Here is a 243,793-nt window from a genome sequence, read left to right as displayed (position 1 = left end):
GCTCAATAGTATATTTTTTACAATAGTATTCAACACTTGAATACAAAAAATAATAATTTATATTACAAGAACAGGCCTTTACTTTATGCAGGTTTGGTTTGTCAAGGGATAAAGAAGAAAATATATTCAGTTTTGTTTTCATCACTCAGAACTCAAAGAAATGTAATTCAGTTCAGAAACATAACCCAAAATGTTCTCTTGAAGTCACATCTGACATTAATTATACATTAAAATCCATCTTGAAATTCATGACCTCTTGGGCTTTGCCTTCATTTGCTTTGTTTCGTCATGTTTTACTCATCACTGAAGTCAAACAGAGAACACAGCAGGATGATTTTATCAGAGTGATCAAAGCTCAGCACACTTCTCTGAACATTGCAGTATTTTCGTGTGTCTTTGACTTCCTAATTGGTGCAGGGCATTGGATGTTTGCAAGGAATGTATCCAGCATTCTCATTTGACTTTTTACAGTATGTACAATTTTATGATATCTTACTGCACATTGCTGCATATAATTTACTCAAGTCTTGTACATAACCTTTGTGAACACATATCGTAAAACAGCATGGTAAATATAAATTGTTATGCTTGGCATGCAGTAGGGACCTGAAAATCACTCTTACTCTAAATGCAAAATTTGTATCTAAAAGTAAATCTTATGAGAGGTTTTATCAAGTGTATTTCCTAAAACAGACAAGACCACTGTGTATACTAAAATTGACTAGGCTAGAGATCTAGGCTACTAATTTTTAGCGACATCTTGGATACATCTGTGTGCATAGTGGACATGGCAACCATGTCGTATTCATTCTCTCGTGCTGACATAATCTTGCACAGTCGGAAGGTCCGTAGGTCACGCTGGAAATTGCGGTTCAGGAACCCGTAGAACACTGGGTTTATGCAGACAGAGCACATCGCAGACAAGTGACACAGTGAGAACAAAAGATTGTGGGTGCAGTTCATGGCGACTTCATGGTTCCAGTCGATGACAGCGTTAAAGACGTTTAACGGGAGCCAACAAACAGCGAAAGCCACAACAATGGAAAAGAGCATGATGTTTATACGCTTATTCTCAATGCTCCGGTATTTGTTTTCACGCATTCTGTCCATCATGTTATTCCGCCGCTGTAGACGGGTGTAGATCTAGAAGAGTGGAAGGACAGAAAAAAGATTTCTTCATAAGATTGCATCTCATATAAACACAATTAAAATCTGTAATGTACAAATAATGCACCTTTTTTTTTACAGTATATACTTTATATAAGGGCCGTAGCACCAAAGGTTAAGTCCTGGGCACAGGATTATTCCTCATTTGGATGTTCAGGGTTTACGTTTCTGGGGCGTAAATCAAATGTTGTTTATCTCACATACTGTATATGAAATTTAACAATATCCAGAGATTTATCCAACAAAATATAAATACATTTTAACATAAATAAATAAAACAGAGTTGTTAACCAGTTGGTCAGTAACTTTATAAGGAAATGCAACATAATACATTATTTAAGTCAATTGTAAGAATGACAGTCTGGCCCTAAGTGATTCAAAGTAACATTGAAAAAAGTTGTAACCTGTAATTGTTACTTCAAAGATTATTTCGACTTCTAACTAACCCCCAAAAAATACTTTCGTTGGTGTAACCTAATTTGTCAGGTAAATGCAGTCAGATTTAATAAAAACCAATTATTGAATCAAAACAGTTAATTTGGATGTTACCATATGAAGCATATTTTTATGTTACTTTACCAGATAGTACGTCAAAAATAGGTTGAAAATTCTTCAGCTGAAATCGGTTTGTGCTTAACGACATTCAAACCACTGACCCCAGTGGCCAAATCTGGATGTGTTGCTGAACATATGGGCACATGTGAGCTCCAGTTTCTGGACAAAAGCGAGTTGCAAAGCAACAAGTTTTAGTTATACAAACCCCAACATTAAAGCTAACCAGAAGTCAGGGATGGGCAATTGTTTTATTACTCATGCCAGAAGAAAAATTACTAAGAAAACCACGTTTTCCAGTCAAAATGGGAAATACACTGGCAGCAAAACGTCTTGGTTACTGTCGTAACCTCCGTTCCCTGATGGAGGGATCGAGACGCAACACAACGTCTCATTCCCTCCATCAGGGAACGGAGGTTACGACAGTAACAGAGACATTCCCCTTCTGTCACTCACTTGACGTTGTGTTGATGTAGTGACACTAGGGTCCCTATGGAAAAACGCCACAACAGCTAAACCGTGTTACGTATACTGAAGCGCACATTTTCGTCTCAGAGGAGGGGAAAGGTGCTAACACGCAAGCGATACACCCAGCCAGCTGTCCATATTACCAAACTCTACCTGTTTGTACCTGATAGAACACCGGACGAAACCGGCTCAACCCAGAGATTGTAAAATCTCGAGAAGGTATTGGGTGTTGCCCAGCCAGCTGTCTGCTAGAGAGGTGCCATTTGCCAGTGCCCACGAGGACGCCACACTCCTTGTTGAGTGTACTTGAACCCGCAAGGGGGCAGTCACGGCCTGGGTCTGGTGTCCATGATCCAGAGGGCAAGCCTGGAGATGGTGTTCCCTTTCCTCTGTCCACCAAAGCAGACAAAGAGCTGCTCAGAGCATCTAAAGCTCTGCGTGCAATCCAAGTAGGTGCCAAAGCACGCAACGGACACATCAACGACAGGGCTGGGTCTGGGTCAGCGCATGCAGTTTCACCACCTCATCAATGAAGGGGGTCGTGGGAACCTTGGGCACATAGCCTGGTCGGGGCCTCAGGATCAGGTGAGAATCTGCTGGACCGAAATCCATGCAAGTGTCGCTGACAGAGAACGCTTGTAGGTCCTCCACCCTCTTGAAGGAGGTGAGCGCAATCAGTCTTTAAGGAGAGGGCTTTCAGCTCGACTGACTCGAACAGCACAAATGGGGCTCTCTGAAAGCCAGGAGGACCACGGAGAGATCAGATGAGTGGAAGAGGCATGGTCTGGGAGGATTAAGCCTGCAGGCACATCTAAGGAACCTGATGATCAGGTCATATTTCCCTAGGGACTTACCATCCACTGCATTGTGGTGTGCGGCTATAGCGTCTACGTATACCTTCAAGATGAAGGGGGACAGCCACCCCTCCAACCTCTCCTGCCACTTAGGTCTTCTGCATCCCATCCAAGGGCCAGACATAGAGGTTCCAGAGGTCTGGGTGCGGGTGCCAGATTGTGCCCCATCCCTGAGAAAGAAGGTCCTTCCTCAGAGGAATCTGCCAGGGAGGTGCTGTCACGAGGAGCGTGCGAGAACCAAGTCTGGGTGGGCCAGAATGGGGCCACGAGGGTAACTTGTTCACCACCGAGAACAGCTGGGCAAAGTCTTCAATGGTGTCCAATCTGGGAGATGGGTTTGAGAAAGCATACTTTGTCGGCATCCCTCATCTCGACCAGATTCAGCCACAGGTGGCGCTCCTGGACCACGAAGGTGAACATCGCCTGCCCAAGTGCACGCGCGTGACCTTCGTCACCTGGAGGTCGAGGTAGGTCTCTGAGCACAGCTCCTGCAGCACATCGGGATCAGGACAACCCACATGCAGTTCTTTTAGTGCCTTGGCCTTGTGTACCTGCAGGAGGGCCATGGCATGCAGGGTGGAGGTGGCCTGTCAAGCAGCACTGTATGCTTTGTTCGTCAGAGACTACGTAGTCCTACAGGCCCTGGAGGGGAGTGCCGGACGATCCCACCAGGTGGTGACATTCTGCGGGCACAGGTGCATCGACCTCTGTGTACCAGTGGGCCACCACACCATTGAGGGTAGTGAAAGTGGACAAACTGTTTCAGTCTGTTTCAGGTAGCAGAAGGTGCCCTCCACGACCTTGTGAGTTCGTCATGCACCTCCGGGAAAAAAGGAACCAGGGGGGCAACCCGTACCCAGGAACCAATCATCGAGCCACGAGCACTCAGGGGAAACTGGAGCGTTCCAGTCCAACCCGATACTCTCGGCAGCCCAGGCAAGCATCTGCATCGGCCTCAGACTGGGCAGGCAGACATGAAGGTGGCAGCCCAGTCGAGTCTTCAGTGTCCGAATGCGCCGTATATCCAACAGCATACGCTGTTGTAGAGGTGAATAGAACAGCATTAGTATTCAGCTCACTGATAGTACAATCGCTCGGCTCAGAAGAAAAATCGGAATGATTCCGCATTCCAGCTCCCTTTTATACCCATATGTCCAGGGGAGTGGCATGCAAATTCCACTTCCCAATTTTCATTGGCCTTTTCTCAAAGATCTGGGCTCTCAAGATCGACCCCTAGTGTCACTACATTGACACAACGTCGAGTGAGTAACAGAAGGGCAACTTTTTACCAAATCTGTAACCGTGCGAGAATCACCAATGGCATCTTATGCTGTTTCGCTCAGGCTAGCGAAAATATTTATCGCTAGAAACTGCAAAGAAATGCGTGATTGAGATGGCCTGTCAGATTTTTCACAGTTCAAAAGTTTTTTGAACACTGAGATGTGTTTTCATTGGAACTGATCAGTCTGTGCATGTGTGTGGTATTAAAATTTAATGTATTTATGCACTCAAATGTTATGTTCTTGTATTCAGTATTGTTAATTTGAATTTCAGTGATAATATTTTGATTTTTACATTTTAATAAGCACTCAGAATCTAGAATTCTGACAAACTTGCTTTTAACTTTCCGCAAATTTCCCACTAATTATTGTCACAAGCAATTGAGCTTGTGATGCGCTGCCAATTTTTGCCAGAACTTTGCAGCTCTTCACCAGTAGTGGTGAATTTACAGCAAGCTTTTGGCGACAACAAAGAGTTTACACAAAGCTCATTTGCATGTGAAAATAATGGCAAATTTGCTGCAAGTTTGCCAGACCTATCTGCCATGTTGACATACCACGTTGAATACATTTAAAATGTTGCTACGTTTTTGTCTAGCGAAAAAGGAGCTTTTCGAAAACGCTCCCCCAAGTAGAGCATACGCTTTGAAAACACTGTCTTTGCATTGTAGTGTGAACAGGAAAAACTGACATTTTCGAAAACGATGACTCATTTGTCGTCATGTGACGTAATTCAAAACAATCAAGATGGCAGTGCATGATGTAGAGGCATTGTTGTGCCTGCTATACAATATGATATCATTGTTAAAGATAAATGTTACTTTGTGCAACATTCTCAGTGTATTCCTTCAAAAGCGATGGGAAGTTTACTCAGAATTGTTTTCTGGTGCCAGAACATGATATGTACATGGAAATGACGCAGGGCCACGCTTCTTACAATTTTTTTTTCTGAATACGCAGTAAGGGGATTTTCAGCTTTTTAGATGTTTCAATGTTGACCAGCAACTTTTGGAGACAGCAGTGTGGATGGAGAGTATTTTGAAAATGAAAACACTGTTTTCACATTTATCTGGATTCATGTGGATTTAGCCTGAAGTGGGGTTGAAAATAGGATTCTTGTTGGAAATGTAAAGACTATATATTTGAGACATTTATTTTCTTAATAATAATCTTTATTGAAGTAATATAGCTTGTCAGTTGAACATGAATTTGTCCATTTGAACTACATATATTTTGTATATATATATATATATATATATAAATAGTTTAATAGTTTTTACATAACTCATAAAATCTTTCAAACACATTGCATTAGTCATACATAGGGTTAGGTAATTGAGTAAGGGGTGAACAATGTGAGAGTGAGGTTTTGTAATCTGGCCCTTTGGTAGAAAGTAGAGGTCGACCGATTAATTGGCCTTTTTTTTTTTTTGCAATTTTTTGCATTTTTTAACATAATCGGCATCGGCCAATATCCAAGTATATCAAGCCGATTATTAGGCAGGCGCATCTGTGGGCACTTTATCGGACATTAATTTTTCCAATGCCCTTTGGCCTGGCAGTAATTACATGCATCAACTAATTCATTTTCCCCAAGTGAACGCAATGATCTACCTCTAAAGCTATCAAGATTTTCCCTACTCTTATCATGTACAATCCAATCAGGTTCTCGTCTAATTTGTTTGAATGCCCTTTGTCCAAACTGTTTTTGTGAATTAGAGCATATTCATCAGCAAGGATCGCAGCATCATACGCTGTACGAGCTTTAGTCTCAGTTACATAAGTAGCAATACGGGGTGGCACCGAATTTTTAAACTGCTCTAACAATACCAACTCCTTTAAATCACCTAAAGTTTTGACATCAGAATCAGAACACCAGCGATTAAAATGAGTTTTAATTTCTCTCACAAATTCCACATGCATTTGTCTTTCAGATTTCTGCCAATCTCTAAACCGCTGTCTGTATGCCTCTGGTACCCCTAGAGTCATTTTCCAGCAGAGTGAGCAGACCTCATCTAGTGCCTAAGGAAGGAGCTAAGTTCCTTTGAGAAAACGGTAAGGATTAAATTTGTATAACTTCTTTATATTTAATTAAAAACTTTTGATATGTTACTGCCAACTTCGAGAAAAAACGCGACATGACGTTCGGCTACTTTGGATATTGATAGCGTAGTTGAAGTTGCATTATCACAGCAGAAGGGTTGCTATCATGTCACAATGACAAGTAAGCAAGAAATTTGCAATTACAGACAGTGAATCTGAGACTATTATTTGTTCTGTTTGTGTGTCTTATATTTGAGAGGGTTGTCACTCCATGCAGAGAAATAAGTAATAAAAAAGATACCAACGCGCTATAGGCTATTGAAGGACTGGCTTTGGTAAGCTCGGACGTTATCGGTTCTGCTGTCAGTACTGGAGAAATTAAGAAAATACATTTATTATTGCTATAAAGAGAAAGTTATTTTATCTCACCAGCCATTTCTATGTATAACAATATGAAACCATTTGTCTGTGATGCAATTTAGCTATTCGCAGTCAGAGAGAGAGAGATCTCGCTCATGCGGTGCTACAGCGAGCACAACACGAGCCCAGCTAAATGAGTGACAGAACTAAACATTCAAACGTTGCCTGGTTTAGATCTGTGATATTAGTCTGATTTTATTTTAGATTTCGCCTTCCAAAGATTATAAAAATAATATTTATACATAATTCGCATTCTGTCTAGCACAACTTCCTTCCCTTCACAGCGGTGCACTGACATTTCTCCCTAAAACTCAAACTTAACGTCAGAATCAGCACGATCGGTGATTGTTGTAAAATGCAGTCTAGCTACTGTTGCTAAATTGCGGGACGCGTTTAATAATAAAAAGAGCGCAAGAGATACCGTTCCCAAGGCAGCGCGTGCTCCGAAACACACCACAAAGAGACAAGTAAAGTATAGGCTACTTTGGGTTTCATGTGCGCGTCTAAACGATCAACTATACACAAAAATATGTCAAAACGACCGGCTTGGAGATTCACTTAAACACAGTTTATGTCTGAAATGGACGTAGTTATGGAAATAGTTGGGAGAAAATATGGTGCACCTATTAGATCTGAACTCGGTCTTAAAGGGGAAGCATCCTAATAAACATGCTGACGATTGAGCCATTACTGCGAATCAAATAACAAAAGGCAAAGAGAAAATCACTTACAGCTCTTGAATGAATAACTTCTGCATTAATAAGCATTAATCTATCTATGATAAACTATGCAGTGTTATTTTACAATTGATAACTTTATTAGATTTCTTTTTAGAACACACCTGAACAGTAATGTTAGTAGACCTTCCTGAAATTAAATCACTGTGCCTATATAACGTTTATCTTTGTGTTATATATATATATATATATATATATATATATATATATATATAACAAAAAGAACCGTTAAGAATACCGTTAAAGTACCGGATCGATAAGATAGTAGTACCATTAAAACTTAACGATATCCATCCCTAGTTATGCCTGTGCTTCTCTTGGATGCTCTGAATATTGGATTATGTGTCTGGTTTGCCCCTTAATTAAAGCTGCATTTGGATCTCAACCTTCGTGTCTCGGAGCAGTTCGTAACACCTGCTTCGTTTATTTAATATATTTGTTATACATTATTTATACAATATGTTTTTACATTATACATTTTTAATTTAAGTGTACAAGTGCAGATTGGTCAAGTGTTCAATAAATGTATTTGTTGAGAAATGTTGTCTATCTTAAGTAATTATTTGTGTTACATTTTTTCTTTCAATTAAAAGGTTCAAATAAGAGGTTAAAAACAAGCACATATCGGCCAAATATCGGCCAAAATAAATCGGCAGCAATAATCGGCCATCGGCCGACCCGGATTTCAAAAGATCGGCATCGGCCTGAAAAAACCAATATCGGTCGACCTCTAGTAGAAAGGAGAAAAAATGTTGGCCCTCGTCACCATCAAAGTTGCCCATCCCTGCAGTAAGTGGTGTAAAAAATGTAATCCTAGTTGGAAAATACAATCTCCAAATCACACTCATCATTGATTATGTGAATGTAATTTCTTAAAGTCTGTTCGAACAACATGCTATCAGTATCGCCACAGGAAAAGTTAAATACATTTGAATTGATGCAAAGATGTCTGATGGGAAATGACACTTGTCAGTAGTAGAATGGGGTCAACATAAGAGAACCGGAACATTCAGTAGCAACATGTCAACTTACTGAGTGATCACAGTGAAAGACATAAAAAGAATAAAATGTTAACCTAGAAAATGTTCTGCATGTGGTAATGTTTAAATTAACTGGTTTTATTAAAGTCCAAAGATTAAATGACATCACTGCTTCAACATAAAGAGATTAAGTTAAACACACACACAAAGACAAAGATAAAGATCCCCCCTTTAGCCTTAACAGACTGTAGGGGCAAGTGCTGTTAGCGAGCACCTATGAAGGCCAGAAAAGTACACAAGGGGATGGGTGGCCAGCACTACGCCCAACCGCCTTTGTCTCCCCAGTGGCGATGTTTTTACACACCACACCAGGTACTCATTTTAGGCTGAGTCGACCTAGGGGAGGCCCAGGACCGGTTCAGATAATCGTCACTGGTGTTTGCCATGAGCAGGAATCAAACTCGTGTCACCAGGTTCGTAGCGCAGCACGCTAACCGCTACACTTCTGCTCCCACTAAAGTCCAAAATATTATATGACATCACTGCTTCAACATAAAGAGATTAAGTTAAACACACCCACACACGTTGGGTTTCCATGGTTTATGGGGACTTTCCATAGACATAATGGTTTTTATACTGTGCAAACTTTATATTCTATCCCCTACCCCTAAACCTAACACTCACAGAAAACTTAATGCATTTTTACATTTTCAAAAAACATAATTTAGTATGATTTATAAGCTGTTTTCCTCATGGGGACTGACAAAATGTCCCCACAACGTCAAAAATGTCGGGCTTTACTATCCTTATTGGGACACACACACACACAAACACAAACACACACACAAAAACACATTTTAATGGTTAGATCAGGTAGAAATAGCACCTTAAGGTAACAATTGCAGGTTACCAATTATTTATATACAAACCTTCTTCTAAAAAATGTACTTGCTTCTTAGCATTTTTTTTATCAGTCAAAAATGTATCAACCAATTTACCAATCATTTTTAAAACGTGGTGAAACTTATATGGAATATATTTTGCATTAAGCCCCTAAAATAAATTATTAGCAAAATTAGAATGTATTTTCTTGTTTTTATGACTGATGCAGTTATATTGGGAGACGGAGACTGGCTCATGTTGAGTGACTCAATGACCAGCACTGTTTGTCACAAATATGGTTGAAAAAATAGCTAAATAATTTGTTGTTATAAGGAAATACTATATATTTGTGATACAAATTCATGGCAGGTAAGAAACAGTTTTTTCAGTTCACCTGCCACTGCAGGTGCAAAGTCAATTTTGAACCCAGATTTCACACTCTCTGTGCTTTCTTTTTTGAAAGCTTGGTTTCAGATTTAGTTTTTTTTACCTACCTTTTAAGAATTTACCAATATAGGTTACATATGCTCTGCTTTGTTGACTGAAATTGACAGAACAAAACCAGACTAGAAGACCAGACCACTTTTATTTTATTAATAGTATGATAAAAGTAAACGTAAGTATGATAATGTCATGGATTATCATTAATCCAGTAATTATAATCCATTGAAGACTTAATGAGATCCATCATTACCGATTGTTCCAACGCCCCTGCTTGAATTAAATTTGTAATCAACAAACCCTCTTCACCAACAACGACTAAATACACAAACATATGACTCACTCTCCAGAGCTCAAAAGAAATAGCTGACCTGAGGGCAAGTCATCATTAAGAACACAGTGGGGAAACAGTTGCTCTGACATTTCGGATGATGATATGTGTGTGATTGTGGGCTCCCCATCTGTAGCTCACTTAGATGTTGTGTCGAGTGAAGCGACACTAGGGGACTTTCTTGAAGGCCTCGTTTATCTCTGAACTTGAGAAAAGGCCAATGAAAATTTGGCAGACAGAATTTGCATGTCCCTCCCCCAGACATACGGGTATAAAGGGAGGGAATCATGCATCTGTTCATTCAGATTTCTTCTTCGGAACCGAGCGGTTGTGCAATCAGCGAGCTGAGGTCACTTACTGTTCCACTCACCTCTGCAGAGCTTATGCTGTTGGATCTAAGGCGCATATCAGCGGCTTTCTCCATCTCTGCACGGCAGTGCAGCTTTGCCCCTGGGCGACAGCACTACTAAAAGAGAGTTTATTTTTCTAAAAGAGCAATATACAGCTGGCGATGAACGTCCTTTTCAGGACATGTCTTTAAAAAAAATGCCCTTCCTGGATGCGGTCGATTTCTCCTGCTCCTGACGGTCACAGGCGCTGCCTCGTGTGTCTGGGCCGTGATGTCACTGAGGTAGTGTTTGTGGATGGTTCGTGTTCTTACCATGGCAACGTTGCAGTCTCGGCTTTCCTTCTTAAAGAGGAACGCCACTCCAGCCGCCCCCCCCGCATTGCTCCTTCTTCCCACGGGATTGAGGATGACCCAGCTGGCGATGGAGGCGATTTGGGGACGGCAGCGTGCTCGATTTCGCCAGGTACATCCCCACGAACCACCCGCCCGCCGGCATGCTCGTTGACTACATGCCATAGCCCTCCTGCAAGTTCACCAGGCCAAGGAACTCAAACATCTGCACTTGGGTAGTCCTGACCCCGACGTGTTGCAGGAACTGCGCTGAGCCACGAAGGTCACAGCGCGGACACTCAGGCAGGCAATGTCCACCCTTGTGGTCCAGGAGCGTCATCTATGGCTGAACCTGGTCAAGATGCGGGAAGTAGACAAGGCTTGCTTTCTCAACGCTCCCGTCTCACAGCTCGGTCTATTCGGTGACACCGCTGACTACTTCGCCCAGCAGTTCTCAGTGGTGAAGAGACAGATGGAGGCCATTTCCTACATCATGCCCCGCCGCTTTACCAGCGCGGGCTGTGCTCTGTCTGCTTGCCGAGGGCATCCTCCTGCGGCTTCCAAACATCAGACAGCTCTGCCTCAACCTGGGCCCAACTCTCAGCCTCAGCATCAAGCACCCCGCAGGAAGTGCATGCCCCCCGTCTCCTGAACTTCCTCAAGGACCCAGAGGGCTACCAAGCATTCCTGAGATGAACAACCTGAGATGGCTGGTAAGCAGACCACTAGGAGAATCTTCAGTTAAAGTTATTTAGTTTGCCGCACCCCGAAGTACCCACATTCTCAATATTAGAACAATTTCCTCTTTTCCTGGGTCATATGGCCCGCAAATGCCATTCTCATGGCAACCCGGTGCCACACTCCAGCAGTCCCGGCACCCCGAACGCAGAAGCCCTCGCTTCCGGACCCACGACTGCTGCCACCCGGCTGGCTGGTGCTGACGAGTCCAGAGGATGCCTACACGAGACCTCTTCCTCAGTCACTTACCCGCCCCCTGCCGGGTGTGCGGAGGGAGGTAAGTGCTTTGAGACTTCTCTCAGCACCAAAGCCTCAGGACGCACCTCGGCTATGCAATTCAGTTCGCCAGGCCCCGTCCCCATTCGGTGGCGTCCGCTTTACCATGGTGCACAGCAAAGACGCCAACACTCTGCGTGCGGAAATCACGACACTTTTATTCAAAGATGCAATAGAGCCTGTCCCTCCAGCCGAGATGAAGAAGGGTTTCTACAGCCCTTACTTCATCGTACCCAAGAAAGGAGGCGGCTTACAACCGATCTTAGACTTGTGAGTTTTCAACCGGGCCTTGCACAAACTCCCATTCAAAATGCTCATGCAAAGATGCATTCTAACTTGCTCTAACTGTGTTTTCTGTCTTTTATATTATTGACTCAAAACAAACTGACAGACTGAACACAAACAGCACCCTTATTCTGGGCCACAAACACAACGTTACAGAATGTATGCACGCTTCGTGGCAGTGTTGAAAAATCACTGCGGTGTCACAGAACAATATTCCTTAATATGCACACAGAACACTTAAATAAATCAAAACAAATGTATGGAGATTTCTCTTATCCCAGGCTTTAAAAAATGTCAACCCACTAAAATTTAAAAATGAAAGGTATAGTTCACACACAAAATATTTATTTTCTCATCATTTACTCACCCTCATGCCATCCCAGATGTGTATGACTTTCTTTCTTCTGCTTAACACAACCAAACATTTTAAGAAGGTTATCTCAGCTCAATTGATCCTCACAATGGAAGTGAATGAGTACCAAAATTTTAAAACTCCAAAAACCACATAAAAGTGTAAAAGTAAAGAGTCCAGTGGTCAAATCCATGTCTTCAGAAGCAATGTGATGTGTGTGGGTGAGAAACAGATCAATATTTAAATATATAAATTCCTTTTTTTTTTACTTTAAATTCCCAGTAGGTGGCAATATGCACAAAGAATATGAATTGCCAAAAACAAAAGAAGAATGTGAAAGTGAAAGTGGAGGTTGATGGTAACAAGGTCTTACATATTGATCTATTTCACACCCACACTTATCATATCACTTCTGAAGATATGGATTAAACCACTGAAGTCATGTGGTCTGTCTTTATATGCTTTTTGGACCTTCAAAATGTGGTATTCTTCTTTTATTATTATTCTAAAAATCTTTGTTTGTGTTCAGCAGAAGAAAGAAAGTCTGAGATGGCATAAGGGGGAGTGTGAGAATTTTCATTTTTGGGTGAATTACTACCTTAAACAAGTAAATTAACTGTGGTGCCAAAGTTAGAAACTGCAGTTCATTGCACTCCTTTTGAACTACTTTCAATTTAGTTTTTTTTACAAATTATTATTTTTATAATATATATATATATATATATATATATATATATATATATATATATATATATATATATATATATATATATATATATATATATATATATATACACACACACAGTATTTATTTATTTATTTATTTAATTTTTTTTACAATGCACTCTAAAAACAAACATAATTCAGAGAAAATAAAAATGAGGGGAAAAAACAAGAGTTTACATTAGGTGTTAATGTTTAGTTATGTGAGTGTGTTCATGCATGAAAATGTGATTTTGTGTAGCTATGGGGCAGAGCTGTGCCATTCTTAAAAGCCTTGTCTCTCTCTCTCTTGATGATTGAAAAGCATTCTGTCCACCTAAATCAGAATATCTGTGCAATTTCCACCCACCATGCATGCATAGGTGCCTTTATTGGCTCAAAAAGATAAATTAATTGATCATTAGTTCATGGCATAGACACAAACAGATCAGAGTCTTGCCAGGACAACTGACTCCAGACCCCTTTTCTACTTGTCTTTATTTCTAGCTCTCCTTCCTTCCTTTTTTTTCTTTTCTCTCTTTATCTGATGAATGGCGGCACTGGCGCAGAGTCCTGTGACCTGAAATAACTGTGTGACAAAATAACCCACAGGCAGAGAGAGTGAAAGAGAGAAAGAGAAATATATGTGTTTATCTGTAGCTTGTTTGCTTCAGCTCATACTTGAAAGCCAGGCTTACCCAAATTCCATTAAATATACAATACATACATTATGATACGTAATATGTGTTCATGTCCAAATTATATTCTCCAAAGCTTGTCCTTGGAGACTGGCTTTGTATATTGTTTTTTTTTTAATAAATGTGATTTAATAAATGTGATAATTGGAATAATAGGAATCATAATGTCTGACATACTGAGACAAAGACTGATCTGATATAATCTGACAGTTTCTGCCCTGACTGGACATCCAGAATCTCTGTTGGTGTCACATTCTGAAGTATTGGACTGTGGGATGGTTGAATGACAGCCTTATCCCAGGATCTCACTGAATATTAATGCTTCAGTTATACTTTGTGTTAGTGATAGACCAATATATATCAGCATCAGCAGATAACTTTGCCCATTCGTCCCATTAACAGAAGTGCCTTTTCCATCCTGTGTTGCACTGTGTCCTAACAAGGCGCAACATGAAAAAGTGACAACTGATACAATGTCTTTCATGATAATCCAAGTTTTTGTTCTAACCATCCACAAGAGTGACATCAAGTGACACTACATTTGTTGCTCTTTTGGCTTCTTTTCCTCCAGCATGCACTGGGTAGCCAGCGTGCAAACAGATAAATCCTCAACACACAACTATTGAAGAAATTTAAAGAAGAAAATATATTTAAATATATAACAACAGTGGCATCTCTATATTAGGGGCAGGTGGGTCTGCGCCTCGCCAGAAGTGGCACTGTTGTGCAAAATACGTGGTATATTCATACATTATTTGAAGAAAACATCTTAAACTTGTTTTAGTACAAATAAAAGTTAAAAAATGTAACATGTTTTATGTATATATACAAGATTTTGAGAAAATCTATAATGTAACTTTTTTGGTGTTAAAATATTTTCTCCTATCCCAGCTTAATATGCAGAGACAACTATAAGTACGCCATTTATAGGTTAATTCTCCTCAAAACTATAATCACTTTGTTTCTGTAATGCTATAAATATTGCTCTGTTTGTTTTTAAGGGCCCACCCGAACAATGTTACTCATCCATTGCCGTTAGTTTGGGTGGGGATATCTCTTTGTTTGACCAACGACAGACTGGGGGCAAATTCAGAAAGCTGTTTTGAAAACAAATTTCTTTTTCAATTCTGTTTGGTGGCACTATTTGTGCATAAATGACATCCTTCAGCTTTAAGGTCTGTTGTGTTGAAGCCTGTTGTGTTAAAGCCAATTAATCGTTCTCATTCCCTATGCATGGAGCTAGCCTGTTGTCCTCAGTGTTAATCAAGGGAGATCTGAAAAACGTAATGTGCATGTACAATGAGTGTTCGATGATACCCTGTAGGGCTGATTGCCTTTGCCCCATAGCCAATCAATAGGTAAGTTTTAATCCTCTGGTGTCGATGGAGGCACTGATCACTTGGCTTCTTATAACAATGGCAATCTTAAAATACTCTATCATTCATGGTCATACAGATAAGAGGAAGCATTTGAAACTGCAAAGGGTCTACTTTTATTTGTATCCACTCACAATAAAAACAAAACTTTGTGCTTTAGTAAAATACAAAAAACAAACAGGATACATTTTTGTTTAGAGAGCACGTCACAAAAATGAACCGAAACTCAGTGTATAATTGCCGCACAGGCATGATAAATATGTCTATAAAAACCTTGAAATGTCTACTTTTAAATGAACCCATTCAAATTCAAAACAAATATTCTCAGATTATGTTATGCTTGGGAAACTAACGAGAGGTACAGATTTTCGTTCTCATCTCATTAGCTCAGCTCTTAGGAACACCCATTAGCAGAGCGCACTATTCATATGGTAATGATCTGGGATGATCCTCATGAATATGGCAAACACCCCATCAATGCTACAAAAGTATCAGCAAGCTTCATCAGATTGATTTTTCATTGCTTTTGGAAGATGGCATGCGATTCACATGAGGAAGTTCTCCAGATGATCCTGAACAGTGAGGATGAATACTAATTTAAGTGTATGCCATTGCTATGAGGTGTTGTTGATGCATTGGTTTGTATTAGATAACAACAATTAACGTCTCGGTTACTGATGTAACCTACGTTCCCTGATGGAGGGAACGAGACGTTGTGTCGATGAGTTGAAACTAAGGGTCGCTCCTGCGGAGCCCAGACATTTCTGACCTTGAGAAAAGGCCAATGGAAATTGGAGTGTGGAATTTGCATGCCACTCCCCCAGACATACGGGTAAATAAGGAGTGATGCTGCAAACACACATCAGGCATCGCACTGAGGAGCCGAGCCAAAGACCCGGCCATTTCAGCGGTTGGTTCAGTGTTGTGGCAGGAGGGACGTTTCCTATCTGTCACTCACTCAACGTTGTGTCGATGAGTTGACACTAGGGGTCCCGATGGAAAACGCCACAAGAGCTGAACAGAGTTACGTAGACTGGCGGTGCAAGACGGGCAGACCTCTGTGTGCCTCGTAGCCAGCGCAGCAAGTCGTCACATAACTACCCCAACACACTGGCAGGCATGAAGCGGTCCCCTGCACCTAGGGGAATGGCTAACTGCTCAGGCGTGGCATGCTCTCTATTGTTCTCCCAAAAGGAACGAAATTGTTCCGCTGGGGGCCAAATATATGGTCCAAGCTGGGGGGCCTCCCTCTAAAGAGGAGGACACCACGGAGACCATACCCGGACCCTACCCTCTTGATGGAGGTGAGCACCGTCAGAAGGGCGGTCTTCAGAGAGAGCGCCTTTAGCTCTGCTGAATCAAGGGCCACGAAGGGAACTCCCCGAAGGCCCCGAAGTACCACGAAGACGTCCCACGAGGGAACGAGGCGTGCCCTGGGGGGTTTTTAACCTCCTCGCACCTCTCAGGAACCTGATGATCAAATCGTGCTTCCCTAATACTTACCGTCCACTGCATCGTGATGCGCCGATATAGCGGCTACATACACTTTCAAGGTGGAGGGGGACAGCCGTCCCTCCAACGTTTCCTGCAGAAAGGAAAGCACTGACCCTACTGCGCATCTCTGGGGGTCTTCACCTCAGGAAGAACATTACTGAGTGAACAGACGCCACTTCAGGCCATAAGAGCGCCTCATTGAGGGGGCCCTGGCCTGAGTGATCGTGTCTACCACCATGGGTGGTAGGCCACTTAAGTCTTCCATGTCCTGTCCATGGGCCAGACATCGAAAATCCAGAGGTCCGGTCACGGGTGCCAGATGGTGTCTTCCCCTCAGGGTAATTCACCAGGGTGGGCTGTCGTGAGGAGCATAAGGTCCGAGATCCAAATCTGGGAGGGCCAATAAGGGGCCACTAAGAGGATCTGCTCCTCGTCCTCCCTGACCTTGCACAACATCTGTGCAAGTAGGCTTACTGGGGAGAACGCATACTTGCGCAGCCCCAGGGGCCAGCTGTGTGCCAGGGTAACTGTGCCGAGGGGAGCCTTGGTCAGAGAGTACCAAAGTGGGCAGTGGGAGGATTCTGGGAAAGCGAACAGGTCTACCTGTGCTTGCCGAATCGACTCCAGATCAGCTGGACAACCTGAGGATGGAGTCTCCACTCTCTCCTGTGTAACCGCTGCGCTGTGCTGTTGAGGTGGCCCGGGATGTGGTTTGCTCAAAGTGACTTGAGCCACTGCAGACTCCAAAGGAGGAGACGACGGGCGAGTTGTGATATTCGACGAGAGTGTAGGTCGCCTTGGCGGCTGATGTATGCAATCGTCACTGTGTTGGGGGGACTTTGTACTGATATGCCTGACCCTCGAAGGCAAACCGGAGAAAGGGTCTGTGTCGAGGAAGAATCAGACATGGAAGTACGCGTCCTTCAGGTCTACCGGCGCGAACCAATCCGGATGCCAGACGCTTGCTAAAATGCGTTTCTGCGTGAGCATCTCGGTGGGAGTCTGTGCAACCCGCCGCCTTTTTTTAGGTACGATGAAGTAGGGGCTGTAAAACCCCTTCTTCACCTCGGCTGGAGGGACAGGCTTTATCGTGTCCTTCGTAGAATGGAGGCGATCTCCGCGTGCAAGGCAGTGGCGTTCTCACCTCTCACCGCAGTGAGCGGATGCCGTTGAACCTGGACGGGGGCCTGGCGAACTTGATCAACCAACGCGATGGGTTGGGGGCGTAAACCCACGGGCCCTGGAAGGGAGACTCGGACGGCTCCGGCAGGTGGCGGCGTTCTGCGGGCACAAGTGCACCGCGATCGCCTTACCAACCTGGGGAGTCGCCGAGCACCCCCTGGCAGCGCCACCGACGAGGGTAGTGAGAGAGGACGTGCCCGCGAACCGAGACCGTGCAGTAAAAGGTGCCTGCCGTGATCGCGTGAGCTCATCATGCACTTCCGGGAGGAAAGGTACGGGGGCGTGGCGCAGCTGTAAGCAGCGCTCAGAGCCCCAGGAACAATCACCGGGCAGCGAGGGTTCGGGGGGGCGGAGATTCCACTCCATCCCGACGCTCGCAGCTGCCCGGGCAAGCATGGCCGTCAGCTGCGCATGGCGACAAACTGAACCAACTCACTCTCTGATGCTGTAATCGAAAGCTCATCCACTTCGCGAGCCGCGACCGCAAACTCTCCCTGAGACGAGCCGGAGGCCACATCACGAACTCGCTGGGGCAAACGAGCGTGCTGGGGAATGGGAGATCCGTGGGGGGTCTCCCATTGAAAACCCCAAATTGCTCCCAGTGCTAACCGACCCCGCCTCATACCCGTGGTTAGAAGGACCGAGTTGGGGAGCCGCTGGAGTGGCTTTCCCTCTTACGAGAGAAAGCCATGACCACAATGTTGCCAGAATCATGCCCTGGCAGTGAGAGCATGATCCATCCACAAGTGCTGTCCCTGCATGGGCAGTGCTCAACACGAAAGGCAGCGATAGTGGCCGTGGGAAGTGGATAGGTAAGATCGCAACCAGGAAACATACACAAACGAAAAAGGAATCTTGAAAAATAAATTTTTCATTTGCGCCACTCTTTTAGAGGGCAAGGAGGAGGCGAGATCCGGCTTGTCAATTGTGGCAGTGGGGGCGTGGTCAAGCGCCCGTCCGGGAGAGAAAAGCGGTAAGGGCGCTTACACCTGAGCTAAAATTAAGCCTAACACCTGTGTCTAATTGCAGTAGCGTGAGGAGAGCGGATAAAAGCCAGCAGCCACAGAGCATCGCGAGAGAGAGAGAGCCCGACAACAAGGCCAAGAATACCTGTGTGTCATATATATAAATTAATTGAGAAATAAAGCTTACCCCTTAAGCTGACGCCTGTTTCCGTCCCTTCCTTGGTCCGTTTTACACTGGTGCCGAAACCCGGGAATAGAAGGAACACCTTTTTTCCAAGTTATGGAACAGAGTCGCCCCATAGAGTCCTCCCAGCTGGCGGAAGTCCTCCAGTCCCTCGCTACTCTCCATCAAGGCCACCAACATTCCCTGCTTGAGCTCCGACAGGATCAAGATCGACGTTTTTTCGAGATCATGCGGGCTCAGGCAGAGGACCGACTCGCTATCCAGAGCCTCCTCAGCCAGGAGACTGCGTCGGCCCCAGCCGCGACCCCGGACACCCACGCTACGCTACCTCCGCCCACGTTACAGAAGATGGGGCAGCAGATGATCCGGAGGCCTTCCTCGACTTGTTCGAGCGGACGGCAGAAATCTGGGGCTGGCCGCCCGAACAGTGGGCAGCCCGCCTAATTCCTCTCCTGTCCGGGGAAGCCCAACTCGCGGCACAACAACTGCCGGCGACAAACCTCCTGGCTTACTCTGACCTGAAGAGGGCCATTCTGCAACGGGTCGGTCAGAGCCCGGAAGAGAATCGCCAGCTCTTCCAGAGCATGAAGCTAGAGAAGTCAGATCGGCCATTCGCGTTTGCTCATCGGCTCCGGGACGCCTGTCGGCGGTGGCTGCTCGCGGGGGACCGTGACGTCGAGGGAGTCATCAATCAGGTGGTGCTGGAGCAATTCGCGCAACGGCTGCCCAGGAGAACGGCGGAGTGGGTCCAGTGCCACCGCCCGCCGTCGCTGGAGGCAGCTGTCCAGCTTGCGGAGGACCACTTGGCGGCGATACCGAGGGCGGATGAGCCCTCCTCCTCTCTCTCCCCTTCCCCTGTGTCTTCCCACGGTTAGTTCTGTCCCATCCGCTAATTTTGGGTACTGATTGGCCGAATGACGAGGGAAGGGGCGAGGTTGTCGCCCCTCCTCTCAGGGAATTCCCGGAGGGGGACTTCCCCTTGGAGCAGTCGCGGGATGAAACCCTTAAGCACGCTTTTGACCAAGTGAGAGTAATCGATGGTCAACAAGTCCGGCCGGGTGTCGGCGTTTCGTATCCATATTTTTCGCTTATTAAAGATCGGTTGTACAGAGTGACGCAGGACGCTCAAACAAATGAGGAGGTGACACAATTGTTGATTCCACGGAGCAGCCGGGAAATGATTTTCCAGGCGGCTCACTATAATCCTATGGCCGGTCACCTAGGGGAACGAAAAACACTTCTCCGTCTAATAGCCCGTTTCTATTGGCCAGGCATTGGCGGTGACGTCCGCAGGTGGTGTGCGGCGTGCCGTGAATGTCAGCTGGTAAACCCACCGGCCACCCCAAAAGCGCCATTGCGCCCTCTACCATTGATCGAGGTCCCCCTTCGAAAGAATTGGGATGGACCTCGTCGGGCCATTAGAACGGACAGCACGCGGGCATCGCTTCGTGTTAGTCCTAGTGGATTACGCGACGCGATATCTGGAAGCAGTGCCTCTGAGCAACATCTCCGCACGTAGTGTTGCAGGGGCACTCTTCAAGATAATCTCCCGGGGTGGGGATTCCGAAAGAAATCCTCACCGATCAAGGCACGACTTTTATGTCACGAACACTCCGCGAACTTTACGAGCTCTTGGGCATTAAATCGATTCGCACTAGCGTTTACCATCCGCAGACTGATGGCCTAGTGGAACGGTTTAATAAAACGCTCAAGAACATGATTTGTAAATTCGTACACGATGACGCTAGAAATTGGGATAAGTGGCTGGACCCCCTGTTGTTTGCAGTACGAGAGGTCCCACAAGCCTCCATAGGGTTTTCCCCGTTTGAGCTGCTGTACGGGCGACGCCCACACGGGGTCCTCGACGTCATCCGCGAAGCTTGGGAGGAGGGACCTTCTAATAGCAAAAATGAAATTCAGTATGTTCTTGATCTTAGAGCAAAACTCCACACACTGGGGCGACTAACACAGGAGAATTTGCTCCAGGCTCAAGAACGCCAACGCCAGCTGTATGACAGGGGTGCTCGGCTACGGGAATTTGCACCGGGAGATAAGGTACTTGTATTGCTCCCAACATCGAGCTCTAAATTACTCGCCAAGTGGCAAGGACCCTTTGAGGTCACACGACGAGTTGGGGATCTCGATTATGAGGTTAAACGTACCGATAGAGGGGGTGCGCGTCAAATATATCACCTCCTGAAATTGTGGAGAGAAGAGGCGGCCTCTGTGACGTTGGCCACGGTAGTTCCGGAGAGGGCGGAGCTCGGACCGGAGGTAAACAAAGCTCGCAATCTCAACACCCCGGTTACTTGTGGAGACCACCTCTCACCGCGTCAACTCACAGAGGTTTCCGATTTACAAACGGAATTTGCAGATGTGTTTTCTCCTCTACCGGGCCGTATAAACGTCATACAGCACCACATCGAGACCGAACCGGGCGTGGTGGTACGTAGCTGCCCCTATCGTTTACCTGAACACAAAACGAAAATAGTTCGGGAGGAATTAGATGCGATGCTTGATATGGGCGTAATAGAGGAGTCCCACAGTGATTGGTCCAGCCCGGTTGTTCTTGTTCCGAAGAGCGACGGGTCTGTTCGATTCTGTGTGGATTACAGAAAAGTCAACGCGGTGTCTAAATTTGACGCGTACCCAATGCCCCGTGTTGATGAACTGCTCGATCGGTTAGGTACGGCTCGGTTTTATTCGACCTTGGATTTAACAAAGGGTTATTGGCAGATCCCCTTGACACCAATGTCCCGTGAGAAAACAGCCTTCACGACGCCGTTTGGATTACACCAATTTGTGACGCTTCCTTTCGGTTTGTTTGGGGCTCCGCCACGCTTCAGCGACTCATGGATCGGATCCTCAGACCTCACACCGCGTATGCCGCTGCCTATTTAGATGATATTATCATTTATAGCAATGATTGGCAGCGGCACATGCAACATCTGAGGGCCGTCCTGAGATCGCTGCGGCGGGCGGGGCTCACAGCAAACCCTAAGAAGTGCGCGATTGGGCGTGTGGAGGTACGGTATCTGGGGTTCCACTTGGGTCATGGCCAGGTGCGTCCCCAAATTGATAAGACCGCGGCGACTAGCGACTTGCCCTAGACCCAAGACCAAAAAGGGGGTGAGGCAGTTCCTGGGGCTGGCTGGCTATTACAGACGGTTTGTGCCTAATTATTCGGATGTCACCAGCCCGCTGACTGACCTCACTAAAAAGGGGGCTCCAGATCCGGTCCAATGTTCGGAGCAGTGCCAACAGGTGTTTACTCAGATTAAAGCTGCACTTTGTGGGGAGACGCTTTTGCATACACCTAACTTCTCTCTCCCCTTTGTATTACAGACGGACGCTTCAGACAGAGGGCTGGGGGCCGTACTCTCACAGGTGGTGGAGGGAGAGGAGCGTCCGGTGCTGTACATTAGCCGGAAGCTCTCCTTGAGGGAGACCAAGTACAGCACCGTAGAGAAGGAGTGTCTGGCCATCAAGTGGGCGGTCCTCACCCTCTGTTACTACCTGCTGGGGCGGGCCTTCACCCTCTGCTCGGATCATGCCCCACTGCAGTGGCTCCACTGCATGAAAGATACTAACGCCCGGATCACCCGTTGGTATCTGGCACTCCAGCCTTTTAAGTTCAAGGTGGTCCACAGACCGGGGGTGCAGATGGCTGCCGCTGACTTCCTCTCCAGAAATGGGGGGGAGTGGTAGGCAGGCCGGATGACGTCCCGGCCTGAGTGGGGCGGTGGGGGTATGTGGCAGTGGGGGCGTGGTCAAGCGCCCGTCCGGGAGAGAAAAGCGGTAAGGGCGCTTACACCTGAGCTAAAATTAAGCCTAACACCTGTGTCTAATTGCAGTAGCGTGAGGAGAGTGGATAAAAGCCAGCAGCCACAGAGCATCGAGAGAGAGAGAGAGCCCGACAACAAGGCCAAGAATACCTGTGTGTCATATATATAAATTAAGTGAGAAATAAAGCTTACCCCTTAAGCTGACGCCTGTTTCCGTCCCTTCCTTGGTCCGTTTTACATCAATATAAATAATATTTAATTAAACTCAAAACAAAATCACAAACATAAACACACACATGACGGACATGCCCGTAATTCTTTCTCTCTCGAACCGTCGTCACCGGCCGCCTTTATCCCTCGTGTGCCCCGTCAGGCTGATTGGGGACTGGCCGTTCGACATTCCGGCCCCGCCCCCTCCACTTCCAAAAATATTATTTCATATTTAAATTGATTGACAGCCGTAATTTAAACTAAATATAATATAATATATAATATAATATAATATACATATATAGTGTAGACCATTTAACATAATAAAAGTAGAAAATTCCTTATTTTATATAACGAGTCAAAATATACTAACAAACAGAAGCAAAAATTTTAACTAAATATTTTGATTAAAAAAGATGGCAGTGACAGTGAAAAGACAACTTGAGCAGGGGCTCAAGCAAATTAGTGAAATATTTACATTAAATATTTCATTTACATGAAATGTCAGAATGAAGCAACTAACTAAAAGGAACTAGTATTTCCGACACTAAACATAAGTGAATTGCTTATTTACATGAACTGTCCGAAAGAACTGATTCACTTCAATTACTTGGATTACCCAGCACAAGAGAAAGATGATGGTTTAGGAGAGCTCATTTGATTCCTCCCTCGGCTCCATTTCTGTGTTTGCAATAAATTGTGACAAATGTAGCGCTTTGTGTACACAGTTGCTCAGTTATTAAAAAATAACTGAGCTACTTTCATGCTGCTAAAAAACCCATCCCCTATCAGACTTTTTTTTTTTTTTTTTACATCAATTCAGAACCAATCACCTTTCCAGTCCCATGAAATCCAGGAAGTACTTGCATTCTCTTAAGCCATTCCATATAACAATTTTTATACACATTTTTAAATGTTGCATTAGAAATCCTGAATGGAAACGCTTGATATAAGAATAAACCCTCAAAATTCACTTTAAATTTAATGCGTAAGGAGGAGGTGGATTTTCTAAATTTCGTATTATTTAAAATGCACATTAAGGTGATGGAAACGATGATGTGTTTTGACCATTTGTGCACATGTTATGAGTGTGCGATAGCTTGATGTGACTGGATCAACGAAAGGTCCGACCTAGGCACACAATTGTTCATATAAGGTGTTTAACCCATAGCTGGTCTTTAAAATGGGTCCCTACAATCTGCCAAAGGCCACCAGCCAGGCATCGCATCCACCTTTGGCCACTAGTTTGAACTTTGATAAGCGCAGACCGATATCAACAGCAGAACTTTCGATCTACTATCACTGAATTCACTGCATCACGCATCATTTTCGCTTTCACTGTGGACAAAGTAATTGCTCAAAATATTGTCATATCGCTGCAATATTGTCATACCCTGGATAGGATAACACAGTGCCAGGTCACATCCACACGTTTCGTTGCATTTGTTAGTCATTCCTTGCAAAATGCATTAATTTAGCTATGTTTATGCCTCTAATCCACACCATAACAGCGTTTTCCTCAACAGAAAATTGAGAATTTTGGAAATGCTCTCCACTACTGCACACTTTGGAAAAACGGTGACTTTAGTTAAATTAAAATAAAGTTTTTAAGCAAAAATGCACTAGTGTGGATGTGGCCTAAGTTCCAAAATATATGACAGGCTTGTCAATAGATCAACATATCTAGATTTTCTATTATTTCTATCTATTCTCATTTTTATATCTAATTTCTATCTATTATTTAATTCATTAGTTATTTTTAAGTAAATATTAAATAAAATATGTGATCTTATTAAAAACATAATAAGTAGTACTGTTTGGTCTGAAAACCCCCAAAATACACAATTTCAAAATGAGGTTATAAGGGATGAAATAGAGATGTGTGAGGAAGATGGAAGAAGAGAAAGAATAAGGCGTATATAGATCCATTATGTGTGCGTGTGGGTGTAAGTGTTGTTCCAATTTTTAACTAACTGCCAGTGGTTAATTGGGTGTAAAAGTGGCAAGCATCCTTGAAAAAACTCGGTCACTTCACTTGAATACTAACAAATGCTTCACAGCAATGCAACTCGGAAATGTGAGCTATCGTCATAGTGATTGTGAATGCTCATTCTGTCACCCCAAGCTCTCATTTTAATTTTTACAACTCTATTAGCATAATAATCTCCATTTTAAACCCATTACTGTAAAGCTACAGCTTTTCATATGTAAACTTTACTTCATAAAGTTTTAATCCTTTGTATTGTCACATTTCTCTCTATTTTTTTTATTTATAATTATGATTACTATTTTTGTACTCTTTGCTGGAGGAAAATATTATGACTCATGCTTGTGATCTTTTAGGTCTTTGAAATTTTAAATGATCCATTAATGCACAGACACTTCTCACCTTGTGTCTCTCTTTCTTATTTATTATGCCACTCTCTGTCTATCTCTCTTGCCCTACTCTCTCTCTCTCTCTCTCTCTCTCTCTGTTTCCATTTATCTTACAATACCTGCAGCAGTAGTGTGTGTGTCGGCAGTGAGCTGATGTGGCAGGTCATGTTGGCTGCTGGTCATGTTCAGTCAGAATACACATTCAGTTTCAGTGAGCTATGTCTAAACACTTTTTTTGTGCTAGGACAATAAAAAACAACAAAACAAAAAAACAGCAGTTATCTTAGACAATGTCATAGACTGGTAGAGACATGCCTGAATGTATATGTTTGTATGTATGTGCTTGTATGTGTGTTTGTCAGTGACTAGCCTTGTGTTTTTATGTGTGTGTGTGTGTGTCCGTCCCTTTGAGACTGGCCTCAACTCATTATTGAGCCTCGCAGAGCAGTTTACCATTCCAGATGGACACACACATACATACACATACGAGCAGTTTCTGAACATTTTGACACCCTAAGCGAGATTTCTATTGGCCCATTACTGCTGCATATGACCACTGTCTTTCTGGTAGTGTTTAAAAAATTCCGTATTTCTTTCATGCTAATGTTTAGCTGCTTAAACTTAGTAGTGGTCATTGTCATTAATGTGATTAAGTCTTCTTGACACAACACCTGACACGTCAGACAACAAAAAACTAGCAATATATCCGATTAGAGCATTCAGACTAAGACACATGAACAAAAATAAAATTTATTGTTTTTTTTTTCCTATTTAGACAACAAAAAACTAAATTGAATTGAGTTGAATAGGCAAATAAAATCGGATTTTTGCTGCAAGTCTGAACATAACCTAGGATAAACATAGCAGGTAGCTAGCTATGAATTTGCGAGGACTGGATTTATAAGCTCACATATTTTAGCTAGCTAACATCTTAACAGCTAGCAGGTCTATGAATTAATAGTTGCATCGCATACATCAACTTTTTCTTTCTTTTTCTTTTCCTCTTTCTCCTTATAACAAAATTGGCCTAGTTCACCTATGCCTAGAAATGGCCCTGCACACACACACACACAAATGCATGCATGCACGCACACACGTGCACGCACACACACACGCACACACACACAAACACACACATCCAGTCAGGTCTCCTAAGCAACCAAATTGGCCCTGTTGCTAGGGAGGGTAGAGTCACATGGGGTAACCTCCTCGTGGTCACTATAATGTGGTTTGCTCTCGGTGGGGCGCATGGTAAGTTGTGCGTGGATGCCGCGGAGAATAGCGTGAAGCCTCCACATGTGCTATGTCTCCGTGGTAATGCGCTCAACAAGCCACGTGATAAGATGCGTGGATTGGTGGTCTCAGACATGGATGCAATTGAGATTCATCCTCTTCCTCCCGGATTGAGGCAAGTCACTATGCCAACACGAGTACTTAGAGTGCATTGGGAATTGGGAATTCCAAAAAAATAAATTATATATATATATATATATATATATATATATATATATATATATATATTATCACACAGTGAAGCTTCAATTGAATCTATCCACTACAAGCAGTCCTTAAAAATCCCCCACAGTGAGGTAGTGCAGAGTAAAAAGGCTAAAAGGAACAGGATTATGGATGTTCATATTGTGTTCATGAAATTTCAATCACATGAATCGTCAGTCATCTAAAATGTCATTCACTTACTCTTTCAGGGTTTCGCTTAAGGCTGTATGGCAAGTGTTTTGGAACTAGAAATAAATGCATTATTTAAAGTGGCGGTCCATTATGGCTGGGTGATATAGTGAATATTCACAATATAATCCCTACGATATACTGACAATAGATTTAATGTGCTTTTTATTTGGCCATTAAGTTTCATAGAGAGCGCATTAGTAGGGTAATTTCAAAATATTTCAGGTCTGCACAGTTAATCAAAATTACAGCAAAACACCAGGGCTCATGGGCTCATGTTTTAGCACCTTTAAATGCAGTTGTGAAAGAAAATTACTTGCAGTTTCAAGAATTTGCGAAGTTCCAAACATTAGAAACTGTTACAAGTTATTATAAATATCTACATAGGTGCACAGAATAACAGAAAGGGAGGAGATAACTTTTCATCCGATGCAGGACATTGTATACTACACACTGCAGTTTCAGTGTCAAAATAAAAGCTTTAGGTCATGGTGAAGTAAATAGGACAGTAATATACACTATTATTTTTAAAGAAACAAATCGAATCCTCAGAATAATAGTAATAATTCAGTATTACATTATAATCATAAACTTGACTGCTTCCCACAGTAATAATTTAGTAGTATGCAATTTTCAACTGGGTTCCAATATATTATGTTTAGTTTTTGCAAACCTTGTTCATTCACAAAAAAAAAAAAATGAATATTTGTTAAAAAAATATTTTGTTAATGCTTTTTGTTAAGCAACTATGCATCATTGTATATATATAATATAAATATAAATGTGCATTATATATTATTATTAATTATTTAATCTTATTCTCCCTAGTGTTCATTTAGTGAAAAAGTGTGGGGAATCATGCTTTTATTATTTTTAAATAGATTTTTATTCAACGCCTTTAAAATCTTGAATCTACTTGGCTACAATGGTTATTTGGAGGAAATGATGATTCCTCTCATTACAAAAATATCTATATTGAACAATTTCTGAGCAAATACATAATTATAGAGATTATACAATATATTGAATATCGTCAGTAGGCTGAAAAATACTGTGATATAATTTTTGTAGCTATGTCGCCCAGCCCTATGGTCCATGAGGGAATTTTGTTTTTTTATGGGGAGGCTGATGTGAAAATAAATTTTAATCAAGCCTGTTCTCCTTACATTGCAACAATTCAAGATTGTATTATGTTTACCATCATGAAATTTTAAACACTAAACATGCCAACTTAACATTTACGAGTAAGTGCCAGCCCTCTTAGAGAAGCCTGAATAAAAGTCAAACTGGAAAGTTCTCGAAGTCCCATTTAACCCTTAACCTCTCTGGTCATACATGAGCTGAACTCTTTAGGGACAAGAAAAGAGCAAACAAGAAATGTACATCTGGTTGAATAACAATCTTTCATAGGAGATGTACACTATGCTCTGATACACCAGTCAGGAATTGGGGGTGTAGATAGATCCTTCAGACTGACATCTGAACATGGAAGAGTGTGGGCTCTCCATCGCCCACAGAGCATTTTTAAACATTTTACTTTTTGGTTTTCTAAAGTAAACCCATAATTAAGGAAAGGTCAGATATTGTTTTTTGTAAACTTTATACTTGAAGAAATTTAATTAATTATGTCTTAATTATGCATTAATATAATTTTATACAACAATTTTCATAATTTAACCAACAGCAATATTTGTATAATACTATTTGCATACTGAATTGCGATTCATCTATTTTGTCTTGCACCTACAGAATTTTACCATTTACAGCTGCCTTTACACTGCAAAGACAGTGTTGTGACATGTTGATTTTCATACACAACCAACAGTAAACAAGATGTGTGCTGAGTGTCATCATGAAAATGGCTAAGCGGTTCTGATGCAGCAAATAATTTACCCAGAAGAAAAGATTAAAAACTAAGCTTACCTAAAAGTATTTCTATAGATTACTTTTACTGTGTTTTTATGTTGATGTTTTTATGGCCTTTTTTTAACTTGACATATCAGAGTCACTATTCACTTACATTATGGCAAATAAACTCTGTGAAGGAAATCACCTTTTGTGTTCCAAGGAATAAAGAAAGTCATACAGGTTTGGAGTGGTGTTAGGCTGAGTAAATAATCAAAGCCACACACACACACACACACACACACACACACACACACACACACATGTTGGTGAGGCTATCCTTACAAGGACTCTCCATAGACATAATGATTTCTATACTGTACAAACTATAGATTATATCCTCTAACCCTACCCCTAAACCTAACCCTCACAAAAAACAAAAACATGGTTTTTGTTACATAAACAAAACATGGTTTAGTATGTTTTTTTAAGCGATTTGAATTATGGGGCACTAGAAATGTCCTCATAAACCACATTTATAGCGTAATACCCTTGTAATTACCGGTCTGTAACCTACAAAACCGTCCTCGTAAACCTGCCCACACACACACAATCAAATAAATGCACTCTCACTCCAGTCTCATTCTCTCTGCTCTTACCTTCAGGTAACAGATGAAGATGAAAGTGAGAGGAGTGATGTACTGCAGTACCAGCATGGCAGTAGTGTAGGTGAGCTTGAGTTCTCTGGATGGCCACTCCTCCACACACACCTCCTTTCCCCTGTACTGCTCCTGAAACACTGAAGGCAGCTGTTTCAGTGGGGTGTCTGTCACCCTGGAGAACAACAGAAAGGGTGTGGCAGTAAGAGTGGCCAGGGCCCAGGTGAGACTGATGCCCAGGCAGGCGTGGTTCAGGCTGGGTCTCCATCCTCGAGGGTGGAGGATGAGCTGGTGTCTCTCAAAAGCAATCAGGACCAATGAGAAGATGGACACTGAGACGGAGCAGCACTGAACTAGACTGTTGAGTTTACACATGACCGCACCGAACACCCAGTGATCCATGAAGGTGTAAATGAAGGTGAACGGCAGACACACCAGGGACATCAGCAGGTCAGAAACAGAGAGGTTTGCGATTAGGACATTTGTTACATTGTGAAGTTCCCGTTGCCGTGCTATGACAAGGATGAGAGCCAGGTTGCCCACAACACCCAACAGCACCACAGCACTGTAAGCAATCGCCATGACAATGAACAAAGAATAGCTGCCATAACACTCGTCGCTGTAAGCGATTGAGGAGAGGTTGGCGAGTGAGGAATTCGATGGGTCCAAGGAACAGTTCAGAGCTGTTATTGGTGGAAGTGATGGTAACAGGGCAGAGGTTGACATTGTTCCACCTGGTCTTGGTTGAGATTGATGTGATATCAGCAGATCATAGACTCCTTCACTACTGGTAATGATGACCTTTCCAGGATCATGTTGTCCTACTTCAGACAACACACTGTGGGGACATATGACAACAGATAGATCAATACTTAAAGGACAGAACTGTCTCTAATGTCATGTTTGATTACAGATCAATCCGATTATAAATATCAATAAACCCTAGACATGTCCCTGTCAGTTTTATTTAAAAATGAATGCTCTTAATCTTAAAGAAACACCTTTGGAAATGTTTTTAACCTTGTTGACCTTGATTTCTATGACCAATACAGTCATATTGCAATTTTAAATGGCAAGTCTATCTAATACACTTTTAATTGTGCAGTAATTATGAAACACCCAGTGCCATCCAACAAATATTAAAATAAAAACGAATCTATCTATCTATCTATCTATCTATCTATCTATCTATCTATCTATCTATCTATCTATCTATCTATCTATCTATCTATCTATCTATCTATCTATCTATCTATCTATGTATAATATTAAAAATTGTATCATGTCCAAATGCTATTTAATTATACACGTGTTTTGTGTGTGTGTGGGATAGGGGACTGCATCATGTGCATGGAACTGAGAAGTTAATTAAAATTATTTTGGAAGTCTATTTAATTTGTATATTCATAATGATGCTATCAAACAGTAGCTGAGCAACTGGTTAATATTTAGACTAAAGCTAATGGGTGTAGGCTCACTTATACATATACTCTCACTGAGCACTTTTTTAGGAACACTATGGTCCTAATAAAGTGCCTGATGTGGTCTTCTGCTGTTGTAGCCCATCTATTCTGATAGTTGATGTGAACATTAACTGAAGCTCCTGAATCGTATTTGAATGATTTTATGTATTGCACTGCTGACACATGATTGGCTAATTAGATAATGCATGAATAATAGGTGTACAGGTGTTGCTATTAAAGTGCTCAGTTAGTGTACATAACCGTAAATACTTATTTCCTCCAGATATTTACACATAATGTCACATGTTTGTCTGACAGGATCATGGCATTATCGTCCCATGTCTGTCTTGTGTTACATTGTTTGTCTGTGTGTGAGTGCATGGTTTCGTTTGTATTCCCTGCCGTGCGCTCTTCGGCCTCCTGACTTCCTGTCTGGTTCGATTTCTGTCTGTGTCGGGATTCGGACACTCGTGCTCCATGTCTGTCTGTTATTGACATGGGTGCATCACGCTTATGTCATCTTGGCAGCATGCACTTGTGTCAATAGTATGTCTGTCACTCGTGAACACGTGTGTGCCTCGTGTTGTCTCCATGTTGTGCTGAGGTTTGGTCACTTCGGTCAAAGGTCTCGGGTGTGTGTGTGTGTGGCCGAACCCTCACACAGGTGTCATGTCTTGTTTTTGTCGCCTGTTGTGTGCATCACGTGCTGTTTGCCTCACGGTGTACGCTCAGGTTTTGTTTAGTGTGAGAATGAGTGGCATCTCTTTGTGTGCCGTTGCTACGCATTCTCTCATCTTGTTTGTCAGTTGGCATGTGCATATATTGCCTCATGGTCTTGGTAATGTGTGCTCATGCCATTCTGTGTTTTGTTGTCTTGTGAGAGTACATGGCTTTGTTTTGTTTCTGTATCGCCGTATGTCTCTCTGTCTTACGTTATACCCCGCCTCCTTGTTTGCCCATTATTAGTTCATTAGTCACACCTGCCCTGTTTTGTTAACCTGTTGATTTCTCTCCCTATTTTAGTCTCCTCGTGTTTGCTGTCAAGTGCCAGTTTGTCTTGTTTCCTGTCTTGTTGGTTCTCTCATGTCGGTGCTGTCAGTCGGTCTGTTTCCTCCTTCCCTAGTTCCCGTAGCACAGTAGTACAGTCAGTCCTGTTCCCTGTTTCCCGTGCCTGGATTATTTATTTTGTGTTTTTCCCTTTTGGGATAGTTTAAAAAAAAATTCCCCCTTGCGGGAGTTTATGTTGCTTTTTGTTTTTTAGAAATAAATCCACTTTTTACTCTGTAATTGGTTTCCTGCCTCTGCATTCCATGACACATAAAAAGTCTAGACATAAATTGAAAGTCTTAAGTTGAACTGAATGAGTTGCACTGGTCTATATGTCAGACTCTGAAACAGGTTGTCAAGGTAACAGAGGTGACAAAGCCTCCCAATTTTAGGTCTGTGGTTCTATCATCTCTCTTTTTCTCTCTCTCTCTCTCTCTCTCTCTCTCTCTCACTCACACACACACACACACACACATCAGTCAAATTCAACTCTAAATTAATTTGGTTTTATATTTTAATGTGTTAAATAATAATAATAAAAAAGAATGAATTATAGGCTATTTGAACACAAAACTGTTTCACTAAGCCCAACCATGACTAAGAGCGACCTTTTCTTACTGGTAGTTGTACATACAATGGTCACCGCACATTAACTGCAATCTGATTGCACATAGAGTAGCAACTCCCAATAGACTGATGTTAAATGGCAGACCCTTCACATGCTCTGTAGAGTATTCCCTTGATAGTTCAGTTCTACAAAATGATCTTAAGGGTAGTGGGCTACAAGGGGAATATGTAAGCATTTGAAGCAAGCCCTAAAAGGAAAATTCCAGGTTCCAGTTAAGCTCAATCGACAGAATTTGCATAATGTTGAGTACCACAAAAATAATTTCAACTCATCCCTCATTTTCTTTAAAAAAAGCAAAATTGAGGTGACAGTGTGGCACATACAAAGGAAGTGAATGTAGCCAATTTATGGAGGGTTCAAAGGCAGAAATGTGACGCTTATAATTTCTATAAAAGCACTTAAATCTTCTGTTAAAACTCATGTATTATTTGAGCTGTAAGGCTGTTTAAATGTTGTTTTTACAGTAATTTTATGATTTATTGACATTAAATCATAAGGGCAATGAAGTTGTAAAATTATCTATAACATTACACAGAAAAGGTTAATAAACGATTTTATCACACTAAAATCATATTAACATGCGTATTGTTTATGTCTTGTGGCTATACTTTTGAAATAGTGAGTATTTTAATGTTTACAGGTAGGCCACATTCACTTCCATTCTAAGTGCCTAAAAAAATATATATATATATATATATATATATATATATATATATATATATATATATATATATATATATATATATATATATTTTTTGTTGTTGTTGTTGTTGTAATCAATTTTCTGCCACAAATGCTGTCGATTGAACTTAACTTGTACTGGAATATTTGTTTTGCTTGAACAGAAGAAAGGATTAATTGAAAGGGAATGACAGTCTGACCTGCCTGTTTGTTTAACAAAATAATCTTTTAACAGCTTTTAAAATCTTAAAACGATTGTGGTCTTGATTCTGATTATTAGTCCAAAGGCACAAATAATCCCATTTTGCATTCTTAAGTCAGTCCTTTATGCTAGGATTGATCTTTTCTGTATGTTTTTCTCTCTTCCTCACTATAATTACTAGCTTCCGCTGTTTCTTATATTGTTAATGTTCATAGAGGTAATCACCAAACAGTTTTAAGTAGGCCAGTTCATATTAGCTTAGGTTGAATTATGGCACTGTTGTAACTCGTAAACTTGACTCATTAATATATCAAATAATATCATATTAGACTGTACTGTAAAAATCGGCCAAGTTTTATGAGCTAATCAACAGAAAATTGGAAGCATTTATTGTCTTTCCAAGAGCCAACAGAGGCTTGTAATGCCAGTGCCATGACAATGTAATTAGGTCATCAACTTTTGTGAGCCCCATAGAGAGACTCATTGACAAAACAGAGCTAAACGAAGCTGATATGAATGGTATCTTTAAAAAATTCTGGGTTATCCTATTAAATATGTAATATTTCTTTTCCTCATTTACATCTGTGTAAAACATGAATTTAACTATTAATAGTTGATGCTAGCTTTTGCTGTGTGATTTATATGCTATTTTTTGAAACACATAAAAATTCTAGTAACCTTGTTTTAATTATAGATGTTTTATCATAAGGATGATTAAAAAAAAAGTGAAGAATTTTTTTTTCCAACTTCTCTTTGCTGAATTAGCATATATGAACATTATAAAATTAATATTAATAAGAAAAACAAGCTACCATTAATTCTTTATTCTCTTCACACACTCACACACACACTCTCTCTCTCTCTCTCTCTCTCTCTCTCTCTCTCTCTCTCTCTCTCTCTTTAGATATTTTTTTATTTAAGCTGACTTATGTAATTAATAATGGACAATGTATAAAATACTTTGTCCACAGTTCTCAGGTTCTGTCTCAACCTGGTTACCATCACCATCGTTTTTAAAGTAATGGACAATTCCATTAAAAAACCTTGTCATGGGGGTCTGGGTAGCTCAGCGAGAATTGACACTGACTACCACCCCTGGTGTCGCGAGTTCGAATCCAGGGTGTGCTGAGTGACTCCAGACAGGTCTCCTAAGCAACCAAATTGGCCCAGTTGCTAGATAGGGTAGAGTAACTTGGGGTAACACGCTCTCATTGGGGCATGTGGTATGTTGTGCGTGGATCGCGGGGAGTAGCATGAGCCTCCACATGCTGTGAGTCCGTGGTGTCATGCACAGCAAGCCACGTGATTAGATGCACGGATTAACTGTCTCAGAAGCGGAGTCAACTGAGACGTGTCTTCTGCCACCCGGATAAGGATGAGTAATCGCACTACCACGAGGACCTACTAAGTAGTGGGGATTGGATATGCCAAATTTGGGAGAAAAAGGGCTAAAAACAATTATTGTGGCATTATTATCATAATGGCATTATTATCAATTTATAAGTTCATAACACTTTAAGTTCAAGTTAAAGACTGTTTAATCTTTATCTTATGCTTTGTTGGGCTATGTCAGTAGTGAATGTCCATGTCCAAAATTTGTTTAGTAAACAGCTGATAATTGAAAAATGGATATTTGTAGAAATATCAGCATTGCATTCTCTTTCTAAGAAGCTTCCTCTAGATTCATGACCTTGGATTGTAATGGCACAAGGCTTGTAATGTCAAACTGTAAAACTGTCAACCCTGTTACGTCAATCCTCTCAGAAGGCATAACTATGTCACAGCCAGTGTTTGAAATTAACACCCGCTCATCTTTAAGATGAGCAATTAATTTTGCTCATCTACCTGCCACTGTGGCAGGTGACCTGTAAGACCTCTCGGAGTGAAATTTGACAAGAATTGCCATTAGACACAAAGACTATAGTTTTTATGGTCTGAAGAAATGCACTTGATATATTTCGAAGAACAGACAAAAGAAAGCAGTTGATGCCGTCTGATTCACAGTGTGTTCAGATGTTCAGTGACGCTTTGAGCACAGCTCGAGCACTTCTCACAGAACACGCACATGCATAGAGTTCTCACTCTTTCTTCTCAAAACAGTTTTGCACGACTATAAGAATGCTACAAATTATTTCAGACATTCTCAAGAGGTGCTCTGAGTTTAGTTAGCTTTATTTCCATGCAGCAGTTCGCATTTTACATTGTGAAAACAACTCAAGTGTCATTAACAATGACTTTATATTTGTGATATTACCACTTATAGCAAATTACATGCAACAATATTACAGGTGAATTATAATGTCTGTCTTCTCTTCTGTGCTTGCCTACTCTTTAGCCTCTAGTTGTACAATACTGTGCAAAACATTTTTTATCATTTGTCGTAAGATGGTTATTTATATCTTCAGCTTTAGTGTGTCAATAGGTAATATAAATGTTGACACCTAAATATTCCTTTTGCAAATATAAGACAATAGAATTGAAAAAATAAACAGCAAAAATAGATGTGCAGGTGTACCTATGAGAATTGGTGCTGTTTTGCAGGCAAAGGTGGTCACACCAAATATACATTTTGTTTTTTTTATGTTTACTGAACATTGTATGTGGTTAATCGATAAATTAAAACTATGTATGCTATGATTTTTGAAGACATCCCTACTGTGCAATATTTTTCAAAAAGGCCTAAAACATTTTAACAGGTATGTTGCAAATTATCATTATGATAATAATAATAATAATAATAATAATAATACTATGATATTATATGTTATTTTAAAAAATAACATTATATTAAACTGAACGATTAGAATTACCAAACCACAAAAAGACATACTTGTTACTGAAAATACATTGTGTAGGCTCCATGAAAAATATTTTAGATGATAGACAGACAGACAGGCAGGCAAGCAGGCAGACAGACAGACAGACAGACAGACAGACAGATAGATGTCTTCTGAAGCGATCCAATCAGTTTTGGATGAGAACCATCCAAAATGTAACACCTATTTCACTATAAATCTTGACATATGCAGTCTACTTGGCGATCATAATTTTAAGCTTGATTACACTTCCAAGCGTCATATAGCGCTCTGCGCATGCGTCAAGCACTACAAAGTGTAATCGAGCTAGAAATCATGTTCATGCCTACAGACTACAATGGCAAGATGTACAGTGAAAAAGGAGGTATATTTTGGTCTGTTCTCACATGACATGGATTAAACCACTGGAGTCTTATGGATTACTTTTATGTTTCCTTTTTTTTGGAGCTTCAAATTGTTGGTCACCATTCACTTGGATTGTATGGAGCTAAAGAGATGAGATATTGTTCTATAAATGTTCATTTGTGTTCTGCAGAAGAAAGAAAATCATACGCATCTGGGATGGCATGAGGGTGAGCAAATTATGAGAGAATTTTCATTTTTGGGTGAACTATTCCTTTAATTTAGCTAGAGATGGCACAATGCAATTTAATAACAATCAAACACATTCTTTGTCTGATAGAATGTTTCAAATCTTACAGAAATGTGCTTTAGAAATCACTTGACATATAAACTGATAGAGGAGCGAAAAAATGAGGAGATACAGAGAGGTCTTAAACAAATTATATAATGTCAGAAGTCTTTATAACGTAGTAGATCAAAAAGGATCCTTAAATCATAACACATAAAATATAATTAATTAATATGATTATTCCTCCTCCTGCTAACCATCTCTTTCTCTGTCTCACTCATCTCTTTCATAACATACATAACATAGACATCTCTGCTAGAATGACACAAAATGAACTTTGATATTTTCAGTCTGCACCTATAGAACACCATAAAAGACAAATTCACAGAGTAAGACAACAGTTAAAATAAGATGTATCTAGTGTTTAAAAATACAATCTTGAAATTATCACAACGTCTACTCTCAACAGTAAACTGAAACCTAACCCTAACCGCCGATCCCTAAAAAACAAAACACGAAAAGACCAACCATGGGGATAAAACGTTAAGTGTAAGGCATCCCTTTACTGTCCTCTCGTTCCTAGGGGAGACCGTTTCGATGAGCAGTAGCTAAGTACACTTATTGCACGTTATGAGCATTAAAACTACTGTGTTGAGTGCTTTCATTGAGTGTTTGTAAACAGTTCAAAGTCCGGCAGGTATACTGTACTTCTCTCCTCATAGCCCTATTGTCCATTTCTTCTTTCCCATCAGCTGCACTTATTATTGCGCGTTTGACCGCGGGTTTCCCAAAGGAAAATGTTTATTTGTACAAATGTAATATGGAATATAGGTCGAATCTGTTTCGCACATAATGGCTATTTTATCTGGAAGAAAAACGAGTTATAGTGAACCGCATCTTAACTCCAAACATACAGAGAAAGATGGAATCCCATTGCGTGGGTGCCTGTTTTCAAATAATAAACGAAGCTTTTCTGTCAGAAATTAGGATAGAGGAGAAAAATCTTGCGCGTCTCCAAGAAGCGCGTTCAAAGGAGGCAAAAATTGAACGAGTCTTACCTGCAGCGTTTTACGCACGGTCAAAGCTGAATCCACACACGCTTCTCCGTCAGTCTGAATGAGTGTTTGTGTGTGAGCAGATCTCTGGTACTTCCCCATGCTTGCGCGCACACGTCTCCATCGGTCAGAATGATGCCACTGTCACTTTTGCTTGCACGCTGAACCGACACCGACAGCTGGCTCGACGGCGCCTCTGCCCATGCGTTACACACATGGGCAGAGCAAGGGTTCGTGGCTGTCCAAAAGCACCAAACGCCATCAATTCACAGCTTGTGACACCGTGATAAATTCATAACATGACACTTTTCCAAGTGCTACTGCAAACGGGTCGCCAGTTCTTGAATATGACTTAGATCACAGATGTAAACAGAACTTTATCAAAGCTTTTCCGTCCAAAAACAGGCAAGGACACATGTTAAAAATCCTTGAAGCCGGTGTCTTCATATTCCATCAAATGTCAGTCACTCAGAGATGCAGTTATTTTTTAGGTTGATAATATGTGTCTTATTCTTATGCCATGGCTGACTTCTGGACAAAACAATCAGGGATAAGCCAGAATACACAGACATTTTAAAATAAGACTGCAGGTGTCAAAATATCAAATCTTTTTGGATTAATAGAGCAGCACCATCTGGTGGTGCAGCACAGTAGTGAGAAGAAGAGTGTAAAAGCGTACATAATGAGGGGATTTGGAAGACAATAATCCCATTTAATATAGGTTTTATTTATATAATCTATACTTCGGATATGTTGTAGGCTAAACAGTAACCTATATACCTCAAGGTAAACACAAATGTAGTAGATTTGCCCCATTTAAAGGTTCATTGTCCGTTTCAAAATTGAACGTGGTCACTAAAATACCAAAACACCTCAGTTACTACATGCATAGCTGGAGGGAATCAGGCAAGATTTTTCTGTCATTTATTTTATTTAATATCTTATGACATTTAATACCGTAAAATATATTACAGAAATTAAAAGTTTAGTTAAAAACATTTTAATCACTATGAAAGTTTTATTTAAAGCATTTGATGCTGCTTTTAGTCGCCAAAGTTACATAAAATCGATACATTGTTACAGTTAAGACATTTGTAATGTTATAAATTACTATTTCTATTTCAAATAAATGCTGGATTCTTCATATGTTCATCAAAGAATCCTCCATTTGCAGACCAGTGACCAGAGTTCAATGCAAGTTTAGCTTACATACAGCATTTGTGGTATAATGTTGATTTGTACAAAATAACTTAGGTCCATACAATGCAAGTGAATGGTGGCCAGAAATTTGAAGGTCCAAAAAGCATATAAAGGCAGCATAAAAGTAATCCACATGACTCCAGTGGTTAAATCCATATCTTCAGAAGCGATATGATAGGTGTGAGAAACAGAACGATATTTCATTCCCCTTTTTTTTTACTATAAATCTCCACTTTCACATTCTTCTTCTTTTGTTTTTGGCAATTAAAATTCTTTGCGCATATCGCCACCTACTGGGCAGAGAGGAGAATTTATAGTAAAAAAAGGACTTAAATATTTATCTGTTTTTCACCCAAACTTATATCGCTTCTGAAAAATACGGTTTAACCACTGGAGTCAAATTGATTACTTTTATGCTGCCTTTATCTGCTTTTTGGACCTTCAAAGTTCTGGCCACGATTCACTTGTATTGTATGGACATACAAAGCTGAGATATTCTTCTAAAAGTCTTCTTTGTGTTCAGCAGAAGAAAGAAATTCATACTCATCTGGGACAGCATGAGGGTGATTAAATGATGAGACAATTTTCATTTTTGAGTGAACTGTTCCTTTAATACAAGAAGGTGAATGGGTCCAGTTCATAAACATTTCAATTATACACATTCTTTTAAAAGTTTAGCCATAAGACGAAAACATTATACTGTTAACAAGATTTTAGTGAGATAACATTGATTACTAACCTTAATAACATAAGTTGAAATATTGGATATTTAACTTTACAGAGATAAGGTTATAACCCTATACAATTATAATTATTAAAATAAATGAAATCAGTTTTGTGGTAATCTAAACTATGCCACAAATGCTGTTGATAGATCTTAGCTTGTACTGCACCTGGAACATTCCTTTAAGATATTTAGGTGATGTTTTATCCCATGTAACTGGCTTTTAGGGCAATTCTCATGGACCTTACAATCAAACTGCTTCCACAACAGCACAGCAAACGTTATTCATATGATTATTATTCACAACAATTTTCCACTGTGCTAAGAAAATAATGTAAGTAAGTTTTCTCTAAAACCAAATAAGCACATTAGAATAATTTCTTGAGATATGTTAACAGTATTTTCTTAGAATAGAGTAATGGCTGCTGAAACTGATGTCGGCCATTAAAAGTCTTTTTAAGTTTGAATAAAAAATCAATAAAAAAATTCCAAATAGTAATAACAATTTTAGAACACTACTACAATGTGTGACTTTATTTTCGGGGTTCCATGGTAAACAGAAGTACTGATTTCTTACAAAAGCATAAAACATCTTAGTGATTCCAAACTTTTGAGTGCAAGTGATAGAATAATGATGGAGTTGAATATATGGATGCTGTCAGGTCAATAAATCCTCTGACGACTAGAAAGATGCTTTATAGATTTTTCTGCCGGTTACATTAGCAGTACCTCTGGAGTTATAAATGTCAGTAAACATTCACTCTGACCTGTTTGTGTGAGTTGCCACTTCTCATCTATCAGGGATAATTTTTTCAGATGTCTCTGCAAGTGTGAAGGTCTAAAGGGCAAAGTTATGTATCTATGTTTGTGTAATGAACAATGTGAAATGGCATGAAGCTGCCACTCCAATCATGCACCATGTAGAGTAACTAGTATGTATGCAGCACATAATAACTTAAGAACGAAAATATATTTTTTTTTATATCTGAGTAGATCAGTTCAAACATGATTTTGGCAGAATATTTTTCCAGTATACTGGACAACAAAACATGTTCTGAACTGGGCAATTCTTCACAGAATTAATCCAGTACTTTTAGGATCATATCTTTTAAAGTATATTAAATACAATTAGCAATTAGACATTCGATAATGACTTCATGACTGAAGAAAATATGTATATGTACATTTAATCCGTTTAAAAACTAGAAATAGTTGATACTATTCGAACAGGTCGAATGATACTTAAAGTGGGCGGGGCTTAGTAGCCTAGACGTTGTCTTCAATTTACCAAATATGATAGGTTCAAATAATATTTTTTATGTTTTAACTCTTCACATAGTATTCCAGTTTAAATGGAATTATACGTTTCTCAGTACCACAATTAGGTGTTCAATTTCTTCCAAACCACTGCTGAAGCAGCAAGTTAAAGACCTAGTCATCGCTCGTCACACCGATCGTAATTTCAGCGCTGATCAGAATGAGCCACAGTCGTTTGTAATTACTGGACAATACATTATTTTATTTATTTGAAAAAAAAAAAAAAACGTTTGGAAGAATTTAGATTTGCATTATACGTAATAACCATATATTAAATTCTTAATCTAACTTCATTTAATAATTTCAGTGTGCAAATATCTGCAATAAAGCAAAAACCTGCCCAAGTTTGTATTTCAGTAATACTTGGGAATTTGGCTTTCTGTGCTCTCATGCGCCCCCTGGAGGCATTTTCTCAGTGTTAAATTCAATTCAAAATTGGCATAAACAACAGTAAATAATACAGTTTTACCAAAGCTAACACTTTTAAACGTATTTATTTTCTCATTGGATGATGAAACTTACTTATTACATATGAATGTATGGATTTGAATAGCATTTAACGCTCCGTGCAATAGGTGGCGACACGTTACACCGTCACAGATCTGTGACGTCATTTGACTCATGCGCAAAAAAACAGTTAAGAGTTAATGCCAGTGAAAGAATGGCGTCGTCAATGGGAGGAATGTTCCCTGGTCAACAGCCACCTGGAGCTCATCAAACTACAGGTACCGGTGGTCAAGGTCAGCCAGGGCTTCTAGCCGGCCCACCTGGTAATAGATACCCAAACAGCACTTTGGTTGATGAGCTGGAAGCTTCTTTCGAGGTAAGAAGTTTAAGAAACCTTATGCTGCTTAAACGATGTCAATGGGAGAATTCATGTCCATTGAAAGCAAAGATTGACTGTTTCTGGACAGATCAAATTATGATTAATGCACATGTGATGTTCGTTTTTATGCATACAGCAGACATGTCTTGTTTGCTTTGTTTTGGACAGCTTACCAAACCGTGTCAATAATGACCAAAGGATTGTCATTGGCGTGTTTTATTCAGATTTCATTAGCTTCTAGTAGCAACTTAATGTTTTATTTCTCATAGGCGTGTTTTGCATCTCTCGTGAGTCAAGACTATGTCAATGGAACAGACCAGGAGGAAATTCGGACTGGTAAAACATTTTTTCTCGTTTCTTTTTCAAAAGGAATGGCGGTACCATGGCACATTGAATTATGGAAATACCATGGTGTATTTGATTTATTATCGTATTAATACTAGGCACTTCAAAGAATACAAGGGTATTATTGTAATACAATGCTACTGTTGTTAGTGTTTTCCCACCACTATTACATACTGTACATATATTTGAATGAATGTGTATGTTCTTTGTGTCTTTCAGGAGTTGATCAGTGTATACAGAACTTTCTAGATGTGGCCAGACAGACTGAATGCTTCTTCCTTCAGAAAAGACTGCAGTTGTCTGTACAGAAACCAGAACAGGTGGAAAAAGAGGTAAACCCCATGCCATGTTTTAGATATGCCCAGTTGTTCTAGTTTTCCATAACTGTATTAAAGATACAGCTATACATCACAGTGTTGTTAATGTAGAAAATAACACCTTAATTACAGAAATGTACGTTTTTGCATCCCATCGTAATGCCTTAAACATGCTTTATTTTATATACCTCTCTCTCAGGACGCATCAGAACTGAAAAATGAACTCCAGAGGAAAGAGATGCTCATTCAGAAACATCTTGCCAAGATCCACCATTGGCAGCAGGTGCTGGAGGACATCAACATCCAGCACAAGAAGCCCACAGAACTGCCTCAAGGTCCACTGGCTTTTCTGGAGCAGGCCTCAGCCAACCTTCCTGCACCCATGAAACCGAACTGATACCTATGCAGAGATCTAGATCCCTTTTCGGACTGTATTCTAGGTCATACACATGATGGGCCACTTCCTAAGCTCTCCCAGTGACTTGTACGAAAAGCCCTTGTTGTAGTCCCTGTCAGTGATGTCATCATGTTATGTATGTACATTACGTTTTTTTTTTTTCACTTATCTCTGATCAAGGGCTTTAGAAGTCGTTAAGTGCCCATAATGAGTATGTCAATGGTCTTTGACCTCTGGTCACAATCATACTTAATTTGTTTATCACATTTCCATGATTTTAAATGACAGACATGTGGTTGTTTGGAACAGGAGGTACAATGAGTGAAAATGGCTTTAGTTACAGAGAAATTGTGTTTTACATGGTTGATTATTTGATTCAAACATCTTTTGTACAGTTTACAGTAAACATAATTTTGACAATTGAAAATGACTACATTTTCTGTTTTGTTCCCTGATTCTCTTGTGTACCTTTCAACTTCCTGCATCTCTTGGCCTGAGAGTCCAGTGCTGTGCCTCACTGGAGAAGCACATCTTATCTCAAAAAAATGAGGTGGCCATTCTGAGTCACCTCATTTTTGCAGTGGTCACCTCTAACTGCACAACATGCAACTTCACACAAATCTGCATAATCACATCACAGCATTTTTGGATGGATATAAGCTTCATATTAACATAAGAAATATTCATCTTGGCAATATTTTAAGTTTATTAAAATTACTATGTGTTTGAATATTAATTTCCCTTCAGTAAGAAAAAAAAACAAAACATTAACAACAATGGGAAATATTAACAGCTAAGACCGCTGACATATTTTGGAAAGGTTATTGCACTGATATAGAAAAAAGCTATGAAAAACTTCTTTTCAAGAACGCGTCTGGGTCATATTTCACCCACAAATTCAAGTTTATATTATATATGAATATCAAACCATTTTTAGGATCATTATGATCTTTGCATTTTCATAATTAAGCACATTTTGTAAAGCATGAAAAATCTCATTCTCATTAGGGTTAAAGTTAGCCTAGCCTAACCCTTACTGTAATGCAAGTAAAAGGACATTTACATTGTATATTATTAATATAACAGTACTATTTGTTGTACTGTTATACATTTAAAAAAATAATTGCATTACAGTATTTGTTGTACAGAAATGGGAAATACAAAAAAAAAAAAAATTACAATGTAAAAATAATCATTCTAAAATATGCATACTTTTCTTTATGCAAAATATAATTAAAAGTCGAATTAATTGCATATTCTATTGCAGTTCAAAGATCTGTGATTCCTTCATTTTATTCTGTGCCTTTAGATACCCAAGTATAAATGAAAATGTGCAAATAGACAATAAACATAAGTGTAACAAGGTTCACTATGGTGTTAACATGACTTCATGAAGTCATAAACAAGAACATGAAGTCTCTGTTTTGAGTGAATCATGTAACCAATACATAAAAATAAAAACTGATACATATTGCTGTAACATAAAAACAATATGTTTTTCCCTTAAATATGTACAGGTTTTTGGTGTTATTTGGAACTGGAACTCTAATTTGCATTATCAAAAATATTTAAAACAGAAGTAATTTTAAAAATACAATTAAAATATTAAAACACATCATGATTGTAATGATTCTTGTTTCGAGCATTTCTTGCTCTTGTTTACAAATCAATTAAACCTTCGAAAATGCAGTCAATAATGCCCCACATAGAACAAGACAGAAAGCGAAGATGAGGACAATGTAATTTTGCAAACCCTGAGAGAGGCGTGGAGAGGGGAAATTGTTAGACAGATTTCAATAGCAAAATGTAAAATTAACAGCAGGAATACAACTCACTCACACACACACTCACACCTCCCTTACCTTCACTTCCTTGAAAACCAAAATGCCCCAGAGAGTTGCAATCAGTCCAGGACCCTGTAATGAACCACACATACACACAATGAGAGAAGACAAAAAAATAACAGGCTGCCGGTTCCTTCTAAGATTATTACATTACATTTATAATGTGATTTATATTATAATAGATGTTTCACCAATGTCCAATAACAATACTGAATAGTTTTGTGATAGGCAGAAAGATATGTCACTCACTGTAGTGATAATAGGGAAGCTCACTACAGCACTGAGATAGTGGTTGGCCAGGAACCAGCAGCATGTGGCCACACCCCACATGATGCCAGACAGGAACCCTGCATGGATAAAATATTCGGTTTAAAACTTTAGTTATGAAGAGGTAAATGGAAAAAGATGAGAAGAATGTTCAAAGGTAGTGTCAATTAAATTAAACTGGTGACAAAACCTGGCACTACCTGGCAATACCGCTTTAGAGAAAACTTGTGGTTTGTTCTTTTTGACAGCACAGTACAGGAGGAAATACACAGTACTAGTGAGAAAGATGCCACTATACTGTGCAAAGACATAATCCAGATCTAAACACACACAAATACATCAATTGTTTATACATCATATACAATTTCTATAACACCTTAGGTTTAATTAGAATATGCAAGAATTCACCACTGCTTGTCTTGTGGCAATCTGGACTTACCAAACTCGCTAGCCCCTCTATATTGGCTGTCTGGATTGGCTGCATGATTTTTAATGTACAGAACTGGGACAAATGATGACCCGTACAGCAGTCCAGCAACAACAGCAAGCAGTGATCCACTGCAAAACACAACATTCAAAGCCCTGCCTAACAACCATGCAAAAGTCTGAACTGATATAAAATACCAATCTATAATATACTGCATGTTATAAACAAGATTGATCAATAGATAAACTTTAAGATTTACAGATTTGAGACTGATACTATTAGTGCAAACATTTATTCATGCTTTAGTGGTGAGTACAAAAAAGGGTACATTTTTGATGCTGTAGAAAACAGACGACAACTTTTTGTTATGTCTGTAATGTCTTAGAAATCATGTGCACATACACAATGCGTTTGGTGCGTGGTCTTAATGCATCTACCCAGGAATCATCTGTTGTGCCCACAGTGTCTGAGTTCACAGTCTGTAGATCAGATTGATAAAATTAGTTAATATGATTATTTAAAAATTATCTATATTAAAATCTGAATTTCACATATTTAGCACACGTTACCATACATGGTCTATTAGTAATGGTGTTTCTTCAGATGTTGATGATCTTTGAACATCACTCTTCACAAAGAAAAAAACAAAGGCACTGTAAACACAAACACAAGAAAAAAAAGGGGGAGGAAAATAGGGAAAAGAGATTTTAAAAAAAATAACAATACTCCTGAAATGTGTGGCTTACTAAAGCAAATATGAATGCATTCATGTTGTACCTAAGTAAACATAGCCCTGCTCCACAGGAGTTCAGTATTGGTTTGGAAACAGTCTCAGCTTCAATACCAAACCAGCCAAACCTAAAATCATCATGAGAAGTCAGTGCGTGTGTATATTACACGTAACCTTTTAGTAATATACAGGTTACATACAGTATACAGATGTGGGTTTGACTTTAATGGCTGCTTGTAGTTTCCTTTTACAGATTATCAAACAAAACAAAAGCTAAAGTGCTAGATCTTGATCCTTAGTGAATTCTTAGGAGACTTTGCTTACCGTGAGCTTGCCCAGCCCATGAGCAGATTAAACGATGCCCATATAAGAAGACCAAGGCCAAGCCCGATGGTCTTTAAGATAGGAACTACAGTTACATTACCTTAATGGAACACACAAATATGTTACAGAATTTCACACAGTCATCATTGAAAAATATAATGGGAAAGTATTTCTTTAAGTTCTATACGAATTAGAGGTAGACCGATATATTTTTGTTTTATTCCTCTGTTTAGATGGATTTGAAGTATCTAAATCTTTCATCATTGACAATTTCCATCCATACTTGTATCCTCACTTTAATGCATATTTGCTGTTCTAAATCAATGCAAGGCCAGGCAAAGAAAATGTTTACCATGTATAAATGTGTCCCATCAGCACATACATCGTGTCTTCAACTTCATTTCTTATGGATAATTATGAAAACCTTATTCCTCATTAAACCTCATCTAGTGAAATGTATACACAGACCAGCCACAAAATAAAAACCACCTGGACTATTGTTTAAGTCCCCCTTGTGCCACTAAAACAGAACCAATCTAAACCAATCTCTAGAATTTACTCAGAATGGTGTCAAAAACAAAAAACATCCAGTGAGCGGCAGTTCTGCGGATGGTAACGCCTTGTTGATGAGAGAGGTCTAGCAAAAAATAGCATCTCAGAATGGCATTCTGAGATGATACTTTTTGCTTGACCTCTCTCATCAACTCTCTAAATTCTAGAGACTGTTTTGTGTGAAAATCCCAGTATATCAGCAGTTACAGACATACTCAAACCAGCCCATCTGGCACCAACAATCATCCATGCAATTATCTAATCAGCAAATCATGTGGCCACAGTGCAGTGCATAAAATCATGCAGATACGGGCCAGGAGCTTCAGTTAATGTTCACATCAACCATCAGAACGAGGAAAAAATGTGATTCAATTATTTGGACCATGGCATGATGGTTTGAGAATTTCTGTACCTGCTGATCTCCTGGGTTTTTCACACAAAACAGTCTCTAGAATTTACTCAGAATTGTGCCAAAAACCAAAAACATCCAGTGAGGGGCAGTTCTGCAGATGGAAACCCTTTGTTGGTAAGAGAAGTCAACGGAGAATGGCCAGACTGGTTCAAACTAACAAAGTCTACGGTAACTCAGATAACAGCTCTGTACAATTGTGGTGAGAAGAATAGCATCTCAGTACGTTATTCTGAGACGCAGGTTGGTGCTATTTTGGTGGCACGAGGGAGACCTACACAATATTAGGCAAGTGGTTTTAATGTTGTGGCTGATCGATGTATGTATATACACAAAAACCTTCATCTGGTGATATATATAGGCTATAAAAAGCTTAATTTGGAAATTCTCCATAATTTCAAAAGTCCTGCGTTATGTAAAGTGTCTTAATTTTTCTTGTTATTATTGGGATTATTGACTCTTGAAGGCTCAATGTCACAGAAAGGAGAGACTATCATTTAAAAAATAAATAAATATAAATTAAAAACTTTCAGCAGATTAATCAAGTTATTTTCCACCACTTTAGTTATCAGTATCGTCAAAATCCACTATTGGTCTACCACTAATATGAATATAATAATTGCTGGTGTATGTAACAGTTAACTGACACACTATTTCTGAACTAATATGATCCAATTAATTAACACTCAAGATTCAGAAACTGTTGTTAATTTCAGCTGTTAAATTACAAGAATGACAATTTGCACTAGGTGTAAAAAGCACCTGCCACACAGCATGGCTATTTGCACTCAAATAAACCAGTGGAAACAGAGAAATTAAAGACAATCTGAGCCCCCAAGTGTGTAATGGTGTGATTTTTTTTAATGTGGATGACATATTCTGTCCCCCGTCCCCACTATTAATACTTCCTTTAATACTACTTATAATCATAAATGAAAATCAATATAAAGGTTGATTTCCTTGCAATGATTTAGTCATTAAGGGAATTGAAAGAGGGTCAAATAAACCATGGTTTGGGTAAAATTAACCATGGTTTTACTTTAGTAATTTGTGGTAACCATATTTTATGGCAGAAACTATAGTTTTAGTGCAATTAACCATGGTGTTACTACAGGAATATGGTGTTAATATAGTAACCATGTTGAATTTTTATACTACAAAATACCATGGTGATATTACGGTTTCTGTAGTAAAACCATGGTTAATTTTTGTAAGGGATGGTTAGGGTTAGGTTTAAGTGTATGGGGTTGGTGTAGGGCTTCTGTAGACTCTAAATTAACACAGTAAACATTCTGCAGTGATGCCCCTTTACAGTATGTTAGTGTTTAATTAGGGCTGCAAATAGCATTACACTGTTTGCACTTAGTGCAAAAAAAATATGCTTTTTGTTGCCATTTACACTTAGTGCAAATAGCCTCTACCTTAATTATGACATCATTATAAATAATCTGAAGTTACCAGTAGCCCAGATGGCTCCACCCAGCATAGCAAGAGGCCAGAATTTTGGACTGTTCAGAATTATGTTTACCACAAGGGAGACTGTCCATATAGCAGCACAGAGAATCCACTGGAAAAACATACCTGCACATAAACGCAGGAGGGTGAACTGAAACTGAATAAAAAAATTACTGAGCCAACACACAACACATAAGTGAGATTACTGATGTAAACCGTGAATTAAGCAGATGGTGTATAACAATTCTTCATTATTTTATTAATTTAAAAAGATAGGCTACATACATACTCACACTCACTCCTTCTCCCTCCCTCCCTCTCTCTCTCTCTCTCTCTCTCTCTCTCTCTCTCTCTCTCACTCACTCACTCACTCACTCACTCACACACACACACACACACACACACACACACTTGTTTTTCTATCAGGGCGAGGACTTGCTATTCCACTTATTTCGTTGTATATTGAGCTATTTTACTTTCTATAACCCTAACACTCAAACAAACCCTTAATTTTAAAATTGCATTCAGACAGTTGTAAACAGTTGGCTGGTCTACTAACCATCACCAGTGTCTATCTTTTTCACTGGCACGAAGTTGCTCCCGTAGAAGAGGACGGACACAGCGCATGATATGAACCCATAAGTCAGTTCAGACGAGTTGGTCGTGCTGTTGGATTCTTGCAGAAGCCGCACCGGCACGTGTGGACCATCTGACAGCCACTCTGCCGCATCACAACACAAACTGTACTTTACTAATATCGAAGTAGTGTAATTGTGTAATGTAAAAAAAATACAACTCCACATTCTTTACCTGTGTCCAGGTGTTGCGCGGCACCGGAGGAAAGCGCGCACAGGACCGCAGTGATGAGCGCGGCCACGCGAAAATTCATCTTCAACACACCGGCAAACGCATTCAAACAATTAACAGATAGACTATTACTGTATTAAAACGAATTTTATAAGATCACTTGACTAAGCTACAGCGAGCAAAAGCTGCTCGTTGAATAAGCGCGACTTCCGTGTCAGCTGATCGGCATGATCACATGATTGTAGGAAACATGGTTGGTATGTGTCATGGTGTGATGAGCCACATGTATGCTTTTTAATACGATGATTAAGGATTTTTTTTTACTGAGTCAGGAGGATGTTGGGACAGTTTTAATTTAACTGTGAAAATGACATTTGATTTTAGCACATACTTTGAGGACGCAGTAATGTAACTAGTGGTCTCAAACTTGCCTTGATGCTGTCCTACCTCCAGAATACTGCCTAACAAAGCAACTTTTTTTATTGTAAATGAATAGTTTAACTAAAAATAAAAATTTCTGCCTGCATTATCTCAGCATTACCCACTTTCATTTAATTCCAAACCTTTATGACTCTCTTCCGTGGAACACGAAAGGAGAAATTCTGGAGCATGTTCATGCTGCTCCCTTACAAACAAGTAGATGGGGACAAGGGGATGTCAGCTTCAAAAAAGACAAAAAGCACCATGTAAGCATCTTAAAAGAAGTCATTCAACTCATTCACTATATTTCAAGTCTTCTGAGGACCAATGAAGCTTTGTGTGAGGAACAGGCTGCACCTACTATTCACAGAAAATCTTATTTGACTGCCATGTTCTCTCCATCAATTTATGGAAATGAGCAGTTTGTACATTCTGCTATAAATAACTCTTGTTGTGTTCCACGAAAATCATACACCTTTTGAAAAATGAAGTCAACTTTTGCTTTTGGACACAGTCTTTGACCTAAAGCATTGTGTTTTTATAATAATAATTGCTGATGATGGAAGAACTTGAACACTGTTGATTATCAGTCTATGAGCAACTATATTCAAATGTCAAACAATTGTGAAATTAGCAGGTAACAGGTTTCCGCATATTGGTTTCTGTTTGGCTTGTGGTGTGTCAAATAGCCTTAAATTAGATTAAACAGGTTGTTTTACCCACTTTGTGAATCAAAGTCACTTTAATGACCAAATCCCCACTGTCCATTGTGAAATGAATGAAAACTTAACTTCAAATTACACTCAAGACTCATTGTTTATAGATGGTTAACAAGACCAATGTGTGTTTTTGGGGAAAGAAATAGAAGGCTTTGTAAACTTTCTTAGATTTAACTCTAAAAACATTTATTAAGTCCATGTATTATCTTACTGTTGAATGTTTATAACAAACTAATATTAATGTCTAATTTTATTTAGATAATTTTCTAGATGTATTAAGTTTTATCAACTGAAAGCATGTAAAAAATGCCACAATGAGGGCCATTGCAAGATATTCTGGGCCCCTTTCCTATTAAAAAATACAGTTTAGAATTTGTTGTTTCTCCCCCACCCCCAATAAAAGCTGATACCACAATATATTTTGCTAATTGATCTGTTGCTGAGCATTAATTGGATACAATAATAGACCCTGCTCTTTTTGGCTATATGATAATACAGATTTCTTATTGGCTGATGATGCTGATTAGGAGCTAGGCACAGTAAGAGGAAACTCAACTGCTGAGCTGCAGCTGCTATGTGAGTCTGTTTGCCTTTGAGCCTTGCCTGAAAACTGATTATGTGTGTGTGGGTTGGTGTGTGTCCTAGGACATAAAAAACATGGCATTACCTTAACAACAGCCACTGGTACTTCACTTAGTGAAGTACTTGGCACTTCATATATATATATATATATATATATATATATATATATATATATATATATATATATATATATATATATATATATATGTATGTTAATGGCCACACATCCTACAATCAGACACACATGAGTAAAGTACTATTGCTTGTTTTTGAGCCCATGAAAGCATTAATATGTCCCAAGTACAGACGGACGAGGACCACATCTGTTTCTGTGTTACCATGCGAGTTGCCTGAAGCATTTTAGGTTGAAAAATATCATCAGCTCTGAGCTCTGTCAGTGGCCGACTCAAATGGCAGAGAAAACTGCTATGTGTTTCTGTAGGTGTACTGTATTTTGCATTTCCATGAATACGGTACACTTTCCTGTCCCTTTACTCCAATTACAGGCACAAATACCATGTTTTTGTTGTGAGAATTCAAACAACCAGTTATCCTACATAAAATTAACCTAGCATGAAAAGTAACTCGTTTTAAACACATCAAATGTCTGTATTCGCTCACTTCAAATGGTGAATTTGACCTGTTCCATGTCAGAGGTCCTGACATTTTGGAATGTATCCAACAATTAAAATCAAGCAACGTCATCATTTTGACATGATTTATATTTAATAATACTTATGCTATACTAAATAATTGTATAGCATTTTTATATTAAATTATTTTCTTTAAAACTATTTTTAATTACTAACTACTTTTAAGGTCCAAAAACTTTGCTTTATTCCACATGTTGTATGCAACCCTGCAACCGCACGATTTCTTCCATTACAAAAAAGTAACATTCCTAATTGTACCTAATTGTGACACCTAAGTAGCATCATTTAGACCTGTTCTAGAGCAAGACAGAAAGATAAGTAAATAATCTCATTCAATTTTCACATAAATTGTACTGTTGACTGTATTAATAATGTTCAAACTTCAATCCTGTTCCCAAAGTTATTTTAAGCAAAAAACTAGCAAACAAATCTGTTTATCATTAACTACAAACCAACATTTGGTCCCAAAATATTTACCCTCAACTTAATTAGTTCTAACATAGTTTTGTTGTTTTAATTGAAAATTTTGGTTAATTTGATTATGATGTTTATTGCTAGAAAATCACACAAACCATGGGCTTAAACTATATTTAGGCATGTCCCAAATTTGGGGAAAAGGGTTACACAAATGCAAACCTGAAATAAAATGAACAAAAATGAAAACAACTATAATACAATATTTAGTTTGACCTCCTGAGGATGCTGATCAACATTTTCTGAAGGTTAAGCACCTCCTTTCACTGAACATTTGTTGAAAAAGAAACAAAAAGGTTCAGACCCTGCCTTGTACCCTATTTATAGAAAGTGCCATTTCAACTACAGAAAGAATAATTTCTATTTTAGTGTAACTGTGTTTGTGTGGATGTGCACAGCTGACATGCTTCACATCCCCCCACCCTTTTTCTTCTTCCCAATGATAGAGGAAACCAGAAGAAAATCAGAGGATTCTCAGTCTCTGTTTATTCCAAAAGATTCCAAAAAATAAAGCAATCAGTCCACATTCCATTTAGAAAAAATGTCCTCCATTTCATTCCATTGCAGACTCTCCAACTGAAATTATGCTAGTGATGACAAGTTTATTTGTGTGTCTGTATGTGAGAGACAGCTTGGCACTACGCTCAGGTTTTGCACAGAAAACTAGGGTATGTCCCCAAACATACTCCCAAATGCACGATATGAGCAATCCTCTTGTGTGCATCTGTGTGTATATTGGTGTATCATCCAAGATTTAAGTTATACACATGAATGGTTTCTATTTACATGTACAGTACATATACATATAAAACTATTGAACAATATTTCAGTTGCACAGCATGGCATAGAAAAGGGTGATCGGCATATACTTTATCAATATAATTATCAATATATCTATCTGTAATCGTCTCCATCTCTTAGTCTTCAGATCATAACTGGACTATGTAAATTAAAGTTCTAGTCAACTTATTTTAGTGATATACTCATTTTAATCATCGCTTTTATAAAAACATTGATAACTAAAGGTTGTCATGCGTTTCACAGTTAAACTGCATATTGTAGTGCACCTCATTTAAAATACAATGTGTTTGATATTAAAAAGAAAAGACTAAAAGATAAATAACAAACCCTTGAGTATAGGGTGTTGATTTTCAGTCTTTACATTTCCCCTACAGATACAAAATATTAACAAATGCATCTGAAATGCCTTGACCTATTTTTGGCACACATCAATATTTGGCATTTTGGGGTATCATAATATATTATGAAGTTAATATATTCACATACAGATCAATTTTAATCAATATCTCAATAAACACTTTTAATATACCATATGAAATTTGTAATGCAGAAGGTAAAATATTCTTTAAGTTTTTTTCTTTTTTTTTAAGTATAGAGTTATAAAACTACTGCTTGCATCATCCATAGGCCAGAAAAACAGTATCAGAACAATACTAAAATAAATAAATTCACATCACATTTTCAACTAATTAAACCAGTGAGAAAAAAACAAAACTACTCAAATAATTTCTTTTTTTTCTTTAAGTCAAGCATTTACATGGTAACATTAACATCAAATGAACAAAAGTATAATTATATACATTTTTCTTTTTAGACATAGCTCATATAATAAGAAATGATTCTAGTCAAACTCTTTATATATACATTATATCATCATGTTGATCAAGTAAACAAAATCACAGTTGATGCAGATGTTTCAAGTGTGCTTGAGTTGTTGAGAATCAAGGATTCAATGGCATCTTACAAAGTAAAAAAAAAGTAAATGAAAACTGAAGACATGGGGCAAGTGTGTTTCTTTGCTTGTGTATGTTTCTGTGAATATACAGGAGAAAGGAAGTTCTATTGTGTGCATATGTGAGCATGGGACCTTCCAAAAAGTAAAATGTATACAACATGGAACTTTATACAGGTAGCAGAGTGCCAACACATGGTTTGTGAATTTGCCTGCATATGTACACACAGCAACGTGCCTGTATATATTTTATTTGTGCGTGCATGTCAACATGTTTTTATGTATTCAAATGTTGATTGTATACATCAACTATGTTAAAAATACAAATACACTGAACAGAAAAATCTCTGTTAAAGAGTGTCTTTGCATGAATATTTACATATACAGTATAGATCTGACATCCTGTGCGTACATGATATTTGTGATTCATTGTATATGGAGCATTTATAATTAAGCATTTATATGTAAATATATTGTGTCAGAGTGTGTAGATGTGTCAGAATATGTACACATTTATGGATATGTATGAAAGTGGGGGTAAAGCATGCTTGCAACAGTGTGTGTGTGTGTATGTGAGTGTGTGTGTGTGTAAGGCACTCAGGACAGTTCGCTCACACTCAGAGGCATTGCCATTCCAGGTCTCAGGTATGGCACAGCATGGACGGCTTTAGAGAAGTCTGGAGTCAGCACTCGCCCGTTCTCCGCTGTACTGCCCGTTATAGACAACCTGGCCTTACTGCGCATAGCATCTGTGAACGTCATCTGTTTCCAAACACACACCCACACAAACAATATATAAATACACAGCAAATCATGCCCAAATGCACACATACACACGGAGAAATAGAATATACAGAAATGCTCATTCATGTTATGCAGTGTGTGATCTATATCTGAAATACAAATACAGTGACCCCAAAATGTATTTGAACACTTAAGCCAAATGTTATGAATGTCTCAGCATTATATAACATAATAGTGCCAAGCGGCATTTATTTCAAAAACATTTTTTTTAGTGCTTTCAATTGATTAAAATTTTTTAATAGAATGAATTACATTATGTGCCGATTAATTAGAATTAGTATTATAGTATAGAATATAGTTCTATAGTATAGAATTAATAAACACATATCAATATATACTGTGAAAGAAAAAAGTAATTTAAAATATATTGAGTACAATAATTATAAATATACAATATATAATTAATATTTTAAAACAGACAATTCAAATAAATTACATCATATACATATATTGTGGCAACAGACAAGTAAAGCATTTACACAATACAAAAATTGCCTTTGGTTGCGTCGTGTCGCATTAGATTATGCGTATCTAGTCCTAAGTGCTGTGTTTTTAGGACGATGTACCAAGTTAAACATAGTTTGAAATTTTTAAAAACATGTCTCGAGATTCCATTTTAGTCCAGCTGTTAAGTGCTAAGGCAAGGCCAATGTTTAACTGTACAGCTGAAGCACTGACTGTTCCCTATTGTATCAAGGTGGAATATCATGCTTTAATTGCTCCGATAGTAGAAAAAGTTTTACATAATTCGACAGCCCTAATAAAATCTGGCAGAAACCATTTTCTAGCAAAACATTTCACAAAGTGAAGTTTATTTAAAATTATAAAAGATATTGTGGCAGGGCGGAGGGCGGTGCCGGTTCGTGATCATACACACCCGGTCCCTTATCAGGCTAATCAAGCCTCCGAGAGGGATAAAGGATATATATATATATATATATATATATATATATATATATATATATATACTGTAAAAATAAAGACAAGAAATATTTAATGGAAAACATATCCATAGTTAATTTGATGAATTACTCCTGTGATTACTCTGCTAGAGCACCTGTGTGAACGTGAGGGAAACTGACTCAATACATAAAAAATTTACTTTTAACCAGATGGTTTGCAGATGCACTTGTTTCGATATTTTGTATGTAACGCAATGACATTAAGGCATATTTTAAATTGTAACTTATGTATCCAAATCCTTTTTAGGCCCACTGTATATTTTATAAATATATTACATCATTGTAAATGTTTCATGAAGAGCAGATGGGGTGGAGAATGATTGACAGCTAATGGGTTTTTCACTGAGTAAAATGGCAGAGCTTTATATCAAAAGCAAGCGGTGAAGCCAATTCACAAACAACCACAAGCGTCAATAATGATAAACAAATTAAAATCGAACGTCAATGAAGAAGAGAATGAAATTACTCCTGCTAATCGAAAATAACTAAAATAAATGTATTACTCTATGAACCATCCATGTTTTCTGTTGATTCAACACCTTTTTCATCAGTACATTTTACCCTCCCTCTACTTATCCTATGTCCATTTTTACATAATTTCTTTACTTTAATCTTATTGATCAGACCAAAACTGTCATGTCACAAATTGCTTTTAAAGGAGTCATATCATAATCGAAAAATCTAATTTTCCTTTTTAAACAGTTTGATATTCAATGTGAAAATACAGTAAGCATCAGAACGGAAAACCTCATCAGTCTCCTCAGTCCAAAAATATCATCTATTGAAACTAAGCAGCAAAGATTCTTTAAAAAATTGCTAAGAATAGCTATTCTGTGTTCAGCAACTTAGGTTGCCCATACACAGAGAAGGAATAAGGAGGGTGTAGAATAAATACTTTTATTTCTAAAAGGAGATGCTATTCCAGTTGGCATATAACTAACGATGGCTGCATTGGCGCCAATGGTCTCCATGATCAACTTAAGCTAAGCTAAGAGTAAGATTTGGGTCCATAAGTCCATAAAATGCTGTACTATTCCTTGTGTCTAGCACTTGCTGCTCTATTATGCTTTCATAGAACCCTAGCGTTATCAAAAAGTGACTTCATTTCTGTATGACCTTAGCAGTTTAAGTTGCACATTTCCATTTTTGTATTGCGAACCTGTCACAATGTAACAGAGGCTTTTAAGGATGGGGCAGCACCAACTATATTTAGCCTGATCTCATGAAAATAACATGACTGTGGCTACTTTTCATTACACGTAAAAACATTAATTACACATATCGTGGCAGTTCCGAGGTGAAATTTCCAATCGTGTTATTTTAAACGTTATTAAAGTGTTATTTTGTGGAGCTTCTTTGGCACTTTCGGCTCACATTTCGACTCACATGCTCTTCAGGACTCTGAACAGTGCAACATTTCATAAGTTCAGCTACCGTGCAATTTGACCATACTTGAACAAGCTTGTAAATTAAGTTGTTATGCAATGTGCCATAGTAAAAGTGTTTTGTTGTCATAATATAGCATTGTGTGAGCAACAAGGTAAAAATTAAGTGTTTAACTGATAATCTGCCATTTATTCATGATTTGTGTTAAAGGGAATTAAAGTCATTGTTTTACCAGGAAAAAATGGCTTAATTCTAAGGGTCAAAGAGAGGGTGAAAAATGGCCACGAAATACTAAATTAAGACTAAAATAAAATGACTAATATTATGATATGACCCCTTTAAATCTTTGACAAATTCATGTCAGTGTGATGACTAAAGAATCATGCAGTGGCGATGAAGCATTTGGCATACGATAAAAAATGACAGAAAACAAAAAATAGTGAATAGACGAGGGGGGAAAAACTCTGCCGTTCCTACCCCACTAGATCTTAACACTCTCCAGCCCATAAACGTTGTACCCTTCCTTATAAGTAGCAAAATTCTGAGAATTCTGCGAGGAAGAGGAGGGATTTAGAGCTTGAGTCTTGGCAACCTTCATGCGCTTGGCCTCCGCACGAGACTTGTAGCAAAACTCCACCAGAGCGACCATCATAGCCAACCCAAGACCGCCCACCAGGATGTAGAAGACGCCCGCAACATTACTCAGGCTGAGAGCACTAGTCTTCTCCTGCAAGAGGAAAGGTCAAAGGTCAAAAATAAGGGAGAGAAATTTTGACAATATGTTAATACTACTGATTATGAGTGTATTTTAATTTAACAGAAAATATAACTGTGCGAAATTGTGTATATACTGAGTGTGAGTGTATCAGTAATTCACATATATTACACAGACTAGGCTAAGAAAGTACAACAGTGAGGACGAGGTATGATGTAATGCGTGCACATAATAAAGGAAAGGGACACCACCTACAGAACTGCAATTAAAGACAGCTGAAGTAAAAGGCAGATATACAAAACAACATTTACATCATTGGTGAGGGACAAGGAGAGACCGTATGGAAAAGAGAGGGAGAGAGAAAAAGAGATAGCAGTGTGTGAGAGAGAGCGTAAGAGAGATAAAAAAAATTATAAAAAGAACAGGACAAGCTGTCAATAAAGCACACATAAATACAGAGAAGGAGCACAAGGATATTCTGAGCCTAAACAGGTATAGTATGTGTGTTTGTGTGTGAGTGAAATGCCCTTGTGTGAAAATAAAAGATGATTATGTATTTGCTATGTGTCTCTTGCATGCATTACTGTATGTTTATATCACATCCCTGGTTCTATAGGCATCATTGATTATATACACAGGTCAGGCTCTAATTCATGCGGTGGTAAATCTTTGTAGGGGGCTTGCTCTGACACACACACACACACGCACGCACACACGCACGCACACACATACACAAATATATGTCTGTATTTACTTTTTGCACATCCTTTCCCTTTCTCTAGATATAACACTCTCTTGGATACACAAAGGCCCTGTTTACACCTGGTATTAACATACATTTTGGGGGAGCCAATCACAAGTGGTCAGCCGAGAGAGATCACTATTTAAAATGTACATTTACTGTTAATCTCAAATGTGTCTCCTCTTTCCGGATTTTGATTTATACTTAATAAGTCAGTGCATGTTGACAGCAAAAAGTAAAAAATAAAAGCTACACACCGTTTCTGCCACACATGCTTGAATTTTTATCTAATCACAAACATGATGTTTCAAGCAGAATTGTCTGTATTTTAAGTTAACTATGGATGATCTGTGCCACTGAATATATGCTGAAGTATTTTGCATATACAGTACATATATGTATGGGCTTTTCCAATATTTTCAGATCATATGGTTGTTTTCGTTTTTTCGTAATGCCATTTTTTTTTTTTTTAAAGACATAAAATTTTTCCAGAATAAAAGTCAAAAACATTATGTAAATAAAGGCATAATGTTTCGAGAATAATTAAAAAATAGGCACTTTTACGAGATTAAAGTTGTAGTATTATGAGAATAAAGTTATAACATTATGAGATTAAAGTACCAATGTTTTGACAATAAATTCGGAATGTTATGAAAATGCATTTGCAGCATAACGAAATTGAAGTCGTAATATTATGGGGGAAAAAATCGTAAGTGGACCAGATGTAGAAGCAGATGTAACCATCAATACACTTCAAGTCTAGTAGGGCTGGGTATTGATACAGAGTTCCTGATTTGATTCATTTCCAATTCACAAGCTCTCGATTAGCTTCTCAATTTGATTAGATTCAATATCGATTCATATGGGTATATTTCAGTTATAATGTCCCTTTTGCTTAAATATGAAAGACATTCTCTCCCCATAATGCTGTTAATTATACAGGGAAAATACGAAAATATTAATTTTACTAATTTTATATTATTCGTTTTTCATCATGTTGGTCACATTTATTTTGGCTTTTGAAAAATGAACAAATCCATGTATTCAATCAATAAATAAGATTTGTTGTTACATGTTTATTGTTTAATTGTATAATTTTGTACTATTTACAAGTATTTACTGATTTGTTGAACATATGCTAAAACCGGTCACTTTAACAAAATCATCCTTTCTATAAAGAGGGTCTGTAGATGAACGCATGTTAACAAGAGAGGACTCAAATTGCTTTATCTTATCTGTGCCATACACGATTAGAATGAAATGTTTATTTTGTATTTATTTTTTATCAACAACTGATTATAGAGAACAGAAAGGGTATTAAAAGAGACATTATTCAATGTCAAATGGGTCGCGTGGATCACGTCTTTGGACACTCATTACACAAAACAACTTTTACTCTCAACATGCTGTGAAAGGATCTCACTGCTGAATACTTGACCAATTTACTACACAATTACTGGTGAGTGAAATGTAAACATTTACCAGCCAGTTGCCAAACATATACATTTTAGTCCCATAGCGCACAATTTGGTTGCAAATGCGGGTGATATCCACTCATTATAGTGGAGGATTGCACTATACACATAGTGTAAACTTGGAATTTAAGAATCGATATTGAGATAGTTCAAATGAAGATTGCGATGCATCGGAAAATCTCTATTTTTACGTAGCCCTAGAGTCGAGCACTGGTTGGCATTTCAGATTGCTGAAATTTATAGGCGGCACTGGTGGCAATTCTTTCAGCATCCCTCCACCTCCCCATGGCACTAATGCCTAGTGGAACCACAACTCAAGCTTTTGATGTTTTGTGTCGGCGACTGGTCTGCGACAAGAAGTCTCAGATGTCACAACAAAAGTTCTTGTTGTGTGTGCACTACTTCGACAGGCCGAGACGAGTCCCACACGCTACGATTGTTTTCAAAACTGCCTGATATCTAGATGTCTTGTCATCATGTGTGCGCACTGTCCCGACAAGCGAGAGATGACAATGAGCCACGGCCAATGAAATATAGAGAAAGCGCAAGAGGAGGGCAAGGTATTAAGAAGCTGAAGACAAAAAAATTATTAAAATAATTAGAATATAATAAAATTAAACTTCACCCACATCTCCCTATACCCTCTGTCTTTATTGTTTTAATCTGTTTTTCTTAAATGTTTCCTTTTGCCAATAACAAAATGGGCACAAGCTGTTCTTTCATGTTTGTTGAAAGAGGAGAGTAAGATTTGGTTAGCAGGAGACAAAAAATAGATAGAAAATAAAAAAAAAATCATCCACATCTCCTTACATTTATTATGTCTTTTTATTTTCAGCTGTTTTTATTATCTTTTTTTACTGTGCAAATTAGCACAAATACATGTAAAATGGGAGCGACTCATACTTTCTGTTTGTTAAAAGAGAATAGCAAGGTATTGGGTAGAAGAGACAAAATAATAAGAAAAATATAGCTGCAAGCAGCTATTAACAGGGTCCTTTAATTCCACATCACAAGATGTAAAAGCCTTATTCATATAGCTCGTGAGCAAAATAGCAATTGTTTGGCACTGCGCCAAAACTATGCAGGTACCCTCAGGTCATGCCTGTGATGCAATATACCAACGCATTGCAATGTTACAGTCACAAGTCCATTTTGGTCCAATCGTGGTCAATATCATTGTACTTGAAGCGTTATTCTAAAACGGTTTGATTTATTAAAAAAATGGTCTAGGACGAGTTCGAAAAGTAGGTTTTACGAAAAAATCTGAAATTGCGAAAAAATTTTCATGATGGAAATTAATTTGGATATATGATCGTCTTGAGCCAAGGATTCCAATGATATAAGGCACTTGAGTCTCGGACATACGGTTTAGGTGTTATGGCCCAAAATATGCAATGCAACTGTTTTATTCATTATAGCGCCACCCATGGGCCAAATCCATGAATATGGCCAGCCAGCTGGAGTACTACCATCCCTGAAATTTTCAAGTGTCTAGGCTTTATGGTTTGGTCTGCACGATCAGTTTTAGGGCAGAATAATAATCTTATTCTAAATGATAATAATAATAATAAATATAGCTGCAAGCAGCGAATAATGGGGTTCAAGCAGCATAGGTGCTTTAATTCCATTTGTCACAAGATGTAAAAGCAGCTGTAACAGCCTTTTTTTGCTGGTTCCGTGTGGATTTCAAGGGAATAAGTTTACTTTCCGAAATTTAAAAAAGGGAATGCGTTAACAAGTACAATAGGAGCACAGATATGCGCATCATGCACACTAGAAGCTCAGTTACAGGTCTGCACAGAAATAAGTCAGAATTCTGCTTCAAACATAACTTTTGGGAATAATAAGACAAAATGTGCGCCAGTTTTTAACAGTTTTCTTTCTCGTCTTTTACTTTTTTGCACTTTATTATCATTCAGTAAAACACAGACATAATGACTGTATGTCCTTATGTATGTCCTTATGAAATCAATGACTCTCTCCTCGAAATCCGAACACAAGTGGTCAAAAGAGACGACCAGGTGTAACGGTGATGTCTCGTTTGTACATTTGTGATCAGATCAGCCAAAACTCATCTTATTACCTCCTATATAACTGTATTTAGCTCTGATCATAATTGCATAAGGTGTTATTACTAGGTGTAATCAGGGTCAAAGACACACAGAGTGTGCTGATGCTTGGGTTTGGATAACCCAAACAGAGACAGTGTTTTCATGCACACACACACACACACACACGCGCACACACCAACAAGCACATTCTATCCCTACCAGAGATGGAACAGACATGCACACACACACACACACACACACACACACGCACACACACACACACACACACACGCACGCACTCCCTGCAGTGACTGACCTTACTTCCAGAGTCCTTGGCTCCACATTCTCCCTTATCGTACCACCATTTGTTTTTCAGCTTGTCTAAGATGCCTTGCTCACTGAGTTTCAAAACTGCAAGGTTTACTGGCGTTCTTCGCGTATGGGAAATAACATAAATAACATTACCAATGTTATTTTATGTTATTGTCAGTAACATTTGCACTCGCTTACAGCGCTGGTAATGATTCAGCCCTGAGCGTGGTGGCGATCGGCAGTCTGCGCTCCATTTGGCAGTCGGCAAACGCGGCTTTGCCGTGCCAGATGTGCACAGACCCATCGCCGTGAGCAGGAAGCAGAGACAGTGGCCGCCTACAAGCCTTGCACCTCTGGGAAAACAGTATGTTTTTCAATAATCTAGAAAAATATCAGTTTCATGCTAGAGCAGAAAGCTCTTACAGTGGATTACTGAAGGGAAATGATGGATATATTCAGTTTGTAGGAGACTTGTCTTGTTCCTTGGGACCACTGATAATGCTTTCTGCTCATGTACATGTTTTCATATCATTTTTTACCCAAGTCCCGAGCACGGGTCTGACCTTTGACTCCCCGCCTCCGCTGCCGCACTCTCCTTTGTCGTACCACCATTTGTTTTTCAATTTATCCAGAAGCCCCTGCTCGTTCAGTTTTAGCACTGCAAGGTTTACCGCGTTTCTTAAACAAATGATAAAACATATTTGTCAGACAGTATGAGGGGGGCGGAGCTGCAGCGGGCTACGCCCCACAAGTCGCATAGAATGAATGGAACATTAGGTTAGACAATCCATCAATCAACCAATCAAAATGACTTTAAACATCCCATTAAACTATAAGGTGGTCGAGCTGTAAGAGTTCTTTTTTTACTCTTGAGGCAGGAGGCTAGAACAGAGGAGGATCAGCAATTATATAAATTATTACATAAGCGCACATACAGAGCCTCAAATCAATTAGCAGAAAACAATATAACATTGAGGCAGACAAATCTGGTTAGAAATATCAAAAGAGACAGCATGCAAAGTTCAAACAGTGCATCATCAACTGCATTCATTATCATGTTACAGTACTGTGCCTCAGTTTATTCATTCGTAATGCTTATGGTGATCATTCAAAATCCAAGTGCCCAATCACATGCATTGATTAGTGATTATCAATAAATAGCTTTTGTCATAACAACACAGTCTGGTTGCAAGAGGCCATTGCTTCAGTCATTAAAAACAGACATGCATTTAATAAACAGATATTGATGGCAAACACGAGTAATCCTCTGAGCTTGTGGACTAAATAACACATCTGAAAAAAGCTCAAAGCTTAAAGCTTGTTTATGAGGTTATATTAATCTTACTGGTAACTAAGATATTGACAATTTGTTTGACTACATTATATCACATCTTCGCCAAAGAGAGCAGGTTGCTAGTACGGCTTGGCAATATATTGAATATTAAAGATAATTTTGCTGGCAATATACAATTAAACAACAATCGCTTTTAATTTAGCCATTACATTTTCTAAAGATTTATAAGACTAGTTTCGAGATCCTTCCTTGTCTGGCAACTTGGAATTTAAGAGTCAGTAGTAACATATTTCTGATTTAAACTTCAATAGCAAAACAGTTTTTTTTTTTTTTATGTTCAAATTACTTGTGATTTAGTTAATTTCAATGAAACAATTCAAAATTCAGATTCAACTAATTGAGTCATTACTCAGAGATGTTAATGAAAGTCTCTCAGTCATTTTGCATATATTAAAATGTTTTAGTACAAATAGATGTATGTAAATACTGCTTTTAGATGTTAATGGAATTCCCTGTGTGGCATTTTGCATATATTAAAATGTCTTAGTAAAAATAGATTTATGTAAATACTGCTTTTATAACAACGTATTCTTAAATTGGTGCATATATATGCAAATGATTAAATCCCATACTTCCTTGGGTTTACGTAGGGAAAAAGTGTGGGAAAAACTCAACACATGTTTGGTTCCTCTGATTAATAATAGTAAAAAATTAAAGCAATATCAAGATATTCAGTATTGAGGATTTCAAACTCTAAATATCGAGGTATGTATTGAATTGCATCAAAAGGCTGAAAGATAGCTATTTTTAAGCTATCTCGCCCAGCCCTAGTTGCTAGGTAACCTGCTTGTCAGCTGTCAGCTAGGCTGTCTAAGGACCTCACTATATCTGCAGTTGCTTTAATAACTTGCTATACTGCTGTTTTTTCCTAGGTTGCCTTGGTTACCATCTGCCCCTACACTCAATGCCGGTTTACCTAGTTTACCTCATTTTAAAGAGGGACCCCCGGCCTACATCAGGGTAGGTGGGATACTATAACAACATGGGCCATATTGTTATACTACTCCACCCACCTTAAAGCAGATCCCTTGGGTGTAGCGATGCCGTAGCCTTTAGAGTCAAGGTTCCCTCCGACCTTCATGGTATCACAGGGCTTGCGCTGCTCGATGTACTCATTCATAGTGGACTCCAGAAGGTAAGCATATTTTCCTTTGGACTTTCGGACACGCAAAACACCTTCCACTGTGTTTTTAACAAACACAGATGGCTCCGCACTCTTCATGTACTGCCACATCTTGTCGAAAAGAGCAATCTTAGATCTCTGGGTAAAGAGAAACAAGAAGACAGAGACAAACATATTGAGAAAAACTAAAGCAGAGGTTTAGAATCAGCATTTATTTGCAAACCTACTTAAACTAGTCAGTGGTGGTTAGTGAATAAGCACTAAAATACAAATGTGCAAAAGGGGCGAAACTGTCACCCCACTGTGTCCTAACTAGGAGACAAGTCATTTGTCTGTCCACACTGAGAGCAAAAATGCTGCACAACGCAGCACAATAACAGGCAATCAGATCATTTGATATTAAAATGTGAGTTTAGTTGATTTTAGTCTATATGTGTTAGCTTTGAGGCCATCTATATGCTAGTGTACTCGTAAATGTTCACTACATGCAGATATACATGTTAAAAATGTAAAATCAGATGGGATTGCTTTATATTCGGACGTGGGGTAATGTAGTTACAGTATCTAAGCTTCTCCGTGATTTTACTCCTAAGCAAACCGGTAATATCAGTCATTTTTTCCAGACTTTTTAGATAAGATTATGCCATATTTTACATTCTATAGGCCTATTCATACAGGATTAGTAGAAATTGCAGAGATGGATGTGTCTACTGCATTTACACACTGCCTTCACAAGTAACTGACCCATAATAAAATATATAGCTTTGCTGATTAAATACAGAAATTATTAAACATGATCATATAGTGTATAAGGGATTTTGAAAAACTGATTGGAATATCTGGTAAAATACAAGATAAATGGTGATATTAGCATGCCTGTAATGCTATACTACACTCTTGAATTAAAAATATGGACAATTAGTTCACATTATATGCAGTCATATCTATTACACAATCATAACTCATAATAATGATATAAGACAAACATGTATTGAGATCTGTTGTCCTGGTTTAAAATAAACTATTGTTCTTGTTCTCCCCAACTCATCTGAACAACACAGATTTTTGTCCAGTCAAATGTTTTCTAGAATGAGAATGTCCCTCCCCCTAATACAACCTGCAACTAGCATAAACCCTAAAAGTCCCCAAGCTTAAGCCTCACAATGCCTAGTTACAGTATCTCACCCTAAAGAACTCTTTGGTGGAGCCTGCATCCAGTGTTCCATAAGCAATCTCGGTCTGTTTGGCCAGGTCTTCAGCACTTTCAATAGGTGACACCATCCTCTCCACAGTGAGGAAAGCAGCCAGGTTAGCCGTGTAGGAGGAGATGATGATGAGGGTGAAAAACCACCATACACCACCAACTATACGGCCAGACAAAGACCTACACACAGCAAACACAGTCAGCCAAACACACACAAGCTCACACCAATGGAAACAGTATCTTGTTAAGAACTCTACCTCGAATGAAAGAAAGAAAGAACCGCAATGGTCATATTATAGACCCTTTCACTTTGGAGAGAATGGGGAATATGCAGCCGAAACACGGTACCACTCCAAGAGAGAAGGAGACGGCAACCTTGTGCACCTTACTGTTTCCAACCAAGTGAGTACATGTTCACAGAAGAAATGTCCAACCGAAGTATAAACCACAACTTCAATCAAACATATCTAATCCTGTGTTAGCTCTCTCTCCTTCCCCATGGAACACTAAAGAGAAGCTAGATTATTTCCATGGACATCTATTTGAAGCAAAAGCTGCAGGAGTGTGAACATATACAAACCATGGCAATTGTAGGAAAACTGTTTATGCACAAAGCTGAAAGCACACCCCACACGCTAGCCAGCTAGCACTAAACGCACCAACCTTGGGGAAATATCGCATCCCTGCTGCATAAAAGCGCCCAGAGAAAACCAGAGACTATTAAAGATTCCAAACTCGTTCGTAGATTCGCTAGGTCCCAGTTGCCCATCCTCAAACTCCTCAGTGTGCCACTCGTAAGGACTGAAGCGGCTAACAAGGAAGAGCACAACACTAACTCCAATGTAGGCGAATACAATGCACATCCAGATCTCATAGGCCAAAGGGTCCAAGAAGGAGAAGACACCTGGCTTGGATTTCTGCGGTTTCTTGATCATTATGGATATTCCCAGACTCATGAAAGGTTTAGAGAAGTCAATCACCTCCTCTCTGACCAGAGTTATGGTAAGAGGAGCTACAGCTATGTCTGCTTTCTGTTAACAGTGAGAAGAGAAGGAATTAAGTTAACGAGAATATTAGACACACAAATATATTAGTCAGTGTGAAGTTTCTGTTCCAGTTTCTGTTATATTTTTAATACGCCTTGTAGTTTCAGGCCCTGCTGAAAAGACTAGAGCATAAAGTTCCATTTGGTCCCGACTGGGTTTTGCTGGTTTGTTGTTGGTCTAGCTGTTGGACCAGCATGGCCAAGCTATTTGGACAACATTGTTTTTTATGGTGAAGCTGGTAGACCAAAGTAGTCATGTTGGATAAGCCAGTGATTCAAGTCAAGTCAAGTGGTTAAGCACATACTTTTATAACTACATAAAACAACATAGGATAAAAACAGAACCACATGAGACTACACAGACTAAATAATATTTCTACATATAGTGTACGTGCAAACATGTGCAAAAATTGCAGTCTTGTGCATTAAAATTGCAGTCTTGATCTTATGAACTTGTTCCTGAGACCTCATACAGTAAACATAGCTTTCTTATGAGCCTGGGTCTCATTAATCGGTCTCAATCTCAGAACTTAAATGTAAGATCTGGATCCAGTTTTCAAGACCATGGGCGGATTTCCAGAGTACTAAATTTGGCACGGTATATTCACAATCATAGAGAATTTGTAAGAATTCTGTGGCTCTGAAAAGCTACTATGGCACTGTACAAAATGGGTATAGTGTCTCAAATTAAGGAAAGGCTGAATTTATTCACATATATTTGTCTAGCAGTGGTCTTGATTTTAGGGAGTCTGGTATTGGTCTGGGTTTTAAGGAGTCTGATATTGGTCTGGGTTTCAGGGAGTCTTGTATTAGTCAGGGTTTGAGGGAGTCTAGTATTGGTCTGGGTTTTATGGGGTTTGGTATTGCTCTGGTTTTTAGGGGGTCTGGTATTTCTCTGGTTTTTAGGGGGCCTGGAATTCCTCTGGCTTTAAGGAGGTCTGGTATTTCTCTGGGTTTTAGGAGGTCTGGTATTGGTCTGGGTTTCAGGGAGACTGGTATTGGTCTATGTTTTAGGGGTCTTGTATTGCTCTGGGGTTTAGGGGGTCTGGTATTGGTCTGGGTTTCAGGTAGTCTGGTATTAGTCTGGGTTTTAGGGGTCTTGTATTGCTCTGAGTTTTAGGGTAGACTGGTATTGCTCTGGATTATAAGAGGTCTGGTATTGCTCTGGCTTTAACAGGTTTGATATTGCTCTGGCTTTTAGGAGATCTAGTGCTGCTCTGGCTTTTAGGAGATCTAGTGCTGCTCTGGATTTTAGGGGGTCTGGTATGTCTCTAGATTTAGGAGGTCTGATATCAGAGGGGTTACCAGGATATCAAGTTTGGGGGGCATTTGGCTTGTTTGGGGGCAACATAAACAATTGAAAAAATTGCCGCAAAATTAAGCTATACTACACACAATCTGTTTTAGTGCATATCTTTTTCTAAGCCAGGTACCCAGAGATAGGCCCAGGGCCCCTATTAAACTATAGGGCTTAAACTGGATTTTTGTTGTGTCAGACCTCACTCATCTGCTAGCGATGGAAAAATATGCACAAAACAATCCACTTTTAAATTGTAATTTATCATCAGATGCAAAGGCGTTTCCAGCATTGAAGGACATCCGGGGCTTAGCCCAGACAATTTTATTTTCACACTAGCAACCACTTCCCTGTAGTCCAAAGCTGGTGAGAGGGTATTCTTTGAGTTTTGCTCTGGCTGGGCCTGTTTCTACAGTTCCTAAATCTTACACTCTAGTACTATCCTCAACATCCTCTCTCCTCCCTGAATCATCTGTGATGCAAAAGAACAGATACAGCACATAACTTATTGCAAATCAGCTTCAAACAACTAATTCATCAAGTGCTACATATGTCAAATTGTAGACCAATACCACTGAAGAAAATGTATTGGGAAGAGCAGATCAGTGGGATTGCCCTAATATCTATCATGATTCTTGAATTTTCATGTACATTAACATAAAGTCATTACAAAAGAGTTATATTATAGTGAGTAAAGTGAGGTAAAAAAAATATTGAATATAAATAATTTATTTTTGACATAAATAGTCAAAATGATGTATAAGATCCTAAGTTAAAGCAATACATGAATGACTTTAGTCTAAGTTCATTGACACACTATGGCATCAAACTGTATATAATTCTCATAATCTCTATGAGAATAATTTATCTGTCAAAATCCTTTCATTAGGATCATTGAGATAAACAATGTTCCCCTTCTGTCGCTCTCTCCACGTTGTGTCAGAGAAGCGACACTAGGGGTCTCTCTTGAGCACCGATATTCACCTCTGGACTATGAAAAAAGGCCAATGAGAGTTGGCAACCAGTGTTTGCATGTCCCGCCCCCGGACATACGGGTATTTAAATGGCGCAAATACAGGAGTTCATTCAGAAAATTTCTTCGGAGCCGATGGTCGTGCATGCAGTTACACACCAAGTTCCTGTTTAATCCTCTGACGCTCTGCATGCTGTTGGATCTGACGGCGCACAACAGCGGCTTTCTCCTTCGTGCACGGCTGTGCATTCTTGCCCCTGGGCGCTTCGACAGCGCAGACAACTCGAAAGAGTTATTCTAAAAGAGTGAATTTCGCTTTAAAAGAGCAAAACACAGCGGCGTTGAACGTCCTTCTCAAGACGCGTCTTTTTAAAGACGATTTTCCGCCTCTGTGTAGTTTCTGGATGCGTTGATTCTCCCCACCTCTGACGGCCATAAAAACTGCCTTGCATTCCTGGGTTGTGATCACACGCAGGCAGCGTTTTCATGAATGGTCTATGTTTTCAGTACGAGAACATAGCCATGACAGCATTGCGGTCGTAGGCTTTTTCTTGTAGTGCGAAAAAGCGGCTTCAGCCGCCCCCCGCACCTTGCCTCCTTCCTACGGGATTGAGGCAGGCGCCGCGGGCGATGAAAACGATCTGGGGACAGTGACGGGCTCCGTTTCGCCGGGTGAACCTCCTCGAAACCCCCCGCCTCCCCGGCACGCTTGCTTGTTTCCGTCCGAGCTCGGGATGAGCATGCTCTCCAATGGGTTATGTTTTCAGAGTGAGAACTGGCTCATACTGGCCCACTCCCGAGAGTTACTATGCGCACACAGAGACCAGGTGCTCAGCCACCTCAGCCGTTTGGGGTTTCAGGTCAACTGGGAAAAGAGCAAGCTCTCCCCGGTCCAGAGCATCTCTTTTCTCGGTCTGGAGTTAGACTCAGTCCTAATGACAGCACGTCTCTCCAACGAGCGTGCTCAGTCAGTGCTGAAATGCCTCACTTCCTTCAAGCCAGGTGCCATGGTCCCGCTAAAACGTTTACAACAGCTCCTGGGGCATATGGCATCCTGGGGCATATGGCAGCGGCCGCGCTGCTGGGGTTGATGCATATGAGACCACTTCAGCACTGGCTCCGGACTCGAGTCCCGAGACGAGCATGGCACCGCGGCACGCACAACATAAAAGTTACATCTGCTTGCCGCCAAACCTTCAAACCCTGGACAGACCTCTGCTTCCTAAGGGCAGGAGTACCCTTGCAGCAGGTGTCCCGACGCGTTCTGGTCACAACCGACGCCTCCAAATTGGGTTGGGGCGCCGTATGCAACGGCCCTCTCTCTCAAGACTGCCCTGCTGATCGCGCTCGCTTCCATCAAGAGGGTCGGGGACCTGCATGCGTTCTCTGTTAGCGACGCTTGCCTGGAGTTCGGTCCGGCAGATACTCTCGTGATCCTAAGACCGTGACTGGGCTATGTGCCCAAGGTTCCTACCACCCCCTTCAGGGATCAGGTGGTGAACCTGCAAGCGCTGACCCGGGAGGAGGCAGACCCAGCCCTTTCACTGCTGTGTCCAGTACGTGCTTTACGTATTTATCTGGACCGCACACAGAGCACCAGACGCTCTGAGCAGCTCTTCGTCTACTTTGGGGGACAGCAGAAAGGGAAAGCTGTCTCCAAGCAGAGACTCGCCCACTGGGTTGTCGACGCCATTTCCCTGGCTTATCACACCCAGGCCGTGCCCCCCCCTTGCGGGTCCGAGCTCACTCCACCAGGAGTGTTGCGTCCTCATGGGCACTGGCTAGGGGCACTGCCCTAGCAGACATTTGTAGAGCAGCAGGCTGGGCAACACCTAACACTTTTGCGAGATTCCACAATCTCCGAGTTGAGTCAGTATTGTCCCGTGTTTTCTCAGGTACCGAGCCCGTAGAACTCGGTGGCACGCCCACGATCTGACCGGGAGAATCGCTTGCACCTAGTGCCCTTCCCCCTAACCAGGGGAAACAGTCCAAACCACTGCGGGTACCGCAAGCTACCCTGTACTGGTATAGGTGCTCCACAGGTAAGGCCTCCTTCGGACTCCCCCTGTGTGTAACACCACGGTTCTGTCCCCTCTGGCGAGCTGACTCCCGTGTTTCCCTTAGGCCGTCATGGCTGCCTCGGCTGCCGTGCTGTATGTTCCCCCCTCTATGAGGCTGGATCCACCACCACACCGACTTTTCCACATAGGCCCTAAGCAGGCCTCTGATGGTTTTGCCACTTAAACTTGCCTCCCCTCTCGGGTAGGCGTGGCCTCCGCAGGGTCTTCTCCGCCCTGAATAAGGGCTAAGACCCCCTTCCCTCAATGCGTGTAAGGGCCCCGGCCTTAGTTGCTCTATGCGAGAAACATAGAGGCCCGGCCAGGCTTGGCCCATCCTGATGGCTTAAATGGGGCATTGGGGAAGGGTACGTGCAGCCTGATACAGTTGGTCGTCCTGCACGTAAGAATACCTGCTCGCTCCTGTATCAGCAGTTCACGTACATGGCTCAGCGCATGGCACTTTTATAAGTGGACCCCTAGTGTCGCTTCTCTGACACAACGTGGAGAGAGCGACAGAAGGGGAACGTCTAGGTTACGTATGTAACCTCCGTTCCCTGATGAAGGGAACGAGACGTTGTGTCTCCCCTGCCACGTCGCTGAGCCGAGCCACTGTTTATGTTAATGCTTATTGGTTATCCTTAGCGAAAACAACACCTGATAAACAAGAAAAAAATGCTCCAAACGGGGCTCGAACCACGGTCGTGAGAGGCGACTGCGTTAACTCGGAGCTACCAAGCTGCATCGATCTAATCAAGTAGGTTAGAGGCTACAACTCTTGAGGTTTAGCCTACTGTGGGTGAAAGCCAGCTAGATGATGATCTTAAGACTTTAAGGACAAAAACAAATGTGAATTCTTACCCACTGACTTCTTTCGGAAAAATCCCCAAAGCCTCATTTGCTCAATTTTTGCTGTCTTTCCTGCTAATTGCCGTTAACTCGCTACTAAGTAACGTTAGTTGATGTCAACGACTGTGCAAGCTCCTCCTCTACCTGCTGCATATTCAACAGAGAGGAAGAAACGGAGTCGCCCATAGGCTACCGACAGCAAAGGAACTTATTCTATAGGCTAGATTATGCCTATGTCTATTTTTACAGGCTGTATGCAGTATGTGCAAAGCCAAAGCACAATGAAATAAGGCAACTTATGATTTCGGGGGTTTACATAGGCTTTTGTCCGGTTTCATATTTGTCTGTCAACTATTCAAAATACATTCGGGGCTACACTCAAAACAACAGATGGACAGATTATTTCTCAAATTCTCAGGGGAGGCAGAGCTTATCCTAGGGGTGGCACTGCCTCCCCCAGCCTCCCCCTAGACACGCCCCTGTACGATATTGCTCTGACTTTTAATAGGTCTGTTATTGATCTTGGTTTTAGAGGGTCTGGTACTGCTCTGGGTTTTAGGGGGTCTGGTATTGCTCTGGGTTTTAGGAGGTCTGGTATTGCTCTGGGTTTTACAGGGTATGGTATTGCAATGGGTTTTAGGGTGTCTGGTATTGCTCTGGGTGTCAGGGAATCTGGTTATAGTCTGGGTTTTAGAAGATCTGGTATTCCTCTGGGTTTTAAGGTGTCTTGTATTGCTCTGGCTTTTAGGAGGTCTGGTATTGCTCTGGGTTTTACAGGGTACGGTATTGCAATGGGTTTTAGGGTGTCTGGTATTGCTCTGGGTGTCAGGGAATCTGGTTATAGTCTGGGTTTTAGAAGATCTGGTATTCCTCTGGGTTTTAAGGTGTCTTGTATTGCTCTGGCTTTTAGGAGGTCTGGTCTTTCTCTGGGTTTTAGGGGGTCTGGTATTGTTCTGGGTTTTAGCGGGTCTGGTATTGGTCTTGGTCTTTGAAGGTCTGGTATTGGCTCCAACTCTGCTAGTAAAGAACCAGATTCTTGCTGGTTAAAATGGTCAACTAATGTGCTCTTGCTGATTTACATGTATGAGCAGGCCAGTTGCAGCCTAGTGGAGACAATCATCCAGCACACCATTATGACATGCAGCATTCCAGCATTTAAAATACCTGCTAGTTACAAGCTATGCTGGTCTTTTCAGCAGGGGTTTCCTGTGTTTTTCCTTGAGTTACCTGGAGCTGGTGTTAAGTGTTTTTTTCTATAGTTTGTTCTTGTGGGAGTGTGTATGAGTGTGTATGTGTGTGCTTTGGTTCTCACCCCATATACAAGTTCCCCAACCATGCCATTCCAGATCTTGGTCTCAGCATCTCGTGCGCCATATTTTCCATCTGCCACAATCCTCAGCTGGTATTTAAACATACAATGCTTTGCAATCTCAGCAGCCAGGTCCACACAGTATCCCTCATAACGGTCATTATCGGTGAGTAATTCTGCATTCTTTTTCAGCATTACATACGGTGCCTCCTACAATAAACATGCATGCACAGTACATGGGAATATAACCACATACTTACAAATGTAGATCATTTTCAAATATATGGTATAAAATCTCTTACCAGGATTGTTGTCACAACAACCGTTTTGTTCTCCATTCCCATGGTGTCGTTGGGGAAAAGATCAGATTTTGTGACTGCCATTTTGTCCATCTCATTCCAGTAACCAATCTGAGGAAATGAACACAATCATGACATAGAAATTGCACTTTTGTAAGGACCACAAATGATGGAATGTTCACTAAAACATACAATACCAGTCAAAAGTTTGGACACACTACACTGAAAATGTGCTTCTTATAATTTAAAAAAACATTTGACCTTAAGGTTTTGTTTAAAGTACTTTATGAAGTATGTATTTTTTACTAAGCTAACTTTTATATAAATTTTTAATGGATGAGTAGGACCTGATGAGGTAAAGCAGCGAACAAGTGCCCAGCATACATGGGAACTCCTTCAATATGGTTTAAAAAGCATCCGAGAAGGCCCCTAATGAAGTTGGTTGAGAGAGTGCCAAGAGTGTGCAAAGCTGTAATCTAGGAAAAGGAAGGCTACTTTGAAAAATATCAAATATAAGATAGTTTTGATTTGATTTGTTTTATCACTAAATAATCCCATACTTCCATTTGTGTTATAGTTAGTTTTAAGGATTTACTAATAATATAATATAATATAATATAATATAATATAAAATAATATAATATAATATAATATAATATAATATAATAATGTAAAGCAGTCCAAACTTCTGACTGTTAATGTAGTTGCTAGGGTACTCATGTTCATGTAAAATGCAGAGTTTTAGTTTCAGACTGTGTTACCTTCACAGGGCCACTGTTCTTCAGCTCCATCACATTGACAGTGTAATTCACTCTCCTGCCATACTGATCAAACTGAATATTTCCTGTCAATCCATCCACACGCACCTGAACACATTCATGCCAAAACACACCAGTAAAATGCCCTAATGTTATCACACACAGTCAACAGGTATTCATAATGTATTGGCAGAGCAGACCTGCTTGAGAGCACGCTCAATCTCCACCCCCTGTGCCCATGGTACTGCTGGATTGGCCAAGCAGTCTCCATTGTTGCCACGTCGACTGATGTCAATTCTTTGTTTATGCAGGAAGCGGAATGCCTCTGTCATTACTTGCACAGCATCATATGTGAGAGCAGAAGTGTACTGCAAGGTAGAGAACATATGAAAACCATAAAAATTATATTGAACCATTCTTCTGAATTGAGAATATATTCTTAATCAATTCTTTCACCATTGTCTCTCACTTTCCTCTCTGCTTGTACTTCTCCTCTAAAACTATGTATTGTCTCCTTAGTCCTTAGGATTCGATAATGTATAGGTTTATATAGAAACAAAAAGTGACTCTCAGTTCTCTGTAGATTCCCAAACCCAAAAAACTAAAAGAAAAGACAAAAGTAACACCACTTGAAATTGTACAGAAATTAATACATTAATTCCCAAACATATCATATCTCCTACTTTTTCATCTAATGGAACATCTGATTATATACAGTTTTCTTTAGAAATAAATTAGGGCTGTGAAATGCTTAAAACATTTGAATTAATTAATCACAGTTTTCTGAGATTAATCATGATAAATCATGGAATGCAGTACATTAAACAAACATTCTAATATAATCATAAATATATTAAATTTATCCTTTGTCTCAAAGAACTTGCAAGATATTGGTTAGTCAATATTTATTTTAATTATTTAAATGTTTATGAGGACTTTGTTAATAATAGAATAAAATGGGCATATTCAGTTTATATCAAGCTTTATTGGCAAGATAAACTTAAGTGTACATTACCAATGCATTAATAGACACTATACATACAGATTGAATGCTGAAATATCATTAAATATTTTGCTAAAGTTTAAAATCTCAAAATTATTATTTTCTCTGGCTGCCATTCGAGTCTCTCTTGTACAGTTTCACTTCTGACACTGTTTGAGATGACAGTGAGAGAGCATTTTCGGGTGATGCGAAGAGATAAGGCAGCTTGCCTGTATCTATCCCAAACCTGGCTCACCACTTTCGAGTAAAGTCTCCAATTTTCCATACAGTAATTCTGCTCCACACAATCAGTTTCTGTGCTAGGATGTGCAGTCGATATGACGGTGTACCTACTGGAAATCTATATTTCCCAATTTTAGCCACAGGAAGTTGAGGAAAACATTAGTGAATTTTTAGGAAGTAAACAGAAAAAACAGATACTGTATTAATTGTGTAAATTTTTTTAAACATGTTAAACAGTCAACTATTAATTGCAGAAATTAACATGTTAAATTTCCCAGCCCTAATATAAGCATAAAATTACAAACTTGGGACACATTTTAGAAAGCAAAATTATCAAGATATTTTGAGAAACAAGCTTTAAGATCATAAAAATATTGATGCCTTCCACATCAGTCTGCTGACACTAAAGGATTCTCATTGAAAGTGACATTCTTTCTAGTTTTTATAATTATTAGAAAAGAGAATGACGGATCAAGCATAACAAATAAAGGTATGATGATTATGAACATAAATTCTGTTGGCTGCATTTTTATTGCATCAGTAATTTAAATTTTTTCACTCCCTTACTCTGATTCTGCTGTCTGCTCCAGGGTACTCCTTCTCTTCCAGTGCCTCCCAGCGCTGGTCAAATTTAGCAACAAGTGGATCGTCAAAATCCACAATTTGAAATCCAGACACATTCGCTCCTCCATACTGAATCTTGGACAAATCTCCATCCACAAAGCCCTACAAAAACAAATACCTTTAATAATAACATATGATTCATGTCAAAATAACACAGTGTCCTAACAAGGCATGACGCGACAAGTTTCCAGCATCAAGCAATTTGTCAGTCCACTCTGAAAAAATACTTTGCAATGCAGAATCATAACAACAAATCAGAACATATTTGTTGTTTAACATACAGTTATGAGAGGTGGGATTTTAGACCAATGAGATTTCACAGTGGGCAGGGCTACAGAGTGAAATGCCACAGAAATTTAACCGAAGTGACCAACAAAATATCCTGTCACTTGTCGCTTATCACGGTCACGACTGGTTATGAAAAAAACTCAGATTTACATACATTTACATTAGATTTACAGGACTAGTCTGGTTGGGTCAGTGTATTGTGAACTATTAAATTAATAATTTAATTCAAACTCTCTCTCTCTCTATCAACCTTATACACACACAACATGCACATACACACACTCCAATCTCATTTATTAAAAAATGAATCAAGAAAACTATTAAGACAACAAATGAAGGTTCAAAAAATCCTCAAACCTTCACCCAAAAATGATCTTGATTCTTTCTTAGATTAAGGAGACAGATTAATTAGACATAATGTTTACACTGATCTTTCCTTATGACTTATGCACTTATGAAAGTCTATTGAAGCTAAATTATAGCAGATAGTATACAGAGCCAAATTAAATGTAACTGAAAATATTGTCCTCTGCTGTAGCTCTCAAAGGTTCATTTATGCTTCCACATATTCCAATCACTCATGAGACACGCAAAAACATCTTATTTACAAAACATTCTGACTTAAATGTCAGTCTGAACCTCAAAAAAAACTATCGTATCTCGAAGACTTCAAATATGGTGCACAAGTCATATGGACTGCTTTTATGGTGCTTTTTTTGTCTGTTTTGGAGCTTGACAGCCCCACTATTGACCTGTTTTAGGAATCATGTGATGTCACTGCATCACTGCACCGGCATGTTTGTGACTAAAATTCCATATACCTTCAATGTGCTGTGCTGTGGGATGCGGGATTTTGTTTCTATTTATAAATCTTGAAAAGGTTTTTCAAGGTTGCTATTTTCTTACCAGAGCCAAAATGTACATTTTCTTTCAATAAAGTTTTACATTGTTATAAATAAAAAGCACTATAATGTAAGTATTTAGTACATATTTAATGTGTACAGATGAGAAGTTTACATACACTTAGGTTAAAGTCATTAAAACCACTCCACAGATTTCATATTAGCAAACTATAGCTTTGGCAAGTGTTTTAGGATCTCTACTTTGTGCATGTCATTTTTCCAGCGATTGTTTACAGACAGATTGCTTGACTTTTAATTGACTATATAACAATTCCAGTGGGTCAGAAGTTTACATAAACTAAATTAACTGTGCCTTTAAACAACTTGGAAAATTCCAGAAAATGATATCATGCCTTTAGACAATTAGCCAATTAGCTTCTGATAGTCTAATTGGCTAACTGGATTCAATTGGAGGTGTACCTGTGGATGTATTTTAAGGCTTAAGTAGGGAAAATCAAAAGAAATCAGCCAAGACCTCAAAAAAAATGTGTGGACCTCCACAAGTCTGGTTCATCCTTGGGTGTAATTTCCAAAAGCCTGAAGGTACCACGTTCATCTGTACAAGCAAGGAAGAAGCCACTGCTCCATCTTTAAAAGCCAGAGTACAGTTTTCAGCTGCACATGGGGACAAATAAATGTCCTCTGTCCTCTGGTCTGATGAAACATAAATTGAACTTTTTGGCCATAATGACCATCATTATGTTTGGAGGAAAAAGGTGAAGCATGAGGGTGGCAGCATCATGTTGTGGGGGTGATTTGCTGCAGGAGGGACTGGTGCACTTCACAAAATAGATGGCATAATGAGGAAGGAAAATGATGTGGATATATTGAAGCAACATCTTAAGACATCAGCCAGGAAGTTAAAGCTCGTCGCAAATGGGTCTTCCAAATGGACAATGACCCCAAGCGTACCTCCAATTTTGTGGCAAAATGGCTTAAGGACAACAAAGTCAAGGTATTGGAGTGGCCATCACAAAGCCCTGATATCGATTCGATAGAAATTTTGCGTGTGTGAGCAAGGAGGCCTACAAATCTGACTAAGTTACACCAGTTCGGTCTGGAGGAATGGGCCAAAATTCCAGCTACGATGGAATGAGAAGCTTGTGGGAGGCTACCCAAAAAGTTTAACCCAAGTTAAACAATTTAAAGGCAATGCAACCACATACTAACAAAGTGCATGTAAACTTCTGACCCACTGGGAATGTGATGAAATAAATAAATAATTCTCTCTACTATTATTCTGACATTTCGCATTCTTTTTTTTTTTTTTTGGATGTTCTCCTCTTTTCTCCCCAATTTGGCATGCCCAATTCCCAATGTGCTCTAGGTCCTCGTAGTGGCATTGTGATTTGCCTCAATCCGGGTGGCGGAGGATGAATCTCAGTTGCCTCCGAGTCCGAGACAGTCAATCCGCACATTTGATCACATTGCTTGTTAAGCACATTACTGCGGAGACCTAGCACATGTGGAGGCTTCACACTATTCTCTGTGGCATTCACGCACATCTTACTACGCACCCCACTAACAGCGAGAACCACATTATAGCGACCACGTGGTGGTTAACCCAACCTCTACCCACCCTAGAAACCGGTTTAATTGGTTGCTTAGGAAGCCCCTGGGTTCGAACTTCTGACTCCAGTTGTGGTAGTTAGCATCTTTACTTGATGAGCTACCCAGGCCCCGACATTTCCCATTCTTAAAATAAAGTAGTGATCCTAACTGACCTAAATGTCAGGAATTTTGAAAAACTGAGTTTAAATGTATTTGGCTAAGGTGTATGTAAACTTCTGACTTTAACTGTATATCTAAATGTCAGCGAAAGTCAAATTTGGCAACATTTTTGCTGGGACATTGCATGGATCAAAAGCATTTTTTGTTGTTTTTCTTGAGATCATTTTATGGGTGTTTTTCCATTTACTGCCATTGTTTTCTCCAACTGATGGTCACAAATATGGCAACTGCAGGGAAAAAGTGACATCACTGAAACACGTCAATATGCTTTTGTTGTATGAAAAACATGTAAAAATATCCCCTTTTGTGTTCCACAGAACAAATAAAATCATACATGTTTAGGTTTCAGGACACAACGGTGAGTAAATGATGACAATTTTAGTTCTTAGGGTGAACTATCCCTTTAATGGACAGGAATAAAAATATACAATAGCAACTTACAAAATTAGCAATGATGTAATGGTATCCTTTCACATGTCGACCAATTGTAATGACCTGGAGAGAAGGCAAGAAAAAAAATTTCTTTCACTAGAGCAATTTAATTAAAAAGGCAGGTAATATGCAGAACAGCATAAATACATTCTTGACCTTTCATGTGTGCTGTAATAAGTGTATGTGATTGTGTGCACGTTTTTAACATGCCACTTACCTGTTCCATAATGTCCTTGACTTTATCCTGTTCACAGTCTAGGATGACTCTCCTCTCTTTCTTATTCTCAAGGTCCTGAAAGAGGGAGCGATATGCCTCGTCTTTCCACTCATCCTTAAGGTTCCCAACGTTAATGGCTGTTACCTGCCACTTCCTCTCTGCTGCTGTGTCCAGCACTGCCTGCAGAGTAGACAAGCCTACAGAGAAGGAAAGAGAGAGAGAGAGAGAGAGAGAGAGAGAGAGATGTATGTGACTGCTTTACATCAATGTCACCATAAAAATTTTCATCAATCTGGCTTCTGCCATTTTGCTTACTGCACACACTCTCTCTCCAAAACCTTCCCTTTTTTAACATAACTTTTTAAAATAATTATTTGATTGGACTGGGAAAAACCTGAGACTCGAACCTGAGTCACCTGAGACTCGTAGTGACGGATTAATTGACAGCTGCTGTCAGACTCTATGTTATTATTATTCCTCACACGGTCGCAAGACGACATGTACATGAATCTGGCGTGGTGAGCTGGAACCTGCTTACGTCAGCTGTCACCGCTTACGTCACGAAGTACCGCAACAGCCAATAGGAAAATTCAACTGCAGTAGCCACCGTTCAACCTGAAGAGGGCAGCACTCAGACGTTTTTACACCATATATTGTAGAATTAAAACACTTTATACACAAATGTCAAAAAAATTACTTGAATCAATGACCAGTACTAATAAAGCCCCATGCTTACAGATCATTAACTAAAAAAAAGTTGGTTTAGGGTTTAGTTACCCTTTAATACATTTTAGAGTTGTCGATTTAAAGCATTAATTAAGTGCGATTGACGCAATTAATCGTGCCGCCAGTACATACATTTAATAATAACAGTAGGGTACAATGGGGCTAAAGGCAATCTAATCTCATTTTAATATTTTATTTTAAATGTTGCAAATTTATGTAGCTGATAAAAATCCCTGAAATTAACACATTTATTTTGAGTCAAAATACTTTTTTTTTTTTTATCTTTTTCAGTTTTGTTCAAGGTTAATTAAATCAAAAGTTTTTAATAACTGCCTAATAATAAAAGGACCCCAACAGGTAGATTTTTGTCCAGAAAAAAAGCACATTTTCCATAAGGTGTGCCTTTAGCCCTGTTGTAATGTACACATTGTCCTACCATCGGAGCACTACAATCTTAAAGTGCATGTAACTTAGTGTTTTTAAGCTGCATCAGAAGTGGGCTAACCCTTAAACACTTAAAAAAAAACACAGAACAAGAGCCAGGACGGTTTGACAGCTGGATGAAGCACAACAGAATGCAGAGGTCTCAAGAAGAGATTTACATAGTTTCAAATTCTTATAAATGCAGCATTTATGATGCTGAAATCCAGAGAGACTCTACAAATGCATCAGTCTGATGCATACAATTGTAGGCCAATAATATTATTAAAAATAGCACAGACGGAACACAAGACAGAAAGAAAGCATCCTGAGAGAACTGGACAGATTGACGAACTCAACAGCAAAATAGATTACTTTAGAGTTTAGGATTATGTTAAATGATACAGGTTTAAATAAACAATATACTAACATCTAAAGCCACTTTTTGTATTGTCTAATCAATGCTTTACATGTCTGGCACAATAATGCAATTTATTTGTATCTGCATTACACATACATACATACATATACACCGATCAGCCACAACATTAAATCCCTCATGTCGCCAAAATAGCACCAACCCGCATCTTAGAATAGCATTCTGAGATGTTATTCTTCTCACCACAGTTGTACAGAGCGGTTTTCTGAGTTACTGTAGACTTTGTCAGTTCTAACCAATCTATTCTCTATTGTCCTCTCTCATCAACAAGGCATTTCCCTCTGCAGAACTGCCCCTCACTGGATGTTTTTGGTTTTTGGCACCATTCTGAGTAAATTCTAGAGATTGTTGTAGACACTCAAACCAGCCCATCTGGCACCAACAATCATGCCACGGTCCAAATCACTGAGATCACATTTTGAACTTGAACTGAAATTGAAATTATTTCCCAAAATCATTAGCTTTCCATTGCTTCTGCTATCTTTCATGTTGGCATGCCCCTTTCAACAACACAACTTGGCAACTCATCATGGTATCATCTAGATTTCCCAGTTTCCCATCGGTAAATATGACTTCACTTAGTAATTAATGTGCTTGGAACTCGTAACTACGACATTTCCGACTCTCTGACTTGAAAGGCACAAGACTACTGTTTGAAACTTTTATCATGGAACAATGCATTTCAGTAAAAAAAATTACTAGACATTATACTGTTTACTGCACTGTATTCCATTCTGAACATAGCCTAGGTCTGTCACAGAGACAGACTTTGTGATTCTCAAGCCACCTATATCAGTGATATCTGTCAGGTAGTAGGGACATTTTATATGTGGTATAAAAAAAAAATCACTTACCACACCTTTAATTACAGTTCTATAGCGTAATATTTTCAAGCTTCGTGTCTACTAGCTTCACTGCATCTTCTTAAATTAAATTAAATCTCATTTACAGCTGCTTCTGTTTTAACCACTTCTCTACTTTAATCAACCACTACTTCAAATTACACCCAAAGGCCTCGATCTTAGGAGTATTTAAATTACACTAGAAAGCCCCTTAGGGCACTTTTTCTATTCATTTATGATTTCTCCTCTCTCTCTATCTCTCTCTCTCTCTCTTTATTTTAGCATTCTCTCTTTTGGTCATTTGCTCTATCGTACGTTCCTTCTCTTTCCTGCTCTCATCTTATCCTACACACCCACCCCCTCTTTTCTCTCTCGGTTGATTTCATATCTAGGTCTTGCAGGAGAGATTTATTTCTCTGCCTCAAACTAGAGACGCAGCACATTTCGGACACTCCAGTCAATGGTGAAAACGTTCAAAAACCATTCAGCCAACATATTCACACTAACAGAAATTCTGAGACATTTCTGTTAGAAAATATTGGAATACAACATGGAATTGCTCATGGAATACAACAGCACAATAGACAGTTACACTGTTTCCTAGTCTTCCATGTAAATCTCACTTTTTGTCGTAGGCAGCCACGACTGGCAGGCAAGAGGACATTTTGTTGGTCACTTGTTTTCTATTTTTGTTGTTCTATTCTCTGTGAAATCTCATTTGTCCAAAATCCTGCTCCATATACCAGTATATTAATAATTATATAGCTTCTGATTGATTGTGTCATGTCACACAGCAGTTTCACATTCAGTTTGGACAGAAAAATTGCTAATTGTTGGAAACATATTGCATCTGCTTATTACACAATGTTATTACCCTTATAGAGTACAAATGTTTGTACACTCTCCAGAAACAACATTATATACCACTATATAACACAAAGTAAACATAACTTAATATTAAAAAGACTAAATACATATAGTGTTAAAGGTGCACTCATTAATATTTTTTTATGTTGCACTGAGACTTAGCTGTGTAGATTCAGCATCACACAAAAACAAAAGTTCTCAATTACTGCTAACATTGTAGAAAAGTGATATTTACAGTCAGCCATGATTAATATCATATATGAATCATATTCAGCTGGTCATATGATCTCAACATGTCGGTGCTCATGAATGTTAGCCCAGAACCATGTAAAAGACTAATATGACTAGAGTCTTCATCTCCTGTGAGTATTTTTATGTTCAAAAATTTAGCAAAAAGCACACAAAAATTAAATAAATCACTGAATGCACCTATACGTTAGCGCATCGTAAGCACTAGAACCACTGAGAGGACAATTATGTCTTTTTGTATTTCTCCATGGCAGTCCAAGGTGTGATTACATAGTTAAAACAGGTATAAATAATGCATACAGAGATAGAGAAATGGAGAGTGAGGAAAGGAAGACTGTAAATGTGCTCATCTGTAAGCACTCTCAACCGACATGCTCTTTTCCAACAGGCATTTTACCACAAAGTAATAGAGTTATTGATTGAATTCTCTAGTGTATGTGTGTGTGTGCATGTAAGTGTGTTTGTGTGTACATGTAAGTGTGTGTTTGCGCATGCGTGTAAACAGCACTGGAAGTGCCTTGCCTGAGAAAAAAGATAGAGTGCATACATAGTTCAGAAGAAAGAGAGATTTTTTTTACCTCTGTCACTGTCATAGAGATAGGCAAACTTCTCCCACTTGTAATACTCCACCAGACTGATTAGAGGTCCTTTGATATCAGGCCTCATTTGCAGGACAAACTGGTTGAGTCCATCAGCTGGGAAACTGGGTGTGATGAAGGACACGTGCAGCGTTTCACAGAATGACGTGATGGTGTTCACCGATTTCTTATCGTAGAAGCCAAAGATCGCATACACTCCCCTGGAAAACTGGGAGCAAACTGAAAAACAAACAAACAAAAAAACAGACATCAATATAACTGATGACAGGGGCAAAACAATATGATGGCCAGGATGGCACTGATCTACCCAGATTAACGTCTGGTCCAACCAATCCTAGCTGTAAAAAGGTTTGAAAATAATGTGAAAAACAAAACAAATAAACAAAAATGTACTGCACACAAAATGATCATAGTTTAAATGCATGTACATTCACTGAGCACTTTATTAGGAACACTATGGTCCTAATAAAGTGCCCAACATGGTCTTCTGCTGTTGTTGCCCATCCACCTCAAGTTTCAAAGGGTTCTGCTCACTACAGTTATATAGAGTGGTTTTCTGAGTTACCGTAGCCTTTCTATCAGCTCGAACCAGTCTGGGTTGCGCTTCCTAAAAACATCATAAGCTTAAGTTGATCGAAGAGACCACTGGCTCCGATCTACTTAGCCTTACGATGGTTTTAAGAAACGCAGCCCTGGCCATTATCCATTGACCTCGCTCATCAACAAAACGTTTCTGTCCACAGAACTACTGCTCACTGGATGTTATTGGCACCATTCTGAGTAAACTCTAAAGACTGTTATGTGTAAAAATCTCAGGGAATCAGCAGTTACAGAAATACCCAAACCAGCCCGTCTGGCACCAACAATTATGCCACAATCGAAATCAATGAGATCCCATTTTTCCCCATTCTGATGGTTGATGTGACCATTAACTGAAGCCCCTGATCCGTATTTGCATGATTTTATGCATTGCACTGCTACCACACTATTGGCTGATTAGATAATCACATGAATAAGTAGGTATACAGGTGTTCCTAATAAAGTTTTAAATTATTGTATATATCTTCCAGGGGTGGGCAAATATTTTGGTAAAGGGGCCACATCAGGCTTTAAGTAGTGCATAGGGGGCCACATTGTATTCCTTTTGAGATACAATGTTCTGCATTGATTTGGTTTTTGTATCTTTTAAGCCCAGAAATAGTTGTGTGCTCAATTTTCTGAAGTGTATCTATAATACTAATAAAGTATTGTATTGCTCTACAAAGATAGATACTTTTCTATCAGGCATTAAAAAAAAACTGAATAAAGGCTGAGCTTATAAATGTATTTTACCATCTCTACTTCTCTGTTAATTTATTATTCAATTTAACACTCTCTACATCAGGGGTCTGTTTTAATAAAAAAAAAAAAATTAAATGTATAGAACTTTTAATGTTTGTCGCAAAGCGGGCAAGTTTACTTATTTTTTTCTAAAACATTACCCGTTTACATGCTAAAAGGGTCATGATGCGGGTCTCCTCGATGGTTTGACTTTCAGCACACAACTGAATAACACCGGCTGCATGACTATGATAAATAATTACTGCAAGAGTTAGATTAACATACAGGTTTGAAGGGACTTCAACATTTCTAAATTGCACAAATAATTTAGAAATGCTCGCATGTCAATGATGCCGAGATCTACTTTAATATTTAATTTAATCACTGAGAAGTTTCACCTGCAAAGTAGCACCAAACATCACAAGCAGCCTCAAGAATGGACACAGAGTAGCCATATAACACTTTTCCTTGAGCAGAATATTGCACTACAGATCGCTAAATTTGTTGAAGGGGAAAGCGAGAGATAGAAAAAGCGCACTCGCGTGCATTGTTGCCAGATTGCACAAAATAAGTATAACATTAGGCAGTATATTTCCAATTTGAGCTAGTATAAATCTCAAACTGGGGGTGTTGTGTCTCTTATCTTGCAACCCTGAGCATGTTAAACACTTGTGGAGATGCGTTAGGTCCCAATGCAAGTTAACTGAAATATCCAATAATTTATTTTTTTTAAAACGCTTAAAGGAGCCGCGTTTAACCATGTGGAGGGCCTGATCTGGCCCGCGGGCCGTATGTTGCCCATATCTGATCTATTCAAATGTATATCTGTGAATCTCACATAGAGGCATCCAGGTCACAATTTACCTCATAAAGCAAAATTAAAAATGTATATAGAAAATAAAGACCATTAAGTTTTTTTCTTTTTTTTCCTTTTGCATTGTGACATTATTTTTAGGATAATTAAACACATTTGACGTCATTCTCATTAATGTATTTGCTGCATTGCCTTTAATAAAAATTTAAATAATAAAAATACAAAATAGTATAGTAATAATATTTAATAAAAATACAAGACAATGAAATAAAACATAATATTCAGCTGAACTGTCCGGATAAAGTCAGCATGCAATTAGTTTTTAAATTGTATATTATATATACTTCTTACTTTTAGTTTGAGCATGAACATGGACATTTCTTAACAGGTTCAGAAATCAGATTTCACCCACATATACGATCTACCTTCAGTTATGCAACTATTTATAAAAGGCAAACTATGTAAATTAATACGGATCCTGCTACACTTTCACTGGCTGCAAGTTTTTTGGTTTGGGCCTCGCTATGCAGTAAACGGACCAGGGCCCGTATTCACAAATATATTTACCTTACCACTAGGAGTTTTCCAAAGAGTTCCTAGCTAGGAGTTTTTGCTTAAAACCTATTCACAAAACTGTGAAGAGCAAGTTTTACTATGGAAATCTCAATGTAAATAAGGTGGAGTTGACCTCATTGTTATAGTCAGGGTTGGGGAGTAACGGAATACATGTAACGGGATTAAGTATTTAAAATACAAAATATAAGTAACTGTATTCCAGTGCAATTACAATTTAAATCATTGGTAATTAGAATAGTTACATTAAAAATGTATTTTGATTACTGAAGAGATTACTTTGCATTTTATTGTCATTTGTTTCATTTAATATTTAGTCCTTTCAGATGGAAAACCTTTATACATATAAATGATGCGATCCAAAGTGCATCTGAACAGCGGTGAAACACTTTCTTATGATGTGTTACATTCATACGAGCAAACAGAGAAGTACATTTGAAGTAAGTTTGGAGCAGAAGAAATATAAATAATCTTGTGTAAATTGTCAGCTTTACTCTAACCTAAATGCTATTTCTAGACGTTTTACATGCACGTTACCAGGCACAATAATATTTTTTTATCAAGAAAATTCACGTTGGGTCATAATTTCTTATTTCTAGTAAGACCTTTGATATTAGTGTAAAAATCACACTCTCCATAATTCTTCTATTGTTTTCCTGTAAAAATATCTAAAAATCTTTAAAACAAGATCAATTTGATTTATCTTGATTGATTGAACAAAACTGCATAAGATATTTAGGTTTTTCAGACAATGTAATTTTAACATCATGTATCTTAATGTACTGGCAGAGTTTTTAAAGTCAAAACAAGTGAAAAAATCTACCAGTGCTGAAGAAGTAATCCAAAGTATTTAGAATATGTTAGTGACCTTGAGTAATTTAACACAATACATTTGAAAACTTTTATAAATTAAATTTTACAGCATGTATTCTGTAATCTGTAGTGGAATACATTTCAAAAGTAACCCTCCCAACCCTGGCTATGGATGACGACATATTTTATGAGTGCGCCCTTTTAATTCGCTCACAGTTATTGGTAGACAGGGAACCGCTATTTGTCAGCAAAGACAGACAACTGTATACTATTAGATGACGGACGGACGGACGGACAGACGGACGGACAGACAGATAGATAATTCTTTAATGAACATTTCTTCATCCTGTGTTGGTGCAATGAATTACAATACAGCATGAAATGCAGCATCAGAACCAGCATCAGAAAGCCCCAATATGGCTGTGAATGCCACATTTTTACATCAACTCAATTATGATATAGGTAATACCTTTTTGAACAGTCAAAGTCATAATAATATTCTAATACATCGTTTTGTAATGTGGACTGACGACTGCAGTCATGCTTCAGATAATTTGTGAGTCACTTATGGATTTAAAAGTCCTCAGAACGACTTCTAAGCTGTTGTGGGTTTAGGAGATACATTTAGCATTGAAAGTCCTAAAATTAGGAGTGAAACACCCCTGATTTCATCCATTCATTCCATGTTACAAGGTATTTTTAGCCTTAAGATTTATTGTGAACATGGGCCCAGTTCTGTGCAATCCAGTGGGTTGTGAATGCTTATTTTATTTCTAGGGTATTATATATCTGGCATGCAGCTAATAGATCAGCATATTTCTGTTATTTTGTAGGTGAATTTCTCTCCAAAAATAACAAAACTACTACCCAACTTAACTGCACAGCATCAACCAATTATCTGATGATAGTATCAGGATATTCCTGGCCAAAGTGAGACAGTAGTAGGATCAAGTATTTAATTGGCTGGTACTAAACTTTACATGAGACAATATTAATATGAGACGATAATCCAACTTTGGTTCTCTTAAACTGCATGACAAAAAAGTGTACTTATTCAACTGATGATTTTGCCTATATGAAGTGGTGAGCTAAACGTCATTGGTTAGATAGAGGAACAAAGATGAAGAGCCGAATCAGTGTCTGTTGTTATGTTGGTTGAAAGACTAGGCTGTGTGTATTGAGGTTAATCTGATCTGAGATTGTGTCACTGAGTATTGAAGAGAAAGAAATGCATTAGACACTGATGCCGCTCACTCTTAAATTCAGCCTGCTCTATAAAACACAATAAATCTATGCAAACTTGTTATACACACTAATTTACACCCTTGGCAAGCAAAACAGCAAACCAGTAAGACAGAAATCAGTAGGAGAAGTTTGTATTGGAGAATGACACTCTGTCTTGTTTTTTCCAAGTGTCATGAAGATCCAGCACCAGTCGTTCATGTAAAAAAGTGTGAGGGTAGTAGGTGGTGGTGGGGGTGGTAAAGCACAACCATTAAATAGGACAAAAGTGTTCACATGTCACGAGTGAAGACGATAGAACCATTTGCAAATCATGGATGTTTTGTGGCAACTTTAGAAATTAAAGTGAGAACAGAGCAGATTTTGCCTAACTATAAAGCAGTTCAATGGAAAGGAGGAGGCGAGAACCGGCCTGGTGATATAAACAATATTTTAATGATTAACTTAAAGAAAAGACAAACACACACACATGACGGCATGTCCGTAAACAATCTCTCTCTCTCATCGCACCACCGTCCGCAATCTGCCTTTATTGCTCTCGGAGGCTTAATTAGCCTGATAAGGGACCGGGTGTGTATAATCACGACCTGGCCCCACCCTCCGCGGTGTCATGCACAATGAGCCACATGATAAGATGCGTGGATTGGTGGTCTCAGAAATGGAGGCAACTGAGACTTGTCCTCCACCCTCGGATTGAGGTGAGTAACTGCACCACCACGAAGACCAACTAATTACTGGAAATTGGGCATTCCAAATTGGAAGAAAAGGGGATAATGAAATACCAAAAAATTATCTAAATACATTCTCTTTAGCAGTCCTAAAGCTATATGCAAAACTGAAATCCACATTCTATGTATGATATTAAATATTTTCAATATCTTCTATATTGTCACAAAATAAAACAATATGCTGAAATTCACATTCTGAAAATCTACATTCAATGATACTGAAAACCACATTCTATGATAAGACATACTGTAGCTCTCTTAGCAGTTAAGCAAAGAGTTTTAAGAGACATTATATTCATCAAAAAAAATTAAGAAATGCAAGTGTGAACAATACCTCAGCAACTTTCAAATGTTCTACTAACAAGAAGAAACTGAGTAACAAATACGCATATTAGAATATTTTTTTAAGGATTAGATGATACAGTATATTCTTAGTAGGCTAGATTAAAGACTGCTGAAAATGGGGCTTGGACATCATGGTTAAAAAGTTAATTTTAAAATAAATAATAATATAACACAAATTATATTATATTATCTCAAACAGTACTAATAATTTCCAACATTACTAATGTTTTGGCAGTATTTTTGATCAATTTAATGCATCCTTCGGTGAACAGACATGTCAATTTCTTTCAAAAACAAAAATGCCTTTATGTAAACTACAGTATATACAGTATGACGTTATGTCCATAAAAGTAATTTGTAAAGTAATTACATAATTATTCAGCAAACTACTTCATAAACTCTTACTTGAGTCATATTAATTCTCAGTTCTTCTACTCAAGTGAGTACTAAATTATTTCTTCAGTACACTGGGAAAAATTTATCAGTGGGGTTCTAATTGTAACAAAAATAAGAGAGAGAATATTTTCAACAAATGTATCTATGTTTGTTAATTTACTTAGATATTTTAAATAACTTACTTAATATAATTAGTTGTAAACACTTAATTTTGTGGTTAAATATTGTATGTATTATCTTAAGTAATCTCTGCATGTCTTTATTGGCATGTGGATTTTCAATATAGTATTTAAGTTACAATTACTTACAAGACTTGACTGTTGAATTTGAATAATGAGATTTGGTTTAAACAGCAGGAAACATGTCTCTAGAGTGGACTATGCCATGAGATACATGCCATTTTAAAGTAATTTTAAAGCTTTTACATATGAAGCTGAACTTATTACTGTGAAAGACTTAATTTTGATGGAGTTTATTGTTGTAACGCTAAGTGATTGTGCACAGTGGGCAGTTTTAATTGGTTTGTGATTACTTTTTTTTAGGTTACAAACTGGTAATTTCAAGGGTATTATGCTATAAATGCGGTTTATGAGGACATTTCTAGTGTCCACATAATTAAAATTGCTTAAAAAACATACTAAACTATGTTTTATTAAAAATGTAAAAATGCAGAAAGTTTTTTGTGAGGGTTAGGTTTAGGAGTTGTGTTAGGGAATATAATCTATCTGTGTGTGTGTGTTCGTGTTCGTTCGTGTGTGTGTGTGTGTGTGTGTGTGTGTGTGTGTGTGTGAGTGTGTGTTTTTTCCTCGGAGCTTGCCGTAGGCGTGTTGTATATGCATGCGCGTCAGGTACGCAGGCAGTCCAGTGGAGAGTTGCAACGTTTGCTGCAACAAATAAATGTTGGAGAAGTTCTGTTCAAACTTCAACTTGTCTCCGTTTTTATTTTATTGTATACAAGTGTTTAGGCGAACCCGATAGGAACGCTCGGTTACATTTCCTATGTCAAAACAAAGTTCTAGTCACAGAGGAGTCAAAACAACAGGAAAAAAAGAAGAATCAAATTAGATAAGAATAAATGTAGTTAAGAATGATTTAATGTTGTTACATAAGGTATGTTGAGGCAAAATGCTTGTTAAAAGAGCTGATTCATAAATGTATGATGAGCCATTGCAAGTACAACTGTTAATGCATTAAATCAATGATGACCCGCCACTGAGTTATGTAATTAATATAATTTTGCTTGAATTTTATGTGAATTCTGCCTAGAGCTTTAGTTGATATAGCTGTTTATTCTCTGTCATTTGGATGAATAATATGCTCAATATATTCTTGTGTGTGTTTGTGTCAATGGTTTGAAATGCAGACACGAAATAAAAAAATTTACAATTTCAAATCTTTGTTAAGACTGCCATGCATGAGAGAGAGAGCCAAACGGAGAGAGGAAACTGGAAGATGTAAGCTGTAAGTCATTATTTTATTAATTAATATTCATTTTTGAACATTTGAAGGAATAATTGACCTTCAAATTATGGAAAATTAATGCACATTCGAGGTGGTAATCCGGATGCGAAGCACAGTGACTGTTACACCACAGACGCGCATTAACTTTCAAAACTTAGATGATTTTGATAAAGTTTTTCGACTTTTGTTTGTTTTCTCAACAAATTTTCAGGTTATCTTTGGTTGATCACCTATAACCGAGTGACGATGTGTTGCGGATGCGGGCATGATATAGATATGCCGCATAAAAAGTTCTTACCCCAAACAGCAAATTTGAGTGAATTTCTACAGACTGGAAACTTGTTTACCCAAAAAGACAATACATTTATACCTTTTAAATTGTTCTTTTAGTCTGTCTGCCTGCCTCACTCTCCCTGTGTGGTTTGTAATTTTTATGACCAAGAATTCTGTTTTTGCCGGGTCGTGATTCTACACACTTTTTCGCACCCGGTCCCTTCTCAAGCCTCCGAGAGGGATAAAGGGGTCAGGACCCCCCCCCCCAACTGAGGGTTGTCCCTCCCTAAAATATCATTAAAATATGTGTATTGTAAATAATATAATGATACATTCTTAAAATAATTGTTTAAGAAATAAAATGATACAAATGCAAACGGGGCAACAACAAAAAACCCTTGGAGTCCCATTCAAAAATTGCTCTTGAGAATTGTTATGTTTATTGTCCCCCCCCCAACATTTTGATGAAATGTTCGCCCCTGGTTCCCTGGTGGAGGGAACGAGACGTTGTGTCGAATGAAGCGACACTAGGGGTCTTTCTTGAAGGCCTTGGTTACCTCTGTACTTGAGAAAAGGCCAATGAGAAATTGACAGACAGAATTTGCATGTCCCCTGGACATACTGGTATAAAAGGAGGGAATTGTGCATCTGTCCATTAGTGCAAAATCCATTCAGGTTTTTCACTGAGGAGCCGAGAATAAGGTTCGGCCATTATAGTGGCTCGGTACAGCGTCGTGGTCGGGGGAACGAAACCGACTCAACCCTGAGATTTTAGAATCTCGTAAAGGTATTGGGTGTTGCCCAGCCCGTCGCTCTGCAGATGTCTGCTAGGGAGGTGCCGTTGGCCAGTGCCCACGAGGATGCCACACTTCTTGTCAAGTGTGCTTGAACCCGCAAGAGGGCGGGCATGGCCTAGGTCTGATAGGCCAAAGCGATGGCGTCGACGACCCAGTGGGCTAACCTCTGTTTGGCGACAACGTTCCCTTTCCGCTGTCCACCAAAGCAGACAAAGAGCTGCTCAGAACATCTAAAGCCCTGCGTGCGATCCACATAGGTACGCAAAGCACCCACCGGACACAGCAACAAAAAGGCTGGGTTTGCCTCCTCCCGGGCAGTGCCTGGTCGAGGTCTTAGGATGACATGGGCATCTGCCGGACCAAACTCCAGGCAAGTGTCACTGACAGAGAACGCTTGCAGGTCCCCAACCCTCTTGATGGAAGCGAGTGCGATCAGTAGGGCCGTCTTCAAGGAGAGGGCTCTGAGCTTGACTGATTCTAGCAGCTCAAAGGAGGGCCTCTGGAGGCCTGAAAGGACCATGGAGAGATCTCATGTGGTGGAGCCTCAACTCTCCACTGAGCGTGCCCTGTCGCAACAGCGCGTCCGCTGCCGTGTTGAGGTTGCCCAGGATATGAGTGGCGTGCAGTTGCTGCTGAATCCAAAGGAGGAGATGGCGGGCGAGTTGCGACATGTGACGAGAGCGCACGGCACCTTGGCGATTTATGCACGCTATCGTGGTGGTGCTGTCTGAACAGATCAATATGTGCTTGCCCCGAAGTAGTGGGAGAAACCTCTGCAGGGCAAGAATTACGACAAACATCTCTAGGCAGTTGATGTGCCAACCCAGCCAGAGCTGGCGGCTTCGCGCCCATTGCACACTGCGCCCCAACCCCATTTGGAGGCCTCTGTGGTGACCAGAACGCGTCGGGACACCTGCTTTAGGGGGACTCCTGTCCGCAGAAAACAGAGGTCTGTCCAAGGATTGAAAGTCTGGTGGCAGGAGGGGGTGATGAACATACAGAATGTGCCACGGCGCAATGCCCATCTCGGGACTCGAGTCTTAAGCCAGTGCTGAAGTGGCCTCATATGCATCAACCCCATATCGCTGCCGCCGCGGAGGATGCCATATGTCCCAGGAGCCTCTGGAATTGTTTTAGAGGAACCACTGTGCCTAGCTTGAACAAGGTGAGGCATTTTAGCACCAACAGTGCAAGCTCGTTTGTTAGGCGTGCTGTCATTGAGACTGAGTCTAACTCCATGGGGAGTTATGGCGGGCACTCGACGCTGGGGCTGAGAGCTGAGCCCAGGTTGAAGTTGAGCTGCCTTACGTTTGGAGGCCGCAGGGGGATGCCCTCGGCGAGCAGACGGAGCACGGCTCATGCTGTAACGGTGGTGAGGCATGATGTGAGAGATGGCCTCCATCTGTTTCTTCACCGCTGAAAACGTATGCAGATCTTTAACCCTCTGGGGTCGTCTGACATGCCGGTGTGTTCTGGTGGATAATAAAACAATTCAAATTTAAAACAAATATTTTCCTGCAATGTAATCTGTATGAAACTTAGCGATGTACAGTTTCTCCTGGCTCAGCTAATTATCTCTAATGCATTTTTTACTGGTGGGTCTGTTTCCAGCAAGGATTCCGAGTATTGAAATTTGAAATATGTCCTTATAGGCAAGATTTAGTTACATTTAAATGTTGTTTCTGCTAAAGCAGGCATTTAAATTGTATGCTGTATAATATAAATATGATATGTAATATGGTATAACATTTATATGAATGTTTAGATTAGATTTTAACTAGTGTTTATGCTGCCTCATCATAAATGAAGCTTATGCTTGCAAATATGTGTTCAGGTTAAATGAGTAAAATGCACTATAAATATGCCCATATAAGAAAATCAGCATATTATAATGATTTCTGAAGGATCATGTGACACTAAAGACTACAGTAATGATGCTGAAAATTCAGCTTTGATCACAATTGCATTTTACAATATATTCAAATAGAAAACTGTTCTTTTAAATTGTAAAAAGAGTTCACAATATCACTATTTTTATTGTATTTTGGAACAAATAATTGCAGTCTTGTTTAGCAGAAGAGACTTCTTTTAATGTAGGTCTAAAATTAAGTAAAGTCTTTATGTAAAGAAAATGTATAGTCAGATTACTTCTTTTAACTTTAAACTTGATTTTGATCATTAAGTCTCCTCGCATTCATTCTCTTTCTGTCACATTCCTCATTGATAGGCCCATGGGAGGGGTCTTTGTCTCCTCAGGTGTGAATTACAATCAATATTCATGATAGTTCACGCCTTTTCGTATATGACCTTTCTAATACTAAAAGTGTCTTACAAAAGTAAAATTACTATATTGTTTTGTATGAATGAGTGATCAGGATGGTTTTCACATCATTATGTAGCAAAAACTCTAGGCTACAAGATCCAGTTCTCAAAAGGCTTGTGGAAAAATATTTAGTTTGTGTTATATGGCCTTATTTCAATGACTTTGAAAAAATATATTTTTTCAAAAACCACGCATAAACGTTATTTTCTCAAAAATACAAATATGTACACACATGTTGCTCACATATTATTGTAGCCCAGTTTGTGCTGCATACAGTGTTATCAGACATTAGCCATTAATATGTTTTTAAGCAACTGGAAAAAGCACAAATGTCAAGGCATGTCAAAATTCTACAGGGCCCAAAACACCCTCAGACCCCAGAGGGTTAAGTGCCTTGGCCTGGTGGACTTGCAGGAGGGCCAAAGCATGCAGGGTGGAGGCGGCCTGTCCGGTGGTGCTATAGGCTTTGGAGGTCAGTGACGACGTCATCCTACAAGCCTTTGAGGAGAACACCGGGCAATCCCGACAGGTGGCAGCATTTTCCGGACACAGGTGGATCGCACCTACCTGTGGGACCACCGAGATCCCGTGGGCCGTTCCGCTGCTGAGGGTAGTGAGATCGGATGAGCGAGGAGTTCGGTTGCGGGCAGTAAAGGTACCCTCCATGACCTCGTCAGCTCATCGTGCACCTCCAGGAAGAAAGGAAGAAAGGGGGGTTCCAGTCCAGTTCCCAAGGAACCAATCGTCTAGCTGTGAGGGATGCGGGGAGGACGGAGGGTTCCAGTCCAACACTATGCTCACGCAGCCCGGGCAAGCATGTCGGCCATCTGGGCAGCAGCCCAGTCGAGTCTTCCACGGCAGATGCCAGGATGCTCTCCGATGCAGCGGTGAATTTATCATCCAACTCGCCGGGTCCGAGGGAGTAGTCAGACTGACCGTGAGGCGAGCTGCTCTCACCTCGAGCCCGGACGGAAGTCAACGAGCGTGCCTGGGGGCGAGCCCGCTGCCATAACCAAATCGCCTCCATCGCCAGCCGGGTCGTCCTTTATTCCATGGGAAGAAGGAGCAACGTGGGGGGCAGCTGGAGTGGCATTCCTTTTTAGGAAGGAAAGCCACGACTGCAACGTTGCCATGGTTAAGTTCAAGAACTTAGTAGTGAGAACAAGAATCATCCACAAACGCCGCCTCAGTGTGATCGCGGCCCAGACACACTTGGCAGCGTCTATGACCGTCAGGAGTGGAGAGATATCGACCGCATCAAGGAACTACACAGAGGTGGAAGGGCATACTTAAAAAGATGCGTCCTGAAAAGGACATTCAACGCCTGCTGTGTGTGCTCTTTTAGAGAAATTAAACTCTTTTAGTGAGAGAAAATAGCTCTTTCAGAAGCGCTGTCGAAGCGCCCAGTGGGCAAAGCTGCACTGATGTGCTGAGATGGAGAAAGCCGCTGATATGTGCCGTAAATACAACAGCAAATGCTCTGCATAGGTGAGTGGAGCAGAAGTGATCTCAGCTCGCTGATCACACAACCGCTCGGCTCCGAAGAAAAAATCTGAATGGACAAATGCACGATTCCCTCCTTTTATACCCGTATGTCTGGGGTAGGGACATGCAAATTCTTTCTGCCAATTTCTCATTGACCTTTTCTCATGCTCAGAGGTATGTCAAACAAAAAATTTGTTAAGTTCAAAATACTCAAAAAGCTGATCCAAATAGTTGCCTCAATTTTTTTTTTTAGAAAACCAGCACAATATTTTTTACAGTGTATCCAGTTCCACCACTGGATATCAATGTAGCCTGATAATGCGTCTTTATAGATCATTTTTTTATATCTTCTGATTACAAAAAACTCTGGATGCTTCATAAAACTTCATGTTTTAATGGTTGTTGTTCTTTCTTTCTTTCTTTCTTTGGTTTAACTTTGCTTGTTTAAGGGATGGAGAGGTATATTTAGATGGCCTATTTAGCTTCCCTGTTTTAAAACACGAATATGCAATACTATATATGATTGCACATTTACATATTTGTTCTACTATGTATATGTTTTTTCACATATGGACAGTATGTACAATTATTGGACTGAAAAATCGTCATAAACCGTGCTGTAACTTGTTGTCCCTGTTCACACAGATTAATCTGCACAGTGTACATTCATGCAGCCATAAAACTAAATATGAGACTTAATATGAGCAAGAGACCATGCTGTTCCTGCTGCTGTCTCTGAGCTGGCACTGCCACACATCAGGGCTTAAGAGATATTCCTGTGGATGAGTGGGGCTGCATACATGCACTGGGGATTCATTTGTGTGTCAATTGCTCTAGCTGTCTAAATTAGCAGTCAGTACAGTAGGGAATTTCAGTATGGGAATTTGTCATGTGTTCATACTGTGAATGATGACCAGAAAACATGCATGTTCCAATGCATAAACTATAAAAAACAAAAAAGAAAATCCTGTTGTATATAAAAAATAAAAAAAAACTGGGGGTTGCCAGAATAATTATGTCAAAAATACAGTAAAAATGTACAGAAGAACCAGTGAATTTTACAGTTAAAATCTGTTGTAATTTACACGACTACGATGGCACTGTAAAAAAAAAAAAAAAATACAGAAGGGCACATAATGACATGAAGTTCAACGATAGAGGCTTTTCCAGGAGCAATGACCATTAAACATGTAGAGACAGTGCTCAGTGTCACACAAACACTGAACACCATCAGGTTATCACATGTGAATTTAATATAATGCAGTAAACATTAACTAAACTACATCAAATATAAAACAGAACACCCCAATGTATGTAACTGATATTAAAAATAAGAAGAAACATAACTATTCCCATAAAATATAATGAAATGTATTGGGTCACACAGGGAATTCTGGGAACGCCCGATTACTGTTTTTTTTACTGTAATAAGTACATGAACTTTCTTGGTAAACATAATCATACTTTTTACATCTAAACAATGTACTGGAAAAATGACTGTATTGTCTTTTAAAATATATAAAAATAATTTACTGTATATTTTACAGTTACTACTCATTAATCAATTAGCATTTTTACAGTCTTTTACTGTTACAATTTCAGAATTTTTTACAGTGTATTCTTTAACTGTAATCAGAGTGAGTCTGGTTTCTCCCAATGTTATTTTTCTCCTTAACCAATATCTTATGGAGTTTTGTGTTCCTTGCTACAGTCGCGTTCGGCTTGCTCACTGGAGCTCTAAATACAATGATTATTTAATCATTAAATTTTTATACACAATTTGAAATCATATTTAATCAAACTACACAACGATCACTCTAAGACTACATAGATATTATAGTTTCATTTATTTATTTATTTTATTGCATGATTTTCTGTAAAGCTGCCTTGAAACGATGTGTGTTGTGAAAAGTGCTATATAAATAAAAATAACTTTATTTATAACTTGGGAGTGACGATAATAAATTAAACAAAATATCAGGGATGTTGATTTAAAATAATTAGTAATTATTTGTAATTGCAATTATAGTATTAACAAAATTTACATGTCTTAAAATAACACATTTAAGAAGTTGACATCTTACAATGTGCATTCATTACACAAAAAACTGAAGAAAAACAAGAAGAAACAGAAAGACACAATGCAACAACCAAAGACTTCAGTCTGACTCATATGTACATAGACCAACAATTAAAAATAGCACAGACTGTGTGTTCCATTGTGAGAGACTCCTAAATCTACCATGAACAGATTAGCAAACTCGATTGCAAAATGTATTTCGATTGACTGTAGGCCAGTGATAGATTAATGTCCAATGATATGGAAATAAAAAAAACAATATATTGACTTCTAAAGCCACTTTTGTATTCAGTGCTTGTATGCTATGATTGTTATGTCTTTGAATTATCTATTGATATTTGCAATTATTCGTGATTAATATGATTGATTAATTAGCAAACCATGTATTTACTTTGATAATTTTCTAATCATTCCAAAAAAGTATGTAAGATAAATATTTTCCATGACTGTAGGAAATGGTACACCCCATGACTATTGAGCGCACCTGAATATAAGCCGCACCCACTGAATTTTTAAAATATTATTATTTTGAACATAAATAAGCCGCAGGTGCCTACCGGTACATTGAAACAAATTAACTTCACACAGGCTTTAACAAAACACGGCTTGTAACACAAATAAATAGGCTTTAACGAAACAAGGTGTGGCAGCGGGGGCGTGGTCAAGCGCCCGTCCAGGAGAGAAAAGCGGTAAGGGCGCTTACATCAAGTGCTGAAAACTGTCACACTGGTGCCAGTGTGACAGTTTTCCCAAGAAGGACAAGTGAAGCAGGGCACTTGACGTTCCAGGTAAGGCTTTTAATGGCCACAGCAATGTTTACAATAAATTTTATAAAGTTTCTCAATTCTTGGTCTTCTATGCGCCAACACTAGACTGACGTGTGTCTGTCTGTCACTCACTCTCTCTGCTGCCTTTTTATGCCGCTCTCCCCACGCTTACTGAAATTAGACACAGGTGTTAGACATTAGCTCAGGTGTAAGCGCCCTTCCCGCTTTTCTCTCCCGGACGGGCGCTTGACCACGCCCCCGCTGCCACACACGGCTTGTAACAAAAAATAAAAAATTAGCAGTAAACAGTAGCCTAGCAAGAAAGTCATTGGTCACTATCTTCCTCCTCTTGTGCACATGAAACCACTGAAGTCATCTCCTTCGGCGTCGGAGTTGAATAGCCTCAGCTTTAGTTGTCTTTTTGCACTGAGTCAATTCATCACGCTGCTGTTTCCAACGTCTCCCGTGCAGCAGCTCTATTTCCTTTCCAACAGCCAGATCAATCGCCTTCAACTTGAAAGCTGCATCATATGCATTTCTCCGTGTCTTGAGGGTGACAAAATGACTACCGTAATCAGAATGATGGGAAGTTTGAGCGCGCTCGATTTAATCTAAACAGTAAACAAAAAAGTTGTTTGACCTTAACCCGTTCTGCAATTTCATTGGTCTAATGAAAGCTTCATGCCGCCAAAAAACTGAGCACGTCACAGAATGTTTTTTTTTTTTTTTAAATACAGTTTGAAAGCGGGAAAAATCCATATATTAGCCGCGTCGTTGTTTAAGCCGCGAGGTTCAAAGCGTGGGAAAAAAGTTGTGGTTTATAGTCCGGAAATTACGGACAACTTCAGTTCCCAAATTAATTAGAGACTTTGTTTTTTTTTTACCTTGCCGCAAAATGGACATAAAGACAATTTTTGTTATTGTAATTTTATGAATTTCCAGACTAATGAAGAGTGGAAAACTGGAACATCAGAAATATCTGTCAACTCTTGTTCACATACACATTAAAGTCAATTGTCAAGACAGCCATACATCAATCAGTGGTAATCAGAAATTCCAGGTGTTTATGCAGAGATCAAGATCGAGACATTCATTCAACTATGTTTGCTTTTGCATTGCTTTTGGTGCTGGGCATTATCATATTGCTCTACCCCAGTCATTTATAATTTGAGAGTTTATGACTTGGACAAACAATGTCACTTTCTTAGAGCTTACAATTGTCTCTCAAATTTCATAAACAGAGCAGCTCATTGAATATTTCATGAATGTTCAATCTAACACACATACAAGCAACTCCACAGTAAATGAACACATTCAAGGCTCAACAATAAAGATTCCTGGAAAACTGACATATGGTGCAATCACATCACTGTTTATAATTTTCTACTCATTCTAACTGACACTTCCTATCACAAGCCATTCTTGCAACTTCGACAAAATGTCAGCCAGTTATATAACACTACCTACATATTAAACAATGTAACATTTTTCCAGCCTGACCGCAAGAAAATTAAGTAACTGGGGCAACAATTTTGTAAAATGATATTACGTGGTTCTTTAGTGTGGCTCTAAACAGGTGAAGCTTTTGTTCTCTCGAGATTCAGCAAAACCAACTTTCCTACCCTAAACCTAAAATCTACAGTAAACTTAACTGATTGTATCATAAAACGCAAATGTCAGATAATGCAATTGCTGAAGCAACCACGTAATTTTGTGATGCTTCCATGACACTTTGGACTCATGTGTTAACTTGCATGCTCTTCAGGAATTGTACCTTAGTCCTTTGCAACACAAGTCCAATGCTTAGGGCTGACACGATTATAAAATTTGGCTGGCAATTAATTGTGAAAATAATAGTGATTGTGACGATTCATTGTTTATTTTAGGGCTCTCACGATTATGACGATTAATTGTCCGTTTTAGGTACTCAATATTCAATAATTTGAATAAATTTTCGATCCAAAATTCATCACTTTTATACACATTACTTTAAGGCTCTCCAATTAAACACACAAGCCATTATTTCACATGAAGAAAGACCTTAGAGATTCAGTGTTTCTTCATTCTATCATCTCAGGCATGACACAGGGCTCCTCGGTGTCACTGTGTGTCCTTAACACAGCATGTGTGAACCCACAATGACAAATAACATTTTCCATTACACAATCATTAAATTAAAGTGAAACCAGAATGCTTTACATTCACTAAAATCCTTGTTTATATTTTCGGTGGAGTTTGGCTCGAACCTCTGCATCAGTGCTGCAAGTCGGGTTAATTATTACAATGTTTTGTAAGGGATAATGTACAGTCAGCCAGTTGTTATTGTACAAGAAACCCTGACAGGGTGATCAGGGCCCCGACGTGAATTGGAGGGGTCTTGTATCACCCTTAAGGGGTTTATTTTGCTTATTACATGACTACTAACCATATAAATACATGGACATAAATTAAATTATGTAATTTCAAAAGAAAGAAATCATTATTCAGCACATTATTCAGCCTATTACAAGACTTCTTGCCAGATAAACAAATAAATGGACATGACGTTTTGATTTGTATTGAAATTGTGTAATCATGCGAGAAAAAAATCGCTGAACAGCTGAAATCAACCTCCGGTTTGCATCAGAGTTTTCTGTTGGTGTTTATTTTGCGAAAATGGCCATCTGCCTCCTCATTATCCAAGCTTTTAGAAGACTACTTGCCAAATAAACAAATAAATGGACATGAAATATTGATTTGAGTTGAAAATGTTTTATTAACTTACTTGAAGAGATCACACAGCGATCAAAGAAGCAGGAGAGACGGCTTGTAAGGACATAGATGAGCGGTCTGATGCATGGAGCTGCTGTGGTTACAGAGCAATAACAGACCACTAGATGGCACCACTGACCAATCAGAATCGAGTATTCCAGGCCACCGTATAATAAGAGTTGTTAACATTATAATGTTCATTTTATATATTTGCTGCAAAGCAGTGGGTTGAAATTATCTCCTCGGTGATGTCAGCTCTGTTGATGACTTGAAGCCACAGCTGTCTATGAGAATCCTAGAAATTCTTTTTCCGTAAGTGGTGACGTTGCCAAAGGATTGGTCTATAGTTATGTGATTCTATGAAACCAGGTTGAATTTATCAAAGAACACCAAATGTTTAACTTTGCAAGAAAAATTTGATGACATTTCTGTCAACTGGCCTGAAACTCCTTCACACTAGCACTGGGCCATGCTTACGCCCGTTTCACACATACTCCGTTTGCAGTGCGTATGAGGTGCGTATTTTTTTCCGTACCGATGTTAACAGGTTAGAGCTTTTACACTGCACGCGGATGCAGTCCGTCGATCCGTTCCAGTTGCAAGTCTATTTTTACTGTGCTGCACCGCACTGAATTAAAGTGGCAGCGCATTGTTCACATTCAAATAGACATAGATTGACAAGAAACTGTAATAATTTCATCATATACGCATAATTTCAGTTAATGTGTTCTACAGTTACTAAATTACAGGGTAAAGAAAAACAAAAAAGTATGATTAAAGTCCCAAAAGTTGCAAAATGCCATCATATATGATTTTTTTACCCTAAAAAAAGACAGCGTGAACGCAAATGTGTCTCATTCTTCTCCTCCTTAGCAACAGATATAGTGTGATAGCTTTTCTGCTGTCAACAACTCGAACTACATGTAAAACAAAGAATCACAATGATTAAAATTAATTTTCACACTGTTTCAATGTCTTAAACAATGTCAAAGTTAACGTTTGGATTTAAAATAAAAATTACTTACATATTTTTGATTTTGTGGCACACAGAAACTGCGGATCAGTAGCGCACTGCAAACGCAGCATATGTGAAAGCACTATAGCGCGTGCTGTTCCTGTACCGTATACGCACCGCATACATACCGCATACGCACTGCAAATGGAGTATGTGTGAAACGGGCGTTATTGTTGATAAATGGCAATAAAGATGGACAAGAGAAGGTGCGTGTACAGTGTGAAATCATGTCTTCTCTCCCTGCATGTGCTTAGTGCTCTTTTCTTTTCCCCTGGCATTTGACTGATTGATGGCCTCATTCACCTTCTGACAACAGAAAATTATCTTTAACCTTCAAAAACATGCTTCATCTCATCAGGTTATCCTTGCAGGCACACAAACATTGTAATGACTTTAAAACAGCCTTCACACTGCAAAGCACCAAATCATCACATAACGTCACACATTCCTCATTCAAATGTCAACTTTGTACATCTCCTGATTAACTGGCCCTTTTGAATGAACCCCTGCTTTCCTTGACCCCCCTTCTGTTCCTCAAGGTGATTGCAAATTGTTGGGATTGAAGGACTGTCAGTAAGGGAAAGAAAGTGCTCAGTCACTCATTTTTCATCCTGTCTTCAGCACTAAATCCTCTACACCCCTTCTGGACGTGCTGATGTGAATATCTTTAATATAGCATGCGCATATACAACTCACACATCAACATCATAGCACCCTCAGCAAGCTGGTGTTTGTCCATGTAGTGGATTGATTACTTAATAAATGCTGATCACATACAGTATATGTGCCATCCGAAACCACCATTTTCACGCATCACGTGGAACTTATCACAGCATTATGTAACAGCAGCTTTAACCATTCAAATTTGTATTCCACTTCATACATTACTTTCATTTCAATAATTCAAATGTAGGGTCATTAGGAAAAAATCTCTCAAGCTGAATGAAACTTGCATTCATATCTTCATCAATAATTAACGCACTGCTCACGATAGTCAAAGAAAGATATTTTAGCAACCAAAAAGTGAAATAAAAACTACAGAAACCATAGAATCCCCATAGTATTTGGAAGACAAATTATAGTAACCAAAACAATAAATAAATCGTAAATAAGTTACTATATTAACACTATATTACTGTAGTTACACAATGGTTAATTGCATTTAAATTATGGCTTCTGTCAAAAAACATGGTTACTATAATATAACTATAGTAAAACCATGATACATTTTATTCGGATCAAACTTTTCTCTCAACTCCCCGATCTTCACCATGCACTGTGAGGAAATCAACCTTTATATTATTTTTATTTTATTATTATAAGTAATATTAAATTAAATTAAGAATGGAGACAGGAAAAAAATTGGGGAAAAAAGTGGTTCAAAAGGTGGATTAGAACCCGGGTTGTCCCTATGAAAATTATCATATCCTCACCATCGTTACACCCCACGCAACTTCAGCAACAATAGAGGTGCAGTTTGATGTCATTGTAGAAATGGTATGATATCATCTTGTTGCTAATTTCGGTACTATATTACAGTATGCTGTCATTACCAAAAAGATATGAGATGTGACAGTTTTAAGAAACCAATGACAAATTGAAAATAAAATAAAAAACCTCTGGATTTGGCCAAATGGGATCATTAAACAGCAGAAGGATGTAATTTAATTAAATAATATACAGTCACATGCGCTGCACACTACAGTATGAACAAGAGGTGCCGCATGCGCACACACTCACACAAACTCAACACATGCTACTGATTCTTCATTTTCATGCAGTGTGTTTATAGTATAAACGGCTGTTTAAGTGTTAACACTTAAATGAACTCCTCCAGTGCTGCTTGGAGATTTCAGCTCAAGAGTTATGATAGGATTATCCCAGCACTAATGGGAAGCTTGATATAACTAACCCAAAAAACAGGAAGAACTCAAAGGTCTGTCAAAATAAAAGTCCCGCTAACATGAAAGCTCTATTGAAATGGATGCGTGAAAATTTTTATTTTAATATTAATTTAATATTAAAAAAGTAGCAATAATACTTATTCTACAATAAAAATTATATAATGTTATTTGGTTGTTTTAATATTATTATTATTATTATTACTATTATTATTATCTGTAGGCAATATCACAAATGCAAGTGTTTTATCAGCATGTGGTGATTCAGCCATAACAGCCTTGTGCCACAGGTAATCAGATTTTTTTCCCATTAATATTTTCATAAATACTGTGAAGCTCTGTTGTGCAGCATTTTATTTTATCAAAATATTCCTCAGAAGGAACGCCACTCCAGCCGCCCCCCCGCGTCGCTCCTTCTTCCCACGGGATTGAGGATGACCCGGCTTGCGATGGAGGCGATTTGGGGATGGCAGCGGGCTTGGTTTCGCTGGGTACGTCCCCGCGAACCATCCGCCCCCCGGCACGCTTGTTGACTTCCGTCCGGGCTCGAGGCAACAGCGGCTCGCCTCACAGCCAGCCTGCCTTTCCTCTTGAGCCCCCCGAGCCAGATGACCTCGCCACTGCATCGGAGAGTGGTCCGGCGTCTGATGCGGATGACTCGACTGGGCTGCCACTTTCTGGCCACATGCCCAGTCTGAGGCTGACGCCCAGATGTCCGACATGCTTTCCCGGGCATCCGTCAGCGTGGGGCTGGACTGGAACCCTCCGTCCTCCCCACAGCCTCCGCGGCTGGATGATTGGTTCCTCGGGTCTGCGTGCTGCACACAGCCACGCACCCCCCACAAATCCCTTTCTTCCCGGAAGTGCCTGATGAGATGACGAGTTCATGGAGGACACCCTTCTCCACACGTCACAAGGCCTCTCGCTCATCCGCTCTCACTACCCTTGACGGCGGAGCGGTCCACGGGTACACGGCGGTCCCCAAGGTGGACAGAGCGGTTGCGATCCACCTGTGCCCCGAGAACGTAACCACCTGGCGGGGTCGCCCTGTGCTCCCCTCCAAGGCCTGTAGGATGACGTCTTCACTGACCTCCAAAGCCTACAGCACCACTGGACAGGCCTGCACCCATGCTTGGCACGTCACCTTGTTCCCCCCTGTAGTGGGTAAAGAACCAGAAGGCTTTGACGATTTTATGGGGCGTTGGGGAAGGGTACGTGCAGCCAGACACAGCCGGTCGCTTTGGCACGTAAAATACCTGCCCGCTCCTGTGTCAGCATTACACGTACACGGCTCAGCACATGGCGTGATTTAAATTGGACCCCTAGTGTCACTTCTTCGACACAACGTCGAAGTGAGTGACAGACGGGGAATGTCTAGGTTACGGATGTAACCTCCATTCTCTGATGGAGGGAACGAGACGTTGTGTCCTCCCGGCCACGTCGCTGAACCGAGCCACTGTTGCAGCCGAACCTCATTGTCGGCTCCTCAGAAAAATCCTAAATGAAACAGATGCATTTCCCTCCCTTTATACCTGCTCAAGAGAGACCCCTAGTGTCATTTCTTCGACACATCGTCTCGTTCCCTCAATCAGGGAATGGAGGTTACATCCGTAACCTAGACATTTTTGTTGGACCTAGAGTGTTCATTACACCCGGAAAGTGTCACAATAAGTACAACAAGCCAAGTTATAGGTGGGCGATATGATCAAAATCTTATATCCCAATATGAGCAATTCATAAACATGATAATGATATATTTATGTAATATCACACGAGCAAGAGTGCAATATGGCCCTACATCTGCACTGCTGTGATTCGGCTGCAGGCCGAGTCCCGTAGGTAATTACAGCAGTGCTGATGTTGGGCCATATAGCATGATTGCAAGTGTGATATTGCTTATATACAACAGTTCAATTGACAAGTAAATAAAATAAAAAAGGAAAAACCAAGTACAGTCATAAAAATGCATTTGTGCATGGAACTATTTTCTTAAGCGACGGATCAGAATCTGCAGTTGCTAGTTCAAAACAAATGATGCGTTCAAGCCTTCATTATTCATTCAAAAAGTTCACTTCAGAAATAACATCACGGATTGTGCTGTTTCTAACAAGTTATTGGATAAACAAGGATGGATTAATATATGTGTGTGTGTGTGTGTGTGTGTGTGTGTGTGTGTGTGTGTGTGTGTGTGTGTGTGTGTGTGTGCGTGTGTGTGCATGTGTGTGTGAGAGAGAGATAGAGAGAGAGATGGAGCATGTGCGATCAACTGTTGCCACTCCCAAGCAGAGATGATGTCAGCGTTCGGAATGTCAGCTTTCTCAGTGGAAAAATAGCGTCCAAGCGGGGGTATTTCTCCCTATTTTGTGGTAGCCGCACAAGAGTCATTCATTACAGAGAGAGCGATGTCCTCCACCATTTTAAAAGGTGTGTATCCAATGTGGAAAATTGGATACACACTGGTAAGCGCCTCAAGTTCTGTAATCAAACAGCCCATTGTGTTTCTCAGCTGCGATGAGCCTTAATCCTGAAATTGTTAATTTAAAGCTGTTTAAAACAATGTCCTAGCTTAAGTAATGTAGTGGTAATACGAGCGATCACGGAGCTCTTTGCTATGTAAACAATGACTAACGGAATCACTTTACATTAACCAACTGGCTCATATTATCCACTAAAATGATCGTTTTGCCACCACCTGCTGGCTAACATATGTAATTTCAAAAATAAAGACTCCTAACTGATATGCACTGCTCTTACACTTAAAGTTTAGAACAGAAGGAACACAAGCGGAGTGATACACACACAGTGAAGCAGTGCTGATGCTGTCAGACCATCAGTGCTCATGGAACATCTCTCGTCCAATCGGATTTAAGGACCGGAACTAACTGGTGTATATATTGCATTATAAATTTTTTTAGGGAGAAATCAATGAAAATTGGTTAATATATTAAATGTACAAATTGTTAAATAAAATAAGAAAATATAAAATAGGTATATTTTTGTATAATCCAGTCAGTGAATGAAATACTTCATCTTACATAATTTTCTTTTTTATTTTGAACTTGACAATAGTCCAAGTAAAATAAAATAAAAAAAACACACACTCAACATGGTTTTAAATAATTCTTACCATAATGCTAAATTTCACATTATGCCACATTTCAGTCTGATATGTTGTTGACCAATAAAATAAATTCCTCAAATTCAAGATCTTCCCAAAGCAATGCCAAAAAGAAAATTATGTATAAATAAAAAAAATTATGAAAACATCCAACGAAAATAAACACTTCTTGCAGAAAATATCAAAAATTATGTAAACACTTCTTGCAAAAAATAAATATTAACTAAAAATATAAAAACATATGACCAAATTAATATGCTTTAGCATGCTCCATTTGAGAAAATAAATAAAATTGCTTGTATTACAAGTGAGTATCATCATGCGACACAGTTTGAAGATTAAATTTATCTGCTCTTTGTTGGCTTTTGTGAACCTACACCACAGATGTCACACCTGTTTTAATAACAAGCTCCTCTTCATTTTCTTGACTTGTTTGGGAGTCGTCCTGTTCTGAGAGATGTTTTTTCAGGGTTTTCCTGGGTCAAAAATTATTGATTAGCACGAGTGATCCTGCTTTGAGCTCTCCTGTAAATATCCATGTAGGTATAGCTGTGCACATGGATATTTACATATGGATATATTCCTGATACGGAACCTCTTATTGATTGACACTTTATATCTTTGCCATGATAAAGTCATATCGCCAAGCCCTAAGCCAAGTTAAAATTATATATATTATAGTAAAGTAATTCTGTGAGGTTACAAAAATGACTAATATGTGTAATTTAACTGTTTCAGCAAGAGATTAAAAGACTATACACTGTTTCAATATAGCATACTCAGGGGTTAAATTAGGCCGGGACGGTCAGGAACGGCCTTACAAGTTCCCCCAGATTTTGCCCCAAGAATTTTCAAGACCTTTCTATGACTTTAACAAATGGAAAACATCTTTAAAGATACAAGTCGAAATCAAAGATTTAAATTCCCAGATATTTCCAGATTTTCCATGGTAGAGCCTGGCTTTATAGACTTACAACAACATTTAAACTTCCATTTCACAAAGGTGCACAAAGTTTCCAAAGAGGGGGGTGTTGGAGGGTCAGTGATCAAACTGACCATGCTCAAAAGCCTCAGTGTTCTACCTTCATCACCAAACTTGATATTGTATGTGATCACTGTTTAAAAATGTAAGTTGCTCTTAATTGATTGTTTTAAGTGAACTCACTTTTTCCGACATTAGATAGTTCAATCAACTTTTAATATTGAGCTTATCTGACAAAAGTGTCTTTTTTTTTTTACAGTGTATTAATTTTATTTATTTATTCGTATGGGGGGTTGGGGGTCTGAACATACTGTATCAGACCCCTACTGTCTTTCAAAATTATAGGGCTCATATCTGTATTATGCAGTGTTTCTACTGAGTTACTTAAATCACCTCAAGGCTCAAAACAACTAATAATGTAGGTTACACCTTAATTGTGTCAATAGCGGCCAGTATTTCTGGCAATGTGTTCCTTGCCATAACTACATCATCAATCAAAAAAGAGCCTGTTCAATAACATGCATATACTTGCATGTGTGTGTGCCTGGCTGACAACTCACAGCAATGGCAATCTCTTGTATGCATTAAATATACAGCGTTCTGCATTCCTAAGCATGTTTGCACACTTGTGGAGTGCACATACAAAAAGTCACACACACCAGCCTCTATATTTTCAATGATACTGTCTTTCCTCACATAAAATAAGACAACATATTTGGCCTATATGCCGCCTACTCATCTTTCAGGTGCTAAAAACTTAGATTTTGCAGGCCATGAAAGCAGTAAACATTCATTCCATCTCAAAACCTAGCAGATTCCAACATTATGCACGTGAAGCCTATTGTATCAATGAGATTCTCTGTGCATGTTACAGAGGTATGCGTGCGTGAGGAGGGGACGTGGGGGCGGGCAGGCCATTCGCATGAATCAGCGGCGGTTGAAGCCGATGTGACTCAGACTTGTCGCAGTGATGCTCGCCAGTGTTCTACATTAAAAAGAGCCATGCCCACCCAGAGACAGCTCGTTGAGTTTATTAGATTGAGTGGAAACAACACTGAAGAGGCCAAACCAAGTGTCTCCATGGACCATTCAGATGCGCGCCTGACACTTGAGAGGCCTCAGTGAAAAAACAAGTTAGCCTGCTATTGTAAATATAGCCATTTTCATTTGTATAGATTTCTATTTAGAAAGTAGGTCTTGTACTATAGGCTACAATGTAAGACAAAACGTATCTTAATGTAACCATACAATCTTACCTACAGTATTCATAAAAAAAAAACAATCTATTGTTAGATTCCAGAGCAGCATTGTGGACAACATTCCTTTCTTACAACCCGTTATGTGTTCTCAAACGCACACGCACTAATAATAAATCGCATATTTGGAACAGAGCGTTTCATCGTTCAGTTTTCTTCATGTCTCAGATGTCAGATGTGTGGGGGAGGGAAGCACGCGAGGTCCATTTTTACGCCCGTACCATCATTTGTCACATACCCTTGAATAATATTTAGCCGATCAAATGCAAAAATGTGGCAGTCAAATCATTCCACAGGCGACACTTAATACTTTATTCGACTGATTCATTTTTAATCGAATGGTGCAGTTGCTGGTTAAACGGGGCCATCTCCTCTTCTCCTCCGTTACTGTGGAAACCAACATCATGCTGCTCCCGCGAATGCCAATTATCGCAGTCCAAAAATAAATAAATAAATAGTTTATATAACGACCATTTTACAGTTTACATCCAGGCAACCAGAAATAAATGTAGCCTATTACAACTCAGTTTCTTTAGAATCTAGCTGGCTGAGTGTGGCAACATCCAGCCAGTGCTCTTTAATGGATTGCGTAAACGAATGAATAACACACAAGCGTTAATAATAGAACGCCTGAATGAACGTAGGCGATAGCTATGCTGTGTTAACTCATCAGGGAATAACACACCAAACCTGTCAAATTTAACAGGGCATCACTGGAGGTGGACGAATGAACAAAACAGGGAAGGAATGTGCCGTCTGGTCACACATGTGCCATAGCCTATTTAAAACTATGAGTAAATGCTTGAATGCAAGTAGCAAGGGAACAAAACTCAATCTTGACTTACAGCAATTTGTTATAGCGAAGCTGTTGGCCACCTCTAAATTATCAATGTGAGGAGTAAGTCGGAATTCGGCCGTGCCGAACTGAACCATTCCGATTCGAAACGCGCTGTACTCTTGATCTGCTCCTCTCGGGAACAGGCCACCTGCAAAAAGAACAAAAAAACAAGCAAACGTTAAAACAGTTAATAATAAAGAATAATTAAGAATGACGTCTGCCATTTCAATGATGGTACGACGACATTTTTTAAAGCTGATTTTCAAAATCTCACATGGTACAACAGCAAAGAGGACGCTTGGCTCACAATTTACGTTGTCAAAGGTATTAAATAGAAATGAATGACTGTGATTTAAGGCGTAGACATGTGGAGCGCGCTCACCGATTTGGACGCTTGGAGAACCGCCGAGCGCCAGTCCCCATAAAGCGGGGAAAAGAAAACCCGACAAAATCATCGTCTTCTGCTTCTGCACGCGTGACGCAACCACATCCACCACACTGGCACTGTTCACAAAACAGCGGACACCATATAGTGTCGACACATGATAAAATTTACCACAGTTAAAAAACGTAGTCTATTTAAATCAGCTCCGGTACCGCGGAGGTGAAGAGAGGGAGAGCGCGCGCGATGATGCGGGAGTCTTGCCCTCCTCCTTTGCGGCTCCGTCCCTGAGAATCGTTCCAACTCAACGGACACAGTAAGAATACTGATGAAGACGGAAATAGCCGAGAGGAGCCGAAGCTGCCCTTGTTTTTAACGCATGGAGATTGGTGGCGCGCGGCCGCAAAGGGACATGATAAATTGATCAGCTGCAGCTGCTTGGCGATTTGGATAATGGCATAGCGATAAAGATTGCCATTTACTGGAGGATCTTGTTCTGCAATCTGATATACTACATTATTTTTTAATATAGTTATGAATGTGTAACAGATGTGCCCCTGCAATACAAATGCAATCCCAATTTGTCACCATATGTACATACTTCTGATATAACAAGACATTTCTTTGAGTAACATTATGCTGAGTTAAAATAAACACTTCAGCTGAAAGTGTCACTTCATTTGGCAAGTATTTTACAACAGCTGGAAGGTTTTCCTCCTTTTATTAACTGTATTTGGAGCTACAATGTTAATAGAGCCATATTTAACAGATGAATCTTGTGATTGGAGCAGTAAATTTGGGCCCACTTTGCATAGGCCCTATCTGCATATTTGTTTCAGTATAAGAATTCTGAATCTTCCTCCTCTGCCAACCTGTCTTTTCGGTTGCCTTTTAAATCAAATGTGGGTCTTCATACAAGAGGACCTCTATATCTGCAATAATGGGGCTTTTTTTTTTTGCCAAAATAGCCTACTATCCCTTCTCTTCATTGAGCACGTTTACATGCACGTTCTTACACCGATTATGCTTAATAAGCGGACAATGCATGCGGTCATGTAAACGCAATACACCGTGCCGTGAAGGCCATAAACCGCTTAAGAATAACCCAAATGACACGGGTAGATTTACGGCCATTATGCCGATTTCACATGCCACTTAAACTCCTTACCCAGTTTCTTGCCTTGTCCGATTTTTAAATAAACTGATTTTAGAGAGAAGTCAGCATATTGCTGTGCATGTAAACATGCTCATTGAGAGTTATTGAAAAACAATTGATTTAACTCTAGAATGCATATGTGGGTCAAAAATTGCATGTCCGTGAAACTTGGATCTGCCACTCCAGGTAGGCCTATTGCTCAATTAGGGTGTCTTTGACCATGCAAACTGACTTATTTAATATTTTGTGAAATATGTTTTTAATCATTAGAGAATTTGCATCACTACACCTAGAATGCAAATGTGTGTCCTATACGACCCATATATGTTTACTATGGTGTTCAATGCACTTAACACTGGTATTACTCTAGTAATATATTATGTTATGTTCATTATTTGTAATTACATTGTTATTTTATTAAATATATGTTAAATAACATGTTCACGTTTATATTTATGTGTAGAATCCAAGTGTACAAAGTTGTCATTTAGTCGATAATTTTATAGAAAGTGACAGTACCCCAATGGTAGAAAGAGTACTGATTTGTTTTACTTAAGTAAATTACTGCTACTGAAGAAATTATTCACTTGAGTGCAAGTAGATGTACTGAAAAATATTATGACTCAAGTAAGAGTAAATAAGTAGTTTGCCAAAAAACTACTCAAGTAATTACTAGGGCTGTAGATTTAACGCGTTAATTCAGTGCGATGAATTTTATAAAAAATAATGCGTTAAAAAAAATTCACGCAATTAATCGTAATAAGGAAAATTCCTGAGAAATGCAAGCTTGTAGTACCACCTGTTTACTCCAGAGTGAAACTTCGGATGTGTGGGCAACACACAGTTTATACAGTGAAGAAAACAACCATCCAGCAGCAGACAAGCATTTCATTCTTGTGTTCAAAACACTTTGAGTTACATGGAGTGCAAATCCGAACTAAGAGATCTCAAGCTGTGTTCTAAGTATTAAACAATATTTAACTTGACACAGTGACCTAAAACATTTATGTATATGACGCAATGCACCCGAAATGCTACACAAGCATTAAATGCAATTGATCATGATTAATTAATCGGGACACCGTGTAATTAATTTGATTAAAAATTGTAATCGATTGACAGCCCTAGTAATTATGTTAAAAGTTACGTTATAAAAATTATATAATATATAGTAACTATATATGCTTCCATTTTTAGAACACAAATACATTTTTGTTCTTGAAATAAATTGAAGCTTCCTTTCACCAAGGATGCATTAAAGTGCTCCAAAATACTGCCAAAAATGGCAAATTATTATTACGGTTTGACATTTTTTTATTTATTTATTAAATTTTTTCTTTACCCATGATGGCAAAAATATACTGTGTCACCTGTTCCTTACAAAGGCATTCTAAAGTGCTAATTACTCAAGTAAATGTTCTTATTATTAGAACAATTGAAAATGTTTGCACTTCCACGCGGAAATTAAAATATAGTGGGGGGGTTTTCCACATTTGCTGAGGTATTGAGTTCTTACATGTTGATTAACACTTGCAAGTCAAATTTTGGTTTTAAAAAAAGCAAAAAAAAACTAATTTTTCATGCAATTTTCTCCTAAAGTCTATTAATTTAGAGAGATGAAGGCTATTCCATGCATTACTATTTTGAAAAAGAATCTCTAACTAGAATAGAGAGGGAAGTGGATGACCAGATGCACAACAAAAATACAAGTAAATCACAGTCTCTAGTTTGAGAAACAGACTCCTCACAGGCCCTAAACTAGCAGCTTCTAAATGCCAAAGAAAACAATTGTTTATATACACTTGATTTTGTGACCCCCCCCCCCCCCACAGCTGTCAGCTTATACAAGGCCCACTCAGTAGGGCCCTGTGACTAAGAGGGCCCCCAGCCTGCTTAAAGGACCCTTTTGCCTTCCTGTTTCTAATAAAAAAAAATTGCCACTCTTTAAAAATGGACATTTTCTGACTATTATTATGCTTTGTATGAAAAGTGTCATTGAACAAAAACATTTATTATACTATTCATAACTGCATTCCTCCCCAATATTACAAAAAAAGAACTGGGCTTAGGTGGTTGGGAAAAAGAAGATATTGATATTTTATTTTGTGTGGTATAAAAGTACTGACTTAGAAATGTCAAGTTTGTCAAGACAATCTATAATGTTGGTTTGACAAAATTTAAAGTTTAAAGTAGTTTTAAATGCTTGAAGTTAGAAATGTTTAAAGGGCTTATAGTAAGATAAAGAAAGTAAGAAAGAAAGAAAGAGAGCATCTTATAGCAGATTAAAGGGCTTGTGTGTAAATTTTGACTGCTGAAGTTTGTAATCATGAACATTCAAAAAGAGCCTCTTAGATCATTTAAAAATTGTGTTAATATAAACTACTCTAAGGGGTAAGTCTAAAGGGGTTACATGATGCCTTCACAGGACCTTTCAATGGGAGAATAATAATGGTAGCCAAGCTATAGGGTCATAACAATCAGAATTTACAATAAAATGACCAAATTACCACTATTTCTGAGCCCCACACCTTTCAGCCCTTTGAAGCTCTCACAATGGTGGGTAAAGTCTTTAAAGGGGATAGGGAATAGGGATGATCACTTCTGAATGGAACACACCCCATCATTCAGATGAGTCAGAAGAGATATAGCAGCACGAGCCAGAACTGCCTGAACATTTTGCCAAGTTTCACCAAACCCATATACATGCAGAGTCTATTTGTTAAGTCTTTTATATTTAGTGTTAAAAAGTTAAAATATGTCAGAATGTATTATTGCCCCTTTAAATATATGCATGTTCACACATTTATTACATATTTTGTTACATTCTATTTTTTTTTTTTTTTTGTATGCATAATTTGTAGTATTTACAAATATTTACATTGAGTTTACATTATGTATAACTAACGTTAATATGGCAATGTCTCTTTAAGAACAGGGGCTGTTCCGCAAACCTGTTTCAGTTGAGTGATTTGTTTTCCATGACCGTGCTGTATGTTTGAGTTAATCTAACTTTAAAAAATAAATTAAAATAAAATTAAAATAAAACAGGTATTATAAAAAGACTTAAATCAGTGAAAATTGACTGCCCTTGCTAGTCATAATGCGCCCTTGGTCTCTGCGTGCAATGGTGCGAGGAACCAGACGGTAGGGGAAAAAAATTCTGTTCTTTGAAATTTAAAAGAATGCAATGTATGTATTTGTAACCATATCAGATATTATTAATTAAACAATATCTCATTGCGTGTTCATTTTTTGCCCCCCTATTTTGAATTTCGGGGATATTTTTATTAATTTAATTGGCATTTTTGCATCGAGTCCTAGTTAATTTCTGACATGATTGGCATTGTATCTTTCTAAGGTATATAAAATGTTTGTTTTAGACATATAATAGCAAGTAAACAAGATATCCCCACATATATGTCAAACTAAATTGTGTTAATGTTTGACACTGTTAAAACATTGCCTTCCTTAAAAATAAGTGAAGTTTGATCAGTGGTTCACTGATTCAGACGGTTCCCCCTACCTGAATGAATGACTCCTTTCCAGAATTAAATGAAATATGCAGAAAATCAAAGTATTACAGTTCTTATATAGTGACATGGCAGAAAGTCTTGGAGAAGCTAGAGAAGAGAGGACACCAGTGGCAGTTTATGCAAGCTGCTGTGTTCATGATGCTGTGCCCAGCGGGTCAAGCCGCACACAGGGTGTCTTAGTTTCATGAACATATCTAGCGATTATAACTTTCTTCTTCCCAAAATTCTGAAATATGATGTATATATTTTTTTTGCACTTTGTAATTGTGGTGAAAAATAACTATAGCGAAGTTGAATACTTTTAATCAACTCAGGTAAAAATAAAAGTACTATTATTTATTTATACATAATAAATAATACAAAAGTAGAAAACAGTTAGAGAGAGAGAGAGAGAAATACAGGCAGCTGCTCTGTGTGTGTTTATGTTTGTGTGTTTTTGGTTCGGTGTATTATTAAAACTATTATTTATATCATCAAGCCAGTTCTCGCCACCTCCTTTCCCTTAACCCCCTATACAACTAATAATAATAATTGTATCTTAGTTAATTGAACTAGTGTTTGTTTGGGTGAAGTGGTTGAGACATTTCATGTTACTACCAAACATGCAATTGCCTAAAACGTTTCTGTTATACAGACTTTTTTGCACCATCACCCAAAAGTCCTAAGTCATTTTCAATGTGTGTGAAACTCTTCATAATTTAATAAAATATACATTAACCATTTAAATATGAAAATTATGAATAAAATTATGACAGTTCATTTTCCTTGAAAAACGTCTCGGGTTACATATTGTAACCCTTGTTCCTTGAAAAAAACAGAACAAGATGCTGCGGTGAGAAAAGCGCTTTGGGAACAATCCTACATGTTTGTGACCAGCTGAAATATGTGTGTAACAGGTCAATGAACATTATATATACTATAAATGGACGCGCCACCAGCGTGCCGTCAGATATTTTTTCTGAAGAGCAGTCCTGGGGCATTCCAGTGCGGCAAAGAAGCACAGCATCTCGTTCGGCTTTTTTCAGGGAACAAGGGATACAATACGTAACCCGAGACGTTACCTTTACAAAAAGCTTCACTAGGATGCTGCGCTGAGAAAAGCGCTTTGGGAACGAGAATACCCACGCTGTCGCACTGAGGCTGTCCGGACCCCTACAGTTGTGAAGTGGGCTCACAAGAACACGAGAGGTCTCAGACAAGAGCTTGAGATGTCGACTCAAGGACATAAGAGCCCGGAGTAGCATGAACATCCAAACTAATCTGTTGAATGTGTGCGGAGAGGACCAGCCTGCCGCATCACAAACTTGCATAAGAGGGAATCATCTAGGCAAGGCATTAGAGGAGGCGACCCCTCTGGTGGAGTGAGTCCTGATACCTACTAGCGAAGCTTGACCGCGCGCCTTGTAGGCCAGGGTAAAAGCATCCCTCACTCAATGCGACATAGTCTGCTTAGTGGCGGCAGCCCCCTTGTTGCGGCCCCCATGGCAGACGAATAATTGCCCTGACTTATGCCACTGGCTAGTGCGGTGGACGTAGGTCTGAAGGGCACGGACTGGAAAAAGTCTGTGAAGTCTTTCCTGCTCCGGCGTTAAAAACGCCGGGGAGCAGAAAGCTTCAAGAGTGACCGGATGTAATGTCGAAAAAGGCACTTTAGGAAGGTAGTAAGGATGAGGGTGCAAAATCGCTTTAGCCATACCTGGGGCAAATTCTAAACAGGCCGGCAAAACAGACAGAGCCTGTAGATCCCCAATCCTCTTTAGAGAGGTGATCGCCATAAGAATGACCATCTTGAGAGTCAGAAAGTCTGTCAGACGCTGACTCTAGAGGTTCAAAGGGGGTCTCAACCAGACCCTCCAGGACTATTGCCAAGTCCCAAGAAGGAGTCCTGGTCCTAACAGGAGGCCTCAGTCGCATGGCTCCACGAATGAAGCGAGCGAGTAGAGAATGCCTCCCCAAAGGCACCCCTGTCCATCAAGGCATAGCAAGCCGAAATGGCAGCCACATAAATCCTGAGAGTAGCGGGGCATTGGCCTGCTGACAGTTTTTCCTGCGGAAAGTCTAGAACTGAAACAATCTGGCAGTTAACTGGATCTGCACCATGTGAACTGCACCATCTTTCAAAGACACCCCACTTATTGGTGTAGATTCTTCTAGTGGAGGGAGCCCTAGCACTTGAATGGTCTCGATAACCTCAGGTGAAAGCCCTGTGTCCTTCAATCGGTAACCTTCCGGGGCCAAACATGAAGTTTCCACAAATCGGGCCGGGGATGAAATATTGTCCCCTTTGCCTGAGACAGAAGGTCCCTACTGTCCGGAATCGTCCAAGGCGAGCCGTCGAGGAGAGATATTAGCTCTGAGAACCATACCTTGTTCGGCCAGCGCAGCGCTATCAGTAAGAGGCAAGACGAACTCTGGCCAAGACTCCCAGGGGCAGAAAAACTGGGGGAAACGAACACAGGCACATTCTGGGCCATGTATGCGCCATTGCGTCCAGACCCAGGGGGGCTGGGTGACTCAGAGAGAAGTAGAGGGGACATTGCGCTGTCTCTAGAGAGGCGAAGAGGTCCACTTCTGCCCTATAAAATCTCACCCAGATTTGTTGTACTACCTCGAGGTGGAGTCTCCACACCCCCCGTTGGTATCTTCTGTCTGGACAGTAAATCTGCTCCCACATTCAGGCGTCCAGGGATACAAATCGCCCTGAGTGACAGGAACTTGCCCTGGGCCAGAAATACCACCATCAGCTCGAGGCAGTTGATGTGCCAACCGAGCTGGTGACCCTCCCATTCCCCTTGGGGTGGACGACCACTCAGGACCGCACCCCAGCCCGTCAGAGAGGCGTCTGCCTTTAGCATTCTGCGATGACATGGCACACCCAGAGTGGGACCCAAGGTAAGAACCCGGAGTCTGAACCACATAGAAAGGGAACGAAGCGCTCAGCACGTAACCCTTGTTTGCCTTAGGGGACTGGCCCTTGGATGAAATCCCCTGGCTTTTAGCCACAGCTGTGACAACTGTGCCCACATTGTGATCGAATTCCATATAACCCCCAGAGAGGTAATTCCCTGGGTAGGAGAAAGAATGCTCTTCTTGACGTTGAGTCTCAGACCCAGAGAACCCAGATGAGCCAAGACAATATCCCTGTGCTGAACTGCCAGTTCTTGAGACTGTGCTATGATCAGCCAGTCGTCTATGTAATTCAGAATGTGGATGCCCTGGAGTCGCAAAAGATCCAGTGCTGCATCCATGCATTTCGTGAATGTGCTGGGTGATAGGGCTAGGCTGAATGGAAGAACCCGATACTGGAAGACTTCGTCCCCAAAAGAGAACCTCAGGAACTTCCTGTGCTGTGGCAGAATTCCAATATGGAAATATGCGTCCATGAGATCGATCGTGACCAGCCAATCGTAATGTTGGATCTGAGACACGACCGTCTTGACAGTTAGCATCTTGAACTTGAACACCCTGACTGAGCGGTTCAAGCCTCGAAGATCTCAAATCGGACGCAACCCTCCACCCTTCTTGGGGACCAGGAAGTATCTGCTGTAATAGCCTGACACTTTCTCTGGAAAGGAACACGTTCTATGGCCCCTTTGACCAAGAGATTGTCTGCTGAGGTTGACGAGCCTGTACCCAGTCTTTAAGAGGAGAAGCATGACTTGCTACGCTCTGTTTCTGAGCCTCCCTCCTAGCAGAGATAAATCTGTGGCCCGACGAAGTTCAGAAAAGGCTTCTTCATCAAGCGTTGCACCCGCAATCAGGTCTTTCAGTAGGTCAGCCTGGTAGGCCTGTAACACGGCCATGGTGTGCAGCGCAGCACCAGCCTGACCTGCCGCTTGATAAGCCCTCCCCACTAGCAAGGAGGTAGTCCTGCATGGCTTAGTGGGGAGAGTGGGTTTCTTCAGTGATGATGCCGTACTCGGCGAGAGATAACCCGCAAGTGTTCCTTTGACCGGCGCATCATTGAATACCCTCGCGCCTCAGCACCCACGATAGTCGAATATAACTACGTCAAGGGCACGTAAACGTGAGAGGTATAAGGCTTCCACCACGAACGAGAAAGCTCGTCGTGGAGGTCATCAAAGAAGGGAAGGGACTGATGAGGCGTTCCCTTCCCTTGGTCACCAGAAAGAAATCTGTCCTCTAATTTGGAGCGTTTGGGGGTCTCTTGATCGTGTGGCCAGTCTAACTGGAGTCTGGCCACTGCACGAGTAACCACATCGAGTAACTCCATGTTTGGAGTGCTCAGATGTGGGTAACTCAAAGTCCGCAGATTCAAGAGAATCAAGGTCCCCCTCATGAACTGAAGAGGCGCCGGAGCGCACTTCAAGATCACGGGAAGGATCTGGGGAGAGAGTGAAAGGGACGGACCCGTCTTTCGCTCCTCAATGAGATCCATACAAGAGCCCCATGAATGAAGTGTGGGTGCCGGCTCTCGGAAGCAAGGCGAGCGCAAAGCATTTTGACCTAAAGTAGGTCGCAATGCGCGCACCTGCCCTGCCCCAACGCGAGAGCAGCATGCTCTTCCCCCAAACAAACAAAACAAAACTGATGCGTGTCCCTGACAGTCATAGAACGTTGACAGGGAAACACGCATCATTTACTTTGACTCTCGACATTTTCCCCCCTTATATATATATATATATATATATATATATATATATCAGAAAGGAGAAAAGGTTCACTGCACACTGCCTAACCAAATTCTAAATCTTAGCAGAGGAAAGAAAATTTCTAACAGGCTTGTGAGACACAATGCTCTGAAGAAAAGGATCTGATGACACGCTGGTGGCAAATCCATTTATAGCCCGGTTACAGGTGCATCGAATGATTACACCAATCAAGGCTATAAATTCCGGTCAATGTTCATTGACGTGTTACACACATATTTCAGCTGGTCACAAACATGTAGGATTGTTCCCAAAGTGCTTTTCTCATCCTAGTGAAGCTTTTTGTAAAGGGAACATATGCATTTTAGTGGAGTAAGGTAGCATATGATTCTAGTGTTAATGAACTAAATAATGAATGAAAATAAACTAAACAAGACCTCTGACTCTGAGAAAAAAAATTGTTGGTTTAACTTAATTCAATTGTGGACATTGGTTCCATACAATGAAAATTATTTTCATTGATATTACATAAAAATGTAGACTCTACTCAAATAATTTGTGTGGCAAAAACCTAAATGAATTGAGTTAATCCACAACTTAAATTTGATCTGTTCAAATAACGCTTCAACCTTGCAGCTATGAACAAACACATTTCCATATTACATACATTGTTTTGTAGTGTATAACAAGGATCGTGCTGCTGGGAGTTTACAGAATCTCAATCAGCTATTATGCTGATGATCCCATAGTTCCCCTTCTGTCGCTCTCTCCACGTTGTGTCAGAGAAGCGACACTAGGGGTCTCTCTTGAGCGCCGATATTCACCTCTGGACTATGAAAAAAGGCCAATGAGAGTTGGCAACCAGTATTTGCATGTCCCGCCCCCGGACATACGGGTATTTAAGCGGCGCAAATACGGGAGTTCATTCAGAAAATTTCTTCGGAGCTGATGGTGGTGTCTGCAAACTGCTGCGTATACACACCACGTTCCTGCTACCCCTCTGCTGCATGCTGTTGGATTCTACGGCGCACAACAGTGGCTTTCTCCTGTTGCACCGCTGTGCACTTCCTGCCCCTGGGCGCTTCGACAGCGCAGATTAAAAAACTCTCACAAGTTTTTTTCCTAAAAGAGTGATTTTATTTAAAAGAGTAATTTCCTCTAAAAGAGCAAAACACAGCAGCGTTGAACGTCCTTTTAAGGATGCGTCTTTATAAAGATGCCTTTCCGCCCCTGTGTTGTTTCTGGATGCGGTAGAGTGCTCTCCGCTTCCGACGGCCACAGGCGTTGTCTCGTGTGTCTGGGTAGCGATCACACCGAGGCTGCGTTTGTGGATGGTTCATGTTCTCACTGCGAGAACATGACCATGACAACGTTGCGGTCGCAGCTTGCTTACAACCGTGAGCAAGCCACTCCAGCCGCCCCCCATGTTGCTCCATCTTCCCACGGGATTGAGGACGATGCGGCTGGCGATGGAGGCGATTTGGGGATGGCAGCAGGTACAGCTCCGCCGGGTACGCCCCCTCGGACCACCCGCACCCCAGCACGCTCGTTGATTTCCGTCCGTGCTCGAGGCGCTGGCGACTCTCCTCACAGCCAGTCTGCCGACCCTCTTGCGATGGAAGCAAATGAGCCTGCCGTGGCATCGGAGGGCGTGGTATCTGATGCTGAGGAATCCCCTGGGCTGCTGCTTTCGGGCCTGCACGCCCAGGCTGAGGCCGACGCACAGATGACCGACATGCTTTCCCGGGCAGCCAACAGCGTATCCTTGGATTGGAACCCTCCATCCTCCCCACAACCATCACGGCTGGACGACTGGTTCCTGGGGTCTGGGCGCCGCTCACAGCCTCGCCCCCCCGGTCCCGTTTTTCCCGGAAGTGCATGACGAGCTGACATCTTCGTGGAGAGCACCCCTCTCCACTCGTCACACCGCCACAGGCTCTTCCGCCCTCGCCACCCTCGACGGCGGAGCGCGCCATGGGTACGAGGCAATTTCCCAGGTGGATAGGGCGGTTGCGATCCATCTATGCCCCGGAACCCCTACCACCTGGCGAGGTCGCCCCATACTCCCTTCCCGGACCTGTAGAGCAACCTCCTCGCTGACAGCGAAGACCTACAGCGCCACCGGACGCGCCGCTTCCGCCCTGCATGCCATGGCTCTCCTGCAGGTCCACCAAGCCAAGGCACTACGCGACATGCACGGGGGTGGCCCTGATCCCGACACGCTGCAGGAACTGCACTCAGCGACCGACCTCGCCCTGAGAGCGACGAAGGTCACAGCGCAAGCACTCGGGCAGGCGATGGCCATGCTAGTGGTCCAGGAACGTCAACTTTGGCTGAACATGGTCGAGATGCGTGAAGCCGACAAGACTCGCTTCCTCAACACCCCTGTCTCCCAGTTCGGCCTCTTCGGCGACACCGTCGAGGACTTTGCCCAGCAGTTCTCCACGGTAAAGAAGCAGACGGATGCCATCTCTCACATCATGCCTTGCTGCAAGCCTGCCACCACGGCCCATGCCCCGTCTGCTCGCCGAGGGCGTCCTCCCACGGCCAGAAGGCAAGCTCCTGCTCCGCCTCAACCCGGGCCCAGCTCTCAGCCCCAGCGTCGAGCAAACCGCGGGAAGCGCACGCCCCCTGTCTCACAGACCCCCTCGTGGACCCAGAAGGCTCCCAGGCGCTCCTGAGACAACGCACCCAGAGCCCAAGACGTTAGCTCCGGAGGTGGTAAGACCGCTCCGTCCCCCGGTGGAGGGCCGGGAGGAGAATCCTTTGTTTTTTGATTTTCCGCACCCCCTAACTAGGGCTGCGGTACCCAAATTCTCAATAAAAGAGCTATTTCCTTTGTCTCTTGGGCACATGGTCAGCAAATGCCGTTCTCACGGCACTCTGCTTTCAGGCCTCAACAGTCCCGGCTCCATGGACGCGGTGTCCCCGCCTTCAGCCCCACGACTGTTCCCCGGCCGGCCGGTGCAGACAAGTCCAGAGGACGCCAGCATCAGACCTCCTCCTCAGTCACGAACCCGCCCCCTGCCGGATGTGCGGAGCAAGGTAAGTGCTTTGAGTTTATTCTCAGCACCAGAGCCTCGGGATGCCACGTTGCCTCCCGATGCCGCGTTACCTGTTCCGCCCCTTCGTGGCGCCCCTTCGTGGGCGTACATTTTTACGCAGTACACGGCCAACATGCCCTCTCCCTGCGCGAAGAAATCGCCTCCCTTCTATTAAAGGATGCAATAGAGCCTGTCCCTCCAACCAAAACGAAGAAGGGTTTCTACAGCCCTTACTTCGTTGTACTCAAGAAAGGCGGCGGCTTACGACCGATCTTGGACCTGTGAGTTTTCAATCGGACCTTGTCCAAACTCCCGTTCAAAATGCTCACCCAGAAACAAATTCTATCTGGCGTCCGGCATCTAGATTGGTTCGCAGCGGTAGACCTGAAGGACGCGTACTTCCACGTCTCAATTTGCCCTCGACATCGACCCTTCCTAAGGTTCGCCTTCGACGGCCAGGCGTATCAGTACAAAGTCCTCCCCTTCGGCCTGTCTCTGTCCCCTCGCGTCTTCATGAAAGTCGCAGAGGCAGCTCTTGCCCCGCTCCTGAGAAGCCGGCATACGCATACTCAATTACCTCGACGACTGGCTCATACTGGCCCACTCCCGAGAGTTACTATGTGCACACAGAGACCAGGTGCTCAGCCACCTCAGGCGTTTAGGGCTTCAGGTCAACTGGGAAAAGAGCAAGCTCTCCCCGGTCCAGAGCATCTCTTTTCTCGGTCTGGAGTTAGACTCAGTCTCAATGACAGCATGTCTCTCCAACGAGCGTGCTCAGTCAGTGCTGAAATGCCTCGCTTCCTTCAGGCCAGGCGCCGTGGTCCCGCTAAAATGTTTCCAACAGCTCCTGGGGCATATGGCATCCTCTTCTGCCTCAGAAAAATCCTGAATGAACTCCCGTATTTGCGCCGCTTAAGTACCCGTATGTCCGGGGGCGGGACATGAAAATACTGGTTGCCAACTCTCATTGGCCTTTTTTCATAGTCCAGAGGTGAATACCGGCGCTCAAGAGAGACCCCTAGTGTCGCTTCTCTGACACAACGTCTCGTTCCCTCCATCGGGGAACGGAGGTTACATACGTAACCTAGACGTTATTGCCTCATGAGAAAAGCAATTCACACTGAATTCTCAGAGTAATGTACCCAACCTCAAACTAACCATTAGCTCCACTCTTCTCCAAAATGTTAACCTACCAAAATTGATAGAACAAGATAGAAACTCCTCCAAATCCCAACATACTGTAATAGATCTTGTTTAATTTTGTGTAGAAATACGTTAAAATAATTTAAATTTTAGAAATACATTAAAATAATTTTCAAATTTACTCTCCCAATCCAGTCCCACGCAAAGCATGCTGGGAACTGGAAATCCCCTGCACGGTTTCAGCAAATATAGTCCCAACACAATTGGATTAAGTGGACATAGATGGATTGTACCCAGTGAGATTAAGTGGTGACCAGAATGCTAAAGGGTTAGCTCATTTTAAATAAGTTCACTGAGCAAGCAGTAAAGATCACGTTGAGTGAACACCAACCGTCAGAAGTCTGAATCCATTTGAATATTAATAGCAATGTGATCCTATCACTTTTGATGACTGTGTTGAATATCACTTGGACTTCATGCAATATAATTAGTTTTCATCTCAAACATTAATGTATAAGTTGATTTTAAGTGTACTGGTTTAGCATTTTCAATAGAGCGGCTTTCCCTTTTTTCAGTGTGTACATGTGATCATTTCAGGGATACGCATTATAAATCTGCAAGACCTACAATGATCAAGCTTGTTTTGTCATTGCACGCAATGAAGTCATGAATCAGAAAATTTCTGCAGTGTATAGTGACATACTCTTGTTTAGAAAAGAACTGTTTTTGTATTTGTTGCTATTTGTGTTTTGTGAGAAAATAAAATCAAAAAGCAATTTTCTCCAGAGGGCAATCCCTGCTGTACCCGACACAATTTGCAATCAGAACTGATGCAAATGTAAAACTGAATAATAAAATGATGATTGAAAATGCAAGTTGAAACAAATATAATAATCTGAAATTCTAAAAACACCCTCTTCTAATTAAAAACAAAACATAAATTTAGACCATAATGATTACACATTTATCATATCACAATGATGTGCATACTATGTACATTCTAAGGTAAGATTATGAAACAGAATCAATGCACAGCCCACAGATGTAAAGCTAGTGAAAATATTCGTGGAGGTTTAATTTTGGGTTTTGTTAAGGTCATTCAAGTATGAATAATGGTTAGCATTACGTTTATACTGAATACATTTTGACAGTAAAAAGTGTTAACCAGCTATTGTTACTTTAAGGAGGGATTTCTACTCGAGCCAACCATTAAAAGTAGTTTTGTTGGGGTAACCCAATGTATTCAGGTAGATGCGGACGTGTTAAATTATATTTAAGACTTGAATCAAAGCAGTTAATTTGGATGTTACCACATGAAGCACATATTTGAGTTACATTTTATTTCTTTAAGAAGCTGCATTCAATAATTGTGGAGTTTACAACAGGAACTATGCCCAATCACTGGCTAATTTAATAGCACCCAGCTAGTGCAAATTAAGCTATAGATGATAATTACATCCCAGTGCAAATAGCGGCAAATATTATTTGCACCCCAACCCTGGCACAAATAATGGTAGATGCTATTTGCACCGCTATTTAAATATTAACATGCAGTATAGTGGCATCACTGCAGTGTGTTTATTTAGAGTCCTACAGACACCTACAACAACAACTAAACCTAACCATAACCTTCTTTTACAAAAAATAACCATGGTTTTACTATAGTAACCATAGTATCACCATGGTATTTTGTAGTTAAATCATAGCAACCCCAAAATTAAACATGGTTACTATATTAACACCATACTTACTGTGGTAACACCATGGTTAATTGCTTCAAAACTATGTTTTTTGCCAAAAACATGGTAATTACAGTCAAATGACCTTTATATTCATTTTTATTTATTATTATAACTAGCATGAAAGAAAATATTAAGAGTGGAGAGACAGAAAACAAAATGGGTAAAGATTGGGACAAAGGTGGAATCGAACCCAGATCGCCCACATGAAAAGGCACATTCGCATTGCTGTTAAACCCAATGCCACTGCAGCAACATTTACAACACTGTTTGTCCTAAATATTGTCCTAAAATTGTTTCCACTAGACTGCACTTTACACCTGGGAGCAAATAGTCACTCTGAATTTGAATATCTTCAGTAACCAATGTAGCTCCCAGAATGACCAATAGAGAGCAGTGCAGTGCAATAGAACTTGGCCCACTGATTCAATGCAGTAATGCATGACCCAATCTTTTCATTTCACAACTCGCATTTAGGCTTCTGTGTGCATGATTTATGTATCATATGAAACAAAAGTTTTATTCTACACAAGAACTAGTATGTGAATTCTGTGGAAGTTATATTATGTTGAAGTAAATGTCCTCAGATCATCCCCAGTCAAGCCAATTCCCTACATGCATATGTGGTAGAGCCGACTAGTGGCTTGCTCTCACTGTTCCAACACATGAAGTGCTAAATGTTTAAAAAAAAAAGAAATAATAGAAGTGAGTGGAGAAGGCAGCATTTATGCTGAGGCAGTGATTTCCCTCATTAGATTAATCAATTCACTTGGCCATCTATTCAGACCATGAATGTATTAATGATGATACTCAATTAACATTTTTCCAGTTTTTGTGTATGTGAGATTGGGCTTCATCACTTTTAATGAAGTAACAGTCTTAATTCCCTTTAAACATCTTGTAAAACTCTAAAACATAATCTTGTTTAAAGTGAAGATTGTATAAACAGTCAAGGAGCTCAAATACTTCACTTCACACAAATATGCGTATGAATTTGGCACAACCAAAAGTTTTGCACAAAAACAGACAGGCTATGTAATTACTAGGGCTATATGACATGCTAAAATCATATCATTAAAATTGGATGTGTGAATAAACAGGAAAAAATACTTTTATGTAGTTTAGGTTTAAATAGTTTAACAAATAGCAATTATTACTGTTTTATGAAAAATGTGTTTATTGTTCATTATCATGCTGTTTATTATCTTTCTGTTTATTATCTTTCTGTTCATTATCTTGCTGTTCGTTATCTTTTAATTTTTACACCTCATTTGCTTCACTGACTGAATTTTAATATAATTGTGATGTCTGCAAAATAAATGGTTTGTAACAAAATGCTTACACTTCTGTTTGTAACACCATGGTCAAGTTTGACTGCAAAGATACTTTGACAAATAATAGTCTTTGATAATATCTAATATACATCCAAAGTCATAACTTAATATCTAGAAATTAACTTTGTTACAATTTTGGTCTACAGTGAACAGGCAGCATGTGTGGATTACTGCAGCCATCTACTGGTTATAATTGTAATTTCATGTAAATGTATAATATATATATATATATATATATATATATATATATATATATATATATATATATATATATATATATATATATATATATATATATATACACACATACATATAATCTGGTGCCATCTGTTTTTTTTTTTTTCAATATTTTCTTATTTAAAGAAATGTAAAAGGGTTTACTTTATATGAAAATAAATGCTGTCATTAGTCATTTAGAGAAATATTTGGTCTAAATACCATAAAATTCCAAAAGAAATGCATAAGTTTAATGTAATTACTTTAATGAAGTTAGTTTAATTACATTTATTTAAAAAAATTAAATATATATTTACTAAATCCTGTCAAATTTAACCGGGAATACTAAGAGCGTTGACCTATAATGAAGACTGTAGATGGTTTAAGACTCTGTGCGCCTGTAATTTATATGAATAGCATTAAACACAGAGCATTGAACTTATAGGAAATACCAGTTCTTGAAAGCAGCAAACAAAAAAAACAAAACAAATAAAATAATAATAATAATAATAATAATAATAATATATATATATATATATATATATATATATATATATATATATATATATATATATATATATATATATATATATATATATATATATATATATATATATATATATATAATTTATTTAATTTTATTTAAAGTATGCTTAGATTTTAGGCATTGTCATGACACTGAGCATGTCTTGTTTTCTGTTGGATGCACACAAGAATTAACAGCGCTAAGACAGCAATAAATGATTAGCTATATAATGCAAAGGAAAGACCAATTATCAGCATGCAAATATTACAGTAATTGAATTGCTGTTGGTTACATTAAAACATTCTAGCAATGTAAGTAAATGGGATATGTTAAAACTTTAATCTTACATTTCTTTAAAGCATAAAGCAGATACAAAAATGATAGAATATCTAAGGCTGAAATAATCTACAAAACAAAGGCTGGGCTAAACTAATTGTAACTAAGCTTTGAGTTCAGAACATACCCCAAACAAGAATGTTTGAAGAACATAAATACAGTGTCTTGCAAGTACAGTAATGATAGCATCAGAAAATCCAAACTGATAGAGACAAGTGCATGTAACTGATGAAAGATCTTTATTTTATGGCTCAATTACAGCAATTAAATCCCATTTAATTACAAACTCAAATGCAGGCTCATTTTTTTTTCATATTTTCTGTGCAGATTTGGGGGATTTTTAATACCATGTTTAAAATGGATTTAAACATGGTAAAATGTCTTAAACAGAGCTCATAAGAGTAATATACTTTTATTGCCAGCAGGAAGCATTATGATATAAGCCCATATATTTAATAAACAAACACGCAAGAGGCTTGGGATGTGTAGGGTGTTTCCAATACAGCAGAAATCTGAAAAGTTCTAAGGGCACAGATTATGTGTGGGCCTGGGCCTTTTGATATGTAATACTTATACAAAAACTAATCCTCAATACATAACTGTGTAGGTCCATATCTGATATTGTTCTTATTTCCATAAGCCCATTACACATTTTTGCCTGAGATTATAAACAATAGACATCTATGCATGGATGTGGATATCTATTGGGGCCTAACATGATGGCTGAACACACATTGCCTGTAAAGTCATGCTGTCAAAGTTTGCTTGTATTAAAGCTACAGAGTTCAAAAAGCTACTTAAAGGAAAGAAAAACACAAATAAATGTAGCAAAGGACAGGGACTATTTAACTGATCTGATCAAAATAACAGACATCAGACAATGCAAAAGGATGAGTTTTACAGTTTGTTCATGCTTGATCACATTATGTCTACTCCCTCGTCAACATCCAAGCGTGCTAACACACACACGCACACGCTCACACGCACACACACAGACACACACAGACACACACACACACTGTCATTGTCACAGGTACACAGACCAGTAAATGACATTGAAGAAGAGAAAAGTGAATGGAAACAGAGCTCGAGCATAAAGATCAACCCGTTTAGCTGCAGATGGAATGACAGGTTTTGGTGGGGCAGGCTTCTTGTTGTTCTTGTTTTGTGATTTGCCAGCAGAATTTGTGACCTCTATGGGTTTGCCGTAACAATCGAAGTTGGAGAGTTCAAAATCACGTGGGAGAGAACCGACAATGCTGAAATCATTTGAGCGCAGATCAGATTTAGAAGTGCAAACCTTCTTGCAGCGGTTTTCTACAACCTAGATAAACATAAATACACAGGTAGGATAACACACACACACACACACACACACTCATATATATGCAAATACATGAAAGAAAAAGCATTATCTATCTATCTGTCAGTCTGTTTCTAATATGATTGGACGAGCATATTTCCAAGAGTGCTGTTTTAGTATGCACTGGGATGCTTCACTATTTGTATAAACTAGACAAAGTAACTAATCATATTGTGCCTAAAATGTAAGTTACTTGATTTTGTTTATAGAACTGTAATAGAACTCAAACCAAATCTATCATGATCACACATGGAAACGACATGGTGGTTCTGAATGTTCATGTGCCCAGAAATCGACCCCATATTGCTGAATTACTGACAAGAGTCATCCCCCATTAGACATTTTTGCATAAATACAAATGTGTTGCCCTTTCCCTGTGTTGCGCAAGCTATCTCCAAGACACGGTTCTGGTCCAATGGAAATCAGGAGGTATTTGTGTTCACATAAACAATGGTGAGTTTGATTCAGAAGTAGCATTTTTGCTATTAAATAACACTTTAACTTCACTGAAGTTTAGGTTTAGGGTTGGGGTTTGGGAATAGGGTTAATAAAAATTGGCATTCAAATTGACTGTATTACATAATTCACAACTAAAAATACAACTTGCGTATGGCGCCATCCTGTAGACATTTGACCTCAACAACACTTCTGGTTTCGGCCACTGAGGGGAGGACTTGTTCACCCAAAAATGAAAATTGTCTCTTCATCTATTCACCTTCATGCCATCCAAGATATGTTTGACTTTCTTTCATCTGCTGAACACAAACCATGATTTTTAGAAGAATATCTTGCTCAGTAGGTCCATACAATGCAAGTGAATGGTGGCTAGAACTTTGAAGGTCCAAAAAGCATAAAAAGGCAGTATAAAAGTAATCCATATGACTCCAGCGTTTAAATCCATATCTTCAGAAGTGATATAATAGGTGTGGCAGACAAACAGATCATTATATTTAAGCCCTTATTTACTATAAATCTCTTCTTTCACTTTCACATTCTTCTTCTTGTGTTTTGGTCGATTCATACTCCTCGTGCATATCGCCACCTTCTGGGCAAGAGGGAGAATTTATAGTAAAAACATGTTTTATATTAATATTAATCTGTTTGTCATCCACACAACAATATTGTTTATCATCATAATTAAAAAATATGGATTTAACCACTAAAGTTGTGTAGATTACCTTTATGCTGCCTTTTTTTTAGCTTTTTGGACCTTCAAAGTTTTTGGCCACTATTCACTTGCATTGTATGGACCAACAGCACTTAAATGTTCTTCTAAAAATCTTAATTTGTATTCAGCAGAAGAAAGAAAGTCATACACATCTAGGATGACATGAAAGTGAGTAAATTATGAGAGAATTTTCATTTTTGGGTGAGCTCTCCCTTTCACCATAAAATGGCGAAAAGGCCTTTTATCTAGTAAAAATAGCAATATATATGTCTTACTGAATAATTTAATCTGAAAAGTATAAAGAAATCTATCTTGATAAGAAGTGTGTGGACAATTTGTTCCCTTAAGTGTTATATGATGAATGTGTGACTGTAACACTATATCTCCATCTGAAGATGACATTTCTAGAGGTTACAACTGTAATCTCCAGGCAAGCCATTTCAGTCATCCTTACATGGCAAGACAATTTCTCTTAAATATTGCTTGTAATATGACCTTTACCCCTTACACACATATGCGAGTGCACATACACACACACTTGTGAACCCCTGTGCTGCTCTTCCATAGCTTCAGGCCACACTCCTGTCGGGTCACATTACCCTCAGTCCCCCAGAATCCTCTGCTCTTCTCTGCACCCATGTCCCACTGAGCGTGCTCAGAGCAGTAGACTCAATTACAGCCATTTCATCTCCCCATGCATCCATTAACACACATACATTCAACTTATATAAAGAGAAGACACACACACACCCCTAACATTCAGGAAACACACGCACTCTTTCAAAATAAAGAAAACACAGTCACAAAAATAGTATATATGCATGCACACACACTTTTCCTTCATAATGAGAGCTCTCACACGAATGCACACACACAGACACACACATTAATCTTATGCACATGCATACACACACACACTGACCTGTAGAGTGCTGACATGTATAGGTGTTCCTCCAGTGCCATTGACACTGTTCTTTTTGGCTGGTGTCTTGTTCTCTTTTTCTTTTTCTTCTTTTTCTTTTTCTTTCTGAGCCATCTTGACCTTCTCTGCTTCAATTCGTTTGGGACTGTTCAACATCACCTGTAACATGGTACAAAAACAGGGCAAATTGAACATGACATACTTCCATCCCATCATAATAATGTCCAAAACCAAAGAATATAATGACAAAATCCAGAAAATTAGACAGTTCTGGTCCTAATCTTATTGGACAAGTGGCGTTACACTGATACAAACACAGATACAATATTTATATCTCTCCAAGCTGTGATGCAATGGTTGGGCCTTTTTTTTGCTTTGTTTGGAACTATTTTCATTAGTAGAGCAAAAATACAACAAATAACTGGTCATATTGTGTCTAAAATGTAAGTTACTCAATATTAGATTTATAGAACTGTTTTATTAAATGTATAATTATATTTAATAATGTAAATTATGTAATTCTTTGAAGCAAGATCCATTATCTCGGGATTAAGTAAGTTTCCCTGTACTTAACCCTCTGGGGTCAGAAGGACGCGCCTGCGCATCCTGCTGGATTTTTTTGCCATTACAGCAGAAACAACATGAAATACTCCATCATTTTGGGACATACAGATAAGTGTAAGACATCATTAGAGACTATAAAGGGTCTACTTTTATTTGTGTACACTCACAATAACAACAAAACCTTGTGCTTTTGTAAAATAAAAAGGGTGTGCTTTCTGCTGTCTCTGTGTTCGTGAGCATATATCTGAAACACGTCACAAAAATGAACTGAAACTCCAGCTAAGAATACTTATCACACAAACATGAAACATATGTCGAAAGAAATCTTAAAATGTCTACTTTTTTAAAAAACAATTCAAATTTAAAACAAATATTCTCCTGCAATGTAATCTGTATGAAACAAAGCGATGTACAGTTTCTCCTGGCTCAGCTAATTATCCCTAATGTGATCACAACCACCAGCAGAGTGCGTTATTCATACGGTAATGTGCTGAGGCAATCAATGCAAATGGTAAATGCCCACGACTGTGCCTTAAAAACATCAAGTTAATCCACTTTTCTGCGCATTTGGAAGATGCCACGATACACAGGTGAGAAAGCTACTGGATAGTGACGAAGAGTTAACATTTTCCATTTGTATTTTGAAGAGAAACTTGATCCAGCCGAGGTTACAATTTCGGATGAGTAAGTCATTTAGTTTTACTTACATTAGTCGATATGCTATTTTATATAAACATGTACATATTTTACTAGTGGAACTGTTTCCAGACTTGCCAGCCAGGATTCAGAGTATTGAAATTTGAAATGTCATAATAGGCAAGTTTTATTTACATTTAAATGTTGTTTTGGCTAAAGCAGGCATTTAAATTGTATGCTGTATGATATAAATATTATATGTAATATGATATATATAATATGAATGTTTAGATTATATTTCACCTAGTGTTTATGCTGCCTCATTTTCACCAACAAAGCTTGTGCTTGCAAATATGTGTTCAGATGTAAATGTGTCAAATATGATGTAATTATGCCCATATTAGAAAATCAGCATATTATATTGATTTCTGAAGGATCATGTGACATTGAAGACTGCATGCTGAAAATTCAGCTTTGATCACAAATAGCATTTTACAATATATTCAAGGTCTAAAATTAAGTAAAGTCTTTATGTAAAGAAAATGTATAGTCAGATTACTTCTTTTAACTTAAAACTTGATTTTGATAATTAAGTCTCCTCACATTCATTCTCTTTCTTCCACATTCCTCATTGACAGGCCCAGGGGGTCTTTGTCTCCTCAGGTATGAATTACATCAATATTCATGTTAATTCAATTATTTTAAATAAAGACAACTTGAGGGAAACTAACATCCTACATCCACAAAAAAAATTACTTTGGGTCCAGTAAATGAAACCTAATGGAAAAACTTGTTCAGAAATGTTAGCTCTAAGAAATGTCAAGCATCATTAGTTTGCAGACAACGCTTGATACTTTTTTTTTATACAAATTTTTTATCCCCTTTTCTCACCAATTTGGCATGCCCAATTGACTCTACCCTCCCTAGCAACTTTTTGGTTGTTTAGGAGACGTGGCTGCAGTCACTCAGCAAACCCTTGATTCAAACTCATGACTCCAGGGGTGATAGTCAGCATCAATACTAGCTGAGCTACCCAGGCCCAAACGCTTGATACTTGATATTTTGTTATCTAATAAAGTGTGGTAAAAGTCTTTAAAATAAAAAATTACATAATCTGGGAGGTCACGTGAGGCCATGCAAGCAGCAGACATGTGAGTGACGAGCTCTGAGCACTTTGCTAGATTTTTTATTATTTTCATGTTAGAATCTGGTGAGATTCTATATACCCAGTTACATATTTGTTCTTTGAGGTAAACATGGCAAAGAAGTCAAAATCCTTGGGCACTGGATACGTTAAAAGACACTTATGTGCTCAAGATGAAACCTCTGATGGGCCTGCTGACCGGGGACTCTGATGGCATATGTGTGTAAGGGGTAAAGGTCATATTACAAGCAATATTTAAGAGAAATTGTCTTGCCATGTAAGGATGACTGAAATGGCTTGCCTGGTGATTACAGTTGTAACCTCTAGAAATGTCATCACCAGATGGAGATGGCACAGCGGGAGAAGAAATCCAGCGTCAACTGTCCAACACGTTTGTGATGGTGATGAAGGTTGTTGCTGGCTTGGAGGATCTTGCTGTAATAGGTTGATCGATTACGGCGATGGAAACAAAATTCTTAGAGTTGATTACAAGAGTGGCAGGTGTTGAGAAACAGATTGATTATCTGGAGTCATCGGAAAGGGAATTATCTGCTAATCCACTCGTGACCAAAGTAGACCTGGGAAACATTTTGGAAAAAGACAGGAGACAGGCCCCGATCAATTCTATCCAAATTTCTGAGATCAATCGATAAAGATCTCGTGTTGCGTGAGGCGAGGAGCAAAGTAAATCTTTCTTGGAAGAATCACAATATTTTCTTGTTCCCGGACTTTGCAAATTCAAAAAGAGAGAAACGCAATCAATTAAAAAAGTGTAAGAAACTCTTGCATCAAAGGAAGATCGCTTTTGCAATGATGTTTCCGGCCAAAATGAGAATAGAAACAAAGGATGGCCGCAAAGTATTTATGTGTCCCAAACAAGCACTCTCCTTCATAAATACAATGGAGTGAGTAAGCCATTTGGTGTTTCTTAGGTGAGTGGATTGACTTGCTGAACATGCACTCGATTGACTGAGGAAGCTGAGTGGCATTTTTGTTTCTGTTTGTGTTGGTTCCGCCTAGCGGCTGGAGTTTGTTTTGTAGAATATAATTTCTCCTTCTAGAAACTTTTGCATTGACAGAGCATTGCTGTTGTACTGGGGTTCCTAGCCAGACTGAGAGTAGAAGCTGGGGATGGCCACAAAATATCAACATGCCCACACAAAGGATGTTCTTTGTTGATGAACTGAGAATGTCATGGTGTATTTTTTTATGCGACCTCCATGTGAATTTGACTCTTGACCATCCGAGGAACCGGGACACCTGTTTTGTTTCTTTTTGTGCTGGTTCTGCCTAGTGGCTGGAGTTTGATTTGTATTTTATCACTGCTTCGGGACAGTTCTGGATGAATCTGTTCATTCCTTGTGCTTATGCCTCCTGTTGGCTGGAGTTTGTTTTGTGGAAAAGTTTTGTGGGACATTGGAATGATTACGTCATCTGCTACACTCATAAACAGCCGGCTCACTGAACACTTGTTTGTCTGTCCATGCAAACTGAATGGCTTTATATCGGTTGGTATATGTTTTGTGGAGAATCACACCTTCGAGATAGTTCTGTGAATTAATCTACATGTTATTTGTGTTTATTATGCCTATTGGCTTGGGTTTGTTTTACAAAGTATTTTCAGTTATGTAATTTTGCCTCACAGACTTTGTGCAGAAGCAGCGGACTTCAGAAATCCAATGGCAAAGTTGTCGCGGGGCTCTCATAGGTGTACATGGACCTTTTGAGGGATTGACACCGGTTGACGCTGTCGTGCGCGGTTAATGTGCATGTTTTTCTTTTTTCTATTTGTTTGGTTCTGGGGGATGTTCTGGTTTTGATTGTCATAATAAAGTGGGAATGTGGTCTTTATAATCTTGTTTTTGACACAATTTTTTTTTTTTCATCAAAATGTCAAATGATAATTTGAGTGGGTTATCTTTCTCAAAGTGGAATGTAAATGGTTGGGGCACCCCATAAAAAGAAGGAAGGTTATTTATTTTCTTAAGCTTAAGAAATATGACATAGTGTGTCTTCAAGAAACACATCTTTCCTTTACATCGGGAAGCTGACAAATTTGGGAAGATATGGGGTGGGCATGCTTCCTTTAGTGCTGTCTCAAGTAAAAGCAGGTCATTATATTGATAAATAAACATCTACAATTCAAATCTCTCAAACATATTAAAGATAAATAGGGGAGAATTGTTATTGTTTTAACAGAAATTCAGGGGCAAAGGTTGGCTTTGACTAATATTTACGTGCCTAATGTTGACGATCAGGGCTTTTTATTGATCTTAAAGGGATGTTGCAAACTGCTGGCACCCCTCATGATATAATATTGGGAGGAGACTTTAATCTTTTGATGGACACAGTCCTTGATCATAGTGAAGCAAAAGTGTGTAAGCCCACTAGAACAACACTGATGCTTCACAGGATGTGTAAAAATCTTGGTTTCGCAGATCTCTCTCTCTCTTTCGCACCACCATCCGCAGTCGGCCTTTATCCCTTTCAGAGGCTTAATTAGCCTGATAAAGGATCGGGTGTGCAGAATCACCACCCGACCCCGCCCTCCACCCTGTCACAGTCTGCTCTCACTACCCTCGATGGTGGGGTGGCCCATGGGTACACAGAGGTCCCTCAGGTGGGCAAAACGCTGCCAGCTGGCGGGATCGTCCAGCACTCCCCTCCAGGGACTGTTGGACTACGTTGTCTCTGGCGACCAAAGCCTACAGTGGTGCTGGACAGGCCGCCTCCATCCTGCATGCCATGGTCCTCCTGCAAGTACACCAGGCCAAGGCACTGAAAGAGCTGCACGTGGCTAGTCTTGATGCCAATGTGCTGCAGGAGCTGCCAAAGAAAGGCGGTGGGTTGCTGCCAATCTTGGACCTGCAAGTTCTGAACTGGGCCTTACACAGACTCCCATTCAAGATGCTGATACAGAAACACATTTTGACATGCGTCCGGCATCAAGATTGTTTTACACAGACACTTCCTACGGCTGGCTGGGTGTTTCGCTGGCATATAGCACCTTTCCCCTCCCCTGAGGCAAAAACGTGTGCTTTTACCCCCAGTCGAGTTCACAAAGTCGTGGACCCTGGATGTCCTTCCTCCCTAGCCCTGTGGCTCGCGAATTCGGCTAAAGATTTTGCAGCCAGACCCACTACGGGTACTAATATGCCCTGTACTGGGATAGGTACTCCACAGGTGCCGATTACTCCAGTAATCTCCTGTGATGTATTTTCCGAGGTACTTATTTGTTAATAAATGGGGTAATTATTTAGTGTTTTGGAGGGACACTCGGGGAGGAGATGTGGAGAGTGCAGTTTAGTTTAATTATGTATGTTTATTATTATTATTACACAAATTATATATATTATATTATAATGTGTGTGTGTGTGTTATTATGTGGGACCACAGGGGTGTTCGTTGGGGGTCAGGGTGGGATTGCATTAGTGGGGTTTGAATGTAAAATGTTGACACCTGGTATACAGTATGTGTTTGGTTTTTCTTTGTCATGTACATATGAATAAATAAAAAATGTTAATTACAAAAAATAATTACATAATCTTCTATCCATCTCACTATGTAACATTTTAAGTTGAATCAATCAAGTCATACAGTATCAGTGCTTAAATGATAACATTATTCAAGTGTTGAGAGATAACTGATCTATAAAAATGAAATATTATTATAGGTGTTCTCACAAATAATTAGCTAATACTTCAAATGTACCTATTCATTTAAAAGCAAGAGGTTTTATTTTATAATTCTAGTTCAGGTAACATTTGAGCACATTTTATATTTCTGTGTCTCAGCACAAAACTTCTATGTAAAATGTAATTGCCAAAATAATTCTGCTCCTGTGATGCGTGCATGCGCCAGAAGATTCCCTATTTTACAGGATTGATTCCTTAAATCCAGAGTTCTTCTATGGACATTGTAATAACATGTATATCTTTCATAGTTCAGGACTTGTGGTTGCTATTGTTGAGTTCAGCTTTCAGGCTTTGATAATCGATCTATTTTCTCCTCTCCTCTCGGAAAGAGTACATTTCTGTGTCATCATGTTCCCCATTCCTATTTAAGAAATAGCGACATTAGAAATTTTGGGTAAAGTAAAGTTTAATTTCCATAGTCAAAGTCACACACAGTGGGATATTAATAAACTATTGCTGAGCAGACAGATATCACACTGGAGTGACAGCACGTCGGTGTACTGCTTGGTATGGGATAAATGTACATGAGCAGAAAGCAGACTGGAAATCCCATACGTCACATCATAAAATATTTGTTGTGCAAATAACACACATGCACCTGAAAAACACTAATCCTAAATAAACACATTGCTTTGGAGGAGCTGGACTATAATGAGCTGTAAATGCTGTCCATGGTTCTGAACATGAATTGCAACAACATACACACTTATGTGTATTTTGTTGATAGCATTATTAGAAATACACGTACACAAACTGAACAGCTGCACAGTGCACCGAAGCAGCTGTGAAATCTGTAGTTCTGAAAAGTGCTGAGTCACAGAAACGTAGATCTTATTTTAGATAATAGCATGCAGCAGACATGTGCATACACACCTGAACTACAGCATATTCCACCAGTGAGGCAAAGCCATAGAGCAAACAAGCAATCATCCAGATATCAATAGCCTTCACGTAAGAGACCTTAGGAAGCTCAGATGCTAGAGATGTACACTCAGATGAGAGTGACAGAACGGACAGAATACCTACAGAGAGACAGATAGAGAGAGAGAGAGAGAGTAAGAGGGAACAATTCCTAATGTAGTATATTATAATATCATAGCATTATGACTAGAGGTCGACCGATAGTTGAAATTGCTGATACTGATAACTAAGATGCTGGAAAAGGCCGATAACTGATTAATCGCCAATAGTTTTTAAAATTGGTTAATAGATTTAATATGACTAGAGGACGACCGATAGTTGATTTTGCCGATACCAATAACTAAGGTGGTGGAAAAGGCGATAAATGATTATTTGGCCAATCCTTTTTAAAATCGATTAATAGAATGAAGATTATTATGACGGGCACAGTCATAGAGGCTACCAGATCCTAGATGCAGAAAAAATTCAGATTTGTGTCACAATGCAGGACTTTTAACTATATACAAGCCTAAAACCCACCAGGGACTCTTATTCTGAAATACAATTTTAGAGACAATGTATGTACTGACATGTTAGATTTCCATATAGTCGCAGTTTTCTTTGCATGCCGTCGCTTCAAGTTAGAACATTTGATTAGGTGTAAGTGATTGGTTTTTTTTCACCTCTAGAGGCCACTGTTAAACCGTAGAACCAAGCTGTTCTAACTGTAGAACCCTGCAGTGTCGGCCACAGAGGAACACAAAGGAATTAAAACTATCGGCTTTGATTTTTGCCGATACCAACAATTCAAAAAAGCAACAACTGGCACATATAAATCGGTAAAACCGATATATCGGTCTACCTCTGATTATGACATATACCAATGAAAGCTCTAAGGTTGCAACTGACCTGGGAGTGACAGCCATCCCTGGAATGGATAGATGAACAAATGAGAGAAAGGAATGACATAGAGATGGTGCCTATGAGAGGAGGAATATGGATGAGAAAGATGACAGGAAAAACAGGTTGGATTTTGGGTAATCATGGGAATGACTGAAAGAGGGAAGTTAAAATGTGTAAGAAGGAAGATTTGTATCCTTTTTTTTTAGCACTTTTTTTTCTGGGTTTGCTGTTTCACCAACCTTATAAATAACCCTTATAAATTTTTGTGGTACTAAGATTATTGAAAGCTTAGGCAAAACAAAATTTAGATAGATTTCAATACATTATATTTAAGCCATAAATATACATGTACTGTATATATTTAATTAGATTTATTTTTATTTTAAATTTATTTATTTGGTTGTTTCGCCTAGGGAGCATTATGAATTTTAAAAACTGAAAGAGAAGAGAGAGATTGAGTATTGTCTTTTCATAATTTTAAAAGACCACTCTTCATTTTTTTTTTTTTTTCGTTAAAATGAAGACTCCAATCATATCAGTATCCTTATAAAAGCTGTTTTATTCTACAAGGAGAGGGTCCATGTTAGAATCACATGACCAGCCGAATACTACTTGCTTAATCTCAGTAACCGTCCTGTTATTTGACAAATTCACTTACTGATTAAAGTAATCATGACTGACTGTGAATACTACATTTCTACAGTGGCATCTGAAATGAAAATTTATACATTTTAAATTATGCTGCAGACAAACCGCTAGATGTCAGTGTAAGTCCAAGAAGACACACAGACAAAAGTTACAGAGTGCACCTTTAAAAGCTAATTTAAGTTACTAGTATTTACTTTAGATCACCCAAAAAATCCACGGTGCGTATCAGTGAGACGGTCGGAGTTCACTTGGAGTGCTCACATAATGGTAAATGGTAAATGGTCTGCACTTAAATAGCGCTTTTATTAACCTTAGAGGTTACCAAAGCGCTTTACACTGTGTCCCAATCACCCATCCACACTCACATACACACACCAATGGCGGCAGAGCGGCCATGCAAGGCGCTAGCCTGCCATTGGGAGCAACTCGGGGTTCAGTGTCTTGCTCAAGGACACTTCGGCATGTGGAGCTGTGTGGGCCGGGAATCAAACTACCAACCCTGCGATTGGTGGCCGATCCGCTCTACCATCTGAGCCACAGCCGCCACCAATAATGCAATTAAGTTGAAAAATAAGACACAAAATAACATAGTTCATGGCATATATTCTCTTTTCCCTTAAACGCATACCTCGGTTCTTTAGTGACCCAAGACCTCATTCCACCCCCTATACCTCATTCATTTTTTGGAGTTGTGCCCACACCTCTTTAGTATTCATCAATCTCTCTCTTATAAATAGTGTTACATAAAAAATGCCAACATTTAAAAATAAACAAGTAATAATATTAATAATAATAATGTTTTAAGTACCAAAAGTTTATAGGGTAATTAGAGACCCTAGGTATGTAGAATTTTGTTTGTTTGTTTGTTTTTTGCACTTCCATAAATTATATTTTTATGATTATTTCATATCTTTATGTTCCCTATCTGTCACTCACTCGACGTTGTGTCGGTGAGTTGGCACTAGGGGTCGCTCCTGCGGAGCCCAGACATCTCTGATCTTGAGAAAAGGCCAATGGAAATTGGCGTGTGGAATTTGCATGCCACTCCCTATAAAAGGAGTGGCGCTGCAAAAACACATCAGATATCTTCTTTGGAGCTGAGTGAGCAAGTTCACAGAGCTGAATTCCTCTGCCGCCTCCATTCATCTCTCTACGCTGTTGGATCTACGGCGCATTCCAGCGGTCCTCCCCTCACACACCACGGTTGTGCTGAGCAAATACCCCTGGGCGCTTCAGTGAACAACTTTGTTTATATATATATATATATATATATTTATACCTACGTATACATACATATATATATATATAAACACATAAAAGAGTTTAATTTCCTCTAAAAGAGTGGTGCAAATGAAAAACGTCGTTTTCAAGATGCCTTTTTCGTTTGTGTATGTTTCCTGGTTGCGATCGTTACCTCTTCGCTTCCCTCGCGGCCCGGTGATCGATCCCGGGGCTCCGAGCACCGCTTACGGCCACGCCCCGCCTCCCCGTAACTTTCTTCCCAGAAGTGCATGATGAGCACACTTGGTCGCTGCGGGCACCTTTTACTGCCCAAACCCGGTTCGTTCTCTCTCACTACCCTCGACGGTGGGGCAGGTTGGTAAGGCGATCGTGGTGCACTTGTGCCCGCAGAACGCCGCCACCTGGTGGAGCCGTCCGAGTCTCCCATCCACGGCCCGTGGGTTTACGTCGTCACTCACGACTGAGACTACAGTGCCACTGGACAGGCCGCCTCCGCCCTGCACACCACGGCTCTCCAGCAAGTGCACCAAGACGTGGCGCTCAAAGAATTGCACGAGGGTAGTTCTGACCCGAGATTTATGCAGTGACTGGTCTTGCCCTCTGAGCGATGATGGTCACGGCGTGGTCTCTCAGGCAGGTGATGTCCACCTTGGTCAAACCAGTTTGGCCTATTTGGCGGCACCATAGAGGATTTCGCCCAGCAATCCTCAGTGGTTAAATGGCAGACGGGGACCATTCAACACATCCTGCCCCCACGCGATGCAATGTCTCTCACCACCGTCTGTTTGTTGCCAAGGGCGTCCCCCTGCGGCAACAACACTAGCTCCACCACAGCACGCCCCAGTAGGCTGGCCCCGGCGTCGAGCCACCCGCAGAAAGCAGATGCCATTCGTCTCATGGCCGGTCGCAAAGAACCCAAGAAAGGCTTCAAAGCGTTCCCCGAGACGGGCAGTCCAGGAAGTAGGAGAGCCGCTGCACAGGAGCTGGTAAGAACACCACTCCTTCCCCTCGTTATCACGACCACTGTTTTTCTGTCTGGCAGGCATGGCGTGCCCAGCTTTGGCAAAAATCCGCCCCTGTTGTGATGGTCTCCATGGGCTACGAGGATGAAAATCTTCCTGTCCTGTCCCAGGCTGTTCCAGGAACGGTCACAAGGAGCCAGGTAAGTGCTTTGATGTCTCTAGACTCAGCACCTCGGGCTCTGCCCCGTCGTGTTGGTTAATAAGGACCGTCCGACTCGGCTATGCGATTAAGTTCGCCAGGCCCCCGCCCAGATTCAACGGCATCCACTCCACTGCAGTGGGAGGCGAGAATGCCGCTGCCTTGCGCGCGATCACCTCCCTTCTTCAAAAGGACGCAATAGAGCCTGTCCCTCCAGCCGGGGTGAAGAAGGGGTTTTACAGCCCCTACTTCATCGCTCGCAGTCAGTGCTGAACTGTCTGCATGTGTTCAGACAGAACACGTTGGTCCCACTTAAATCCTTTTAGAGGCTCCTGGGGCATATGGCATCCTCAGCGACGGTCATGCCACTTGGGTTGATGCATATTCCACATCACAGACCACTTCAGCACTGGCTACAGACCCGAGTCGAGAAACGAGCATGGTGCCACGGCACACACCATGTCCTTGTCACACAGGCTTGCTGCCATTTTTTCAGCCCCTGGTCAGAACGTTCCTACAGGCAGGAATTCCCCTAGGCCAGGTCCCCAGGCACGTAGTGGTTACAACAGATGCCTCCCAACGAGGCTGGGGCGCCAAATGCAATGGGCATTCAGTCGTCGGCCCTTGGACCGGCCTGTGACTGTCTTGCCCTGAGGAGGCTATTGCCGTTGATCCAGAGCAAGCATGTGTTGATCCGGACAGGCAACACAGAGACGATTGCGTACATCAGCCCCCAAGGAGACCTACACTCTCGTCGAATGTCACAACTCGCCTGTTGTCTCCTCCTTTGGAGTCCACAGCGGCTCAAGTCGCTGCAAGCCACCCACATCCCAGGCCACCTCAACAGCACAGTGGACACCCCATGAACCACCCGCCCCCGACACACTTGCTTGCTTCCCCCAAATTGGATGATGACTTCGCCGCTGCATCGGAGAGTGTTACAGCGGCGTCTGATGCTGATGACTCGTCTGGGCTGCCACCTTCGGGTCTGCTCACCCAGTCTGACGCTGACGCGCAGATGTCCGCTATGCTAAGCCATGCCCCCCCCGTTCCGTTCTTCCCGGATGATAAGCTGACGTGTCGTGGAGGGGAACTTTTACTGCCCGGAACCGACCCCTCCGCTCGTCCGCTCTCACTACCCTGGATGGCGGGGCAGCCCAAGGGTACACGGAGGTCCCCCAGGTGGACAGAGCAGTTGCGATCCACTTGTGTCACGAGAACGGTGCCACCTGGCGGGACCGCCCGTTACTCCCCTCCAGAGCCTGTAGAATGACGGCATCACTGAACTTGAAAGTCTACAGCGCCATCGGACAAGCCGCTTCCGACCTGCATGCCATGGCTCTCCCATCTCCAGAATCCCTTCCAGGACCAGGAAAGCTCCAAAGTGCTCCTGAGATGGGCGACCCAGGCAGCCAGATGTTCGCTCTGCTGTCCCCCGGTGGAGGGCCGGGAGGAGAATCCTTGTTTCATTGCACCCACATTCACAATAAAGAGCGATTTCCTTACTTCCTGGGTCATCCAGACAGTGCGTGCCGTTCTCACGGCACCCCGGCCCCAAAACTCTACAGTCCTGGCTCCCCGGATGCAGTTACCTCGCTGAAGAGTTCCGAAGACGCCTCTCTAGGACCTCTTCCTCAGTCTCTAACCCACCTCCTGCCGAGAGCCTTTTCTCAGCACCCAAGCCTCGGGAGGCTCTTCTGCCTCCCGACGTGCTATTACCTGCACCCCCCACTGCAAAGCCCCACCATGTGCGTCAAAAGCAATCACTTTCACTTCCCAATCCATCGTGCTGGCTGGCCATGACCATCCGACTTGGCTATGCGATTCAGTTCACCCGGCTCCCGCCTCGTTTCAGAGGTGTTCGCTCCACTTCCGTGCACGGCGAGAAAGCCAGCACCTTATGAGCAGAGATCACAAACTTGCTCCTGAAGGATGCGATAGAGCCCGTCCCTCCAGCCGAGATGGAGAAGGGTTTCTACAGCCCTTACTTCATCATACCCAAAAAAAGTGGCGAGTGCAACCAATCTTGGACCTGCGAGTTCTCAGCAGGGCCTTACACAGACTCCCGTTCAAAATGCTCAAGCAGAAACAGATTCTTACCTGCATTTGACAGCTAAATTGGTAGACCTGAAGGACGCATACTTCCATGTCTCCATTCTGCCTCGACACTGACCCTTCATGGGGTTCGACGGCCAGGCGTATCAGTACAAGGTCCTCCCCTTCAGACTGTCGCTGTCCCCTCGTGTCTTCACGAAGATCGCAGAGGCAGCTCTTGCCCCACTAAGGGAAGTGGGCATCCGCATACTCAACTACTTCGACGACTGGCTCATCCTGGCTCACTCTCGAGAGTTACTGTGCACTCACAGGGACTAGGTGCTCAGGCACCTCAGCCGTCTAGGGCTTCAGGTCAACTGGGAAAAGAGCAAGCTCGTCCCGGTTCAGAGCGTCTCTTTTCTAGGCATGGAGTTAGACTCAGTCTCAATGACAGCGCATCTCACCAAAGAGCGCGCTCAGTCAGTGCTCAGGTGCCTCGCTCTCTTTGAGCCCGGCACAGCGATCCCTCTAAAACAATTCCAGAGGCTCCTGGGGCATATGGCATACTCAGCCGCGGCCGCACCGCTCGGGTTGATGCATATGAGACCGCTTCAGCACTGGCTACAGACTCGAGTCCCGAGATGGGCATGGCGCCAGGGCACATACCGTGTGACAATCACCCCTTCTTGCCGTCAGACTTTCAACCCTTGGACAGATCTCTGCGGACCGGAGTCCCTTTGCAGAAGGTGTCCAGATTTGTCGTGGTGACCACAGACACTTCTTGACAGGGTTGGGGTGCCGTGTGCAATGGGAACGCTGCCGCTGGCATTTGGACAGGACCCCGGCAGCATTGGCACATCAACTGCCTAGAGTTGTTGGCTGTTTCTCCCACTAATCTGGGGCAAGCACGTCTTGATCCATTCAGACAGCACCGTGACGGTATTGTACATAAATCGCCAAGGCGGCGTGCGCTCTTGTCATATGTTACATCTCGCCCGCCATCGCCTCCTTTGGAGACAGCAGCGACTCAGGTCACTGCGCGCCACTCACATCCCTGGCAACCGCAACACGACGGCGGACGTGCTGTCGTGGCAGGTTTCGCCCAGCGGAGAGTGGAGGCTCCACCCCCAGGTGGTACAGCTTATATGGGGCCAATTCCGCAAGGCACAGATAGATCTCTTTGCCTCCCAAGACAACTTCCACTGGTACTCCCTGACAGGAGCTCCTCTCGGGACAGACGCGCTGGCACACAGCTGGCCCCGGGGGCTGTGCAAGTTCGCATTTCCCCCAGACTTCTTGCAGGGAGGACGAGGAACAGGTCATCCTGGTGGCCCCTTATTGGCCCACCCGGGCCTGGTTCTAGGATCTTACGCTCCTAGCAATAGCACCTCCCTGGAAAATTCCCCTGAGGAAGTACCTTCTTTTTCAGAGATGGGGCCCACTCTGGCACCTGCACCCATACCTCTGTAACCTCCACGTCTGCCCCCTTGCGGGTTCGAGCACACTCTACGAGAAGTGTGGCATCCTCGTGGACACTGGCCCATGGCACCTCCTTAGCAGACATCTGCAGAGTAGCGGGCTGGGCAACACCCAATACATTTGCCAGATTTTACAATCTTAGGGTTGAGTCGGCCTCGTCCCGTGTTTTGTCAGGTCCGATCCGGTAGAAGTCGGCAACGCGGCACAACCGACCTGGTGTTCCGCTTGCCCTTCACCAAGCATCGCTCCATGGATGTTCTCCTCCCTAGCCTTCTGGCCGGCGAATTCAGAGGAGCAATTCCCGGCCAGACCCACTACGGGTCACAGGTGCTCTGTACTAGGGTCGGGCTCCACGGGCTTAGTTCCCTTTTCAGGCAAACTCTCCGTGATGTATTTTCCGTGGTACAGTCCCCCTGTCGCCGGACCCACGTTTCCCTTGGGCAGCCCCGGTCGCCGTGCTTGTAGAGTCCACCCTCATTAGGCTGGACTTACCACCGCGCCATTTCCCACGTCCGGCTTCACAACCCTCGTGGTGTATTTGCCAAATGTTACCTCCCCCTAGACTGGGCAGGATGTGGCCTCCGCAGGGTCTTTTACCCCTGAAAGAATAGGACTGGGAAAGACCGCCTTCCCCAACACATTTCATAGCGTTATGATAGCCCCAGTCGCTTCATGTCCTATGTGAGATACATAGTGAGAGAAAAGGTGCGGCTGCCAGGCTTGCTCCCATGCTAGACATGTAGCGCCTGTTCCCCCCCTCAGGGGAGCGGGGAACCTAAGGTCTGTATGTAACACCTCTTTGGGGGAGTTGGAGAGGGCTACGTGCAGCCGACACAGTTGCCTCTAGCACGCAGTAGCCTGCTTGCACCTGTCTCGGCAGTTCACGTAACATGGTCAGTGCGTGGCATTTTTATATGGGACCCCTTGTGTCACTTAATTCGACACAACGTCGAGTGAGTGACAGAAGGGGAACGTCATGGTTACTTTTGTAAACTCCGTTCCCCGAGGCAAGGAACGAGATGTTGTGTCCCTTCTGCCACAGCACTAGACCTACCACAATAAAGGCGTACCTTATTTTTGGCTCCTCAGTGCAAAATCCTGACTGGCACTCGCTGCCCCGCTACCCTTTAAACCTGTATGTCCGGGGCAGGGCATGCAAATTCTGTCTGCCTACTTGACATTGGCCTTTTCTCAGGTTCAGAGATACGTTTGGCGTCCCAGGAAGACCCTTTGCGTCACTTCATTCGACACAATGTCTCGTTCCTTCCCTCGGGGAACAGAGGTTACAACAGTAACCATGACGTTCTCTTGTAAAATCACAGTTAGATAAAATTATCGCAAAGGCCTACAAAACCATGTTGCTATTTAAGCTGGGCTCAAAATACACTCTGGAACGCGAAAAGATCTTTAAATAATCTTTTCACAGTTCTTTTTAAACAATGAAAATTCATAGTGACCAGACTTGTGCGATATATTCTAAGCCTACTGCACCCATACGATATCTTTTTGTGAGTAAATGACCGAAATTGAGGTTATTATGCACTACAGATCTGCAGCTCTCAAATCTCATTCTCCATTTTGTATATTCAAACTGGTGCATCACATTTGATTACATGACATGACATTTTTAAATCAGTATACAAATTGAGATTTGAGAGCTTCAGTGGAAGAGAAGATTATCAGTGAATAACAATTTAAATAACTTTTTCATATATCATATGGCTTTAGGAGACTTAGAATATAGTGCACAAGTTTTATGGACAACTTGTACATGTTTTTTTTTCACAGCTTTGGTCACTGTAAACTGCACTTGAATGGAAAAAGGCTGCATAAACATTTTTCAGAATTTTTTAATCAGCGAAACACTTCTTTTGTGTTTCGCTGATTAAATTACAGCATAAAGGTTTGAAATGATGTGAAGTTCAGTAAGTTATGACATAATTTATACTTTTTGGTAAACTATTCTTAAAGTGATTAGTTGCCAGTTTAATTATTTGTATTATTATTTTGTGTATTAGTTTTTTTTTATTCAAAGCCCATCGCTATTATCAAAGCCTGCAGAGTTGATCAACTCCTACTAAAGCTCTTTGTAACATAAAACCCCAAGCCTTACTAAAGCATTAAATGGGCAGTATGGTATGTGTCATCAAACAGAACACTGCAATTTCAATATTGGATACTCTTTGTGATTTTGTTTTCTTGACTGACAGCTTTGTGTGTTCATTTGATGGAGAAAGCTGACTTACCTAAGGGCACACGCGCTGCACTGGCGTCTGGGTTGATCCAGAAGGCTAGCCATGATAGGACGACAATGAGCAGGGTGGGAGCATAAACACCCATCAAGTAAAAGCCCACTTGTCTCCTCAGAGTGAATACGACCTCTACACATGTGTAATAACCTGCATAGAGAGAAAATAAGAAAAAAAAAACTTTAAATGTATTACTTGTGCTTTAAAGCTGAAGTATGTAACTTTTTCGGTGTAAAAATACTTTCTCCTATCCTAGCTTAATATGCAGAGACAACAATTCATAGATACATTTTCACAAAAACTGTTAGCATTTTTGTTCTGTGACACTATGAAAATTGCTCTGTTTGTTTTGAGCGACCCAAATAGACTCACCCCAACAATGTTACTCAACCAATGGCATGAGTTGGGGGCGGGACTATCTCCTTGTTTGACAAATGGAAGGTGGGGGGCATATTCAAAAAGCTGTTTTGAAAACAAAGTTTATTTTTGCAATTCCGTTTTGTGCACCTAGTGGTGCAGAAATTACATACTTAAGCTTTAAAAGTTCTCTATATCTATCTGTAATACAGCTAAAATCTGTCATTTCTGTGCCACTAGCATCACCAAATGGAATTGGAAAAATAAAATTTGATTTCTGCAATTGTTTTGCAGAACGTAACTGAAAGTGGGACTTTAATTTTTAAATGTTGGTAACACGTTAATAACCGGTTTATTTCATTCCGATAATGTTTTTCATGAAACCAACATCTAAATGGCTTATTACAGTACACTTTCAGAATTACAATTTCCTAATGTCCAAAAAATTAAGCTTCTCTCTTTTTAGTAGAACATGATAAGCATGTGCTTTGATTCTGAAGGAAACATTTGCATCACACAGTTCTTCGTCTTAATGCATGTTGTGGATGTAGCATTCTGTAACATGCTGAAGACCTTTTAGACAACTATATATAATTACTTTGTACACATGCATGATTAATGCAGATACAAGTACATTTCTTAGTTGTTTGCAAGTCTTCACTGAATTATTGCAAGGTATGATGCATTAATACAGATTTGATGCTGCCGGGTTCTGACCGAGAAGCAGATCTTTAATTAAAACAAATAATTACAATAAATAAATAATTATTAAATAACTATTACATGTTTAAAATAAAATAATTTGGCACGTATTAGATGATGTTTAGTCTCAGGGGCAGACTGGGACTAAAACGTGGTTGTTATGAGTGTAGGTGAAGGCAGACGAGGGGCGAGGATCTACTTGCAGTGGTTTTATTGAAGAAACGTGAAAACAGACAAAACAGGAACAAAGGAAATATCCACAATGGGAAAATAAAACAAAAACACGGAAGACATCCAATGGGTACACAGGCAGGATTAACATTGACAGAGAGCACGGATAATAATAACAGACAAGCATCCACAAACATCAACGATCGACAGGGGAATGGAGAAACAGCAGGGTTTAAATACACAGGAGACATGATGATGACAAACGACGATCAGGTGAGCACAATGACACAGGGCTGGCAGTGATGAGGGCCGGGAATCATGGGAAGTGTAGTTTTTTACAAAGGAAATAGGAGTTTGAGACAAAGACTTGTGAAACACAGGGCAGACAACAAGGGAATCGTGACAGTGGTCCTGGACGTCCTGGACGTTCTGGCCCAGAGAGGCCCACCAATCCGAGCCCGCAACACACAGGCTTATTGATTTCATATTCTGGCTCAATTGAAAATTTTTCTTTTGAAAAAAATACATTCCTATTGACTGCTGGTCATGACAATGGGCCCCACCAGTGCAAAAATTTATATAACTTTAAAACGTGTAAAACCACTGTAAATGCGATGAGTGGATTTTTTAGAGAAAGCACTAAAATAAGCACATTACAGCTCAGAATAATAACATGTCCAAAAAAAATTTTTTTGCCCAACATACAGATGTTAGGTTAAAATTTACATGAATGTACAAGGGAAAATTTGTATTTTAGGTGCTGTGCAAATAAACTATTATCTTAGTTAAAGAACATTTTATGATCATATATAGCTATATATGCATATAGAATATATTATTACTATACTGGTAAGTTAGGATTTTACAAAAATTCATATTACAGAAGCAAATCCTAACTGTAGTTAAGATAAGATAATGCATTTAGGAAATGTTATTCTGTAATTGCTTTTGTCCTAAATTATATCCTAACTGAAATTGCTATGGTTACCAAACAGATGAGATAGGACTCTAAAGGTTCTTTCTGTAATATGCCCCCTGGTTTGGAAAAACATGCTCAAAATAAGTTAGAATAAGCAATTCAATTCCCATTAGTTATGAAAAATATTACATTGTGGCTGTTTTAGTCTTTCAGGCTTATTTTGTTTAACCGATAGAAACAGTGCTAGTCAAAGCATTGGGCTTTTATCTTTTTCTCAAGAATAATCTGGGGAAGGAATTAAAACACTGCAGATATAAAGATGCAACAAACACACATAGAGTGAAAATATGAGCAATTAATCCACAAAATATCTGGTACCTCACCCACCCTTAGCACACAAAAAAAAAAACTATTCTTTCATTTCTTTCTATATGGTAACCAATGTGAAAGGAGGTAGTGATATGCTGGAACCGGAACAAAAAAAAACGTTTCTGCTCAGAATGAACCAAAATTAAAAATATTCCGTTTTCATTCCTTGCTCTGGTCCATTAAACTTGAATAAGAAGTATTTTAACATAGAAAAAAATAAACACTTCATCTTTAAATTGATATTCAGAATTTGGTAAGTTAAGCTAAAAATCAACAGCATTTGTGGCATGATGTTGATTACCACACAAATTAATTTTGTCTTGTCCCTCCTTTAAAAAAGCAATGAAAAAAAAGGCTGCAAAAATCTGGGTTACACTGAGACACTTACAATGGACATAAATGGGGCCAGTCCATAAACATTAAAATACTCACTATTTCAAAAGTATAGCTAAGACATAAACAATATACAGTATATGTTAACCTGATTTTAGTGTGATAAAATTGCTAACCTTTTCTGTGTAAAATTATATTACATTTAACAACTATGTTGCCATGACAATGAAGTGCTGTAAACCCTAACGGTTGTGAAATTGTTTTTTAAACCACTTTACACCTCAAATAATACACAAGTTTTATCAGAAGAATAAATGTAAGTGCTTTTAATAAATGCACTTACATAATTCACATTTCTTACTTTAAATCCTCCAGTAATTGTAAGATTTGAATTGTAACCATTGTAAGTGCCTCACTGTAACGTCATGGTTAGTGTTGTAACCTCCATTCCCTGATGGAATGAACGAGAGGTTTTCTCGAATGTAGTGACACAAGGGGTCTTCCTTGAGAGCCACGTGTACCTCTCTGAACTAGAGAAAAGGCCAATGAGAAATTGGCAGACAGAACTTGCATGTCCCGCCCCCGGACATACAGGTATAAAGGGAAGCGGGCATGTGTCTGTCTGTCAGGTGGGACAGGGGGACCGTACCACAGAAAATACATCACAGGGAGTTGCCTGAAGAGGGAATTAGGCCTGTGGAGCCCTACCAATATACAGAGCACTTGTGGCTCGTAGTGGGTCTGGTCGCAAATTCCTCAGCTGAATTCACAGGCTAGAAGGCTAGGGAGGAAGAACATCCTGGAAGCGAGAGCTTAGTGGCTAACCTGGGAGAGAGAGCGCACTGGATAACTTCAGGTCGGCTGTTCCGTATTACCAAGTTCTACTGGCTCGGACTTGACAAAACACGGGACAAGACCGACTCAACCCTGAGATTGTAGAATCTTGCAAAGGTATTGGGTGTTGCCCAGCCTGCTGCTCTGCATATGTCTGCTAGGGAGGTGTCATTGGCCAGTGCCCACGAGGATGCCACACTTCTCGTCGAGTGCGCTCGAACTCGCAAGGGGGCGGTCACGGCCTGGATCTGGTAGGCCAGGGAGATAGTGTCAATGACCCAGTGAGCTAACCTCTGTTTGGAGATGGCGTTCCATTTCCACCATCCGCCGAAGCAGACAAAGAGCTGCTCAGAACATCTAAAGCTCTGCGTGCGGTCCAAAAAGATATGCAAAGTACTTACCGGACACAGTAACGAAAAGGCTGGGTCTACCTAATCCCTGAAGGGGGTCGTAGGAACCTTGGGCACGTAGTCGGGTCGCGGTCTTAGGATGAATCTGCCGGACCAAACACCAGACAAGTGTCGCTGAAAAAGAACGCTTGCAGGTCCCCAACCCTCTTGATGGAAGCTAGCCCTATCAGGAGGGCTGTCTTCAAGGAGAGGGCCTTGAGCTCAACTGAGTCAAGCAGCTCGAAAGGGGTTCTCTGAAGGCCCGAGAGGACCACTGAGAGATTCCAGGAGGGGAACAGGCTTGGCCGGGTAGGGTTCAGCCTCAGGGCACCTCTAAGGAAACTGATAATCAAGTCACGCTAACCCAATGACTTGCCACCCAAAGCGTTGTGGTGGGCCGCGATAGCAGCCACATACACCTTCAAGGTGGAGGGGGACAGCCTCCCCTCCAACCTCTCTTGCAGAAATGAAAGCACTGACCAAACTGCGCATCTCTGTGGGTCTTCAGATCAGGAAGAACACCAATTTGTGAACAAGTGCCACTTTAGGGCATAAAGTTGCCTGGTAGAGGGAGCTCTGGCTTGGTTGATCGTGTCTACGACTGCAGGTGGTAGGTCACTTTTTTCCTACATTTTCCGCATCCCTTCCAGTGGCCAGACATGGAGGTTCCAGAGGTCTGGGCGCGGATGCCAGAGGGTGCCCCGTCCCTGGGAAAAAAGGTCCTTCCTCAGGGGAATTTGGCAGGTAGGTGCTGTCGCGAGGAGTGTGAGATCTGAGAACCAAGTCTGAGTGGGCCACTAAGGAGCCACTAAGGTGACTTGTTCCTCGTCCTCCCTGATCTTGCACAGCACCAGTGCAAGAAGGCTCACTGGGGGAAATGCGTACTAGTGCAGACCCCGGGGCCAGCTGTGTGCCAGAGTGTCTGTCCCGAGAGGGGCCTCTGTCAGGAGGTACCAGAGCGGGCAGTGGGAATTGTCTTGGGAGGCAAAAAGATCTACCTGTGCCATGCAGAACTGGCCCCAAATCAGCTGGACCACCTGGGGGTGGAGCCTCCACTCTCCGCTGGGTGAGACCTGTCATGACAGCGTGTACTCAGTCGTGTTGAGGTTGCCCAAGACATGAGTGGCGTGCAGCGACCATGCGCTCATGAGTGGCGAGTCGCTGCTGAATCCAAAATAGGAGAGGGTGGACGAGTTGTGACATGACGAGAGTGCATGCAGCCTTGGAGATTTATGTACACTACCGTCACGGTGCTGTCTGAACGGATCAAGACATGCTTGCCCCGTATCAGCGGGAAAAACCTCCACAGGACAAGGAATACAGCCAGCAACTCTAGGCAGTTGATGTGCCAACACAGCCGGGGCCTTATCCAGGAGCCAGCGGCTTCGTGCCCGTTGCACATGGCGCCCCAACCCCATTGAGAGGCATCTGTGGTGACCACGACACGTCTGGACACCTGCTCTAGGGGGACTCCAGTCTGCAAAAAACAGAGGTCTGTCCAAGGATTGAAAGTCTGATGGCAGGAAGGGGTGATTAACACACGGTATGAGCCGTGGCACCATTCCCATCTCGGGTCTCGAGTCTGAAGCCAGTGCTGAAGCGGTCTCATATGCCCGAGCGGCGTGACCGTGGCCGAGGGAGCCATATGCCCCAGGAGCCTCTGGAACTTTTTTAGAGGAACCGCTGTGCTGGGATCGAAGAGAGTCGAGGCAAGATGGAGACGTGGAATTACGTGTCCTTCAGGTCTACTACCGCGAAGTAAGGGCTGTAGAAACCCTTCTTCATCTTGACTAGAGGGATGGGCTCTATCGCGTCCTTGAGTAGCAGAGTTGAAATCTCTGCCCGTAAGACGCTGGCGTTTTCGGCACGCATAGAGGTGGTGCGAATACCGCTGAAACAAGGCGGGAGCCTGGCGAATGGAATCGCGTAGCCGAGTCGGATGGTCCTGGCCAGCCAACGCGACGGGCGACGAGCGAAAGCCATGCATCCAAGCTCTGTGCGAGGGGCACCTTAGGGACGATAATTTTTGACGTACCGGGTGGGGCTTCGCAGCGAGGGGGAGCAGGTTATAACGCGTCGGGAGGCAAAACCATGTCCTGAGGCTTGGGTGCTGAGAAAAGACTCATAAGCACATACCTTGCTCCGCTTGCTCTATAAAAAGAAAATAAGGAAAATTAAGATGTTCCTCCCGGTCCTCCACCGAGGGATGGAGTGGTCCTGATACCAGCTCCGGAAAGAACAACTGACTGCGAGTCTTCTGTCTCAGGAGCGTTTAGGAGCTTTCCGGGTCCTAGAGGAGGTCGTGGAGACAGGGGGTGTACGCTGGGGCTGAGAGCTGGGCCCGGGTTGAGGCAGAGCTGCTTGTTGTTTGAACACAGGTGGACGCCCTTGGTGGGCAGACGGGGTGTGGGCTGTGCTGGAGCGGCGCCGTGGCATGATGTGTGAGATCACCTCCGTCTGCCTCTTTACCGGGGCTCTCAAGAAAGACCCCTTGTGTCACTACATTCAACACAACGTCGAGTGAGTGACAGAAGGGAACTTAAATTTTTTTTTTTTTTAATTTATTTATTTATATTGTTTTTATATTTATATTTTTGCTTTTTTGAAGAAAAGGAAGGACGAGTCCAAAAAACGAATTTGTGGTATCAAAATTATGCTCAAAGCCTGTCGATTGAGCTTATCTTGTATTGAACCAGAAACATTCCTTTAAGATTAAAATCTTTCCTAGAAGCCTTCTGATATACATTATACACAAACACACACAGCACCACTATTGTTCCATCTACACATCTGAGCAGTAGAAAATGTTACTTCAGCGCTTGTGTGTCTGTGTGTGTGTGTGTAGGTTTGCAGATTCCATAAAAGGAGTTCATTTGTCTCATGGGGTCACTTAGAAATATCTGAACACTGAACATCTGCAAAAAACACAAATTAACTACAACAAAAACAAAAGAGAAAAAATCTAAACAAAACAAAACACAGACACACACACACAGAGCTCAATGCTGTTCTTTTGCAATTCTATGTATTTCTTATTTAAATATAATTTAAAATACAGCAACTTCAGAAATGGTGGGCCCACCAGCCACTAAAGTGCCAGGTAAATTCCTTAGTGAACACCCGGAAAGGACAGCATGCATTAAACACAAGTTGTCAAAAGTTTGTCAAAAAGATTTGTACGGAATTTGTTTTTAAAACATCTATATCCAGCCCAAAAATATTCAAAGATGGAAAAAGAGTGAATTTAGATATCCACTGGCTTAAAGGGTTGGCTCACCCAAAAATTACAATTACAATTAACAGGAGCTGTTAGACAGAATGATAAGGCACAATGCTAGCCTCAGTCACTATTCAGATTCATTGGATCTTTATTCCACTCAATGTGAATGTGGACTGAGGCTAACATTCTGCCTAACATTTATTTCTACCACAGAAGAAAGTGGTACAGGTTTGGAACAACATGAGAGTCAGTAAATAATGAACATCTGTTTACACTGAACATCTGTATAGTTGTGGGATAATTTATGACATTGAAATTTGATTTATTAGCACTCCTAACAACACCTCTTAACCATTCATTACATAGATGTAATACATGTCACAGGCGCTCCTGATTACTCTTAGAAACAAACGTAGGCAGTCTCTAGACTCTAGAGACTATAGACTAGAGGGTTCCTATAGACCACTATCATCACTTATGGTACTGAAGAACAGCACAACACATTTCGCCCAATCAGGGCTGAACCTCTGACTTACATATCATGAGTCGATACCATCATCAGCATACACAGTATCAGAGCCTTGATTTTCCTCAAGCAGCACAGCAAGCTGTGAGCTCTGTTTGGCCATAAAACAGTTCAAGAGCCTAATAAGACCAGGCTGCAAATTATCTTTTTATTGTCTGTTTGTGGTGTGACTGTGTTTGTTTGATCATTTATGTGAAGGTGTCAGTGTCTATGTGTGTGTGTGATCTCAGTGAGCTCTACTCATGCTGGTCTGTTCTCTTATATAAGAAGTGAATACTGCATTATGTAATCTATTCTTACGGGAGAAATACACTCCAATACATTTAAAGCTAAACTTTATGTTAAATGTACAACTGTGAGTACGTGGGTTTATGAAGAGGGTAAAATAAGTAAGGGAAAATGCACAGTCAGCAGGTCATAATCAAAAAATAAGGTCTTGTATCACCCTGAAGGGGTTGATTTTCCAATAATTACCATCTGACTGTATCATTATTTCACTTATTACACAGTTACTTACTAAATAAATAAATGGACATGAAATGTTGATTTGAGTTTAAAGGATACATTAAATTCTCTTTTATTAATAGTTTCATTATCTTCCCTGAGGTCCACTGATGATGTTAGTACATTTTTTTCACCAAAACACCAAAATTTGTAATATATGATTATTTTCCAAACTGTCTCTGGCCCTCTGTCTGAAACACTCGATTTTAAGCTAAGAACATCCTCGCATAAACTATCAAACAGTCATGACATTTGAAATATTAATGAATGAAACTGTTTATGCATGTTTTTTCATCGGGTCCAAGTTTATATTAACTGCCCCACCCATCAATGACAGTTCCTTTGCAAAGCTTGAATCATTTCACAAATAATATGAGCCAAAAACAACTAAACAAGAAATCAAAGACATCCATCTAGTGCATTTTTACATACACAAACAATTAAAAAATCACGCGTCCGTGATGAGTTTGTGCTCAAAACAACAAGAGGCAGAGCAGCCCAATGAAAAAGAACGGCTTCTCATTTTTAGAGTTGTAACTTGACATAGCTTCTTTTAAAAGCAGACCGAGATACATGACAATTTCAAAGACATCTGTCTAGTTGTATGTTTATATACAAAAATACTTCAAAATAGTCCAGATGGGTCCCCTTTGGTGATCAGGAATGGTTAGGCCACAATAGGCCTGCTCGTCCTGCTCTCTATCTGAGTACAATCGAGCGCCAGTGGGCGGGGCCAAAGGTGTGATGATGTAAAGTAGTCATTGTTTTTTTTGCTGTAGAGGCGGTCATGAATAAATGGGCTCACGGGTGACATAGAAAAGTATCAAAAGTAGAAAATTAGGCATTTTTGCACCTTGGTTTCAATAAATGCTTTTATTGCATTGAGGATTAAGTTTAGTTTAGTTCTAAATTTTACATTATGTTTTTATAGTAGAATGACCTCTTATATGTAAAAATATAAATAAAAATATGTGATTAATTATATAGTTTAGCAGTCATTATACACAAACATTTGACTGCAGAATGCCGCGGTTGTCCAATCAGAATCAAGTATTCCAGAGAACTGTGTTTAATATTTGCCACCAGGTTACTCTTCCATGACATGACTTACACATTTATTACACACACAATGACACAACAGGCATTCTGCTGACACTTCCTTATGCATGGAAGATTAATGGTAGTGTTTATCAGCACTTCACCAACATGCAAGTCTAAACCAAGCATACTGTTTACACCAGACTCTCCTAAAATTACACCACACACACGCACACGCACACACACAACATATAAACATGCTGTGCACAATATATAGCAACATTAATGTTATCATTAACATCTCTACCACCTTGCCTTGGGCCCGAGAGTGCAGTAGAATCTATATTCAATATTTGTGCATAAACTAAGAAAATGTTTGAAATGGAAAACTGGCATATACTGCTTTCTTTATGCTGCACAGTATATACTGGCTACCATTCCTAGAAATATGCAACAATAAATGTTTCAAGGAATGGTATGCTGCATTTGTTGTTACATGATCTCTTCACATTGCATGTTTATTTCAGCAAGCGTTGTTCAATTCAATAAAAAAAAAAAAAAATTAAATGTCAATGACACTACATTAATGTTCCCTTTGTTAAGGGTTTATAAAGGCATTACAAATGCATTAAAAATCATTAAGATGCAGTTATATAAATAAAAAGAGCAACTTTCATACAATATTTGCCAAATAGTGAGTACTTAAACCAACATGTTATATGTGCTTAATAAATACACTTGTTCATAAATGTATTAATAAAAAAAACAATAAATAAAATGTCCTAATTCATGATTTATATCACACTGAAGCAAAAAATAGACTCATATACTGACATTAAAAGGAGGGATTATGTAATTCTTCTACAGTCAGCTTTGTGTTAATATTTATTAATGTAATGTCTTGATTGACTTGTCACTTTCCTTGAACGGTGATGTCAAAAGAATGTTGTTACTCCAAGTCATGGTGCTACTAACTTACTTAGAACTTATCTAAAGCCCTCTGTAAAAACAACTTTTCAGGCCTTCATGCTCATTCACAGCATATGTATAATAATAAATAACAAATAATAAGGCCTGATGACCATTAAACCATACTGAATTTTATGTAGATAGGTTAATAAATCCTCTTCAACTCTGCAGACCTGCCAGTGAGTCTAAAATGTGGTGCTATGTCATGGAAAAATTTACTTAGAATCTGAAAATTTCATAGATTATCATCGCGTCTGCATTTATGTTACATAATATAAGAAAATAAGGCCTGAAAACATTTGCTTCACAAATCAGTGACACCTAGAGGACATGTGGTAGAAATATATATAAAAGTCTTTAAAATAGCACTTAAGTAGACAAGTAATCTATCAAATGAAAGCTCTCATTCTCAGGTATGTGACTGCACAGATTATTTCGTTACTGTAATGCCACAGTTTGAAAGATTTACTAAACAATCACAAAGTGAAATATAATAACTGTTAAACATCAAATACAAATGTCACTTTTATGCACCAATCACTGCTGCTGTAAGCCCCAAAATACTTTATAGTATCTGCTTTGACCATAGGCAGTTTTCTAAACTAAAATTTTAATTGTCTGTGAGCTTGCTTGTGTGAATAATGCAATGTTATATCTTAGACCTCCAGAACAATATATGCAGTCTAGAAGGAAAAGAATGCTATGAGCCTCCACATGCTGTGAGTCTCCCTGGCGTCTTGCACAGCGAGCCACGTGATAAGATGCGTGGATTGACTATCTCAGAAACAGAGGCAACTGAGACTTGTCTTCCTGCACCTGGATTGAAGTGAGTAACAGCGCCACCACGAGGACCTACTAAATAGTGGGAATTGGGCATTCCAAATTGGGATCTAAAAATGTATAATAAAAAAAGGGAATAGCATGCTAAACAAATCATTGGAAATACACACTGAGACAGAACATTATGACCACCTGCCTAATATGCTGCTGATCCTCCATGTGCCACCAAAACAGCACCAACCCACTAAGACATGGACTCTACAAGACCCATGAAGGTGTCCTGTGGTATCTGGCACCAAGACATTAGCAGTAGATCCTTCAAGTCCTGTAAGTTGCGAGGTGGAGCCACCGTGGATCGGACTTGTTGGTCTAGCACATCCCATAGATGCTCAATCAGATGGAGATCTGGGAAATTTGGAGGCCAGGGAAACACCTTGAATTCTTCATCATGTTCCTCAAACCATTCCCGAACAATGTGTACAGTGTGGCAGGGCACATTATCCTGCTGAAAGAGGCCACTGCCAATCTGCAACAATGTTTAGGATGTACCACTGTTGGTAGGTACTCACCACTGCTGACCGGGAGCACAAACAATTTCAATTTCCCTAGTCTTCTAAATGACCCTTCTTCAAAGGCCACCACCCTCCCCATCTCCGAGCACTACTACTGAAATGAGGGTGCTCCAGACAACCTCCAACCCCTTAAAAGAATCTGTCTGGCGATCATGACACTGGTTAGGACACCAACTCTTTATGTGTCTATTCTCAACATCGATGACCGCCCCATCGCCCAAAATAAAGAGTCAAGATGAAAATGAAACCCGAGTGCCCAATACATCACACACAAAACTCTGAACCGTCAACTAAAACTCCTGGATCTTAATAAAAAGACATGGGTTAAGTCTCCATCTTCTGATTGGTATTGCCAGCAGGTGGGTGTGACTTTAAGACCAAGCCTATACAATCTAGAGGGGGTCCAAAAGAATATATATAAAATCTTTAATTGCATAATGCGGAGTGAAGTGCTGAGGCGATAGCATCCTCAACTGACCTGCTGGGTTTGTAGGCGAACTGATATGGGTCCAGTGTTGGGGGCAGGCATGTTTTCAGGTGGGAAAGTACCAGCCTCTCAAAACACTTAGCGATGATGGGAGTTAGAGCAATGGGGCGTAAGTCGATGAGGGCCACTGCAGCAGCATGTTTTGGTACTGGTACAATGGTGGCTGTTTTGAAGCAGATGGGGACTATGGCCTGGGCCAAGGAGAGGTTGAAAATGTTGGTGAAGATGTCAGCCAGCTGTTTTGCGCAGGCCCTGAGCACTCGGCCAGGGATGCCATCAGGGCAAGCAGCTTTATGGGTGGAGCACACATCAATGGTGGAAAATGTGAGCGGCAGAACATCAGGTGGGAGCTCAGCTTTTATGGGTGGTTCTGTGTTTCCATGATCAAAGCGAGCATAAAAGGTGTTCAGTTCATCTGGGAGGGTGGTATTACTGGTTGGGGGGTGATGTTTGCTAGTTTGTAGTCTGTGAGGGCATGGATGCCTGTTCACATACGCCAGGGGTTGTTGTTCCTAAATTTGTCCTCAATCCGCTGTTTGTAATTGTGTTTGGATTCTTTAATTCCCCTCTTCAGATTGGCCCTGGATAAATTGTATGCTTCCAGGTCGCCAGATCTGAAAGCAGCATCAACTGCCTTCAACAGGAGTCGGAATTCCTTGTTCATCCAGGGTTTCTGATTGGGGTATGTTTGAATTGTTTTATGGGTGGTTATCTTGTCGAGACACCTGTTGATGTGTTGCAGAACAGAATTTGTGTAGGTATTAATGCCATTTGTGAGTCCAGGTTGGCCTGAGAAGCAAACACATTCCAGTCTGTGGTCTGGAACTCATACTGTAGTGAAGAGTCTGCTCCTTCCAGCCACACCTTTATAGTCCTCACTATGGGTTTCACACGTTTGATGAAAAAACACAATATCATATTTCTTACATTTAAGAAAAGAAATAACCTTCCTTCTTTTTATGGGGTGCCCCAACCCATTCACATTCCACGTGAAGAGAGACAATCTGCTCATATTAACATTTTACATTTTGACATATTAGAAGAAAAAGATTGTGTGTCAAAAATAAAATTATAAAGACCACCTTCCAACATAAGTGCAACAATCATACCCTGAACTTCCCCCGAATCAAACAAACAGAAAAAAGAAAAACGTATGAATTAACCCCGCACATGACAGTGCGACCGGTGTCCAGCCCTCTAAACTCAAACAGTCAATGTAGACCTACGAGAGCCCCTATGACAACTCTGCCGTCGGATTGCTCAGGTCCGGTGCTTATGTACAAATTGTTTGAGACAGAATTACACAACAGAAAAACTCCAGCCAATAGGTAGGATAAACACAAAGAATGTGTAGATTCATCCACATAACTGTTCCGAATGTGTTCCTCCACAAAACAAACATCAGCCGCTAGATGGAACCAGCACAAAAAGAAACAAAAAAAGGTGCCCAGTTTCCTTGGACAGTCAAGTGAATGTTCAGTGAGTCAGGCACGCTCGGCTGTCAGATGAGGGCAGAAAATGCCCTAATCACTCCAGTGTTTTGCAAGAAATATTCCACAGAACAAACTCCAAATAATTGGAGGCATAAGCACAAAGAACGTAGAGATTCAACCACAAACTGTCCCAACGGAGTGTTGCTCCACAAAACATACTCCAGCCGCTAGGAGGAACCAGCACAAAAAAAATAACAAAGAAGGCACTCAGTTCCTTGCAGGGTCAAGTGACTGTTCAGTGAATCAGGTCTACTCAGCTGTATAGACAGTATCACACAATAACTTACTCAATTCCATTGACCTTATGAAGGACATCGCTTGTTGTGGGCATGCAATTATTTTGTGGCCATCCTTAGTATCTATTTCTATTCTCAATTTGGCCAGGAACATCAGTGCAAAAGTGACCTTCCGTTGATGTAAGTGCTTCTTGCATTCCTTGAATCGATCACATTTCTCTCTTCTTGAATGACGTCTGAGAACAAGAAAATGCTTTGGTTCTTCCAAGAAAGCCTTCCTTTACTCCTCGCCTTGCATAACACAAGATTTTTATTGGATGATTTCAGAAATTTGGCCAGAATTGATCGGAGCCTGTCTCCCTCCGCAGATCTCCAAGCCAGAACTCTGTGAGCTCACTCGATTTCCAGCGTATGGCCTTTTATGTTAAGCAAACTCGGGAAGAGCTCGTCAAGGAATTTCACCAATTTGGATGCTGTTTCACCGGCTATGATTCTCTAAGTCTTCCAACTTTTCCCAAAAGCGCTCCAAGTCTATCTTGGACGTTAGCATGTTAGCAGCTAATTCCCCCTCTGATGACTTCAGATAATAGATCCATTCTTGTAACCAATTTAGACTCCATGGCCGTGATCGATCGACATATTACAGCAAGATCCTCCAAGTCAGCAACGACCTTCGTCAGCATTGCTGACATGCTCTCCCGCCGCAACATCCAAATTGATTCCCTGGTCTGCGGCCCTGTCTGGGGTATCAGTTTGAGCACATAAGTGTCTTTTACAAGTGTCTCCAGGGCCCGAGGATTTTTAATCTTTGACATAATGTCTACATAGAACAGTTATGGAAAAGGGCGTATAGAATCTCACCTGTTATGACACAAAAAGTATTAAAAACTAGCAAAGTGAGCAGAGCTCACAATTCACAAGTCTGACCCTCGCATGGAACCACACGGCTCTCGTAGAATTACATTCTTAAAAAGCTTTTTCATAATTCTCATAAGATTTTAAACATATACAATATTATTTATGAACAGCTGAAGTATTTTTTTATTATTATTTAGGGGTGTTTCTGAAAAGATTTTACCAATTTCTGACAATTAGTCCATAGTATATGTAAATGAGCTTTCAAATTTGAGTGTGAAAAATTGCAGGCATCAGCTTAAAAATCCCCCAAAGTTGAAGAGGTTAATGTTGTCAATTACTTAACTCCTCCACATTAGATTAAGGTACATTTTCATAGGTTACTAATGTTGAATGTTCAGTAAAATGACTCTTTGGCAACTTCTGCATGAAAGTCACCCTTTATATGCATGTTGTTATAACTGCATATCAATGATTTATAATGCATCTGTAATTTACTTATTAGTCATTAATGAACCCCTTTATAAACCCTTAACAAGGAAACATTATGGTCTGTTAAAACAATGTGTCAAGAAAGAGATAAGAATCGTGGTTGATATTTCTTCCAGTTCATTGGTCAAATTTGAAATAAAAATTGCATTGTGAGATACTGTAGTCAGTGATTGTATGGCACTAACTTTTGGCAAATGTAGTAGGTTACTTGAAGAAAATGTGCTTACTGTGTGTGGAATATACACTGCAGAAATAAAATTAGTAGCATCCTATTCCTAAACAAGTGTATGGGAACATAAACAGAGCAATGGATCAGGTGTTCAGAGCTTGATGAGTGAGTAAAAGGTGCTCAGGTATGCCACATTTAACAAGACACTTCATAACAACAACATTCATTAAAAAAAAAAAAAACAACAACAACAAAAAAGAGTGACCGTTCCAAGAGTTCAATGCTCGGACTCTGGCTCTAAAACTGAGGTCATTCTGCCAAACTACTCATCTTAGAAGTATTGATTTATTCAAATTTGAATTAAGAGTGCAAAAGAGGTATGAGGTCAGCATTTTCTTACTTGCACGTGTGTGCTTATCTTGAGCTGTTGCCGTCCTGAACACTATGTTCCCCTTCATGTTCCCAATTTCCCTCTCCTTTAAAATATAGGGAAATATGAGTGTATATTTATAGATATATGTAGATCCATACCTGTTCCCTGGTAGAACTTAGTGCAGTTTCCATACTGGATATCCTCTTGCTTTACATCGAACTGTGGCAACGCAATTTCATCCATCTGAACAGGGTCCCCTGACTGCCACATAAACACCAGGTCCTTTGTGGTGTATCCAACTACATACAAAAACATACAACATGAAGACAGCTTTTTTTTATAGCTCATTTCCATCTTTACTAACTTCTAAAATTAATTTGAATGTTAAATTGCATTATAGGAGGACCAGTTAATGTGTGTGTGTTTTTGATGTTTACGAACAGCTCTCTAATTGCATCTTGCAGAGTTGGGTGTCCATAGGAAAGAGTTGTAGATCCAGAGGGCAAGACAGAGTGACAGACAACCTAAATAAAAAACAGAGAATAGAGGACACAGGACAGTTAATTATACTGTATATACATACATATACATATAAAGTATATATTATAGACAGACAGACAGACAGACAGACAGACAGACAGACAGACAGACAGACAGACAGATAGATAGATAGATAGATAGATAGATAGATAGATAGATAGATAGATAGATAGATAGATAGATAGATAGATAGATAGATAGATAGATAGATAGACAGGAGCTTCAGTTAATGTTCACATCAGAATGGGGGAAAAAAAATTATCTCAGAGACAGTGGCATGATTGTTGGTGTCAGATGGGCTGGTTTGTGTACTTCTGTAACTTTCCAAAAAGTAACAACATATGGACCTTTTCTTCAGCATGGCTGAAAGACAAATAAAAAATATCATTCCATTTTCTAAATTTTTACAACTATTGTTGTGACTGCATTTGTCAAGCTCAACCATTTTAAACTGCTGCTAAGTTTACAAATAGACAGTACATATATATATATACTTAGCAGCAGGGTAAAATGGTTGAGCCTGACAAATGCAGTCACAACAATATTTGTAAAAATTTAGAAAATGTAATTACATTTATATGCAATATAAATTATATATATATATATATATATATATATATATATAAATACATACATACATACACACACAGTATAAACTTTTTTTTTTAGGAGTTTCAGGGCCTATTTTGTACCCTAATAGTGGAAAGTGCCTCATCCAGTTTTCGAGTTTGATTTTAGAACAGACGTTATGGAGAGTATGTGAACAGAGGATAGACACACACACACACATACACTGCAAGGTTCATTAGTCCTGGTTGCATGTGGAGCAGCAGTGGCAGATGAGAGAGAGAGAGAGAGAGAGAGAGAGTAAGGGGTGGGGGGTTCTCACCCTAAGGCTCACAAACACATGGCAAAGCAAAGATCTAGAATATTCTATCATCTGCCACGAAGACCCTTTAAGCATGAGCAAATACCCATCACTTCTAATGCAGTTTTGCTATATAAATATGCTGTAGTTAAAAGACATGAGCTAAATAAATACAGTGACAAAGACAACAACAGAAAAAAAAAATTTAAGTGTGAAATGAAAAATGTGTATTTGAGAAGCAAAAACAGATCTTTCAGCAAGCAAAGGTAACAAAAACTCATTTTCAGAGGTCCAACATGAATTTCACGTCTGTGAAATCAATAAATTCTAGAGTCAGATTTGACATCGGGGAAATATAGTAACACTGAAAAGACGGTGATGAATATAATAAACAAATATAAAACTTTTGACACATTTTTATGTTTCTGTTATCATAAAAGCAGTATAAACACTGTTTCTTTCAATTTAACTCAATACAACTGACAACAAATTCTGTTCAGGCCTATTTTAATCTGGGCAAACTGCTTCTAACATTTGGTGAAAAATACTTTAAGTACTAGTTCACTGATGTTCTTTGATATAAAATTTACAAGAATTATTAAGACTATAGTAATTGCATTTTACATGATACAAACAAAAAACAAAGTTCCAACAGCTAGTTCCAACAGCATTCAAAGCTGTTATAAAATGCAAACTGTATAAACACACACCTGTTCCACACATTCTACTGTATATTAATATACCAAGTTGCTTGCCAACTACAAACAGCCTACAATTATGATTATATTATTTGGCAGAATAATTTTTATTCTGATTATCATTATTAACAAATGTGTTAATTTATTCAACATTGGTGTCTTTTAATATTATTGTTGTGACTGTTTTATAAAAAGAATAAGCCATTTGAGGATTACAGTGATTTACAGTGGCATGTATTGGCATCCACTCACAACTCACCACTTGCCCCACCGAGAGCAGACCACATTATAGCTGTTATGATCCCTTGTTGTCTGCCCCGTGTTTTCTGTTTCACATGTCACGTTTTCCTTGTTGTCCGCTCCGTGTTTCACTTGTCTTTGTCTAAAAACTACAATTCCCACAATTCCCGGCCTCCCTCACTGCCTGCACTCATCATTGTTCTCACCTGTGTCTCGTTTAGTCTTCATTGTGTCTGTCTATTTAAACCCTGTTGTTTTCCCTTTCCTTTGTCAATCGTTACCGTTTTCATGTTCGCTGTTAATGTTCACCCTGATGTTCATTCGTGCCCTTTGTGGATGTTTTTCAACCTGAGTTCTTCGGATGTTATTTTGTGTTTGAGTTTGATTTTTTTCCCATCATGCACTTTTCATTTGTTCCTGTGTTTGTTTATTTCGTTTGTTTAAGCTTGTTAATAAAACCCGCGTTTGGATCCAAACCTCCCGTCTGCCTTCTCCTGCTTCCCACACAATCAGAACAATAGCGATCATAAGGAGGTTACCCCGTGTGACTCTAACCTCCCTAGCAATAGGGCCAATTTGGTTGCTTAGGAGACACGGCTTGAGTCACTCAGCATGCCCTGAGATTCAAACTAGTGAACTCCAGGGGTGGTAGCAATACAGTTTATCCTATAACTATTTTAAAAGTTTTCATTACACTGTTGACCTTTTCACAAATCCTGACCTGTGAGCTATTTAGGTGCGTCCCAAACCGCACACTTCTGCACTATTCTACATAATTTTGTAGTGTAAGTAGTGCGAGTAGTATGCTAACATTGAAAATGCAGCAAAAAGTATTACGAGTACCCGAATGATGTACTTTTTCAACCATCAAAACGGAGTTACCTGGCTACACTGCTGGTCTGACAAAACAGTTGTAAATAATGAAGAATGTAGCAGCTAGCTAAACATCAGTGGATACAACACCTTACAAATGTGAGTTGAATGCTTCACCATAACCCCAAGCTGTGTGAATATGTATGTTGTTTAAGATACAAGTTTTGAACTGAGGTTGCCTAACGTGCTAAAGCTAGCGGCAACATATCACATACACTTGAGACGTCACTTCCATCAGCTGTTAAACGGTGAATGCTTCCATGTAGTAAAAACCATTAAGTACTCCATTTGGGAAGATACTACACTTTGAAAATGCATACACTACATGGCTGTGTGCATAGTATATTTTGTAAGTGCATAGTGTATCATGTGTCGTTTGGGAGACAGCTTTTTGACTGTGGCCTACCTCATGCTGATAAGGACATCTCCATTGCGGAAGATGAAAAGGAGTATGTTTTCCTGGGTAACATCATGAAAATTAGCATTTTTTTCATTGGCGAAAAACAGATCTGGCTTCCACAGGCACTGGAACATTTTTGGATCGACAGTCAATGCATCCGACTTAAAATCAGCAGGTAATCGCAGCCGTGGATCATTCCAGCGCTGACGCAGGAAAATATTTACACGGTAATCCTGGAGATGGAACACACACATCTGAGTATTGGTACAAATGTAATCTAAAATGAGTCTGAATGCACACAATGCATGTCTGGTGGCATACAGTTTCAAAAACATATATGTACAAAATACATACATATGATAGAATATAAAATACACACATTTATTAGGATATCTTAAATAGGAACATACTACTGCCTTCTATTGTTTTTAAATACAGCTCATTATAATTACTATAGACAAACCCTAAAGCTACCCCTACCTATAAAATAAAATGTCTTGCTTTTTTTTTTTTTTTTTTTTATCCGAACAAAACAAAAAAAAACATTATTCAATCTTTTTTTATATATATTTTTTATATTTTATAATTTCATTGAAGATGTTGCTGAATGTCCCCAAAAGGAGGCTTTGTGAGATTTAGTTCAATTTCAGGGGAAATTTTGTCCCCAAACAATAGCTAAGAGCACACAAAAACACATAGGGAGTTTTGTTCTAACCATTGTGGTCTCCTGGATTGAGCCAAAGCTGTTGATGAAGATGTTCACCTTATCCTCCACTGGAATACCTAAGGTACAAACACATGAAAGCACCACTTTCAGAGGAATATAATCAGAGACTTCAACCATATACATATGATAAAGTTTGTGTGATATTCTCAGATTCCCCACAGTGCAAAACAAATTCCATATGTTAATGAGATACTCAGTCGATCTCTTAAATGTGTGAATATTTTGTGCTCTGTTGGAAGTAAGAACCTGGGCTTGAAGCAGAAGCCCATTGATTCAACAGAGTTCCATTTTGACATATTCTTATCCCACTGAGTTCAGAATGACACATTCTAATTCCACAGTGTCATGTGATCCTGTGCAGCACAGTGGAGCAGAATTTCCAATTACTCTATACAATACACGCACTGCCATACTCTGACATCATTATTAAATTAGCATTTCTAATGAGGTAATCCATTATGTTACTTGTGAACTTTTTTTAAGTGCAAGGGTTGAATTTATAGTTACTTTATTCATTTGCTAGAAGTCTGAAAGGTTATGTAATCAGACTGTAGCACTAAAATGCTTCACTTACTATAGACTATCTAATATAATAATTAAAGACATCTAGCATCTGGCCTTTCGCTGATTCTTGAGACATAATCACATGTCCCACAACTTTAGCTGACATTAGTTTTATGTTACTAAGGCAACATTTCCAAAATGTTCAACAAAATTATTGATACACAAACACATCATATCGCTTGATTTTCTCTTTTTTCAAAATTATGACATAACATCATCACTCACTACCCCTGAACCACCTGTCCTCTAACAATAGCGCAATACTTTATTTACCCTCCTGAGACCCAAGGACATTTTTTTCAACACCAAATAGTTTACCTAAAAATGTATGTCCATATATGTAGACAGTACTAAGTTGTGAAATGTTAAGTTATATCAAGCTATAGAATGTCAGTTTTTTTTTTTTTTTTTTATCAAATTGTTTATTATGTTTCCAGGAGTGTTAGTTATTCATGTTTTTGAGATGTTACAGACATTACATCAGACATGTGCAAGAATAATTCTGATTCAAAGAAATGGCCAGCATCATCCAATCACTGCAAACCATTTTAAAATAAATTTTGCTGAATCAACAATATCATCCCATGTCTGCTAAACATGTTGAGAGGTCCAACTGAACTTTTGACCAGATGTTACGAGTGAATGCTATTGGATGGTCCCTTGATCCCTAATAAGGAAATTACTTAACCTCCAGTGTGCTGTCTGTCTGCACTGGTCTCAGAACAGTTTGAAATGCACTTTATTTTCCTAATCACATACATCATAACTTCACATACAGCCTCTGAAAGCACCATTTTCCAGCTTTTGGATGCATCCATTGATTTTAAATATGATAATGCACAGTGAAAATAGGATATTTTAAAGAAAATTAACCTATTGTCCATGTACGTGGTCATTGTGTTTAACAGCGTGCAGTTTCGAAATAAATTATTAAACTAGAGACTGTACTCTTTTGACTCAAACAGGTTTTAATGTAGGAAACTTAATGAGGTTTCTTACCAGATGTAGCTTTGTTATCATTTCTCCTAAAGACAAAATCAGCTGAGATAGGTGCCATGTTGTTCGTCACATGAATTTGTCAAGAAAGTTTAACCCTTTAACGACAGCCTAGATTCTCCTGAACTGAGATCAGTCAGTTTAAATTAATTTATGCATAGCTTATAGCGAAGCCAAAGCGTAATGTCCACGGATGTGGACACAGAGTCTCAGAAGGATACACTCAATGTGTATTTGTAGCATATTGAGTATTATAATGTAAACTTAAGAAAAGTCAAATATTTATGAAAACATTTAAACAATCAGGCAAAATCCAAGTTTAACCTTCATTTGAATGTCCTCTATCCATATTGCCCCTTGTTTGAGTTAAAAATGTAACACATGCTGTGATGAATTTTGTTTTATTTATTTTTTATTATTATTATTTTAAGTAACTGTGCTTCCGTCACAACTATGATGTCACAAAAAAGAATAAAATAAAAAATGGTTTGGGTTTTCTAAATAAAAAAGTAGATCCTATTAGTAGCTAGCAACACCACACATGTCTTAAAAACGAAAGTTAATACATTTGTGACTTAATGTAATATACAGTATGTGTGATGTAAAAAATATGGTTATGCTATGTCAACACCGTAATCTATCAACAACATTCGATTTTCTGTCTGATTGTGCTTCAATCAATAGATGGGGCTGAAAATCAATTTGAAATCATCCTGTAATCTCAATTCACACATTTTATGAGACAATGGAAGAGGTAGGAGGTTGTATACATTCAGTATTTAGCAAAGAAAATACAAAACAAAAACAAAAATTTAAAAAGAAAGAAAGTAGCAGGGTAAAGAAGTCTCAGTACCTTTGAAATTTGGTCGTATTCGTGAGTCATAAGTCATCAGCAGGCGGTTCAGTATGTTACTGGTTGAGTTGGCTGGGACTCTGTCCAGATCTTCTGCTGATAACTGACTGGCAATGTCAAAACAGACACACACTTTAATGGCAGTGCAGCACTTAGCAAATTCATGCTAGAATATAACATGACCTGGCACCGAATCAGACCTATTTCACTTTCAGGTAACATTTTATAATAATGGTTTAACATTAATAGGTTACTATGCAGGAAATAATGCCGGACAAATGAGTAGTACTACATTAACACTTTGGTCACTTCTGTTAACTAATATGGAAACATGATTAACTAATCAGTATGTAATAGCAAACGTATGGCTGAGGTAGTATACTATTAGCTAATCAATATTTACAGAATTTGATTAGCCTTATTGAGAACTATTAACTAAATATGGCCATTTTAAAATAACTTTATTTTTAATAATAATAGAATAATAATATTAATTATTATTCAAGAAATTAACATGTGTTTAAAACATGATTGAATATGTTTTTATTGTGAACATGATCATGAAATATATCTTCAGTGAAGAATGCACCTCAAATGCGTTCTTTGCTGAGATTAATTAATGAATGCAACAGCCCTCTAAATCACTAGGCTGCAGTGTCTGGTAGAGTATTGTAGAAGGATTCAATAAGATCTCATTCATTAATAATGCATTTCCATGACCCTAACTTTAGAATAATGGTCCAGATCATTAATCCCTTCATTTAGATGTGGTAACACTTGACTCATTACCTATGGGTTACCAACATTTTCACTTTAATATTTCAAGTTATTATTGAGAAAGACCTCCAGCAATATCTAACATTCCGATGTTAATAATTTAAAACTAATAGAAGAAATACTCCAAAGAGCACATAGGTTGGGCACATACACCCCTGTATTTCTGTAAGGTAGGCTAGTCACGATACACTACCTGACACTGCAGCCTAGTGATTTAGAGGGCTGTTGTGTTAATAAATTAATCTCTGCAAAAAACGCCTGTGAGGTGCACCCTTCTCTAAAGATAAATTTCACAATCATGTTGACAATAAAGACATAATAACTCATATTTTAAACATGTTAATGTTGTGATTAGTAATTAATTAGTAGTTATTTTAAATGTGTCATAGTAAGTCAATAGTTATCAATGAGACAAATCTAATTTAGAAATGTATTGATTACCTAAGAGTGAACTACCTCAGTCGTCAGTTCAATATTACTGATTAGTTAATCGTGTTACCATATTAGTGAATAGAAGTAACTAAAGCATTGATGTTATTTGTCCAGCATTAATTCCTGCATAGTTCCCTATTAATGATGGACCATTATTATGATGTGTAACCCACTTTCAAAAACAATTTTCACCAAAACATCATTCCTCTGTGGAAATAATGGCTACAACCAGAACATATAGCTTGTTGTCTTTGTTGACAACTAAGGTACATTTTTATGCACCAAGAGAGTGGTTCCCAACCTTTTATGTCAACCGAACCCCATAAACCTACAATATTTACTGTACATAAAGTATCCCCTGAGATTTCAAGTAATGCCAACCTATCAATAAATATGAATTATAAAACGGATCGTTCTATTCTACACTCTGATTGAATGAGCCATATTCAAAGCCTTTGTAAAATTACTCCAAATGCATTATGTTACAACATTGCCTGGCAAATGCAAACAATTTACAGTTAGGATAATGAATCATATTACTCAGCAGAAGAATAGTTTATTCTGCTGGCTATTAATATTAAACTAAACATTGGTGTTATTAGACATTGGTGTGTTATATTATAATGCATAACCTCTCGTTACTTACTGCTTTATTTCACATCTTCACATTGTTATTTGTAAATGAACAATTATTTTATTTATCAAGTAACTCATTAAATAATTTTTATTGTGTTCTAATTTGAAATACATGAAATTATGGAAGCCCTGAACCACAAGATGAAAAAAAATCACTAGGTGAATTTTTTTTCTACAATGTTTTTGTTTAGTTTTTTTCCCAGAAAAAAATAAAATAATTATTTGCCAGAGGGGGGAAAAAATGTGTGGAGAATTATTTTATTTTTTTTGTAGGAATAAGGCTCTGTAAACTAATGGCGGTCACACACCGGATGAAAGCACCAAGCCACGTCGCATTGTGGGTAGGACACGGCACATTTATCAAACACAGGGCACGTCAATGTGGTTCAGGTGAAAGAGAGTATACACAAAAGTAACCAATGTTTTTCCCTTCTTCAAGAATGAACAAAGTGACATTGATAAGTTTGCAGGTTAGTGTATGAAACTGGTGTAACTGCGCAAACTGAACGATTAGATATGGCAATGTTAATAATGCAATTTATCTATCTGTAGCATTGAATGGGCTTCATTCAAGATGTCAAACCACAAAAGACATACTTGTAACTGAAAACACATAGTGTAAGTAATATGAAAGATACATATACACAATATATCATCTAATGATGGCTAGAGTAAATAATCTATGTCCTTTGATTATGATTTTTGTCCAGTTTAATGGAAAACTATGCGAGTTGCACTCTGTGGTGCGGCAGAAATTTGAGCAGCCTCTGGAGTCGTAGCTGGGTGCTGCCGACAGATGGCGAGCAGTGGCAGCGGTGTGCATAAATTTATATAAAACAATTGTTTCGAAATTTAGAACATGTAAAACATCTAAAAAAAATGTAACCATGTGAATATTTTTTCTCATCTTGCAGTCCAGGGCTTCCGTATAAAATACATTCACATTTCAGCATTGTGATTTCTATGACCATCCCATGAACCCCTGCAGTTCCTTCATGGACCCCTAGTGGTTCACAAATGCCTGATTGGGAAATCCTTCACTAAGGAATTTCAAATGTTCATCTTCAGTTCAGCGGAAGAAAGGAACTACAAAGCAAAAGACCAAAAGCAGAGACACTTACTCATGCTTAGTCATACAGCAATATGCCATGAGCTGTTATTAATGACCATTGCCCTTGTCTACTGGCCCGAGGCCAGTTTAGCTAGCTCTGTTAGCATGCAATAGAGTGTAAGAAATGGAAACAGCTGGTCCAGGACCAGTGCTCACAGAAACATGCAATGACTCCTGAATTTATTAGCACACTTTCACTCTGCTTAACAGCACAGCAATTCTCAGCGATTGACATTCTTGCAACCTTGGCAACCTTAAAAGATTATGGGATCAGTATGTGTGGATGCGAGTACGTATTACTGCATGGGAGACTTACGAGGGACAGATGACTTGTTTGCCCTTTTTCGCTTTCTTAGGTTTGCCTCCTTCTTCTGCAGAGAACTGTACTAACAGCATAAACAAGATCAGCCCCTTCAAAAACATGACGGCACACCTGCAATACACACATATAAACAGTAGTCAGCAAAAATACTATGGTAATATTTAGATTACTGTTCAACAAATACATGGTTTCTGCAATCGCTTTTTCTAAAATTATTACAGTCAATTCTAAATATGTGGTCTCTACCTTGATACGTTACAAGTGATTTATCGTTACCAGTGTTGGTTAAATTACTCTTAAAAGGTAATCCAAATTATGAATTCATCTAAAAAACTTCAAAGGGAAAAGTAATCACATTACTAATTACTTATAATTACTTTTTGTGTGTTACACTACTTTTTGACTTTGTGCCCTTTTTTGGGGCAAATTGATAACAGTAACTAATAACTTTATAATCATATTACACCCATATTAAAATGTGTAATTTAATAACTGTATACAGTAGTTTGAATATATAACAAAGTAAATTCTCATTATCACTCCGAGTACCTTGTAATAAGTCACACAATATAGGCCATAACTGAAAAAATAACCAATTCAATTTAGATTTTAAAACATGTTGCGTGTCAACCCTGTTACATTTAAACTCCTGAGACCCCACATCCACATGCGTGGACATTACATTTTAGCTTTGCTGTAGACTATGCATAATTCAATTTCATTTAAACCAACTGATCTCAGTTTAGGAGACAGGCTGTCATTAAAGGGCTAAACTTTCATGTCATGTGACAAAATCACATGGCGCCAATCTCAGCTGTGTTTGTCTTTGGGAAAAATGGCAACAAAACTACATCTGGTAAGAAACCTTGTGTTTTTACATTAAAACATGTTTGAGTAAAAAGAACAGAGTCTTTAGTTTAATCCGATGTCATTTTTGGTTTTATTTTATAGTTTTATCACAAAACAGCACACTGTTAAACACAATGACCACATACGTGGACTCATTAAAATATTATCACATTGAGAATCAATGGATTCATCCAAAAACTAGAAAATGCTTCTTTCAGAGGCTGTATACAGTGTTAGCATGAAAATAAGGTGCATGTCAAACTGTTCTGAGGCCAGTGCAGACAGACAGCACACTGGAGGTTAATTAATTCCCTAATTAGGGAGCAAAGGAGCATCCTATAGCTCCTAACATCTGGTCAAAAGTTCAGTTTCAGGCTGCAGATGATGTTTGGACCACTCAACATGTTTGGCAGATATGGGACAATTGTAATCTGTACATAGATTTTGAATTTGTTGGAAAATTGGATGATGCTGGCCATTACTTTGAATCAGAAGGATTTATGCTAATTTCTGATGTAAAGTTTGTAATGTCTCAAAAAAATGTATAACCAACACTACTGGAAACATAAACAATTTGATAAAGAAAAACTGTCTTTATATAGTTTGGTATTATTACATTTTCACAACTTAGTACCACTATAATCCTTTTAGGAAAACTATCTGATCTCAAAAAATTATTATTATTATTACTGTTATGTTCTTAGGGGCTACTAGTTACAAATCAAAAAAGGAATGGAAAATGTACACAGCAGTCGTGCTCGGGTATCAGGAGGTTAAAAATACATAGGCACAAAACCCAAGAATTTCACAGTATAGCTCTAGGAACAACATGCTATCTATAAGAGGTGAATAACTGATGTTTTCCCCCTTTCAAAACAATACGTGTAAACACAATGACATACTGACAAAGGCTGTATAATAAACTTCTGTTTCAACCATAATTCAAACAGATGTTTATGATATCACTCACATTTGATCTTAGCAGTGTTTTTAAGGTGGAAGTGTCACAACAACGGGGCTGAACAGAAAGTGAGGAACAAGACAAATTCATCATTTGAACAGAAAATACACAAAGTACACCTTTAAGAAAACAAAAATTAAAACAATTATATTAACACGCTGAGGCTATATATTAACATATTAGCTACAAAATACAACAGTCTCAGATGAGTATCTTTAGTAAGCAGTATCTATTTGGGAGCCATTGCTTAAACTGCTGTAAAAATACCCCAGTGTTAAACAAAATCCCTGGAGCACGACTGATCATCTCGCCTTGATCAGTCCTTGGGAATAATATGCTGGTTCATTTTCGGCAATAATCAGCTCTCGCTCCAGCGACACAGTGTGCAAAAACACCCGGTACTAAATCCAGCACTCGGTATCCGCAGTGGGAGCACCAGAAAACACTCTTCACACCGTTAAACACGGTGACAGACTTCCCAACGCACACTTATAAAACAAGGTAGATAAAGCCACCAATAAGTCACTTTGAGAACTTGCAGTATCATGTTAGACAGGAAAAAACGCTTGCGAATGAGATAATTGGAATATTATGACATTAGATACGCAGCCTTACCTCATGAAGAAGACCGATGATTTCAGTGTTCTCCGCTTATACACATGACAATATTGTATGCATACCCACTCCAGGTTCAGCTTCAGTCTGTGTGATTGATTCTGCGTGGATGCACCTGTCCCGCTGCAGTGAGGCTGCTGTGCTCTCGCGTGATGAAGCCTGTCCCGCACCGGCGTCACTTTATCTGACTGGATTTAAGTTACGAAAGCATTTCATATACTGAGGTATAATACGAATGGATCTGAATACGTAAGTGGCGCATGTCTTGTGAAAGGAAGAGTGGTACAAATTTAACTGGTTAATATACACTGGAATGATGGTGTAAACATCAGTGTATGAAGTGAGAAGAGCAAAGAAAGACTGAAGAATTCAAGAGATGTTTTGGTGGTTTCTGTGAACAGCTCCGCCTCACCTCGATTTGTCCTATTGTGTCACACTAAGTTACAGCTTCTCTCTCTTAACAGATTTACACTGAGCCCACAGAACTAAATGAGGGCATGGGATGGGCTGTATGTGTGTGTGTGTGAGAGAGAGGGGGTGGCAGAAAAGATAAATTATCCTATGTGAGAATGGGAGCGAGGGAGAGAATAAGAAAGATTCACATGCAGCAAATGAAAAGGGTCCAGGGAATAGTATGAATCATATCCACTCAAGATGTCATTTTATACATGAAGCAGTCATTGCATGTGAAACTTGTGATGCAAGAGTCAAGAAGAAAGACATAGGTAAAAAGACATCCAGGGCCACTGGGAAATAAAACAAAAGCGTGATTTAGAATTTGTGAAGCCATTCAGCTCACAGTGTGGCATGACGCCAGCACGCTGCAGAGAATACCCACACAAACTCTCTCTCCTATATACACACACACAAACTTACCTCAGCATTTCAGATACAACTGCTGCAACACGTCATGCACATTTAGTCACACATAGACAGGACTCAGGCCTCTATCAAACACACACAAACTTGTGTCAGATCTGGTAGTTTTACAAGTGTATGAGGCTTTAAAGAATACAAATAGCAGTAAATGACTATCATTCTTATAAAAAAGATCATTATACAACATGCTGTCTGCTCTACTACAAAACAAGGCAGATGCTCTGCCATATATGGGACAAGCATTCATGCTTACAACAGGGCAACGCAACGCCACACACACGCACGCACGCACAAACAAACGCGCGCATACACACACACACCATATGTCCAGAGCTAAAAGTAACAATTTATCTAATGCTCGGTCATATTTGACCACTATAAATGAAGAATGCAGCTAACTGATTGGACGCCATGCCCAAAGACAAAGCAAGGGCACATATTTTAAATTCACACTGTAATATTTAATATGATAAAATAGTATCCTGAGAGGCTTGACCTGATTTGAACTTATTGTTAACTCAGGAATTTCTACCATTTCTAAAAAAAAAAAAAAGCTTTTTAAAAACATAGATATGCCTGCCACCCCAAGGACATAAGGACACCTCAGCTACACAAGTATTGACCAATGAATTCATAACGCATGTTAACTCATATATTTCACTCTGAACACAAAGTACAGTTCTACCAGTTTCTGATATGTTCCTTGGTTTGGGCACACATTACAATAATGCTAATAAATCAGACCACATATGACTCAATAATAACAATTCCAAATAAATACACTAAAACTTGTTAAACAAATGCAGAATGTTTGCTCTAAATGTCAAAAGCAGTGAAGTTACACTTTAAAAGATTTAATTTTAGTTCTGCTTGTAATAAAATTTAAGGCCGATATGCAACTGGAACAGAGAGCCCAGCTTAGAATTAATGTCAGCACTTGGGTGGTTAGATTACAGTAACTGTCTTCCTCCTTTCATTAGCTTACACTGCAGTACTGAACTCTTGTGACCAGGCTACAAAACAGAAGAACACCATTCAAATAATTACATTAATGGTGCAGTGTGCCATTTCTTAAAACATAATTGCAAAAATAAAGATATATAAAATAATGTTTTTAAACAATTTCCATTGTTCAATCAAACAGGTAGTCCCACCCCAAACTCACACCATTGGTTTGCGACAATGTTTGTTTTGTCACACACACACACAAAAGAAAATAATGCCACACTTCACTTTCAAGACAACTCTTTATAATTTTAGTTTAGAGCAACTGCAGGTATACATTTACAGGATATATTTACTATGTAAAATAATATACTTTATGATCAAACAATGCATATAAGGGAATGGTAAATTGCTGCAAGATTGATGCATATAATAGATTTATATTTTTATTAAAAGAATATCAGGCATAACTTGAAATGATACAATATTGATCCCACTGAAACTTCTGCAATGAATCGCCATCACTAATCATCAAACAGATTTCATCAAATCTGAGAGCATCAAATCTCTTCATCTGAAAACAAATGATATAAATGACATTTGAGATGATATATGAAGACATCCATTTTGGAACATTCTATATCGAAACGATAAGGTATGAGAGGCAATTTTATATGATGTACTGAATATACAGTGACAAGAAAATATATGTGAACTCAATTAGCTGGTTTTCTGCATTAATTAGTCATAAAGTGTGATCTCATCTTCATCAAAAATCACAAGTATAGACAAACAATTATAATATTTCATGTTTATTGAAAACATCCCATTAAACATTCAGAGTGCTGTGGAAAAAGTAAGTGAATCCTTGGATTTAATAACTGGTTGATCCTACTTTGACAGCAATAACCTCAACAAAGCATTTCTGGTAGCTGCGGATTAGACCTGTACAATGTTCAGATGGAATTTTGGACCATTCTTCCATACAGAACTGGTGTGTTTGGTGTGAACGGCTCTTGAAGGTCATTCCACAGCATCTCTATTGGGTTAAAGCCCAAAGTATGCTTCTGTCAGACGTAAATGCTGAGGGTCAGTGTACAGGATGCGTGACGTAAATCTCGTCATCAGCAGAGTGCACGAGCATTGACCATACATAGCATGATATTTCTAACCACGCAACTTTGACAATTAGTGGGTCCACAAGGTGGCAACACTTACATTTTGAGCCATTGATGTCACCCAAATCTTCTACTGAGCTTCAGCTAATGCACAGCCACCCTGACATTATATTTTGATAAACGTATTAATGAATTTGTCCCTCATTGATGGTAAGTGGTCCAGGGCCCATGCAACAAAGCAGCCCCAAATCATGATGCTCCCTAAACCGCACTTCACCGTTGGGGTGATGTATGTATGCAATGCCCTTTTTATGCCATACGTAGTGCTGCATGTTCTTCCAAAACAATTCAACCTTTGTTTCATCAGTCCACAAAACATTTTCCCAGTAGCACTGTGGAGTGTCACGATGTCTTTGTCTTTGGCAAATGTCAGGCACGCAGCAATGTTTTTGTTGGAAAGCAGCAGATTCTTTCTTGTTTGATATTTTCCGTATTGTAGACTCATGAACAAAAGATGTTAACTAGTTCCAATGATTCCTTTAAGTGTTTAGCTGTCACCCTAGGGTTCTTTTTTTAACCTCACCTGAGCATTCTGCGGTGTTCCCTTTGAGTCATCTTGGCTTGACGGCAACATCTAGTGAGTAGCCACAGTACTAAATTGTCTACATTTATAAATCGTCTCAATTTATTGGATGTCAGGATTGCAAATTCCTTACTCTAATTAACTTGTGATTAAATCATTAGCCTAGGGGTTCACATACTTTTCCATACAATAATTTGTGTTATTAGTTAAAACACACCATGTTTGTTCATAATTGTAACTTAGATAATGATCAAACCAGATTTTAAGACAAATGCACCTTATCCAAATACATTTAAACTCAGTATTTCGCAATTCCTGACATTTAATCATAGAAAACATTCCCTGTCTTAGGTCAGTTAGGATCACTAGTTTATTTTAAGAATGTGAAATGTCAGAATAATAGTAGAGAGAATGATTTATAACAGATTTTATTCCTTTCATCACATTCCCAGTGGGTCAGAAGTTTACATACACTTTGTTAGGTATAGCATTGCCTTTAAATTGTTTAACTTGGGTCAATAATTCTGGGAAGCCTTCCACAAGTTTCTCACAATAAGTTACTGGAATTTTGGCCCATTCCTCCAGACATAACTGGTGTAACTGAGTCAGGTTTGTAGGCCTCCTTGCTTTTTCAGTTCTGCCCACAATTCTTTTTTGTTAAATTATTGTTTCATCAGAGCAGAGGAGATATTTGTCACCATGTGCACTTGTAGACTGTAGTATGGCTTTTTTATGGTGGTTTTGGAGCAGTGGCTTCTTCCTTGCTGAGCAGCCTTTCAGGTTAAATCGATATTGGACTCGTTTTACTGTGGATATAGATACTTGTCTACCTATTTCCTCCAGCATCTTCACAAGGTCCTTTACTGTTGTTCTGGGATTGATTTACACTTTTCGCACCAAGCTACGTTCATCTATAGGAGACAGAATGTGTCTCCTTCCTGAGTGGTTTGATGGATGCATGGTCCCATGGTGTTTATACATGCATACTATTATTTGTACAGATGAATGTGGTACCTTCAGCCGTTTGGAAATTGCTCCCTAGGATGAACCAGACTTGTTGAGGTCCACAATTTCTTGACTAATTTCTTTTGATTTTCCCATGATGTCAAGCAAAGAGGCACTGAGTTTGAAGGTAGGCCTTAAAATACATCCACAGGTACACCTCCAATTTAGTACACCTCCTATCAGAAGCTAATTGGCTAATTGTCTAAATGCTTGACATCATATTCTGGAATCTTCCAAGCTGCTTAAAGACACAGTTAACTAGGTGAATGTAAACATCTGACCCACTGGAATTGTGATATAGTCAATTAAAAGTGAAACAATCTGTCTGTAAACAATTGTTGGAAAAATGACTCTTGTCATGCACAAAGTCAATCTTAAATCTTTTGCACTACTTGCCAAAACTATAGTTTGCTAATATGAAATCTATGGAGTGGTTAAAAAATGTGTATTAATGACTTCAACCTAAGTGTATGTAAACTTCTGACTTAAACTTTACACATAAAGGCAAGTAATTTCAAAGGGTTCACATACTTTTTCTCGCCGCTGTAAATTATGGTACTTACATGCATTTGCATTCCCCCTGGCATGTAAACAATAACAGAACATTTTCTTTCTCTATGTGTGCTGCACATTGAGTAACACAGTAGCTAGGTGAACAGGTGTTTTGCGTCATAGTTGTTATTACTGTACATCATGTATTTTAGCATGGCTGCAAAGCTGTATTTACCAACCAGCATTCAGGATCAGAACTATCAGTTTTATTATTGTTATTATTGTGTAATAATACATATAATAGTACATATGGCTATTATAGTGTAGGTATATGTGTAGGTATAAGTGAAAGAGGCAGAGATTCCATTCTTGCTCTCACTGTCTCAGCACTCCAGTTGGTCCTGTTAAAGATATCTGGAACAGTCTGACACCTTCTTTACCTCACTGACATTTAAACTCAGAATAATGTTTTTTTTTTATAAGAGGCAATATTTGCCCCTTGGAAGGGGCATTTTTACCACTATAAGGGCATTTACTTTTGCCATATAACAGCGTGTGTCCATTTAGACTACAGAATAGAATCAATTTATTGAGATATTTTCAATTTGAACAATTATGCTTATTTATTCAATTACATAATCAAACCAACTAGAGATGCACCGATTGACCAGCCAGGGACCGGAATTAGCCGATTTTCCGCATGCTCGGCCTCACGTCTTTCCGATTCCAAACCGGTCCGTTTTGTTGCCAGCGGCGCAGGCAATAACGTCACAGCCGCACGTAAACATGTCATTGGCGTGGAAGATCTTCACTGTGAGTGAAGAATACATAAAGTTCGAAATGTGTAATAATTGTAAGGCCAAAGTAAACCGTGGGGGGAACCACCACGATAACTTTCGGAACAACAACACTAATTAGACATTTAAAACACCATCACCCAGCTGAAAATGCCCATTTTAAAAGAGAAGCTAAAAAGGGAAAGCGGCTAAAGCTAGCCAGAGCTCAGAGCCAGCCACAAGTCAGCAGCCTCTCCTATCATTCCTTGGAATGAGCAGCGAAAAGACCAAAGCAATTATGTGGAAAATTATGGAATTCATGGCCCTGGATGACCAGCTGTTCTCCATAGTTGAGGACAGAGGGTTCAGAAATCTGATACATTTCCTCGATACAGAGTAGGAGGTACTTTCCGACGTCGTGTTGCCGGAGTTGTTTAATCTCGTGTCACGTCACACACGCCTGTTATCTGTCAACATTTGGGTACACAAAGCCGGGAGAGGGGAAGTGAGGTGCTGGATGGCAGAGGCAGGCTAAATACTATAGAAATTGTGCCGTTGTGATTTAATGTGCTGAGTAACGTAATTTTTCCCACCGTGTCCGATATTAAAATCAGTGCGACACACATTGCAAAAGGCGTGGGCATTGCGGATATGGCTTCGGGATATGAAATTAAATTCTTCCATCCAGCTGTTGTTAAATGTACATGTATACTTAGTTTTTTCACCGGAGCACCAGCTGAGTCTTCTCCTTCCATCTACCAGTGATGCTTGATTTAACATCCCGCGTCTACTACCTGCGCAGATATCAACAGCGCAACTGGGTTAAGGTTGGATAAGGTTGCCAGGTTGAGGTCATAAATGATTTGTAATGTGTATGATGTGTCGACTGTGTGGGTAGGATGCGTTTCATTCAAGATCTGGCAACTGGACCACCTTGGAATAATATATTGATGTGATTATTCATATAACGGGGAAAAACGGGAGTGTTGACCGGTATGGTTACAAGCCGTTCCCAAAGCAGTGCTCAGTTTTACAACAGATATTTGGACATCTAACGTAAGTTGAGCATATTGGACACTTCAGTTTTTCAGATCTTTGGAATTGTTTTGTTAGACGAGTAATAAAGAGAAAAAGGTCCATTTATAAAAATAGAGGAAAATGACATTTGTTATATAAAGCAACTCATTTGCAGTTAATTGTTATTTCTACCTCTTTCCAGTCACAGAGCACTTTATTTTGAGAGTTGTTTAAGTGAGAGAAGATTCTGTAACTTAGTGCAGTTTGGGGGAAATTGTAATGTTTAATAATTTATTTTATTATGAAAATAAAATGTTGCATTGAAGACAGGTAGATTTTGTTTGTATATGTGGTCAATAATAGTTCTTAGAAAGAAAATCGGAATCGAAAACAATCGGTATCGGCAGGTCACACTTGCAAAAAATCGGAAATCGGAATCGGCCAAGAAAATTGCAATCGGTGCATCTCTAAAACCAACATCAACTATAAGTAGCTGTAAATGTTGCCCAAGTTATAGCATTTGTATATATTGTTTTACAATATAAACCCACATATGACAATGACAATCTTTTTTACAAAAAATACATAAAAAATGGAAAAAAGAGAAAAAGTGTTCTTCCTTTTTCTCTATTATCCTCTCATTCAATTAGGAGAAAATTAGCCTTTCCATGACCACGCTTGGTTCAATGACCACACTTACATGCATTTAAGAAAAAAGGCTATTTCAGGGTTTTTGCAGTAAGCAGCATTCTGAAACGTCATTTAAACAAGAAAGCAGATTTCCTTACACCGTTAAAATAATTAAGAGAAAGTAGTTTAACACACCCAGGTTTCTCCCAGAGAATGTGTCTTAATGTGGTCATGTAAACACACAAGCACATTCTAACAGGTGAACAGAAGTATAACAAATGTCACAGGATGGAGCCCACAAACAAAAGTAAAAAAAGTGAGAAAAAATAAATCAACATTTCTTGGAGTACAATTGGAAAAGCACATACATATACCCATTTATACACACTAATGTAAAATATCAACGGTCCCTCACTTTCACGTAAATGTGTTGGCATGTAAATGTGTATGGAGTTTTACATAAGAGGGAAACCTCACTATTGCAACACAATTCCACAGCAGGTCGTGAGAAAAAGTTACCATTACAAACCAACAAACAACTCTGGAATATTTGGAAATAACACAAAACAACAGGGAATAAAATAGCAAACTCCTCCTCAGATACTATGTTTGTTATTTACACAAGCATGGTGGGGATATTACATTGCTGTGGAGAAAGCTGCTTACTGACTGAGCTGTATGTATACAGGAGTACACCGCTTATTCAGTGCATGTAAACAAATACGCCGCTTTCTCATAATAAACCACTTTCTGGTGTCCATGCTTATGTAGTCAGTATCTGCAGGAGTCATATACTTGTGCAGATAAACATTGGTAAATGGATAACACACCGATTTGATGATGTTCAAGATTGAGAACTCACAGAGAACCAAACAGTCCTGATATATGCATGTATGCAGGTTTAGGGGCGCTTTTCATTATCACTTTTTACAAGCACTACAGACCCTGAACTGTTGAGACATGCACATTTAAAGGGACAGTTCACCCAAAAATACTCACCCTTATGCCATTCCAGATATGTATGACTTTCTGGAATGGCATAAGATTTTTTTTAAAATATCTAAGCTCTGTAGGTCCTCACAATGCAAGTGAATGGTTACCAAATTTCTGAATGTCCAAAAAGCATATAAAGGCAGTGTAAAATTAATCCATAAGACTCATGTGGTTAAATAAATATAATCAGAAGCAATATGACAGTGTGGGTGATTTACAGATCAATATTTAAGTCCCTTTTTACTGTAAATTCTCTTCTCTGCGCAGTAGGTGGCGATATGCACAGAGAAAGCGAATTTCCAAAAACAAAGAAGAAAGTGAAAGGGAAAGCGAAAGAGGGGATTGATTTTTAAGCTGCTTTTATATGTGTAACAAAGGGTTAAGGTTGGGAAAGGAGGAGGAGGGAACCGGACAACCATCAAAATAATGTTTAATGAGAAATTAAAACATAAACACAAAACATAAACGCACACTGCTACATCCCACTGTATTTATCACTCTCCTTGGCTGATTAGCCCAATTGGGGGCCAGCCATGCATAGTCATTGTCCGGCCCCGCCCTCCTTCTCGTCACAATATGCTTTTTGAAGCTTCGAAATTTTGGTACCCATTCACCTGCATTGTGAGGAAGTACAGAGTGGAGATATTCTTCTAAAAATCTTAATTTGTGTAAAGCAGAAGAAAAAAAAAGTAATGGGATGGCATGATGATGAGTAAATGATGTTGGAATTTTCATATTTGGGTGAATTATCCCTTTAACACTTGAAGAATGGAGAATAAAAGCAATCTTGTTTGGTTTTCAACATTGATTTATCTTTAATTTTTTAAAAGATTGTGCATATTATGACACCACTTCTGTAACAACTGCTGTGATGCATATTTTTACATCTGAGATGCAATAAAATATGCTCCTTCTATGTCTACCTTTATAATTATAAAGGTCTAGAACAAAAAAAATATATAAATAATCTAAAATGTTAAATAACATAAAACTTTTAACCAACTGCTCTCAAGGTCATTTTAGTGACCTTTTATTTTTATATTCATTATATTAATATATTTATTTTTAAGTCAATTCCCCCTTACATTCACACAGATTCCTTCGCAGAGTAATCACACTATCACAGGTGAACTTAATCACATTACTATGGACATGTTTCACAAACATATCTACATTTTTGTCCAAATACCTTTGCCTTAATTTTAAACAATACAGTATATTTATTGTTTTATAATTAAAAACAACTAAAACATATTTGCTAAATATATATTTTTGAATATTTTTGGCTAAATATATATTTTTTTTCTTAGTTTGATATTGTGTTACAATAATGCACATTATAATTTATAGAATGACATTCACACTGTTAAGTGTGGCTGAAGTCTCCAAATAATTTTTGGGGCCACCGCATATAGAAAATATGCTTTACTACTTTAATAATACATTTTTGTAATATAATTTTTGAAAGTAGCTGGTTAATTTCTGACCCTGGTGAATAGATAGGTGGGATGGGTGTGTGGGTAGGCAGATGAATGCATGGATGGACACATGGATGAATGAGACTCACTGTGTGAACTCTGAGTAGAGAGCCGGGAAATCAGTGTGGGCAGACACACCAGTCCTCCTTGACCAAGTGACAACCCTGCAAAGGACGACACACACATCAATCAGACAGACTGCGTAACTGTGCATGTCTGTGTATACACATAAAGAGGTCAAGTCAAGTTCATTGTCATTACACTCATTACAGTCAAAAGTGAGCTGAGAATGAAATATAGCACCAAGAATGGTAGTTTTAAAAGGGCCTGGTATTCAGGCAGAGGAAGAGCTGCTCTGTAGAACTAAAGCTGCCGGTTGTTTCCATTGAGCAAGAGCTGCCTGTGTTTACAGTGCAGTGATGCGATGTATTAAGTTGTTTTTGTACTCACTCTTGCAATATAGTAGGGAAGATTGTTTTTGCAGCTGGGACAGAACAGCTCACAGTCAGGCAGGCTGAAGCCGCTGTAGGGACAGGTCGAACTTTCCTCTTTGACCTCAGGGGTATCTGGACAACTGATGGAAGAAAAAAAATCTTTAGGAGTAGAGTCATTTCACACTTAAAGCACTTTATAGATAAAAAATATTCATATAATTTTTTTTATATTCAATTAAAATATTTAATAGTGATTAATCTCACATTTCTTTATGCATTCTGGTCCTTTTAAAGAAAAGAGAATAATATGCATAAATTATGGTTTCAGTAGTAACACTGCATATGTAAAAACTAGACACTGGACAGCTACATTTCAGTTGCAGTGCTCTTTATTCATATTACTCACACACACACACCAAAAAAAATGCAAAGATGGAAAATGCAAACACTTGAAAATGTGCAATATAACAACTTCCCACACTTTATGGACTTGCATGTGCACAGTTGTTTTGTCCACTGGCCTACTGTCCACTGATGGGCTTCTCATTAATGTGTGTACAAATGACAATTTGTCTCACTCGTGGGTGATATTTCATACTTGTTGAGCTTCAATGTTAGTTAAATTCCATCAAACAAAAAGTGTAAATGACTTTAGTTTTGTTAAACATCACATCTGGGTTTAATATCTAAATAATATTTCTGGTAAGAGGGTTTTTCTCCATCATTTACTGATAAACAGGAGCTATAGGACTGTTGCGTGTGTATCAAATGCATTGGTGGGTGTAATGAACAGTGACACTTGATGGTGTTCTTGAGCACAGTCCTGTTCTGACCTGTCTTTTGCAATCATACAAAACAGAATAAACCATTTAGTATGTCTAATAAATGTGTTAACTTTGTTTAAAAAAAAGAATGTTTTTTTTAATTGCTTATACTGTACCACATACATTTTGAAAGCCCTAATAAAATACCTCACTGAAGAATAATATAAAAGCAACTAAATATGTTGTAGAAGTTTATATAATGTCTTCTATTAGTACAAGACACAGATGAACCCGTTTATAGTTGGTTAAAATGATGAACTAAAGAACCAGACAGACTTTTGATGTTTTATTTTAGCAAAGGAAAGGAAGAATATAGAAGAGGGAAGAGAGACTGAGTGTCTTACCGAACCATGGCCTCAATCTTTTTCTTGTATTTGACATCTATCTTGTTATGATATTCTAGTCTCATCAGCATTGAGGCAAAACTGAAGGCAGAGTACCTCAGTCCAGCATGATGGCATCAATAAGTGCTGAAGTGAGGATGGGAACAATGTCTGTAGGCCATAAACACACAGAGAGACAGAATCAGCGAGCGAGAGAGAGAGAGAGAGAGAGAGAGAGAGAGAGAATGTATGTAGCACAGTATGTATCCTCATGTCATCATATGAGGAAGAGAGGCTGGCCACTCATTAGAGCTCTATTGAAACTGCTATTGTACATTTGTTTCTTCACTTTCCCATTGCTCTCTGTATTTTACTTTGTCATTTGTTTTGTTTTGAATATATTTTATTATCATTAATATGGTCGACCTCCACAATTTTTTTTAATGATACCAATATATATATATATATATATATATATATATATATATATATATATATATATAAAACATATTTTCCCCTTTTTTCAGGTCAAGATTCTGAACACAGGCATCAAATAGTTATAATTAATGTGTAAATACACTAACAAAGATTTTTAACAAGACAATTTTGCAGCTTAGTTTAAATAAAGGGTTTTCTTTGGATATTTTCATTAAGTTAAAGGTCTAGGAGTTAAATTTCATGTACACAAACATGGAAGATTGAACTCTTTAATTCCACTTGACCCTTAAAGCGATGTGATAGGTGTGGGTGAGAAACAGATCAATATTTAACCCTCCTATTGTGTTCAAAATCTCCATAGAGTTTTAAGCTTATAAAACATTCATAATGCAATTGTTTTGATCAAACACCATATTGTAGCTCATTGTAATTTCTAAGCTGTTCATCTATGTAAATGTTTTTATTAAAAACATTTCAAAATATATTTAAACTACAGATAAACCAGTATAATACATGTGAAGATATATTTTTTATCAAGGTTTATATGAAATTTAATTTCAATATAACACTGCATAAAATTTATATAAATATTTAAAATTATTATTTCGAGTAAATCTATAGTCCTTCCATATTAATTAATGACTCATTACTCCTGAAAAACAACTCTGTAGTCAAAATCTACACAACCAAATATTTTTTTTCCAACCAAACAACATCAAAAAAATTATACAACACAACTATACAACATCTGTACTTGTATATATTGTTTTTAAACAAAATGTATTCTGTGTATTGCACGAATTGCTGAATGTCAATGTGTGATTATGCTGCAATCTGGTTCATTTTCAGATCAGTCTGTAGAGGGCGGCAGAGTAAAATGTGGACTTTTCTTCCTTCAACCCTTATTCAGAATATGCATGATTGATCTTTTGCTCTTGCCACACCTTTTTTTTTGCCAGTTTTTCCTTTTGATATAGTAATGAACTGTTTGTTTTGTCAGTTCTGTGTATGAGTGTGTGTGAGTCTGTATGTGTGTGCATGTTTGTAGAGAAGATGCAGTCCGATTTTGAGGCTAAATGCAAGTTAAAGTATTTAAAGAAAAATCTAATTCATAAATGTGCGAAATATCAGCATAATATAATGTGTAAAGCCACAATTGATGTACAAAAGATACACTTTTAACAATTTTATAAAAATTGTTTATTCTTGAAATCAAAAAACAAAACAAACAAACAAAAAACAATTATGAGTCTTGACAAACTCACAAATTTTGGTTCCTGTACAAAATGTAAGTGGTATTTAAAAATTATGATTTACCTCTACCGGGTCAAAAATGACTTGAATGCAATGACTTTTTTTTTTTTACTATCAATCTCCACTTTAACTGTCACTTTCACATTCTTCTTTTGTTTTTGGCGATTCACATTATTTGTGCATTTCACCACGTACTGGGCAGGGAGGAAAATTTATAGTAAAAAAAAACTTAAATATTGATATTTTTCTTACTTACACCTATAATATCCCTTCAGAAGACATGGATTTAACCACTGATGTTCCCTATCAAAAGCTAAATTTTGATGCTGCGCTGATTTAGTGCTTTGGGAAAGTCTTTTAGAAGTAACCAGCTGTGAATATGTGTGCAACACATCAATGAAATTGACTAGAATTTATAGCCTCTGCCGGTGACATCATCAGGATGCGCCGGTACCAGGGGCTATAAATAGATGCACCACAGGTGCATCGTCAGGTCTTTTGTCTTCAGACCATTCTGTGTGTGTTGTGCTTCTCAAGCCTGTCAAACATTCTACTTTCCACTGATAGGAGTTAGATTTGTTAGGCAGTGTGCAGAAATCTTTTTCTTCTTTCTTCTATCACTTAAGTGTGAAAGACAAAGAGAAAATGAGTGATAAACAAAGCAGACGGTGTGTGTTTCCTTGTTTACGCCATATGGCTGAATCAGACATACACCAGTTTTGTTTTGATTGTTTGGGGGAAATGCTGCTCTTACGTTAGAGCGGGGCGGGTTTGAGCATTGTGAGCTGCTCACAGTGAAGATGATGTGCACTCGTCTCGCTTATTTCCAAGAGCCAGCCCCCACCATTTCGTCGTGAGGCTCACAAATGGATCTTTCTGAGGACCAAGAGACGGGTTCGTCCCTCAACCAGTCCCTCGCATGATCTCGAAGCATGCCTCGTGCCTCTTCAGTTCATGAGACTCTCTTGGGACCGTGGATTATGAGTTTCCTATCTCTGAGCATGCCTCGCACAATAATAAAGCAGTTGAGGAATTGCTCAAGGTAGTTACTCATGCGGTGGCCAGACTACTGTTAGACTGGCTGCATAAACAAGAAAACCCAAACAGTCAAAATTACACGATGGCACATACATTGCCCAAAATGCATCTGTATTTGGTTTCTCTGCTCCCGGGAGTTCTGGCCAGTCTTACCTCTTACTGATGGCACCGCGTTGGCCGAACAGGGTATGTTTCGGAGAGAACATCTCTCCTCGACAGCTCGCCTTGGGCGATTCTGGAAAGGAGGGACCTTCTGTCTCAGGCGCAGGGGACGATATTTCATCCCCAGCCCGAGTTATGGAACCTTCATGTTTGGCCTCTGAAGGGTACCAACTGAGGGACACAGGGCTTTCACCTGAAGTTATCGAGACCATTCTCAGAGCTAGGGCTCCTTCCACTAGGGAAAGTTATGCCAAAAAATGGGGTGTCTTTGAAAGATGTTGCACTGCACGTAATGCAGATCCAGTTAACTGCCAGATTGCTTCAGTTCTGGACTTCCTGCAAGAGAAATTATCAGCAGGCACACACCCCGCCACTCTCAAGGTTTATGTGGTCGCTCTGTCGGCTTGCCACGCCTGATTGGCGGGGTACCACTGGGGAAACATCCTTTGCCTGCTCACTTTTGTTCTTGAGGCAATGCGACTGAGGTCTCCTGTTAGAACCAGGATCCCTTTATAGGATTTAGCTATAGTCCTTGAGGGGTCTGGTTGAGACCCCCTTTGAACGTCTAGAGTCAGCTTCTTACAAGCTTCTGACTCTAAGATGGTTTTCTTATGGCTTCTTTAAGAAGAATTGGGGATTTGAAGGCTCTGTCCATCTTGCCTTTCTGCTTAGACTTTGCCCCAAGAATGTCGAAAGCGATATTGCATCCTCATCCTGACTACCTGCCTAAGGTTCCTATCTCGACCGTATATCCGGTCACTCTTGAGGCCTCCTGTCCTCTGCCGTTTACAACACCGGATCAGAAGTTTCACAGACTGTGTCCAGTTCGTGCCCTTCAGGCTTACGTCCACCACACTAGCCAGTTATTCATTTGCCATGGGGGCCGTAAAAGGGGGGGCGGCCGCCACCAAACAAAAAATGTCACATTGGGTGAGGGATGCTATTGCCCTGGCCTATGAGGCGTGTGATCAAGCTTCGCCAGTAGGTATCAGGACTCATTCTACCAGGGGGGTCACTTCCACTAAAGCTTTGGCTAGAGGTGACCCTCTGCAGCATGTTTGTAATGCGGCAGGCTGGTCCTCTCCGCATACATTCATAAGATTTAATAGTTTGGATGTTCATGCCACTCCGGGCTCTTACGTCCTTGAGTCAACATCACAAGCTCATGTCTGAGACCTCTCACGCTCTTGTGAGCACAACTACATAATCGTAAGGGGTCCAGATATCCACAGTGTGGCTGTAAAATCTGAGAAAAAATCTAATCAAAAGCGCTAAATCAGCACAGCATCTCGGTCTGCTTTTTCAGGGAACAGGGGTTACAGTTAGTAACCCGACACGATCTTATGAATTACTATTATGCTGCCTTTATGTGGGCCTAAAGTTTTGGCCACCATTCACTTGCATTGTAAGGACCTACAAAGCTGAGATATTTTCAAAAAATCTTTGCTTGTGTTCAGCAGAAGAAAGAAAGTAATGTACATCTGGGATCGCATGAGGGTGAGTAAATTATGAGAGAATTTTCATTTTTGGGTGAACTATTCCATTTAAGTAGTCATTCATTGTGAAAGAATCTAACTTTCCTTGATATTTACACCCAATATTTTACATCTACAGCTCTCTGCTAGTAAGATCTGCATTATATTTTATTACTTTTGGCATTCTGTCTCTTTCCCACATTTGGTAATCAATAAGCTGATTGGTTAGAGCTTCATCTTTTGCCCCTACCTGTTAGACAGTCATAAAAAATGTCATCATCTCATCTTCATTGTAACAATTCTTTTCAGCAATTATTGCTACACTAAATAATCACCACCACCTGTCTACATCATTATGATCCTTACCACAATATTTCTGATTATAGCATCAATATGGTAATTTGTACAGATTACAGTTCATTATAATTATTTTCATTTTATTAACAATATAACTACTACAATCCATATATTAAAAAAAAACAATGCTACTAGTGAATTCTGGTATGAGAACTTCATAAAGAAGAAGAATTTCTATATAAGTATAAAGAATATTTCTGGTCTTATTCTTTTGAAATCTGCCATAGAAAAGTGTATACTGTTAAAATTAGAAAAAAATGAGCCCTCCTATTATCATGTTCCAATATCAACCAATGGCGATTATTAAAATTAAAATCCCTAATATTGCTCGATTATGGTCAGCAATATTGTGCATAACTATTTTTAATAAATTAGGTCAAATAATGAGAATAAACAGTCTAAAGTGTAATAAAGAGTGAATCGGTTGCTCTGTAGCATTACTCACCATATCAATAGCCATCTATATGGCCAAACTGTCATCCGAGTTGGGGCATTTCAAAAAGTGCTTCAGCGCCTGTGTGTGGATAGACAGATACAGCGAGTGTGAGAGAGAGAGAACTGAATAAAAAAATCTATTAATAAGCATTTAATGACAGAGATAATTAGCACATTCAGTTGTGTAAAGAATCCCCTCTAGAGATAATGAGCAAAGAGAGACGGGCAACCAAGTGTGACGAAAAGTGAAAGACAGAGTGCACTCAGGCATGAGAGGGAAAGAGAGCAACGTGTATACGCAAACAGCAAACGCAGGCCTTGGCCACACTTCTGAAAGAACTTTCCAGCCTGAAGATGATTCTTCTCTCCCTATAAATACAGTGCTATACTCTGGTAATCCTCTATTGTTGCCTCTGAACCTGTATACATGAACATATAACTGTATAAAAACATTATGACCATAGTGTAGTGATGATCTCACCAATGATGTAAGCATAGATCTCCATCTGCCCATGCTGCTAGGCGAGTTGAAAATCTTTTGTCACTGCAGACAAAACCAGGAATTCGATTACTGAGCCATAATCACTCAAATGCAGGAAAAAACTTTAATCACAGAACATAGAAAAAATTTGGAAGACAAAAACATTTGACAGTATAGAAATATAATAAATATTAATGAAAAATAAAATAGTGTGCAAATCACAAATGTATCTAAATTAACACCGTCTAAAAGCAACATCAGCAACAACAAAGTTTCAAAAGGGAGGCAGCATCTCTTTTACCTCCCTTAAGTTCATGTTCTCACCGAGGATCCTAAAGTATGGCATAAACATGAGAGGGGTAATGGCAAAATAAAGGCAAATTGTGACATAAAAGAATGATTTGTTGACATCCCTATAAATAGTATGATGCCTGCCTACTGTATTATTTTCAAACCAGTTGACAAATCAGCATGAATTGGTCAAACTTGTAGAAATGGACAGGCTTTACAAAGAAAAGATCTCACCAACGGACATCACAACTTTCGGTCACATCTAAATGTGAACAGCTCATGAATGAAATGATGATCTGTGAGTGAGACGGTTTTAAGCAAACACAAAGTTCAATTAAATTAAAGATAGTCTTCTGTGCCTGCGACCTCCATGACACCTATGGTGTTTACTAAGCAAGTGTTGACTAATGATCCGAAAAGAAGATGACTATAAATAATTGGCAATCAACTGGCAGTAGTAACAAATTAAAGCTACACAAACAGTATAATTGCAGAATTGAAATGTAAAAATGTTTAAAAAGCCATAAACTTGATGGGGCACTGATGTGACTTAATAACAAGTAACAGTATTATTATTAGAGCTGTCCAAATTAAGGTGTTGACACATGCAATTAATTAAAAAGTTGAATGTGCTAATTTTTCTTAATCACAATTAAAGCATTTACCGTTAATGCAACATAAACCAGCATAAACACTGGTTTGAAGGGTGTAACCTTTGCGATGTGTCCACCCGAAATCATTACACTGACACACACCACAACACACACAAAAGTGATTCAGTATCAGTGATAAAGTAATGTGGAAAGGAGCTCTTAATGCTATTTGCTGTACAAAAAAAGCCTAGATGGAACTTGTGACAGAAATCAAGTAAGTAGTCAAGCATTTTAATTACCACAGAAGCACGGCAAGTTTTAACTATTACCAAAACGCAGAATGAGATGTTTTGTCTGCAAGCGCTATTCCTGTGGAGTTCAAAGCAGCACTTGACGCTAATGCCCTGATGCGAATCAAAAACGCAGCATCATGATTGCGGTAACAAAGCGTATACCCACATTCCGCTGGCAGATTAATATTGTGGAGGATGAGAGTTTAAGATATTTAATGTCAATTGCAATGAAAATGCAAACTAAGTGGGGCTAGTTCTTTCAATTAGTCAAACTCTCACTCAGACATTGGGAAATGTTTAATGTTACTTGAATTGGTGTTATTTTAGTGCATTTTTATCTTTATACTGTGAAAGGCTTTGTATGGAACATTTTAAAAAAGCATTATATTGTAACATATTGTTCTATTTCTTTCCTAAAAAGAAAATAAATACATTTTGACAGGAAAATAAGTATATTTAGAGTCAAATTTCAGCCATTTTAAAGTCTGTGATTAATCATGATTACCTGAAAAAAAAAAAAACATGCAATTAATCACGATTATTAATTGTAATTGAATGACAGCACTAATTCTAAAATACTGTAAATATTATAGTATTGAATATACTTGTAGTATTTTAGTATTGAGGTAAAATCCCATTCCATATCATCTCAGAAACTGTACAAACTAGTACATTACGAATACATTTAACTAGTAAATTAACTTATTTTGGACAAAAAACAACAACACAGATCGAAAGAAAGACATTGCCTACTCATTTCAGAAGTCCACTAAATCCCATTGGCTAACATTTGATGGAATGAGTTTCTCGTACGATACAGACAGCCTCCTCAGGGATGTTAAGGTGCTCCAGTAGAATCTGAATGACATTTTCCCAGTTTCGTGCACTTTCATAGGCCATTGTTGCCTCTTTATATACACAAACACACAGAGTTTGGAATACTGATGGTAATTCAGGACATGATCGACAGTGGATGACACGTCATAGATGTTTTCAAGGTCTTATTTACAAGGAGTCTTGAAGGTGGTTTAAGATATGTCAATCCATAATATTAATTGGGTGTTTATGAGGCGATAGAAGTGTTTGTATTGTTTTGATACATACTTGCCATCAGCCTTAGCATACTGTAGGTGAAACTTTGGGGAGGTCACATGGGGCAGGAGCTTGGCCACCTTTGCCCTGAAAATGTTCAGTTAAAAATCTTCTATGAAAGTTTCTATGGCACATAGTGCACATGCTTGCATCAGCGATGTATTCTCTTGTTTACTGAGGTGTGAAGTTGTTTCCAGTTATGCCTTTCTCATAGTGAGCCAGTGCTTTCAAATAATCTCCACTAGAGGGCAACACAACAACATGTAACATACCAAAAAAACAATAAAACCTGCTCATCCTCCCAGAGACATCTAGTACAGAAAACAAGTGCATCAAGAACAGTAAAATGTGCATTGTGACGATTAGATGATGATTTTTTTTCATCATCTAATTTCCCCCCAACTCTCATTACAGTAACGTGGAATACAGTCTCATTCTCCTTTCTGTAATAAGAATTTTGTTTTATTCATATATACATATGGTAACATTTTACAATAGTTATATTTGTGAACATTAGTAAACTGCATAATATCATTATATTACTACTACTAATAATAATACATTTTAAATTGCATCCATTAACATTACTTAATACATTATAAACTAACATAAATAATTTTTTGTTAATAAATTTACATTAACCAAGATCAGGACCCACTTTATATTAGGTGTCTTTACCTACTATGTGTTTAAGATTTTAATACAATGTACTTAATATGTACATACACTGGCATCCAAAAATTTGGAATAATGTAGTACAGAATAACAGATTTTGTTCTTAAAAATATTGGTACTTTTATTCAACAAATTGGTATTTAACTGATCACAATGTATAGTCAGGACATTAATAATGTGAAAAATGTGAAAACAAATATTTAAAAAAAAATCAGAACTTCTTCAACTACTTCAAAGTGTTCTCTTCAAAAAATCCTCCACATGCAGCAATGACAGCTTTGCAGATCCTTGGCATTCCAGCTGTCAGTTTGTCTAGATATTGCTACATGTAGCACTTGCCATATATGTGGCTGTCTTGTCAGACACTTCTTACGCACCTTACTGTCTAGCTGATCCCACAAAATCTCAATGGGATTAAAATCCATAACACACTTTTTCCAAGTATAAATTGTCCAATGTCTGTTTTTTTGCCCACTCTAAGCTCTAACTAAAACTCTGATGTACCTATCCGCTTTTTTAATTGTACATCTGGCCTTCCACAACTCTTTCTGTCCTTGTTAGAGCCAGTTGTCCTTTGTCTTTGATGACTGTAGTATACTCCTTTGTATGTAGTTTTATGTCAATTTCAAGCATTGTATAGCCTTCATTCCTCAAAACAATGATTGACTAATGAGTATCTAGAGAACGCTGTTTCTTTTTGGCCATTTTTGACCCAATATTAACCTTAAGACATGCCAGTCTACTGAATACAGTGGCAACTCAAAAACAATGCAAAGACAATGTTATGCTTCATTTAACGAACCAACTAGCTTTTAGGACCAAATTAGCAATTTAGCATAATTTCTTAAGGATAAGGTGTTGGAGTGATGGCTGCTGGAAATGGGGCTTGTCTAGATTTGATTTAAAAAATAAAAAAAAATTAAAAAAAATCCGTTGAATGCCACTTTGGTGAATTAAGGTCCCAATTTCATTCCGAAACAGCAACATCTGTACATTATTCCGAAATTTTGGCCGCCAGTGTAAATGGCAGCAATGCCTGCATGATATTTAACTCATTCACCTTCTGTCCATGCCGATCAAAGATGTTTACAAATTTGTCATAACTGTGAATTGGATGTTTAAAATATGACATAAATAACTCTTCACTCAGATTTTACGTAACAAGATTACAATGGCTAATATTAAACCAGCATTTCTCACTCACCCTGCAAAGGAAAGATAGTTGTCAACTATTTCCTGCCATTTGTATTGTAAACACGATCCCGACCAGGACTTTTCAAAGGGACAAAACAAGAAATCAATACATTTATTAATCGCAGTCATAAAATATAATAACGCCAAAACGACATACCCTACAAAGGTAACTGTTCTAACCCTGTATTCTTAGCAGACGTATTTATATATATATAATATATAACATCACTTTATCACTTTCATAAATACGTCAATAAATATATATCACTTTAATTATTAGTATTTTTTTTTTTACAGACATTTAACTAACCATCGCGCTAATGCTAATGCTTTTCAGAAGCTAGCTGACGGTTCTCATTCGCGAGTCTACATATGCAGTCCAAATAGTCGCAAGTCATTCAAATGAAATTAGTCATATAGTAGTTTTATATATAGATAAATAATATATAAATACATGTCTTCATTTTTGCTTGTGGAAAGCTCAGAAACGACAATTCCCTGTTTGTTCCACTGCAAAGCATCTTGATCTCCATTAGCAGCCTTGTAACAACAGCCAATCAGCATTCAGCAAAGAGGACAAATTATCTTTTAGACTAGAAAAATCCTTTTTAGTCCTCAGTTAATGAGATCATATAAAAACTGCACGAACAATAATGATAAAATAATTAGCTAAATTCTTTTAAAAAATTGTTTTAGTTTGGGGCGCTAATGATACAGTTCTATTCAGCAGTCACGGAGTCTGTCCTCTGTACTTCAATAACTGTCTGGTTTGGTTCAGCTACGAAATCGGATATCAAAAGACTACAGAGGACAGCTCGGACTGCTGAGAGAATTATTGGTTGCCCCCTGCCCTCCCTTCAAGAACTATACAATTTCAGAATAAAAAAAAAAAGGCTGGAACAATCACTCTGGACCCCACTCACCATGCCCACTACATACACAACTGTTGCCTTCTGGCCGACACTTCAGAGTAACAGATTTGTATACAGATTTGTATATATATATAGACACACACACACACACACACGCACGCGCACACACACACACGCGCACACACACACACACACACACACACACAGTGCATCCGGAAAGTGTTCACAGCGCTTCACTTTTACTACGTTTTGTTAGGTTACAGCCTTATTCCAAAATTGATTAAATTAATTATTTCCCTCAAAATTAAAACAATACCCCATAATGACAACATGTAAGAAGTTTGTTTGAAATCTAAACTAATTAAAAATAAAAAGAGAAATAATAATAAAAAAAACAAAAGCCTTTTTGTGAGCCTTTGCTCAATACTTTGTTGAAGCACCTTTGGCACCAATTACAGCCTAAAGTCTTTTGGAGTATTATGCTACAAGCTTGGCACACCTATTTTTGGGCAGTTTCTCCCATTCTTCTTTGCAGGACCTCTCAAGCTCCATCAGGCTGGATGGGGAGCAACGGTGCACAGCCATTTTCAGATCTCTCCAGAGATGTTCAATTGGGTTCAAGTCTGGGCTCTTGCTGGGCCACTCAAGTTGTCCCGTAGCCACTCCTTTGTTATCTTGGCTGTGTGCTTAGGTTCATCTTTCAACAGGACAACGACCCTTCACCCCAGTCTGAGGTCCAGAGTGCTCAGGAGCAGGTTTTCATCAAGGATGTCTCTGTACATTGCTATATTCATTGTTCCCTTGATCCTGACTAGTCTTCCAGTTCCTGCCACTGATAAAACATTCCCACAGCATGATGCTGCCACCACCATACTTCACTGTAAGGATGGTATTGGCCAGGTGATGAGCGGGGCCTGGTTTCCTCCGGACATGATGCTTGCCATTCAGGCCAAAGAGTTCAATCTTTGTTTCTCATGGTCTGAGAGTCCTTCAGATGCATTTTGGCAAACTCCAGGCGGGCTGTCACTGGTGGAGCTGTTCTTCAGCTCCACCAGTGCCCCTGTGGTCTGTTCTGCTGATGCCCCCTTGGTTGGTTTTGCCAACAACCCTGTGGTCTTTCCTGCTGGTGCACCCTTGTTTTGTTCCACCAGCAACTCAGTGGCCTACTGCTCAACCATTGCCCTTGAGTTCTGTTCCACCACCACCTTTGGTTGGTTCCACAGGTACCCAGTGTTCTCCAGCTAAAACCAACACCTCACCCTGGTCTACTCCCTATAATCCTGCTCTGTTGGATCCCTTTTGATCTTTTCCTCCAGCACCTTTGTGATTTCCCTTCCTCCTCTCCTCTGGTGTTCCCTTGGTCAGGTTCTCAACCTCCTGTTCTGTCCCCGTTTATGTTTACATTCTTATTTTGTTGGTCTTGTGTTGGAAGTTCCACAGTCGGCTTTGTTTATTGTTTTGTCTTATTGTTCTGACACCCATGTCTTGTCTCTTGTGTTTGTGTTGAGTACATGGCTTTTGTTTAGGTTCTTTTGCCATGTGGTCTCCTGTTAGTTCTGTCTCAGGGGCTACCCTGCCCCATCATTTGCCTTACTATTAGTTCAGTATTTCCATATCTCTCTGAAAATGTGTACATTTGTCTTCTGACATATTTTTCCAAAAGCAAAATAATAGTACAAATGATTAATTGTTAATATTATTGATAATAAAAATAGTTAAATATTTTTGTTCTGAAAAATTATACTGTTATTTAAAATGCACATTTTGGGGGTAAATATAATGTTTTTATAAAACTTTTGAGAGACCATTTTAATGAAAATAATTTCAAATATTCTGTGAAACCAGGAATTGTCTGTGACACCACCACATATTATCTTGGACGGAGACGTATTGCCTCCCTGACAATATTAATGTACTGTAGTATATTTTACACATTTTATATACTGCACTTAGTTCATAGAAGTTTCACTCTATTTTAGTTTTTAATCAAATTTGTTCTATCCTTTGCTTACTGTAGAAAATTGGATGACTACCAACACAAATTAAAATGTTTTATAGACAACAGTAAGAAAATAAAGATTATAAGAACGAGGCATATTGTTAAGAGAATAATTTTTTTTTGCAAGATAGAAATAAGAAGCTTGATTAATACATGCATTTTGAGAAATTAATAGTGTAGTTGTCTATTGATGAACGTGTTATAAACTTATTCAATTGATAGCATGTCTATAGTTTTGGTATACTTTTAATAAATGCATTATCAGCAAAGAATACAGTGCTTGAATGAGGTGAAATTGAATTGTTCTACAAAATAAAGAGTCTGCTTCATTGGCTATGTTTAATGTTATAAGAACATTGACCATAGTTTGGAGAAATGTATAATACAGTAAGTTGAGAAACACTGGAATAAAATTAAAAAAATAATTAGTTACCTCAGAGCTCATGAAGTAATGAGCAACAGAATTGTAAAAATTGGCAAATTCGGCAAAGTGGTTGGGCATGCTCTCATGTCCTGTGGTCAATTTTGGGGTGGCTTTTACACTTTTTGAACATTGTCTGTGTACATCCACTATTCTAGTAGCCAGAACCCTGTATTACATTCTCATCACCACATATTCAACCAAGGTTTTCATCACCATTTCCTTATTTTCAATTGACAGAACATGTTGTTATGAACTTTTACATAAGCAAACCTCAAAAACTTCTTTGGTTTATACATATGCATTTACTAATTATCAGACATCATAGTGTTACAGCAGAACACTACTGTGTGCCAATGTGTTATGCATTAGCCCCATATAATACAGCCCTTATTTCCTAGACATTACCTTCTGATACTTTCAGACAAGAAAACTTTAAAATAACAAACAGGTTTGGAGGAGAATGTGACTTAAGGTATGAGATACAGAGTGCCAAAAGTACATTGAATAATTTTGCCTTTTTCCATATAAGACAGTTATCAGAAGAACTGTGAAACAAAAAGGTTTTGTTCTAAAGGTATGATGAACTGAAGGATGTAATGAATACTATCACATTACAATAAAAGCACACAAACATTCACTACAACCTTTTCTTGGATCTCAGTTTTTGTACAAGAGGAGATTCCACATTCCATTGCCTGGGCATTGGTTTTCTAAAAAAAAAAAAAAAAAATCATTATAACAATTATATAAATAAATAAACATCATATTTACATTAAAAGACTTGCAAAAAATGTTGACCCAAATACCCTAGTTCCTTCTATCCTAAAGGTCCATCCTATCCTCTTTCTGATATTTTGCTTATTGATGTAGTTTCTTGATGTAATATTACTTACTGTTGCTCCGGTGACATCAGATGTAGAATACTCTCTTCTTCCTCCACATCCTTACCTCCTGTAACCAGAGACAAGTTTCAACATACTCACACTTCTGTTAACTAGTGCTGGAGTCTACAGTTATTTATAGTTTCAGTTGTAAACAGATATCCTCAAGTTCTTTTTATTCTGTGAGCGAGAAATAACAAAATTATGCATGGTCCTTAACTTAAAGGAATAGTCCGGGTTCAATACAAGTTAATGGGGGGGAGGGCAATTTTTGTGTGTTAAAAGTTTAGCCAGAAGCCGTAAACAATATGCATTTTAACAAGGTTTTAATGTGATAAAATTGCTTACTAAACTTTTCTGTGTAAATGTATTTAAGTGGGACGAGTCGAAATTTATTTTTGTGGTAATCAACATAATGATCTTAACTTTGAACCCGGAACATTCCTTTAAGCCAGCTGAAGAGTATGGACAGATGACAAAAGATTTCAGCTCAAGGTCACTACTTCTAGATCTGTGTATTCTACCACAAACTCTAGCTACTTGCAAAGCTAACAATGTTTATGGGAGTTTTGATAAACACCCTTTATGGTATAAAAAAAAAGATGGTGATAAAACCGGAACAATCTCGTGAAACCATGAAACCAAAATAAAGAGCACATAATCAAACTAAAACTCAATAAGTAGGACATAGGAGGACAAACTGTGCTCAATGTAACACTTTTGCATAGACACACTACAGTTTTGGAGTACGTTTTAAGCCTTGAGATACCTAGTGAATTTATATGATATGCTAGTGGATATTGGATTATGTTACAATCGATACAGGTACAGATCCATTAGTCTTAGGGTAAATATATCTTTCAAATTAGTCATTTAGTCAGAGTTTAGTTTGGGTGAAAGCTTTCCAAACATGAGTGGGCATATGCTAACTGCACCAGAGTCCACTTTAAAAGGTAGTATGTAAATGGAAGACTTCAATCTAGTCTACATAACTGCCATAAACCCAAAGCCAAATCAGATCACATTTAGCATGCATTTAATAGCAATAATAAGCTTAGTCTTAATGAGATGAGCTAAATATCAGCATAACACACATTAAATGGAAAAGACAATAAATGCATATTAACATACCTCTTCCAGATTCGCTGCAGATGGCACTAACTTGCTCTCCAAATGTCACTTCATGCATGCTCGCTATAAAGAATGAGAAAAGGGCTCAAAAGTTGTAGGACCAACTACATTGTAATGTTCCCATCCCAATAAAAAACAATATTCCAAGGGTTTTACCTGCACATTTCAGGCACCATGGAATATTTAAGAGCTTATAGTCAATATGACAAAGCATTTGCAACCCATTTTACTATCGTAATGTTACTTATTTCAGAGTGAAAGATAATAAGATAAAAAAGTAGAACTTGATTTCATCAATCGGGAACTGACAGGATGGTAAAATTAGATCTTTGATACCAGAACAGGACAAGACCAATAAGCAGTCTTTGTGATATCACCCTAAAATGAAAGACCTTGCAGAGGCTGAGAGTTATTATATTTTGATAAAGGATTAGGAAGACAACATTTTTTATTTGGAGTAAAATACATTGATAATTTGTGCACAATAAGAGCAGAAATGTAAACTAAGTAAATATCCATAATAAATGCAGCCATATGAGCAATGAATCTTACCCTGTGGGGTACTGATAGCTCTCCCAACCTGTTTGTTTGCTCGTCCTGTCAGTGGGAAGAGGAACAGTTCTATAAAATACATTCAACTGACAATAAAAGTTTAATATAACTTAATTAATAATAACGCCAATAATGGCATTAGCTCTAATACAGCTAATTACATTGGTACTAAATCATCTTTATAAAAGTTAACACTAAAATGAATTTCCATTTAATAACTCACTGTTGACTTTAATCATTCTTTATACAACAGTTGGTTCTGGCACTCGACTCTGATTGGACAAGTGCCAAAAAAAAAAAAATTCTAAACATATTTCTAATAACAGCACTGTAATGCTTTAATGTTTGTATCAAATCACTTGATATTAACTTCTTGTTTATAGAACTGTTGTATAAAACAAATATCGCACACGCAACCATGCTGTTGTACTGAATATCATCATAGCCAAGATGATATTCAGTACAACAGCACTCTTTTTTTCGTGTGATATTACTTAAGTATAAGCAATATAATTTTTCTGTTGCTGGCAGTAAAAAGGCTGATATTTGCTTTACCTGTTGAATACACTGTAGGAGAAGAACGGCTCCTGACTGGGGTTACCATGCCAGCAAAAGTCCGACGCCTGAGAGAAAGAACCATGTGTAAATAAGACATGCGTCTTCATCTTTACAGGCAACAAGTGCTTATGATATCATTACTATAATGGTATTGGGAATGTCTAACTAGGTAGGCCAATTGCCTGGTTCTTGGGATGTGGCTCAGTTTCACCTCAGAGAATCAGCAGATTTAGGGGTTTGTGCGGGTCCTTTAGCAGCGTTATGACGGAGAGGGGTGGCAAAACCTGACTGATGCCCAGCATTTGCTGCCTGGGCAGGAGAAGCCACAGCACTACCCTAAATAGTGTTAGAGAAAGAGAAAATTCAAGTCATTTTTATTTGTAGAGGTTGTCAATCACCAGCAGTAAGTCATTTGAAGACTGTTGTTTATTTATATTCCTGTCCAAGTCTGACAATATGAATGCTGCTTCTCTTTGATGTGTGTGTGTGTGTGTTTGACTTACATTTCGTTTGGGTGACAGTGTGCAGCTGGCCAGTTGGTTCTCCATCTGCTGTTGCTCTTGTTTCTCCTTTTCAAACTGCTTCAGGTTATATTCCACCTCTGTAGCCAGCTGCTCATCAGCAGCAAACAACTCCTTCACTTCTGAGCGATAGTCCTGCATGGTTACCTGTCACATAGAAACAAGTTTATCACTTAACACATAATAGCTTGTTTATAGGAAAAAAAAGGTTCTGTTAAGCATCTGAAGTGAAGCACTAACAGAGAAATACATGGTTAAAATATATATCATGAATAAAAGAGTACTCGGTAGCGACATCAATGATTGTTCATGAAAACATACTTGCAAACCCTATTTTTGTACCTGCATTAGGTGCAGGACAATGTGCTATCTAATCAAGTTTTCATGAGAGTGCTAAATTTAAGTAAAATATTTGTTCCAGGGCAGCAACACACAACTGGATATTAATGGATCCAGTCCATGCTGCTGAATCATAACTGCCCTAACATGCCAAAGTGATTAAAGTTCAATTTACTGCTAAATTGAGAAGAAATGGCACATTTATAGTGCATTTCAATGTCAGCAAGTACTATGTGTGTAGTGTTTTGTAAATAATTTTTAACTTGGACTATGTTGTTTAATATTATTTTGAGTATGGCGCAGTTTCCAATGAAGTGAGGTATGTCAACATAGGCAGATTCAATTTGTGGATTAAATTTTTGTTATAAAGGATGAAAATGAAATCTTTAATGAAACAAAATGTTCAAAAATATAAATGAAAAACTATTTGTGTAACTCGCATAGTTTTCCATTAAATTTAACCCAAATCATTATAAAATAAAGATTATTTACTCTAGCCATCACTGGATGATATATTATGTATATGCATCTTTTATATAGCCTTTTTATTTTCAGTTACATGTCTTTCTGTGGTTTGACAGCTTGAATGAAGCATCTTCAAAGATATATATACAGGAAATTGCATAATAATTTCTAATTATTCATTTTGCGCAGTTATACCAGTTTCATACAATAACCTGCAAACTCATCAACATCACTTTCATTCTTGAAGTACCAAAACCTTCGTAACTTGTGTGCATGCGTCCTCCTGTGCAAAGAGCTCTAAAATACTAGTCCTGTGTTGTGAGCCTTATAGGGCTAGGCGATAGGGCGATGTATTCTGATATCGCCAATGTCTTACAAAGATCCAGATGCCAATTACGAACAGACGATGATTGACAATATTGAGAAATGGCAAAACCATGGATCCGGGCCGTGGGTGATTGTTGGTGCCAGACGGACTGGTCTAAATATTTCTGTAATTGCTGATCTCCTGGTATTTTAAAGCACAACAATCTCTAGAATTTACTCAGAATGGTGGCAAAAACAAAAAACATCCAGAGCGGCAGTTCTGTGGAAGGAAATGCCTTGATGAGGTCAACAGAGAATGGCCAGACTGGTTCGAACTGACAAAGTCTATGATACTCAAATAACCACTCTGTAGAATTGTGGTGAGAAGAATAACATCTCAGAATGCTATTCTAAGATGCAGGTTGGTGCTGTTTGGGAGCATGAAGGGGACTTACACAATATTAGGCAGGTGGTTTTAATGTAGTGGCTGATCGGTGTATATCTTTGTATTAAAGAAACAAAGACGAAAGTGATTAAATCATAAAGTAATACAAGACATGTTCACCTTGAACCTAAAATTTAATTTATTTTATTTTCTTTAGGCAGCATTACATGTATTACCAAAATGCAATAAGAACACACATTTGGCAGCATTATTTTGGAAACACATTAGGCTTATTTAGTTTGATTTTTATTGTCTTTAAATTTATAATTGTTATTAGTTCTTAAGCTGTAGGCTATTAGTCATTTTCCACCTGTTGTCGTTGACAGATGCTTGCGTGATGGCAAATGGAGAAATTTAGAAATGTCTCTTGTTTATGTTTTTCATGCTTAGATAAATTAATTAAATGTTTAAAGCAAAATCAATAAAGCAAAAAAATTCACCAACCCTCGGCAGGGGTTTGACGATGTAATCATATATCGCAATATTTCTTAATACGATTATCGCTAAAATATTTTTTACATATCGCCCAGCCCTAGTGCCTTACAACCTACTTCATTAAATGTTATATCACCCTTTTGTGTCTCCCAACGCTATTACACCAGACAATAAACATAAGTCCAACTGATTGAATTGGAAAGCATGCAAATAAGGCTTCTAATTTAAATGTTGGCTAAAGTTAATATACTGAAGCCTCACAAATAAATCGATAAAATCATGTGCCACCAATAAACAACATATTGATATTTTGTGACATGTCTAATTACAACCAACTAAATAAAAATACAATTAAAAAGGCAAATACAAAAATAATAATAATAATTATTATTATATTGTTTCAAAACCATAATAACCCTAGACACAAGACACAATGCAAAGGCCAAAGACATAAGTCTGGTACATAATACAACAATTAATATAGTATACATAATGACCAAAAAGTTTTTGTGAGCTGTGCATCACCTGAAGGTAGGCCATCAGGTGTTTTAGAACAGGTGAGTGTTGCTCTTCCAGCATATTCTTCAGACTGATGATGATAGGAATAACATTCTCCACAAAGTTCTTCTTCTGGACCTGCACATAGAACAGATGGCAAGTTCAACAAAGATCTGAGGCTTGTTCAGTTTCCACTTGTAAAATAACCGTTCACCCAGAATTCACCTGCAACACATTTCCTAACCTGTGAGACCAACTTTTTCTGGGCCACTTGTAAAACAGCTTTAGCCATGGCCATCTCATCCTCCTGAGGTTCCTCTCCTGCTGTTGGGCTGCTCATGGCTGTCAGCTTCATCTCCTTCAGAGAGAGAACATCAAATGTGTCTGCTAGCAACTCTGAGCCCTCAGAGTCCAGAGGCAGCTCAGAGTCCACAAAACTGGCTGGAGTAAAGAGCAATATACAAGTGTCACCTCAATGTACACAGCAAACCATAGTTTTTTGTGCTGCTGCTAATAATAAAAAACTTATCTCATAGCCTGAATCAAAGATTACAAAAGCGAGATAGTTGGCACCACAAACTAAATAAATTAATTGCCACTAAAAAAAAAAACTTTGTGCTGTCCACCCTGGATGCACAAAAAACGAACACACGGTGTGACCAGCGATCTCCGATTTGTTAATGAATGGATCTTAAGACAAACTTTCGATCACGTGTGATCTGAAAAATGTGCACTCAAACATATATCTTCGAAAACAGAAATGTTATTACACATTATCCATATACAGACAAGGCAGTCAGCAAAATCGAGACATGTCCATCAGACATTTTGGAACAGTTCTTAGAAAGTACTAAACGTGTTATTCGGCCAAGCGAGCCAATAATCTCAAAATTGTCAAATATCGGTTGAGTAATCGGTTTAGCCAAAATATTGATGCATCATTAATAAATGCTATAAAACATCCCAACATCTATAAAACAAACAGGTCTCTTAGCAGAAAATAAACAAAGAGCCCTCACCGAGGATGTCCTGGCAGATTTTGGTTGTGATATTGAACCGCTGCTCATCAGTAAAATTTTTCAATAGGAACTTGTAGATCCTGAAACGCTTGCCTTGATTCTGTGGACCTCTTAGAGAAAACCTGCTTTTCTCACTGCAAGAAAAATACACTGAACTTAAACTTATAACATTCAATATCTGTAAATATTCCTCTTATGAGTGGCAAGGAACCATCAGATTTTCTGGAGATCATTTGATATATAATTTCAGTATGTACCTCTCAGCTTGAGGGAATTTATTATATTTCTTGTGTTTTTCATAAGAGTTGAAGTGGAAAATGCACTCAATGAAGTGCTGGGAGAACATGAGGGGACTTTTCTTAAGCAGGAGGTCAACCAGGCAGTACTCACAGAGGCTAAACAACAATGAAATGACATTAAAGTATTAAACAAACAAAATAACTATGTTAGGCTTTTTATGGTTTTATTTGTCGTTTTGTTGCCGTTGCATTTCTTACTCTGCAATAGAAGGATCTGGGTCTACGAGAGCAACAGCAAACCGGAAAAACAGTGCACCTTTCCATTTCACATATTCCTCCTGTTAAAGAACAAAACAAAAGGCTAATGATGCCACTGATAATCTAACATGATAACTGCTGGTATAATGTACGTTACTGAAATCAGATTAAATTCTGTAATAAATTAATTTATAACCTAAATGTAATTAGCATTATGGAATATTGTTCTGACAGAAATGACTGTGGTACCTTTCAAAATGACGCATACAAATAGCTTGATCTATTGACAATTTAAAGTTTAATGGTGAAGGCAACATAACACTTTTACTCCTTACTACTGAAAATTTTACTTCAGGACAGGATGCCTTGCAGAATTTAACTACTCTCATTTCTTAAATTTTTTGTATATATATATATATATATATATATATATCTCAATTGATCTTACAGATAAGTATTATACTTTTAAGAATATAAATAATGTTTTTCCTGGCATGGATATAATAATTTTAAAATACTGGATATTTTCAGGTTTTCCATGGCCATGAGAACATGTTTAAAAACCTAAAAAGGACAATTTGTTGTCCATATTTATTTAATAATAAACAAAAACATTTCTTAAAACAAAAACTATAAAAAGAGCTTTCAAACTGACAACTGAAAGAAATACTTGACAGGTGAAACCTTTTTAAACACATCTAATACATTATTAGTTATTTTTGTTATTAAAAGCAGGACAGTCCTGGAAAATATGTTTAATAGTAAATACTATCCTACAGGTGGTCGTTCACCTTTCAATAAAAACACATTTGTAAGTCTTGAATGACCCATGCAACACCTTGTGTATACAATTTTATCATGTCTAAATTCAAAAGGAAAGCATCCCTTATTTAAAAAAGGCTTGACTTCATATAGTTTGTTATGGACACAGTCATCCCATTTGCCGCTTTTATTTTTTTTTAGACATAAGGGTTCATTATATGATTGAAATCCGATGGTGTACAAATACACTTTTAGACAATTATTGGGTGTTCCGTCTTTTAAGATTCTAGCACTTAAAGGCAAGATTTTGCACCTGCGCAAATTCCTTGTATTGTCCATCTCAAACAGTTTTATATTGTATTGCAATATAATGAGTAACTAATTACTTTAAAGGGATAGTTCAAAAATAAACATTCTCTAACCAAATGATCAGAATTCAAATTTTTGTGTGAACTATCCCTTTAAGGAGTAACTCGCATAACACAAAATGATTCACAGTATATGATATCGAAAGACTGTTCTGTATACTGTATAAGAAGAAAAAAGTGCTAATGCAGAGGTTAGTCAAAACACTATGGGGCTTATCCCTGATCACAAGGGTGTATACACCTGCAGTAAGTTGGTCAGCATGATGAGGGTCTGCTCTCTGACGATGGGCTCTTTGTCTCTCAGGCAGGCCGAGATGTTGGGGATATATCGGGTCACTGTGTTGGTGTAGCGCACACAGAGATCGCACATCACCACCACCACATTACTGCGCACGGCCAGCTCTGTGCCCACCTCCAGCTCCCGCGCAAACACAGGCAGATACTTCAACATCAGCTCCTCATGCTGCAGACACAGCTTACCTATGAGACCGGTAGAGAGAACGAGATCAGATCACCATCAGATTATGCTAGATGCTTTTTTTATGTGTGTGGTTGAATGACATGAGAAACAGCATAAGTCTAAAGAGAATGTGTGTGTGTGTGTGTGTGTGTGTGTGTGTGTGTGTGTGTGTGTAAATTATACACACCTAATGTGATAACAGCATGTGCCCGGACCACTGCGGGCATGGAATTAGGCTTGAACTGAGACAGAGGCTGACTAGCTGGTAGCACATCTCCTTCAGTATGAACTGGAAATATAAAACAGCAAAAAAGTAAACAAGCACATCCAAGAGACAAAAGACGATTTAACATTAAAACAGCATTTAAGCTTCTGTAGCCACAAGTTTTCGAAAAATGATCTTTTTCAGATTAATCGGACTGACACGCGAGAATGCTGGAATACAGGTGCACCTATTCCAATCAAAAGTAGTTGCATGGGATCACCTGGTTGCTCTGAGGGAGTGAGAATGGACTGAACCAGAAGGAATATTCTTTTCCCCACTTTAGAGGCGCAATGGAGAGAAGCTGCACCAAGTGTATAAAGATATTTTACCTGGGATAGAATGAAAAAGAGAAGAAAACAATATATTTTCTGAAGGCAAAGGTCAAATGTAAATTGAAAACATCCTTAATTTTAATGGGTTATAGTCTTCAAGATAGGGTTTTGTGTGTATAGTTAAAACAAGTTTTTGGTTAGGATCTGGTTGTCAAAAATCAGTATATGAGCTAGGGCTGTATGACAGTATGTATTGTGTGAGTGTAGACAGCTGTATGTTGGGACTGCTTTAAACTATTTATATGAAAACGTTGAAGAAACATTGAGTAATGCAAACAAGTGTTAAATAATATGAAGCTGTATTTGCACTGTTGCCAGACATAATCATTTATCATTATGAATAGTCTTATCTGTTTGAATCAATCATGTTAAAAATAGAGAAAAGTACCATTTATTTGTAAAGTATTTAATTCACTGGATTATCCTAAATTAAACATTACCACACTGTAACTTCATATAAACCATTTTTTGTTGTTGAATTTCCAACAATATAACTATATTGTGATATAGTTACCATGATATTACTCAAAACCATGAACAGGATATTGGGCATACTGCCCACTCCTAACTTGAGAATATGTTGCACCCATAGAGTTAATATCAGCTCTGTCTTACCAGCAGGTCTTCGTTGATGTTCTCAGCTCCCTTCTCATTTAGAATGACACTGGAAAGATATGACTCACACACGGAGACCAGCTCTCCACAGAAACGATCCAGGAACCCCTGAAACACACACATTCAGAAAGTAATAAAGAGTATACTGACATATCTTGTTAAAGCTTCTTGACTATGGCTTGAACTTACCAATGTGTCTTGAGTGTTGTCTGATCTTCCAAATCTGACCAGCGTATCCACACAGGAACTGATGACCTCCAAAGGTAAGCTGAAGCTTTTCAACCAGCCCATCAGATCATCTGCACATACACAGGATGAATATGTACATAAAATATTTTTTTCTTTGGTTTAAGCAGTTTTTGACCATTTCAATGACCGTATGTTTTTCTTCAACAGTCATTTGTAATTACTTGATAACAATTCTTAGAAATGGTTTGATTCAGACCAGTTCATTAATGAATCATTAAATTCAAATGGTGAACTGGTCAGGGTTCCCAATCTTTTCAAGGCACAGTTTTCCAGGACAATTCCAGGACCTTTTATGTGCCCAACAAGTGTAATATTTAAGCAAAAATGTATATATCCATTTAAATTGATCTTTAACTTTGGCGTTTTTTGACAGTTTCTCACGTCCAGATAAGAATTTGCTACATGGCCCAGTGTGATTTTTAATTCCTGTAAAACTGTGATTAAAATAAATAAATACATAGTCTGTATGTGCTGCACACTTCAGAGTGCTCAGCTCTGTCCTCTCACACACATAAGAGTGTGCGTAATGATCATGATGACTTGTTTTCAGTGCATGAGCGGCCAACTTCACACGTTCATTTTGAAGTGTGCATCACTATATATATATTCAATTAAATCACATACATTTGCGGTTTAATAATAACACTAGGACATATTAAAATTCACTGAAGCAGTACTGTACAAAAGTTTTAGGCACTTGAGTAAAAAGTAGCTTAGTGAGGATGTCTTCAGAAATAATGACATTGTTTTCATTTATCACAATGTCATACAAAGTCCAATAAACAAAAAAAGCTAAATCAATATCCGGTGTGACCACCTTTGCATTTAAAACAGCACCAATTTTCCTAGGTACACCTAGGGTTGTGCCGATGGACGTGATGGCTGACCAACATCACGATGTAGAGCCAACATCGTGATGCCACGCCCCTTTTGCGAGTCTTGCTAGTGTGACTCACTAATCCTAGTCTCTTCTATAGTTAACCTAAAAACTTTGCAGGGATTGCTCTGTAAATTAAATTCAGAATATAACTAATGCATATATGCTATTTTAAATACTGTAGTATATGCCAGAGATGTGACGTGTTAGTCTGTGAAAATACCGTGTCAGGCAGGCTACACAAATATTGATCTTGACATTGTTAGCTTCTTGTCTTTTTTTTACATGTCTTACACAGTACATTTAGATTAAAATATTTTATGTTGTAGGCTACAAGAAAATAGCCTTTATTAATTAATTATTAGTAGTTGTAGTGTCTCAGAAAATCTTGCTCATTGTCACATAGCTCTTGTATACACTGAAGCAGCAGTTTAAGATAAACCCAGACCAGCGAACGTCAAATAACTTTTGTCTGGTTAATACTTTTAAAGAACAATTTCCTTGGCCATAAATCCATAATGTCAAATCAAATGAAAGAAACAAGGTGAATATGAATAACACACATTTATTAAAACATAGAAGAACAACAAATAAAGAACAGGAAAACGGGAACAACACTCAGACCGAAACTCAGCATTAACATTTCACTTATAATTAGCAGCACAATTAACTTCAGCACAGGCTACAAAATAAATTATGTTATTGAAATATTGTAAAGTGGTCATATGAACTACAAATGAACGTTTAAAAAATAATATGCAAAATCGAATAGCTCCAGAACGGATGGCGAAAAATGCGTAAAGAAGTCTAATATCTTTCACCATAGACCATGTTTAAATTTCAATGTTTCTGGCCAGAAATACCAACATATTCACTTTATCTGGTTTTAATAAGCTGCGGATTGGAGTAACTACACTACCCGCTGTGCTGAAGACCCGCTCTGATGGAGTACTGGTAGCACATATGCACAGATATTTCCGTGCTAATCTTGCCATGAACGGAAACCTTTTGTCGTTCGTTTTCCACCAAGTCAGCGGGTCCTCTTCCCCATCAATGACCATTTCCTGCAGGTACATGGTCATTTCTGCCTTGACCTTTTGCTCATCAGTGAGTAAAATAATGAAATTATAGTTTTTAAGTGGAAAATAGTATTTATGTAAAGAGATATATTAAAATAAATAGTGCACAACTCTTCTTAAGTGAAAGCTAAACGAGTCATTAGTTGGGTTGGTAAAATAACGAAATTATAATTTTTCATATAATTTTTGAAAATTATATGAAATTATATAATCCCCCCCCCACCCCCGACGATATCATCATCCATCGCGATGTTTTACTGTCAACATCGTCAACTGCCAATTTAGGGGACATCGCCCAACCCTAGGTACACCTGGACACAGTGGTTCTTGGTTGTTGGCAGATAGGATGTTCCAAGAATCTTGGAGAATTTGCCACAGTTCTTCTATCTATTTCAATTGCTTCTCTTTATGTAATCTCAGACTGACACTATGTTCAGTGGGGGCAATGCAATCTCTTGCAGAGTGCCCAGTTCTTTTATGCTAATCTTTTCTATTTGTAAAAGTAATGTTTGTGAGTCTAACATTTATATTTCCTATTGACACACTGAAGCTGATGATATAACCATCTTAAGACAAATGCTTTTGTGAAACATCTTATGTGCCTAAGACTTTTGCACAGTAATGTATATACATATATAAATATATATATATTGTGAAAGAGAGAACATCAAATTTATTCACACACTATGTATTTTCCCGGACAATGAAATGCCCGACTGGAAGAGAATGCACAAATGAAGCAAGTTCTTTGCCAGAGAGAAGTTGCCTTTAACAACTGTTGTATAGCCATATTTCAAAAAGTTGAAAAACACAAATTTCAATTGCACTTAATTTCTTTCCAGTTTTATTTGAATTTTTAGTTAAAATAAAGTTCAGAATTTGAAATCAAGGTGTCTTGCTTTATTGTGTAGGCTTAACTCTAACACTGCTTAACGAAAATTACCCTATAGTACCACCTAGCGTTCAACCGGTTTTTGTCGGTTCGAACATGAACACCTTTGGAACAAATCTACTTTTATATTTCATTTAATCACTGAGAAGGTTTACCTGCAAAATTAGTAGCACCAACCATCACAAGCTGCCTCAAGAATGGACACAGAGTAGCCGTATAACACTTTTTCTTGAGCAGAATATTGCACTACAGATCGCTAAGTTTGTTCAAAGGGGAAAGTGAGACGTGCATGGTTGCCAGATTGCAAAAATAAGTATAACATTAGGCGGAATATTTCCAATTTGCGCAAGTATAAATCTCAAACTGGGGGTGTTTCGTCTCTTATCTGGCAACCTTGAGCATGTTATACGCTTGTGGAGACCCGTGACGTCCCAATGCAAGTTAACTGAAATATTCAAGGAAATATAAAAACGCTTTTACAATAAATGAGCCTGATCCAGCCTGTGGGCCGTATGTTGCTCATGTCTGCTTTAGCTGTTTGCGAGATTATAATTAAATCTACGTTGGCAGTCCTAAATAGTCTATACCTTGGGCGGCCACCGAAATATCTTCAATGGGAGAACCATGGTATTGCTCTTTCCCTGCTGTCCGCGACCTCGTCCGAATAGACCAGTTGAGAAACACTGCTTAAACACACTCTAATGTCAGACACCCTCGCCTCTCTCAGACATTTTCTCCACTGCGCGTGCGTGCGTGTTTGAGTGGGTCACAAGTTGACGAGTCTGACAGGCAGACAAGGAGGAAAGGAGATGTGAACGCGCATATGAGATTCTCTGACCCGTTGCATATTTTTCTCAATACCGTAGATAAGCATATGTACATGGTATGATGACCGTCAATTTTCAAACCGTGGTATACAGTGAAACCGGTATACCGCTGCACCCTAGTACGGGCATACGCTTTCTACGGAAAACCCGAGGGGATAAATACACAATCAGACACATACTGTACAGAGGGCAAAGTTCCTTTATGAATAACATATGTTAACATTTTACGTGGTACTCATCTTATTTTGTTGATAATATATTTCAAATTCAAATCAATGTCATGTCCATTTACTTATATATTTTGTAAGAAACCATGTAATAAGCAGAATAGATGTACAGTCGGATGATCAGTAAAATAAACCCTTTGAGGGTAATAAAAGATCTATGATCACCCTGTCAGGCTTTATTTTGCAATAATGACCAGCTGACTTGTACTGGCACTAGAGGTCGACCGATATTGTTTTTTCAGGCCGATGCCGATCTTTTGAAATCCGGGTCGGCCGATGGCCGATTAATGCAGCCGATTTATTTTGGCCGATATTTGGCCAATATGTGCTTGTTTTTAACCTCTTATTTGAACCTTTTATTTGTAAGATAAAATGTAACACAAATAATTACTTAAGATAGACAACATTTCTCAACAAATACATTTATTGAACACTTGACACTTAAATTAAAAATGTATAATGTAAAAACATATTGTATAATAATGTATAACAAATATATTAAATAAACAAAGCAGGTGTTACGAACTGCTCCGAGACACGAAGGTTGAGATCCAAATGCAGCTTTAATTAAGGGGCAATCCAGACACGTAATCCAATATTCAGAGCATCCAAGTCAGCACAGGCATAACTAGGGATGGGTATCGTTAAGGTTTTAATGGTATTACTATCTTACCGATACTGCTTATCGATCCGGTACTTCAACTGTATTCTTAACGGTTCTTTTTAAGATAAACGTTATATAGGCAGATTAGGCACAGTGATTTAATTTCAGGAAGGTCTACTAACATTACTGTTCAGGTGTGGTCTAAAAAGAAATCTAATAATCTAGTAATCAATTGTAAAATAACACTGCATAGTTTATCATAGATAGATTAATGCTTATTAATGCATAAGTTATTAATTCAAGAGCTGTAAGTGATTTTCTCTTTGCCTTTTGTTGTTTGATTCGCAGTAATGGCTCAATCGTCGGCATGTTTATTAGGCTGCTTCCCCTTTAAGACCGAGTTCAGATCTAATAGACTCCTGATGGAGCATATTTTCTCCCAACTACTTCCATAACTACGTCCATTTAAGACATAAACTGTGTTTAAGTGAATCTCCAAGTCGGTCGTTTAGACATTTTTGTGTATAGTTGATCGTTTAGATGCGCACATGAAACCCAAAATAGCCTATACTTTGCTTGTCTTGTTGCTGTCTGTTTCGGAGCGCGTGCCGCCTTGGGAACGGTATCTCTTGCGCTCTTTTTATTATTAAACGCGTCCCGCAATTTAGCAACAGTAGCTAGACTGCATTTTACAACAATAACCGATCGTGCTGATTCTGACGTTAAGTTTGAGTTTTAGGGAGAAATGTCAGTGCACCGCTGTGAAGGGAAGGGAGTTGTGCTAGACAGAATGCGAATTATGTATAAATATTATTTTTATAATCTTTGGAAGGCGAAATATAAAATAAAATCAGACTAATATCACAGATCTAAACCAGGCTACGTTTGAATGTTTAGTTCTGTCACTCATTAAGCTGGGCTGTGTTGTGCTCGCTGTGCGCGAGATCTCTCTCTCTCTCTCTGTCTCTCTGACTGCGAATAGCTAAATTGCATCACAGACAAATGGTTTCATAGAATTATTATACATAGAAATGGCTGGCGAGATAAAATAACCTTCTCTTTATAGCAATAATACATGTATTTTCTTAATTTCTCCAGTACTGACAGCAGAACCGGTAACGTCCGAGCTTACCAAAGCCAGTCCTTCAATAGCCTATAGCGCGTTGGTATCTTTTTTATTACTTATTTCTCTGCATTGAGTGACAACCCTCTCAAATATAAGACACACAAACAGAACAAATAAAAGTCTCAGATTCACTGTCTGTAATTGCAAAATTCTTGCTTATTGTGACATGATAGCAACCCTTCTGCTGTGATAATGCAACTTCAACTACGCTATCAATATCCAAAGTAGCCGAATGTCATGTCGCGTTTTTTCTCGAAGTTGGCAGTAAAATATCAAAAGTTTTTAATTAAATATAAAGAAGTTATACAAATTTAATCCTTACTGTTTTCTCCAAGGAACTTAGCTCCTTCCTTAGGCACTGGAGGAGGTCTGCTCACTCTGCTGGAAAATGACTCTAGTGGCAGCGTGCGTCGAACACGTGTTCCACAACAACACTAGGCTGCCCACAGATGCGCCTGCCTAATAATCGGCTTGATATACTTGGAAATTGGCCGATGCCGATTATGTAAAAAATGCTAAAAATCGGCCGATTAATCGGTCGACCTCTAACTGGCACATGCACACAAAACTTACCTACTATTCTGCTCTTGGTGTCGTCATTTAGATTAGAGGAAATGTCACCCATAACGCTCAAAATATGACAGGTCATTGTCTCTGAAACAATTGGTGACCTAATAACAGAGATAGAGATAAAATGTCAACACAACCAACAATTAAATAACATAATGTGAAAAACATTTAGACAATATTCATTCACAGTCAATCAGTGATTCAGAAAAACAACAAAATTATTCAATACAAAGACATATATCCTATGGAACTTTCCAGCAATATGGAAAAAGCTAACAAAGGAGTTTCCTGAATTTCACAACAAATTCACATTTCCTGTTTTCTGACCTGACAGTGTGCTCCCAGGTCTCTAGCACGGTCCCGTAGTTCAGTTTGGGAGAGCAGCTTGCAATTTTAGCTAACAGAAGCCAGGCGGCAGCCGCCCTTTCTCCCTCCGTATGAGACAGCAAACTGTTCACAAATGCAGGAGTGAACTTCTGCTGAGGAGCCCACACGCTGAAAGCCTTGCTGAAATATCGACTACAGAAGAGGGAGACATGGGGAGAAGTCAGCGAGATAGGACACGGAAATAAAAAGGGAACAGGAAACACGTTTTCATGTTAACAGATTTGACACACTCATTCTTAAATTAAGTTTGAACAAACAGTTTCACACCATGTCCTAACCAGGCACATGACAAGACTTTCCAGTTTAAAGGTTTTCTCTAAATATATACTGGTAAATAAAAAGAAGTGACTTGCCAACTGGCTGGTAACCTCTTTAAAAAAAAAATATATATATATATATATATATATATATATATATATATATATATAATGCTTGGTTTATTTATCTGCTGCTTGCCACACATAAACCAGGAAATACCATATACCATTTGTCATGGGAACTAAAATATATTATTTGGATGAAATCATGCAAAATACATTTTCATGGCCTTTAAGCAAATATTTATGACTAGTATTTAGTCCCTGGAGGTGACTTATCCTGTTGCACCTGTTTAGGACACAGGTCCCACCGGTGCTACTGACCTGAGGTCTTGACACTTTTCACACATCAGTCCCAGCAAGTCCCAGGCTAGCCTCTGAGAGGTGTCATCAGGCCGATATTTGCCTTGACTCTTAATGTGTGCGAGGATGACATGGTCCAGGCACTCTAGAGCTTTCTCCTGCACAGAGCTCTCAGAGTCCATGACAGCTGGCAGCACTCCTCTCAGCCAGGCCTCCTGCACCTCCCTATTGTCAGACAGAGCCTGGACACATGCCATGTTTGATAGAAATAAGGTTATTGGTTTTCAGAACCACACATTACATTGGTCTCTGACCCTTGTGATTGTGTCAGGTAGGGGTGTGCATGAGTGATTCACTAATCGAATACTAATTCAGCTTTAAATATTTGACTAGTAAAAACACTATTTGAATTAAATTTTTCTTTGTGCCTTTGCCTGACAAAGGGCAACAATCAAACTGCTTCTCTCACCTAAATCTTGCCATTACATACATGGCGTTGTAAAAGAAGTTATGTAACTTCAGAAGACTTGAAATGTATTTGTGTCATTTTCTTTACCATTGATTCTCCCACCAGTGGTCATGAGCTCTGCCACACATCCCAAACTAAAATCATATATAAATATATATCCTCAAAAAGATAAAGGGATTGTTAACACTAAAATGAAAATTATCTAATAATTTATTCACCCTCATGCCATTCCAGATGTGTACAACTTTCTTTCTTCCACTGAACACAAACAAAGATTTTTAGAAGGATATTTCCACTCTGTAGGTTCATACAATGCAAGTGAACAAGGTCCAAAACGTGCTCCAAAAAGCACATAAAGGCAGCATAAAAGTTATACATATGTGGTTTAATCAATGTCTTCTGAAGTGATGAAATGTTTCACTGTACACCTTGCAGTTGCAGTCTACATGACCGATCATTATTTCAAGCTTGATTACACTTACTAGTAGAGTCTGCAGAGTGTTAGATGATGCTAGGAAATATAATTAAGCTTGACATGATTGCCAAGGATCTGTTGTCAAGATTTACAGTAGAAAAGGTCTTAAATATTTATCTATTTCTCACCCATACCTAGGGTTGCAGCGGTATACCGGTTTCACGGTATACCACGGTTTCAAAATTGACTGTTATCATACCATGTACATTTGCTTATCTACAGTATTGCAACCGGAAGGAGAATCTCACATGCGCGTTCGCATCTCCTTTCCTACTTGTCTGAAAATGTCAGAGAGAAGCGAGGTGAGGGGGTCTGACATGAGTTAAGCAGTGTTTCTCAACTGGTTTATTTGGACTGGGTAACGGACAGCAGGGAAAGAGCAATACCAATACCATGGTTCTCCCATTGAAGATATTTTGGCAGCCACCCAAGTGATAGACTATTTAGGACTGCCAAGGCAGATTTAATGATAATCTCGCAAACAGCTAAAGCAGACATGGGCAATTTACAGCCCGCGGGCTGGAGCAGGCCCTCCACATGGTTTAATGTGGCTCGCGGCTCATTTATCATAAAAAGTTTTTATTTTTCATTGGATATTTCAGTTAACTTGCATTGGGCCAGATAAGAGACGCAACACCCCCAGCTTAAGATTTATACTTGCGCAAATTGGAAATATTCTGCCTAATGTATTACTTATTTTGTGCAATCTGGCAACCATGCATGCAAGTGCGCTATTTCTATCTGGATTTCCCCTTTGAACAAACTTAGCGATCTGTAGTGCAATATTCTGCTCAAGGAAAAGTGTTATACGGCTACTCCGTGTCCATTTTTGAGGCTGCTTGTGATGTTTTGTGCTACTAATTTTGCAGGTGAACCTTCTCAGTGTTTAAATTAAATATAAAAATAGATCTCGGCATCATTGACACAAGGAGGAGTAATCATTGACATGCAAGCAAAAGCAAGCCAGAGACAAATATGTATATGTATTTATTATTTGTGCAATTTAGAAATGTTGAAGTCCCTTCATGCCTGTATGCTAATCTAACTCTTGCAGTATTCATTTATCATAGTCATGCAGTCTGTGTTATTCAGTTGTGTGCTGAAAGTCAAACATTGACATCAACAACAAAAATTATGTCACTTGATGTACTGGAAAATGATGAACAAAACTATGCAACATAAAAATAAATGCAACCCAAGATGCATTAAATACAGGTTATGTTTAATCTATGGCAGGTTGCCACTTGATGTCCAATGTAAAATCTGCGTCCTGAAGCAAAACCAGTTGAGAACCACTGAGTTAAAGGGACAGACAAGAGCAGTCTGGCCTCACTATAGCGCACCTACAGTAAATGTTAACTGTTAATAATCATAGGACATTAGTTCAAAAGCTCACACAGCTCATGTTATTTTTCATTTAGTAGTTAATTTAACATATAAACTAACATGCTTTAGTTATATAACATGTTATAGTTACATGCTATTTTTTATCATGTTTATAATTCGATGTATTATTATAATTCATTAGCTTTCTTATTTTTTCTATTTATTTTATTTTCAAAAGGGAGACTTTTTTTTTTACATATACTTCAATAAAATAAATGCTTTCAAGTTTCAATTATAATAAAGCGTTTGCTCAAAAATAAATAAACACTTCTGTTTTCACTGATCATAGTAATTGTGTAATACCATATACTGTGAAACCGTGATATTGTCTGAAAATCTCATACTGTTGCAGCCCTACCCATACATATCACATCGCTTCTGAAGACATGCTTTTAATGACTGGAGTCATATGGATTACTTTTATGCTGCTTTTTGGATCCTCAAAGTTTTGGCCCCTATTGGCATTGTATGGACCTACAGAGCTGAAATATTCTTCTACAAATATATATTTGTGTTAAGCAGAAGAAAGAAAGTCATACACATCTGGGATGGCATGAGGGTGAGTAAATTATGAGAGAATTTTCATTTTTGGGTGGAAAATTCCATAGATTTTTTACTCCCCAAAGATTAGTTTAGTAATGATTTCTAATCACTTAAGAATATACATATGGATACAATGTGGATACTTAATTGCCACTTTACCCATATTCACCCTATATTATAACATTTGCAACATTTCAATCCACATTAAACATGAAAATAACACAAGATAGAGGTAACACAAGACTGACCTGAGAATTGAAACAATATTAGACTTTTTAAATTACACCAGTAAACGCTCAGCTTTGGCAGCCATAAAAAAGACTAAAACTAAAATAAAAACCAACTAAACTGAAACTAAAAAACACTGAGAAAACGAAATGAAAACTAACAGACAAATGAAAACTAAACTGAATTAAGACAAATTGAATAGAAAATAGAAATAAAAACTAAATGAAAAATTCAGAATGCGATCGGTCTGAACGGCTTCAAAGTCTTTTAGAAATGCTTTAGCCATTAGTTACATGAATGCTACACATTACAAAATTTTAAAATCTTCTCAATGTCATCACAATGTAATAGTTTGGTGTTGATTTGGCAAAAAAATAAATAAAAATAAAAGATTTGTGCACGTACCCCGAAATGAAACCCTGCAGGTGGAAGTAAGCAGAAATGCTTACTTGACTTACAATTAATGGAACATAGGTGAAGAATGGATTACTTATGACCATTATAATGCCTGCAACTAACACTCCTAAGGCACAAGGAAAGGTTATGTTTGACTAGCTAATCACAATTAACTGGCCATAAGAAAGAGAGGGATTGAATCCATCTGTTGGATACAGCAGTAATATGATTACAGTATGGACGGGGTTCTCACAGCAAGGAGGTCCATAAGGCACTGAATGGCTTTCTTCTTCACCGAGACAGCAGGATCCCTGCAGCGATCTGACAGAATATTCAGATTCTCCACACTGCATGAGATCACCCCATGCTTCAGCAGACTCATGACGGTCTACAAACACACAGACACACATAATCAGTCCTAAATGTTTTCTTTGTAGTGATTTGATAATGTGAACAGCTCACAAGATCTGAGGCTGGCTGAGCACCAGCCGTGCATAAGTTACAAATTACTACACCTGTATCCAGTGGTTCAAGAGGTTATTTACATACAGAAGCCTTAGAGGTACATACAACAATAGCTAAAACAGACTGTTAAATTCTTCAGAGGGAGTGACAAATGGTCAGGTCATATGACCGTTTTTGGTGCAAGACACTTAGACTAACATCATGTGTGGGCTTAAGGGAAAAAAGTTAATATAAAAAATAAAAAAAAGAAGTGTAATTTAACGCGATTCATACCTCCAGTGCACTTTTCCTGGCATTGGTTTTAGGGTCACTGACATGCTTTTTAAATAAAGCCATGGTTTCCTCATCTAAATAAATAAATAAATAAAATGAATAAAAAGCCATTCAAACAAATAGTGTGTGTTAAACATTTGAACTCACTCTGTAAGGACGTGTTGATGTCACTCCTTCGGGTTGCGGTGATGCTCTTGTGTTTTGTGAGCTCGATAGTTCTGAAGGTCAGGGCGGTTTTCTGACCAGTCTCTCCTCTCTTCAGAGTTTCTGTGAAGGATAACACCATACAACAAACTCTACAGCTACTGACATCCAAATGTTCCTCAAAAATTTCACTAAAATGTTTTAACTTTGATCTTACGCTCAGAATTGCCCGTCTCAAGCATAGTCTGTGCACCTGCTGAGAAAAGAATGAGCTCAGTACATATTACAACATTCTGAATATCAGATCTGTTGAGTATAACATTGTTGTAATCTCATATACAAATATCCCACAAGCAGCTGTAGTCATAAAACCTACTGTTGGAGAAGAGCTCATGGACACATTTTGTGGCATTCTGGGAACGCAGCTCCAGACACTGTGCCAGGCAGTGTAGTGCATGGCCTCTGACTGTGGGGGAGACATCGTTACGATGACTGTAAACTATGTTGTGCACCAGGAACCTGTGAGACAGGAACACAGCCAACTCAGGGTCCATTGTGTCCTCCATGTCCCTCTCACTCTGCTCCAGGAGGACCATGGCTACATCCAGTGCAAACATTCTGAACGCCACCTGAATAGAGGTTTTTGTACAATATTCATGAAGAGGAACATACTAATACTGATACAAAAAACAGCTATGTGCAAACTACATTTACAACAACCTAAATGTACGCGCATGCCACGTTTTGTTAAATAGAATGGTAGTTGGATTGTGACAGTCATACCTTGTTGTTTCGAGAGTAGTTATAGAGCCACTTAACGAGGACTGCATAGTCCTGACAAGGCATCTTAGCCATTAGCTTCCCAATAGCCTGTGCTCCACTGGTTCGATATTCAGACTTCTCCACCATCTGAAACACAAACATGCATAATATAAAGATATAAACAGATACACACTGAAAAAAAAAAATCTTAAAATAAGTGTACCTGATGGCAGATATGTTGCACAAGGATTCGTAAAAGCGGCAATGTGGTCTCCTTCTGTTCATCAACAATATGGCTAGAACACAGACAATTCAGGAAGAAAAATATAAAAAACCAAAATATATATATATATAATAAATTATAAAAAAAAAAAAAAAAAAAAACAGAATCAATGCTAAATAATTACAACAAAAGAAATCAAACACACACAGCCAAAAGTTTGGAATAATGTACAGATTTTGCTGTTTTGAAAGGAAATTGGTACTTTAATTCACCAAAGCGTCATTCAACTGATCACAAAGTATAGTCAGGACATTAATGATGTAACTTTTAAAAATAGATAATTTTAATTATACCAAAGAATTTATCATAGTACATTTTCGGAATTACACCACTTCCTTTTGAAAATATGACATCGGTCGCAGGGTTATTTTATGAACATGCGCTACACAGCCGATTTCGCAACATCTCGTATTTATATCAGCGTCTCCCGCTGAACATCTTTAGATGCGTGCTCCTGCAAACATGTCTTTGAAGACTGTAGTGTACACCTTTGTATGAAATCTTCAGATTTTTTTTAATTTCAAGCATTGTACAGCCTTCATTCCTCAAAACAATGATTGAGTTTCTAGAGAAAGCCGTTTCATTTTTGCCATTTTTTATCTAATATTGGCATTAAGACATGCCAGTCTATTGCATACTGTGGCAACTCAAAAACAAACACAAAGACAATGTTAAGCTTCATTTACTGAACCAAATAGATTTCAACTGTGTTTGATATAAATGGCAAGTGATTTTATAGTACCAAATTAGCAATTTAGCATGATTACTCATGAAGGTGTTGGAGTGTTGGCTGCAGGAAATGGGGCCTGTCTAAATTTGATCAAAAATAACTTATTTCAAATAGTGATCAGTAATGTCCTGACTACACTTTGTGATCAGTTGAATGCCACTTTGGTGAATTAAAGTACCAATTTCCTTCCAAAACAGCAAAATCTGTACATATTATTCCAAACATTTGGCCACCAGTATATATTTATAATTATTTTAATTATTATACACTAAATTATCTTTATTTGGGGGCATTTCACAGTAAATATTTATATGTGATTACTGAATTAATTAATCGGCACATCAAGTTATTAATTTGATTAAAAAATGTTTTGCGATTGACAGCCCTTATATAAAAATGTACATGACAGATACAACTGAAAAGTCACTATCGGTAACACTCAACAATGTGGATGGCCAAGACCATTGTGAGAGACTTTCAAGTTAATGTCACTTTTTTAATTATCCCAGTACACTATTACTACATCTTAAATTAGTTAATCTTGCACTTGCATTTTTAAAACATTACAGTTCTATAATTTCTAGCAAATATGGCAAGAGAAACTTTATTGTTAAACGTATTAATAAAAAATTTTTTACCTAAATTTCATACCATAAAATTTACAAATATGCTGCTAAAAATAATATGTAGAATTTTTGTGAGGTAAAAATATTGGCAACTGGACCAGCAGAAAGAAAACCTTATTTTTGAGCCCTGGTCTGGTAAAAGGTGCAGTAAGCTATGTGAAATGCCACAGAAAGAATGTCCATTCTACCTCACAGAAAGACTTTCTGTTTGTGAATTTTGCATGTTCGGGTTTTCTTGACATGCCTTTGGAGAGGACATTTGTGGGGTTTCAGAGAGAGGCTGTGCGGCTTTTAGCAAAGTTAGCAAAATGGAAGCACCTTAAAACTCTTTTCCTAAATACTGTTAAAATCCCAAGCTAGGAGAGGATAAGAGGTCACTTACCAAATAAAAAGAATAGACTGGTCTCTGGCACTACAGACAGCTTGAGACGGAACAAGAAGACACGGCTTGGATCGGTCTTGCATTTTCATCATTAGAATCACATACAATAGCTTGCGGAACACTCTACGACGACACTGTAAAAATGCAACAAAGTTAAACAGTGGTCTTCATAAAAACAAAAATATTCAGCAAAAAATCCATAGTTGAAGTAGCATTGAACAGAGAGTTTTTGAATATCTCCACTCACCTCCTCTCCTTCACCATGAATGGCCGAGCAGAGTATTCCCAGTCCACGATAGGCCAGCTCAGGCAGGCACTGTAATTGGTCGACATTCCTTTGAACACAGACAAAAAAAAAAAACAACAGAAAAATATGGCAAAGAAAAATCAGAATACTATGCTATTTATAAAGAAAAGCTCAAATACACATAATTGTGATGTAGGAAAGCGTTTTTTCCCATTATTTCTAATTTTCTCTTTCATTTACCTTTCCTGAGAAAATGACATATCTCCCACGACTGGTTCAAACTTTGTAAGCTCAGTGAACAGCTGAAAGTAAATAAAAAATATATAAATTTCATTAAGCATTCTGTAATGTGTAATGAAAGCAAAAATAGATGTGTCAAAGGTTTCACTATTATAAATATAATTTGTTTGAGAGACTTTGACCACAATCTGCCCCGTTACAAAAACGTACACACTTGAGTTTACTCACTTGTCTGAATTTACGTTTCTCATAGTTGTAAAACTCTTTTGATCGACCGGCATATGCTTAAACACTTCAAAATTAGATTTGCAGACACACAAAAGACCTACATTTGAATTTCTTTACAAAACTAACATTTTAATTAAAAACACTGGACTGTGCTAAAAAAAGACCATGTTCTTCTAGATCTTATAAAGTCCTGAATCACCTTTATCACTGATTTAAAAACCAACATTGGGGTAATAGAGAATGGAGCACACATTCATTGCTCTTGGCTCTTTAGCTTTAATAAGCCATATAAAACTGAACATTATCATTAAGTAAGGCCTAAATAAAAAAAATTAACTGTATGAATAATTTACTTTTAATTTCAGGTCTGCTTCCCAGTCAAAATCCAGCAGCATATTTTAATGCTTAAAATGTAACAATAATTCAGAAGACTTAGAAACAACTGAGAAGTTTTCCTTAAATCTGTTCATCATCTCTGTTGTTATTATCAGGGGTGCATTAATGCACGGGCTTACATGGGCTGAAGCCCAGGGGCCCACAACTCCCAGGGGTGCCCCATTCTCGGAATCCATCACCCTACTTTCCCACGTCAATGTTCGCAGGAGCGCGCATCTAAAGATGTTCAGCGGGAGACGCTGATATAAACGAGACGTTGCGAAATCGGCTGTGTAGCACATGTTCATAAAATAACAACCCAGCTCCCTAACCCACCCCACGACCGATGTCATATTTTCAACAGGAAGTGGTGTAATTCAAAAAAGGTACTATGATACATTCTTTGGCATCATTAAAATTATCTATTTTTAAAAATTAAAATAAAGTTACCACCTGGTTACCAGCATTTAAAAACAATGTTTTCATTCCGAAACAACTGAAAGGGACTTTGTTTACATTTTCAGTAACATTCTCCAAAAGATATATTTTGTTTTCATTCCTTGAACCATTTAAAGTCCCTGATCTATACAAAGAGTGGTTACTTTTTAGAAACTAAAATATAAGATTTGAAATTTAGGCTAACAGTTTATGACTTTAGTATATATCAGTAGTCATCTAAATACCAGCACATGCTTTCTAGAAGAGACCATGATGAGCTTAACAACCACAAAAACAACTTTAGAGATGAAACGGCTCTCTTTTGACCCAATACTTGGCAAAAGGGATGAACTGGCTCTTTGATGGAGAGGTCAAATGAACAGCTGTGCCCAAGAAGATATTTCATTACCCATGCCAACCCCCAACACAACCAAAAGAGGCCTATATGTAAAAAAAACCACATATACATACATACATACCACACATACATACATACATAGATACATACATACACACATACATACACACACACACACACACACACACACACACACACACACACACACACATATAAAGAATAATATTTTACATTCAGACCTCTTTTTTTAGTGTTGTGGTTTGCATGGATGATTAAATCTTTTAGTAAAATGCATTACCGTCATCACCATCATCATTTACTGACCTGAACACAGCTGTCAGTACTCTGAGGTTTGTCTCGAAGCGAAAATCTCTCTAAAAGTCTCAGGAGTGTGCGAACCAGCATAACAATGCCCTCCCTGATTTTCAGCAAATCCTGTGCTGAAAAGTACATCCCCTCCACTTCGTCATCTTCATCGTCATCAATCTCCATCTGTTAGGAAACAAACACACACCACAAAAGACACACTTAAGATTATAACATGCTTTTTACAATATTTACTCCAAAAAAAGAAATACACTGTAGAGTGAAATTATCTAAAATATACACTAATCAGTGGCATTGTGTAGGTCCCCCTCGTGCCACCAAAATAGCGCCAATCCAAATCATAGAAAAGCATTCTGAGATGCTATTCTTCTCACCACAATTGTACAGAGTGGTTATCTGAGTTACCGTAGACTTCGACAGTTCTAACTAATCTGGCCATTCTCTGTTAACCAGTCTCATCTCAACTGGATGTTTTTGGCACCATTCGGAGTAAATTCTAGAGACAGTTGTGTGTGAAAATCCCATGAGATCAGTAGATACAGAAATACCCAAACCAGTCCATCTGGCACCAACAATCATGCCATGGCCCAAATCACTGAGTCACATTTTTTCCCCATTCTGATGGTTGATGTGAAAATTAACTGAAGCTCCTGACCCGTATCTGCGTGATTTTATACACTGCTGCCACATGATTGGCTGATTAGATAATCACATGGATGATTGTTGGTGCCAGACGTGCTGGTTTAAGTATTTCTGTAATTGCTGATCTCCTGGGATTCTCACACAAAACAGACTCTAGAATTTACTCAGAATGGTGCCAAAAACAAAAAACATCCAGTGAGAGACGTTCTGTGGACAGAAATGCCTTGTTGATGAGGGAGGTGAACAGAGAATGGCCAGAATGCTTCGAACTGACAAAGTCTACAGTAACTCGGATAACCGCTCTGTACAATTGTGGTGAGAAGAACAGCATCTCAAAATGCTATTCTGAGATGTGGGTTGGCGCTGTTTTGGCAGCACGAGGGGACCTACACAATATTAGGCAGGTGGTTTTAATGTTGTGGCTGATCGGTTTAGTTTATGCTACAAATACAAACAATGTCACATGTACGCACAGCAAACAAAATGAAACCTATTTACCTCATCAGACACTTTCTTTGGGGGTTTGGATCGTTTCCCACTTTTATTGTCACCTTGGGAGCTTTTCAGAGAATCTTTCTTGCGCTTCTTGCCAGAGTCCTGAGGCCAGCATTTCAGGGGCATGTTCAGACAGGTATCAAAAAGGATCTGATGGTACACTTTATTCGCAACACTTCCTAAAGATGGACAAAAAGTACAAATAAAATAAAAATAAAAACTGATTGTATAAACCAACCTGGATATAATGACTTAAATAGACTAGGTTATATGCTATGCTAACATGGCTATTCGGCAGGATCACAGATATATTTTATACAAATTACTTTCATTTGTATTTTTTTATGGACTGAAATATTATGACTATATCAGTGGACTGAGTGCATAAGATCCTTTTTGCCATAAAATACTTAAAACACACATTATCCCTTCACACTCCTAAAGTCAACATTAATTCAAAATGTATCCTATTAATTTTAATTCATGTTCCTGGTCCCTGATTTATTGATGCACTTTATTTCAAGTACAAAAAACTTTTAAAAATAATTAATCAAACTATCTTGCACTGCTTCTGAAACAACTTTCCTACTCAGACGTTGTCATAAGGACCTCTGATTTGTTTCAACCTTTCCCTTTAATCCACCTGTCACAAGTCCTTCACTCACAGAGAGCAAACAGCACTGCAGTCTGAGGCAGGCATTGTAAACTGACCTGGTATTTTCAGCAGCAGCAAATATAGGGAGGCTGCCTGTAGACCACACAGTCTTTGCTCAAGACTGGGGCTTTTGGTTTTTGCACCGAGGATGAAATACGACAAGACAGCCACCAAAGCTTTTGTAGAGAGACCATTCTCACCAAACACCACCCAGACACTCTACAGGAAAAAAAAAAAAAAACATACATACAGAAGAATCATAAATAAGTTTCATGAACACTGTCTCACAAACTGAGCCATTTATTTTTTTGTGTAATAAAGGTAAAGCATAATGAAATCATGGCATCATCAAATGTTATACCTGTGTGTTGTCGTCATCATCAGTGGAAAAGGGCAGCAGCTGCAAGTAAACTGTCTTGAAAACATCAGGGTATTCCTTTATCTCCTCCTCAATAACAGGATCAAGGGGGTCTGTGTGGGTGAACTCGAAATCCCACACCGCATCCACCCAGTCTGAAACGTTAACAAATCAACAGCTGTAAACTGTAGCTAATGCTGCCTAAATGCATCTTATTCGATTTTGGATACAGTCAGTTAAAATATGATATACTCTTATTATAAACACAAAATTACGGTTTAATTTAAACTATAACTGTTTGAACAGTTCGTTAGTCTTTGGTATGGTCAAACAACAACAACAACAAAAATTAAGTCGCGTTAAAACACACCGAAACAACATTTATAACAAACAATGACCCAAAAGCAAAACAATCCGCCGGAATGACAGCATCAGCTACGGCTCAATATATTCCGATATTTAATAAAACAATATACACAGTGCAGCTCCAAAAACGTTTTAGATTTTGTTCCTGAGACAAATGTATGATAAAAATCCATCCATACCGGTTGGCACACTGTTTAATTTCAATAACTGCAAAGCGCGAGCCAACTCCATCTTTGGTTCAAAATAGCGCGCCAATGTCGGCTGTATTCGGAAAGCACATATCCCAGCATGCACTGTGACCCACCCGGAAAACCACTTTACAAATCCTACCAGAGCCCTTCTACGAAGATTCTGCACCTTAGTCTAAAATGACCTAACGCGGCGTTCCCATGGCGGAACACTTGTTGAGGCCGGTTCAGTTAAAATTTCAATTTAAATACTTTATTGGCATGATTGTGTTTACATACAACATTGCCAAAGCACTAATACAAAAAAATTATGACAAGAAAAAGAGAATAATAATAATATAACAGTAACACATAACAAAAATATAATTACAATAAATGGTGAGTAATTAATCAAATACAATAAATAAAATAATAACAATATACATTATACAATATAATCATAAAGGGCGTTATGAACAATTAATGAAAATAGAGCACATCGTTCAGTGTGCTTTATAAACACTTTTGTGAAACAGCTCGTCACTTAATGATTTGTCCGCCTGCTTGCCAATCTTCAACATGTTAAACACTAAAACTTTCTTTTGGAATGACCTATGTGTGGAGTTTACTAAGATAAAATGTATGTTTTATAAGAGAAGGCAAGGATAATTTTGCGACAAGTATACGTCTGTTTACGGCTTTCCCACTTCATACGGTATCCGCAAACGGTGACTTACTGTCGTAACACGCTCGTTGACCGTTACGCGCTCTGTCCTCTGATAGAGCCGCGGAGGTTGTTATAACTTTTAAAAAAAATCCTACTACGGCGAATGCTCATGGTCCTGGTCTTTACCATAGTAGGAGATCCGTTTCGCGCCTCATGAAACTAGAACATGCGCAACGTTTATTCCCATGACGTATAAATACGCGGCATTACGCGCGTTTCTCAAAAGGAGCGAAATGGCATTTTTTCCCTGTCAATTTTGAAGAAAAGCTTCAAACTGTAAGGATGCAAAAACAAAATCACCAAGGAGTTTAAAAGGACAAATAAAAGTAAGTGGAGTCATTTTGTAATTCTAAATGTAGAAATGACAAAAAGGCGAGTGTTGTATTATTGTTAAAATCATACATAGTGTGTGTTGTGTAACCTATTGTGTACAGTCTCTGATGTGGCTACTGTTGTTGCAGTTATTTTCCTACAGAATCGATCTATCTCTGTCGGTCTGTATCTGTCTGTTATTTAATCTGTGGGTCAATGACGTATAAGGATTTTCAACATGCCAATTTTAAAATACAAAAAATAAGGATATCTATTGCAATTGTTCAAACATTAAGAATGTTGTGTACACATAAATGCATATAAAAAAATTAAATTAAGTGATTTTAGTGTTTTTTCATCTAGATGAATTGGCCGTGGCCTAGAAAAATGTCATGTGGTGCGACCGTGATTTATCTTAAAATTCATTAATTTACCTTAACATGCTTAACATTTTTAACAAGTTCTCAGTAATATAAAGTGTTTAGAAATAAATTATTTGCATTTGCTGGGAGTTTTTATAAATAATTATCTCATATTTGTGTTCTACAATGTCACAGTCACCTTCTTAAATGTAAATAAAGCCTTATTTTTCCTGTAACTCACATAAAACTGATAAAATGTTTAAAAAATACCATTCCCTTAAGCATACGGTATCAGTGATTATTATTTCAGTCACATAAATTAAATATTTTATTTAGAATTTAATACAGTAATTGCTAGGTTTGGTCGCACCACATGATGACTGGTCGCTCCAAATGACACAAAGACCTCATATAGTTACAAATATATTTAAAGAGATCAATAAATTATAAATTCCATACAAAAAATAGATTTAAACCAGATTTTATTACAATTTCACTGAATTTTCATGAACACAAACATTTTTTTCTTCTAAAACTGTCATCACAAACATTTATAAGCGCAGCACACATTCATTGCATTGTTTTGAACAAACATTTCATTTAACTTGACAATCATCATGTTGCTGATGGGTATTTGGAATGTCTACGTGAAAGTGAGGTACATGGTGTAAACTGCAAGCATTTATTAACCCCAGTTATTTCTGAACTTTACCCAATCTTGGCTGCTTAACTTAGAGTAGCGTGAGGTTGCTGGCTCAGGTTCTGAGATGACAGCATGAACATCTTTCTTACAGTAGAAAATGACATCTGGAGTTTGTGGCCACATGAATAAGTTCTTTTCACCCACCTGCCGCATGGAGCTAACCTCTCGGACAACCTCAAGGACCTGGCCTACATATGGAAGCTCATCATAGGTTACGATCACAAACTTGCCACTCAAGTCTTGAAGACTAGCTTGTTCCCTTGGAGACTCAGGTGCGCTTGAGGGATCCTCAGTGTGGCACATGGTGTCCCTCAGGTCTACTTTCACTGGCTGGTAACATAGGCATGTCTTCATTTCTGCATGCTTGCAGAAGCATGACACCTCCCTATGACTAATTTGTGCAGCTTGTGAAGACAAAACCTGGTGTATCTTTAAGGTGCCCCTCACAGTCGTCAATTTGCCTGGAATCAGCTCATCATACTTTTGAATGCTCTCTTTGCTTATCCAATGGTGAGTAATAGTTGACCCTGATTTTTTGGCCAGCATCTCATACAAGTCCAGTGGAGTCTGCAGCTCGCCTCCTCGTTGAACGTAGAGATCTGCATCCCTCTTTACGGCAGCACCAATGCCATCCGGGGCACCCTTTCCATGGGACTTTTCTGAATAATTCCATGTAACATGCTTGAACCCAGAAAGGAAAGGCACAGTACTAAGGAGGTAAAAGTTTGCTTTGTTCCTGTACTGTGTAACGGGTCCATCGCTGATTATATGTAGAACAGTAATCTGTGGGCAGGTTTCCCGAAGCTCTTTCAGTATGGGCTCCAGGTGTGCCCACACTGCCCGCTCATCATGGCGGAGGCTGTCTGACAGTGTTGCATACGATTTGGTGCCATGGACTGTGTAGAGGACAGAAGTGTGTATTGTGACCTGCTTTCGGCTGCCTCCAAAATGATAAGCTTGTATTTCTGTACTCACCTTGCAGGCATAGTTTTCCGAAAAATCAATGTGAAGAACAGCTTCAGATTCAGTTAGATTTTGTTTTAGGTCACGAAACTGTTCTGTTTGGTGGATCCAGTTGAATTGATGTATGGCTAAAGCTTCTAGCTTTTTGTTGAACAGCTCTTTTAAGTCTTCGATTGTCCCTGTGTATGTTTGTTTTAAAACATTTGCAAAGGTTTTCTCTCCATTGGTTGAAGTTACCCGCTCCCATTGTTCCCAAGAAACCTCAGTACGGTCTGTCTCAGCAAATTCAACTTCGTCAAAGCAGCATTTCGGAAGTGCACGATCCATGCATGCTTTGTTTTTAGGGTCACACACAATCATACTCACTAACTCTGAGATGCTGGATGTTTTCAATATACCTCTCTTGGCGAGTTTGTTTACCAATAGCCGGACATTCTCATACCACACATGCACATGTATCTCTTATCCCTGGTCTTCGGCTCTGTGATATAAAAAGGCCGTCTTCTGGCAAATTGTCTGTAAGACATGGAGAGATGCTGTTCCACCTCTGTTTGATACTGTTCATGGAGCTCAGTGAGTGGCTTTGTTAGAACTCTTCTTTGCATTTTTTGTTTATTTTTGGTGATGGTGTCTTTTTTCCCCAGCTAAAAGATGACTGTTTTCATCTCTGGACAGAAAATCAATAACGGCTTGCTTTCTCTTTGCTGACAGTTTCTTGTGACCCCTTTGCTTGAATTTTTCACTTAGACTTACTCTTTGTCTTGCCATTAACCTTTTCTCACTCTTTCTGGATTTATCATTTTGTTTTCTCATCTCTGCTAGCTGTTTCCTCAGATGTAAGACATGCTTATTCAGTTTACACTTCTCTTTCTGCAGTCTTTTGATACGTTTCTCTGCTGAAGATGTATTCCTTCTCTGATCTCTCTCTGGTGTGGAGGACACAGGTGGATTAAAATCCTCATTCAGAGGTATGGGTTCTACCACAGCTTGACCTGTATTTTCTGGCTGCTCTTGTGCTACATCTACATAAACTAGAACTATCTCCATAGATGGCGGTGTAAGGTCTAACACAGCATTTGCCATCTTGTTTCTTTCCCTGTAAGCACTGGATGCAGCCCTCCATTTCTCTCTCTGTTTCTTTTTCTCTCTCTCTGGCAGCTCACTTGACTTCACATATGGAATCTTTCCCTGACATTTTCTTCTCTGGTAGCTGAAACAGTCATTTAATATAGCATCATGCCATTAATCTACAGTGTATAGTCTATTTTATTTTGGACTAATAATAGATGACAGGAGATGTTCATGTTAACAAAAAAATTTATTTCCTCCAGGTAATGAAAACACATAAGAGCAATATGTACTTCATGTTGCTTTATTTATAGTTTTAATTTTTAGAATTTTTTAACATACCTTTCTCTTCTCCTAGCAAGGTACTCTGCTCTTGCTGCAGGGTCAGAATTAACACGCTGCCTATGGCGAGTGCTTTTTACTTTGCTTGGCAGTGGTATCTGGTAAAATAGATTAAAACAGTTATAAATATATAAATACATAAATAAATAATGAATGCATAATAATTGCATAATTACCAAAGTGAAATGACATTCTCTAAATTATATTTTTGTATTTTTCTCATGATAAAACATAAACCATTGTGTCTTAAATATTAGAAAAAATTACTCATAAATATCTATTCCAATTAATACTAAAATAAAGTACTTTACGTATATAAATCATCAATTGAATATAAAAGCAATAAAACTGCCAATCTAGGACATATATCTATCATGGAAAACACTCTGAAATGATATTTGCACCACATGATATTTGGTCGCACCACATGATATTTTCAAGTTCAGTTCAATTTTACAGGCACAGAATTAGCCACCTAAATGAAATAAGCTAGCTTACCACAAAAAGTCACTATGAAATTTATAATAAAAATATTTATTTGTAGAAAAAAATTTATATTCAGTGTTTTTTTGAGGTCATACCACATGATATCCAAATGTGGCAACTACATACCAGCCGTTAAAAATGAACTTTTTTTTTCAAATTTGAGAGCGAATTACAAACCTGCTTGCTGCTTCCATGGGTCCTTGGCAAACTGGTACAGCATGCAACTTCCTGTCATTGAATGGATTTCAACATATAAGTCCCAAAATGGTCGTTTCTTGATGGTCGCGCCACATGATATTTCATAAAACGGACATCATCGGACAAAGTTTGTTTGTATATTATGATGAAAATATACATACAAATGCTTTGCAGTTTTGTACAGGACTACAAAACACTTTGAAAAATATGCCAAATAGGGCATAAAATAAATTTGAATCAATTTAAAGTAATTTCAAAGATGTTTTCAAAACCGCAGTCATGGCCGAACGGTCGCACCACATGAATTTTGACACTTTAAATAACAGAAAAATTACAAATAAATAAAGGTTTTTGAAAAGTTAAAGTGAGTACATATAATAGAGAGGTACTACATGTATATGGTATCTTTTTATGCATTTAAAACTTTTTTTAACTGAAAAAAATGCAGTTGGACAGAAAATGTAGGCGTCACGTCATTGACCCTTGTAGCACTTTACCTATATGTCTGTCTTTCCATCTAACAGTAATTCTATCCGCCTATCTCTCTATTTAGAATTCATAAAATAGCTAAATGAATTGTTAGTTCATGCATATCATTCGCAATGCTGCCTGATTACGTCTCAGCATTACCGGTCTGTAAGATCTGCTTGTCTTAAAAAGGCTGATTTTCACGGCACCTGGACATCTGGTTGATGGTATGGAGGCAGGTTTGTGCCAAAACTAATCAAACAAATAGAACATTTTGCAAACAAACACAACCAGCTTCGCAAAAGAAAACGCGACTCTTAAACCAACAGAAAGCGACTTGCAAATACAAAGGGCCATTTAACAGAAAATGAAGGGTGGTAATAACAATAATAATAAGAATAATAATAATAATAATATGTTGAGTTGTCATGTACCACTGTCTTGATAAACAAATGTGCTGTGTTTTAAAATTATATAAAAAAAATGTATAAGAGCCTACATCATATTACACAAATAAATACAATCTATTTTACAAATTCTACAGGAGCATTGAAAAAATATAAAATACAGTGTTCACCATTGTGCCCATACCAAAATATTAAAAGATAACTTGCATAAATGACTGCCGTCCTGTTGCCCTAACTCCCATCATTAGCAACTGCTTTGAAAAGTTTATCAGGGACCACATCTGCTCTGTGCTGTCAGCCTCACTGGACCCACTACAGTTTGCCTACAGAAGTAACTGCTCCACTGATGATGCTATTGCAGTCACAATAAACACTGCTCGTTCCCACTTGGAAAAAAGGAACACACATGTGAGAATGCTGTTTGTAGACTACAGCTCAGCATTCAACACCATAGCACCCTCCAAGCTTGATGTGAAACTCTGGGCTTAAAGGATCCTGGACGTCCTCTCAGGCAGTCGCCAGGTGGTCAGAATGGGCAGTAACATCTCCTCACCACTGATCCTTAACACTGTAGACCTGCAGGGCTGTATTCTCAGCCCACTCCTGTATTCCCTGTACACACATGACTGTGTGGCAACACATTTCTCCAATGCCATCATTAAGTTTGATGATGATATGACAGTGGTAGGTCTGATCACTGACATTGATGAAACAGCCTACAGAGAGGAGGTGCATACTCTTGACACGCTGGTGTCAGGAGCACAACCTCTGCCTCAATGTTATTAAGACAAAGGAGCTTGTGGTGGAGTAAAAACAGAGAACACAACCCCATCACCATCAATGGAGCACTGGTGGAGAGAGTCAGCAGCTTCAAGTTTCTTGTGTCCACATCACTGAGGAACTCACGTGGTCCGCCCTAGGGCTGTAACGATACGCAAACCGCAACCGAAACGCGATACAAACATCCACGATCCTGTGTCACGGTTCCTGAAGACCGAACCGCGACACACGCCCCTCTCCAACCCCAGAAGCCTGCCAACAGTTACAGATGCAGCCCCTTAACTCTTTACACACACTACAATAAAATTCCACTACAGCAAAATTAATTTTCTCATTTCACAGTAAACATTACATATAAATCATTATATTATTATGGAGGTGGCAGTGAGAGCAGCTGGGTTGTCTCCTCATATTAAGGATTTTGCACACATTGAATCTTGCTTCGCAAGCAGGTTTGCATGCTCCCTGTGTCAGTCGCTTGCTTTGTCACATGAGAAAAGTTGTGGCTTTCTTTCACTGCAGTGCCACAGCAACAGCTGTGCTCGTGGTAAAGGATAAGATGCTTGAGATCGCATCACATAATCTGATCATGGATGTTGTTACACAATGGAACAGCTCAATGGAAATGCTGGAACGCTATCTTGAGCAACAAGCGGCTATAACGTCAGCCCTCTTGAGCACAGAGGTGCGCAAAAATGCCCGTCAACTCGATACTCTGGATGGCGCCGACATCAGTGATGCCGAAGAAATAGTAAACCTTCTTAAACTGCTAAAAAAAAGTCACCACCGTCCTGTCTAATGAAAAGAGCGCCACCCAGTCACTCATTGTGCCCTTGAAATCCACGATCGAACAGAGCATGACAAGAAATACTCTACAACTATAGCTAACATGAAGACAGCCATCCTGCAAAACCTCTCAAGCAGATACACAGAGGAACAGAATTATCTGCTAGAGAGTACTGCCTTGGACCCCAGATTTTGATCATTGCCCCACTTACTCCCTGAACAACGCGAAGAGGTTTTCCTCCGGTTGAAGAACAAATCGAACCAGTTACAGCAGATATGTATGCATTACTAATTGTGTGAGAACCTGTGTATTTGCATTTGTGTGCATGTTTGTCACTCCATTTGCATGTTGGTGTACTGTAACTGTAAGTAACCTAAACAAACCCACAAGCTGTTTGTGTTGAGTTGAACTTACTTGAACAGAAAAATTTTTTTGTTTTTGTATTTGTTTTTTTTTTTTGCACTTTTACAGCTTTAAGAATTTCTCTCTTAGGTTTCAGCTATCATAATTCTAATTTCATGTTAAAATTTTATTGTTCAGTGACACCTAGTCAATTGTTAATTTACATATAGAAGGTTAAAATACAACAAAGAAAGTTATTGAAAATTGTTAATGCTTTGGAAATAAATCTGTTATTTGAATTTGTTTCATTTTTTGATTTTGTTCAAAATATCGTGATGCGTATTGCATCGTGAACCCAGTACCGTGATGCGTATCGAATCATGAGCTGAGTGTATCGTTACAGCCCTAGTCCGCCCACACTGAGGCCATTGTGAAGAAGGCTAACCAGTGCCTCTTCTTCCTGAGACAGCTGAGAAACTTTGGAATGCACCACTCATCCACACACGGTTCTACACCAACACTGTAGAGAGCATCCTGACTGGCTGCATCACCACCTGGTACGGCAGCAGCACTGACCTCAACCGCAAAGCCCTGCAAAGGGTGGTACGAACTGCCAGACACATCATCGGAGGTGAGCTTCCCTTCCTCCAGGACATGTATACCAGGCGGTGTGTGTGAAAAAAGCTCGGAGAATCATCAGAGACTTCAGCCACCCGAGCCATGAGCTGCTCTCACTGCTACCATTAGGCAGGCTGTATCGCAGCATCAGGACCCTCACCAGCCGACTTCATGACAGCTTCTTCTCACAAGTTATCAGACTTTTGAACTCTTGATCTCTCACGATCAACATATATCAGCACTGTGCTTTTTTAATCTCACTGGACTGTCATAATTATATTTCTCTTAACAACACACTGGCAACTGACTATCATCCGACAGCCTGAATGTCAATACAACACTATACAACTTACTGCACATTTAGATATATTATTTTTATTGTATACTTTGTATTCGATGTGTGTATTGTATACTGTGCATTGTATATTATTTTCATAAATTGTGTTGTGTAAATCTGATGTTTATTGTAAATTGGTATATGTCTCATCACTGTCATAACCGCTATGTTGCTTGGAACTGAACCCAAGATTTTCACCCACTGTTGCAATTGTGTATATGGTTGAGTGACAATAAAGTGAGTCATGTGACTTTTAGCTGAATTTTCACAACCACAGTCTTGATTTTCTAGTTAATGCATCAATGCAGATTTTCTCACTAATGGGCTGAGCAAAACAAAAATAAAAAATATAGATGGTGCAATACTGCTAAATAAGACTACTTGATATTTTATCCCTTAGTTATGTTGTTATTACAACATATTATGTAAAACAATTTAATATTGAGTAAAAAGTAGATCCTTTCTGGTAATAACAAAATATAGCATGAATAATTTCAAATTCTAATAAAAAAAAATATTTTGTTGCAAAAACGACATCTGATCTAGTAAAAATGTGTTTGTAGTCATCATATCAAAGTTAATTTAATTTATCTATTTATATGTTATCCTCATTTTAGACCACAAAGAAATGTTTATAGCTTTAAGCCTATTAATCAATAACTGGTTTCTTGACCAATACGTAAAACGGGTGTTGTTTTAAAGCTTTAAATATTTTCTATGCATTTAGGCAAAATAACCAACTCTTAACAGGTGTGTTTTTTTTTTTTGTTTTTGTTTTGTTTTTTATCTGCTGACAAGAAGTGTTCCATTTTCATAACTTATGAATTATAATTATTTACTGTACCCCTGTACAGTATACACTGATTATAAACTGTATACAGATGTAAACCGTGTCTTTTGATGCATTTTCACTTGTTCATGAAAAACAGAATACACAAACGGCAGATGCTCACAAAAAACGAAACAGGTCCAGTTAAATTTATGCTATGATGACTGCAAATGCTACACGTGTAAGTTGATTGATGGACATAACTGAATGAAGCACAATTATAAGCAGTCAATAAATTGTCATATCAAAAAATCATCTAGTTTAAATGACAAATTATGTTATTTTTACAACACCGTTATCTAATTTTCATCTTGTTTTTACCAGATCAGATGTTGTTTTTACTACAAAATACCTTTTTACTAGAAAATGTCAATATTCTTGACATCTCTCGTTATAACTAGAAAGGATCTTATTTTTACTTGGTAGAAAATAAGTAATTTTTTTTAACCATAAAATATGTAGTAATAATAATGACATAACTGAGTGAAAAAAGATTAAGTATGTGGCAGCAATGCACTATCGACTGTTTCTGTTTTTGTGAGAAAATCAAGACTGTAGTTGAGAGCATTGTGCCAAAATCATGTGACACAAGTGATGTTTATTTGTTTACAGTGGATATTGTAATTTTTTTTTCAACATTCCTGTAGAATTTGTAGACTTGATAGAATTTATTTGTGAAATGTAGGGATGCTGCGATTATACAGTTCCCCTTCTGTCACTCACTCGATGTTATAGCTCCAGTCAGCCTTCTTGCATTGGTGCTGTGCAAGATCAGGGAGGATGAGGATCAAGTCACCTTAGTGGCTCCTTACTGGCCCACTCGGACTTGGTTCTCGGATCTCACTCTCCTCGCGACCGCACCTCCCTGGCAAATTCCCCTGAGGAA

The 243,793-nt window shown here is 39.0% G+C and overlaps 7 protein-coding genes across 17 annotated transcripts in view; 2 read left to right on the top strand and 5 right to left on the bottom strand.

Annotated features, from left to right (window-relative positions):
* Window positions 1-726: 726 nt before the first annotated feature.
* Window positions 727-38,260, bottom strand: LOC127644179 (neuropeptide Y receptor type 1-like). The gene is made up of 3 exons (XM_052127238.1): window positions 38,174-38,260; window positions 29,648-30,485; window positions 727-1,143 (listed from the first exon to the last, which is right to left on the bottom strand). Exons 2-3 carry the CDS (start codon window positions 30,371-30,373, stop codon window positions 727-729), a joined length of 1,143 nt encoding a protein of 380 aa, XP_051983198.1. The 5' UTR covers window positions 30,374-30,485; window positions 38,174-38,260.
* A 3,785-nt stretch (window positions 38,261-42,045) lies between these two features.
* On the top strand, window positions 42,046-43,296 carry LOC127644180 (mediator of RNA polymerase II transcription subunit 28-like). Its single transcript, XM_052127239.1, has 4 exons — window positions 42,046-42,234; window positions 42,507-42,573; window positions 42,802-42,914; window positions 43,099-43,296. The coding sequence occupies exons 1-4, from the start codon at window positions 42,073-42,075 to the stop codon at window positions 43,294-43,296; spliced, it is 540 nt and encodes a 179-aa protein (XP_051983199.1). The 5' UTR covers window positions 42,046-42,072.
* Window positions 43,297-44,912: 1,616 nt separating this feature from the next.
* On the bottom strand, window positions 44,913-50,324 carry tmem144a (transmembrane protein 144a). The gene is made up of 12 exons (XM_052127237.1): window positions 50,115-50,324; window positions 49,864-50,025; window positions 49,308-49,430; window positions 46,889-46,988; window positions 46,612-46,692; window positions 46,409-46,487; window positions 46,237-46,313; window positions 45,847-45,965; window positions 45,608-45,727; window positions 45,390-45,487; window positions 45,159-45,212; window positions 44,913-45,050 (listed from the first exon to the last, which is right to left on the bottom strand). Exons 1-12 carry the CDS (start codon window positions 50,191-50,193, stop codon window positions 44,967-44,969), a joined length of 1,176 nt encoding a protein of 391 aa, XP_051983197.1. The 5' UTR covers window positions 50,194-50,324; the 3' UTR covers window positions 44,913-44,966.
* Window positions 50,325-53,430: 3,106 nt separating this feature from the next.
* Window positions 53,431-112,945, bottom strand: gria2a (glutamate receptor, ionotropic, AMPA 2a). Of its 5 annotated transcripts, none has more exons than XM_052127220.1 (16): window positions 112,649-112,945; window positions 112,274-112,414; window positions 84,968-85,207; window positions 80,847-81,043; window positions 80,639-80,692; window positions 77,220-77,378; window positions 75,628-75,795; window positions 75,431-75,535; window positions 74,673-74,780; window positions 74,374-74,580; window positions 67,504-67,871; window positions 66,822-67,020; window positions 65,527-65,774; window positions 63,723-63,837; window positions 58,376-58,591; window positions 53,431-55,474 (listed from the first exon to the last, which is right to left on the bottom strand). In XM_052127220.1, exons 1-16 carry the CDS (start codon window positions 112,719-112,721, stop codon window positions 55,310-55,312), a joined length of 2,763 nt encoding a protein of 920 aa, XP_051983180.1. In that variant the 5' UTR covers window positions 112,722-112,945; the 3' UTR covers window positions 53,431-55,309. The 5 variants fall into 5 exon arrangements, with proteins under 5 accessions (XP_051983180.1, XP_051983176.1, XP_051983177.1 ...); XM_052127216.1 differs by having other exon boundaries at window positions 58,457-58,591; XM_052127217.1 differs by lacking the exon at window positions 63,723-63,837 and adding an exon at window positions 63,164-63,278 and having other exon boundaries at window positions 58,457-58,591.
* Window positions 112,946-130,538: 17,593 nt separating this feature from the next.
* On the bottom strand, window positions 130,539-200,450 carry glrba (glycine receptor, beta a). Of its 4 annotated transcripts, XM_052127225.1 has the most exons (17): window positions 200,373-200,450; window positions 199,929-199,996; window positions 195,781-195,843; window positions 195,310-195,378; window positions 190,162-190,311; window positions 189,010-189,133; window positions 188,649-188,723; window positions 176,213-176,329; window positions 172,941-173,047; window positions 170,516-170,583; window positions 169,807-170,033; window positions 166,623-166,705; window positions 166,340-166,480; window positions 150,391-150,543; window positions 140,651-140,799; window positions 133,739-133,897; window positions 130,539-131,609 (listed from the first exon to the last, which is right to left on the bottom strand). In XM_052127225.1, exons 5-17 carry the CDS (start codon window positions 190,196-190,198, stop codon window positions 131,313-131,315), a joined length of 1,737 nt encoding a protein of 578 aa, XP_051983185.1. In that variant the 5' UTR covers window positions 190,199-190,311; window positions 195,310-195,378; window positions 195,781-195,843; window positions 199,929-199,996; window positions 200,373-200,450; the 3' UTR covers window positions 130,539-131,312. The 4 variants fall into 4 exon arrangements, with proteins under 4 accessions (XP_051983185.1, XP_051983188.1, XP_051983186.1 ...); XM_052127228.1 differs by lacking the exons at window positions 188,649-188,723; window positions 189,010-189,133; window positions 190,162-190,311; ... (2 more) ...; window positions 199,929-199,996; window positions 200,373-200,450 and adding exons at window positions 178,038-178,085; window positions 178,644-178,992; XM_052127226.1 differs by lacking the exons at window positions 188,649-188,723; window positions 189,010-189,133; window positions 190,162-190,311; ... (2 more) ...; window positions 199,929-199,996; window positions 200,373-200,450 and adding an exon at window positions 178,644-178,992.
* A 2,574-nt stretch (window positions 200,451-203,024) lies between these two features.
* Window positions 203,025-233,278, bottom strand: ncapd3 (non-SMC condensin II complex, subunit D3). 2 transcript variants are annotated; one of them, XM_052127214.1, is made up of 35 exons: window positions 233,191-233,278; window positions 232,649-232,800; window positions 232,344-232,506; window positions 231,636-231,811; window positions 230,493-230,660; window positions 228,770-228,831; window positions 228,530-228,617; window positions 228,283-228,416; window positions 226,485-226,557; window positions 226,283-226,408; window positions 225,876-226,128; window positions 225,717-225,755; window positions 225,503-225,622; window positions 225,356-225,429; window positions 224,871-225,005; window positions 221,142-221,362; window positions 220,441-220,632; window positions 220,117-220,214; window positions 213,852-213,961; window positions 213,663-213,770; window positions 212,936-213,044; window positions 212,638-212,739; window positions 212,232-212,470; window positions 210,861-210,940; window positions 210,621-210,758; window positions 210,364-210,497; window positions 209,589-209,785; window positions 209,372-209,482; window positions 206,839-207,003; window positions 206,547-206,671; window positions 206,333-206,400; window positions 205,778-205,822; window positions 205,226-205,288; window positions 204,107-204,164; window positions 203,025-203,923 (listed from the first exon to the last, which is right to left on the bottom strand). In XM_052127214.1, exons 1-35 carry the CDS (start codon window positions 233,240-233,242, stop codon window positions 203,851-203,853), a joined length of 4,251 nt encoding a protein of 1,416 aa, XP_051983174.1. In that variant the 5' UTR covers window positions 233,243-233,278; the 3' UTR covers window positions 203,025-203,850. The 2 variants fall into 2 exon arrangements, with proteins under 2 accessions (XP_051983174.1, XP_051983175.1); XM_052127215.1 differs by having other exon boundaries at window positions 225,717-225,752.
* An 818-nt stretch (window positions 233,279-234,096) lies between these two features.
* Window positions 234,097-243,793, top strand: part of primpol (primase and polymerase (DNA-directed)) — a 31,181-nt gene continuing 21,484 nt past the window's right edge. For 2 of the 3 annotated variants that reach the window (XM_052127231.1, XM_052127229.1), the window contains exon 1: window positions 234,097-234,231. The gene's annotated coding sequence lies outside the window, so the exon portion shown is untranslated. The remainder of the gene's footprint in view (window positions 234,232-243,793) is intronic. The other variant, XM_052127230.1, reaches the window with a different exon arrangement.

Source organism: Xyrauchen texanus, chromosome 5 (genome assembly GCF_025860055.1).
Source record: "Xyrauchen texanus isolate HMW12.3.18 chromosome 5, RBS_HiC_50CHRs, whole genome shotgun sequence".
Classification (NCBI taxonomy): domain Eukaryota; kingdom Metazoa; phylum Chordata; class Actinopteri; order Cypriniformes; family Catostomidae; genus Xyrauchen; species Xyrauchen texanus.
The sequence above is the reverse complement of the archived record's forward strand: the minus strand, read 5'-3'. Positions and strand labels throughout refer to the sequence as shown.

What these genes read in the sequence shown, in the direction of transcription:
- LOC127644179 (XM_052127238.1), bottom strand. Translation starts at nt 30,373, where the DNA reads ATGTCAACCTCTGCCCTGTTACCATCACTTCCACCAATAACAGCTCTG. An exon ending in TCTTCATCTGTTACCTGAAG is followed by an intron (nt 1,144 to 29,647) that starts GTAAGAGCAGAG and finishes CCACTCTTCTAG; the next exon opens with ATCTACACCCGTCTACAGCG.
- tmem144a (XM_052127237.1), bottom strand. Translation starts at nt 50,193, where the DNA reads ATGAATTTTCGCGTGGCCGCGCTCATCACTGCGGTCCTGTGCGCGCTT. An exon ending in CCACGCACCAAACGCATTGT is followed by an intron (nt 45,966 to 46,236) that starts GTATGTGCACAT and finishes TGTGTTTTGCAG; the next exon opens with TGGATCACTGCTTGCTGTTG. An exon ending in CTCTAAAGCGGTATTGCCAG is followed by an intron (nt 45,488 to 45,607) that starts GTAGTGCCAGGT and finishes TTATCCATGCAG; the next exon opens with GGTTCCTGTCTGGCATCATG.
- glrba (XM_052127225.1), bottom strand. Translation starts at nt 190,198, where the DNA reads ATGTCAAATACAAGAAAAAGATTGAGGCCATGGTTCG. An exon ending in GATGTCCTTATCAGCATGAG is followed by an intron (nt 166,706 to 169,806) that starts GTAGGCCACAGT and finishes TTTTTTATTTAG; the next exon opens with GTTGTCTGTCACTCTGTCTT. An exon ending in TACATGTCAGCACTCTACAG is followed by an intron (nt 131,610 to 133,738) that starts GTCAGTGTGTGT and finishes ATGTTTATCTAG; the next exon opens with GTTGTAGAAAACCGCTGCAA.
- LOC127644180 (XM_052127239.1), top strand. Translation starts at nt 42,073, where the DNA reads ATGGCGTCGTCAATGGGAGGAATGTTCCCTGGTCAACAGCCACCTGGA. An exon ending in AGCTGGAAGCTTCTTTCGAG is followed by an intron (nt 42,235 to 42,506) that starts GTAAGAAGTTTA and finishes TATTTCTCATAG; the next exon opens with GCGTGTTTTGCATCTCTCGT. An exon ending in CAGAACAGGTGGAAAAAGAG is followed by an intron (nt 42,915 to 43,098) that starts GTAAACCCCATG and finishes CCTCTCTCTCAG; the next exon opens with GACGCATCAGAACTGAAAAA.
- gria2a (XM_052127220.1), bottom strand. Translation starts at nt 112,721, where the DNA reads ATGATTTTGTCGGGTTTTCTTTTCCCCGCTTTATGGGGACTGGCGCTC. An exon ending in TTGGGGAACTTGTATATGGG is followed by an intron (nt 67,872 to 74,373) that starts GTGAGAACCAAA and finishes CACTGTTAACAG; the next exon opens with AAAGCAGACATAGCTGTAGC. An exon ending in CCCAAGGGATCTGCTTTAAG is followed by an intron (nt 63,838 to 65,526) that starts GTGGGTGGAGTA and finishes CATTTGTTTAAG; the next exon opens with AAACGCGGTAAACCTTGCAG.
- ncapd3 (XM_052127214.1), bottom strand. Translation starts at nt 233,242, where the DNA reads ATGGAGTTGGCTCGCGCTTTGCAGTTATTGAAATTAAACAGTGTGCCA. An exon ending in TGCAACATATCTGCCATCAG is followed by an intron (nt 226,409 to 226,484) that starts GTACACTTATTT and finishes TTTGTGTTTCAG; the next exon opens with ATGGTGGAGAAGTCTGAATA. An exon ending in AAATCTGCTGATTCTCTGAG is followed by an intron (nt 206,401 to 206,546) that starts GTGAAACTGAGC and finishes TCTTTCTCTCAG; the next exon opens with GCGTCGGACTTTTGCTGGCA.